General features: G+C 44.5%; 2 protein-coding genes and 2 long non-coding RNA genes across 5 annotated transcripts; 2 read left to right on the top strand and 2 right to left on the bottom strand.

Annotated features, from left to right (window-relative positions):
- Nucleotides 1-11,470: 11,470 nt before the first annotated feature.
- Nucleotides 11,471-23,311, bottom strand: LOC141218857 (uncharacterized). Its single transcript, XR_012287548.1, has 3 exons — nucleotides 23,125-23,311; nucleotides 23,004-23,036; nucleotides 11,471-14,200 (listed from the first exon to the last, which is right to left on the bottom strand). It is a non-coding gene; the product is annotated as an uncharacterized lncRNA (long non-coding RNA).
- An 87,289-nt stretch (nucleotides 23,312-110,600) lies between these two features.
- On the top strand, nucleotides 110,601-206,767 carry AGO3 (argonaute RISC catalytic component 3). 2 transcript variants are annotated; one of them, XM_073665933.1, is made up of 19 exons: nucleotides 110,601-111,511; nucleotides 146,069-146,240; nucleotides 146,995-147,115; nucleotides 149,574-149,782; nucleotides 153,015-153,151; nucleotides 164,438-164,572; nucleotides 168,505-168,592; nucleotides 172,898-173,045; nucleotides 174,888-175,007; nucleotides 176,165-176,287; nucleotides 177,670-177,803; nucleotides 178,399-178,583; nucleotides 179,617-179,776; nucleotides 180,511-180,601; nucleotides 180,723-180,917; nucleotides 181,534-181,668; nucleotides 185,107-185,208; nucleotides 187,539-187,738; nucleotides 189,097-206,767. In XM_073665933.1, exons 1-19 carry the CDS (start codon nucleotides 111,493-111,495, stop codon nucleotides 189,203-189,205), a joined length of 2,583 nt encoding a protein of 860 aa, XP_073522034.1. In that variant the 5' UTR covers nucleotides 110,601-111,492; the 3' UTR covers nucleotides 189,206-206,767. The 2 variants fall into 2 exon arrangements, with proteins under 2 accessions (XP_073522034.1, XP_073522033.1); XM_073665932.1 differs by having other exon boundaries at nucleotides 181,531-181,668.
- Nucleotides 115,813-262,268, bottom strand: LOC141218804 (uncharacterized). The gene is made up of 3 exons (XR_012287497.1): nucleotides 262,089-262,268; nucleotides 258,362-258,451; nucleotides 115,813-115,985 (listed from the first exon to the last, which is right to left on the bottom strand). It is a non-coding gene; the product is annotated as an uncharacterized lncRNA (long non-coding RNA).
- On the top strand, nucleotides 234,864-263,180 carry TEKT2 (tektin 2). The gene is made up of 10 exons (XM_073665935.1): nucleotides 234,864-234,994; nucleotides 237,399-237,556; nucleotides 242,149-242,274; nucleotides 246,139-246,344; nucleotides 250,239-250,382; nucleotides 251,595-251,709; nucleotides 254,785-254,892; nucleotides 255,929-256,072; nucleotides 261,653-261,732; nucleotides 262,859-263,180. Exons 2-10 carry the CDS (start codon nucleotides 237,401-237,403, stop codon nucleotides 263,070-263,072), a joined length of 1,293 nt encoding a protein of 430 aa, XP_073522036.1. The 5' UTR covers nucleotides 234,864-234,994; nucleotides 237,399-237,400; the 3' UTR covers nucleotides 263,073-263,180.
- The last annotated feature ends 25,178 nt before the right edge of the window (nucleotides 263,181-288,358 follow it).

The following is a 288,358-nucleotide window of genomic DNA, read 5'->3' as shown; positions in this document are numbered from 1 at the left end:
TTTAAAATTTGACCATGTAACAAAGTGATCTATTTCAGCCATAACAGCATGGATGGATATATGTGATTGAGTGATATATACTAGGACATCATCAGCAAATAGAGAGCACTTGTACTCGGTGCCTCCCACCTCAATCCACCTAATATTGGGGTTATGGCGAATTGATGAGAGCAGGTGCTCCGTCACTAGGATGTATAAGAGAGGGGACAGAGAACGTCCCTGCCTTGTCCCATTGGTGATTGTGAAAGGTGATGAAAATGTTCTGATGCACCCCCTGGGCCTTGGGACACCCGGAGCCGGACCCTTTTTGGTGGATGCTGGTGGTTGTAGTCTCCGTGGCGGTGACCCGGTTCCGTGGCTCAGGGCGGTCAAACCAGTGGCGGAACTATTTATGTGGTTTTGATGTTTAAATGTCCGACTACGCCACCCGTGGATTGCGGTCAGAGTGAACCGCCGCTGCAGGGCAGACCGCTGAGGCTGGTGTTGTGGGTGCAGCAGAGCGTAGCATAACTCCCCACGGGAGGAGTATAGCCTCAGGGCAGTGTATGCGGAGGATGGGGGTGATGGTCCAGGGCAGCAGCAGTAACGACACGGAGTCAGTGATGCAGTCCAGGGCCTTTACTCACAGTTCTTATTATCCAGACCACGTCTGCAGGTAACGGCTGCCCACGTCGTACTGTGCTCACCAGGTGAGGGGCTCAGACAACTCCCAGATAACTTTGGAGCGCTTCACAGGACCCCCTTTGTGTGTCCTTTGTCTGGCCTTTCTTACCAACCCTTCTGTCCGGCTGCCTCGGTCCTCCTCTTGGTAAACTTGGCGCCAGTTTCCCTGACCCTATGTGGTGCCTTCCTAGCGGGTGTAGCGAGGGGCTGCGCCACATAAAATGTCACAGCCTCCGGTTTCTAGCTGAGGGTCGTTTCCTGCCTCCACTAGTTTCGGGGACCGGTCTCCCCCTTTGGCCTGACCCCTCCACGCAGGTGGATTCGGGCGTGCGGTGGCGACTCGCCCGTCCGCACCCCTGGGATCCCTTCGTTCCTCGTTCCTGGAGCCTTCTCCGCTCCTCTTCCTTCCTTCTCCCTCTTCCAGGCCTGGGCCTGTGTTACTAGGCCCTCCTCCGGAGCAGAGCTCATGCAGAGCCCCTGCTCCCTGTCACTTCTGCTCAGACTTCTCTGCACTGAACTAAGATGGTGCCCACCTTTTATACTCCCTTCTCAATGCACCCAGGAACTGCTTCCTCCCTGCTCCTGCACTACAGGGTTCCCCTTCCTCAGTGTTCCCTCCCCCCACTCCAGCCAGGGACAGGGACTGTCGTGCCCATCTCAGGGGCATATTGGTCGCCCTGCCCCACGGCAATGTGGTGTAATGCATGCAGGTGTCGGGTCCTAATCCACACTCCATCCTTACCGGAGAGTGAGATATCACACCTCTGGGTGAGGTGCAATACCTCTGTAGCAACCGAGCCCTCAGGGTGCTACAGTTCCATTTATCTTCAGCCTAGGTGACGTATTGCGATACAAGGCCGTGATTTTGGCTATAAAAGGATCCCCTAGACCCCTACCCCAAGCTTTTTAAGAGAATCATATATGGCGTGCCAGGAGACTCTATGGAATGCTTTCTCAGCATCCAACGAGAGTATCTAATTACAAATTTTTAACTGCATCTAGCCCAGGAAATACTTTGTGCCTAGTAGCAGTGTCTGCTAGTCAGTAGATTATCCCGGCTGTTAAGCAAGCTACACCACCTGTAGTTTGGACACTTAATTTTTTCAAAGGAAATGCTTCGGGACCACGGGATACTCAGTGAAGAGCATCAGGAGGCACCCCAAGGCATAGGGGCTGGGACTGGCAGTAGGATGCCTTGCGGTGGACAGCCGAGCTCGATCCTTATAAAAGCTTTTTAACTGCAGCAGCTTTAGTGGACGCTACTGGAGCTGGAATTACGCGGCTGCTGGCATGAGACTTGCCCTCCAATAGATCCTTGTAAATGGATTTAAAGTGTATTCATTCAAATTAGAGAGACAATTTAAATTAGAAAGCTTAGAGCTGCCTCCACCACAGGGGGGCTCGCTCGACCCACCAGCGGACAGGCACCAGTATTGGGAGAGGGAGAGGGGGGCTGGCCGTCAGGGTTCACCGCGGCTCTGGCACAAACCCGGCGACACGGAGGTGGCACGGGCAGGAGCGGACTGGCCGTGTCAGCTTCTCACTTTTTGGATTTTAGAAGGGCATGACATGCCTATATCTGTGTCTCCCCCTCCTTTTACTCCTCCACCTCTTTTTCTTTTCTTGACTATATGTACTTGTCACTTTTCCATGTGTTAGTTGTGTCTTCTGAGCAGTTTGTCAGCTTTTGGACACCTTTGAAGGTGTTTTCTATGTGTTTCTATGTGTTTTTGTTTGCCTGCCATTGGTTTTAACGGTGTTCGAAGGTGTTCGACGAACAGTTCGGCGGACACACGGGTGTTCGACGAACCGAACCGAACTCGAACACTACGGGGGTGGCTCAACACTACCCATAATGTCAAACATAGGAGAATTTGGTAATATTGAGATATATTGCAGGCAGTGAACCCAGAAGCAGATGTACATTGTGTACAGTAGTGTATTTCTTGGTACTTTTATACTGAGGTGAATAAGAGATTTTTTTTTCTTCCTATAAATTCAATAAAAAATAATCAAAAACAATTACAATAATTTAAGTTTTAATTGGCTTTTTTAAAAATAATAAACATCACAAATCAGCAAATAAAAGACTTATTTGGTGCCCCTGTAATCATAACAACCCGCACAACACAGCCATCAGATTATTTACGGAAATCGGTAAATAGAGTAAAAAATGGCGTGATTGATATTTTTGCTCTCTATTAAACACAAAAAATGTATGTTATACACAGCTCAGAAATCTTGGCTCTGCTACATCTACATCTACATCTACATCAAACAAACAAGGATTCTGTCAAAACTACACCAAGCAGGTTTTCTTGCCTTTATATTATGCTGCTCTCGGATTATATATCAAAGACCTACTGAAAGATTCCCTTTAAAAGAGCTTGGGAATCAGATCTTTTAATTTGTCAAAGAAAGATGAGCAGTATAAATCCCCTAAAAACAAGGATGGAAGCTGGAAAAACTCTACAGGGTAGAGTCCTATTTCACAACATCTCCGGAATTTCGCCTAAGTAATTTGGACAGCAGCTGTGCCAGACTCCATGTAGGTTGTAGACCAGGGATGTCGAACTCAAATACACAAAGGGCCAAAATAAAAGCTTGGACAAAGTCTCGGGCCAACCTTGATGTCTATTAAAAAAATGACTACAGTTGAGGACGTTTTTCCTTATCAAATATAACGATGAACCTTTTCATATGAAAACAAGCTTAAAGTATTTGTCCCACAAGCAAAGTACATTTTAATTAATGGATCTTAAAATAAAATAAACACACATAATCACAAATGACGTCAACACAGTATGATGCTCCAACTTTGGTCCCAACACAGTCCTCCACATAGTATAATGGGCCATACAGAAAAATGGGCCCCACGTAGTCCTCCATACAGAATAATGGGCCCCACGTAGTCCTCAATACAGAATAATGGGCCCCACATAGTCCTCCATACAGAATAATGGGCCCCATGTAGTCCTTTATACAGTATAATGGGCCCCACGTAGTCCTCCATACAGTATAATGGGCCCCTCTAGTCCTCTATACAGTATAATGGGCCCCACGTAGTCCTCCATACAGTATAATGGGCCCCTCTAGTCCTCTATACAGTATAATGGGCCCCACGTAGTCCTTCATACAGTATAATGAGCCCCACGTAGTCCTTCATACAGAATAATGAGCCCCACGTAGTCCTCCATACAGAATAATGGGCCCCACGTAGTCCTCCATACAGTATAATGGGCCCCTCTAGTCCTCTATACAGTATAATGGGCCCCACGTAGTCCTTCATACAGAATAATGAGCCCCACGTAGTCCTTCAAACAGAATAATGAGCCCCACGTAGTCCTTCATACAGAATAATGGGCCCCATGTAGTCCTTCATACAGAATAATGAGCCCCACATAGTCCTTCATACAGAATAATGAGCCCCACATAGTCCTTCATACAGAATAATGAGCCCCACGTAGTCCTTCATACAGAATAATGAGCCCCACGTAGTCCTTCATACAGAATAATGGGCCCCACGTAGTCCTTCATACAGAATAATGGGCCCCACGTAGTCCTTCATACAGAATAATGGGCCCCACGTAGTCCTTCATACAGAATAATGGGCCCCACGTAGTCCTCCATATAAAATAATGGGCCCCACATAGTCCTTCATACAGAATAGTGGGCCCCACATAGTCCTCCATACAGTATAATGGGGATAGGGTGCCAGATTCGGCCCGCGGGCCAGAATTTGACGTGTTGTAGACTAAGAAGATTTCTACCGGTCTGGACAAACATCTCAGCAAGTGGCTGGATATTGGATAAAATAGGCTAGGGGTTAAAAAGAATCAGCAGGATTTCACCCCCAAACTATTTATATGTGCATATTAACCTATAAACAAAAAAAACTAAAGGAAGGAAGGAAATAAGTATTTGATCCCTTGCTGTTTTTGTAAGTTTGCCCACTGACATAGACATGAACAGTCTATAATTTTAAGGGTAAGTTAATTTTAACATTGAGAGATAGAATATCCAAAAAAATAATCAAGAGCATCACATTGTATAAATTTAGATAAATTTATTTGCATTTTGCAGTGAGAAATAAGTATTTGATCCCCAAACAAACCATTATGAGTTCTGGCTCCTACAGACCAGTTAGACGCTCCTAATCAACTCATTACCTGCATTAAAGACAGCTGTCTTACATAGTCACCAGTATAAAAGACTCCTGTCCACAGACTCAATTAATCAGTCAGACTCTAACCTCTACAACATGGGCAAGACCAAAGAGCTTTCTAAGGATGTCAGGGACAAGATCATAGACCTGCACAAAGCTGGAATGGGCTACAAAACCAGAAGTAAGATGCTGGGTGAGAAGGATTAAATAGTCTAACCCAAATAGATATATAGAAAGAACCCCTCTATTTGGGCTAGACTATTTAATCCCCACTAGTTAGGACTGTTCCACTGATATTTGTTTGTTCAGGGTCAGTATCATTGGAAGATCTCGATTTTTAGTTAAACTAGACACGTGGTCAAAATTGTTGATACCCTTTAATGAAAGAAAAACCCACAATGGTCACAGAAATAACTTGAATCTGACAAAAGTAATAATAAATTAAAAATCTATGAAAATGAACAAATGAAAGTCAGACATTGCTTTTCAACCCTGATTCCACAGAAATTTATAAATAGGCCTGGACAGAAATGATGGTATCCCTGAAAATAATATGACAAAAGGGACATGTTAAATCAAGTTGTGTCCATTAATTAGCATCACAGGTGTCTACAATCTTGTAATCAGTCAGTGAGCCTGTATATAGGGCTACAGATACTCACTGTGTTGTTTGGTGACATGGTGTGTACCACACTCAACATGGACCAGAGGAAGCAAAGAAAATATTTGTCACAGGAGATTAGAAAGAAAATTATAGACAAGCATGTTAAAGGTAAAGGTTATAAGACCATCTCCAAGCAGCTTGATGTTCTTGTGACTACAGTTGCAGATATTATTCAGAAATTGAAGATCCATGGGACGGTAGCCAACCTCCCTGGACATAGCCGCAGGAGAAAAATTGATGACAAATCAAAGAGACGGATAAAACGAATGGTAACAAGAGCCCAGGATAACTTCGAAAGAGATTAAAGGTGAACTTCAAACTCAAGGAACATCAGTGTCAGATCGCACCATCTGTCGTTGTTTGATCCAAAGTGGACTTTATGGGAGACTGCCAAGGAGAACACCATTGTTGGAAAAAAAATCATAAAAAAGCCAGACTCTAATTTGCTAAACTACATGTTGACAAGCCACAAAGCTTCTGGGAGAATGTCCTATGGACAGATGAGATAAAAATGGAAGTTTTTGATAAGGCACATCAGCTCTATGTTCAGAGACGGAAAAATGAAGCATATCAAGCAAACAACACTGTCCCTACTGTGAAACATGGAGGAGGCTCTGTTATGTTCTGGTGCTGCTTTGCTGCATCTGGCACAGGGTGTCTTGAATCTGTGCAGGGTACAATGAAATCTAAAAACTATCAAGGGATTCTAGAGAGAAATGTGTTGCCCAGTGTCAGAAAGCTTGGTCTGTCGCAGGTCAGGGGTCTTGCCACATGATAATGACCCAAAACACACAGCTAAAAACACCCAAGAATGGCTAAGAGGAAAACATTGGACTATTCTGAAGTGACCTTCTATGAGTCCTGACCTAAATCCTATTGAGCATCTTTGGAAAGAGCTGAAACATGCTGTCTGGAAAAGGCAACCTTCAAACACGAGACAACTGGAGCAGTTTGCTCATGAGGAGTGGGCCAAAATACCTGTCGAGAGGTGCAGAAGTCTCATTGACAGTTACAGGAATCGTTTGATTGCAGTGATTGCCTCAAAAGGTTGTTCAACAAAATATTAAGTTAAGAGTACCATCATTTCTGTCCAGGCCTATTTCATGAGGTTAATTTTTAAAAAATTACTGTGGAAGCAGGGGTGAAAAGCAATGACTGACTTTCATTTGTTCATTTTCATAGATTTTTAATGTATTATTACTTTTGTCAGATTCAAGTTATTTCTGTGACCATTGTGTATTTTTCTTTCATTAAACGAGGGGTTCCAACAATTTTGACCACGTGTGTATCTTGCATACCATCATGTTCCTGTAAAAATCTTGTTCCTGGGGCCAAGCTGCCTAAGAGCAGACTTTATATTATCTCTGGTCCAGAGAGGCAGGTCATGAAGGGCTATATTGCGGACAGTTTGGCAAGGGGTCATATCAGACTATCCTCATCCCCCGTTGCTGCGGGCTTTTTTTTTTTTGTGAAGAAGAAAGCCGGGGGGTGGATTTACGCTCCTGCCTAGATTTCCGCGAACTCAATCATATCACTGTCCGGGATCCATATCTGCTCCCTCTCATCCCAGACCTATTTAATCAGATCATAGGAGCGAAATGGTTTTCTAAACTGGATCTCAGAGGGGCGTATAATCTCATTCGTATTAAAGAATGGAAAACAGCCTTCAATACGCCTGAGGGAAACTATGAGAACCTTGTGATGCCATTTAGGTTAACTAATGCTCCCGCCATTTTTCAGCATTTTGTAAATTACATCTTTAGTCATCTGGCAAGTAGATTTGTGGTGATCTATCTTGATGACATGTTAATTTATTCACCTGACCTTGAGTCACATCAGGTACATGTCAGGCAGGCCTTACAGATACGCAGACAATAAATTATTTGCCAAACCAGAGATGTGCATGTTCTCGGTTGAGGAGATCCCTTTCCTGCGATATATTTTATTGTCCACTGGTTTTCGGCTGGAACCAGTGAAAGTCGAGGTGGTACTGGATTGGGATCGTCCTGAGGACTTAAAGGCGTTACAAAGGTTTTTATTTTTTATTTAGGAACGAAACATAAAACACAGCAAGTATATAGATAAAGCCATGCACTAAACGTATTTTTTGCAGAGTAATACAGTAGAATATAAAAGTATCATAGAAAAGTCAATATATATAAATATACTAAACATCTGTAACGTGATCAAGAATCCACATTGTGATTGTGACTTTAGTTTTGTCCAAATTTTTCATATTAAGAGCTTTGAGAAAAGAGCAGAACTTAAGGCAAAAAGGAAGGGACTTAAAGAAAAAAGTTGATGGGTGGGAGGGGGGGAAGTTGGGAAGGGGGAGAAAAAGAAAAAAAAGGAAAAAATCCCACCTCAGTCCAGACAACCGTTCAAACAAAAATCTCCCAATGGCAATCAAGTCTGAGAGTCAAGCTGCACGAGGCTTCCATGCTCATTAGATTGCTTAAATTCCATCCAATAGAACCACGTTTTATAAAAGACCTCATATCTACGGTAGAGAGAAGCCGTCAAATCCTCCATGTACTGTACATTAAATCATTGACCTTAGAAATCCAGAGGGACGAGCTAGATGGATTAACTTTCTTCCATAACAATGGAATACAAGCTCTGGCAGCCATCACCAAAAATCTGAATAGGGACTGTTTGTAGGAGGAAATAGAAGTCTCACAAAACTATAGAAGGAATAGTTCAGGACCCATTTCAGATGAAATGCCTGTAATCGACCTGATAATGCTTTTCACTTTAGTCCAGAACGGTTGTAAAACCCGACAGGACCAGAAAATATGAAGGAAATCTCCCTCGCCTGATCCACATCTCCAACAGTTAGGGTCAATAGAGAGGAACATTTTGTTTAACCTAAACGGGACTCTGTACCACCTTGAAAGGAGTTTGAAATTTGCTTTCTGAAGCTGAAAACTTATGGAAGATTTATGCGCAAAGGACAGCACCTTTTCCCTTTGTTCGTTACAAAGGTTTTTGCGTTTCGCCAACTACTACCACAAGTTCATCAAAAACTTTTCGGTAGTCTCCAAACCTCTGACGAATATAACCAGGAAAGGGACGGATTTTTCCAAATGGTCCAGTCCGGCCAGGGATTCATTTAAGACCTTGAAGGAGTGTTTTGCAACTGCGCCGATTCTAATACAGCCTGACATCACTCAGCCATTCATTGTAGAAGTTGATGCGTCTGAAGTGGGGGGTAGAGGATGTTTTGTCGCTGGGTGCGTCTCCTGGTAAATGGCATCCGTGTGCATACTTTTCAAAAAAAACTGTCACCCGCTGATAGAAATTATGACATTGGTAACAGGGAACTGTTGGCAATCAAGTGGGCTTTTGAGGAGTGGCGTCATTTTTTGGAGGGGGCAGTTCATCCAGTTATGGTAATCACAGATCATAAGAATCTGGTATATCTAGAGTCTGCAAAACGTCTAATACATAGACAGGCAAGATGGGCGTTATTCTTCACCAGGTTTAACTTTTTTGCTGCATATAAGCCAGGGAACAAAAACATTAAGGCTGATGCCTTATCTCGTTGTTTTCCTTGAGGAGAAGAAAATTGTGAACCAAAAAGGGGTGGTTATTGCGTCTATATGCTCCAATCTTGAGAAGGAGGTTGTTGAAGCTCAGGGAGACGCCCCTGCTGCCTGTCCATTAGGTAAACTGTTTGTACTCGTGAATCTCAGTCTTACAGTTCTTAGTGAACATCATAATTCAGTCTTGACCAGACATCCCGGTAATAAAGCGACCACAGATTTTCTTACTCGGCGCTTTTGGTGGTCAGGGGTTCATCAGGATGTTCAGGAGTAAGTGGCCACCTGCAATGTCTGTGCGCATTCTAAGACCTCTCATACTCATTCGGCTGGGTCTCTCCAACCATTGGCGATTCCCAGTAGACCGTGGACTCATGTATCGGTCGATTTTATCACTGATCTACCTGTGTTGGCAGGTAATACTGTAATTTTGGTGGTGGTGGACAGATTCAGTAAGATGTCACATTTCATTGCATTTTCATCAGAGAAGTTGTAAAATTGCATGAGATCCCTACTGATATTGTTTCTGATCGGGGGTTGCAATTTATTTTCAAATTTTGGAAGGTGTTTTGCACTCTGTTGGGGATCTATCTGTCATTCTCTTCAGCATTTCACCTGCAGTCTAATGGGCAAACTGAATGCGTTAACCAGAATATTAAAACTTATCTTAGGTGTTTTGTGTCCGAGAATCAGGAGGATTGGGTTACTTACTTATCTCTAGCTGAATTTGCGGTGAATAATCGTTGTCATGAATCTACTGGTAAGTCCCCGTTCTTCAGGGCATACGGGTTTCATCCTCAGTTCAGCTCATTTAATAGAAATCGTTCTTCAGGAATACCTGAAGAAGAACCGTTTGCATCTTCAATTACGTCTGTGTGGCAAGGAGATCTTAACAGCTTGAGGAAGATGGGGTCCAAATATAAGTGTGGCTGATAGGAAACGTGTGGTGGGTCTAAACCTGTGTGTTGGTGACTTGGTGTGGTTGTCCTCAAAGAACATTAAGCTGAAGATTCCCTCTTGGAAACTGGGTCCCAGGTTCATCGGTCCTTATAAATTTGTGGCCGTCATCAATCCCGTACCATTCCGCCTTGCTTTGCCGCCCACTTTTAGGATCCATAATGTGTTTCAACGGTCGCTAATTAAAAAATAAGTTTCGTCCTCTGTATCATCACCGCTACCGCCATCTCCGGTCTTTGTGGATGAAAATTTGGAATTCCAAATAGCTAAGATCCTTGATTCTCACTTAGTTCATCGTTCGCTTCAGTATCTGGTACACTGGAAGGGTTACGGTCCGGAGGAGAGGATGTGGGTACCAGCATCTGACGTCCATGTGGCCAGGTTGAGCCGGTCTTTTCACGTGGCACACCCGGATAAACCCGGTTCTGAGGTTCCGGAGGTCCCTCGTAGAAGGGGGGGGGGTACTGTCACGGGTTTTCTGCGACAGAGGGGAGCCAGAAGACCGCAGCATCTGATTCCTCCCACTCCTGCACTCATTAGAAGCCTTTCACCTTCATATTAAATGGTGCAGGTTTCTTTTAGCAGTGCAGGGGTTAATCTGGTCAGTTGTGAGCTCCTGGAAGCTTGCCTTCATCAGGCTTCAGCTGTCCAGTGTTAGCCACTCCCTGCTCCTATATACACTGGGCTTTGGCAGGCTGTCATAGCCAGAGCTAGCTTATGCTGCATGGTTCTAGGAGCGAGGTGGAGAATGGTTATTTGAGAAGGCGTTTGGTGGATTTCAGCTTAGACTGTTGTGTGGTTTAGATTGCGTGTATATCCTATTCTTCTTCTCCTATTTTGGTTTGTTCCCCATCTTCCTGGTTCCGGTGTTAACCTCTGTTGTTTGTGTGAATATATTTGTATGATTGGTATTTTCCTTTAGTCCTGTTTGTGTATTACCTTGTTAGTCTGGTTTGTGTACTGCCATACACTACTACTCCCCTCTTCCTTTGGAGGGAAGGGAACAGACTGAGGGCAGACTGAGGAGCTCAGACGAGGTACGTGGCCCCAGCGTCTTCACCTTCAGAAGTAATCCGGGTAACAGGGCCAGCTAGGGCGCCCCTAGCATTAGGGACAGGGTAGGACGCCGGGCCCTGGGATACCCGACAGCAGAGTCGTGACAGAAAGAACACCTTTAACCCCTTTTTGACATGGTCAGTAATAGTACGTCTCTGTGCCCTGGGCCTATTGGGCCAGGGACGTACTATTACTGCATAATGGGATCGCAGCCGCACACAAGCAGTGCGGGGCGATCGCCGCTGGGTGTCAGCTGATTGTCACAGCTGACACCCAGTACTATGTGCCAGGAACAGGCCCGCGCCGCTCCCAGGACATTAACCCCCGAAATGCTGCGATCTAAGTCGATCGCAGCATTCCGGTGGCAAGGAGAGGTATACTTACCCCCTCACCAACATCCCGTGCTGTCTGTGCGGGCTCCTGGTGCTTGTCATGGTCAGTGCATAGTCTAACTAACTTATGTGCGCAGGGCTGCAGCCTGCGTAGCATAGAGATGCTGCTGCTGCATTTCTATGCTGTACAGGCGATCTGGGTGAAAAAAATGAAAGTCCCATAGTGGGACAAAGTATAAAAGTTAAAAAAGAATCAAAGTGAAAAAATAAAAAAAAATTGTAAACATATTAAAAAAATGAAAAAAATAATTCCCAAAAATAAAAATACATCGTACCCAGAAATAAATATTATTCTAAAAAATAAAAAATAAAAAAAATAAAAGTACACACATATATGGTATCGCCGCGTCTGGAATGACCTGACCTATAAAACTGTCCCACTAGTTAACCCCTTTAGTGAACACGGTAAAAAAAAAAAAAAACTAAGCAAAAAACTATGCTTTATCATCATACCGCCAAACACAAAATGGAATAAAACGTGATCAAAAAGACGAATGTAAATAAAATGTTATTGCTGAAAATGTCATCTTGTCCCGCAAAAAAAAGCCGCCATACAGCTCCAGCAGCCGAAAAATAAAAAAGTTATAGCTCTCAGAATAAAGCGATGCTAAAAAATATTTTTTCTATAAAATAGCTTTTATTGTGTAAAAGTGGCAAAACATAAAAAAGATATAAATGTGGTACCACTGTAAACGTACTGACCTGAAGAATAAAGCTGTCTTTTCAATTTTACCACACGCAGAATGGCATAAAAAAAAAACAAAAAAACAAAAAAAAACAATTCCTGAATTGTTGGTTCTTGTTTATTCTGCCTCCCAGAAATCTGAATAGATATCAAAAAATGTCACGTGCCTGAAAATGGTACCAATAAAAACGACAACTCGTTCAGCAAAAAACAAGCCATCACATGACTCTGTTGGCCGAAATATGGAAAAATTATAGCTCTCAAAATATGGCGATGCAAAAACTAGTCTTTGCAAAAAAAGCGTCTTTTAGTGTGTGACAGCTGTCAATCATAAAAACCCGATATGAATCTGGCATCGCACCGACCTGAAGAATAAAGTCGTCAAATCACTTATACAGCAAGAGGAAAGGTGTAAAAAAATAAACTCTAGGGTTAGGGTTGTGTTAGGGTTAGGGTTGTGTTAGGGTTGGGGTTGTGTAAGGGTTGTGTTAGGGTTAGGGTTTTTTCAGGGTTGTGCTAGGGTTAAGGTTGTGCTAGGGTTAAGGTTGTGCTAGGGTTAGGGTTGTGCGAGGCTTATGGTTGTGCTAGGGTCAGAGTTGTGCTAGGGTTAGGTTTGTGCTAGGGTTAGGTTTGTGCTAGGGTTAGGGATGTGCTAAGGTTAGGGATAGGGTTGTGTTAGGGTTGTTTTAGGGTTAGGGTTATGCTAGGGTTGTGCTAGGGTTAGGGTTGTGCTAGGGTTGTGCTAGGGTTAGGGTTGTGCTAGGGTTAGGGTTGTGTTAGGGTTGGGATTTTTTCAATATTAAAGAAAAAAATGATGACGATATGGCGACTAGTGTTGAGCTCAAGTTCTCGCTACTTCAGCTTGCATCGGGTGCTTGGGTATGCACCGAGTATCACGGATGCTCAAGTGACATGCTCGAGTCTCCGCCCCACATGCTTTGTGACCAAAAAAACCTTGCGGGGATTGCCTGCCATGCTCGAGCGATCCCCACATGTTTTATTTGGGTGTCTAACAACCGTGAAACATGCAGGGCGGGGACTCGAGCATGTCACTCGAGCACCCGCGATACATGGTGCATACCTGAGTACCACTTGCGCTCAAGACTAATGACAATTTATTCAATATGATAACCTAATGTTATCAAATTCTGTGTCGTACCTCTGGGTTCAAAATGTTCACTATACCCCTTGATAAAATCCTTGAGGGGTCTAGCTTCCAAAATGCATTCACTTGTGGGGGATTTCCACTATTTAGGCACATCAGGGGCTCTCCAAATGCAACATGGCATCCGCTCTCAATTCCAGCCAATTTTGCCATCTAAAAGTCACACAGTGCTCCTTCCCTTCTGAACCCTGCCGTGTGCCCAAACAGTGTATTTTCCCCACATATGGGGTATCGGCGTACTCAGGAGAAATTGCACAACAGTTTCTGGGGTCAATTTTCTCCTCTTACCGTTGTGAAAATAAAAAATTTGGGGCTAAAACATCATTTTTGTGGGAAAAGTTTGATTTTTTTATTTTCACGGCTCTGTTATAAGCTTATGTGAAGCACCTGGGGGTTCACGGTGCTCACCACACATCTAGATAAGTTCCCTGTGGGGTCTAGTTTCCAAAATGGGGGTCACATGTGGGGGGTTTCCACTGTTTAGACACATCAGTAGCTCTTCAAACGCAACATGGCGTCCGCTAATTATTCAAGCAAATTTTACATTCAAAAAGTCAAATGGCGCTCCTTCCCTTCCGAACCCTACTGTGCGCCCAAACAGTGGTTTTCCCCACATTTGGGGTATTGGCGTGCTCAGGAGAAATTGCACAACAAATTTTGGGGTCCATTTTTTCCTGTTACCCTTGCAAAAATAAAAAATTGGGGTCAAAAGTAACATTTTTGTGAAAAAAAATAAATGTTCATTTTTTTCTTCCATATTCCAAAAATTTCTGTGAAGCACTTGAAGGGTTAATAAACTTCTTGAATGGGGTTTTGAGCACCTTGAGGAGAGCAGTTTTTAGAATGGTGTCACTTTTGGGTATTTTCTGTCATAAAGGCCCCTCAAAGTCACTTTAAATGTGATGTGGTCCCTAAAAAAAAAAAAAAAAAAAAATGATTTTGGAAATTTTGTTGGAAAAATTAGAAATCGCTGGTCAACTTTTAAACTTTTAACCCTTATAACTTCCATTCTAACAAAAAAATTTGTTTCCAAAATTGTGCTGATGTAAAGTAGACATTTAGGAAATGTTATTTATTAACTATTTTGTGTGACATATCTCTCTGCTTTAAGGACAAAAAAAATTCAAAGTTTGAAAATTGCGAAATTTTCAAATTTTTTGCCAAATTTCCGATTTTTTCAGAAGTAAACGCAAGTAATATCGAATACATTTTACCCCTATCATGAAGTACAATATAATTCAAAAAGAATCCGGCACTCCAAAGTATGATGAAGAAGATAATTTTTAATTTACATGATCCTCCAATATGCAAAATATATTAACGTTTCGGCACAATTCGGCCTTCATCAGAACTGTAAATTAAACAACAAATTTATAATATGAATACAGTTATATGAAAAAGTTTGGGCACCCCTATTAATCTTAAGCTTATTGTTTTATAAAAATTGGTGCTTTTGCAACAGCTATTTCAGTTTGATATATGTAATAACTGTTGGACACAGTAATGTTTCTGCCTTGAAATGAGGTTTATTGTACTAACAGAAAATGTGCAATCTGCATTCAAACAAAATTTGACAGGTGCATAAGTATGGGCACCTCACCAGAAAAGTGACATTAATATTTAGTAGATCCTCCTTTTGCAAAAATAACAGCCTCTAGTCGCTTCCTGTAGCTTTTAATGATTTCCTGGATCCTGGATGAAGGTATTTTTGACCATTCCTCTTTACAGAACAATTCCAGTTCAGTTAAGTTTGGTCGCCGAGCATGGACAGCCCTCTTCAAATGATCCCACAGATGTTCAATGATATTCAGGTCTGGGGACTGGGATGGCCATTCCAGAACATTGTAATTGTTCTTCTGCATGAATGCCTGAGTAGATTTGGAGCGGTGTTTTGGATCATTGTCTTGCTGAAAGATCCATCCCCTTCAACTTTATCACTGATTCTTGAACATTATTGTCAAGAATCTGCTGATACTGAGTGGAATCCATGCGTCCCTCAACTTTAACAAGATTCCCGGTGCCGGCATTGGCCACACAGCCCCAAAGCATGATGGAACCTCCACCAAATTTTACTGTGGGTAGCAAGTGTTTTTCTTGAAATGCTGTGTTTTTTTGCCGCCATGCATAACGCCTTTTTGTATGACCAAACAACTCAATCTTGGTTTCATCAGTCCACAGGACCTTCTTCCAAAAGGAAATTGGCTTCTCCAAATGTGCTTTTGCATACCTCAGCCGACTCTGTTTGTGGCGTGCTTGCAGAAACAGCTTCTTTCGCATCACTCTCCCATACAGCTTCTCCTTGTGCAAAGTGTGTTGTATAGTTGACCGATGCACAGTGACACCATCTGCAGCAAGTTGATGCTGCAGCTCTCTGGAGGTGGTCTGAGGATTGTCCTTGACTGATATCACCATTCTTCTTCTCTGCCTTTCTGATGTTTTTCTTGGCCTGCCACTTTTGGCCTTAACAAGAACTGTCCCTGTGTTCTTCCATTTCCTTACTATGTTCCTCACAGTGGAAACTGACAGGTTAAATCTCTGAGACAGCTTTTTGTATCCTTCCCCTGAACAACTATGTTGAATAATCTTTGTTTTCAGATCATTTGACAGTTGTTTTGAGGAGCCCATGATGCCACTCTTCAGATGAGATTCAAACAGGAGCACAACTTGCAAGTGGCCACTTTAAGTACCTTTTCTCATGATTGCATACACCTGGCTCTAAAGTTCAAAGCTCAATGAGGTTACAAAACCAAAAAAAGTGCTTCATTAAGTCAGTAAAAAGTAGGTAGGAGTATTTAAAACAAGAAAATAAGGGTGCCCGTACTTATGCACCTGTCAAATTTTGTTTGAATGCAGATTGCACATTTTCTGTTAGTACAATAAACCTCATTTCAACGCAGAAACATTACTCTGTCCAACAGTTATTACATATATCAAACTGAAATAGCTGTTGCAAAAACACCAATTTTTATAAAACATTAAGCTTAAAATTAATAGGGGTGCCCAAACTTTTTCATATAACTGTATGTGTAGCGCCGGCGTCCCTGCCCTCTGCTAGGCAGGGACGCTGTTCCCCTCACCCCTCTGCTCCGAGCCCGGCGTCCTCCTCCCGCTCTGCTGGCAGCACACGCTCTTTCCCGGCCACTGTGCTTAGGGCGCGCGCGCGCGCTCCCTCCCTCTTAAAGGGGCCGCGCGCGCCGTCCTAAGGAGTCCCCGGCCAATGGCCGGAGGACTTCACCATATATAAGGCACCTCCTCCAAAATGGAGGTGCCCGAGCAATGTTGTTGCACTGTTCACTACTCTGCTTCAGCCCTCAGGTCCCGTTGCCAGTTACCTGTCAGTTACCTGCCAGAATCCTGCCAGTTTGCTGTCTGTTTCCTGCCTGACATTCCTCCTACCTGCTTGCTAGCCTGAGGTCCGACGGTCTGCCTTCCTACTCCTGTCAGTCTGTCTATGGACCAGCTTGCCCGCTCACCTGGGAGCGCACATCTGCTACCTGCCTGCTAGCCTACCTGGAGGCTCCGCCATCACGTGCTGTGACCACCTGCCATTCCAGAGACTCCTGCCCGCTCACCTGGGAGCGCTCATCTGCTGCCTGTCAGTTGGCCTACCTGGAGGCTCCGCCGTCACGTGCTGTGACCACCTGCTATTCCAGAGACTCCTGCCCGCTCACCTGGGAGCGCTCATCTGCTGCCTGTCTGTTGGCCTACCTGGAGGCTCTGCCGTCACGTGCTGTGACCACCTGCCATTCCAGAGACTCCTGCCCGCTCACCTGGGAGCGCTCATCTGCTGCCTGTCTGTTGGCCTACCTGGAGGCTCCGCCGTCACATGCTGTTACCACCCGTTTATCCAGAGACTCTCGCTTGCTCACCTGGGAGCACACATCTACCATCTGCCTGCTAGCCTACCTGGAGGCTCAGCCATCACAGGTCGTACCTACCCTTTACCCAGAGACTGCCGCGGTCACTTGCCGTGACCTCCTGCCCGTTCATCCAGAGACTACCCCGGTCACTTGCCGTGACCTCCTGCCCGTTCATCCAGAGACTGCCCCGGTCACTTGCCGTGACCTCCAGCCCGTTCACTCAGAGACTGTCCCGGTCACCTGCTGTGACTGCCTGCCCGTCTTCCCTGGTCGCCACCCGCTCCCTTACAAGGACCGCCCCCTTGTATAGTAGCTCAGAAGTTCCGCCTCCCAGACCCGTTACAGTTTGCTCGGGCCATGGAACCCGGTGGCACCCAAGCTCCCTCACTCTCGGACCTGTGTCATGAACTGTCCCGTCAGAGGTCCCAACAGGAGTCCATCCTGGGTCACCTGCGGAATGTCAATACTCGCCTGGACACTCTGACTGCTCCACCAGCAACCACCGCCAGTGCCATGACTCGCAATCCGGCAGCTCCGCTGCCCACCAATACTATGGTATCCTACCCCGGACCCCGGCTTTCTGCACCTCCTCGCTTCGGAGGCGACTCCGCTCAGGCTCGGGGCTTTATAAATCAGTGCACCCTGCACTTTGAACTCCTGTCCCACCAGTTTAACTCCGACCGGGCCAAAATTGCCTTCATCATGTCCCATCTCACCGGGGAGGCCCTGGCCTGGCTAAATCCTCTATGGGAGAGAGGAGACCCCCTGGTGTCCGACTTGTCTGCCTTTCTCACGGCTTTCCGGAAAGTCTTCGACGAACCCGGACGGAAGACCTCATCCGCATCATCTCTGCTACGCCTCCGTCAGGGAAGTCTCACCGTGGGCCAATATGCCATACGGTTCCGTACCCTTGCCTCGGAGCTGGCCTGGGATAACGACGCTCTGGTATCTGTCTTCTGGGAGGGTCTGTCCGGCCGTATTAAAGATGAACTTGCCGGTCGAGACATTCCTACCACTCTCGATGACCTAATAACTCTTGCCACCCGGATTGACCTACGGTTCCAGGAGCGTGACAAAGAAGTCACCCGTGAGAGGAGGTTTCCACGTCTAGCTCCTACTTTTCAGAAACCCGTCACTCCCTCCGTTTCTCCCCAGGTACACTCTCCTGAGCCTATGCAGGTCGACCAGACCAAGATGGTCAAAACCCGTCAGGACTTACGCCGTGCCGAGGGGAGCTGCTTCTACTGTGGCAGTAAGGAGCGCTGGATCCGTACCTGCCCGGAGAGGTCAGGAAACGCCTGTGTCTAGGTTCACTCAGAGAGGTCGACCTAGACCAGAATAAATCCTCTCCATCTCTGCTGCTGTCAGTCTCAATTATCTGCGGGGAGAATCGTTATTTTGAACTAGCCCAACTTGACTCTGGAGCGGCCGGGAATCTTATTTCACAGGCCCTGGTAGAAAAATACCGCATTCCCACCAAACCTCTGGCTATACCTTTATCTGTCGCTGCTGTGGATGGGGGTCTCTTACCACGTCCCATCCAACTCATCACCGAATCCATAACTCTGCAGGTGGGAATGCTGCATTCTGAGAGCATCTCTTTTCATGTTCTGCCTGGACTCTCTCACGCCCTCTTACTAGGTCTACCTTGGCTCCAGAAACATGCACCCGTGCTTGACTGGCAGACCGGAGAGGTCCTTCGCTGGGGACAGGACTGTCATAAGACTTGTTTGGTTCCTGTTCATCCCGCCCGTCCTTCTCCTACCCCAACTAATCTACCTGGACTTCCGATTCCCTATTGGTCATTTGCTGATGTCTTTAATAAAAAGGAGGCAGAGACATTACCCCCTCATAGACCATACGACTGTCCTATCGACCTGTTACCCGGTACTACGCCTCCCCGTGGGCGTCTTTACCCATTGTCCGCTGCTGAGACCCGGTCGATGTCCGAATATATTGAGGAGAATTTGGCCAGGGGATTCATCCGGAAATCTACCTCCCCGGCGGGAGCAGGCTTCTTTTTCGTAAAAAAGGACGTCTCTCTCCGTCCCTGTATAGACTATAGAGGCCTTAACCAGATCACGGTGAAGAATAAGTACCCCCTTCCGCTCATTCCAGAATTATTTGATCGTCTGAGGGGGGCTAGAATCTTCACCAAACTGGACCTCCGTGGGGCGTACAACCTGGTCCGTATCCGTCAAGGGGATGAATGGAAGACTGCATTCAACACCCGGGACGGCCACTATGAATATCTGGTAATGCCCTTTGGTCTCTGTAACGCTCCTGCCGTCTTTCAAGAGTTGGTCAATGACATCTTCCGGGACCTTCTCTACTCCTGTGTAGTGGTGTACCTGGACGACATCTTGGTCTTCTCTCCGGATCTCCAGACTCACCGGAGGGACGTTCGTCAGGTCCTGCTCAGGCTCAGGCAGAATCACCTCTTCGCTAAATATGAGAAGTGTCTCTTTGAGCAGACCTCGCTTCCGTTTTTGGGCTACATTATTTCTCAGACCGGCCTACGAATGGATCCAGAGAAACGGTCTGCCATCGAGAAATTGCCCCGACCGGAGGGGTTGAAGGCCATTCAGCGGTTCCTGGGCTTCGCCAACTACTACCGCCTCTTCATACCGCACTTCTCTTCCCGGACTGCCCCAATTTCCGCGCTCACCCGTAAGGGCACTAATCCCAGAGAGTGGCCGCCTGAAGCAGAGGAGGCCTTTCTTTGCTTAAAACAGGCCTTCTCTTCCGCCCCGGTGCTGCATCGCCCAGATGGCAACAAGCAGTTCTTCCTGGAGGTTGACGCCTCCTCCTCTGAAGCCGGAGCGGTACTTACCCAAAAATCATCTTCCGGGAGAATGGTAGCTTGTGGCTTCTTCTCCAAACTCTTCTCCTCTTCTGAGCGCAACTATTCCATAGGAGATCGAGAGTTATTGGCCATCAAGCTGGCATTGGAGGAGTGGCGTTACCTGCTCGAAGGGGCTCTTCACCCGGTAATAATTTACACTGACCACAAGAACTTGGCTTACCTCCAGCATGCCCAGAGACTTAACCCGCGCCAAGCTCGGTGGTCCTTGTTTTTTGCTCGCTTTGATTTTGTCCTTCATTTTCGCCCGGCTGACAAAAACATCAAGGCGGACGCCTTGTCCCGATCCTTTCTGGTGTCTGATCTCGAGGAAGAACCGAAACACATCATCGATCCCGCCAGAGTAATGCAGGTGGCTCCCGTGAGTCTAAATCGTCTCCCTCCCGGTAAGACGTTCGTATCCGTACCTGATCGGGAGAAGATCCTACACTGGGGTCACTCGTCTAAACTAGCTGGCCACGCCGGTCAGAAAAAGACCCTCCAGCTTATTACCCGACACTACTGGTGGCCTACCCTGCACAAGGACGTAATAGACTTTGTTTCTGCCTGTGTGTCCTGCGCCCGCAACAAGGTTCCGAGACATCTGCCAGCCGGTCGCCTCCTTCCGCTTCCAGTACCTGCTGCCCCCTGGCAGCATATAGCAATGGACTTTATAACTGATCTCCCCGTCTCTGCCGGTTGTACGGTCATTTGGGTGGTCGCTGACCGCTTTTCCAAGATGGCTCATTTCGTTCCCCTGCCAGGCCTCCCGTCTGCACCCGAGCTGGCTAAAGACTTTATCCGCCACATCTTCCGTCTTCATGGACTGCCCCTCCACATAGTGTCGGATCGTGGGGTACAGTTCACCTCACGCTTCTGGAGAGCCACTTGTAAACTGCTAGACGTCACCCTGGACTTCTCCTCCGCTTACCACCCACAGTCTAATGGTCAAGTGGAGCGGATCAATCAGAACCTGACCAGTTACCTCCGGCACTTCGTTAATGCCCACCATTCAGATTGGGTGGATCTCCTGCCATGGGCCGAATTTTCTTACAACAATCACGAGAGCGAATCTTCCTCCAAATCCCCGTTTTTTGTAGTCTTCGGTCAGCATCCTCGGATCCCATTTCCCGTCTCCACTACGGTGGACAATCCGGCTGCGGAATCTCTTGTTAACAAATTTTCCTCCATATGGGAGAGTACCCGGTCCGCACTCCTTCTGTCATCCGAGCGTATGAAAAGACATGCTGACAAAAAACGTCTGGATCCTCCTCAATTCCGTCCAGGGGATAAGGTCTGGCTCTCGTCCAAATATGTCCGGCTCAAGATTCCTTCCTATAAGCTAGGGCCTCGGTTCATCGGTCCTCTGGAGGTCATCAGTCAGATCAACCCAGTGGCCTATAAATTGAAACTCCCGGCCAACTTGCGGATCCCTAACTCCTTCCATGTATCTCTCCTCAAACCTGTGGTACTTAACTCTTTTTCCAAGTCTACAGGTACGCCTCCTGCTCCGGTTTCCGCTGAAAACGAATTTGAGGTAGAGAACATTCTGGCCACCAAAAGGGTAAGAGGGAAGACCTTTTTTCTAGTAGATTGGAAGGGGTTTGGTCCTGAAGAGAGAACGTGGGAGCCCCGGGAGAACATCCATGCCCCTCTCATCCTAGCTAAATTTCTCTCTGACCTAAAAAAGGGGGGGCCTAAAGGGGGGGGTACTGTAGCGCCGGCGTCCCTGCCCTCTGCTAGGCAGGGACGCTGTTCCCCTCACCCCTCTGCTCCGAGCCCGGCGTCCTCCTCCCGCTCTGCTGGCAGCGCGCGCTCTTTCCCGGCCACTGTGCTTAGGGCGCGCGCGCTCCCTCCCTCTTAAAGGGGCCGCGCGCGCCATCCTAAGGAGTCCCCGGCCAATGGCCGGAGGACTTCACCATATATAAGGCACCTCCTCCAAAATGGAGGTGCCCGAGCAATGTTGTTGCACTGTTCACTACTCTGCTTCAGCCCTCAGGTCCCGTTGCCAGTTACCTGTCAGTTACCTGCCAGAATCCTGCCAGTTTGCTGTCTGTTTCCTGCCTGACATTCCTCCTACCTGCTTGCTAGCCTGAGGTCCGACGGTCTGCCTTCCTACTCCTGTCAGTCTGTCTATGGACCAGCTTGCCCGCTCACCTGGGAGCGCACATCTGCTACCTGCCTGCTAGCCTACCTGGAGGCTCCGCCGTCACGTGCTGTGACCACCTGCCATTCCAGAGACTCCTGCCCGCTCACCTGGGAGCGCTCATCTGCTGCCTGTCTGTTGGCCTACCTGGAGGCTCCGCCGTCACGTGCTGTGACCACCTGCCATTCCAGAGACTCCTGCCCGCTCACCTGGGAGCGCTCATCTGCTGCCTGTCTGTTGGCCTACCTGGAGGCTCCGCCGTCACATGCTGTGACCTCCCGTTTATCCAGAGACTCTCGCTTGCTCACCTGGGAGCACATATCTACCATCTACCTGCTAACCTACCTGGAGGCTCAGCCATCACAGGTCGTACCTACCCTTTACCCAGAGACTGCCCCGGTCACTTGCCGTGACCTCCTGCCCGTTCATCCAGAGACTGCCCCGGTCACTTGCCGTGACCTCCTGCCCGTTCATCCAGAGACTGCCCCGGTCACTTGCCGTGACCTCCAGCCCGTTCACTCAGAGACTGTCCCGGTCACCTGCTGTGACTGCCTGCCCGTCTTCCCTGGTCGCCACCCGCTCCCTTACAAGGACCGCCCCCTTGTATAGTAGCTCAGAGGTTCCGCCTCCCAGACCCGTTACAGTATGAAACATATTCACAATGTTCATAATATTACAATAAATTGAGCAAAAAAATTGGATTTGATGTGACAAGTCCATAGTACATCTTTACAACTTTAGCAAATAAGTGCAAATAGTCAATAAAAAGCGAAGTGGCTCTATTCTTTAGATGTGATTTGCAAGCAAATAACATTAAATATGAGATATGAGAAACCGAAAATACAAAAGATTCATCATATTATTACCAGGATGCTGCCCAATTGATATGTGGATCAAAGCTGGAAAGGAAGGGGGGATAACATGAATCACGATCTCTGTGCAAGTCAAAACGAATGAGGAAGACCCTAATAAATATACAGTACTCACCAAGACCACGTGGAGGGGGGGGGCATACATGCAATAGCGCTGTATAGAGAAGAGCACGACCATGCTATGAGGAATGCGCTGTAGGGATAGAGCGCCACGCGCTCTTATGTGTACTGCCCGTACTTCCGGATTGTGACGTCAATCCGGTGCTCTGTGGTCACGTGATGTGCGGATAGCCGCGTCATAGGAAGTGACGTGGCTGAGAGTATGTGTCTCTGGCAAGCGCCATATTGGTGGGGTAATGGTGTATTGTGACGTATTGTGGCCCTAGGTGCCATCTTGGTGGGGTGGTGATATATTGAGATGTATCACAGGAACTGACGTATCGGGTCAGAAAAGTGTGGCCGTCAGGCGCCATATTGGTGGGGTAAAAAACATGCAGTCATGGTACATATAGTGATACAAAGGGAAATACAATAGCTAGTAAAATAAGGGGATTAAGTCTCTGGGACCAACACTGCTACGTTGGAGGATATTAGCATAAATGGTGAAATTTGAGTGATTGGTAATGAAAAGGAGATATGAAAAATGATTATGAATGAGAAAAAAGGGGAACATATTAATGAATCTGAATAGAAAAAAACGAATAATAAAAAATATTAAATAATGAAAATCCAGGAATAAAATTAAAATAAAGTAAAATAAATAAATTAAAAATTGAAAAGTAAAAAATAAAGTAAAAATGGAAAATAAAAAATAAAAATAAAATAAATATAAAAATAAATATGAAAATGAATGGAAAATAAAAACGTGAAAATAAAAAAATTAGACAAAAATTAGTATAAGAATAAAAATAAAGAATACAAATAAAAATGGATATTGAAAAAATTATATTACCACACTGATCCATGGACATGGAGCATGACAGTCAGTTTATGCGGCTCTGTAGGAAAAGTGAGAGAAAGAGAATATTTAGATAAAACTCAGAATTTCATTATCCCTGTTAAGTCCCATTGGTTCCAAGGTGTCTAATTTATGCATCCAGAAGGATTTGTGACGTTTCAGTATTTTAATTCTGTTACCGCCTCTCCTCGGTAATGGTATATGTTCCAGAACCTGAAATTTTAATTGAGCTATACTATGTTTTTTTTGCTCAAAATTATACGGGATAGGTAGATAGGTTTTGCCACATCGAATACTCGATTATGTTGCGATATGCTGGGTCGTCTCCCCCACATATACGAGACCGCATGGACATTTAATGGCATAGATAACGAAACAAGAGTCACATGTGAAGAAACCTTTCAAGTCAATGGCCTCTCCTGTATGGGAGTGAAAGAATTTGTCACCCTTCTGAACATTACCGCACTGTGGGCAATGCAAACAAGGGAATGTACCCTTCTTAGGGGTATTAAGAAATGAATGTCTTGGGAGTATTTTCCTATAGCCAACATCTGCTCGTACCAATCTATCACGAAGATTTGTGGGTCGCCAGAAACCAGGTAAGAATGGTAGTTGAAATTCTTCAATTTTAGGATAACTATCCTGTAAGGTATGCCAAAACTTACGTATGCTTTTATGTATCGTGTACATGAATGGATGAAATGTATGTTTTAAAGGGTATTCTTTTCCCTATTTTTTCTCTGCAGTTCCTGGGCTGTGCTCTACATTTGGTTAATAGGGCTTGTGGATACCCTCTAGCTAAGAATTTTGAGCATTTGAGACAATCCTGTCGATGCGACTGAATTGAGATATGGGAATAGATTCCCTAGTGGCTTTCGGGTGGCAACTGGAGAAATGGAGTAGATTATTACGATCAGTTTCCTTCACGAAGAGGTCAACTTCTAGGTGTCCATTACTCTCTTTGACAACCCTTGTGTCCAGAAAACTAATTGTCCTAGTATCATAGTGCAAAAGAAACTGCAATTCAGGCCATATCTGGTTCAATTGAGTATGAAACGCTTGAAGGGAGTCCAACGGGCCCCGCCATATGCAAAAAATATCATCTATATATCGTCGCCATAATATGGCGTTATGTTTAAAGATTTGATTGGGATGAATATATTTCTCTTCAAAATAGGCCATAAAGCAATTTGCATATGGCGGGGCCACATTGGACCCCATCGCGGTTCCTTGTACCTGGAGATAGAAATCGTCACCAAACAAGAAAAAATTCTCTTTTAAGACCAGATTAAGAAGCTCCATACAAAATTCAATTGTGTTCCTATTTTCAAAAGAAGAAGAAAGCAAGGCCTCAACTGTCTTTAAACCTTTGTGGTGTTGTATTGAGGTATATAGAATGCTGACATCCCAAGTTATCAACAATGAGGAATTAGGTATCTCTTTTAATTCATGGATCATATTAATAAAATTACCTGTGTCTAGGATGTGTGATTTGGTATTTTTGACTAGAGGTGATAAAACTTTTTCTAACAAAATACTCAGAGGTGATGAGACCGAGTCTGTGGATGCTAGGATCGGTCGTCCCGGGGGTTTATGAAGTCTTTTGTGTACCTTTGGTAATATGTAAAAGACCAGAGTGATTGGATGGTAGTTGATTAGAAATTCACTCACTTTTTTTGTCAATTATACGTCTCTGTAGGACAATACTTCACTTGACATTATACACAAAAATATTTTGGGTGCAGCACGTAAAGGTAAATATCTAAACAAAAAGGGCTACGTGGCACTCCTTTGTGGTGGGTGCCCGGATAGGATTCCACTCCGTTTATGTAATTCAAAAAGAATCCAGCACTCCAAAGTATGATGAAGAAGATCATTTTTCATTTACATGATCCTCCAATATGCAAAATATATTAACGTTTCGGCCCAATTCTGCCTTCATCAGAACTGTAAATTAAACATCAAATTTATAATATGAATATGAAACATATGTATCTTTTGTATTTTCCGTTTCTCATATTTAATGTTATATGCTTGCAAATCACATCTAAAGAATTGAGCCACTTCGCTTTTTATTGACTATTTGCACTTATTTGCTAAAGTTGTAAAGATGTACTATGGACTTGTCACATCAAATCCAATTTTTTTTGCTCAATTTATTGTAATATTATGAACATTGTGAATGTTTCATATTCATATTATAAATTTGTTGTTTAATTTACAGTTCTGATGAAGGCCGAATTGTGCCGAAACCTTAATATATTTTGCATATTGGAGGATCATGTAAATTAAAAATGATCTTCTTCATCATACTTTGGAGTGCCGGATTCTTTTTGAATTACATAAACGGAGTGGAATCCTATCCGGGCACCCACCACAAAGGAGTGCCACGTAGCCCTTTTTGTTTATGAAGTACAATATGTCACAAAAAAAGCAATCTCAAAATCAGTGGGATCCGTTGAAGCGTTTCAGAGTTATTACCTCATAAAGTGACAGCGGTCAGAATTGTAAAAATTGGCCTGGTCTTTAACGTGCAAACCACCCTTGAAGGTAAAGGGGTTAAAAGAAACCTACTTAAGTTGCCATGAATTAAATCAGGGGAAATGATCACTAAACCAGTCCGTTTTTTAGAGGATAGTCCTCTTGTGGAGTCAGCCAGTAATAGACAACTTCATTAATCGAGTGAATAGGAGAGCGCAAAAGTTTTTTTTCTCTTTACCTCTGGGAAATCCCATCTGGGATAGATGCTTTACTATACAAGTGGTCCTTTGGTCTAGTTTACGTCTTTCCTCCAATCTCCCTGATTTGTATTAAGAAAAATGTGGTCAGATCAAGATGAGGTGATCCTGATAGCCAGTTGATCCAAACTCCCCTGGGTCTGAAGTCTACTAAGACTGATGGCCGTGGGAGATCTATATGTACTCCAGCTATTCCAGATCTTTTCTTCCAGGTTACAATTTTACATATCCAAGTGAACAGCCTACACTTGATGGCATGCTGTTTGAGCTGGAACTCCTTAGGGCCAAATTTAATTTCCTTATCGACCCAAAGGCAGCACACACAAAGGATTAATATTTAGATCCTCCCGTCTAGGAGAGAAGAAAATAGAGGGAATTAATCAACTAATTAAGCAGGCAGACCTCATAACATGCCATCAGTTGAGAGAGACGACGTGTTTTTTTTCTCCAGTCTTGGACAGTAGTAATGTTACACACACGCCACTAGGTTCAGATAGGACGAGACGAGTTTCATAAATTCTTTGGAATCCTGGGGGAACCGTTACTCAGGGCGACCAAAGGCTGCAGTTTCTCTCAGGCACATGTTAGATTCAATTGCTGACCAGACATATCTGACAAGAGTCTTTTTCAACAGTTTAACAGTGGAATTTAATCTGAAGCACAGCCAGTGCAATTCAGGGATATTACAGCAACAATCTTCATTACAGTACAGTCTGAGTTTCTTGAGCAACCGGCTCCAGTAACAATACAGTAGTTTCTTCACAAGGCACAGTATTAAAGTCTCTTCAGCAGCATAATTCAGCATAGATTAGATCTCTTAGCAGCGCACTTCTATGTATACACAACCACAGGCTTTTCCTTCACAAAGACACAATAGTACACAGCATTCTTTATCTTGCATGGAGATGGAGGCGGTAGAGGGTTTCATGAGGGAGATGATGCCTGTGACACAATTCCTTCCAGTCCTTATCTTCCTGCCCGATAAACTCCCTGAATTAATAGTGCAAAGTATTATCTGACCTGTGTTTAGTTACTCTCCTGATCTGAATCCTGTTCAGTTTCCTTCTGTCAGATCCAGATAACACACCACCTTTCTCTTCGGCTTCAGCCAGGCTACAATAACAAGTTCCCCACATTCTCCCTGGGGCTCTGCTAAAATACTCCCTGTCTCATGTGAGTGTGTTAACCCCTCTAGTTGCTGGATGCTTCTGAAGCACAACACTTCCTGTCTCCTGTGCTTGTGTTATTTGTAACAGTTGCTGGATGCTTTTGAAGCAACAGCACTACTTCTGCATGTCACACTCTTCCCTCCTTTTTGAATGTCGTCCTCGACATTCATCTTAATTGGTCAATCTGACCAATTCTGAGACAGTGGTGAAAGTTGAATAACTTTTATATACAAATTGGCATAACATTTATAAACATTTATAACAACCTATTCTACGACCTTTTTCTTGTAGTACTCCTGTAAGAAATAAACAATTAACACAATCAGCGTCTCTTCAGCTGGAGCTTTTCGTTCATCTTCAACCAGCTCTCTCTCTCACTAGGCCTTAACAGTTCTTTGTTTCTACAAAGTCTTTTAAGGAAAATCAAAGCATGAAAATAAGTCTTTCCACCGGGCAACATCTTCCATACTGCCTCTCGGTGGTGAATACCACTCCAGTGGGCTTACCTGGTCCATAGGCAGAGATACCTGTTTCCAGTCGACAGTCCTTGGCTCTTGACTCGGATCACCAAGTGTCTCAAACATCAGCATCAAGGGCCTCCTCACTTCTCGAGTCGACATCCTCCTGGTGGGTTGTTCCTCAAATACCACGGGTTCTTCTGTCACAGGAGTTTCTGCCGCCACACTCATTTCCCTTGTTTCCTCAGATGCTCCTGGAACTGCCTCTGTAAGTTCCTGTACTTCTCCGGAATCGCCTGGTTCCACACGGTCTGGTAACTCCGCTTCTCCTGAGTGTCGATCAGTCTCTTCAGGGACCGGTATTCGATCATCAGATCTGAATTGGACTTCACCTGTACTCCTTGGTACAAACTCTGGAGCCTTGGGACTTAGTTCACTCTCCTGAGGATGGTACATCCCGCTCCTTGCCGGTCCGAAAAATACAACAGTTTGCTCTTCCTCATCGGAACTTTCAAGGTCACTATCCACCAACGGAGCCTCAATCTGTGGTGGTCTCTTAGTCGATCTCGGTCGATGTCGGTCTGCTTCTGGGAAGTCTCGTGGTGGTGGGAGGTAGTCACAGGGTAGTAATAAATTCTGATGGACTATTCTGGTTTTCTTGTCCCCTCTTTCCAATCGGATTTCATACTCTGGACTGTTATAGACTTTCCTCTTTACGACCACATCCACCTTGTCTTCCCAGTACGAACAAAGTTTTCCTGGACTGCCTTTCTCACGTACGTTCTTGACTAGCACCCGGCTTCCCGGTGCCAATTCTGCTCCATAACATTTTCGATCATAGTACTCCTTACTCTTGCTCTGTCCTTGCGTAACCACTTTGCACGCTATATTGTATGCCTCTGCCATCCGTTTCTTCCATTCCTGAACGTACTCCGGATACGTTTTGTAAGTCTCTGACACCGGAGTATCAAACATGATGCCGATTGGCAGTCTTGGCGATCGTCCATACAATAGGAAGAAGGGTGTCACGCCATGTGTGAATACATTACGGGGGGGAATGGTAAAGGGAGCCCAGAAACTAGGGAAAGGGGAAGTGGTGACCTCCTAAACTGGACTAGCGACACCCTGTCTTCCCCTATCGTCCCTATACAGCTTCAGCAGCTGTCGCTGATCACGTGCCTCGCCCTACTATCCCTGGCATAGGCTACAACTGGGGGTGGAAGGAGATGAGCACTAGTCAACTTCCGCTAGCACTCTAGAGACAAAAGGGGAATTACAACTTAGCTTTAGAAGAAACTCCAACAGGGCACACGGCCTCAAGACTCCAAAGAGGACGTGATGCTACTTCAGCGAAGCTCCAAGAAGGAATGAGTATAACCGGTGAAGCCCACCTAGAGAGACCAGGTATATATACACCCAGGCCAGAGGGAGGTAGTCGCTGGGTCCTAAAGACAACCTCCTATCTAGGAAGCTGTTTGCAATGCCAAACGTGGAGATCTCCTACAGGCCACTGCAGGGCGACTGTCTGTCACCTCTGACACACCTGTGACAGTACCCTCCCCTCTCCGAGTGGCCTCCGGACACTCAGGACTGGGTTTCTCAGGAAAAGAGGTGTGAAAAGAGCGAACCAATCTGGGAGCGTTCACCTCTGACGCTGAAACCCACATCCTCTCCTCTGGACCATAGCCTTTCCAGTGCACCAAGTATTATAGAGAACGACGTTGGAGACGAGAATCTACAATCCTCGAAATCTCGAACTCCAGGTTACCAACAACCATTACAGGGGGCGGTGGTAGAGGTGAGGGCTCAAAAGGTTCTACGTACCTTTTGAGTAGCGAACTGTGGAACACATTATGGACCTTAAGGGCCCGAGGAAGTTAAAGACGAAATGCTGCTAGGTTAATGAAGGCGGTTATTTTGTAGGGACCAATAAACCTAAGTCCCAGCTTCCAAGAAGGAGCTTTCAATCTTATATTCTTGGTAGACAACCACACAAAGTCATTCACATTCAGGTCCGGACCTGGCAAGCTTTTTCTGTCAGCCATACATTTATACATGTCACCCATGGTCTTCAAATTACACAAAACACCCTGCCATACCGAGGAGAGCAACGAAGCAAAACGTTCCTCCTCAGGAACTCCTGAAGCTCCACCCCCACTGAAGGTACCAAACTGTGGATGATAACCATATGCACCGAAGAACGGTGACCTGCCAGTGGATTCTTGACGATGATTATTGATGGCAAATTCTGCCAGCTGTAAGTAGGATGCCCAATCCTCCTGATTTTCGGAGACTAAATACCTGAGGTATGTCTCCAAGTTCTGATTGACACGCTCGGTCTGACCATTTGACTGAGGGTGGAAGGCAGAGGAAAAGGACAGCTGCACCCCCAGTCGAGAACAGAATGCCTTCCAGAACTTGAAAATAAACTGGGTCCCCCAATCAGACACCTCATCGGATGGAACCCCGTGAAGCTTCACAATCTCATTTATGAACATCTGAGCAAGTGGGAAGTGCAGGTAAAGCGACGAAGTGAACCATTTTACTGAACCTATCGACTACTACCAAAACCACCGTTTTGCCTGCAGAAATCGGTAGGTCAGTAATAAAATGCATGGACAAGTGTGTCCAAGGCCTGCTAGGGATAGGTAGCGGAAGAAGAGTACCAGACGGATGGATGCGCGAAACCTTTGAATGTGCGCAAATACTACAAGCAGCTAAGTGTTCAATTACATCCCGATGCAACCCTGGCCACCAAAAACGACGAGAGAGGATGTCCGCGATTGCCTTACCACCTGAAAGCCCAGCAAACACAGAGTTATGATGTTCCTTGATTACTTTACGGCGCAGATCAGGTGGTACAAATAATTTTCCTGAAGGGCAGGAGGCAGGGGCGTCCCCCTGAGCCCCCAGCACCTCACCCTCCAGTTCATGAAAAAGAGCCAAAATAACTACCCCTTTCTGTAATATCGGGGCAGGGTTCTCATGGTCACCACCACCAGGGAAGCTCCGGGACAAAGCATCAGCCTTGACGTTTTTGACTTCTGGGCGAAAAGTGACAACAAAATTTAACCTAGTAAAAAACAGAGACCATCTGCCTTGTCTAGGGTTGAGACGTTTAGCTGACTGGAGCTATGACAGGTTCATTTAGCAGTGGATGAACCCTGTGACAACACAGCCCCAACCCCGACATCCGAAGCATCGACCTCCACAATAAAGGATTGAGAAACATCTGGTTGACTGAGTATAGGTGCAGTGGCAAAATAATTCTTTAAGGAAGAAAAAGCCTTGAGGGAAGCATTCGACCATTTGGAAAAATCAGACCCCTTCTTAGTCAGGTCAGTAAGGGGTTTCACTACAACAGAGTAATTTTGGATGAATTTCCTGTAAAAATTAGTAAATCCCAGAAAACATTGTAGGGCCTTCAGGTTCTCGGAATATTCTCAGTCACGGACTGCACGGATCTTCTCCGGATCCATCCGAAAACCTGAAGATGACAACAAGTACCCCAAAAACTGTACCTCCTGAACAGCGAAAACACATTTCTTTAGTTTGGCATAGTTTGTTATCCCTTTAATATCTGGAGCACCTGCTTAACATGCCCCCGATGGGTCTCAATTCAGGTGAATAAACCAAAATATCGTCCAGATAGACCACCACAAACCTCCCCACCAAATGATGAAAAATATCATTTAGGAAATGCTGGAATACTGCAGGTCCATTGGTCAAGCCAAAAGGCATAATCAGACTCTCGAAATGACCTTCCGGGGTATTGAACGCTGTCTTCCATTCATCCCCTTCTCTCATTCTAACCAGATTGTAGGCTCCCCTTAAATCCAACTTGGAGAAAAAATTAGCTCCCACAACCTGGCTGAACAAATCAGGAATCAGAGGAAGAGGGTACGGATCACGTATGGTAATTTGATTTAATTCCCGGAAATCTAAACAGGGATGTAGATCGCCATCTTTTTTCTTCACAAAGAAGAACCCTGCCGCCACGGGCGAAGATGAGGGTCTGATATGTCCCTTCTCCAGACTTTCCACAATGAAATTGTGGCACCCCAGGGGTCTGGTTTCCACAGTAACAGCAATGTTATGTCTGAGAGCAGGTGGGAGGTCTCTTGGTCAGGAATCCTATGCATGCCACACCTCCTGCCCAGTCCTGGGAGGGGAAGAACTTCCCCTATATAAACCTGGGGCTGAGGCAGGGTTAGAGAGTTCAGAGGGAGAGTTGAGCCAGGAGGGCTGACAGGGAGCTGTGGCTCCGGCTGGGCCCAGCTCCTGGGCCATGCCAGAAGTAGAGAAGAGAAGCAGCTATGGGAAGAAACAACAGGAGCTCTGTGGGAGCAGTGTTACAAGGAGTCAGGGGCTGGCAGCTGCAGAGCTCGCCCTGACTGAGAAGATTTCTTACCGGACCCGGAGTCCGAGGCTGTGGGGACTAACTCCTACCCAGCAGCAGAATCCGTCAGGCAGGGGATTTTAGGTCCTCTGGCCAAGAAACCCGAAGGCACGGTCACACGCATGGGACCAGCACCGCCGTCGTGGAGCGGAAGCTACTAGAAGGCCCCGAGTCATCGGCCATACGGGTGAGCACCACACGGTACACTCAGGGACATGGGCTACTTATACTCGCTTCTAGCAAGGTAGCCAGAAGAGTATCGTTAGTTTGGGAGGCCTACAACTCCGCCTGGCCAGGGGAGATCCCATCTGCTCAAGGACTGACCAGGCCCCAACCGCTAGCCAGTACTCCGGGAGGGTCTATCTTTGTCACCAGTAAAGACCCTGAACTACACCGCATCGTCTCTGAGTGATTCCTGCTACCCCCATCACCCACGTCGGCTGCCCTGAGGCCATACCCCTCCCGTTGGGGGTTATACCCTCCACGCTGCACAATCCTACCACCGGCCTCAGCGGTCTGCCCTGCAGCAGCAGCTCCTTAGCTGTACTCAACGGGTGGCGTAGTCGTCCAACATCTACCGCTAATACAGCGCCACTTAGTCTGACTCCCTGGGCACGGACCGGATCACTGCCACGAGACTACAACCCTCAAGAGATCCGGCTCCGGGTAAGCTCCCGCGTGCGCAACGCAGCGCGACACAGGCCCAGGGGCGCGTCAAAATCCTTCATGGCTTGTCTCTCAGGGCCAGAAAGATTATACAGTCTGGACTTGGGTAGTTTAGCTCGAGGGGCCAGGTTAATAGGACAGTCATAAGCACGATGAGGAGGCAAATGCTGACACCCCTTCTCAGAAAAAATGTCCCCAAAACCAGATAAAGCAGGCAGAAACTCCATAGAGACAGCAGCAATGGAAATATTCAGACAGTTCTCATGGCAGTAATCTCCCGATGCAATAATCTCCCCGGTTTGCCAATCCACCAATGGATTATGTTTAACAAGCCAGGGGATACCTAAAACAATCGGAGTAGGGAGATTCTCCAAAACATAGCAAGGAATGATTTCACAATGAACTGACCCCACCCTCAGTTTCACGTTATGTACAATCTGAGTAAATGCTTTCTGTGCAAGTGGCGCAGTGTCAATGGCAAAGATGGAAATAGGTTCAGCTAAAGCACAGCAAGCGAGACCATGAGTTTTCACAAACTCAGCATCAACCATGCTGACCCCGGCTCCACTGTCAACAAACACAGAAATTTTTTCGATTTTACTCTCTAGCATCACCTCTGCAGTCAGGACAAAGCGGGAACTGCAGTTTGGCCACAAATGCACCCCTTGTTTATCCAACTCCAAACTACCGAGAGTTAATCGAGTCTCTTTTTGTTTAGGAATTGAAGGACAGGTCCCAATAAAGTGTCCCTTTTTCCCACAAAAAAAACATATGCCTTTTTTCTTGCGAATCTCCGGGGAGATTTATGATGTAGAGATACCCCCTAACTGCATAGGTTCCTCCACTTCCCCAAGTACTGGTTCACCCCCAGACCTTGGCAAAGGTACACAACCCCAACGAGAAGGCCCTGGGGAAGGAGGTCGCACCTCTCTATCCCGAAGGCGCCTATCCAGACGTATGGCCAAAGACATGGCAACCTCCAAGGACTGAGGGGTATCATATACAGCCAAGGCATCTTTCAACCTTTCCGTTAGCCCCTCACAAAATTGACTTTTAAGGGCTGAGTCATTCCATTTGGAATCCGTTGCCCATCTACGGAATTCCGAACTGTATGTTTCCACTGACCGAATCCCCTGCTGAAGGCGACGTAGCTTAGACTCAGCCAAGGCGACTCGGTCAGGGTCATCATAGATCAGGGCAAGAGCTCTAAAAACCCCTCCACAGATTGGAGACAAATCGAATCCTGCGGTAATAAAAACGCCCATGACTGAGGATTGCCCTGCAGTAGAGAGATCACAATCCCAACCTGTTGCTCCTCATTACCGGAGGAATAGGGACGAAGTTTGAAGTACAATTTGCATGCCTCCTTAAACACAAAAAACTTGTTCCTACCTCATGAAAACCTTGGGTTCAGGCTGGACAGGCCTACCTGCAGAGACCCCCACATTGGCGGCCTGTAACCGCTGCTGAACCTCAAAGCGGAGATCATTCACCTCCAGACACAGACAGCGGAACTGCTCTGCAAGCTCTGCAACTGATCCCATACTAAAGGGAGTAAGGGAAAAAAAAGGTGCACGCCCAAAAACACACAAAGAAAAAAAACAAAAAATGTCAATCTTGTGTCATGTTTTTTTTTTTTTTCAAAACGTGCTCGGCCGGTTATAATGTCACGCTAGGTGTGAATGCAATACAGGGGGGAAATGTAAAGGGAGCCCAGACACTAGGGAAAGGGGAAGTGGTGACCTCCTGAACAGCCTCCGCAGCTGTCGCCGATCACGTGCCTTGCCCTACTATCCCTGGCATAGGCTACAACTGGGGGTGGTAGGATATGAGCACTAGTCAACCTCCGCTAGCACTCTAAAGACAAAAGGGGAAGACAAGAAATGGGGAATTACAACTTAGCTTTAGAAGAAACTCCAACAGGGCACACGGCCCCAAGACTCCAAAGAGGACGTGATGCTACTTCAGCCAAGCTCCAAGAAGGAATGAGTATAACCGGTGAAGCCCACCTAGAGAGACCAGGTATATATACACCCAGGCCAGAGGGAGGTAGTCGCTGGGTCCTAAAGACAACCTCCTATCTAGGAAGCTGTCTGCAATGCCAAACGTGGAGATCTCCTACAGGCCACTGCAGGGCGACTGTCTGTTACCTCTGACACACCCGTGACAAAGGGTGAGTAACCCGTTGCATCGCTCTTTGTACAGCTTTAGGCATGTACCACTTTTGACAGAGAACTCTTCCTGTGTTTCTTCCCATCAGCTGTTAAAGTGTGCAGCATCAACAATAATGTCCGGTTAAAACGTTCCACTTGTCCATTACCCTCTGGGTGATAGGGTGTTGTGTGGGATCTCTGAATTCAACAGTAATTTCCTAGATTGGCAAAGAGCTGGTTCTTAAATCCTCTTCCTTGGTCATGGTGTAACCTCGTATGGGAACCCAAACCTCAAAGCAAAATCATTGAAGAACTTCTCTGCTGCTGTTCGACCAGCTTTATTGGTGGTGGCATATGCTTGGGCAAATCGAGTAAATTGGTCCATCACCACCAAGATGTATTCGTAACCGCCCAAGCACGTCTTGAGATGTAGAAAGTCTATTGATACGTATACGTAATTTGGATGTTGCCCATAGGTGCCCGGGTTGATGTGTTGGGACATTTATCTTTCAGACACCCACTCTCCCTGGTCTTGTACCTCTCAATATCTCTCTGCATGTACGGCTAGAAGAAACGTTCACGGATCAAATTTGTTGTCCTTTCCACTCCCAGGTGTCCCATGTTTTCATGGAGCTCTTTGAAGACCAACCTACAGGAATACTCTGGGTAGTAACAACTGCCGGTTTTGTCCTCCTTTACGATAAAGGATACCGTCTTCACTGAGGTAGAGCTTCGTCCATTCTTTAACTAAAACAGATACTGCTGGTGACTCATTATCTCTCTCCCGTTTACTTGAAAACTGATTTTGGTTCACGTAAAGTAGTATTCTACCAATTATCTGATCTTCCCGTTGTGCTCTACTGATTTTTACTTTTGGTAGTTGTTGAATGGACAGGGGGTGATCTTGTTCTCTTGCTTTTATGGTGGTTTCCACAGTCAATGGACACCACAATGGTGTGTCTTCCTCTTGATAAGCTTGTACTGCTTTGGTAGTGCTCTCAATTGCTTCCAGACTGACTTCCTCCAAGCATTCTTGCATGAACTCTTCAGGCTCTAGTGGCATTCTCGACAATCCGTCAGCATCCACATTGCATTTTCCTGGCCTGTACTTGATGCTGAAATTGAAGTCAGTTAGTTCAGCGACCCATCTCTGACCCGTTGCATTTAGTTTGGCTGTAGTAATGACATAGGTCAAAGGATTGTTGTCAGTGTATACCTCAAATGCTTTGCTGTAGTAGGGATAATCTCTAAATCATTCACAGATAGCCCATTTCAATGCCAGGAACTCCAATTTTCCGGAATGTAGATGGTAATTCTTCTCGGCGTCTGTCAACGTTCTAGAACTGTAATCGATGACTCTTAATTTTCCATCTTGATGCTGTTACAGGGCAGCTCCCAGTCCAACTTGAGAAGCGTCACAATGAAGAACGAATGGTAAGTTGACATCAGGATATCCCAAGATGGGTGGTTTTACCAGGTAGTTTACTAGTTCTTCCAATACCTCCTAGTGGTCTGCGGCCCAGAGAATGGGCTGTTGGGACGAAACGGCGTTGTTTCTTTTAAGTCCAGTCCTGCCCGCGTTCTTCTTTTTCTCCATGGGTGTTGTTGAATCTGTCGCCCACCCCTCAAGAGGAGGTATAGCGTGGCGGCAATCCTGGAGAAGTTACGAACGTAAGTACTATAGTAGGAGAAGAATCCTAAGATCTGCCTCAACTCCCCTACAGTAGAGGGCCGCTTGTCTTTTAATGCCAGTACCGGAGCGATTTCTGCTCGGTCCATGGTATATCCTTCTCCAGACACAATTTTCCCTAGAAATCGGACTTGCCTTTTGAACAGTTCACACTTCTTTGAGGTCAACTTAACTCTGTGAGGTTGATACCTCTGTAATATGGTCCTCACGTGTTCAACATGTTCCTGGAAGGTTTTGCTGTTTACCACATTGTCATCCAAGTACGGCTGGCAGATATCGTCCCTCAATCCTTCCAAACAGGTCTCCAAGCTCCTCTGAAATTCTGCTGGAGCTAAATTGAGCCCAAACGGTATGCGGATCCACTTCTATAACCCCCACGTTGTGATGAATGCTGTCAAGGGTCTACTGGGCTCTTCAACAAATCCTTGATTGTATGCTTTACCCTCATCGAGGACAGAGAACCAGGTACTTCCTGATAGGCTATCCAGCATATCTTGAATCTTTGGTATCGGGTGCCGCTCAGGTCCTGACTTTCGGTTTAGTTCCCGGTAATCACAGCAGAGTCTCAACGTACCGTCCTTCTTCCTAACACAAACAATAGGAGAGGAATAAGACGACTTCGACTTTTGGACCCAACCTCTGTTGATTAGATCTTGTAAATACTCTTTCACTTTACGGTGTAATGTGTTAGGCATCGGTTTGGTGCTGGATTCCAGGTCCAGGACCTTCTGTGGTCTCCCATTTTGGTCCAGCCAGGGCTGATGCTGCTCAGCATCGCCGTCAGCCTCAACGCCTAGCTGGTCCGCGAGCACTGTTTATCTCCCAGGTAGTTGTGCCTAGCAATGTTAAGCCTGTGTTGCAGAGGGAGACAGGGCTTGTGGAATCTAAGTCCAGGATTTGCCGCACTGAGCATGTCCGTGACCTGGCGGATCATGATTGATGGGTTGGCACCCACCTGACTCGGTGACCTGGCACCGCCTGATTGGTCCACGGGTAACGTCACCAATGGCGTGTCGGTGGGCAGGGCTTAGTCTTTAAAAGGCCCGCCCACAAACATGGCGACGCGCTCAGATCATTTGAGCTTATGATGCTGTTGTGTGAACGTCTGTGCTCCACATGTAGATTCCGCTAGGCAGGTTAGCTCCATAGAGGCAGGCTAGTGAAAGTAGGCAGGTAGCTTCGCCTTGCAGACTGGCCCTGTCAGTGGGGTTCGCCTTACACCCCGAGCAGCCTGCAGGACCACGCGGAGAAACACTCCTCTGTCCGGTAGCACGCCGGCAGAGGGCACTTACCGTCGGCGTGAGTTACACGTATCTTAGGGCCAATCCCTACAGCGTAGCGCCTGTATCGAAGACAGGGCTACTGCTTTCCCTCCAGTTGCACGTCTCCCTGCGGTTCTTGGAGATTGTGTGAACCGCTGAAGCCCGCTCCGTGCGCATTAACACGGAGTGGTTCTTCAGTTAAGTAGGTGCTATCCCGGTGTCTCTTCTCCCGTGCAGTTAACGGAGATAGAGCAAACTGCTATACCCGTTCCTGTGTGCTTAACACGGAAGGGTTTAACATTTAAGTTGGTTACTTTACTTTCCACCCGGAAAGTGTTCGGCAGCAGTCCTCCAGGCTGCATCGCGGACCCCGGGGTCTGTTGCGTTCCATTTTAATAAAGTTGTCTGCAACCGCCCTCCTAACATAATGGTTTCGGCACAGACATGTAACTTTTGGTTACTGGGGTCATGTGTTTCAAATTGATTTTCAATTGCAACGACGGGATACAGCCTATATCGGAGTCCTCTTTAGAGAATGCATGAAACTCTTCTCTCAGCATCTGTTTTGCTTTCGCTATATCTTCAGCACACAAGTGTTCTCCAGGGATACTGGGGGATCCCAGGACCCTGAGGTGGGTCATGCAATTTCCTCCCCTGGGCAACTCCTGTTCCTTTGGTGGGGAGACTGAATTCACGGTAGACCCCCTGGGCGGGTCTCACACTGGCTGGATATCCCATTTCAACGGTTTCAATGTGACCTAACAGTCTTTGGATCCAGTCTAATTTCGTAGTATTCATCACCGGTACTGTCACTCGAGCAAACCCACCAGTAGGAATCGTAAGCACAGTCTCACCTTGAACTAGGCCTTCTGGAAGTTCTGAGGAGTCTTTTGGCACAAACAGTCTTTTCTGGACTTTTTGTTCCTGGTTCTACCCAGACTCCACACCTCACCCCCACTATTTGCTTTGCAGTGATGATGGTTAGGCACCAGCCTACCTTGACTTCTTTTATGTCCATTGTATTCTGTGCTTTACTCTATGAATCACATTTTCCGCCACGCCGTTGAGTATGGCAAGTGATGTTGCAATTGCATCCACCACCAGCGTCCCTGACTTGTGTTTTGTGATGACCTCACTGTTTACATTATAACCCAGGATAGGATCCTCTGCCACATTCTGATCACTGGTCACGAGAAAGGTACCAAAAGCTCAATGGTGTCGCTGTTCTTCGTGACCCTCAGTTGGAAAGTCACTTCCACCCAGCCTATGAAAGGGATTTCGGTCTGGTTGACAGCTTTGCCGTGGAGTTCCACTGGTCCTAAGAGTTCTTTTAGCGACCGAAGGCAGGTATGTGGCAGGTAGCGCCTTCTCCATTCTTCATTTAAAACGCTCGCTTGGGCTCCTGTGTCCCACAGTGCTTTTACCAGAAGTCCATCAAGCTGGCACTGTATAAAGCACATTTCACCGGTTAAGCTGATGGAGGCTATCTTTACTGACTGAGGAATCCTTCTCCCAGGAGATTATCGTTTGACCTAAGCATTGGGCATTAAGTAACTGATGCCCCTGTCTCTCTTGCAGCTGTTGTAGACTGGAACACACTTGGTTATAGTACTGACGCAGCCGTTTTACCTCATGCGCCGTTCTGGGGTTTGGTGAAATTTGGATTTGCTTCTGGGGCCTCCTCCTTGTCGCGGTTACCAGTCGCCCTGCACTGGCAACCTCCTGTCTTTTAACCCAAACGACCGTGACCATTGGCATTCCTTGGCATAATGTCCTTAATCACCACATCTTAGACAGTGGACACACACCGTACTCTGATTTGATGAACAGCACGCTTCACAAGCCGGGTATCTTCTGTTTTGGAACCCACTCCTGGGTCTGAGGGATACAAGTTCTGACCTGGAACGAATCAACTTTCACCTCAATCAACTCTGCTCGCAGTTCTCCTATTACTTCCTCCCAGTCAGCACTGGCGGTCCTCTCTTTTGTTGGTGATTTAAGGTTCCCTCTCGGAGGTGGCACTAGAGGGTCTCCATGATGATCTTCAGACTGGTCTCCAACTTCAGCTGACTCATTTTGGTGATTTTAGGACTTCATCCAGAATGCTAGGATCTTCTAGGTACTGTTTCAGCTGCAACTTGGTGTCTTTGCTGATTACCCCCATTCCCAATGATCTCAAGAACTTCTTCTGGACTAGTCCAGCATCAAACTTCTCCTCCGTTTCTACATCTCTGGATATAAACAACAGTCTATCCTTCAGTTCAATTGCTCTGAACAAGAAACTTTGGGGTGATTCATTATTTTTCTGTGAGAGATTGAGTCGGTTGAACAAATCTGAAGTACTCCCTTCTTTATAGTGCCCTTTTAAAATCATCTTCAGCTGTTGCAAGGTCAATTGACTCTTCATTTCTAGCATACTACGGAGGTGCAGTCCTGGGCTGATCGCTTTCACCACCCCCTCAACGATCTCATCTGGTTGGTAGCCTTTCTGTAAGCCTGCATCGATCTGGTACAACAAGTTCATATAAGACTGTTTCTCTTTCTGTTTACACTCTCCAATCTGTCCCAGGATCTTGAATTCTTTCCTTATGGTGATTTGTGGTGTTAGAGAGGACTGTCTTCTTGATTTATCTAACCCGAGCATGATAAAGGTTCTGTCTGAGTCTGTCACCCGTTCAGAGGTTTTGGTCGATTCCTGATGGGCTGTTGTTAGGGCTTTGAATTGTTCTTTTCAATTCCTGTAGTTCTGTCTGCCGACGGACATTCCTGCTTTTGGTAATTGGTGCCGTCCCTCCATCCTCCAACTTCAACCTGGTTATAAACTGTGTTAGCTCCTGGAGGAACCTCCCCATGACGTCTTCAGCTTCTTTCTCCCCCTGCTCATCCATTTTTGCATTAATGGCAGCTAACAGTTGCCTGCAGTTGTGTGCTTTAGAAATCTGTTCTTCTGACATCTTTATATGTTCTGCTACTGTTCTCAATTCTTCACAGGTTAACCGAAGAAACAGCTCACTAATTCTGTCTATTTGTATTTTCACATCCATTGCTGCTATTGAGTTTTCTTTAGGGCTGGTCCCCTTTAACTGGTGTAGCAGAGTTGAATTGAGGTGCTGTGCTCCTGTATTTTTCCTGACACTTTTCCTCTTCTCCCTCTACACGCTAATTCCCACTCAGGATTCCCCGTACGGGCCACCAATGTTGGAACCAGCTCCAGTAACAATACAGTAGTTTCTTCACAAGGCACAGTGTTAGTCTCTTCAGTAGCATAATTCAGCATAGATTAGATCTCTTAGCAGCACACTTCTATGCATATACAACCACAGGCTTTTCCTTCACAAGGACCCAATAGTACACAGCATTTTTTATCCTGCATGGAGATGAAGGAGGGGAAGGTTTGATGAGAGACACAATTCCTTCCAGTCCTTATCTTCCTGCCCAATAATACTCTGCACTGTTAGTTCAGGGAGTTTATCTGACCTGTGTTTAGTTTCTCTCCTGATCTGAATCCTGTTCAGTTGCCTTCTGTCAGATCCTGATAACATACCACCTTTCTCTTCAGCTTCAGGCCGACTACAATAACAAGTTCCCCACAATCCCCCTGGGGCTCTGCTAAAACACTCCCTGTCTCCTGTAACTGTGTTAACCCCTCTAGTTGCTGGATGCTTCTGAAGCACAACATTTCCTGTTTCCTGAGCTTGTGTTATTTGTAACAGTTGCTGGATGCTTTTGAGGCAACAGCACTACTTCTGCATGTCACAGTAACTACTGTCATTTTGCTATCCAGTCTACTTTGGAAGTTATGCAGCTCCTAGGAACGTTTCCTGGCTGGGCTAATTATTATGGGTAGCATCCAGAAGTGTTCCTGACGCAGTCTGAGTTCACAGTGTGAGAAGAGAACGCTGCACAACTGTAACGTCGGTGCTCGAGTAAGGGACTGAACCCATAAACTGTAGGGAATAACCTCGGCACTCGAAATCAAGAAATTGAATTAATGAATTTTATTGCAGTCCCAAAAGTAGTAACAAAACGTTTCGGTTAATCTGACCTTCATCAGTTTAAACTGCAGAATATAAATATAACACAATTATAAAACAAAATCACTGAATATTGTATACAGTGCCTACAAGTAGTATTCAACCCCCTGCAGATTTAGCTGGTTGACACATGCGGAATTAACTTGGCATTGTGACATTTGTACTGTAGATCAGCCTGGAAGTGGGAAATGCACTGCAGCAAATTTTTTTTTTTTTAAAAAAAAAAAAAAACGTTAAAAGTTAATTCTGAGCATCATTTATTATTCAACCCCTCAAACCTCAAGAATTCTGTTTGGTCCCCCAAAAGTATTAAGAAGTAGTTCAGGCACCAAGAATAATGAGCTTCACATGTGTGGATTACAGATCTCTTTTGCCAGCCTTTTCTGACTATTTAAGACCCTCCCCAAACTTGTGAACAGCACTCAGACATGGTCAACATGGGAAAGACAAAGGAGCATTCCAAGGCCATCAGAGACAAGATCGTGGAGGGTCACAAGGCTGGCAAGGGGTAAAAAACCCTTTCCAAGGAGTTGGGCCTACCTGTCTCCACTGTTGGGAGCATCATCCGTAAGTGGAAGGCTTATGGAACTACTATTAGCCTTCCACGGCCAGGACAGCCTTTGAAAGTGTCCTCCCGTGCCGAGGCCAGGCTTGTCCGAAGAGTCAAGGCTAACCCAAGGACAACAAGGAAGGAGCTCCGGGAAGATCTCATGGCAGTGGGGACATTGGTTTCAGTCAATACCATAAGTAACGTACTCCACCGCAATGGTCTCCGTTCCAGACGAGCCCGTAAGGTACCTTTACTTTCAAAGCGTCATGTCAAGGCTCGTCTACAGTTTGCTCATGATCACTTGGAGGACTCTGAGACAGACTGGTTCAAGGTTCTATGGTCTGATGAGACCAAGATCGAGATCTTTGGTGCCAACCACACACGTGACGTTTGGAGACTGGATGGCACTGCATACGACCCCAAGAATACCATCCCTACAGTCAAGCATGGTGGTGGCAGCATCATGCTGTGGGGCTGTTTCTCTGCCAAGGGGCCTGGCCATCTGGTCCGCATCCATGGGAAGATGGATAGCACGGCCTACCTGGAGATTTTGGCCAAGAACCTCCGCTCCTCCATCAAGGATCTTAAGATGGGTCGTAATTTCATCTTCCAACAAGACAACGACCCAAAGCACACAGCCAAGAAAACCAAGGCCTGGTTCAAGAGGGAAAAAGTCAAGGTGTTGGAGTGGCCTAGTCAGTCTCCTGACCTTAACCCAATTGAAAACTTGTGGAAGGAGCTCAAGAATAAAGTCCACATGAGACACCCAAAGAACCTAGATAACTTGGAGAAGATCTGCATGGAGGAGTGGGCCAAGATAACTCCACAGACCTGTGCCGGCCTGATCAGGTCTTATAAAAGACGATTATTAGCTGTAATTGCAAACAAGGGTTATTCCACAAAATATTAAACATAGGGGTTGTATAATAATTGACCCACACTTTTATGTTTAAAATTTAATAAAATTCAACTGAGCAACATAACTTTTTGGTTTGTAAGATTTATGCTTCTGTTCATAAAACCTACTCTCGTTTGCAGTTTGAAGGCTCTAACTTATTTGCATCTTATCAAACCAGCTAAATCTGCTGGGGGTTGAATACTACTTGTAGGCACTGTATAAGACATATAATCAAAAAAATCCTTGGTCATTCAACAGATTAGGTAGGATAAGGTGGGATAGGGAATGGGACACGGGGATTATGGAAAGAGGAGAAGGGTCTTGCATGTTGTGGGGGCTGAAGCTATCCAATAGAGGCAAAATGCTACATACCGAGTTGCTGGAGCACTGGGCTTTTTATGCTGGTCAATGTTACTTTTAATTCTGGTCTGTAGGGCAGTCCACTCCTCGGTGTTGACTGAAATCTACAGTCAACATAAAAGTCAACAGGACAACTGTCTCCTACTTGTGCCGACAAGGAGGCCCAAAGGGAAAACTCTTGCAGCTCTTGGCAGAACTGATCTTCCAATGGCCAGAGAGCAATGTTCTTTCCATTTCGCGCTGTCCATCTCAAAGGATCCAAGAACAGGGTAGCAGATTTTCTCATCAGAGAGAGAATCTGGTCCTCCGAATGGGAACTAAACTCAGAAGTCTTCCAGCTGATAGTCCAGAGGTGGGGTATGCCCAGCATAGACTTATTCGCAACCAGAAAAAAAACACAAAACTGTGAAGGTTTTTTTCCATGAACCCAAAGGACAACCCAGAGGGAGTGGACGCTCTATCTTAGCCCTGGGGAATAGATCTGCTGTACGCATTTCCACCAATTCCGCTTATCTCAAGAGTCCAGAGAAAGGTCCAGGAAGATCAAGCAACTATGATCTTAGTGGCCCCCTATTGGCCGAAAAAAAACTGGTTCCCGCTGTTATACCGCATGTCTTTGGAAAGTCCATTCAGCCTTCCGGACAAACAGTATCTACTGTCCCAGGGTCCTCTGTTGCATCAGGATGTCCATTTCCTACAACTGACGGCATGGATCCTGAAAGGCGGATCCTAAGTTACAAAGGCCTCTCAGATCGGGTAGTAACGTTGAAGGCTAGTAGGAAACAGATAACATCAGCAATATATTCCAGGATATGGAAACACACTTGTGCTTTCACAGGAGAAACCGTTCTGGAACCTACTAGTCCATATATCCCTAAGGTCTTGGAATTCCTCCAGTGAGGGTTCAATAAAGGGCTAAGACTAAGCACATTAAAGGTTCAGATCTCTGCCCTAAGTGCCTTTTTGGACTACTCCCTGGTAGACCACCCGTGGATATCAAGATTCATTAAAGCAGTTACTCGCCTAAAACCCATAATTAGAAACCACGTTTCACCATGGGATCTAAATTTGGTGCTAGGAGCCCTATGTAAGCCTCCCTTTGAACCCTTAGAACTAGGGGTGTACATAGGAATCATGGGGCCCCATAGCAGAAGTTCTAATTGGGCCCCCGCCCCCCCAAAAAAAATGTAAATAATTGTCAGGGTCTCAGAAAAGCAGATCTCACAACTTTTCAGCCTTTACATAATAATTTTCCTCCTGCTGAAGTCCTAGATCCCTCTTTCATTGCCCCATAAAGTATGATGCCAACAAGTGTCCCCCAGACACAGTATGATACCCCCATGGTGAATTATTCCATATGCGCAGTATAATGACCACACTTTACCCCACCTCAACTCCCAAAGCAAAGTATAGTGACCCCTAACGCAGTATGATCCCCCAACTGTGACCCCTACACCAGGGGCGTACATAGAAATCATGGGGCCCCATAGCAGAAGCTCTAATTGGCCCCCCCCCCACAAAAAATAAATATTTGTCTGTGTAACAGAAGAGCAGATCTCACAACTTTCCAGCCTTTGCATAGTAATTTTCCTCCTGCTGAAGTCCTAGAGTCCTCTTTCATTGCCCCATAAAGGTATCATGCCAATAAAACCGCCCCCCAAACACAGTATGATACCCCCATGGTGCATTCCTCCACATTAGCCTCCACATGCACAGTATAATGACCCTATTGTACCCCAGTTTAACTCCCAAGGCAAAGTATAGTGATCCCAACACAGTATGCTCCCCCAACTATGACTCCCACACAGCCCTCCATACAGTATAATGGGCCTACATACAGTATAATGGCCCACACTAGCCCTCCAAACAGCCCTCCAAACAGTATGATGGACCCCACCAAACCTTCACACTGTATAATTGCTTTCATACAGTATAATGGCCCTCCACATAACCCTCAAAATATTATAATGGCCCCACATAGCCTTCCATATAGTATAATACGCCACACATAATCCTCCATATAATATAATGCGCACCCCACAATCCTCCATATAGTATAATGAACTTCCCATGGTCCTCTATAGAATATAATGCACTCCCCATAGTCCACCATACAGTATAATGCACTGTCCATAGTCCTTCATATAGTATAATGCACTCCCCATAGTCCTCCATATAATATATTGCACTCCCCATAGTCCTGCATAGAATATAATGCACTCCCTATAGTCTTCCATAAAATACAATTCACTCTCCATAGTCCTCCATAGAATATAATGCACTCCCAATAGTCCTCCAAACAGTATATTACACACCCCATAGGGTAAAATGCAGCCCCCTTATAGTATAATGCACCCCACAGTCCTGCAGTATTATGGACACCACATACTCACTGATTTTAAAATACCATATAAGCCGAGGTACCTAATTTTACCACAAAAAACTGGGAAAACTTACTGACTTATAACCCTAGGGTGGGAAATACAGCAGCTACTGCTAAATTTCTTCATCCTGGTACGCATTGCTCCCTCATCTCCAATCCTGGTATGTATGGCCCCTCATCCCCAATCCTGGTATGCATTGCTCCCTCATCGCCAATCCTGGTATGCATTGCTCCCGCATCCCCAATCCTGAAATGCTTGGTCCCCTCATCCCCAATCCTGGTATGCATGGCCCCCTCATCCCCAATCCTGGTATGTATGGGCCCCTCATCCCCCAATCCTGGTATGCATGCCCCCTCATCCCTCAATCCTTGTATGCATGGCACCCATCATCTCCCAATCCTGGTATGCATGGCACCCATCATCTCCCAATCCTGGTATGCATGGAACCTCTCATCCCCCAATCCTGGTATGCATGGCCCCCTCATCCCCCAATCCTGGTTTGCATGGTCCCCTCATCCCCCAATCCTGGTATGCATGGCCCTATCATACCCAATCCTGGTATGCATGGGCCCCTCATCCCCCAATCCTGGTATGCATGCCCCCCCTCATCCCCTAATCCTGGTATATACCCCTCATCCCCCAATCCTAGCATGCATGGCCCCCTCATCCCCTAATCCTGGTATGCATGGCCCCCTCACCCCCCCCAATCCTGGTATGCATGGCCTCCTCATCCCCCAATCCTGGTATGCATGGCCTTCTCATCCCCCAATCCTGATATATATGACACCCATCGCCCCCAATCCTGGTATGCATGGCCTCCTCATCCCCCAATCCCAGTATGAATGGTCTCCTCATCCCCCAATCCTGGTATGCATGGCCTCCTCATCCCCCAATCCTGGTATGCATGGCCTCCTCATCCCCCAATCCTGGTATGCACGGCCTCCTCATCCCCCAATCCTGGGATGCATGGCCTCCTCATCCCCCAATCCTGGTGTGTATGGCCCCCTCCTCCCCCAATCCTGGTATGTATGGCCCCATCACTGCACACATGAAAAAATAAACACTTATACTCACCTTCCTTCCTCACCTCTGCTCCAGAGCTGCGTCCTGTTCTGCTACAGCAGCTCATGTCAGCATCTGAGCAGCGCATGGTATCACAGCCATGCGCTCTCAGACGCTGATGTGAGCTGCCAGCATTTTCACTCCTCTCCATGCCGGGACTATGTGCGTGGAGAAGAGTGAATATGTATTCTCTTTAGTAGTGGGCACTGTCAGCCGGAGCTGCGGATCAATGCTCCTCTGTGCCCGCTACTAAAGAGAATGAATATTACCTCTTCTCCACGCCCATGTGTGTGATATGTTTTGCGTTTATTTGTGAAAATATCTGAATTTTGGCAAACATTTTGAAAAAAAAAAATCGCAGTCTTCAAATTTTCCATCCTTAAACCAGTTAGTCATGATGTACAAAATAATTAATAAATAACTTTTCCCACTTTACATCTGCATAATTTCTCAAACATCCTTAGAATGTTAGAAGGGTTAAAAGTTTAGCCGCAATTTCTCATTTTTTTTCAAGAAATTTAGAAAGTCTGTTTCTTTAGGGACCTATTCAGATTTAAATGGACTTTGGGGGGCCTATATATTGGAAACTCCCCAAAAGTGAGATCATTTTAAAAAACGCACCACTCAAATACTTAATACCTGCTATCAGGAATTTTTTTACGCTTCAAGTGCTGCACAGGAATTAAAGCAAAGTGGAATGAAAAAATATGAAATTGTAATTTTCCTCAAAAATGTTGCTTTAGCTCCAATTCTTTACACTTTTCCAAAAATAGCATGTGAAAATGGACCCCACAATTTGTTACTCAGTTTCTTCTGAGCACGCTGATACCCAACATGGTCAACAACCTCTACAGTATTTGGACAAACGGCCTGGCTCGGAATGGAAGAAGCACCATTTGATTTTAGAACACAATTTTGTCTGAAATAGATTGTGGGCGCCATTTTGCATTTGCAGGGCCCCTAAGGTGCCTAAACAGCAAGAAAAAAAAACACATATCACCCCATTTGGAAACTACACCGCTCAAGGTTTTTATCCAGGGGTATAGTGAGGATTTTGAACTCAAAGCTACTACACAGAATTTGATCATTTGAGATGACACGAAAAAGTGGACTCCACAGTTTTTTACCCCCTTTCTTCTGAGCGCGGTGATACCCCACATGTAGTCAAAAAGTTCTGTTTGGACAAACTGCAAGTCTCGGAAGGGAAGAAGCGACATTTGGTATTTGGAATGTAAATTTGGCTAGAGAAGATTGCAGACACCATGTCTTATTTGGAAAGCCCCTGAGGTACCAAAACGGCAGAAACCCAGACAAGTGACCCCATTTTGGAGACTAAGACCCATCAAGGAATTCATTTAGGGGTGTGTTGAGCTTGTTGAACCCGTAGGTGCTTCATAGAAGTTTTTAAAATGTGGATGTGAAAATTTTAATTTTTTTTTCTGATTTAAAATGTTTTAACTTCAAATGTGTAATTTTCACAATGGATAATAGGAGAATATGGACTCTATAGTTTGTTAGGCAAGTTAATCTGCTTCCGCAATACCGTACTATGAATGTACTGTATTCTGTGAAAAAGCAAATGGAGCTGTAAAATGGTGTACACTTCACACTGCTACAATCTATAAACGGAGGACAATATTTTCCACGTTCACTACAAATGGCTGGATTTGAACCGCATATGTGATATGTGTGACGGAGAACCACAGTTTTAAATTGCAGGCCTGTAGTTTACTAATACTATTCTTCACAGTGACCTCGTGTGAATAGCTTGACCGACACACTGCAACAAAATGGAAATGGAAGGCAGTTACGTCTGATTTTGGAACGCTGTTATATGTGATACGTCTGACAGAGAACCACGCTTTTTTAATAGCAGGCCTGTAGTTTACTAATACTGTTCTTCACAGAGACCTAGTGTGAATAGCTTGACCGACACACTGCAACGAAATGGAAGGCAGAAATGGCTGATTTTGGAACGCCGTTATATGTGATACGTCTGACAGAGAAACACGGTTTTAAATAGCAGGCCTGTAGTTCACTAATACTATTCTTCACAGACACAGAGTGTGAATAGCTTGACGGATACACTGCAACAAAATGGAAAAGGAGGCCAATATTTTCCACGTTCAGTTGAAATTTCTGGATTTTTATCCCTGTAATATGGAAAAGATCTGGCTGTACTCTGCAGTGCTAATAAGCAAATGGAGCAGAAAAATGGTGTACTCTGGAATGCTTTTTAAGCAAATAACCAGGACTAAGATGAAAAAAAAATTGCCCTGGCCCCTGATACCTGGGGCTATGTCTACAAATATCTGTAAGAACAGCAGCTGCAGACAGAATTTTCAATGGACCCTCTTGTGCTGTATCATGCACTGCAGTCTGCCACATACCCTGCCTGACTAACTCCTGCTATAACCACTGAATATATGCAGCTGGATTAGTCCTCAGAAGGACTATTAGTTCAGATGGATATATATATTTATAATGTTGTGGAATACCTATACTAACTATAAACAAGCAAATCTCTCTCTGACTCAGCAGCAGCTCTCCCTACTCTGCCTGCTTCCGCGGTAGACTGTGACGAGCATAGCAGCGCCCGGTCTTATATAGACCTTATGACGCTGTGCGGCCAGCCAATCACTGTAATGCCCACAACCAACATGGCTACGGCATTACAGTGCGTGGCAAGCAATCCTTGCATGTTCATTGGCTCTCTAAAGAGCACCAAACATGCAGGACGGGGACCCGAGTTCCCGCCCGAGCAACCAGGAAATACTCACCGAGCTTGTCGAGCACCGTGATGCTCGGGCGAGTACCGACCAGTGGCGAGCACATTCGCTCATCACTAGTAGCAACCTTATATGTGGCACTGTATCAGATGTCTTTGAAAAGGCCAGATACATCCAATGGTCTAGCCTCCAAATTACCTTCTCCTAGTAGCACTGGACCATATCCTCATTAACCCAAGTTGATGCTTCAGAGTTTATTTTTATTGAGATACTAAAGGATAGCATCTCTTCAAATAATTTGCTCAATGTAGAGGTTAAATGTACGGGTTCTGATTCAAGACCAGCGTTTTTCATGCCGCTCTTGATGAGGGCAAGGGGTGGAGTGTGAGGGACGTAATTCATTAAGAGGCTGATTCCGCTTAATGAATCAGGTGAGGCGCAAAGTGGTGTGCGTCTCGCCACAAATTTTACTCCAGTCAAGGATTGGAGTATGTTTTGTGGCATAGGGAATGCCGCCACTTGTCATGAATTTGACGAGTGGGGGTCACCTCAGCTCTGCCCACTCTTTCTAAGCTGTGCAGTTTTTGCTATGAAAGCACCAAAAGGCGTTAAATTTCTGCACAATTTTGTGTTGCGCAAAAACTTTGTGACTCTTGAATTTTTTTTTTTTCATGCCAGAATTCTGGCGTAAAAGCTTTGCTGAATCGGGGCGACAATATTTACTGCTCCATTTTATTTTATTTTTTTTACCCCTTTTTGAATATTTGTGCCACAATTGATATGCACCAATCCTGTGGAACAGACCCGGTCATTGGGTGATCAATAAATATTAGAAATAATGGTCTATCATGCTACAGTGGCATGTAAAAGTTTAGGTAACCCTGGTCAAAATTACTGCTATTTAAGCAAGTTGAAAATGAAATAATCTCTAAAAGGCCTCAAGTTAAAGATGACACATTTCCTTTTGTATTTCAAGAAAAAAAAATATATTTTTATCTTTTACATTTTAAAAATTGCAAAAAGGAAAATGGACCAATGCATAAGTTTGGGCACCCTGCATGGTTTGTACCTAGTAGCACCCCCTTTTGAAAGTATCACAGCTTTTTGTAGCCAGCCAAGAGTCTTTCAATTCTTGTTTGAGGGATTTTCATCCATTCTTCCTTGGAAAATTCTTCCAGTTCTGTGAGATTCCTGGGTCTTCCTGCATGCACTGCTATTTTGAGGTCTAGCCACAAATTTTCAATGATGTTCAGATCAGGGAACTGAGGTCGATTGTAAAACCTTCAGCTTGCACCTTTTGAGGTAGTCTATTGTGGATTTTAACGTGTTTAGGATCATTATCCATTTTGTAGGAGCCATCCTCTTTTCAACTAAAGTTTTTTTTTACAGATGGTGTTATGCTTGCTTCAAGAATTTGTCGAAATTTCATTGAGTTCACTTTTCCATCTAACCGTGAAATGTTTCCCATGCCATTGACTGCAACACAACCTCAAAGCATGATTGATCCACCCCCATGCTTAATGGTTGGCGAGATGTTCTTTTCCTGAAATTCTGTGCCCTTTTTTCTCCACACACACACGTTTAATCATTATGGCCAAAGATTTCTATTTTAACCTCATCAGTCCGCAGGACTTGTTTCAAAAAATGCATCAGGCTTGTTTAGATGTTCTGAACAGTAGAACAATGTACCACAAATCCAGAGTCTGCTAAATCTATCTAAAAGTCTCTTGAAGTAAAGTGGGGGGTTCTGATTTTTCTCTAGCAATCCTACGAGCAGCTCTCACTGAAATTTTGCTTGGTCTTCCAGACCTTATCTTGACCTCCACTGTTCCTGTAAACTGCCATTTCTTAATTACATTTCCAATTGAGGAAAGGGCAACTTGAAAATGCTTTGCTATCTTCTTATAGCCTTCTCCTGCTTTGCGGGACTCCACCATTTTCATTTTCAGATTGCTAGGCAGCTGCTTAGAGACCCCATGGCTGATGTTTTTTGGCAGAAGGTTAGAGGAGGCTGGGTTTTTATAAAGCAGGGAAATTTGCATCACCTGGCCTTTCCTAACAATGATAGTGAACAAGCCATAACCCTAACAGGCTAATTAAAGTCTAAAACCTTGGACAAAGTTAATTGCGCGCACAAATCTCCAAGGGTGGCCAAACTTTTGCATCGGCCCATTTAACTTTTTGCACTTTTTAAAATGTAAAAAATGACAATATATATAATTTCTTTTTGTAAAAAAACAAACAAAGGAAATGTGTCATCTTTAACTTTAGGCCTTTTAGGGATTATTTCATCTTCAACTTGCTTAACTGTTAACAATAACAGTAATTTTGACCAGGGGTCCCCAAACTTTTACATGCCACTGTACACAAAAGGGTGTCCGCTTCAAAAATGCTACATATGCTTTCAGATATAGTGGTGTGAAAAAGTGTTTTCCCCATCCTTGATTTCTTATTCTTTTGCATGTTTGTTACAATTATGTTTCAGATCACAAAACAAATTTAAATATTAGATAAAGAGAACACAAATAAACACAAAATGCAGTTTTTAAATGAAGGTCTTTATTAAGGGAAAAATAAATCAAAACCTACAGGGCCCTGTGTGGAAAAGTAAATTGCCCCCCCCCCCCCCCTTAAAACATAATTTATGTTTCATAAACCACAATTAATTTAACTGTTACATCTTTGGGAAGCTGAGTTCAATTTCCCTAGCCACACCCAGGCCTGATTACTGCCACACCTGTTCTCAATCAAGAAATCACTTAAATAGGACCTGCCTGACAAAGTAAAGTATACCAAAAGATCCTCAGATCATAAAGCGATCCAAAGAATTTCAGGAAAAATTAGAAACCAAGTAATTGAGATGTATCAGTCTGCAAAAGGTTATAAAGCCACTCTAAAGCTTGGGACTCCAGGGAACCACAGTGAGAGCAATTATCCACAAATGGCGAAAGCATGGAACAGTGGTGAACCTTCCCAAGAGTGGCGAGCTCAGCAAAATTACCCAAAGAGCGCAGTGATGATTTATCTAAGAGGTCACAAAAGACCCTACAACAATATCTACAGAACTGCAGGCCTCACTTGCCTCATTTAACGTTTGTGTTCATGACTCCACCATAAGAAAGAGACCGGGTAAAAATGGCATGCATGGCAAAATTCCAAGATGAAAACCACTGCTGAGCAAAAAGAACATAAAGGCTCGTCTCAGTTTTCCCAGAAAAGAACTTGATGATCGCAAAGACTTTTGGGAGAATATTTTGTGGATTGACGAGACCAAAGCTTAACTTTTTGGAAGGTGTATGTCCCATTACATCTGGCGTAGAAGTAACACAGCATTTCAAAAAAGGAACATCATACCAACATTAAAAAATGGTGGTGACATGTTTCTATATTATACTTTTCTTCTTGATTGTTCCAGTCCTGATTTTCAATTGCAAATACTGATGTAAAATACTGACCAAATACTGAACTTGTTAACATGGCCTATATGTTTAGGGATTCTATCAATTTTACATTAATCTGTCATTAGAAGTTCCTATGGAAAAGAACCTTGTAGTTTTTACAATGGCCACTAAACCTCATAAAAGTCTCTCATTATTGGGGCTATGAGTTATACAGATAAAAGGTTGGGGGCACTGGATCACTGCCTGCGTCTGTCAGTCGATCTCTGCATGTGTCACAGCTGTCTAACAGCCGTGACACTTGCAGCTGTGGCGACAATAAAAGAAATTCCGAACACGCCGAAATACTCGGCGAGCACCCGAGTGTGCTCGCCTGAAAGGGTTAATGAAACATAATCGATCATCACTATTCCTGTTCTGTTGAGATAACTTTTTAGCAGTCATCCAAATATCATTACAGATAAGGTTACAATGAAAGTTAATAATATAAATATAACCCAGGATTCACTACTCCTAATAAGTGACAGTCACAGCGCACAGCAACTTCAGCACAGATCAGAGCATGCCTAGAAAACTCCCTAATAGAAGTCAATGAACAAGGGCGGAATATTGTTTATTTTATCCCATGGTGTTGCTGTAAAGTACTGTATATCTTAAAATGCTATTAACCACAGCTCATGCAATCTGGCTACCCCGTTATCCCGTACAGAACATAAAATAAAACTGTACATTTAGTGTAAAAGAAAACTATAAATATACTATATATTTGTATATGACTTTAAGGCTATGTTCATGCTAGCTGTTTTTTTCAGTGTGTTTTTTTTTTTATTCAAATTTTCAGCTGCGTTTTATAGTACCAGCAAAGTCGATGAAATTTCAGAAATCTCATGCACCCAGCTTGGTTTTTTGTCCTCAGTATTTTGAAATTTGCTTGTTTTTTTGCACAATAGAGCATGTCACTTCTTTCAGCGTTAATTTTCTTGTTTTTCACCCATTTAAAGCAATGGGTGGTGCAAAAAACTCGGAAAAAAATGCCTTGTGTGAACATTTTTCTACAATTTTAGTGAAAAAAAGCAAGTACAGCAGTATGCGAAACACATTTATTTTTGTGATTTTCCCAAGTTTACTATTTTGTCTGGGTCACCTGAGATGGCAGTTTGGATTAGTACAGTTTAATTAAATTAATGATGGGTACAAAAGTAAACATTGGCTGTCCAAGGTGTGAGATGGAACAATACCTGTGGTCCACCAAGGTGTGAAACTCAGTGTCTTAGGTAAATTATTCCAGACCAATTCACCTCCCCCCGCTTAAATTTGTAATGAGAATTTTTCATGAACATATGTCTTGCATTGGTGACCTGTGTTCATGCTTCTGTGATGGAAGCAAAGCTGAACTTTGGGATCCTGAAAACCGCATCAAAAAATGCACCGAAACTTTTTACACTGCTTCTTTTCTGCCAAGAGAGCAGGCTTTGCTGCAGAAAAAAAAGGAAGAAAAACGCCTAGTGTGAACACAGTCTGAAAGGTGAGAAAAAAATGTGATACTTCCTCTTTAAGTATTTAATTTTTGGAAGCGAAGTTGCCTGAAATAGTATTATTTTCCCCAGAAATGCTACTATTGCCCATAGACTGTGTGCGGCATTACATCTTATTCAGGAGCGAACACTGACTGCTTGGGGCCCTTGTGCAAGAAATGTGTTGTGCCCCCTCCTTTTACGGCGACCAAGCTACAGATATACAGTATATATACAGGGGCATCTCACTAAATAGGAATATCATCAAAAAGTTAATTTATTTCAGTTCAATACAAAAAGTGAATCTCATATATTATATAGAGTCATTACAAACAGAGTGATCTATTTCAAATGTTTATTTCTGTTAATGTTGATGATTATGGCTTACAGCCAATGAAAACACAATCAAGAAGTTTACAACCCATGACACTGTAGCTAATCTCCCTGGACATAGACAGCAGAGAACAATTGGTGAAAGTTTGCAACGCACGATAGTCCAGATGGTGGTTAAGCAACCCCAATCAAGTTCCAAAGAAATTCAAGCTGTTCCGCAGGCTCAGGGTGCATCAGTGTCAGCGCGAATTATCTGTCCACATTTAAATGAAATGAAACGCTGTGGCAGAAGACTCAGTAGGACCTCACTGCTGACACAAAGACATATACAGACACAAAAAAGCTAGACTGCAGTTTGCCAAAATGTACGTGAGTAAGCCAAAATCGTTCTGGGAAAGCGTCTTGTGGACAGATGAAATCAAGATAGAGCTTTATGGTAAAGCTTATCATTCTATTGTTTATCAAAAACAGAATGAGGTCTACAAAGAGAAGAACACAGTACCTACAGTCAAATATGGTGGAGGCTCAAAGACGTGTTGTTTTTTTTTTTTTTTGCTAGCTTTGGCACTGGGTGCCTTGACTGTGTGCAAATTTTGTCCAACCCATGTTTGGGGTTATGCTTTTTTTTCTCAGTTTTTTTGTGGTGTTCCAATACACACAAAGTAACAACATGTGTATACCAAAATGTGAAATTGCAATAATTTTCTGGGAGAAATACTAAATTTTCTGGGACAATTTCAAGGGTGCCAACACTTTTGGCTGTGTGTGTGTGTGTATGTGTGTGTGTGTGTGTGTGTGTGTGTGTGTGTGTATATAGATATGTAGTTAGATATATAGATATAGAGAGATAGCGAAAGATATAGTGTGTGTGTGTGTGTGTGTGTATATATGTATATATATATATATGAGAGAGACAGAAATATATAAAGTTAGATTATATAATCATCTAATATCATAATCTCGTCTCAATATGTATATTACCGCCCCTTGTTAAATAGTGCCCTCTCTTGTTATGTACGACATGGTTCCTTACTAGGGTTGAGAAAGTAGGTTCTGTCCGAGTATGCTCGGGCCGAGCTCCGAGTATTTACAGCTGCTCGGTGATATGGTTGAATCACTCCCGTGTGCATGATTTGCAACTGTTTGACAGCTTTATTACATGTGAGGAATGTGTAAGAAATAGACATTACTCCCATGTAATAAAGCTGTCAAACAGTTGCAAATCATGCACACAGGAGCGATTTAACCTAATCACCGAGCAGCTGTAAATACTCGGAGCTCGGCCCGAGCATACTCGCCGAAAGGGTTAATAGAACATACTCGCTCAACACTATTCCTTACGTATCGGATTCTCGTTATTTTTTTTATTTATAGCGCCATGTTCTTTATTACATACTGTCTTCTCTTGTTAGATGTATAATGAAATGACTGCTGATGGAGCAATGGAAAGCTTATTTGCTGATGGAGGCGGCTGATGGACTGGTCTTTTGGTCACCGGCTGCTCCATCAGCAGTCATTTTATATCTAACGAGAGGACTATATAACACAGAGAGGGCGCGGTGATTAACAATAACGAAAATACGCTATGTAAGTGACGGTGCTGTACATGACGAGATGATACTATGTAATAGCAGAGGACGCTATATAATAAGGACGGTGCCATACATAACTACAGGATGGTACGTAATAAGGGACGGTGTTATATATAGTAAAAGCAAACCAGGATGGCACTATTTATAACAAGAGCGTACCCTATATACTACGGGACTGTGCTATACATAATAAGTCTACATTACTGTATTTGTCTGAAGCGTCTGTGCGCTGTCTGATATTTTTTCTCGCACAGCACACAGACCCATTGAGTATGTCCTCAAAATCAGATCAGAAATAGAAATGCTTTGCGTCTCACAGATCTCATCCTTGGATCTGTGATTTTTACAGATTGGAAAATGGATCTGTGAAACTCTGAAACCGTGTGCCGTCCTATAAAAAAAAATCTGGCAGCTCACGGACATTTCACACGAATGTGAGAATGTAGCCTAAGGGAGGTCATTTTACAAATAACAGAATAACTCCAACTCACACAGTATAAAGAATAAATAATTACATCCAGGTACTTACTGCTGACGTCTCATCTGTTTAGAGAAGTTTTTTGTTGTTTCTGACGCGCCCCTGGGCCTGTGTCGCGCTGCGTTGCGCACGCGGGAGCTTACCCGGAGCCGGATCTGTTGAGGGTTGTAGTCTCGTGGCGGTGATCCGGTCCGTGCCCAGGGAGTCAGACTAAGTGGCGCTGTATCAGCGGTAGATGTTGGACGACTACGCCACCCGTTGAGTACAGCTAAGGAGCTGCTGCTGCAGGGCAGACCGCTGAGGCCGGTGGTAGGATTGTGCAGCGTGATAGTATAACTCCCAACGGGAGGGGTATGGCCTCAGGGCAGCCGACGTGGATGATGGGGGTAGCAGGAATCACTCAGAGACGATGCAGTGTGATTCAGGGTCTTTACTGGTGACAAAGATAGACCCTCCCGGAGTACTGGCTAGCGATTGGGGCCTGGTCAGTCCTTGAGCAGATGGGATCTCCCCTGGCCAGGCGGAGTTGTAGGCCTCCCAAACTGACTGTACTCTTCTGGCTACCTTGCTAGAGGCGGGTATAAGTAGCCCACGTCCCTGAGTGTACCGTGTGGTGCTCACCCGTATGGCCGGTGACTCGGGGCCTTCTAGTAGCTTCCGCTCCACGACGGCGGTGCTGGTCCCATGCGTGTGACCGTGCCTTCGGGTTTCTTGGCCAGAGGACCTGAAATCTCCTGCCTGACGGATTCTGCTGCTGGGTAGGAGTTAGTCCCCACAGCCTCGGACTCCGGGTCCGGTAAGAAATCTTCTCAGTCAGGGCGAGCTCTGCATCTGCCAGCCCCTGACTCCTTGTAACACTGCTCCCACAGAGCTCCTGTTGTTTCTTCCCATAGCTGCTTCTCTTCTCTGTCTCTACTTCTGGCATGGCCCAGGAGCTGGGCCCAGCCGGAGCCACAGCTCCCTGTCAGCCCTCCTGGCTCAACTCTCCCTCTGAACTCTCTAACCCTGCCTCAGCCCCAGGTTTATATAGGGGAAGTTCTTCCCCTCCCAGGACTGGGCAGGAGGTGTGGCATGCATAGGATTCCTGACCAAGAGACCTCCCACCTGCTCTCAGACATAACATTGCTGTTACTGTGGAAACCAGACCTCTGGGGTGCCACATTCCCCCCTAGTGAAATTTAGTACTCCGGGACTAAACATATTTTTAAACATAACAAGGTATAAACAATAATAGTACAATAAGAAAAACATATAAAGATGGTCACGGCGTGTCCGCAACCGGGTGCAGTTTTTTGAAGAAAAGCAAGGTGTCCATTTCACCAAAACAGGGAGACGTAACCAGGTAGGGGTCTGTCCTGCCCCGAGTCCTTATCAGTCTTTAGTCCGTCCTGGGTTACGCTCCAACTATGTACAAAGGATTCCCGGTAAATCCACCAAAGACTCCCATAAATTACTAGAAACACATAATTATTTACAGGATATGGCCGCTCTCAGTCCTCGGCCAGTGGGGATAAGGAATGGCTGCTCACAGTCCTCAGCCTGGTTTAAGATAGGGGCACATGGGGAACAATTCACTAATCCCAACGGGGACCATATTTTAATTAGCAGCAGTCCTTGTACCCTTACGGGTAACTATTTACAGCTCTTTATTCACGCTACTTCCCTTCAGTAGCTATGTCCTCTTTGTGCTCCCTCCTGAGGGTAGTCCTCAGACCCGTCTGGGTCCTCTTGGCTTTCCTCGTATTGGTAGTACTGCAGCTCCTCCTCGGTTAGCTGGGTTAGTATCTCTGCGACAGTCCTCCTCCCAGGTGGCCAGGACTTTACCTCCCTTTGGGCTGCCCCGGTTAATTGGGCCACCAGGATGCTCACTTTTTGCTCCTCTGTGAGGGGGTACACCTGGAAGAGGCTATCCAGCTTTTCTCTAAAGTCATGCAGGGTATGTGACTCCCCTGAGTACTGGGGTAGCCAGGCTGCCCCCGGGATATAGGGCATGGTGAAAGGCATGACCGCAACAGCGGTGGCGCTGGCGGGGGTTGAAGCGGTGAAGCTCTCCTCCGTATCCGACATCTTCCTCCCCCCTAGTGGACCGTGGCCTACCTTGCGATGATCCTCTTCCGTAGGCCGCGGCTCCGCAGTGGATCGTCAGGGTTGAGGACCTTCCGTCGCGCTCCTGTGACGTCGGCGTCTGCTGGGCTCCTTCCAGGACCTTACGCAACGTCCGGACGTGAGGCGGGGCTTCAGTTCTCGCGCGCTTTCGGAGTCCACGCCCCTCTTCTTCCCGCGCGGCGTCCTCAAGATGGCGTCCAATGGCGGGAAAACTCCACGTATGGCGGGAAGAAGGCTGAAGATGGCGCCGGATGGCGGGAAAACTCCACCGATGGCGGGAAGGAAGCGGAAGATGGCGCCGGATGGCGGGAATCTTCACCACAGGTAAGTTTGAACAGTCTTTTTCAGGCACACAGTACCCGGTGGTTGCGGGCACGAAATCCTGCCGACTACGCCAAAAGTTGACGCGCCCCTGGGCCTGTGTCGCGCTGCGTTGCGCACGCGGGAGCTTACCCGGAGCCGGATCTGTTGAGGGTTGTAGTCTCGTGGCGGTGATCCGGTCCGTGCCCAGGGAGTCAGACTAAGTGGCGCTGTATCAGCGGTAGATGTTGGACGACTACGCCACCCGTTGAGTACAGCTAAGGAGCTGCTGCTGCAGGGCAGACCGCTGAGGCCGGTGGTAGGATTGTGCAGCGTGATAGTATAACCCCCAACGGGAGGGGTATGGCCTCAGGGCAGCCGACGTGGATGATGGGGGTAGCAGGAATCACTCAGAGACGATGCGGTGTGATTCAGGGTCTTTACTGGTGACAAAGATAGACCCTCCCGGAGTACTGGCTAGCGATTGGGGCCTGGTCAGTCCTTGAGCAGATGGGATCTCCCCTGGCCAGGCGGAGTTGTAGGCCTCCCAAACTGACTGTACTCTTCTGGCTACCTTGCTAGAGGCGGGTATAAGTAGCCCACGTCCCTGAGTGTACCGTGTGGTGCTCACCCGTATGGCCGGTGACTCGGGGCCTTCTAGTAGCTTCCGCTCCACGACGGCGGTGCTGGTCCCATGCGTGTGACCGTGCCTTCGGGTTTCTTGGCCAGAGGACCTGAAATCCCCTGCCTGATGGATTCTGCTGCTGGGTAGGAGTTAGTCCCCACAGCCTCGGACTCCGGGTCCGGTAAGAAATCTTCTCAGTCAGGGCGAGCTCTGCAGCTGCCAGCCCCTGACTCCTTGTAACACTGCTCCCACAGAGCTCCTGTTGTTTCTTCCCATAGCTGCTTCTCTTCTCTGTCTCTACTTCTGGCATGGCCCAGGAGCTGGGCCCAGCCGGAGCCACAGCTCCCTGTCAGCCCTCCTGGCTGAACTCTCCCTCTGAACTCTCTAACCCTGCCTCAGCCCCAGGTTTATATAGGGGAAGTTCTTCCCCTCCCAGGACTGGGCAGGAGGTGTGGCATGCATAGGATTCCTGACCAAGAGACCTCCCACCTGCTCTCAGACATAACATTGCTGGTACTGTGGAAACCAGACCCCTGGGGTGCCACATTTCTTCTTCATCTGGTCAGACTTTCATGTCGACATCTCCCAGCCACGACTTGTCTTGTCACAATGATCACTGCAGCCTTAAAAATAACAAGGCTACATATATTGTATATATACATTTGTCTCTCGAATAAAAATCCACCGCACTGTGCCTCTGACTACAAATATGTACCTTCCTTTAATATACAATCAGCCACACACCAATCAAAATATAAACTGATAAGCCAGAGCTGTGTCCTCCATTAACTATAATCTCCGCCACCAAATAAATATAAATCAGTCTAAGACGCTCCCCCAATTCATTTGAAGGCTATGTGCACACATTGCGTCTTTGTTGCGGAAAATAAGCAACATTTTATAGTGCAAGCAAAGTGAATGAGATTCATGCACACGTTGCTTATTTTTTTCTTGCAGATTTGCAGAAGATTAAAATCTGCATAATGTAAATTCTTGCAACGTTTTTCATCCATACTAATGAGCGGGGAAAATATGCAACAAAAACGCATTTAAAAAACACTTCAAAACCACGTTTTTCCTGCGTTTTTCCTGCCAACACATCATGTTTTGCAGCAAAATTTTCTTCAGCAAATTCTGAACATGTGCACATATTCTTAGTCCTTGTCCTATGTCCTCCAGCACCCCCCCCCCACACACACACACACAGACGCATTCATTATAAGGCCCTGATGGCTTTCTAATGAATTAGGGGTAGAAGATGATGTCATCAGTGTCTTATAATGAAATGGGAGGTGAGAGAGGATGCTATCAGGTAATAATCAGTCCCCCATACTGGGTCACTTCCTGGAAAAATGTCTCCCAATCAGCCCTCCTCCTTGGTCTAATGCGCCCTATCCTGGTCCTCTTTTTGGGGTAGTGTGCCTCTTCCTGGGCCGGTAATGCATGGGGCCCAACCTCAACATCACAGGCGGAAGCTGAACATACTGAGCCACAAGTAGGGCCGGCTCCAGGTTTTCGTGGGCCCCGGGCGAAAGAGTCTCAGTGGACCCCTTTAACACATCCCACCATTCATGATGCACAAATACGGCGGAGAAATATAGATATACAACACAGGGCCTAGCTTGTACTCTCATCCTTCACATATGCAAACATGCACGTGTGGGCAAACATACACACACACAGTACGCAAACGCACGCACACACAGTACGCAGACATGCATATACACAGTATGCAGACATGCACACACACACCGAACGCAGACATGTGCACACACACAGTACGCAGACATGCATGTGCACACACACAGTACGCAGACATGCGCACAGACACTGTACGTAGACATACAAACACATGCTGTACGCCAACATGTGCACACATGCAGACATGCACACATACACACATGCACATGGTACACAGATATGCACATATACAATACGCAGCTATGCACATATACAAATATATACACAAATACGTACACATACAGGCATAAGTATATATTTGAACACAAATTCTTAAAAACACATATAAAACAGACATACCATATTTTTCGGACTATAAGACGCACCTAGGTTTTAGAGGAAGAAAATAGGGAAAAAAAATTTAAGCAAAAATATGGTCATGATGCTCTGTTATGGGGGAGGGGGTCTGCTGCTAACACTGGTATTGGGGTAATGTCCCCCAATTCTGTTAATATCCTCCATCCTTATATATATGACCCCTCCTTCCTGGTATACATGGCCCCCATCCCCATCCTGGTATGCATGGTCTCCTTTATCCCCCATCCTGGTATGCATGACACCCCTTGGTCCCCCATCCTGGTATGCATGACACCCTTTGGTCCCCCATCCTGGTATGCATGGCACTCCTTGATCCCCCTTTCTGGTATGTATGGCACCCCTTGATCCCCCTTCCTAGTATTCATGGCACCCCCTGATCCCCATCTTAGTATTCATGGCACCCCTTGATCCCCCATCCTGGTATGCATGGCACCCCTCGATCCCCCATCCTGGTATGCATGGTACCCCTTGATCCCCCATCCTGGTATTCATGGCACCCCTTGATCCCCATCCTGGTATTCATGGCACCCCTTTATCTCCCATCCTGGTATTCATGGCACCCCTTAATCCCCCTTCCTAGTATTCATGGCACCCCCTGATCCCCATCTTAGTATTCATGGCACCCCTTGATCTCCCATCATGGTATGCATGGCATCCCTTAAGCCCCCATCCTGGTATGCATGGCATCCCTTGAGCCCCCATCCTGGTATGCATGGCATCCCTTGAGCCCCCATCCTGGTATGCATGGCATCCCTTGAGCCCCCATCCTGGTATGCATGGCATCCCTTGAGCCCCCATCCTGGTATGCATGGCATCCCTTGAGCCCCCATCCTGGTATGCATGGCACCCCTTGAGCCCCCATCCTGGTATGCATGGCACCCCTTGAGCCCCCATCCTGGTATGCATGGCACCCCTTGAGCCCCCATCCTGGTATGCATGGCACCCTCTGAGCCCCCATCCTGGTATGCATGGCACCCCTTGAGCACCCATCCTGGTATGCATGGCACCCTCTGAGCCCCCATCACGCTGCCTACAAAAAAAAAAAAAGCACTCATACTCACCTCCTCTCTCTTCCAGCGCTGTCCTGCTCTGCTGCTGACACTCTCACTGTGTGAGCCGCGCACGGGAGGGCGCGCATGGCGTCCCTGCCATGTGCCCTCACACAGTGTGAGACGTTGTGCTGGAATAGTCACTGCTCCCCACGCCGGGAATCTGTGTGTGGGGAGCAGTGACCATTCAGTCTGTTCAATAGCCGACACACTGTACCGCAGCGCGGCTCCTGCTGCCGCTCTGCGGTCTGTGTGCCTGCTAATAAAGACCATGAATATTCACTACAACCCATGGGAGTGGGTTGTAGGGAATATTCATGAGCTTTAATAGCGGGCACACAGACCGCAGAGCGGCAGCAGGAGCCGCGCTGCGGCTCCAATGTGCCAGCTATTAAGAGAAATGAATATTCATTGCTCTCCACGCCCATGGTCGCGGGGAGCAGGGAATATTCATTTTCTTTAGTAGCGGGCACAGCGCAGGCTGCAGCAGGCGGCTGCTGCCTCCTGTGCCACGCTCATCCCCTGCTGCCGCTCCCCCACACCCACCACAATGCACAGCCATGTATATAGTATTCGGACTATAAGACACCCCCCCCACTTTCCTCCAAAATTTTGGAGGAAAAAAGTGCGTCTTATAGTCCGAAAAATACGGTAAATACAGGTGCATCTCACTAAATTACAAACAGAGTGATCTATTTCAAGTGTTTATTTCTGTTAATGTTGATGATTATGGCTTACAGCCAATGAAAACACAAATTAGATGGTATTCTAATTTAGTGAGATGCACCTGTATATATACACAGTCATACTCACTAACATACACAGACATTCACATCATACATACATGCGCACACACACATTAGAAATATTTTTAATATGGATATGAATTGGTAAATGGTGGGTGTGGATTTGGGTGTGACCAGGGGCGTGGCCAAAATTTGCCACAGCACGCCACAACATCTGTCCCTCTTTCTATTCTTCAAATGTTCGGATGTATGTGTAGCGCCCCGAGGGTTCGGCCGCTACAGGGGTATTGCACCTCAGACCAGAGGTGTGATATTCCACTCCCAGGTAAGGATGGAGTATGGACCAAGGCTCAGTTAGCTGCATACAGCACACACACCCCATTTCCGAGGGACAGCTCAACGGTGCTCCCACTAGACATAAGTGCAGGCACGACCGACTATGTCCCTGCCTGGAGTGGGGAGGGGGGGTGGAACACCCAGTGCTGTAGGGGCAGATAGGGGTTGGTTCCTGAGCATAGGAAGGAGCTCATTGGTTGCTGGTCACCTGGGCTCATGGTCAGAGGGAGGTATAAAAGGTGGGCACCATCTTAGATCTAGGTTCTGTCCAGAGAGGAGAAGACAGGGAGTAGAGGCTCTGCAGGAGCTCTACTCCAGAAGGGCCTAGTGAGAGGCCGAGGAGGAGGTGAAGGGGAGCTGAGATTTTGGCTCATCTCAGCTCCAAGAGAAAGGAACAGAAAGGAACAGAAACAGAAAAGAACTGCAAAGAAAGAGAGAGAGAAACAGAAGGGCTCAGGAACAAGAAGGTGGAAGGGACCCTAAGAACCCACGAGAATCCAGGGTGAAGGGTCAGGCAGATTAAGGGTACCGGATCCCAAGTTGGTGGAGGAGAAACTACCCTCAGCCAAAGACCGGTCGTTGTGATCATCTATTGGTGCGACACCTCAGCAAACCTGCTAGGAAGGCACCATATAGGACAGCGGAGGACGGGGCCCAGGTTTAACCGCACAAGTCCGCGGCAGCTGGACAAAAGTGGGTCACTGGTGAGGCAGGCCAGAGAAAGGATTAAAGGGGGTCCTGTGCCATGCTCCTGAACTGCCTGGGAGTTGACCGAGCCTCTCACCTGGTGGACGCAGCACGGCTCGGGCGGTCACTGCCGACGGAAGTGACCCGGAACAAACGAACTGTGAGTAAAGACCCTGGACTGTAACTTGTTGTCCGTGTGCTCCTTCGCTCCTCCGGCACTACCGGTACTGGGACCTTCACCACCATCACTCCCACCATCCACTACACTGCCCTGGGGCCGCACTCTTCCCGTGGGGAGTCACACTACCCTAGCTGCACACCTCATCAGCCCCAGCGGTCTGCATGCAGCGGCGGTTCCTGATAACCGCAATTCACGGGTGGCGTAGTCGGACATTATCTGAAGCACGTAGCAGACTACCATTAGCCTGACCACCCTGAGCCGCGGGACCGGGCTGCCACTACTACTACCCCCATCGTTCCCCTATCGCCCGGATCCGCGTGCCCCACGGCCCAGGGGGCGAGTCATATGTGTAATGTGCCCCTTCCAGGGGTAGTGTGCCTTATCCTGGGCACCCTTTTTGGGGTAGTGTGCCCATTCCTGGGGATAATGTGCTCCATCCTGGTCCTCTTCCTGTGGTAGTGTGCCTCTTCATGGGCCCTTTCCTGGGGATAATGTGCCTCATCCGGGGTCCCTTCCTGGGGTAATGTGCCTCATCCTAGGGTAGAGTGCCTCTTCCTGGGATAATGTGCCTCATCCTGGGTCCCTTCCTGGGGTAGTGTGCCTCATCCTCGGTGCCTTCCTGGGGTAGTGTGCCTCATCCTGGGTCCCTTCCTTGGGTAGTGTGCTTCTTCCTGGGGTAATGTGCCTCATCCTGGGTCCCTGCCTGGGGTAGTGTGCCTCTTCCTGGGGTAATGTGCCTCATCCTGGGTCTTTTCCTGGGGTAGTGTGCCTCTTCCTGGGGTAGTGTGCCTCTTCCTGGGGTAATGTGCCTCATCCTGGGTTCCTTCCTGGGGGAGTTTGCCTCTTCCTGGGGATAATGTGCCCTTTTCTGTTCTGCAACACATTAAAAAAGCAAAACGATTCTACTCACCTTCCCCCAGTTCCCACTCCACGTGGCGTCCTCTCCTTTACCAAGGAACAGGAGCTGGCAGCTGATGTCAGTGTGCGCACCATGGCACGTGACGCCCCAGTCACAAGCATGCTGATGTCAGCTGCCGGCCTCTGATTGGCCAGTGGGTGTATTGCAGTGCAGGGAGCTGTCGGATCCCCTGCGCAGCAATACATTTCATTTCAACTGAATGTGCGTCCAAGGACGCACATCCAGCTGAAATAGTCGCTGTTGCCAGCGGGCCCCCTCCAGCTCCGGGCCCTGGTGTAACTGCATCGATGATATCTTATTCCCTTAAAAAAGTTTTTTTCTGCCAAACCAGGTACAGCGAATGGATAACAGTGTCACTGTTTCTGTAAAAATGAATAGAAGAATTTTATTTTTTAATCTGACAGCCCCTCTAAAGCACTTTGTAAATACTTATGAACATGAGATGTAATTCCTGACATTTCCATTTCTCTGTAGTCCTGTTACACTTGTCCAGTCGCCAATGCTACGTTTATTTCTGCATGTGGAGGAAAGCTACGTTTTCCACTACAAGACTCGTGCTTTAATCTGAACTTTTATTGGATGTTTTTCTCAAACCACAAGCAGCTGTGGTTTACCCAGAAAGAACGTTCTGTCCCCACTGGTCATGCACATACTCAGTAGAAATGTATTTTTTTGTCAGTGATTTAGTTTTACTTGTAAATGAGGCCGGGAAAATTTGCCCATAATCTTTCACCTTTGTGTCCAGTATGGAAAACTGGACACAATATATAAGTAAAATCATTTTGCAATATATAGCTGGTACTTTTAAAACTCTCTTTGCTAACCTTTCACACATGGCATTTCTCAGACCTTCTTGAAGTTCCCATGTTTTAGCAGCAAACTGCTTGCCACAGAACGATAAGAGCCCCTACCAAGGAGCGGACACCAACAGAAGAGTGCCCCTGTGCAAGAACAATATATGGGCCCTATTTAGCTAAATACCATTTTTTTGGACCATAAGACGCACCTAGGTTTTAGAGGAGGAAAATAGAAAAAAAAAATTGAAGCAACAAATGTGGTCATGATGCACTGTTATGGAGGGGGGGGTCTGCTGCTGACACTGTTATAGTGGTAATGTACCCCAATTCTATACTAATATCCTCCATCCTGGTGTATGTATGTGTTTATATGTATGTATATATATATTTGTGTATATATATAGCCCCTCCCATCCTGATATATACATGGCCTCCATCCCCAGCCTGGTATACATGGTCCTCCATCCTGGTATATATGTATACATGGACCCCCCCCCATCCTAATCCTGGTATACAGTGGTGGCCAAAAGTATTGGCACCCCTGCAATTCTGTCAGATAATACTCCGTTTCTTCCTGAAAATGATTGCAATCACAATTTCTTTGGTATTATTATCTTCATTTAATTTGTCTTCAATGAAAAAACACAAAAAGAATTGTCCTAAAGCCAAATTGGATATAATTCCACACCAAACCTAAAAAAGGGGGTGGACAAAAGTATTGGCACCCTTTGAAAAATCATGTGATGCTTCTCTAATTCGTGTAATTAACAGCACCTGTAACTTACCTGTGGCACCTAACAGGTGTTGGCAATAACTAAATCATACTTGCAGCCAGTTAACATGGATTAAAGTTGACTCAACCTCTGTCCTGTGTCCTTGTGTGTACCACATTGAGCATGGAGAAAAGAAAGAAGACCAAAGAACTGTCTGAGGACTTGAGAAACCAAATTGTGAGGAAGCATGAGCAATCTCAAGGCTACAAGTCCATCTCCAAAGACCTGAATGTTCCTGTGTCTTCCGTGCGCAGTGTCATCAAGAAGTTTAAAGCCCATGGCACTGTGGCTAACCTCCCTAGATGTGGACGGAAAAGAAAAATTGACGAGAGATTTCAACGCAAGATTGTGCGGATGGTGGATAAAGAACCTCGACTAACATCCAAACAAGTTCAAGCTGCCCTGCAGTCCGAGGGTACAACAGTGTCAACCCATACTATCCGTCTGCGTCTGAATGAAAAGGGACTGTATGGTAGGATACCCAGGAAGACCCCACTTCTTACCCCGAGACATAAAAAAGCCAGGCTGGAGTTTGCTAAAACTTACCTGAGAAAGCCTAAAACGTTTTGGAAGAATGTTCTCTGGTCAGATGAGACAAAAGTAGAGCTTTTTGGGAAAAAGCATCAACATAGAGTGTACAGCAAAAAAAAAGGCATTCAAAGAAAAGAACACGGTCCCTACAGTCAAACATGGCGGAGGTTCCCTGATGTTTTGGGGTTGCTTTGCTGCCTCTGGCACTGGACTGCTTGACCGTGTGCATGGCATTATGAAGTCTGAAGACTACCAACAAATTTTGCAGCATAATGTAGGGCCCAGTGTGAGAAAGCTGGGTCTCCCTCAGAGGTTATGGGTCTTCCAGCAGGACAATGACCCAAAACACACTTCCAAAAGCACTATAAAATGGTTTGAGAGAAAGCACTGGAGACTTCTAAGGTGGCCAGCAATGAGTCCAGACCTGAATCCCATAGAACACCTGTGGAGAGATCTCAAAATGGCAGTTTGGAGAAGGCACCCTTCAAATATCAGGGATCTGGAGCAGTTTGCCAAAGAAGAATGGTCTACAATTCCAGCAGAGCATTGTAAGAAACTCATTGATGGTTACCGGAAGCGGTTGTTCGCAGTTATTTTGGCTAAAGGTTGTGCAATCAAGTATTAGGCTGAGGGTGCCAATACTTTTGTCTGGTCCATTTTTGGAGGTTTGTGTGAAATGATCAATGATTTGATTTTTGCTTCATTCTCTTTTGTGTTTTTTCATTGAAGACAAATTAAATGAAGATAATAATACCAAAGAATTTGTGATTGCAATCATTTTCAGGAAGAAACTGAGTATTATCTGACAGAAATGCAGGGGTGCCAATACTTTTGGCCACCACTGTACATGGCCCCCTCACGCCGCACCCATAAAAAATAAAGGATTCTACTCACCTTCCTTCCCTCTGCTCCAGTGGTGTCCTGTTCTGATGCCAGCAGCTGACATCAGCGTGTAAGCAGCGCATGACGTCACTGACATGAGGGCTCAGACATTGAGGTCAGCAGACGGAATATTCACTGCTCCCCATGCCCGGGACTATGGGCATATGGAGCAGTGAATATTCATTTTCTTTAATAGCGGGCACAGTGTTAGCCGCAGCCGCCGGCTCCTGCAGCTGCTGGGCGATCACATGTGCCTGCTGTTAAAGAGAATGAATATTCATTGCTTCCCACACCCATGGGAGTGGAGAGCAATGAATATTCACTCTCGTTAATATTGGGCACACGTGATCGCTGAGCAGCTGCAGGAGCCGGCGATTGTGTCTAACAGTGTGCCCGCTATTAAAGAAAATGAATATTCAATGCTCTCCACTCCCATGGGCGTGGGGATCAATAAATATTCATTCTCTTTAACAACGGGCAGAGTATTAGCTGCAGTAGGTGGCCCCTGCCTCCTGTGACCCACTCCTCTGCCGCTCCCCCCCCACCATTCAAAGCAGGACTATGTACCATACATCCGGACTGTAAGGTGCACCCCCCACTTTCATCAAAAATTTTGGAGGAAAAAGCATGTCTTATAGTGCAAAAAATACAGTAGCTCATAATAATAATGAATAATTCTACCTGCTTAGGAGGTGGAACTGGACCCCCTTACCTTTTGGACCCCTGTGCGCTGCACAGTTTGCACCAATGGTATGTCCGCCCATGCTCCTATGCTATTTGTTACATCAGTGACTGGATAAAAACACATTGAATGGAGTTGTGCTTTGCAGCTCCATTCTATGTACAGTATCCACTCCTCTGTTCTGATGTGCCCGGCACCATCTGCTACACATGGAATGTAACTTCAAGCTTTATTCATTCAATGTGTTTATATCCAGCCACCAGTGGCACAAGTAACAGCTGATTGGTGGAGTTGCTGGAAGCTGGACCCCCACCAGTCTAATATTAATAACGTACCTTACAAATACGTCATCAATATGTTATGTCTGGACAGGGCTGCCACAAGGAAATTCAGGGTCCCTTACTGGCAAAATTTTCGGGCCCCCCTGAGACTTCGCCCCAGGCTCCACCACTGCTCCTCTCTACTACAATACTGATCATTAATAAAAAAACACAATACTAGTATTACCATAAGTACCATTATACACAGGAGCTCTGTACATAGTATACAGTGTATATTGTCAGTGTACAGATAATACAGGGATCACCAGTGACATTATGCACAGGAGCTCTGTATATAGTGTCAGTGCACAGATAATACAGGGATCACCAGTGACATACACAGGGGCTCTGTATATAGTGTCAGTGGACATATAATACAGGGATCACCAGTGACATTATACACAGGGCTCCTGTGTATAGTATGTAGTGTATAATGCCAGTTTACAGGTAACACACTGACTCACCGGTGATGTCTCTAGTTGAAGTCCTTCATTTTAGCTTTTCCTGTTCATCCAACACAGAAAGCCATTCCTTCTAGCCAGGACTCGTCTCTGCAGAAAATAACACATAGTTATCTAGAGTAGTTTCCAGAGCACATTCCCCAATTTGTCCCCAACTTCTACATTACACCAGATGAAGAAAAAAAGCGACACTGAAAACAGTATCCTCAAAAATAAAATACATCACAGCAGTAATAATATCCTTTAATTAGCCCCTACAGTAATAATCTCCCACAACCTGCTCCCATATGTACTCCATTCTGGACCCCATATGTCTTCATTTTGCCCTCATATGTTCTCCCATCCTAGCCCCAAGTGACTTCATCCTGCCAGCATGTTTCTCCATTCTGCCCCCATGTCTCATCTGCTATGTCTCATCTCCCATGTCTCATCTTGATTTGAAGCGCGGACACAAGCCAGTCACAGGCCGGCACTGATGTCCTACGCCAGCGACGAGCACATGACGTCAGTTGCCGGCCTGTGATTGGCTGGCGGCCGTTAACTATTGCCGTGCGGGAAGACTCCCGCACGGTAATAGATTTAAAGTGAACCTGCGTCCGAGGATGCAAGCTCAGTTCGCTGGGGCCCGGTGAGCAGATGGGGGCCCCGTCCAGGCTCCTCTGCTCACCGGGCCCCATACGCCAGTAAGGGCTGTAATGCCCTGATGCCGGCCCTGTGTCTGGAAACCCCTTTATTGGCAATATTGTTTTGAGGGTATTTAACCACACAATAGTGCTGGTAATACCAATCAACCTTCTTATCATATATATGCGTGGTTTATATACAGCACCATAGAAAGGAACATACACATATCCTTGTGGGTTTTTTCTGCTTTCTTTTTGAAAAAGCAGGAACAGATGCTAGAAAATGTAGACATTAGCCTGAAGCTTGCAAAGCTGTCCAACTGCATGCTGTGGATACTTTGACATATACTGTAATATAGTAGTAATGGAATCAGAATCCTGTGTTCACAAACTAAGAAATATAATTGTACATGCTTAAACTCCATTCGGATGGAAGTATTGTGTGCTTGTTTAACTGATAATATTGCAATATTGTGGATATTTGATCATTAATATATTGTGCCAAAACCTAAAAAATTGAGCTGGAGCACGTTTGTATGAGTGCAATGCATAGACATTAGTGTTGAGCGAACATGCTCGACACTGCTCGGTACTCGCCCGAGCATCACGCTACTCGGGATGTTCGGCGAGCACCGAGCATTTCCGGGTTACTCGGGCGGGAGCTCGGGTCTCCGCCCTGCATGTTTGGCGCACTTTACAGAGCCAATGAACATACAGGGATTGCCAGCCAGTCACTGTAATGCTGCAGCCATGTTGGTTGTGGGCATTACAGTGATTGGCTGACCGCACAGCGTCACCTCGAGTATTTAAAACCGGGCGCCGCCATCTTGGACACAGTCGCTCCGGATTAGACAGTGTAGGGACAGCGCTGCTGAATTAGGGAGAGATATAAACTGCAAAATAGTTAGTGTAGGGTCTGTAAAGGCTGCCAGAACAAACAAACAGTCCTTTTCAGGACTAATATCCATCCCAGATACCAGGCAGGCAGGCTGTATAGGAGACACAGTGGTTATACCAGCAAACGCTGCATTAGAGTCCTGTGTGCTCCTGTTGCTGAAATTGCTGGACTTAGCACCAGGTGTCGGGGGCCAGGAAAAATCCTTTTTTTTTTCATCTAAATTCTCCTTTTTTTTCCTCCTTCACACTGTACAAATACCTGTCTTATTAACCTTTTGGTGTGTGTCCCCCCCCCCCCCCCAAATAAAAAGCGTGTCTCTGATTTTTCAGACACAAATATAACTGTTGAAAATAGTCTGGTGTAGGCTAGAGAAACAGAAGTGTTGTTTTGCATTTCCACGGTTCAAACCTCTGTATTATCCATTTTGGGCCATTTGTATCTAAAAAAAAAAAACAGTTTGAGTGTGTCGCTCACTGTTCAGCCGCAAATATCTCTATTTAAAAAAGTGTGGTATACCCCAGTAAACAATAACTGTGGTTTTGCCATCCCACGGTAAAAAATCTCTATTATTCAGCTTTTGGTAGTTTTTTCCGTAAAGAAAAACCGTAGTGTCTCCTGACTGTTGTGACACAAAAATATATCTGTTGAAAATAGTCTTGTGTAGGCCCGACATCCCAGTGTGGTTTCGCAGTTCCACGGGTCAAATCGCTGTACTATCCAGTTTTGGGCCTTTGGTATCTAAAAAAAAAGCAGTTTGAGTGTGTCGCTCACTGTTCAGCCGCAAATATCTCTATTTAAAAAAGTGTGGTATACCCCAGTAAACAATAACTGTGGTTTTGCCATCCCATGGTAAAAAATCTCTATTATTCAGCTTTTGGTAGTTTTTTCCGTAAAGAAAAACCGTAGTGTCTCCTGACTGTTGTGACACAAAAATATATCTGTTGAAAATAGTCTTGTGTAGGCCCGACATCCCAGTGTGGTTTCGCAGTTCCACGGGTCAAATCGCTGTACTATCCAGTTTTGGGCCTTTGGTATCTAAAAAAAAAGCAGTTTGAGTGTGTCGCTCACTGTTCAGCTGCAAATATCTCTATTTAAAAAAGTGTGATATACCCCAGTAAACAATAACTGTGGTTTTCCTCTTCCACGGTTCTAATCTACTCTTTATTACCCTTTTTCCATTGATAGTGCAAGTGTAAGCTATTTTACTTCCTTTACAATGGGCAAGGCACGTGGCAAGGGACGTGGAAGTGGACGTTCTGGTGATGGTTCATGCAGAGGACGGGGCCGTGGCCAAGGTGAAAATGTGCCACAACCAACAGCCACATCTTCTCGCTCTCACTTCTTGACCGAATTACTAGGGAAGCACAGAACAACACCAGTATTGAGAACTGATCAGTGTGAACAGGTTATTAATTGGATAGCAGATAATACTTCCAGTTACCTGGGCACCACCACCTCCAGTCTGTCTTCCACACGGTCAACTCTTAGTAGCCGTGAGTCTCGACCGCATACTCCTCCTCACCCTGATGCTCCTTCCTCCCACCATGCCGAGTGTCGTCAGACAGCAAGTGATCCCACACTTGGACACTCTGAAGAGCTGTTCACTGGTCCATTTCCATATTTGGGCCCCTCGCCTGATACGCTTGAAGTGGTGGAAGAGGAGATCCCATGTTGCGATGCCCAAATATTTGAACAGCCTCGGCCACAGGAAGTCGACGTTGGCAATCTGTCACAAGAGGTGGACGATGACGAGACACAATTGCCAGGAAGTGAGGAGGAGGATCGTGGTGCACAAGTGGAAGAGGAGGAGGTGGTGGATGATCTAGTAACTGACCCAACGTGGAAGGAGGACATGCAGAGTGAGGCTAGCAGCACACAGGGGGAGGGAGGCAGAGTACCCCAACAGGCAGGAAGAAGCAGTGTGGTGGCCGCAGACAGAAGGCAGGCAACCGTTCACCGTAACACCAACACGAGGGACGTTGCCAGTACAAGAGGTAGGTCTTCCAGAGTCTGGAATTTTTTTAAAGACTCTGCTGATAACCCCAAAAAGGCCATATGTTCCACCTGCCATGCCAGCATCAGCAGGGGTGACAAAACTACCAGCCTGACCACCACCAGCATGATCAGGCACATGGCAGCAAAACACCCGACTTTGTGGGGCGAAACCCAGGGTCCACGACCAGTGTCAGCGGGTGTCACCACTGCTTCTTCCACTGTTGTGCGTGCAATAGAACCCCCTGTTGTGTGTGCAAGGCAATCCCCTGTCCATACTGCATGTAAAGATGCCCCCTCCTCTCAGTCTTCACTTGTTAAGGCAGTTTCTCAAGAAACCGCATCAACATCCACGTCCACGTCCCACCGCAGCGTTCAATTGTCCATATCCCAGACCTTTGAACGAAAGCGGAAATTCGCAGCTAACGCCCCACAGGCCACAGTCCTAAATTCGCACATTTCACGACTGCTTGCGTTGGAAATGCTGCCTTTTAGGCTGGTGGAGACGGAATCCTTCGGCAATCTTATGGCGGTGGCCGTCCCTCGGTACTCGGTCCCCAGCCGACACTATTTTGCCCTTTGTGCCATCCCCGCACTACACAAGCACGTGTCCCAAAGCATCTGCCGTTCCCTCAACAACGCAGTTACTGGGAGAGTCCACCTGACAACGGACACGTGGACAAGTGCTTGTGGCCAGGGACGGTACATCTCTCTGACGGCACACTGGGTAAACATAGTGGAAGCCGGGACCCAGTCGGACCTTGGGATGGAACACATCCTCCCCACACCGAGGATTGCGGGCCCTATGTCAGTCAGAGTTGCCCCCACAGTGTACAGCTCCTGCGCATCCTCCTCCTCCTCCTCCTCATGTTCAGCCTCCATCTCAGATATCACCACATCAGTTACAAGCTGGAAGCATTGCAGTACTGCCTCCGCCAAGCAGCAACAGGCTGTGCTGAAACTCGTAAGCTTAGGTGATAAACCTCACACTGCTTGTGAGTTGTGGACAGCTGTGAAAGAGCAGGCAGATCTGTGGCTGAGACCGCTGAACCTACATCCCGGCATGGTCGTGTGTGACAATGGCCGTAACCTGGTGGCGGCTCTGAGGCGAAGTGAGATCACACACGTACCATGCCTGGCTCATGTGCTTAACCTCGTGGTTCAGCGGTTTCTTAAATCGTACCCCGAGTTGCCAGATCTGCTCGTGAAAGTACGCCGCCTGTCAGCTCATTTTCGCAAGTCGGCTACAGCTTCCGCCGCCCTTGCTGTGTTGCAGCAGCGTTTGCAGCTTCCGGCACACCAACTGGTGTGTGATGTCCCCACACGTTGGAACTCTACCCTCCACATGTTGCAAAGGATTTGTGAGCAGAAGAGAGCAGTTGTGGAGTACCAGCTGCAACAAGGCCGTCGATATTCAGGTCAGACTCCACACATAAGACCTCAGGAGTGGACCTGGATGTCTGACATATGAACCATCCTGACAAACTTTGAGGAGGCCACCAAGATGGTGAGTGGCGATGACGCCATCATTAGTGTCAGCATCCCACTTGTCTGTCTTTTGCAACGCTCTCTGCAGAGAATTAAAGAGGAGGCATTGCAGCCAGAGTATGATGAGATGGATCAAGAAGCCGTAGTGGGCGATTACACACAGCCCAGCCTCATCTCATCCCAACGTGCATTGGGGGACAATGAGGGAGAGGAGGAGGAAGAACAGGAGCTGCTATCATGCGTTGTAGACGGTAGTACCTGTACAAGTGTCATACCGTCGGTTCAGCGTGGGTGGCCTGAGGACAGGGGGGAGGAGGAGGAGGAGGAGAGCATGGTCAGTCGTTATCTTGGTGAGGACACGGAAATCTTGCCCGTTACCAGTCTGGCACGCATGGCTGACTTTATGTTACGCTGCCTTAACCGTGACCCTCGCGTTGTCAAAATGTTGGGTGACAGTCATTACTGGTTGGTGACACTTGTTGATCCCCGCTACAAGGAGAACTTTCACTCTCTTATTCCTGAGGTGGAGAGGTCTATAAAAATGGGGCAGTACCAGAAGGCCCTTGCTGCAGAACTCTTAAAAAAATTCCCATCTGAACACGCTAGCGGCAGAGGTCACAGTTCGTTGCCCAACCAAGGCATACAGGCGAGAGAGATGCAACTCCAATCCAGCAGAGGCTGGGGAACACTGTCAACGTTCTGGGACAGTTTTCTGACACCCGCCCAGCTTACCGGCCCTGAGGCGCGGGGTACTCTCACAAGGAGTGGAAAGTTTCAAAAGATGGTGAGGGAGTACCTTGCCGACCGTACCAGCATCCTCCGTGATTCCTCTGTGCCTTTTAATTATTGGGTATCCAAGCTGGACACTTGGAATGAACTCGCTCTGTACGCCTTGGAGGTCCTGGCCTGCCCTGCCGCTAGCGTGTTATCGGAGCGTGTTTTTAGTGCCGCTGGGGGAATTATAACTGATAAGCGCACTCGCCTGTCAACTGACAATGCTGACAAGCTGACCCTTATCAAAATGAACAAGGGCTGGATTGGGCCAGACTTCTCATCACCACCAAATGACAGCAGAGTAACATAAAGTCAAATCCACTGTGTTATTTCGGGAGGTGTATTCACATGCACCGCTTCACACCCACACATGGGTATACGATTCCTCGTTTCAGCTGTTTTATCTTCTTCTCCTTATCCTCAGCCTCCACCACCACTATACCACCAGGGTGCCAGCATTGCAAGTTCCTCTGTCCTTATTTTTGGCAGCTTTTGCTTGCAAGGCAAAAGCAAATACTATGGGACACCCACTCCCCAATAATGGGACTTATGTTTGTAATATGCTGTACTGCATGGCTCTTGTAAGGGGCATTGCAAGTTGCTCCGTCCTAATTTTTGGCAGCTTTTGCTTGGAAAGCATAAGCAAATACTATGGGACACCCACTCCCCAATAATGGGACTTATGTTTGTAATATGCTGTACTGCATGGCTCTTGTAAGGGGCATTGCAAGTTGCTCTGTCCTAATTTTTGACAGCTTTTGCTTGGAAAGCATAAGCAAATACCATGGGACACCCACTCCCCAATAATGAGACTTATGTTTGTAATATGCTGTACTGCATGGCTCTTGTAAGGGGCATTGCAAGTTGCTCTGTCCTAATTTTTGGCAGCTTTTGCTTGGAAAGCATAAGCAAATACTATGGGAGACCCACTCCCCAATAATGGGACTTATGTTTGTAATATGCTGTACTGCAAGGCTCTTGTAAGGGGCATTGCAAGTTGCCCCGTCCTAATTTTTGGCAGCTTTTGCTTGGAAAGCATAAGCAAATACTATGGGACACCCACTCCCCAATAATGGGACTTATGTTTGTAATATGCTGTACTGCATGGCTCTTGTAAGGGGCATTGCAAGTTGCTCCGTCCTAATTTTTGGCAGCTTTTGCTTGCAAGGCATAAGCAAATACTATGGGACACCCACTCCCCAATAATGGGACTTATGTTTGTAATATGCTGTACTGCATGGCTCTTGTAAGGGGCATTGCAAGTTGCTCCGTCCTAATTTTTGGCAGCTTTTGCTTGGAAAGCATAAGCAAACACTATGGGACACCCACTCCCCAATAATGGGACTTATGTTTGTAATATGCTGTACTGCATGGCTCTTGTAAGGGGCATTGCAAGTTGCTCCGTCCTAATTTTTGGCAGCTTTTGCTTGGAAAGCATAAGCAAATACCATGGGACACCCACTCCCCAATAATGGGACTTATGTTTGTAATATGCTGTACTGCATGGCTCTTGTAAGGGGCATTGCAAGTTGCTCCGTCCTAATTTTTGGCAGTTTTGCTTGGAAAGCATAAGCAAATACTATGGGACACCCACTCCCCAATAATGGGACTTATGTTTGTAATATGCTGTACTGCATGGCTCTTGTAAGGGGCATTGCAAGTTGCTCTGTCCTAATTTTTGGCAGCTTTTGCTTGCAAGGCATAAGCAAATACTATGGGACACCCACTCTCCAATAATGGGACTTATGTTTGTAATATGCTGTACTGCATGGCTCTTGTAAGGGGCATTGCAAGTTGCTCCGTCCTAATTTTTGGCAGCTTTTGCTTGCAAGGCATAAGAAAATACTATGGGACACCCACTCCCCAATAATGGGACTTATGTTTGTAATATGCTGTACTGCATGTGACGCGCCCCCTGGGCCGTGTGTACACGTGTGTGGGATACCCGGTGCCGGGTCTCTGGGGTCTGTAGTCTCCGTGGCGGTGACCCGGTCCCGTGGCTCAGGCTGGTCAAACCAGTGGCAGTCTTTCTTAGGTTTTGAGGTTAATTGTCCGACTGCGCCACCCGTGGATTGCGGTCAGGGAGTACCACCGCTGCGAGGCAGACTGCTGAGGCTGGTGTTGTGTGCGCAGCAGAGAATGGGATAACTCCCCACGGGAGGAGTATAGCCTCAGGGCAGTGAGTGTGGATGATGGGGGTGATGGTGCACGAGCGCAGCAGGAATGACTCAGAGTCTTTGCAGTGCAGTTCAGGGTCTTTACTGATGATTATAAGGTAGACCCTCCCGGGAGTACTGGCTAGCATAAGAGGCCTGGTCAGTCTGTGAGCAAGCAGGAGTTCCCTTGGCCAGGTGGAGTTGTAGGCCTCCCCGTCTGTCTGCACTCTTCCTGGCTACCTTGCTGTAAGCGGGTAGAAGTAGCCCACATCCCTGAGTGTACCGTGTAGTGCTCACCCGTATGGCTGGTGACTTGGGGCCTTCTGTTAGCCTCCGCTCCACGACGGCGGTGCTGGTCCCTTGCTTGTGACTGAGCCTCCGGGCTTCTATGGCCAGAGGACCTGAAATCCCCTGCCGGCTGGTTTCTGCTGCTGGATATATAAATCCTCACAGCCTTGGACTCCTGTGTCCGGTTCCTATTGTCTTCTGCCAGGGCGAGCTCTGTTCAGCTTCCAGCCCCTGGTCTTTAGCTCCTAGCTCCTACAGAGCTCCTTGCTGTTACTTTCCCTTGCTCTCACTCTGACTCTGACTGTTCTCTGACTCACTCAACCCCACCCCAGATCCAGTTTATAAGGGCAGAATTCTCCCCTCCCAGGACTGGGGCAGGAGGATGTTGCATGTTTAAGGGATCCTGACCAGGAAACCTCCCACTTGCTCCCCGACGTAATATCTCTATTACTGTGGTGACCAGACCCCTGGGGTGCCACACATGGCTCTTGTAAGGGGCATTGCAGTTCCTCATAATTTTTGGAAAGCCTTCCATTCACTGCTTAGGCCAACAGTGCACAGGAGACCCAGTTGCTATAAATGGAAAAAAAGGTTTAGTTAACGCCCTCTGACCTCCATGTCATTTACAAGGGGCATTGGAGTGCCTCGAAATTTTTCGTAGGCATTGCACTCACTGTATGCCCTATAACTGTGTAGCCGAACCGCTCCTTTTGTTACAGAAACATATCCTACAAGACATATCTGGTTGACTGGCCTGATATTGATGTGAATGGTCCCTGTTCCTCCTGCTCTTTCTCCTTTGCCACTACCTCATCCATCATTTATCACCTGAAGCTTTGTTTTAATGGGAGTCATAGAACTGGGATAGTAGCAGGAAAACATCCAGCAATCCTCGGAGGAGGTAGGATATGCGCCAAAACGCTGACCACCTCAGGCCTAGCCGCTACTACATACATGCACTTGCATTCCAACAAAACAAAGCAGATGCTAACTTCTATCATCCTCATCATGCTCCTCACCTTGGCACTCTCAACTCCCCTGATGGAGAAGCCAGGGCCCACTGGAGGAGTCTGATAGTCCGGTGGGCTCGGCCAATGCTGCCCTAAAGCAGGCCAGGCTAAGAAAAGTGTGGGAAAGGTTACCGGGACAAATAGGGGTGGCTGGGGACCGAGTATGGACACCCGGCCACCCCCTGGAGGCTGGGGAGCAAGCGGGGACACCCGGCCACCAGGCGGCTGGGGACTGAGTATGGATACCAGGCCGCCGACACAGCCATGGCATGGTGGCCAGATTCCGCCTCCACATGCCTAAAAGGCCCAATTTAAAGTGCAAGCAAGCAGTATGGTATTGCAGCCTGGGGGTGGGTGGGTGGCAGGCTGCATACTTGCGCTTGCATTGCAAGGAATGGGAGAGGTACAATTGAACACTGCCCTGGGACAAGGACTTGAATGGGGATAGTTGCAAGTCTGCAACGACAGGTGCAAGGTGGGAGGCATCTTCGCATGTACCATGAACAGGGGTTTGGCATGCACACACTACAGCGGAATAGGCTCTCCTTCCCACTAAATGCACTGGGGAGGGCACAGGTAATGTTTTGGTATACGCGCTTAATCTTATGTATAAGGCACACCAGGACAAATAGGGGCGGCTGGGGACTGAGTATGGATACCTCGCTGCCGAAGGAGCCATGAGGTAGTGGCCAGCTTCGGCCTCCTCCAAACTAAAAGGCCCCATTTCAAGTGCAAGCTAGCAGTATGGAATTGCAGTCTGGGGGTGGGTGGGTGGCAGGCTGCACACTTACACTTGCATTAAAAGAAAACATAGCAGATGCTAACTTCTGTCATCATCATCATGCTCCTCACCTTGGCACTCTCAACTCCACCGATGGAGAAGTCAGGGCCCACTGGAGGAGTCTGGTTCTCTGGTGGGCTCGTCCAATGCTGCCTAAAGCAGGCCGGGCTAAGAAAAGTGTGTGGGAGGATGTTCCAAGGAGAAATAGGGGCGGCTGGGGACCGTTTATGGACACCCGGCTGCCCCCAGGCGGCTGGGGACCGTGTGTGGACACCCGGCCGCGGGGCGGCTGGGGACCGAGTATGGACACCCGGCCGCTGGGCAGCTGGGGACTGAGTATGGATTCCAGGCCGCCAACACAGCCATGACGTGGTGGCCAGATTCCGCCTCCACATGCCTAAAAGGCCCAATTTCAGGTTCAAGCAAGCAAGCAGTATGGTATTGCAGCCTGGGGGTGGGTGGGTGGCAGGCTGCATACTTGCGCTTGCATTGCAAGGAATGGGGGAGGTACAATTGAACACTGCCCTGGGACTAGAACTTGCATGGGGATAGTTGCAAGTCTGCATCTTCTGATGCGGCAAGGATCACTTATGATGGGCACACTTTTAGACAGTGACCTGGGAGTCAGAGATGCTTCCAGGGGTCTTCCCCATGCTGTTCCCATGTCTTTTCAGCACTTTATGCATGTGTCACACAGCACATGGCCAGATAAGGTTGTAAAATGTTAAAATGACATTTCCCGGTGAATGCATTTGTCATAGTTGAAAGCAATACAAAAGTGCAAAAACGCATAAAAAATGCTACTTGTGAACATAGCCGAAGGTGTGGAGGAGTATTTTTGTTTTTGGTCATTTATTTTAACTTATACTCAAGTCTTTTCCCTGGAAAGGATGTTCCTTAACATATTTCACAGGAAAAAAGTTTCACTTTCGTTTTTGAACGTTTTATTGTGAGCCCGTAAAAGTGGCTTAATACCTCTGACCACATTGTTGACAGCAGTGACCTGGGGGTCAGAAATGCTTCCTGGGGTGATCCCCATGCTGTCCCCATGTCATTTGAGCACTGTCACTATCGTTTTGGGCACTTGTTAGGCTTTTAAAAGACTGCCGGGGGATCCACCGCAAAAATGCTCGAGTCTCCCATAGACTAACATTGGGCTCGTTGCTCGGGTCGAGCACCCGAGTATCACAGTGAGCTCGGCCCGAGCTTCGAGCACCCGAGCATTTTAGTGCTCGCTCAACACTAATAGACATGCCTTCACACTGTGGCCATTTAACAAGCAGAACGGAAGATCAAAACAAAATGAGCAAATACCCTGTAATAAGTAAATAAATGCTAATTGTTAACCAAGTATGGAGTATGTTATTTACATGTTCTATTACTATATACTTACTACAGGGTATTTGTTCATTTTGTTTTTATCTTGGCTTTTGCTTGTTAATTGGCCACATCTAATGTATGCATTGCACTCTTACCAACATATTCTCTGGGTCAATTTTTTTACATTTTGGTTTAGTTTTTTGTACAAAAAGAGGAGTGGCTCCCCTATTTGGGCTGTTCATTTTGTTTATATAGCTTTCCATGGCAGGTGTCTTTACAGTCAAGACCCAGGTCCTACTCTGCCCTTATCTACTTTTATGTCTGCTGACACATAGTGAGGTGGATTATAACAGTTAGGTACCGTCCCAATGAGGTACACCTTGTCATAGTGGGATGGCTCATTGATAAATTTTGGCCATATGAAGTGCATTAAAAAAATGACCTAAATAATAGAACATTTGCATAACAAAAAAAATATGGTACATACCACAGTATTCCCACCTACAAGGACCGAAGCATCGCTTCTAGGACAGAATAGGTGACAGCTAGAAAGGAGCATAATGCTTGCTATTGTTTTTTAATTTTTTTGCTGTTGTGTAAAAATAGGCATTTATTACCATTATGTTTAACCCTTTCCCGACTGGGCAAATTTAAATTTTTCTACTTCTAGTTTTTTTTTCTTCGCCTTCCTCCAAGAGCCGCAACTTTCAACATTTTTGCGTTCACATAGCCATATGAGGGCTTGTTTTGTGCAAGATGAGTTGCAGTTTTGAATGACACCATTGATTTTAACATGTAATGTACTGGAAATGCGAAAAAATTCCAAGTGCGAAGACATGGTTTAAAAAAAAAAAAATTAAAAATCCACAATATTTTTGGGTTTTGATTCTCAAGGTTGGAACAATTGTGGTAGTATCAAACTTGTATAAAATAATTTTTTTTGTGCAGAGATCTTGATTCCAGTGACATACCACTTACTGGGCTGATTGCGGCAGTTTTGATAAAAATCACTGTTTTATCTACTGCAGATCTACCAGTTCTCTGAATGCTGAGCTCTGTATAACCCTGCCCCACCACTGATTGGCAGGTTTCTGTGTACACTGCGCATAGGCAGAAAGCTGCCATTCAATGGTGGGGATGGGGTTATACAGAGCTCATGAATAAGGAGGACTATGGGGCAGCAGGTATACTAGTCCTAATCTAATGCTGATAAAATAGTGCCTTTATCAAAACTACAGCAAGTAGTAAAAAATCGGAAATTTGTGAAAAGAAAGGGGTTTGTTTGTGTTTGTGTCAGCATCTTCCTAGACCCATAATGTTTTCACCTTTCCATCCATGGAGATGTCGAACAGCTTACATGACCTGATGGTTTTATTGATACTATTTACCATTGGAATAAGATGAGACGAAAATCTGCTGGGAGAAAATGGTTAAGTCCTAAGTCATTAAAAGGCATGTGTCAACCAGGGCTGTGGAGTTGGTAAACCAAACCTCCGACTCTGACTCCAACTCCGACTCCTCAATTTCCATGACACCAACTCCGACTCCCTCATACATGGCTCATGTTTAAGTGATAAATTTACTGTAGCACAGATTCATCTCCGCTAAAAGTCTAGAACCTTAGATCAGGAATAGGACAGTCTATTTATAGGACATTTCATAACTTTCCCAAATTCTTATGAAAAAATATTCCACAAACTGCATTAAACTACTGTACCCAATTTATTATATATTTTAGGAGTTGAAGTCGGTCCATTTTATACCGACTCCGATTCCGACTCCACCAAAATGGACTCCGACTCCACAGCCCTGGTGTCAACACAAACTGACTGGTCAAACTAAGGACTGGCATCCTCGGTGTGGCTGAGCAGTTGAGTGCACCTTCCCGTCATTGCCGATTCTAGCTTTCCTGCTGCCTGAGGAGAGAATTTATATGGTGCCCCTCCCTGCAGTGTCATATACACAGGGGTGGATTAAGACTAGCAAGTGCCCCGGGCAATTTAGAAGGCGCGGGCCCCCCCTCCCCCACACACACACCTGATGTATCACATGTCACATGATCCCCTGTGATAGATCATGTGATAGTTCACGTGAAATAAATTTGGCACAATATTAATATATTCATTATAATAATTTTTTTTAGGCTGTGTGCCCACTATGCGTTTTTAAGCGTTTCCGCAGCGGCAATTCCGCTGCAGAGACGCTTAAAAAACGCTTGGTTGAAGGCCTGCCATGTTCCCCAATGATAATCCGCATGTGCTGTGCACATGCTGCGGAAATTTCCGCTGCGGATTATCATTACGGAAAAATCCGCAGCATTACCAATTATTTTGCGGAAGCGCTGCGTTTTCACCGCCATTGACTTGCATTGGAACGCATGATGTCCGCATCACTGCATCTGTACATGCGGATTCCATGAGTTTCAATGAGCGGATGGTACCCGGGTCTGGAGAAGAGGAGACTCTCCTCCAGACCCGGGTACCATAGTAACTGTAAAAAAAAGAATAAAATAAATATTATACTTACCTTCTGATGGCCCCCGGTGTCTTTATCCGATGCGTCCTGGCTTGCCGGCAGCTCGCGGTAGACTAAAGGACCTGTGGTGACGTAATTTAGTCATGTGACGGGTCACGCGACCGCTGATGTCGGCAGGCCATCAGAAGGTAAGTATATATTTATTATTTACCATTCTTTTAGGTCACACTATATAAATCCATGCCGGTTGCATGGATTTATATAGTGTGACCAAGTTGTCAAGCACTTTCCAAGTGATGCTAAAATCGCTTGGAAAGCGCTTGTCAACCCGCATCCGGAAATGCATGTGAAGAACGCTTCACTTCCGCATGTCCCTGGCAAGAAAAACGCATGCACAATCCGCATGCGTTTTTTCTGCCAGGGAGATGCAGAAACACTCAAAAAAATCCGGAGCATTTCTGCATCGTGGGCACATAGCCTTACATTAATTGTATGGCTTAATATTGAGCACACATAGCCATCTATACACGGCGGGAGGCCGCACGGCGCCATCTATAGACAGCGGGAGGCCGCACGTAGCCATCTATAGACAGCGGGAGGCCGCACGTAGCCATCTATAGACAGCGGGAGGCCGCACGTAGCCATCTATAGACAGCGGGAGGCCGCACGTAGCCATCTATAGACAGCGGGAGGCCGCACGTAGCCATCTATAGACAGCGGGAGGCCGCACGTAGCCATCTATAGACAGCGGGAGGCCGCACGTAGCCATCTATAGACAGCGGGAGGCCGCACGTAGCCATCTATACACAGCGGGAGGCCGCACGTAGCCATCTATACACAGCGGGAGGCCGCACGTAGCCATCTATACACAGCGGGAGGCCGCACGTAACCATCTATACACAGCGGGAGGCCGCACGTAGCCATCTATACACTGCAGGAGGCTGCATGGCACCATCTATACACAGCTGGAGGCCGCACGGCACCATGTATACACAGCAGGGGGCCGCACGTAGCCATCTATACACAGCGGGAGGCCGCGCGGTGCCCCCCAGATACAGCGGGAGGAGGCCTCACGCAGTCATGCACACACACAAACATATACAGACATATACATACAAGCATAAACACATTTGAAACACCAAAAATACATATAAACAGATATCATACTCACTCACTCAATCACACACACTCACACACACTCACTCACCATCCCCCGGCTCCAGTCCTCCAGATTCTCTCCGGTGCAGCAGTGCAGGCCGGGCGCGCACTGTGTGATGTCACACTAGCAGACACGGCCGCGCACAGCGCCGTGTCTCCTTGCTGTGACGCGGCCGGGCCAGCACACAGGGAAGTTAACAGGTGCAGTGCTGGTCCCCCCCGCCACTGTCTGCCAGTATGTGCCGTGGCGCTGCACATATTATAATGAGGGCAATCTGGCCATGGACCCCCCGGAGCCAAGATTGCCCTCATTATAATCCGCCTATGCATATATACCTACAGTGTAAAAACACAATTCTGTCAAAACCCCCAAAAGTCATTTTAGGGGACTTATAGCATATGCAATCAGATTATTGCAGGTTCAAGTACTGCATAGTATTGAAATATATAGGACAAATTACTGTCTCCTATGAAGGAATATCGCAGCAGAACCACCATCAGTACATTAATACTGCACCAATCTTAGTACAGTGATTAAATGGAATATCAGGTCAGCCCCTGCCAAATGCATTTGTATAGCATGAATCTACAACTTCCAGTATGCCTTGTACAATGGTAAGGAAATGCTGGGAGTTGTTACAAGCCATCAGACTGTGCATCTAATCAGCACCTTGGTTCCTGTATGGTTCAGTCAGTATCACAAACATTTACATCCAGGTACCTTTTAAAGATGTCTTTCAGGTTGGAATCATTCTCATCCCTTTCATGCCATGATGATTTTCACATCCAGAATTTCTCTTTGCGGACTTACTTCTTTTCCAGTCTTTTGCATCACATCCCAACACAGTGTCCTATAAAGGGAATCTGTCACCCCCCTGGGAGATATCAGACCTCTACTATGGGCATACAGGGTATAGAAAAGTAAATCTATACATACCTGTTTGGCTCATATCATCACAACAAAAAGCTAGTATCCTATTACACTATTTTCAATAGGAAGATAACCAACATAAGTTTAAAAATAAATATTTTTATTTCATACAATTTAAAATAAACATTAGGACAATACAGGTACTTTCAAAATACAACCACTACCAACCAACCACAAGCTGAAATCACAATGACTGCAACAGATTTCTATTCTATAAATGAATGTTTGCTTGCACCCATCACCATATTTAAGGTGCAGTGTCAGAAAGTAGGTGGCAGTGCTGGGGTAAAGACCAGCACTGCCAACTACTTTTTGACACTGCTAATTTTAAGCATATTTTCTAAATCATTGGTCACATAGATGGCGAAAATACCAACAGAAAGCCCCAGCTTAGCCCCTTTATATATTTAACTATTCAATGGTTTATACTTGAACAGATTTGGGCACTTGCACTTTATATTGGCATACAGAGTTGTGTTATTCACATACTAGAACAGCTGTTGATGGTTAATAGGGGTAGGAAATGGCTTTTTGCTAAATGACCTTGGCACTTGCACCTTATAGTTTTTTGCACCTTAAATATGGGGATGGGGGCAATCAAACATTAATTTATGAAATACAAATCTGTTGCAGTCATTGTGATTTCAGCTTGTGGTTGGTAGTGATTGTATTTTGAAAGTACCTGTATTGTCCTAATGTTTATTTTAAATTGTATGAAATAAAAATATTTATTTTTAAACTTATGCTGGTTATCTTCCTATTGAAATTAGTGTAATAGGGTACTAGCTTCTTGTTGTGATAATATGATAATTGGGAAGCAATCATAATTGGACCTTGAGTGTATTATTTACTGTATGGCCCATAGTAGATGTTTTATTGCAGAGAAAAGCTCTTTAATCAATTCTATTTTGTACTAGCTTGGCGTCCGGGGGACGTCAAGCAATCCCCACCTTTGTGCTTATTATTCCCCCAAATCCCCGCCTATATGCTTAATTATCATATTCCCCCCTCCCCTGCACATTACAGGGCCCTGTGACAGGCCCTGTCACATGCACTGTGCTCCCTGACTTCCTGGGCATGCGCATATGACGCGCCCCTGGGCCTGAGTCGCGCAGCGTTGCGCACGCGGGAGCCTACCCGGAGCCGGATCTGATAAGGGTAGTAGTCTCGTGGCGGTGACCCGGTCCGTGCCCAGGGAGTCAAGCTGAGTGGCAGTCTTTAGCAGTAGATGTAGGACGACTACGCCACCCGTTGAATGCAGCTATGGAGCTGCCGCTGCAGGGCAGACCGCTGAGGCCGGTGGAAGGATGGTGCAGCGTGGATGGTGTAACCCCCAACGGGAGGGGTATGGCCTCAGGGCAGCCGACGTGGATAATGGGGGTAGCAGGAACCACTCAGAGACGATGCGGTGTAGTTCAGGGTCTTTACTGGTGACAAAGATAGACCCTCCCGGAGTACTGGCTAGCGGTCGGGGCCTGGTCAGTCCTTGAGCAGATGGGATCCCCCTTGGCCAGGCGGAGTTGTAGGCCTCCCCAACTAATTGTACTCTTCTGGCTTCCTTGCTAGAGGCGGGTAAAGGTAGCCCACGTCCCTGAGTGTACCGTGTGGTGCTCACCCGTATGGCCGGTGACTCGGGGCCTTCTAGTGGCTTCCGCTCCACGATGGCGGTGCTGGTCCCACGCGTGTGACCGTGCCTTCGGGTTTCTTGGCCAGAGGACCTGAAATCCCCTGCCGGTCGGTTTCTGCTGCTGGGTCAGGGTTAATCCCCACAGCCTCGGACTTCGGGTCCGGTGGTAACTCTTCAATAAGGGCGAGCTCTTCAGCTGCCAGCCCCTGATTCCTTTTAGCACTGCTCCCACTGAGCTCCTGATCTTTCTTTCCTAAGCTGCTCCTCTTCTTCTCTCCTCTTTTCCTTCTCTCTAACCCTGCCTCAGCCCCAGTTTTATATAGGGGAAGTCCTTCCCCTCCCAGGACCGGGCAGGAGGTGTGGCATGAATAGGATTCCTGACCAAGAGACCTCCCACCTGCTCTCAGACATAACATTGCTATTACTGTGGAGACCAGACCCCTGGGGTGCCACATTCCCCCCTAGTGAAAGTTAGTACTCCGGGACTAAACATACTTTTGTAAACATAACAAGGTGCAAACAATAACATTCTGATAGAGACAACACATAAGGTGGTCACGGCGTGTCCGCAACCGGGTGTAACTTTTGAGGAAAACAAGGGTGTCCATTTCACCAACACAGGGAGACGTAACCAGGTAGGGGTCTGTCCTGCCCCGAGTCCTTAACAGTCTTTCAGTCCGTCCTGGGTTACGCTCCAACTATATGCACAAAGGATTCCCGGTAAATCCACCAAAGACTCCTATAAATAACTAGAAACACATAATTATACACAAGCAACAATAAACAGGTAAACATTAATAAAATAGCTTGAACATTTAGATCCTCCACCGTATGGGCAGCTGGCCTCTAGTGACCCTAGTGGACCTACGGAGCTGGTTGATTGGTCCTGAGCTACAGGGTATAGGAGCTGTCAAGGGTAAACTGGGCAGCCGTCTACGGACTCTTTGGCTCACTATGGGTATGGCAGGCTCACTATAAGCAGAGGGTTGATTTTCCTGGTCTGCTTGTGTGGGGCCTTCTGCCTCCTGGACCGGCTGTTCTTCCAGTTCTACCTGTGTCTCCGTAGGCACTTGGGATGCTGGTTGGAGGAACGTGAGGACGGGTACCACAACAGCACCATTGACTTGAGTCCAAGACCGAGGGAAGTCTCCGAGCACAGTACTAACCATATCTTCCCTTTCCTCTACGGGTCGAGGGTCCTCTTGTTCCTCTTCAGGGTTCCGTAGCTGTTCGGGACACTTCTTTAGGTGATCCCGGGATACAATGGCTGTGGTTTCCCCTCCGTCTTTACTGATTGTACAGATCTTTGGGTTGTCGTGGCTTGAGGGCAGTACGGTGTACGGGTCCTTCTCCCATTGGTCGTCCAACTTGTGGAGCCGTCTTTTCCTCTTCAAGACCTGCTCTCCGGGCACCAGGGGAACAGCGGGAGCATATTGGTTGTAAGTTTTCTCTTGTCTTTCCCTAGCTTGACAGAGACTACGCTCCACGCTCTCCTGTACTTTTCGGTATTGCTGCTGCCTCTCTGTGTCCCAGTTGGCTTCTGGTGAAGTGTCCTCGGGTGTCAGGACTCCCATCTCCAGATCAACAGGAAGCTTACCAGGTCTTGCCCTCATTAGGTAAGCCGGGGTACAGTTGGTGGAACCTACAGGGATGTGGTTGTATAGGTCCACCAGGTCGGGCAGCTTCTCAGGCCACAGACTGCGTTCCTCCAGGGGCAATGTTTTCAGGAGATCTATCACCACCTGGTTCATTTTCTCACAAAGTCCATTAGTTTGCAGGTGATAGGGTGTTGTTCTTATCTTCCGGCATCCATACAGGGTGCAGAACTCCTGGAAGACCTCCGCTTCAAAGGCAGGCCCCTGGTCCGTCAGCACCTGCTCCGGGTATCCATGCGGACGGCAGAAGTGCTGCTGGAAGGCTCTAGCTGCTGTGTGAGCCGTTAAGTCCTTGACGGGGACGACAACCAAGAACCGGGAGTAGTGATCCACGATGGTTAACGCGTAGACGTAGCCACTTCTGCTTGGGGTCAGTTTTACATGATCCAAGGCAACCAGTTCCAACGGCTGTCTGGTGATGATGGACCGCAGGGGAGTCTTCTGGCTGGCACGGTCCCTCCTTCTTAAGTTTCATGGGCCACAGTCTCTGCACCACCTCTCGATGGTTCCTCTCATGCCTACCCAATGGAACCGCCCGCGCAGCAGGAACTCCAGCTTCTTCCATCCGAAATGCCCAGCTCCGTCGTGGTATGCCTCCATCACCATAGCTGCGTCTCTTCTTGGCACCACTACTTGCCAGATTAGTTCATGCGTCCGGGAGTTAACCATTCTGCGGCACAGCCTTCCCTTGTAAAGGAACAGTCGACTCTTCTCAGCCCACAGTTGCTTGGCTTCCTCCGGAGCGTCTGGGTCAAGGCGTGCATCTGGCCGAGTCAGCATCTCCTTTACCAGACGGACGGCAGGGTCACTGTCTTGCGTCTCCACCCAGTTGTAATGAGGTAAGGGGTTGAACGTAGCGGTTTGCTTACTTCTTACACGGTGGGAATACTGGATAGTCCCATGACGGTGGAACGCGGGGAGCTCAACTTCTTCCAGTTCCTCTGAATCTTCCCCTACGTCCGGTAGGTTTGGCATCCTGGACAGGGCGTCTGCGTTGGTATTGGAGCGTCCTGCCCGGTATTTGATTGTAAACTCATAGTTGGACAAGCGGGCCATCCATCTTTGCTCTAGGGCACCGAGTCTTGCAGTGTCCAGGTGTGTCAACGGGTTGTTATCCGTGTACACGGTGAACCGGGAAGAAGCGAGGTAGTGCTTAAAGCGTTCGGTGACTGCCCACACCACTGCCAGGAACTCTAGCTTAAATGAGCTGTAATTCTCAGGGTTTCTTTCGGTGGGTCGCAGTTTTCGGCTGGCGTAAGCAATTACCCGTTCTTTCCCCTGCTGGATCTGGGATAGTACGGCTCCTAGCCCGATGTTACTGGCGTCGGTGTAGAGGATAAAGGGCTGGCTATAATCAGGGTACACCAGGATTTCATCCCCCGTGAGGGCCATCTTCAGCTGGCGGAAGGACTCCTCTTCCAACTTCTCCCATCTGAAGGGCGGCTTCTGGTTCTTGGCCTTCCTGGACTGGCCTATCAGGAGGTCCTGCATAGGAGCTGCCTTTTTGGTGAAACCGGGAATGAACCTTCGGTAGTAGCCTACCAACCCGAGGAACTGCCTCACTTCCTTTACGCTGGAGGGGCTTGGCCATTCCTTAATTGCGGTGATCTTATCAGGGTCGGGAGCCACTCCGTCAGCACTCACCACGTGTCCCAGGTACTGCACCTTTGGCTTCAGGAGGTGACACTTGGAAGGTTTCACCTTTAGGCCGTAACTTGCCAGAGCTTCAAACACTTCCGCCAGGTGCTTCAGGTGGTCCTCGTAGGTCTTGGAGTAGACGATGACATCGTCCAGGTATAACAGGACCGTCTCAAAGTTCCGGTGTCCCAGACAGCACTCCATCAATCGCTGGAAGGTTCCTGGTGCGTTGCAGAGTCCAAACGGCATGCAGGTAAACTCGCTAAGTCCCATCGGGGTGGTGAATGCGGTCTTCTCCCGATCCGCCTCTGCTACAGGAACCTGCCAGTACCCGCTAGTGAGATCCAAGGTGGAGAAGAAGTTAGCAGATCTTAAAGCAGCCAAAGACTCCTCTATTCTTGGTAAGGGGTACGCATCCTTGTGTGTGATACGGTTAATTTTCCGGTAATCTACACACATTCTCATGGTGTTGTCTTTCTTTTTGACCAAGACTAGTGGAGCTGCCCAGGGGCTACAGCTATCCCTGATTACCCCAGCCTCCTTCATGTCTCTAAGCATCCCCTTGGCGTGTTGGTAGTGTGCAGGGGGTACGGGCCGATACCTCTCTTTTATGGGAGGATGGTCTCCCGTGGGGATGTGGTGTTCTACCCCCTTGACTCGCCCGAAGTCTAACGGGTGTTTACTAAACACTCTCTCGTACTCTTGAACCACCCGGTAGACTCCCTGTTTCTGGTGGGAGGGAGTGGAGTCAGTACCCAAATGTAGTTGCTGACACCAATCCTCCATTATTTTCTCAGAGCTGTTACCTTCCTCCGGATGAGATGGAGGCAAGGGTTCCACAGACTGTATAGAATTTTGGTTGATAGTATATAATTTGGCTAGCGTAGCATACCGGGGCAGGTATACTTCCCTTTTCCCAATATTTATTATGCGAACGGGTACCCTCCCATGGCGTACATCAACTACCCCCCGGGCTGTCAAAATGGTGGGCCTACTGTCTGAGTAGACTGGCTCTACCATGGCCTGGTAATCTCTACCTCTCAGACCAATAGCTGCCCGGCACCAAATCATCATTTCACTTTTCGGGGGTATGGCAATAGGGAAAGGGTCACACATTCTTACGCTACCAATCTCACCGCCGGAGAGTTCCACTTGTTGCCGTCGCATCAGTGCCCGGATCTCTTTCTGGAGCACTCGCTGCTGGCCGGAGCTGGCGTTCTTGGCAACCTGCTGTAAAATGAAAATCACCTCTGCAAGACAATTTTCAATCACATTAGTTCCTAGAGTTATCTTTGGGTGACTCTCGCGCTTGTCAATGTCCACAATGATCAGTCCCTGTGCTGCCAGTTCGACTCTACCGATTTTAATGGTCATCTCTTTAAATCCGATCTGCGGCACGGGTTGACCATTGCTGGCAATGATACTCAAATCGTCGTCAGGGTAGCGGGTTATATCCGAGTCATTCCAGTACTGCTTGAAGAGCACGTACGGGATGGTGGTGACCTGTGACCCGGTGTCCAGTAGGGCACTCATAGGAATGCCATCCAGTACCACAGGCAAGACTGGACGTCCTCCCACATATTTGTCGCGCCAGTTCGATGGGCCTGGTGATCTTTTTCCTGGGGGTTGGCCCTCTACCCTAGGTTGTGCCAGTTTAAAGGACAGTACCTTGCCATATGTCCGGGTTGATTGCAGCGGCGGCAGATGGGTTGTCCGTCCTCGTTGTATCGGTCGCTGGGTCTTCCTCTGGCCGGTGGGGTCCTCCTTGGTCGACGCCACGGGATGTCCTCCGGTCCGGATGCCAGCTGGATCTTCCCTGGAGTGGAAACCTGTAAAGACTGCACAGTTCGGGTTAGCGCAGCAACGCTTTTAGCTAGCTCTTGGACCTGATGGTGCAGGTCTGGAGCCGGGTCATTGTTCAAAGCCTGCGCATCAGCCCCCACAGGCCCTGCCGACAAGGGCGCCGCCTTCTGGTGGTAAGTGATAGCTGGGCGCCTGTGGGTCACAACGCCACCCGGTGCCGGTTCTCGGAGCACCCGGATGGCTCTGTCCTTGAACTGTGCAAAGTCCAGATGAGGATCCTGTAAGGCTATGGCCCGCAACTGGGTTCGGTGGACATTGCAATATAGTCCCTCTATAAATTGTTCGGTCAACAGCCTGTCCTCGTTTCCCACGCTGTCGGGGTCGGTCTGCTTAATGGCTCTCAGGGCCTCTTGTAGGTTTAGTGCATAGCCCCTTATACTCTCATGTGCTCGCTGCTTGCACCCATAGAATTTAAGCTTAATCTCGGCTGAGGTGCGGGTATCAAAGGTGTCCCTCAGCCGGGTTAGTATCCCCGCGACAGTCCTCCTCCCAGGTGGCCAGGACTTTACCTCCCTTTGGGCTGCCCCGGTTAGTTGGGCCACCAGGATGCTCACTTTTTGCTCTTCTGTGAGGGGGTACACCTGGAAGAGGCTATCCAGCTTTTCTCTAAAGTCATTCAGGGTATGTGACTCCTCTGAGTATTGGGGTAGCCAGGCTGCTCCCGGGATATAGGGCATGGTAAAAGGCATGACTGCAGCAGCGCTGGCGCTGGCGGGGGTTGAGGCAGTGAAGCTCTCCTCCGTGTCCGACATCTTCCTCCCCCCTAGTGGACCGTGACCTACCTTGCGATGATCCTCTTCCGTAGGCCGCGGCTCCGCAGTGGATCGTCAGGGTTGAGGACCTTCCGTCGCGCTCCTGTGACGTCAGCGTCTGCTGGGCTCCTTCCAGGACCTTACGCGACGTCTGGACGTGAGGCGGGGCTTCAGTTCTCGCGCGCTTTTGGAATCCACGCCCCTCTTCTTCCCGCGCGGCGTCTTCAAGATGGCGTCCAACGGCGGGAAAACTCCACGGAAGGCGGGAAGAAGGCTGAAAATGGCGCCGGATGGCGGGAATCTTCACCGATGGCGGGAAGAAGGCTGAAGATGGCGCCGGATGGCGGGAATCTTCACCACAGGTAAGTTTAAAAGTCTCTTTTTTCAGGCACGCAGTACCCGGTGGTTGCGGGCACGAAATCCTGCCGACTACGCCAAAAGCTGACGCGCCCCTGGGCCTGAGTCGCGCAGCGTTGCGCACGCGGGAGCCTACCCGGAGCCGGATCTGATAGGGATAGTAGTCTCGTGGCGGTGACCCGGTCCGTGCCCAGGGAGTCAAGCTGAGTGGCAGTCTTTAGCAGTAGATGTAGGACGATTACGCCACCCGTTGAATGCAGCTATGGAGCTGCCGCTGCAGGGCAGACCGCTGAGGCCGGTGGAAGGATGGTGCAGCGTGGATGGTGTAACCCCCAACGGGAGGGGTATGGCCTCAGGGCAGCCGACGTGGATAATGGGAGTAGCAGGAACCACTCAGAGACGATGCGGTGTAGTTCAGGGTCTTTACTGGTGACAAAGATAGACCCTCCCGGAGTACTGGCTAGCGGTCGGGGCCTGGTCAGTCCTTGAGCAGATGGGATCCCCCTTGGCCAGGCGGAGTTGTAGGCCTCCCCAACTAATTGTACTCTTCTGGCTTCCTTGCTAGAGGCGGGTAAAGGTAGCCCACGTCCCTGAGTGTACCGTGTGGTGCTCACCCGTATGGTCGGTGACTCGGGGCCTTCTAGTGGCTTCCGCTCCACGACGGCGGTGCTGGTCCCACGCGTGTGACCGTGCCTTCGGGTTTCTTGGCCAGAGGACCTGAAATCCCCTGCCGGTCGGTTTCTGCTGCTGGGTCAGGGTTAATCCCCACAGCCTCGGACTCCGGGTCCGGTGGTAACTCTTCAATCAGGGCGAGCTCTTCAGCTGCCAGCCCCTGATTCCTTTTAGCACTGCTCCCACTGAGCTCCTGATCTTTCTTTCCTAAGCTGCTCCTCTTCTTCTCTCCTCTTTTCCTTCTCTCTAACCCTGCCTCAGCCCCAGTTTTATATAGGGGAAGTCCTTCCCCTCCCAGGACCGGGCAGGAGGTGTGGCATGAATAGGATTCCTGACCAAGAGACCTCCCACCTGCTCTCAGACATAACATTGCTATTACTGTGGAGACCAGACCCCTGGGGTGCCACACATAGAGCGCGCTTTGCTTCATCCCGGCCTCGTCTCTCTGTGCACTGCGCCGCAGGGTTCTATTGCGCAGGCGCCGGAAAGTGACAGTGACTCCCCAGCACCAGCGCAATAGAAACATGCAGCGCAGTGCACAGGCAGACGGGCCTGGATGAAGCAAAGTGCTCTATGTGAGCAGCACTTTGCACATGCCTGGGAAGTCAGGGAGCACAGTACACGTCACAGGGCACTGTAATGTGCAGGGCCAAGCCTGTACAAAACATAATTGAGTAAAGCGCTTTTCTCTGCAATCAAACCTCTACTTTGGGCCATATAGGTATGTATAGATTTACTTTACTATACCCTGTATGGCCATATTAAAGGTCTAATATTTCCAAAGTGGTGACAGATTCCCTTTAAAGCAGTGTTCCCCAACTCCAGTCTTCAAGGCCCACCAACAGGTCATGTTTTCAGCATTTCCTTACTATTACACAGGTGATGGGATTATTGCCTGTGCAGGTGATGTAATTATCACCTGGGCATTACTAAGGAAATCCTGAAAACATGACCTGTTGGTGGCCTTTGAGGACTGGAGTTGGGGAACCCTGCTTTAAAGTATTATAGTTATTACATAAAAACATGTGCCTATACTGTATCGCTGAGTAATTGCCCCGCACTGTGCTCCTCTCATAAAATATAACCCCCCACACCGTCGCTCTTATGGTATACTGCCACTACATTGTCATCTCCTAAAAAAATATTGCCTCCCCACTGTCCACCTTTATAAACTATAGCTGCCACACTGTAGGAACTTGAATCGTGACACTGTTCGACCTTGTGAACTATAACCGCTGCAGTCCGACCTTATGAATTATAACAGCTGCAGTCCGACCTTATGAACTATAATCTCCCAGCTATAATGAACAATAACCTTCACGCTGTCTCCTCTCCGTTTCCCCTCACACGGTTCCCATCTCTACACTGCACTCACCCTGTCCCCATGTGCTGAACCCTCTCCATACCGTCCCCCCTTTTAACAGTCCCCTTATGTGCTGTCTTTATCTTCACACTGCCCCTCTCTGTACATTGTGCCCTGGTTCCATAATGCCCCCTCCACACTGCAAATTTCTATACTGTGCCCCCTCTGCATAATGTTCCCACCATACTTAGCCCTCACACTAACCCCCAGAGCAAAAGTTCTTTGGCTTCACCATGGAGCCTCTGTGGTTCCGCAGTGACGTCAGCAGCATGATTGGGTGACCTCATCATGCTGCTACTCGTCTCCGCGCCTCCGGAAGTGCTGTTGTGCTGCTCTCATCTTCAATTGCTTGCATTTTGCATTCAATTGTATTCACATCTTTCAGACATGCAGAGAGTGAGCTGTCAGTTTAACAAATGGTTTGGAGAACAGCTGAATCCCACTTCTAGGGGATGAAAAATGCTGCCTCCTGACGAAATATGCTCATTTTGCTTCATGGCAGAAGCAGCCTTACTTCCCACCTCATTGTTTTGCATCTATCTCTGCCTTCTTTCGTGACCGACAACAATTATGGACTGTGCTTGGTTTAGATAGACTCCCTTTAAAGGGACTCTGTCAGCACAAAATGACTGTTCAAACATAGTACCGCTGCTTGGTGCTTCACGGCGGGGCCAAAAATGTAAATGCACCTTCCCACCTGCTTTATTTCCCCTCTATCATCACTCTTCTATTCTTTGACAGCTCTGGCTTCATAGAGCCAGAGAAAGGTGGAGATACATGGAAAACAAGCAGATGGGGAGGTTTATTTAAACCCTTCACGAGTTTTGATGTACATGTACGTCAAAAGTCGTGTCCCTTACTTTCATGCGGGCTTGCATGCTAAGCTCCCATCTTTACCCGCTCATGATAGCTGATTTAATCAGCCATCATGTGCCTTTAACAGCTACAACGGAGCTCCGTTCATGGATGTTAATCTGTTAAATGCTGCTGTCAATCTCTGACAACGACATTTAACAAGTGCCGGTAGGGGGCACGTCATTATGCCCTCCCATCGGCGCGCCTGTGGCGTGATCTAGGGGTGACTATGGGTTGCCATGACAGCCGGGGGTCTGCTGATGACCCCCTTGCCTGTCATTACGATTCTCCTGTTAAAGTCAGCCTGTCACTGACATTCATAAAAGATGGTGAATTTAGCTATATATAGCAGTCCAGATGCACTGCCATGTATAGCACTAGCGTTCACACATTCGCAGCTTCAAGTTCCCTAAGGGGAACTAGCAAATACAGTAAAAAAATGAAATTAAAAAAAGTTTACAAATATGGAAAAAAAACACATTCAAATCACTTCCCTTTTGCCCCATTAAAAATAAAAGACAAAAAATAAAAAATACACATTTGGTATCTCTGCATTTGTAAAAGTCTGATCTATCAAAATATAAAGTAAATTAATTTGATCAGTAAATGGTGGAACGGAAAACAAATCAAAACGCCAGAATTACATTTTTTTGGCTGCTGTGACATTGTAATAAAATGCAATAAGAAGCAAACAAACCATTGTTTCTACCCCACATCATTAAAAGCGTCAGCTCAGTGCTCAAAAAATAAGCCCTCACCCGGCCCCATATCTCAAAAATGAAAGCGTTACAGGTCTTGGAAAATGGCGACAAAAGCATTTTTTTTCTAACAAATTTCCACATTTTTTTTCACCACTTGAATAAAAAAAAAACTATACATGTTTGGTATCTGCATACTTGTACTGACCTGGGGAATCATATTGCTAGGTCAGTTTTACCGTATAGTGAACGTGGTCAATAAATAAACTCAAAAAACAATTGTGGAATTGCACTTTTTTTTTTAAATTTCAAAGCACTTGGAATTTTTTCCCGTTTTCCAATATACTATGCACCAAAATGAATGGGATCATTAAAAAATACAACTCGTCCTGCAAAAAAACAAATCCTCATACGGCTATGTGGATGGAAAAATAAAAAAGTTATGGCTCTTGGAAGAAGGGGAACGCCTGTACTTGAACAGTCATTCTGTGCTGACAGAGTCCCTTATATTGTACTTCATGATAGTGGTAAAAATTCTTTGATATGACTTGCGTTTATTTGTAAAAAATCAGAAATTTGGTAAAAATTTTGCAATTTTCAAACTTTGACTTTTCATGCCCTTAAAACAGACAGATTTGTCACACAAAATAGTTAATACATAACATTTCCCACACATCCACTTTACATTAGCACAATTTTGGAAGCAATTATTTTTTTTGTTTAGGAAGTTATAAGGGTTAAAAGTTGATCAGCAATTTCTCATTTTTTCAACAAAATTTAGAAAAACATTTTTTTAGGGACCACATCACATTTAAAGTGACTTTGAGGGGCCTTTATGACAGAAAATACACAAAAGTGACACCATTCTAAAAACTGCACACCTCAAGGTGCTCAAAACCACATTCAAGAAGTTTATTAACCCTTCAGGTGCTTCACAGGAATTATTGGAATGTGGAAGAAAAAAATGAACATTTACCTTTTTTTCACAAAAATATTACTTTAGACCCCAATTTTTTTATTTTTGCAAGGGTAACAGGAAAAAATGGACCCCAAAATTTGTTGTGCAATTTCTCCTGAGCACGCCAATACCCCATATGTAGGGGAAAACCACTGTTTGGGCGCACGGCAGGGCTCGGAAGGGAAGGAGAGCCATTTGACTTTTTGAATGTAAAATTTGCTTGAATAATTATCGGACGCCATGTTGCGTTTGGGGAGCCCCTGATGTGCCTAAAAAGTGGAAACCCCCCACAAGTGACACCATTTTGGAAACTATACCTCTCAGGGAACTTATCTAGATGTGTGGTGAGCACCCTGAACCCCCAGATGCTTCACAGAAGTTTGTAACATGGCACCATGAAAATAGAAACATCAAACTTTTTCCACAAAAATGATCTTTTAACCCCAAATTTGTTATTTTCACAAGGGTAAGAGGAGAAAATGGACCCCAAAAACTGTTGTGCAATTTCCTCTGAGTATGCTGATACCCCATATGTGGGGAAAATACACTGTTTGGGCGTATGGCAGAGTTCAGAAGGGAAGGAGCACTGTGTGACTTTTTGAACGCAAAATTTGCTGGAATCAAGAGCGGATGCCATGTCGCGTCTGGAGAGACCCTGATGTGCCTAAATAGTGGAACCCCCCCCCCCCCCCCAAGTGACCCCATTTTGGAAATTAGACCCCTCCAAGATTTTATAAAGGGGTATAGTGAACATTTTGAACCCAGCGATACGACACAGAATTAGATAACATTAGGTCATCATATTGAATAAGTTGTCATTAGTCTTGAGCGCAAGTGCTCGCTACTTGAGTTTGCATCGGGTACTCGGGTATGCACCAAGTATTGTGGGTGCTTGAGTGACATGCTCGAGTCCCTGCCCCGCATGCTTTACAGTTGTTAGACACCCAAAAAAAATCATGCGGCATGGCATGGCAATCATCGTGCATGGCAGGCAATCCCCGCAAAGCATGTGGGGCGGAGACTTGAGCATGTCACTCTAGCACCCGCGATACTCGGTGCATACCTGAGCACCCGATGCAAACTCAAGTAGCGAGCACTTGAGCTCAACACTAGTCGCCATATCGTCATCATTTTTTTTCTTTACTGTTGAAAAATTCCCAACTCCAACACAACCATAGTGCAACCCTAATCCTAGAGTTTATTTTTTACGCCTTTCCTCGTGCGGTATAAGTGATTAGACGACTTTATTCTTCGGGTCGGTGCGATTACAGCGATACCAGATTCATATCGGGTTTTTACTTTTTATGAATGATAATGGTCACACACTAAAAAAACCCTTTTTTTTGCAAAGACTAGTTTTTGCATCGCCATATTTTAAAAACTATAATTTTTCCATATTTCGGCTGACAGAGTCATATGATGGCTTGTTTTTTGCGGGACAAGTTGATGTTTTTCATGGTATCATTTTCGGTCATATGACATTTTTTGATCGCTACCGATTTTTGGGAGACAGAATATACAAAAAACAACAATTCAGGAATTTGTGTTTTTTATGCCGTTCCGCATGTGGTAAAATTGATAAGGCAGCGTTTTTCTTTGGGTCAGTACGTTTACAGCGGTACCACATTTATATCTTTTTTCATGTTTTGGCGTTTTTACACAATAAAAACTATTTTATAGAAAAAATTATTTTTTGTACCTCTTTATTTTGAGAGCTACAACTTTTTATTTTTCGGCTGATGGAGCTGTATAGCGGCTTGTTTTTTTGCGGGACAAGATGACGTTTTCAGCTGTACCATTTTTATATACATTTGTCTCTTTGATCGCGTTTTATACCATTTTTTGTTTGGCGGTATGATGATAAAGCATTGTTTTGTGCTTGTTTTTTTATTTTAGTTTTTTACCGTGTTCACTAAAGGGGTTAACTAGTTGGACAGTTTTATAGGTCAGGTCATTCGGACGCAGCAATACCAAATATGTGTACTTTAACACCCTAAAGACCATGAGTTTTTCCGTTTTTGTTTTTTGCTCCCCTTCTTCCCAGACCCATAGCCTTTTTATTTTTCGGTCAATATGGCCATGTGAGGGCTTATTTTTTGCGGGATGAGTTGTACTTTTAAACATCACAACTGATTTTACCATATCGTGTAGTGGAAAATGGGAAAAAAATTCAAAGTGAGGGGAAATTGCAAAAAAAATGCAATTCCACAGTTGTTTTTTTTTTTATCACGTTCACTGAATGCTAAAACTGACCTGCCATTATTATTCTCCAGGTCATTGCAAGTTCGTAGACACCAAACATGTATCGTTTATTTTTTAATTGAGTGGTGATAAAAAAAGGCATTTTCCAAGACCCATAGCGTCTCCAATTTTTGTGATCTGTGGCCGGGTGAGGGCTTATTTTTTTGCGTGCCGAGCTGACGTTTATAGTGATACCATTTTGGGATAAATCCGATGTTTTGATCGCCCGTTATTGGATTTTATTGCAACTTTGCGATGACCAAAAAAAACGTAATTCTGGCGTTTAAAATTTTTTCTCGTTACGCCATTTACCGATCGGATTAATTATTTTTTTATATTGATAGATCGGGCAATTCTGAATGCGCCGATACCAAATATGTGTATGTGGGATTTTTTTTTATTATTTTATTTTGAATGCAGTGAAAGGGGGGTGATTTAAACTTTTATATTTTTTTATACACTGCTCAAAAAAATAAAGGGGACACTTAAACAGAATATAACTCCAAGTAAATCAAACTTCTGTGAAATCAAACTGTCCACTTAGGAAGCAACACTGATTGACAATCAATTTCACCTGCTGTTGTGCAAATGGAATAGACAATAGATGGAAATTATTGGCGATTATCAAGACACCCTCAATAAAGGAGTGGTTCTGTAGGTGAGGACCACATCTCAGTACCAATGCTTTCTGGCTAATGTTTTGGTCACTTTTGAATGTTGGTAGTGCTTTCACACTCGTGGTAGTGACTCGCCCCCTGGGCCGTGGGGCACTCGGATCCGGGCAATAGGGGGACGATGGGGGTAGTAGTGGCAACCCGGTTCCGTGGCTCAGGGTGGTCAGGCCAGTGGTAGTACGTTATGTGCTGATGTTTATGTCCGACTACGCCACCCGTGGATTTGCGGTTATTAGGAACCGCCGCTGCATGCAGACCGCTGGGGCTGATGAGGTGTGCAGCTAGGGTAGTGTGAGTCCCCAAGGGAAGAGTGCGGCCCCAGGGCAGTATAGTGGATGGTGGGAGTGATGGTAGTGAGGGTCCCAGTGCTGATAGTGCTGGAGAAGCAAGGAGCACACAGACAACAGGTTGCAGTCCAGGGTCTTTACTAGAACAGGTAAATTGACCCATAAACAGTCCCGGCTAGGAGGGGGGACCTGGATGTCTGAGAGCAACGGGGAAATTGGCCCTGGTCAGGGTGAGGGTGTAGGCCTACCGTGCTTTCTGCGCTCCTTCTGGCTATCTCCTCCTGATAGGGTAACAGCCCACGTTTCCGAGCTTTCCGTGTATTCTCGCCTGTATGGCCCGCGACGTGGGTTCCTTTCTGCTCCCAGCCTTGTGCGGCTTTACTGGTCCCTTCGGTTGTGGCAGGGCCTCCAGGCTTCTTAGGCCAAGGAATATACAGTCCCTTGCGGACTGGTTCTCTGCTGGGGGATGTGGAATCCTTCCAGCCTCAGACACCAAAGTCTGGTAAGGTCAGTCTCTGATTTGCCAAGACAGGCTCTCTTCGCCTCTCGTCTCTGGCTGGTGGCTCTCCTACTGCCACACTTCCTCTTAGGTGCAATCAACTTTCTGTCCCTGCTCCACTCTGGGACACGTCTCAGTGCTGAGACAGGCCATCCAGTTCTCCCTAACCCTGACCCCAGCACCAGCTTTTATAGGGGCAGCCTGCTCCCCCTACTGGCCTGAGACAGGAGGCATTGCATGCTAATGTTCCCCTGACTAGAGAACCTCCCCCTTGCTCTCAGACACAGCTTTAATACATTTTGTGGCATCCAGGCCAGGGTGACACATTCCCCCCTAGTGAAATTTAGTACTCCGGGACTAAACAATAAACAAAGACAATATGCATAACAATAAAACATTAATAGACAGACGACGCACAAATTGAGTTCTTAAGGTCACAGTGTGGCCTGTGACCGGGTGTCCATATCACCAGCACAACGGGGAGCCTTAACCAGGTGGGGGTCTGTCCTACCCCAAGTCCTTTACAGTCTTAGTTCATTCCTGGGTTAGGCTCCGAACGCAGTCCATACAAGGTCCCGGTTATAAAAAGTCCATAACCTTTGAGTCCTTACGGTAGCTGCAAGAAACTGAAGCACACTATTAATAAACATGCAGGTAACTTGGCAAACATTTCAACATTTTGCAACAGGGTTATTTACAATTTTAGTACACTCTATATTCTCCAGCGAGCGGGTATCTGTCCCTTTGTGCTCCTGGTTGACCTACGTAGCCCACTGTCTGGTGGTGGACCAACCTGGCTTTCCCCACTAGCGTTAGGGTTACAGCTACCAGCTGGGTGTACAGGTAGGGCAGGCAGCTGTCTGCGGGTCCTTTGGCTTACCGCAGGCATGGCAGGCTCACTGTCAGCAGAGGGTTGACTCTCCTGGGCTGCTGGTACAGGCTCTTCTGCCTCTGGAACTGCTTGCTCCTCTTCACCTTCCGGCTCTGGTGTTGGTTGTTGCTGGGCCGGTTGCAGGAAATGCAGGACAGGTACCACTATGGCATCATTTATTCGAGTCCAGGACTGAGGGAACTCTCCGAGAACGGTGTTGATCATTTCTTCCTTGTCCTCTGCGGGTTCAAGGTCACTCTGATCCTCTTCTGCACTACGGAGTTGCTCGGGGCACCTTTTGAGGTGGTCTCTGGAGACGACACTAGTGGTTTCTCCTCCGTCCTTGGTGATTACGCACACCTTTGGGTTGTCGTGGTCAGACTGCAGTACGGTGTAGGGTTCCCTTTCCCACTGGTCGTCCAAATTATGTAGCCTTCTTTTTCGCTTTAGGACTTGCTCGCCAGGTTCTAGGGGACCAGCAGGGGCGTGTTGATTGAAGAGTTTTTCTTGCCTCTCTCTCACCTGGGCCAGGCTCTTCTCCACACTCTCCTGTACCTTCTTGTACTGCAGTTGCCTTTCCGTATCCCAGTCCGCATCCGGGGAGGTGTCCTCAGGTATTAGGACTCCCATCTCCAGGTCTACGGGCAGCTTACCTGGTCTAGCTCGCATCAGGTAAGCCGGGGTGCAGTTTGTAGCATTCACCGGGATATTGTTGTATAGGTCTATCAGGTCCGGCAGTTTTTCTGACCACAGGCTGCGTTCCTCCAGGGGCAACGTCTTTAGGAGATCAATGACTATATTGTTCATCTTCTCACACATCCCGTTGGTTTGGGGGTGGTAAGGCGTTGTACGAATCTTCTTACAGCCATAGAGGTTGCAGAACTCCTGGAAGATTTCAGCCTCGAACGCTGGACCCTGGTCTGTCAGGACCTGTTCCGGGTACCCGTGTGGACGGCAGAAGTATTGCTGGAAGGCTCTGGCCGCTGTTTGGGCTGTCAAGTCCTTTACCGGGACCACCACTAGAAAACGGGAATAGTGGTCCACGATTGTCAGGGCATAGATGTATCCTGACCGGCTGGGAGCCAATTTGACATGGTCCAGAGCTACCAGCTCAAGAGGCTGCGTGGTGACGATGGGCCTCAAGGGTGTCTTCTGGCTGGCACGGTCCTTCCTCCTTAGGTGACAAGAGCCACAGTCTCTGCACCATTTTTCTACAGCTCCTCTCATGCCAACCCAAAAGAATCTTCCTCTTAGCAGAAACTCCAGTTTCTTCCAACCGAAGTGCCCCGCTCTGTCATGGTAAGCCCCCAGGACCATAGCTGCATCCCGCCTTGGGACCACGACTTGCCAGGTCAGCTCGTGCGTCCGGTGGTTGACAATCCTTCTGCACAACTTGCCTTCGTAGAGGAACAGCTTGCTCTTCTCCTTCCATAGCTGCTTGGCTTCCTCTGGGGCATCTTGATCTAAGCGGGCGTCTTCCCGGGTCAGCAGATCTTTCACCAGGCGGACTGCAGGGTCACTATCTTGGGTCTCGGCCCAGCTGTGGTGAGGTAGGGGATTGATCATCACGGTTGTTAGATCTTCCTCCTTCACACGGTGGGAGTGTTGAGCGGCTCCATACCGGTGAAACGCGGGGAGTTCTACCTCCTCCAGCTCTTCTGGGTGTTCGTCACCTTCAGGTAAGTGAGGCATCCTCGATAGGGCGTCAGCGTTGGCATTGGTTTTGCCGGCCCGGTACTTGATCACGAAGTCATATTTGGAGAGACGGGCCATCCACCGCTGTTCTAGGGCACCCAGTCTTGCATTGTCCAGGTGTGTCAACGGGTTGTTGTCCGTGTACACGGTGAACTTTGCGGAGGCCAGGTAATGCTTGAAGCGTTCCGTCACGGCCCACACCACCGCCAAGAATTCTAGCTTGAAGGAGCTGTAATTCTCCGCGTTCCTCTCGGTGGGCCTCAGCTTCCGGCTGGCGTATGCGATCACCCTTTCTCTGCCCTGTTGGTTTTGGGACAGCACGGCTCCCAGTCCCACATTACTGGCATCGGTGTGGAGAATAAAAGGCTGGCCATAATCAGGGTAGGCCAGGATCTCATCCCCCGTGAGGGCCATCTTTAGCTGGCGGAAGGACTCCTCTTCCGGTTTATCCCACTTGAAGGGTGGCTTTTGACTCCTGGACTTAGATTGTCCGATCAGGAGGTCCTGCCATCTTGGTGAACCCGGGGATGAACCTTCGGTAGTAGCCTACCAATCCGAGAAACTGTCTCACCTCTTTGATGTTCGAGGGGCTTGGCCAACTCTTGATTGCCGTGACCTTGTCAGGGTCGGGGGCCACTACTTCCGCACTTACCACGTGCCCTAGGTACTGGACCTTTGGTTTCAGCAGGTGACACTTCGATGGTTTCACCTTCAGGCCATAGCCTGCCAGGGCTTCGAACACCTCGGCCAGGTGCTTGAGGTGGTCCTCGTAGGTCTTCGAATAGACGATCACGTCGTCCAGGTAAAGGAGGACCGTCTCGAAGTTTCGGTGCACTAGACAGCATTCAATCAGCCGCTGGAAGGTCCCTGGTGCGTTGCAGAGCCCGAAAGGCATACAGTTGAATTCGCTCAGTCCCATCGAGGTGGTGAAGGCGGTCTTCTCCTTGTCAGCCTCTGCCACAGGAACCTGCCAGTACCCGCTAGTAAGGTCCAAAGTAGAAAAAAAGTTAGCTGATTTTAGTGCGGCTAAAGACTCCTCTATTCTAGGCAGCGGATATGCGTCTTTGTGAGTGATACGGTTGATTTGTCTATAGTCGACGCACATTCTCATGGTACCGTCTTTCTTTTTGACCAGAACCAAGGGGGCTGCCCAGGGGCTACAGCTATCTCTAATGACCCCAGCTTCTTTCATTTCTTTTAGCATGCCCTTTGCGTTCTGATAATGTGCAGGGGGTACAGGTCTGTGTCTTTCTTTTATCGGTGGGTGGCTCCCTGTGGGGATGTGGTGTTCTATCCCCTTTACTCTGCCGAAGTCTAGCGGGTACTTACTAAAGACTCTCTAGTACTCCTGTACCACCCGGTAGACTCCTTGTTTTTGGTGCGGGGAGTGGAGTCAGCACCCACGTGGAGTTTCTGGCACCAGTCCTCCTTTTGTTTCTGGGAGCCATTACCCTCCGCCTGTGGAGATGGAGGCAAGGGTTCCACGGCCCTGATAGCTTTGTGTTCGACAACAAACAGTTTGGCGAGTGTAGCGTACCTGGGTAAGTGTACTTCCCTCTCCCCAATGTTGAGGATGCAGACGGGCACCCTCCCATGACGGACATCAACCACCCCCCGGGCTGTCAAAATGGTGGGCCTGCTGTCTGAGTACACGGGTTCTACCATGGCTTGGTAGTCTCTACCTCTCAACCCGATTGCGGTCCGACACCAGATCATCATTTCACTTTTGGGAGGCATGGAAATGGGGAATGGGTCACTCAGTCTTACGCTACCGATCTCACCACCAGACAGTTCTACCTGCTGCCGTCTCATCAGGGCTTTTATCTCCTTGTTGAGGACTCTCTGTTGGCTGGAACTAGCATTCACCGCCACCTGTTGTAAGATTACAATTACCTCTGAAAGACAATTTTCAATTACGTTAGTACCCACAGTTATTTTAGGGTGACTTTCACGACGGTCAATGTCCACAATAATCACTCCCTGTGCCGGTAGTTCAACTTTACCAATCTTAATGGTCATCTCCTTGAACCCCATCTGCGGCACGGGTAAGCCATTACTGGCGATGATGCTCAAGTTACTGTCTGGATACCGTGTGATATCAGCATCAGTCCAATACTGCTTAAAAAGTACATAAGGGATAGTGGTTACTTGCGACCCAGTATCCAGCAAGGCGCTCATGGGGATACCGTCCAGCACCACGGGTAAAACCGGGCGCCCCCCAACGTACTTATCACGCCAATTATAAGGGCCTGGTGATCTTATGCCTGGGGGTTGGCCCTCTGCCCCAGGTTGGACCCGTTTAAATTACAGTACCTGGAAATGTGTCCGGGCTGGTTGCATCGACGGCAAATGAGCTGTCCATCCTCTGCGTAGCGGTCTGTGGGCCTCCCTCGGAACGACGGGATCCTCCTCTGTCGACGCCACGGGACATCCTCCGGACTTGAAGCCAGCTCGATGGGTCTTGACGGGTCCACTTGTAACGCCTGGACGGTCCTGGTCAACGCCGCGACGCTCCTGGTCAGCTCCTGGACTTGGTGGTGCAGGTCTTTCGACGGGGCTTGGTTCAGGGCCTGTGCATCAGCCTCCACGGAGTCCATAGAGGAGGGCGCCGCCTCCTGGTGGTAGGTGATAGCAGGGCGCCGGGGGTTTATAGCGCCACTGGTTGCAGATTCACGGAGCACCCTTATGGCCCTGTCCTTAAATTGGGCAAAGGTCAGGTCGAGGTTCTGAAAGAACATGAGGCGCAGTTGGGCCCTGTGGGCGCTAGACAGCAGACCTTCTATGAATTGTTCTGTTAGCAGCTTATCCGTTTCCTGCACACTGCCAGGGTCAGTTTGTTGAATAGCCCTCAGGGCTTCCTGCAGATTTAGGGCATAGTCTCTGATGCTGTCCTGTGCCCGCTGCTTACACCCATAGAACCTAATTTTAATTTCAGCGGAGGTACGTGTGTCAAAGGTACCCCGCAGCCGGGCCAGAATACCCTTCACAGTCCTTTTCTCCTCAGTGGGCCATGACTTTACCTCCCTTTGGGCTGCACCAGTTAACTGCCCTGTTAGTATGCTGACCTTCTGTTCCTCTGTCAGGGGGTAAACCTGGAACAAACTGTACAGCCTTTCCTTAAAGTCTGTTAGGGCATGGGGCTCCCCTGAGTACTTGGGCAGCCAGGCCGCTCCAGGGATGTAGGGCAGGGAAAAGGGCATCACCGCTGCTGCAGCTTCGTTGGTGGTAGTGGGCGCCTCTGTATCCGACATCTTCCTCCCCCCTAGTTAAGCGTGGCCTACCTTCCGACGATCCTCTTCTGTAGGCCGCGGCTCCACTGCTGCTGCTATGGACGAGGACCTGGCGTCGCGTCCTGATGACGTCAGCGTCGCTCTCTCTCCCTTCCAGGACCTTGCGCAGAGTCGGTGCGTGAGGCGGAGCTTCGGATCTTGTGCGGTTTTGACGTCCACGCCCCTCTTCTTCCCGCGCGGCGTCCGATGGCGGGAAACAGCTGCGGATGGCGGGAAGACGGCGGGAAACGGTCCAAGATGGCGTCTGATGGCGGGAATCGGCTCCGGATGGCGGGAAACGACTCTGGACGGCGGGAAACTTCGGTATATACGGTATATAATGGCTCTGGTCTGCAATGACGCAAAACTTTTTTTTTTCTCAATAATAATAATAATTTTTATAGCGCCAACATATTCCGCAGCACTTTACAATTTTACGGGGGGGCTTGCACAGACAAAAAATAAGTTACCAAATAAGCATAACTCAGATATCAAAAGGAGTGAGGGCCCTGCTCGCAAGCTTATAGTCTATGAGGAGAGATGTTTGTATTGTCCAAAACGTATCAGATATATATCAAGGATGTTTTTTTTTTTAATCTCTGCTTTTAGGCAAACCAATCATTATGTTTAACATGTAGTAAAGAGCTTAAAGGGATTGTCCAGCCCTGCTTATTGCCACATCGGAGGTCAGCAGTGCCAATGAAGTTAAGGCCCCACCTACCTCCCAAAGTGCGTGTATGACCAGCAGTTATTGTGTGCATGTGTACTGAACCCAAACATGGCTGAACATGAAGCTTCTAGCCAGATATGTGGGGACCTAAAAGGAGTCGGTCTCCCACACAACGCTAATTAAACCACTTATACAGGGGATTTATACCATATAGAAATCATACATGTAGTATTGCTTTTAGTTGTTTACTTGCCAAAAGAAAGTAATTTAATTTGTATGCAAATGAGCCGGCTTTGGTGCACCCTTGGTGTGGCTAATGGCTCGGTGTACCATTATGCCTCCACAATCTGCATACTGAGCACTGTGAGATCAGCGCTGTCAAGATATGACAGTACGGACGTGACAGGTTCCCTTTAAAGGTCCAGTCAAAGGGCTAGAGGTTAACGATGTAACCCTCCATCTTTGGCTTGTCTCCCTGGAGATGGAGCGTCATCACACCGTGCTGTGAGCGCACTGTCAGCAGAGGTGTCAGCCCTGACAGCCGCCCACACTGCCGTTATCCCCAGAATACCGGCCGGCACGTGTAACGCTCACTAGCCAGGCTAGCGTGCAGCACGCATGCGCAGCAGTGTGAGCGCGCACACAAGTACTCCTCGTCGCTTAGGCAGCCGGCGCGAATCCGTGCTTTCGTTTCGTTCCTGTATTCCAGAATACGCGTGACCCTGACGCACAGAACCGGAAGTGACGTGTGCGGTACGCTGTAGTACACCTAAGAGAGTCTTCCTGGCAGTGAAGCGCTTGTTGACGTCATGTCCGGCGTCTAGGGGAGGGGGTTAGTGGAGGGAGCCTTCTAACTCCTCCTCATTAGTCAAGGAAGCTGGAGGACCTGGCGCTGCCGGCGGCCACTGCTCCATCACCGACTGAGCAGAGAATAAGCAGTTCTGACGTGGAAGTTGAGCTGGTCCTTGGCCAATCACTTCAGCGCTCCCATCAGCCTTCAGCAGTGGACCACTGACGACCAATCACAGCCGGGCTGTCCTCACTCCGCTCAGGTGGTGGTGGGGGATGTCAACCAATCACAGCTCGCTTTTCATCCTGCCTCGCCACTTCGTTGTTTGTTTTGAGTAAAGCACAGGTAAAGTGACCGACCAATCCGGAGAGAGTGTACAAAGCGAGGAGCAGGGGGCGTGAGCTGAGGACAGCCAATCGGTGGCCGGCGTTTCACACACGGACCAGCTGTGACCGAGATGAGGACCAAGAGGTGACTCAGCCATCTCTAAGGCAACGGCCAGTCAGCTGCTAGTCCTGCTTGTCGCCACACCCTCCTGGCAGCCAACTGCTGCTCACTTTCACCTGCCATCTGAAGCTACAGGTGTGAGAAGTCTTCACTCCATGGTGATTACTAGCCAATCAAAGGAGAGAGATCTCAGCCACAATTCACTGTGCAGCCAATCAGCAAGTAGTTTTTCCAGTGCCTGTCTGTTGGATTAAGAGTGCCATTCCAAGTAGGGTGCTAAGAATCCTGGCATCGGGGTAGTAGTGCCCAAGTATTATCAGCAGAACAAGAAACCAGCAACAAGTGCAGCGGTCTCAGGGTCTGCAGTCCCCTTACACCAACCCACATCGGGATCCTCAAATTCAGGACTGCCAGACACTGACCTCCATGAATGGAAATCGGAACCGCAGGTAAAGAGGCTGCGAGCTCAGCAGAGCACCTTAATACTGGGAGAGCTACACCCCATTATATAACCCATAGTGGAGGAAACGACTATACTGTGCCTGGCATTCAGCTGGAAAGGACATTTGGAAGGATCATTGCTAGAATGCTCTCAGTCTCTGGTTGCTGATTGACAATTGCACTGATCCTCTTAAATGTTGTAAACAGCCTGACAAGGGTTAAATGTGACCCTCAGAACTGGGAGGCATAGTAGACCTCCTGTATCAAAACTGTACGACCAGCCAGAATTCAGCTGTCATTTTCTAATTACTGGAAAGTGAAACCTGAGCTCGGACTGTCCGGTCTCTGGGGCTGTCCGGTCTCTGGGGCTGCTTTGACAGATGGGTCTGATGCGGTTTTGTTTGGTGTACCTGGTTGTATCGGGTGAATTTATCACGTTTCTCACTACTTTGTTATTGGTTTATACGGAGGTCTAGATAGTTGGCAGTGATCTGCCTTGGATGTCACCGTGTCATTGTGTGGTGGGATTGGACACCTCGCTAGAGTGTATTATACAGGTAGTGTCATCTGTAAATATGGCTGCACAGAGCCTTTCTATGCACAGCCCATAATTCCAGCAGTTCTGTCCTATTCAGGCTGATGTACCTGTGCAGCACGTATCCAGGGAGAGTGACGGACTGTGGCAGCGTGCCTTGTGCTAATGGACGGATCTTCACACTTGCTCCATCCTCCCACATGGACAGCAATAGACTTGGCTGACCGTTTCTACTTGTTAAGTACGGGTCCTCTTGTATAGATGATGCTCCATAATGGGAATGAAATGCCATATTGTAATACAATTCACTGGTATAAAAGTGAAGTTTTTCTTTAAAGCACTGCAGCTCCTGAAGTGGGGAATGGAAAAAGTGCTGAACACCTTAGGACACACTTAGTCCATTCCAGGAAGCCTGGCGTCAGACACCGTCATGCTGCGCTCCTCAGTGCCCATCACCCTGCATTGTCCTAATGTGCTCCAGTAAGTGTTTATTGGATAGATTTGGTTACATTATTTCTATGTGTCTGTTATGTAATGTCCTATAGTGTTGCTCTGGTAGACCCATAAAGAGTTAAAGTTCTAAAACATACCTGTCCTTTCACACACATCTGAAACAAAAGCTGTCCTATTACCCCACAACTTCTTTTGCTGTACATACTTTAAAATATCCAATAGCTGTTCCCATTCTCATGCTCTGTAACTTTCCAACCAATCTTTCATTGGGCAGTTCATCTTTATCAATGGTCTGCAGCACTATGGGTATTGGGACCTCATTTGTGTCTATCCCCATCATTTCTTACCCCTGCCAGTGTCCAATGGCTGGCCTTCCCTGAACTGATGCCCCCCCCTGCCTGTATGTAGCTTAACAGAAAGGAGAATAGGTGCAGAGAGATAAAACATGCCCCCACTTCCTGTAATCTTTCACAGGGGTCTTGGTGCTGGAAACGAATTGCACAAATGGCACTGTACAGCAGGTTATTCAGAAGGGAGCCACCAAGTGGCCTTCTCCTTATAAGGATCTTTTGGGATTAAGACAGGTTCCCAATAAAAATACGCTATCAGCAGGTTTTTAGACCCTGATGTGACATATGATCTCGCAAGTGCATGTGTTTGGCCTGCATTTACAGTTCTCCGGCCTCGCTCCCTCTTTCTCCTCCCTCCACCGGTCTCCTGTCAATGACTGACGCGTCACTTATCACTGTGACCTGCTCCCCCACCCAAGAACTTGCGTAGGTGACGTCATTCTGTGTAGCTGCACATGCTCAAATTGATAATCCGATCCCTCATAAGAAGTTTATAGACAGGGCTATGCAAATTGTCTCTTCAGAGAGGAAGAGGACTAGAGCTCTAGCGCCACCTATTGGAAGTAGCAATCCTAAAAGTCCAGTATCGACCTGCTAACAAGCCTTGTCACATGACTTAGGATAAAAACTAAACCAGAATCTCAATTTGCAGATACTGTGTTTCGGAGTACTGCCCCTCGTCAGTGCAAAGTGTGAGTTCTAGTTTGGCTGGGTGAGAGGCGTCTGATCGGGATCCAAGGGGTAATGTTTCTCCTGGTGGAGAGTGACATGTTAAGCATGCTAAGGTGAGGAGACTTTTAAGCTGCAATGCTCCTCTGGGAAATATGCTAATTGTCTCTGCAGAGAGGAAGGAGACTAGAACTGTAGTCTAGATAGAGCTAAAACGTCCTGTTTTTATGGCTTGGAAAGTTATGAAATTGTGCAAATCCCTTTATTAAGTGATTTGTCTCTATTTCTATAAAAAAAATTGCAAGTATGTGGCTGCTTTTCCGCAGTTGATTTGCCTGCCTTCAGCTGCATTGATATCACAACATACTCATTTGGAGTACAGATGCTGGCAGTGAAAGGGTCAGCACCTGATTTACAAAGTTTCATAGCTTTCCATGCTGGGAAAAAAAATATATAAAAAAAATCTAGTTACACTTTAATTCTTTAATTTCATTCCCTAGTCTATGTCAGATGAATTGTCCTATCTTAGATAAACCTTGCCCTGGTGTATACAATGCTGCAATTTGTAGTGATCAGTGATAATGTGGAGCTCTAGCCTTAGGGTATGTGCACGATCAGTGTTCACTACGGATTGTACACAGCGCAAGTGTGCTGTGTACAGTCCGCAGCGGCCAGATGTTACAGCATAGTGGATGGGATTTATAAAAGTCCCATGTCCACTATGGGTCTGCGGCTCACCCCCGGAAACTGACATGCGGCGCATCTTTCCAGACCGCAGCATGTCAATTTCTCTGGCGGGTCCGCATGTGGGATTTCCCCATAGACCTAATCTCTATGGGGAAAGTCTGCATGTGAGGAAAAAAAAAAAGAGGCCGGCGCTCATTAGCATAATAAGTGGAAGCCGGAGGCGGCTTCTCCGCAGCCGGCTTCGGATAGTCTGCACATACCCTTATAGTCCTTGTGCCAGTGTGTGTCTCCCTACCTTGCCTATCAGGAATGGCCATTCATTTACTGGTGCCTCACAAGCACCCAATTTAAAGGGCATGTGTATTGGTGAATTAAACAGTTTAGGCAGTGTTATTTTTCTCTACACATGCAGAATAGTATCATTTAAGGGCTTTTCCTGTTAACAGGACACTTTCGACAATCAGGGGGTCTGCCTCTCGATAAAGCCACCAATCAGCTGTATATAGGTGCCTTAGAGCTTGTACAGGTGCTGCAGCCTCTTCCAAGCTCTTCGTACTTGCCTGTGCGCTAAAGTGAGTGTTAGCTGGCGGACAAATAGACAATGTGACTGTGTAATTGGCCATTACAAGAGCTACAGGTTCCAACAGTCTGTGCCCCCCTACTGCAAAGGCAGGATACTGGCTCCCTCCATACGTGACACCGCATACCAACCCCATTCTGAAAGTGTCCCTATAGTTTCTATGGCTTTGGAAAGCTGCAGGAGAACTATTTTGAATTTTAAAAAAGTTGTTCTCGTTTGTCTTGCACACAAATTTCACCAGCCATCTTTACACAAAAGGAATATGATTCACCGATGAAAGGCTAAAAAAATGAGTCATGTCGCTTACTCATTGGAGGACCAAGGTGGGTGACTGAACTGGTAATGGGGTTTTTTGTTAACTGTTGATGACCATTGCATGTCATATGGGTACAAGGCATTACACATGTGGATGGGAGTGAAGAATTGGCAGCAGATATTATTATTATTATTATTCTGTTCTGGGAAAGTTTACTTTTCTACGTATTTATTAGGCTGTATTCTGGGATGTATGTGTGCTATAAAACGGTATATTTGATGATGAGAATCACTTCTTTGTGTGTGTGAATTCACAATTCTACAACAGAAGTACAAATATGAGGTTTTTGTGGTTTGCAGAAAAAGGTGCCTTAGGCTGTATATGGCTTGTTGATTGCTAGCCATTTTCAATAGAGACTGAGCCCCAGTCAACACAGAGGGGACCCCATGGGTCTATAGATCCTGTATGCATTGGCTTCAGTGCATGCGGTTCATTCTGGTTCACTAACTCGCTTCTCTGTGCAGAAGGCATTTGAGGCCAGGATCAGGGAAAGTTCAGTGTGCCTGTCAAAGGGATAGGGAAGTGTAGTGTGTGGGGTGGGAGGAGAGTGCCGGAGAACCCTACGGAAACACCACTTGTGTACATCTCATAAATACTCCTTTATTGATTCATGGGAAAATGTTGTGTAATGCAGATTGAAGTATAGCGCTACAGAATATGTTGGCGCTATGCAAGCAGCAGGAAATAGATTCCACTTTTTATTTCTATATCTCAGACCTTGTTCTGACGTGGCATTGTGCCTCTCCAGCAATTCAGTGCTTGCGTGAGACTCCCATTGAGGAAAATATTCATCTTACTCCAAAGGATTTCAGGCAGATTTCATAGCTGCACAGGCAATGCAATATTCTGAGAGTTCACATATTCTGGCCATATTTTTGCAGGAATTTTCTTTCTAAATAGAAATGTAAAAGAGCATTATTTCTCAATTTTCTCCATCAGTGACTATATCTCACGCTGCTGAAACTCCAGTTTTTTTTTATAAATTCAAAGAATGTTTTAGCAATTTTTTCCTAATCCCTTTTATATATGCATGTAATGTAGTTCAAGCATATTAAAATACTTAGTGATCAGTCTTCCCTGGTGTCCAGCACCGCTTCGGTCCTCTTCTAGGTCACATGATAGATCTTCTGCCGGCTCTCACTGTGTGTGGCAGTGCTTCTTTTCCAATGTAAGCCTGTGAGAACCAACACAACACTTGCAGTGAGAAGCCCATATTTTCGCCGGCTAGTCTGATTTCATGGCATGTGGGCCAAAAGAGGACTGGGGGAGGAGCTGGAAACCAGGGAAGATGGCCATCGGCTCAAATTTTAACACACTTGCATTATATTACATACATAATTGGGAGGGTATAGTAAAAAGAAAATTGAGAGTTCTTGATTTTTTTTTTTTCAGTATTATTATTGCTGGCTCTTCAGTGTATGTCTGTTTAAATACATTATCGTTTGTTTTTGTTTTTTTTAAATACATACATATACAGTTGAAACGAGAAGTTTACATACACTATATAAAAAGACACATATGCATGTTTTTCTCAATATTTGACAGGAAATCAGAATAAACCTTTCCTGTTTTAGGTCAATTAGGATTGCTATAATCTAATATATATAATTGTCTTATCCCGCCTGTCTGTCTGTCCTGGAAATCCCGCGTCGCTGATTGGCCACAGCCGGAACAATCAGCGACGCGGCATTTCAGAAAAAGATGGCGGCCGTTAGCGGCTCATCTGCCGCACAGAGGTCAGCGGCGATGCAGCAGCATAAGTCCCCCGACCGGAGGCGCCGCTGACCTCCATGCGGCTACCGTCGGGAGATCAGCACCCGGCGCAATACTTACCTCTCTCCGTGCCTCCGCAGCCACTCCGGTTTCTTCCGCGTCCTCTGACTGTGACGTCTCAGGTCAGAGGGCGCGGTGACGTCTTTACACCGCTCTCTCTCCTGAGCGGTCACAGTGCAGAGCGGGAAGATGCCGGCGCGCATGCGGAGTCCAGAGCAGCCGCAGCACCAGCCGGTGAGAAGTGAGGTGAGTATTGGATTTTTTTTTTTTTTTTTATTGTATGGGGGCATAGGGCATTAAATGGTGGGGTGGGGGTGTGTGACATCGTGGAGGGGGTGTTATAAACGAGGGGTGGGTGACATCCTGCATGGGGCACTATGGGGGGGATTTGACTTCCTGCATGGGGCATTTAAGGGAGGGGGCGATGTGACATCCTGCATTGGCCATTATGTGGTGGTGGGGGGGGTGACATCCTGCATGGGGCATTATAAACGAGGGGGGATGTGACATCCTGCATGGGGCATTATATGATGGGGGGGGGAGTGACATCCTGCATGGGGCATTATATGGGGGGGGGGAAGTGACATCCTACATGGGGCTTTATAAAGGAGGGGGGGATGTGACATCCTTCATGGGGCATTATAAGGGGGGGGAGATGTGAAATCCTGCATGGGGCATTATATGGGGGGGGGAGTGACATCTTGCATGGGGCATTATAAAGGAGGGGGGGGATGTGACATCCTACATGGAGCATTATAACGGACGGGGGGATGTGACATCCTGCATGGGGCATTATATGGTGGGGGGGGGGATGTGACATCCTTCATAGGGCATTATAAGGGAGGGGGGGATGTGACATCCTTCATGGGGCATTATAAAGGAGGGGGGGATGTGACATCCTTCATGGGGCATTATAAGGGAGGGGGGGATGTGACATCCTGCATGGGGCATTATATGGGGGGGGGGGAAGTAACATCCTGCATGGGGCATTATAAGGCAGGTGGATGCTCCCCGGTCCTCACTAACACGGTTCACTGATTGGTCGCGGCTGTGACCAATCAGCGATATCGGCGCCAAATTTAAACACGGTCTCTGGCCAATTGGCGGCAGATTTAAAATAAGTACGCCACCGTCGGGAGACATATTCTAGAATACCCGATGCGTTAGAATCGGGCCACCATCTAGTTTTTAATATTTGCCAAATGCCAGAATAATGAGAGAGAGAATGTTTTAAGGCATTTTTATTACTTACTGCAAAGTCAAAAGTTTACATACATTTAATTAGTATTTGGTACCACTGCCCTTAAACTTAATGACTTGGATCAAACGTTTGGGATATCCTTCCACAAGCTTCTCACAATAGTTGGTCAGAATTTGGGCCCATTCCTCCTGACAAAACTGGTGTAACTGATCCAGGTTTGTAATTTGCTTTGCTCGCACCTGCCTTTTCAGCTTTGCCCATAAATTTTCAATAGGATTGAGATCGGGGCTTTGTGATGGCCACTCCAAAACATGGACTTTGTTATCCTTAAGCTTCTTTGTTACCATTTTGGCAGTATGCTTCAGGTCATTGTCCAATTGGAAGACCCATTTCCGCCCAAGCTTTAACTGCCTGGCTGATGTCTTGAGATGTTGCTTCGGTATTGCCACATAATCTTCTTTTCTCATGATGCCATCTATTTTGTGAAGTTCACCAGTCCCTCCTGCAGCAAAACAACCCCACAACATGATGCTGCCACCCCTGTGTTTCACAGTTGGGATGGTGTTCTTAGGCTTCCAAGCTTCTTCCTTTTTCCTCCAAATGTAACGATGATTATTATTTCCAAAAAGTTCAATTTTAGTTTCATGAGACCACAGGACATATCTCCAAAAATTAATGTCTTTGTTCCTGTGTGCATTTGCAAACATTAATCTGGCTTTTTTATGTTTCTTTTGGAGTAATGGCTTCTTTCAGGCAGAATGGCCTTTCAGCCCATGTTGATACAGTATTTGTTTAACTGAGGATATTGACACAATCTTACCAGCTTCCGCCATCATCTTCACAAGGTCTTTTGCCTTTGTTCTTGGGTTGATTATCCACATGTCGGATCAAAGCACGTTCATCTCTGGGACACAGAACCCGTCTCCTTCCTGAGCGGTATGATGGCTGGACATTCCCATGTTGTTTGTACTTATAATTGTTTGTACAGATGAACGGGGCACCTTAAGATATCTTTAAATTGTATCCAAGGATGAGCCAGGCTTTTGCAAGTCCACAATTCTCTTCCTGATATCTTGGCTGATTTCTTTAGACTTTCCCATGATGCTACACAAAGAAGCAATATGTTTCAGGTGTGCATTAAGATACATCCACAGATGGCTCTCTAATTAATCAGAAGATTCATATGGGCAGTCCAAAATTGTTTAACCCCTTTACCCCCAAGGGTGGTTTGCATGTTAATGACCGGACCAATTTTTACAATTCTGACCACTGTCACTTTATGAGGTAATTACTCTGGAACGCTTCAACGGATCCCGCTGATTCTAAGACTGTTTTTTCGTGACATATTGTACTTCATGGTAGTGGTACAATTTCTTCGATATCACTTGTGTTTATTTGTGAAAAAAATGGAAATTTGGCAAAAATTTTGAAAATTTTGCAATTTTCAAAATTTACATTTTTATGCCCTTAAATCAGAGAGATGGAGAGATATGTCACACAAAATAGTTAATAAATAACATTTCCCACATGTCTACTTTATATCAGCACAATTTTGGAACCAAATTTTTTTTTATTATAGAGCTATAAGGGTTAAATATGACCAGCGATTTCTCATTTTAACAGCAAAATTTTCAAAACCATTTTTATTAGTGACCACATCACATTTAAGTGACTTTGAGGGGTCTTTATGACAGAAAATACCCAAAAGTGACACCATTCTAAAAACTGCACCCCTCAAGGTGCTCAAAACCACATTCAAGAAGTTTATTAACCCTTCAGGTGCTTCACAGGAATTTTTGGAATGTGGAAGAAAAAGATGAACATTTAACTTTTTTCACAAAAATGTTACTTTAGACACAATTTTTTTTTTATTTTCGCAGGGGTATCAGGAAAGAATGGAACCCAAAATTTGTTGTGCAATTTCCCCTGAGCACGCAGATACCCCATACGTGGGGAAAACCACTGTTTGGGCTCACGGCAGAGCTCTGAAGAGAAGGAGCGCCATTTGACTTTTTGAATGTAAAATTTGCTTGAATAATTAGCGGACGCCATGTTGCTTTTGGAGAGCCCCTGATGTGCCTAAACAGTGAAAAACCCCCACAAGTGACACCATTTTGGAAACTAGACCCCTCAGGGAACTTATCTAGATGTGTGGTGAGCACCTTGAACCCCCAGGTGCTTCACAGAAGTTTATAACATTGAGCCGTAAAAATAAAAATAAATTTTTCACATTTTTCCCACAAAAATGTTTTTCAGCCCCCAATTTTGCATTTTCATAAGGGTAACAGGAGAAATTGCACCATGCAGTTTGTTGTGCAATTTCTCCTGAGTACGCCAATACCCCATATGTGGGGAAAATACAGTGTTTGGGCGCACGGCAGAGTTCAGAAGGGAAGGAGCATTGTGTGACTTTTTGAACGCAAAATTGACTGGAATCGAGAGCGGACGCCATGTCGCGTTTGGAGAGCCCCTGATGTGCCTAAATAGTGGAAACCCCCCACAAGTGACACCATTTTGGAAACTACACCCCTCAAGGATTTTATCAAGGGGCATAGTGAACATTTTGAATCCAGAGGTACAACACAGAATTTGATAACATTAGGTCATTATATTGAATAAGTTGTCATTAGTCTTGAATGCAAGTGCTCGCTACTTGAGTTTGCATCAGGTGCACGGGTATGCACTATGTATCACGGGTGCTCGAGTGACATGCTCGAGTCCCCGCTCGCATGTTTTATGGTTATTAAACACCCAAAAAAACCATGCGGGGATTGCTCGTGCATGGCAGACAATCCCCGCGAGGCTTTTTTGGCCACGAAGCATATGGGGCGGATACTCGAGCATGTCACTTGAGCACCCGCGATACTCAGTGCATTCCTGAGCACCCGATGCAAACTCAAGTAGCGAGCACTTGCGCTCAACACTAGTCGCCATATCGTCATCCTTTTTTTTTTCTTTTTTTCTTACTTTTGAAAAAAATCCTAACACCATCACAACCCTAACCCTAGAGTTTATTTTTTACGCCATTCCTCGTGCGGTATAAGTGATTAGACTACTTTATTCTTCGGGTCGGTGCGATTACAGCGATACCAGAATCATATGGGGTTTTTATGATTGACAGCTGTCACACACTAAAAGACGCATTTTTTTGCAAAATCTAGTTTTTGCATCGCCATATTTAGAGAGCTATAATTTTTCCATATTTTGGCCGACAGAGTCATGTGATGGCTTGTTTTTTGCGGGATGACTTGAGGTTTTTATTGGTGCCATTATCAGACACTTGACATTTTTTTGATCGCTTTCTATTCCGATTTTTGGGAGGCAGAATAAACAAAAACCAGCAATTCCAGAATTTTTTTTTTTTTTTATGCTGTTCCGTGTGTGGTAAAATTTATAAGGCAGCTTTATTCTTCAGGTCAGTATGTCTACAGCGGTACCACATTTATATAGTTTTTCTCTGTTTTGGCGCTTTTACACAATAAAAGCTATTTTATAGAAAAAAATATTTTTTTGCATCGCTTTATTCTGAGAGCTATAACTTTTTTATTTTTCGGCTGATAGAGCTGCATAGCGGCTTGTTTTTTGCGGGACAAGATGACGTTTTCAGCGGTACCATTTTTATTTATATTTGTCTTTTTGATTGCGTGTTATTTCATTTTATGTTTGGCGGTATGATGATAAAGCATTGTTTTTTGCTTCTTTTTTTTTTTTTTTTACAGTGTTCACTAAAGGGGTTAACTAATGGGACAGTTTTATAGGTCAGGTCGTTACGGATGTGACAATACCAAATATGTGTACTTTTATTTATTTTTTTCAGAATAATTTTATTGATGGGTACATTATATTTTTATTTTTGGTGGATTATTTTTTTTCTTTTTTTATTATTTTTATTTATTTATTTTTTAACACTTTCTGGACTTTTATTCTGTGTCCCACTCTGGGACCTTCACTTTTTTTATTCTGATCGCCTGTATAGCACAGGAATGCAGCACCATACCAGTACTATGCAGGCAGTCAGCGCTGCACAGGGAGAAGATAGTTTGGTCATGTACTGCGCATGACCAAAGATTCTTCCTGCTGTCTGGTGACCCAGATGTTGTCATGGCAACACCCGGGAAGCCGCGGCAGACAGCGCTGGAGGCCAGAAGAGGAGGTGAGTATTCCGATCACCTCCCCTTGCCACCGCAATGCTGCAATGGACTTCGATCGCAGCATTGAGGGGGTTATTGTGCCAGGAGCTGTGCGGCACATAGTCACAGCTGACACCCGGCGGCGATCGCCCCGCACCGCTTGTGTGCGGGCGCGATTGCCATATGACCTAACAGTACATCATTGGTCCAATCGGCCCAGGTCACCATGACGTACTATTAGGTCATACGTCAGAAAGGGGTTAAAGGTATAGTAATCTTAGTATATAAAAATGAAAAAAGTTCATCCAGCTCACCATACATAGTAGAATTCCTCGGGACGTTCAGGGATTGTGAGCCTGTGTTGGCAGCAGGGTGGATCAACGGCAGGAAAGAGAGATTATCCAGCACAAAATCCAGGGACATAATTAAAAACTATAAATTTTATTTAAACATGATTAAAAAAAGTGCATGTTAAAATAGTAACCATGAATAAGAACACAGTTCGAAACGCGTAAGATAGCATGCTGTTTAGAGCGTCGTTTTAACATGTACTTTTTTTTAAAATCCTGTTTAAATAAATTTCTAGTTTTTTATTATTTCCTTGGATTTTGTGCTGGATAATCTCTTTCCTACTATAGTAATCTTAGTGTATGTAAACTTTTGACTTTGCAGTAAGTAATAAAAATGCGTTAAAACGTTCTCTCTCTCTCTCTTTCTCTTTCTCTTAAAAATTATGGTAATCCTAATTGACCTAAAACGGGAAAGGTTTATTCTGATTTCATGTCAGATATTGAGAAAAACATGCATATGTATTTTTTTTTTTTTATAGTGTATGTAAACCTCTGGTTTCAACTGTGTACAGTATTGGTCAAAGGTTTGGACACTCCTGTTCATGCAGTGGTTTTACTGGTTCTTATTGGAATGTGCACATTGTAGATTCAGACTGATGACTGCAAAACCATGAGGCAAAACATATATAATCAAGGAGTAAAGAAACACTTGTGAAACAAACCAGAATATCTGTTAAAGTGTTACTCCAGGGAGATAAAAAAGTTTGTATTGTCCCTGCCCTCATAAACTATAAGACTGTGATGCCCAGTGCACGTCTATTATCTTTAGAACATTTGTAAGTCGGTTTGACAGGAGCTGCCCCCTCTCTTGTCTGGGACAATAGGACACACACCAGTGTTCAGGTCCCCGCTGTGAGTGACAGCCAGCCTTAGAAGAGGGGGCTTGGCCTGCTCCTGGTTTTTAGTAGTAGCAGCCAGGCCCCCTGATGTCTCCATTGCAGCAGAAGATGAGATGGCATGGCCTGCTCCTGGCTTTTAGAAACATCAGCCACTCCCCTGATGTCTCCTCCTCTGCAGCTGAGATGAGGGGGCGTGGCCTGCCCAGGCTTCTAGTAATGGCTAGCCCCCTGATAATGTCTCCTTCACTGCAGGGCTACTAGCATGCCATTTTGCCCTCGCCACACCCCCTCACCTCAGACTTCAAATGAGGAGACATTATCAGGGGGCTGGCATGACAGGAGCTGCTCTTCACTGTTCACTACTTCCGTCTGCTCTATCAGCCAGGCTCCTGATGATGGCTGTTTCTCTGCAGAGAACAGGGGGCATGGCCATACCCTCTCATCTGGGACTGGCTGTTACAGCAGGGAGCTGCACAGTGCTGTGTGACCTATTGTCCCAGACAAGGGGGGGTGGGTAGTGAGGAGCAGCTCCTGTGACACTGAATTACAAGTGTTCTAAAGATAACAGAAGTGCACTGGGCATCTCATCTTTATAGTTTGAGGGCAGGGACAGTAAATTTTTTTTATCTCCCAGGAGTACCCCTTTAAACTTTAGATTACTCAAAGTACCCCTTTTAAAGCTGTCATCAGAGTAAAAAGTGGTAGCATATTTAGGCCACGCAGGCTGCACACAATAGAATGAGCAAGATGCGGCTTGGTGTTTTTCGTATTGAAAATAACAGCTTCTGGGACACTTTAGAAAACAGCCTACGTGGCCTAAGCTTGATACCATGGACTGCAGTGTCTCCGAACTTGTCTTCCATCGAGCACATCTAGGATGCCATTGGTCAGCATTTGTAAAGGGAGCTGTCAGCAGTGGATCTTGATGATTTAGGTGTTCAAGATCATTTAGCGTGGCAGAACATCTCTCAACCATTAGTAACCTCATTGATAGCATGCCAGGGTGTGTAAGTGGGTGTATTTCTACATGTGGTGCTCATACTCTATTCTGAATAAATCATGATGTTCTGAATTTTTTTTTCCATTTGTTTCATAATTTACATAATCATTAACATGTCTCTCGATCTTTGATTTCCATAACTCCACAAGTTTTCCTTCTAAGGGTATATGCACACGTTAAGTATTTCGTACAGACATTCTTGGCAGGAAAAACGCAGCTGCAAAATCTTTGCGATTTTTTGCTGCATTTTTAACTTGTGGTTTTGTTGCAGGTTTTTTCCCACTCAATAGTATGGGTGAAATCTGCAGCAAAAACGCTGAAAGAATTGAGATGCTGCAGGCTCTACCAGCCTCCTCCATTTCTTTTCCAGTTCACTGACCTGCTCCTTTTTAAAATTCGACGCTGCCGCAATCATTGAGGTGGGCAGCACGTGTGCAGTGTGATTCTACAGCTGGTCTTCAGGCCTTGAATAAAATGGTGGTGCATGCGCAGAGCTGAAATCTTGACCTGCGCATGTGCCCCCGCTGTTTTATTGAAGACCTTGCCTTGGCCATGGTTCAGTGCACTGTTCCAGCCCTTCAACCTGTGTGATATTTACCTCCCCTTAGCTTGTTTGATTGACAGCACTCACTTGCCCAGAGCGAGCACAGTCTAAATTGAATCCCTGTCCCTGCATGTTTGTACTGACACTGCAGGAGTTGAACAAATGTGCAAACAGGGTCAGTGCGAGCAGGCTCTCATCCTTCTCCTGTCTGCAGCACCTACTGGTTGCACATAGGTTCACACTGTAGCGAGCGTTAGCTTTGCACCTGCACTGACACTCTGTGTGCACCTAAGGGTCAGTTCAGACCTGCAGGGCCAGGGAGGCAGTTCAGGCAGTTTTGGCTCTGGGCAAGTCAGTCGAGCTGAGGTGAGGCGTGTGGCATGCTGATGGAGTGGGCAGAACGTTGCACTGAGCCCTTGACCATGCCAGGGGTACACCAAGGAGTCCTCATTTGCGTTTGGCCATGCCAGGGGTACATCAAGGAGTCCTCATTTGCGTTTGGCCATGCCAGGGGTACATCAAGGAGTCCTCATTTGCGTTTGGCCATGCCAGGGGTACATCAAGGAGTCCTCATTTGCATATGAAATGATACTGTTTTCTGTGCAACTACACAAGTGAAATCTAGACTGTAGCTGTAAGCTTTATAGGGGCCAAGTCCCCTGTTGGACCGTATAAGTAGTTTAAATCAAGTTTTGGGGGTGACAGACTGCCTTTCAAATTCTATATAACTATACAAGGTTTTTTCCTGTACTTTTTGGCTTTGTTATATGAGTAGCACTTTAGCGTTTATGTGGGTGTTTACAGTCAGTAAATGAGAACGTTCAGCACACTTCCACAGGGGTGGGTGGAAAAAACACTATACAGTGAATAATATACAGTACGCTAAGGTCTATTCAGAGGAAATTCCAGTCTGCCTAAAATGCATTAAGACCCCCACAGATGAGCTCATTTTTCAGCTATGTGTCCTAACATTGGATCTTTAAATAGGTACTACATGAAAATCAGGGGCCCCACTTCTGGGAATTCCTTACTCTGAAGGGGACAGTACCATGTAGCTTTTCACTGAAATAATGAATGGGAGATATTTGTGTGTGTTTGTGCCTCCCAAATGATGTTTGTAAGATCTTTATCTACAAGTCTACCAGTCTGTAAGTATGATAGATAGAGATTATATATATATATATATATATATATATATATATATATATATATATATATATATATATATATATATATATATATATATATACACACACACAAATATTAACTGTTTTCTTAACAGTGATTGAAGTATTCTATTCACTAAACTGCTAAATCAAAAGAGGTTAAAGGGTCCGTTCAGCCACTGATTTAAAAAAAATAATAAAAAAGAATTCATACTAACCTTACTGATCCCACACACTTTCCACCGCTGCCCAGGTCCCCTGCCGGTCTCTGTACTTCCTGTTATGCCTGGGCTTACGTGATCAATGCACCCAATCCTTCCCCGCAGCATTGACAAATGTCACGGCTACAAGGGTTGGCCATATTTTATGTACATTTTTTTCTTTTACTTAATTTTTAGCTTAAAATACACAAATGTATCATGCACTTGGTTTTAATTGCAAATTTTGCACAGTCTTGGGTGCTTTTTTTTTCCTGCGCATTCAATATTCATCTAATTTGTGGTCATATGAGTTACAAACTTTCCTGTTAGACTGTCAGTGCGAGCTTCATTGTGGGATTTTAATGGAAACAAAGATTCTAAAATTGGGCAAAATTTGTACTTAAACACAATTGCAAAAATGATTTTTGACCCAAAATACATGCATTTAAGTGAAAAATAGAATTGTCCCCAAAGGTGGCCAAACCCCTTGGTCACAAGCCCGCTGAGACAGAATAGGAAGCGCAGAGACTGTCAGGAAACCAGGGGAGTGTTGGAATGGCACAGTAGGAGGTCTGTAAGGTGAGAATTTATTTTTTGTTTAAAGGGAATCTGTCACCCCCTGGCATTTATCTGACCTCTAATATGAAGTGATAGAAATGTAAATTTATACCTACCTGTATGGCCCATATTAGCGGTCTGATTGCTGTGAAATGTCTTTTTATTCTTACAAGTTTCTGATGTGTTCCAGTCCCGAGAACAGGAAGAAATCCCCACCTCCTGTGTGAATTATAATGTTTCCCCCCTCCCCTGCATGTCACAGTGCCCAGTGCTAATGAGAGGAAGCTCTTTCTAATGTACTGATTCTTATTGATTGGCTTACACATTTACAGTAATCGCTCCGCTGCCATGTACAAGGTAATTCCGGCGGTGGAACCGGACATGTGTGATTATTACTGGTACTAGACCAGAGAGAATCAAAAGAACAGCAGGGAGCGCCATAACAAGTATGTAATTAGGTGTGCCTAATATCTAGATATTGGATCATATTGCTAATAGCAGCCCCAAATTGAGTATCACTTTTAAAGGCAGTGATTGGTTGGAGCAGTCCTTCTTTTTTTTTTTAAATTTTCCACCATTACTATGAAAGGTGGAAGGGGCAGCTGAAAACTTTTTGCAGACCTCCTGAAACAGTTGATCCTAAATTAATTACAAGTCTAACCTTACAGAAGGCAATTGTTTAAGGGTTTATCTGATGGCCTAAAAAAAATCTACCAGTGAATGGGAGAGAGCCCTTAGTACTATGTAGAGCCACTACACAATGTATGGCTCTTGGGTGTGCTGCAGCACCTTCAATAAGCTGATCGGTGGGGGTGCAGGGAGAAGACCCCCACTAATCTGATTTTGAAATGCAGTTTTACCATTTCCTGAGATCTGATGGAGGTGTGTACCCTGCTTCTGAAATGCACGTCCCAACCCCTCCCCTGCCCTTTATAGGTGGCTATTATGGGTTCCTGATTGGACACTATGCCTGAACTGAGCCAGATAGACAGCCCCCTTTACTCCATGTGCTCTGTTCTGCAGCTTTTATGATCCCAGTGGTGAGGGCTTCTTGAAGTGGCCAGTCACCTGCTGAAAGAGAAAGTCCAGCTGACTATTCAGGCGGGCAAATGGCCCAACACTGAGCATTCAGAATTATTCTAATATCTGTACTCCAGTTTGTATTATATTTAACCATTTTACACCTTCAATGGATTTGATCCCCGGAGAGGCCATTGTCAAAAAAGGACCATACATTAGAAGACAAAATGGTTGGTAGCTGTATGGTGAAACAGGGATTGGTAATTATATTGAAGTTTTTGGTGGCCTAATCTTTTCAGTGTCAAAAAATGATGATCATGATTCACTTGCACATAAGATATACATTATTAAAACCTTATTCTTGTAGCTGCACAGAGAGACTTTGCATTAGTGGGAGAACCCATTTTTAAGTATTTGCAAACTATTTAATTACTTGAAGGAACTGTAATAAATTGTTGACATATTATGGGAACTATTACATAACTGGTCCATGGGAAGATGTAGCATTCTCCTTTCACTGGCCGCCCCATGGTGATAACACATTGTGGGAAGGCATGCTTGGCCGGTGGAATATGTGTCAGTCAGCCGCTGTAAGGAGATTAGGGTATGTCTGCTTTTCTCCTGCTCAGTGACTCCATTCTAGTTACTTCTAAGATATCCATATTCCCTAATGGGGTGTATGTAAAGAAGTTGTCCTGATGGGAGCCAGTTTTAAAGAGGACCTGTCCATATTTTGCTGCTCTTGTATTCCCGCTGCTCCTGAGTTTTCAGTTTTTATTTTTATTTTTAATCCACCTTACAGTTCCAGAGATATGGGCCTTTTCATTTAGTGCACTTTTTTCTGGTCTCTACCAAAGGGGCTTGGCTCCCAGGCTTTTCTGAGGGGGTGTCTTTAGACTGCTTTGCATCATTTCTGTGTGTCATGCCCCATTGATAAAGATCATAAAAATTTGCACTAGATGAGGCCCATATATGTTACCATATGGCGGATTTAAGAAAAAATATAACACCCCCCCCCCCCCACCACCACAAAAATGCTGAATGGAACAGTGAGAATAGAAGAGCAAATAGTGGGCACGTTTGACCTGGTGACAGGTCCTATGTAAAGAATGTAGCTGGCCCGCAGTACCATTGTGTATCCCTGATCTGGATTAGCGTATTTGGCTATGGAGAGTGAGTGCATGTGAGGTGACTGTCAGCACCCTACCTATGCAATCATATTCCTTATTGTAGAAGACCACTGGCTCTTTCTTTTCCTCTGTAATATCTAAAAGCTAAAATGTACCCTTTGTATTCTACTGTATAAATCACTCTACATTGTCTAAAAATAATGCAGGAGCTAGTAAAAACCACAATGACATACTCCACACCAAGTCCTCCAATATGCTATGTGAGTGCGGAGATCCACGTGACATAGAGTAGGATCCAGGCATGAAGTATAATTAGACACGGCTAGAGCGGCTCTAATGATGCTGAAATACTATGTGGAGTTGGTTCTAGGAGAGTGGGCTAAATAAGGTGAATCACAATATCACTAGGAAACAGCCGGCTGCAGCATGGTCTGTGGCAGTCAATTAAAGCCCAGGTAAGTAGCCCCCATAAGAAATAACATTACTGCAAGTGACAGTATTGAATGAATACTATTATTTTCTATGATGATGAGTTGTCATTTCCAGTATGTGGCATTACAGGTTAACAATCTATTCATGGAAACAAAACCTACTAGAGCTAACACAGGTGTCAGATTCGCATTAACAAAATTTCACTTGACCCCTGGAAAGGGGAAGCCCATCTGAAAGTAACTTATGGTAATAATGTCTTGATTTATGTGGTGCTTTCCTTAGCGTGTTATGTGAGATGTTGCTGTGCTCGCCAACATCTATCAAATTTAGGATGGTCCAAGACCCTACAGCAGTGCACTTCTGACTTAAAGGTCTCCTCAGTGTCCAAAACGCTACATATGATTTCTTTAATTTTATTTTAATGATTTGGCTGTTTTTTTTGTGTCACAGTATAGTTGCTATATTTTAAAAATTAACTTTTTTTTCTACAGCTCCTCATATGTAAATGAGGCAGGAGAGGATATCTCTTAACCCCCCCCCCTCCCAGACAAGTCTCTCCAATTAGACCTTCGGGGCCGTGACTGACTGCCTAAATTTAATTTCTGCTATTGTATCACATGTGCGACATTCCTGGAGCCCTGCGCTAACAGGAAATTGACACAACTCCCCCACTGAATTTGACATGGTGCTTTTTAGCTAAATTGCAACAGGCCACCTAATACTTTTTTTAAAAAAAAAAAGCAGTGTGTCCATGAGATTTCAGAAATCTCATTGATTTTGCTGCTACTGTAAAATGCTGCATATTTTACGCTCCAATTACACCACATGTAAACATACTTTTAGGCTAGTTACAGATGGGCCTAATGCTGCTACTGTTATATACTCCTCTTGCCCTGCTTGTTTGCTATCTGACCTGGTAAATGCACTGACAGTAGAGCTGACCTCATCGCTAGGCCACCAAACATGAACTTCTCCTGTCGTATGTCGTGTTTCTGCCATGATTGTTCTGTTAACTCAAATATACTTATATTACATCTTGTTAATTGGCCAAATGCTGAGCTGGTGAGCATACTGATGGCAGAGCAAGTTCAACTGCCAATGAGTGTGCATGGCACCCTATTTAAACTCCTCATTGACATCCTGCCCTAGACATTTTATAGTATTTTACGCTACTTCTGGTATGATTGCCACATTGACATTGTGATACATGGTCCTGAGGCGATGGCACAGTGAGTGGGTCATGCTGGATAGCACGTGAATCAGAGAGGATTAGAACATCAGGGTATGCAGCTGGAAACACCTGAAGAAAATGAGTTGGGTGTACAGAAACATTAGATGTAAAGTCAATCCAGGACTTGCAGCAGACAAATGTTTAATCACTAAGACATATGTAATCAGCAGATAAATGGTGAACTGCAGGACAGCAGTGATATCTAGTCAAACTGGATATTTGTTTACAGAGAAGATTACAGTGTTGCAGAAAAGTTGCAAAGTACCTTTATTAGCAGAGTAGAGTTCTTTATCAGGCACCTTTTGTAGCAGTGTTGTAACCGTATCAGCAGAGATGATTTTCTTATCGGATACCTGCTACAGTGGGGTTGAGAGTGCAATAGCAGAGGGTTCTCAGAAGTCTGGAGTTTGCTGGAGAGATGATTAGACAACTGAGATTAGTGGATAATGAGGCAAACCTCTGTAGTGTACATGGTAGCTGAATGCTACTTAAGATAGCACATATGGCTGACTCAGACACCTACCCACCTACCAGGCATTGGGTAATGTCACAGGTATTTGCTGGCTTACTTTAGTAACCCGTCGTTTCCTTTGTGTAAAGTCCACGACACTAGACCAAGAAACTAAGACCCGGCTCTTGAGACAGGACAGCTGATTAACATTAGCTTCCTGGTTAATAGGGTTGTTCCGTTATAAGATATTGATTTCTATCACCAGGGTAGGTCCTCAATATCGGATCCGTGGGGGTTTGACATCTGGCACCCCTCCCTACCGATCAATTGTTATCAACTTCTGCCGTGTTAACAAAATGAATGGAGCTGCACTGTGCAGCTCCCTTCATTGTATAGTGGCCGCTGCTGGTTACTGCAGAACAATATCCCCACTGATCAGTGAAAAAATGCTATCCTTTTTATTGCACGATGAATAGCGTAACCCTATTATGTCACCTAAATCAAAAAGTTAATTTATTTTAGTAATTCAATACAAAAAGTGAAACCATAATCAGCATTAATAGAAATAAACACTTTCAATAGATCACTCTGTAATGACTCTATATAATATGAGTTTCACTTTTTGTATTGAAGAACTGAAATAAATTAACTTTTTGATGCTATTCTAATTTAGTGAGATGCACCTGTAGCTGGATTCAGCTTCTCTTTGCCTACATAAGGTTGCTCTCAGATGACGCAGCAAAAACCTGCTGACTGATTCCCTTTAAACATCTTTTAACAGGTTCAGGTTTCCAAAGATGCCACATGTTTTAAAGAAGGAAGCAGACCATTCTTCAGGCATCTTCCGCACTGAAGACATTTCAGCCTTACAATACAAGCCATGTGAAGGCTAAAAGGATACCCAGAAAAATCCCCAAAAATCTGCTTCTTTCTCCTCCTAAACTGATCATTCACTTTCAAAAAGACATGCATGACCTGAGAGTGAATGATCAGTCCAAGAGGAAAAAGAAGCTGATTTCTTGGATCTGATAAATTACGAAGCTGCTTATTTTCAATATGTACTATTGATTTTATGAACTAAAAATTAAAAGAACAGTTACTCTTTAAATGTAGTTCAGTATCTATATTTGCCAACACAACCTTATTGTATGTACCAATTGCTGAAACCTGAAAAAGTGTAATGAAGCAGCATTACTCCGGGACTTTCTAATCATTCTGTACCGCTCCCGATTGAGAGTTTCACATCTTTACAGTAGAATAACAAGAGTTTGGGTTTTGTGACTGTAACATGGACTCAATAAATGCAGCTATATTACCTGATATAATCTGGTTATATGACTAGAGCCAGTGTGTTCATGAATGTGTAATGAATGACTTGTCATGTGGCTTCCCACGAGCCTCAAAGTCACTTTGAAGCTAAAGGACAAAGATGTAAATTCCATTTAGAGGTGTTTTTTTTTTTTTTTATTATTTTGTGTATAATGTTTGAAAATATCCGAGGGAATCTGTCAACAGCTTTTTGCTACCTCATCTGAGCGCAGCGTGATGTAGGAAAAGAGACCCTGATTCCAACGATGTATCGCTTAGGTTACTGGGTGCAACAGTTCTGACACAGAGTTCTGAGATGCAGCCTGAAGCAGAGCTGAGAAAGCTAACCCCGCACACACCAGTCTTTCTATATATATATATATATATATATATATATATATATATATATATATATATATATATATATATATATATATATATATATATATATATATATATATATATATATATATATATATATATATATATATATATATATATAATGTATGTATATATATAATGTATGTATATATATATATATAATGTATGTATGTCTTTTGAGTGTGAGCGGCTTATCACAGGAGGGGGCAGAGTCAGCCTATCAAGCGAGTGCCATGTAGTCGAGGCAATGTTAATCGCCAGGTGATATAACCTTCATAGTAAGTAAACAGCACACAGCCTGATAAGTGACACATCTTGAAATCTGTGTTTTAACACCTACTTCATGCTGTCCTCAGATTACATAGCAAAACCTGCTGACAGATTCCCTTTAAAGCCAGAACATGAAATTTGCTTAATCAGCACTTTTATACCTTGATCCGCACATATTTAACCACTATGGGTCATGAAATGTTTCATTTTGAGTGGAGATCTACTCAACCAACCTTTCATCTACTTATATATGATTAGAACAAATTGTTCTTTTAAAATATATATATTTTTTCATTCTTGATTTACTTTTGTCTCACAGCTCTTTAATGGGAACCAATCAGGAGCTTTAGCGTATATTCACAATTTGCTACTCAGATGTGCGGGTTGAAAAACCACTTCTTAATACAGTGCCAGCTAAGTAGATGAAATGTCACAAAATGTATACTTTGCACTAAAATTTTTCATATGAATTTTACATGTAATGCAGATTGTAACCCCTTAACTCAAAATCATGTACATGTTAATGATTGCAGGGTTGTGATTGCGGGTGGAGAGGGCTCAGGAGCTGAGCCTTCTCCACTTTTGATTAGATGCTGGCTGTGTTACATAGCCGGCATCTCTGTCTTAACAGCAGCGGTCAGAGCTGAGCTCCTATTACTGCTGGTAACACGCACCTGCTCCCATTGGCCCTCCTCGACAAGATATCACGGGGCAACAATAAGTTGCTATAGCAGCTGGGGGCCTGTCAGGCTGAGCTTCATAGGAGGAGGCATTTCCATGGTATTGCAGTATACAGCAGATGCGACCAAACAATCTCTCTGGTTTAAGTCCACTAAAAATTATTTAAAAAACAAAAACATTAAAATATGAAAAATATTTGGTATTGCATAGCCATAAAAGTCCGGTCTATGAAAATATAAAATGAATTGCGGTTTTTCAGTCACCACTCCTCCCTAAAAATGCAATAAAAAGTGATCATGATGTACCCCAAAATTCAAATGACAGTTTTCTCTGCACAAGTTGAGTCACTGCAAAAGTCTATGGCGGGGGAGGGGGGGCGGGGGGGAGCGGCTGGGTCAGGGGTTAAAGAGGGGAGGGGGATGATAAATGCAGGGACAAGAGACTTCCTGTTTCTACATGCAGCAGAGAAAAGAGAAGAATTACTTGGGTAGCAAGGCTAAATGAACAATTGTAAGTACACCGTGCTATATAATATGATGACTGCAATATATTAAGAGGATAAAAGCTTGGATGGGAGGAGTGCTTCTTTAAGGCTAGGGTCACATGAGCGTATTAAAAATCAGTCTGATTTTCATCCACAAAAGTGGGTCGATTTTTTTATCCCCCCCCCCCCCCCTCACCTGTCATTCGTGTGCTGTATGTGTGCAGCTCGTATGTAATCAGTTTTGTTTATTCAGCAGCTATTTACAGGACCATGCACAGTTTCCTATTCTACAGAATTGTAATGTATATAAACATCAGATGCTTTACTGTGGCTTCATATGGCATCCGATTAGTTACTGTGGCTTCATATGGCATCCGATTAGTTACTGTGGCTTCATATGGCATCCGATTAGTTACTGTGGCTTCATATGGCATCCAATTAGTTTTTCTCGCGCACATCCAATTTTGGAGTGAAATTACAGCATGCTGTGAATTTTTTCACAGACAGTTTGTCAGTGAAAAAAAACAAGCTGGTCATCAGCACTGCCCCATTAAACAATATTGGCGGAGTGCTATCTGATAAAAAATCGTCCGATTTATACTTTGGTGTAAGCAATCCCTAAAACAAATATACGTTATTATAACCAACTGAATGCCACTCGTGTAGAAAAACAGCACCATATGTCAAAGTACGTCACTTAAAGCGCACCTGTCAGCAGGATTGTACTCGGTAAACTACATACACTGTCAGGTGGGCGACATTACACTGATTAAAATTATACCTTGGTTGATTAAATCCGTTCTGTGATTCTTGTGTAGTCTTTACTTTCAGTTTGGAGATAATGATATGTTAAGGCTTTGGGGCAGCCTGTGGGGGGCGCTCTATCTGGTGCTCTGCTTATGTATTCATCTGTATGCTCTTATGACAGCTCACTGTGCCTTCACTGACCTGCCTCCTATCTTATTTAATGCATCTAGTAGTGCGGGGTTAGGTAAAATAGGAGGCAGGTCAGTGAATGCACAGTGAGCTGTCATAAGAGCATACAGATGAATATGTAATCAGAGCACCAGATAGAGCGCCGCCCACAGACTGCCCTGAAACACATTAATTATGGAGCCTGCTGTTCCTAGGGCATCTCTTAGCATCTTGGCCCTAGATACTAATCCTAATCTATTCCCTATAAGATGGTTAGATCTAGGTGCACAGCCTACCTATAGGTACACGCTTCCCTTTGGCCCTCCCTCCAGCCTGTGTATCTATACCTGCCTCAGACTGGTTTCAAACACCCTCAATCATGGATCCTGTCTATTTGAGGCCTTGGTAGGCACATAGAGAGGTGAGTCACTAGAGTTAAGGACCATCCTGATTAGGTGCAGCTTATCATGGTGGGATTTTTTATGTTTTATATGTCTACAGTATAAAATAATAGTTGTATTTTTGCATTTATTATGTATTTGTTTGAAAATGGCCCCAGCTTCTATGTGCACCTGCATATTACTCTAACACCACAAGGGTGTTGACCCTTTTTTTCTATGAAATTGTTGTCACGTGTCAGCTTGCAGCCAGTGAGCGTCTGCTCGTCAGCTGCAGCCTTTTACTATTTCATCAGAATGGATGTCTACTCTGGTGTAATGTTAATGCGTTGCAGCCTAGGAGTGGCGGGTCACTGAATGTAGCCGGCACGTGACACATCACTATCACATCGCTGTAATGATGCCACTGCAGAATATACACCCTTTTTATTTTACTTTGGTTCCTGAATTGTTTAAGCTGAAGATGTCCACTAGTAGACAACCCCTTAACAATAAGCAAGCCTTTACTTTGTGAAAAATACTGCAATTATGGAAATAACCCTTTAAAAGGTTAAACAAAGTTAATTTGAATCAATATATCTTGGAATAATAATAAGTTCTACAATTAGATGTGTTTAACTAAAGCGTTCCTGTGCTGAGATAATCTTTATAAATGTTCCCCTGTGTAATGGCGGTGTCTGACTGTGCAGGAACATGGTCTGGTCATACCACATCTCTGGGCAGGGGAGGGGCAAAAGAGTATACAGACATTACAGCGGGGGATCACAGAGGATTCTTTCTTTGAGGTAAAACATTGTTTAAAAGCAGGCAGTAACATGTTTTGCCTCACAAAAAGAATCAGCTGCAATCCCCTTCTGTAATGTCTGTATACTCTTTGGCTAAGTGCCCACGATGCAGAAATGCTGCAGATTTTTTCCGCATCTCCCTGGCAGAAAAAACGCATGTGGATTGTACATGCGGATTGTACATGTGTTTTTCCTGCCAGGGACATGCGGATGTCAAGCGTCTTCACATGCATTTCCGCAAGCGGGTTGACAAGCGCTTTCCAAGCGATTTTAGCATCACTTGGAAAGTGCTTGACAACTTGGTCACACTATATAAATCCATGCAACCGGCATGGATTTATATAGTGTGACAAAGTTAATAGTTAAAAAAAAAGAATAAAAATGGTAAAAAATAAAGATTATACTTGCCTTCTGATGGCCCCCGGTGTTTTCTCCGCTGTGTCTGGTCTGTTGTACGGCTTGCGGTGGTGTGAAAGGACCTTTCATGACGTGATGTGACAGGTCACGCGACAGCCGACGTCAGCAGTCGTGTGACCTGTCACATGACTAAATGACATCACGAAAGGTCCTTTCACACCACCGCGAGCCGTACAACAGACCAGACACAGCGGAGAAAACACCGGGGGCCATCAGAAGGTAAGTATAATCTTTATTTTTTATTATAAATTCTTTTTTTAACAGGTACCTTGGTACCCGGGTCCGGAGGAGAGTCTCCTCTTCTCCAGACCCAGTACCATTCGCACATTGAATTGCTTAATATCCGCATGTGCACATGTAGTCATGCCGATATTGAGCGATTCAATGCAAGTCAATGGCGGCAATTACGCTGCGTGTCCGCAAAATTAACGGACATGCTGCGGAAATTTTCACTGCGGATTATCATTGCGGAAAAGTACGCAACATGTGCACAGCACATGCTTATTATCATTGGGGACCATGGGGCACGTATTACAAAGCGTTTTTTAAGCGTTTTCGCTGCGGAAATTCTGCGGCAAAAAAAGCTTGAAAAACACATAGTGGGCACGCAGCCTTTTGCCCCCCTCCCTCCCCTGCCCAGGAGTATTCCTGCACGGTCAGACACAGCCATTACACAGTACACAACAGGGGCACATTTATAAGATTATCTCAGCACAGGAACATTCTATATAAACGCATCCAATTGTGGAACTTTATTATCATTCCAAGATCTATTGATTAAAATGTACTTTAACATTAACTTTGTTCATGGGAAAACCCTTTTAAGTTTAAAAAGAATGAAAGCAAAATAAGTTGTCTCTCAAGATTACACGAACCTTGGGCTCACAATGGCTAGTATCAGAAAAGTGGAGTTGAGTAAGATGATTTTGCACAATTTTCCTTTCAGTGAGGTAATACTTGTAACAGTATTGTCATCCTGATCAGTATTCACTATCATGGCTGGGTCCGCTGGAGAATTGGTTTTATCTGTACTCTTAGCAATCTTTAGAGAAATGTCTCGTACTTTGTGTAAATCCCACAATTAGTATAAATTAAAAATGTGAGATCACAAGAAGGAAGGGGGGCTTCACGACTCTCCTGTCTGAATGTGCTTGTATGACCACCGCTTCTTTTGTTTCTGTCCATCAATCCCACAGAAGTGAATTTAAAGGTGGTCAGTCACATATGTGCACATGTATGAGGAAACCGTACGAGAGGGGGGAATGTATGGGGAGCGAGGGGGGGATGCAATGGGTGCGGACACCGTATGTGGTGTGAGGAGACAGTATGTTTAGCAGGGAGGGATGTGAGGGGGGGGATGTGTGAGGTGACTATTGAGGGGACTAGTGTGAGGAGACATGGAGGGATAAAAATGTGAAGGGGCACAGGATAGAGCATGGGTAGTGTGGGGTGTGGCATAGAGAGGGCGTAGTATAAGGGACAATATGCTGGGAAGAGGGATTGTCATGAAGGGCACAATACAGAGACTAGGCAATATAGAGGGGGAGCACAGTGTGAGAGGACAGTGTGAAGAGAGGGCAGTGTGGAGGGCATGTACCATAAGAGGGGACAGTGTATGGGTCATATTTTGTGCAGGAAATTTAGTGGGGAGGCAATTATTTACTCAGGGCTCAGTGTAGGACAGATATTTTATATACAGAAGCATTTTAATTATGCTGGTTTTAAAGGCGTTGTTCAGTATTTATTTCTTTTATTTTTTTTCTATGGCCCAAATGTCCCCTGATGTACAGGTGCATCTCACAAAATTAGAATATCATCAAAAAGTTAATTTATTTCAGTTCTTCAATTCAAAAAGTGAAACTCGTATATATTATATAGAGTCATTACAAACATAGTGATCTATTTCAAGTGTTTATTTCTGTTAATGTTGCTGATTATGGCTTACAGCCAATGAAAACATAAAAGTCAATATCTCAGTAAATTAGAATACTTTATAACAACAGCTTGAAAAATGTTTTTAAAATCTGAAATGTTGGCCTACTAAATGTATGTTCAGTAAATGCACTCAATACTTGGTCGGGGCTCCTTTTGCATCAATTACTGCATCAATGCGGCACGGAGGCGATCAGCCTGTGGCACTGCTGAGGTGTTCTGGAAGCCCAGGTTGCTTTGATAGCAGCCTTCAGCTCGTCTGCATTGTTGGGTCTAGTGTCTCTCATCTTCCTCTTGACAATACCCCATAGATTGTCTATGGGGTTAAGGTCAGGCGAGTTTTCTTGCCAATCAAGCACAGTGATACTGTTGCTTTTAAACCAGGTATTGGTACTTTTGGCAGTGTGGACAGGTGCCAAGTACTGCTGGAGAATGAAATTTCCATCTCCAAAAAGCTTGTCGGCAGAGGGAAGCATGAAGTGCTCTCAAATTTCCTGGTCGACGGCAGCGCTGAATTTGGTCTTGATAAAACACAGTGGATCTACACCAGCAGATGACATGGCTCCCCAAACCATCACTGATTATGGAAACTTCACACTAGACCTCAAGCAGCTTGGATTGTGGCCTCTCCACTCTTCCTCCAGACTCTGGGACCTTGATTTCCAAATGAAATTTGGAACTCTGTGACCTTGTGGAGTGTTTCAATGACTGCCTTCTGGACATCTGTCAAGTCAGCAGTCTTCCCCCCCCCCCCCCCCCCCATGATTGTGGAGCCTACTGAAACAGACTAAGGGACCTTTTTAAACACTTAGGAAGCCTTTGCCGGTGTTTTTTGTTATTTATTGTCATTTACTGAGATAATGACTTTTTTGTTTTTCATTGGCTGTTAATCATCAACATTAACAGAAATAAACACTTGAAACAGATCACTCTGTTTGTAATGACTCTATATAATATGAGTTTCACTTTTTGTATTGAATAACTGAAATAAATTAACTTTTTTTTAAGTTATTCTAACTTTGTGAGATGCACATGTATTTACCCTCTTCAGATAAAGGTTTATGTAAATACCTGTCTTTTGTCGTTCTTGCCTGTGAGCGGCGCTAACGCTGGACGCTCACAGGCATCACATGACCCCCGGCTGCAGCCTCCTCTGATGTCACGTCAAGCACTGGGTGACGCCCGACTGCAGCCGGAACTTGACGTAACATCAGCGGATGTCAGAGCCGGCTGCAGCCGGGGGTCACGTGATTCCTGTGAGCGGCCAGCGATAGCGCCACTCACAGGCAAGAAGCACAAAGAGGTATTTACAAAAACCCTTATCTGAAGAGGGTAAATACATTGCTGGCATAGTAAAACATACTGGACATCATCTTTAAGGCAAAACCATATATATTAGCCGGACTACAAGCTGGTATACGTGCAAAGTATAAAAGCACGTTCACACGGTGGACATTTCACAGACAAAACTAAAGAAAAGAAACAAAAAACAAAATGAGCATATACCTTACAGCAAGTAAATAGTAATAGTACATGTAAATAACATATGGTACTTGGGTAATGCTATTTTGATCAAAAAATCATCCCAACATGACAAGGTGACAAAATAGCGTTAACTAAGTACCGTATGTTATTTACATATACTATTAGTATTTACTTGCTGTAGGGTATAGGCTCATTTTAGTTTTTTTTTCCCTTTGGTATTTGCTATTTTTAAAGTCATCGTGTCAAGATGTGCAGAAGACCAGAGAAGATGTAAATCTGCAGAGATGAGCTGTGGCTGTGAAGTCATCCTGTCATATGGACAAGATGAAGAAAAGAAAGACGAGTCCAATCAGAGATTACGTTATCTACAAGGTACTTGGATTTAAATGTTTGTGACACTGATTCAGTATTCACAGACAAGCCATAAGACTGGGTAGTCAGTAGGTCCGAGGTCAGATACCAGGAAGGCTCGTAGTACAGAGCGGCAAGACAAAGGTGTGGTCAAGAAACAGACCAGGATCAAATGCCAGGAGGGTACGCCATAAGGGGATAAGACAAACGGATAGTCGGAGGCCAAGTCCGGGGTCAAGAGCAAAAGGGAAAACACACACGAATAGTCACGACAAATCCTAGGTCCGGCAACAAGATCAGGGAAACAGACACAGAACAAAACACACACACCAAACAAAGCAAAGCTACCGCTGACAATGGTCTGCTCATAATTAGCCAGCTAAATAGCTAGCGAATAATTAAGTACGGGAGTCACCTGGAGAAATGCCCACAGGCTAGGCCAGATTGAGCAGCAGGTCTGTCAGTCAAAATGCTGACAGCCCAGCAGGCCCCAGCATCAGATTGGATGACTAGGCTGTCACTTACAATACCGACAGTCCAGCACACTCCAGATCCCATTGGGTGGCTGAGCTGACACTTGGTGTCCCTAGACCACAATGAATGATGAAACCATGACAGTTTGTGATACTGACTTAATTCTCATCAGTACTGTGGTTTGCAGTGCGGTCCGCAGTCGGATGATGACTGATAATATAAACTCCCAGTATCTCCTTACCATTGTTAAGGACATACTGGGAGTTGTAGGTTCATGCGATACAAATGTATATGTCTGACCTGACATTACAATTTATTTACCATGTACTATTGGTGGTCCTGATGATGTATTCATGCATTGATTGTTCAGGTGATGTATTCATGTACTGATTGATTCTGGTGATGTATTTCTGCACTGATGAGAGTTGTGATGCTGTGTTTCTGCACTGCTATGGGTTCTGGTGATGCATTCTTGTACTTTTGATGGTTCTGGTAATGTGTTTCTGTACTAATGATAGTTCTGGTGATGTTTTTGTATTTGAGTTCTAGTGATGTATTTTTCTATAATGCCGTTGGATATGGTGATGTATTATTGTGCTGTTATTGGCTCTGATCCTGTACACATGTAACAATCCATAACATTTAAGATTACGTGATACATGTATTAATTATTTATTTTTTATATCAGTCAATTCTGAACACGACGATGCCAAATATGTGTATTTTTTTTTTTTTATTATTGTTTTATTTTGAATGGGGCGAAGTGGGAGTGATTTGAGCTGTGTGTATATATATGTGTATGTATGTGTGTGTGTATATATATATATATATATATATATATATATATATATATATATATATATATATATATATATATATATATATATATATATATATATATATATATATATATATATATATATATATATATATAATATAATATAATTATTTTTAAAAAACTTCAGCCCTTCTATGTGTAGCAAAAATGCTCATCTGCTATCAGCGCCGACCACGGGGCAGTGACACCACAGGGGTCTCCTGCAGACCCTGGGTTGTCATGCCAACCCATCGGCGGCCCGTGATCATTGAATGGGCGGAGCTAATGACGCGCATCCGGTTTGCGCAAGTTAATTACCGCTGTCAGAGATTGACAGCGGCAATTAACTAGTTAACAGCCGCCAGTGGATCGTGATTCCACCTGCGGCTTTTAGGGGCACATGACAGCTGTACAGATCAGCTGTCATGTGCCGTAAAAGGTGCAGGCATCAGTGCCGGAGCCTGCACCAAAGAGGGGGAGGCGACCTATCATGTGTAATCACGTCACAGGACGTTACGGGTGAGCTGATTTTTCTTCCTTATCAGTCAGTATACAGTGCCTTCCGTGCACTCATAACACAGTGCCTTCCTGAGAGCATCTATAACATTGTGCCTTCCTGAGAGCACCCATAAGGCCTCATTCACACGTCGGTGTCTCCAGTACGTGTGGTGCCAGTTTTAACATGCACTGTAGACACTTATACACGTAGACCCATTCAAATGAATGCGTCTGCTCATGTCATTGTGTTTCCATGGACTGTGTACACGTACCGGCCCCTGGGAATCAGCGATACAGTTCGCATTGTTCCTAAGCACTGAGTGCTGAAGGAATCTCACATAATTGTCCCCTACTTGTCCTGCAATCAGTGCGAGCAAGGGACATTGTTGAGAGTAGTATTCTGCTGCCACTTTCTCCCAAAAGTGTAAAAATAAGAATAAAATAAAAAATCATTATACTTACCTGGCTTGAGGCGACTGCACACGCTGAGGAGCCGAGTAGAATGACTCGCTGCAGCGAGCTGCCCCATGAACTACGCTGAGCTCACTGAGCGGTGTCCTGTTACTCAATGAGTTCAGCACAGTTCTGGGGCTCACTCGCTGCAGCCCGTCATTCTCCTCTGCTCCTCAGCGTGTGAGGTCGCCTCAAGCCAGTTGAGTATAATGATGATTTTTTTTTTAAATTTTATTCTTATTTTACACTTTTTGGAGACAGTGGCAGAAGAATACTACTTTCAACATTGTCCCTTGCTTGCACTGATCGCAGGAGACATTGATGAGTTGCCTTCAACACCCAGTGCTTGGGAACAGCGCTAACTGTACCGCTGATTCCTAGGTGCTGGTACATGTGATTCTGATGCTGCACACGGTTGCCACACAGGAACACACGGATATCGCTGGTAGTGGTTTTCCAGTGCGAGGAAATATCTGGACTTGTGAAAGAGGCCTAACACAGTGCCTTCCAGAGAAGCATGCCAAATGTAAACTTTTTACCTTTCAATAAAAAAGTTATTTGTATCATTGAAACCTATGTTATTGAGTTTTTCTTTTGAGACAAAAGATGTTAATGTATGAGATGATTTTTTTTCTAAACTAAAACATCATTGTTCAGGTTAAATTGCAGTGTTGGCACTTTGTGATAAATAAGTGGGTTTTGGGTTGCAGTTTGTGCACTTGGTCTTTAAAAGGTTCGCCATCACTGACCAAGCTGATCTTCTAATGGAATAATACTGCCCCAAACTCAGCAGTAAAGCTGACAAATGAGAACAAATGCATTATATTATGACTCCTCTTTTAGCCAATATGTAAACTGGAATGAATATGTCAGGGATGTATTCAAGTGGTCACATAAAAATTACAAAACAAAAATGTAGTTTTGGTGCTGCCGATATATATATATTCTGGTAAAGCGACAAGCTTGGCTATAGGCGGAGGTAGACACAGGACACTGTCTCTTTTAAATTTAGGGTTAGTTTATTCTGAGTCATAAACTACCTGGTAGTCCATAACGAGAAGGCACAGCCCATTTGGCTAAAGTGGCAAAACAAAATGCAAAACTTGCAGCACAGTCCGTATATCGGCCACGATCTGGCCACTCACGATTATGCTCCCACGGTTCAGCACAGCACGTGTGAGCTCCTCTCTGGAGCAAGTTTTCCCCAGGTAATGAACACACCTGAGTGTCAAGGCTGGCTATTTAAAGCCCAGAGCACTCCCTGGATTAGAGATAGGGTGGATGACGTCCCGCCCTGCACTTCGTCATCCACTAAAAACATTCCCTTGTAAACCTGGGCTGTTAACCCTCTGTATGCTTAATGTGCAGGAGAAACTTCCATGTTTTCAGATCACTGAGGCTAACAGCCTCAGTGATAGATATCTCCCTTCCGACACCCTGCCGGTGACTTTGTCACAATATATATGCCGCTAACAGGTTTGCACAAGTCACAGCATATCGTATTTTTCGGACTATAAGACACACTTTTTTCCTCCAAAATTTTGGAGGAAAATGTGGGGTGCGTCTTATAGTCCGAATGTTGGGTGGGGGAGGGGTATATGTATGTGTATATATATATATATATATATATATATATATATATATATATATATATATATATATATATATATATATATTAAATATAATATAATATATATGCGCACACACACACGCAGTGTGGGGGGAGCGGCGGCGGAGAAGAGGGGCACAGGAGGCAGCAGCCGCCCGCTGCAGCCTATACTGTCCCCGCTGCTAAAGAAAATGAATATTCACTGCTCCCCACGCCCATGGGGCGTGGGGAGCACTGAGTATTCATACTCCTTAATAGCGGCACACAGTGTAGCCGCAGTGCGGCTCCTGCTGTTGCCGGAATCGCCTGTGCCTGCTGTTAAAGGGCATGAATAGTCAACCTCTCTCCACGCCCATGGGCTTGGGGAGGCGTGAATATTCATGCCCTTTAATAAGCGGGCACCCGAGATAGCCCAGGAGCAGCAGCAGGAGCCGCGCTGCGACTATGCTGTGTGCCGGCTATTAAGGAGCATGAAGTCACTACTCCCAGCGCACACAGTCCCGGCGTGGGGAGCAGTGACTTCCGGCAGCTGATCTCGCTCCTTGTGTGCCGCGCATGGCAGTGACGTCATGCGCGGCTCACATGGAGAGATCAGTGCGGGCAGACAGGACGTAGTCCTGGAGGAGAGAAGAAAGGTGAGTAGGAGTGTTTATTTTTTATGTGCAGCCTAGTGGGGATTAGGGGGATCATGCATACTAGGATAAGGATGAGGGGACCATACATACAAGTGTAAGGATGAGGGGTGCCATGCATACCAGGATAGGGATGAGGGGTGCCATGCCTCCTCTCCCCCCCCCCCCCCCCTCCCCAAAAGTGCATCTTGAACACATTTTTTTGCTTCAATTTTTTATTTATTTTCCTCCTCTAAAACGTAGGTGTGTCTTATGGTCCGGTGCGTCTCATAGTCCGAAAAATACGGTACATACAGTGCTGGGAATTTGCAGGCTCAAGAGCTGAACCTGTACCATCAGAAATGGGTATCGGCTGTATACTAAAGCTGACACTATGCTGCAATAACTGAGATTGAATGAGTTTAAGTTTGCCATGGCTACAGGCTGGCACAGCGTCATTGCCTGACGTAGGCTAAGCATTATAGAAATAAACAGCAGTTTCTAGAAAAAAAAATCTATAGCTCTCTTAATCCATAAAAGCTAAAGATTATATTATAATTATTATTATTTTTTTTTATTAAAGTTTTTATTTTACCCTATCCTCTGTGCTGATTCAACATACATATCTGCAGGAAAATGGCCATAATTTGGTGTTGATTTATCTATGGATTTACCAGTTTTTTTGGTGGCATTGTGGCAGAAATATACTGCTGAAATTCAGTCTCGTATCTCAAATGATAAAGGGTTTTTTCACTTTGGAAATTTTTTTTTTTAGTAGAATTTGCGAACACTAAATTTTTAATGGATGTCCAAGTCATAAGATGTAACCTGTGAGAGAATTCATCAGCATATGTTCAATCTGTTTATTGCCTCACAACAGGGAAATTAGCGTTACACGCGCCAAGTTGAAATAAACTGTGTAATGCAAGGATGTTATGGGTCCTTCAGAGCGGAAGGACTTTTCTTTAGCCACTTTGGTCAATTAATAATGGTCCTGATTGCGAAAAACTCTATTAACTTAGAATCCCCTTTTAAGGTACTTGTAAATCTGTTCTAGAACATCTCTGCTTTTATTTTTCAGGACCCGTGGGGGCGCAGCCCTTTTTTGTGGTGCCCAGACGGCCTGGCTATGGCACCATGGGGAAGCCCATCAAACTGCTGGCCAACTGCTTTCAAGTGGAGATCCCAAAGATTGACGTCTACCTCTATGAGGTGGACATTAAGCCGGACAAATGTCCCCGCAGAGTTAACAGGTACATTTCATGTTAGAATTTTAACGGCAGAGCTTGTATTATGGAAATGCCTGGGTCTGTGAATATTAATGCAAATAAATTTCATGTACATGCAGTTTTTGTACAGCAACCTAGGAAGGGGCAATTTCAAAATTAGTTCTTTGGGTATTCTGACATGGATTTTTAAAGTAAGTACACTTGCCTTCTCAGGCCTGAGACTTATTGTAGACAGTTTGTATTGTGAATTTTGCCAACAGATACAATTGAAACGGAACCTTTCAGGAGATCTTTACATATGAAGGTAGTGGCATGGGCGTGTAGTCACTTGTCCACCAATAAAAGTGATCCCTTTTTTTTATAGAGACTTGATGTATCAGTCATGAGAAATCTAGTGCAGAAGACAAATGCAAATCACGCTGGAAGTGCATTGGGGGGTTTCAGTTCCACATGTGCAATTAGTGGCTGATTTGTATGTTTTCTACGCTAGATTTCTCATGACTGTCATATCAAATCTCTACAAAAAAAGGTATATTTAGTGGGGAAAAAGTACAAATACAGCTGTACCGCTATTTCTGTAGGTGGAAGTGCTCTCTGAAGTTTTTAAAACTTCTGACTTTGGTGTTCTTGTTCCATGGGGAGCACATGGCTGCATATAAATGGTGACCACTGCCAAGGCATCCAGTAATTGACTCAGTGATTAAATTAAAGATTCTGCCACTGCTTTGTGATTCCACTTTTCTTTACTGCATTATTTTTTTCACTACTTTCTCACCAGGGAGGTTGTTGATTCCATGGTCCAGCATTTCAAAGTCACCATATTTGGTGACCGTCGACCAGTGTACGATGGCAAAAGAAGCCTGTACACCGCCAACCCACTGCCTGTAGCATCTACCGGGGTGAGTCCTGTCACAAGTAGTCTGCCAGTGTGTTGTGTTCACTAAGAAGTTATAATCACATTGGATATTTGCAGAAGCCACATGACGAGGCGATACTTGTTATTGCATTCGTTATCATGTATTGAGGAGCCTAAAAGAAGTTAGACAGGTCTGAACACCCATTGACTCATTGTTTTAATAAAGTGTGATTCATCGTAACTCCAGCTCCAAGTTTAAAAAGGCGTTGATGGGTTTTCCTATCTAGCTAGCATTTTGTGATGACAATATCTGCCTGGTCCAGTATACGTCCTGGTGCTGTCCTCCATATTGTTTTTAGATCCAATTTGTTGTAATAAAAAATCAGCTTCTTCACATTAATAACACAAACCACATACAAGTTGTTGACATAATTATGGAATTAACACAGTTGTCCCAAAATCATTGTTTTATTTTTCCATCCAAAAGTCCAGAAATGTACAATTTTCTAGTGGATTCTGTGGTATTACTTGTGACATATGTCACACAGCTGAGTGACATATAATGAATACAGAGGATGCATAAAGAGCAGAGAGATCCAGTGATTTCTGTGTGGCGACCCAGTGGTCTTTTCTGTGTGGCGACCCAGTGGCCTTTTCGGTGTGTCTCAGCGATACTGGATATTGCATTCGTTATCATGTTTCGAGGAGCCTAAAAGAAGTTAGACAGGTCTGAACACCCATTGACACATTGCTTTAATAAAGTGTGATTCATTGTAACTCCAGCTTCAAGTTTAAAAAGGCGTTGATGGGTTTTCCTTTCTAGCTAGTATTTTATGATGACAATATCTGCCTGGTCCACTATACGTCATGGTGCTGTCCTCTATATTGTTTTTAGATCCAATTTGTTTTAATAAAAAAATCAGCTTCTTCACATTAATAACACAAACCACATACAAGTTGTTGACATAATTATGGAATTAACGTATTGGTTTTTTTTCCTCCAAAAGTCCAGAAATGTACAATTTGCTCGTGGATTCTGTGGTATTGCTTGTGACAGATGTCACACAGCTGAGTGACATATAATGAATGCAGAGGATGCATAAAGCGCAGAGAGATCCAGTGATCTTTTCTGCTTGGATACCCAGTAGTCTTCTCTGCCAGGAGAGTACCCAGGGGTCTTCTCTGCCAGGAGAGTACCCAGGGGTCTTCTCTGCCAGGAGAGTACCCAGGGGTCTTCTCTGCCAGGAGAGTACCCAGGGGTCTTCTCTGCCAGGAGAGTACCCAGGGGTCTTCTCTGCCAGGAGAGTACCCAGGGGTCTTCTCTGCCAGGAGAGTACCCAGGGGTCTTCTCTGCCAGGAGAGTACCCAGGGGTCTTCTCTGTGTATGCTCATCCTGTGCAGTGAGGACTTGGGAAATGCACATGTGTGGTCTCCCTGGACAGGAAGAGCCAGAGCAGAATAGGTGGCAGAGTTGCACATGCTCATCTAGTGTGCCAAGAACCACAAGTGGATTTGTCCAGCAGCAATGGTGCTTATAACGCCGAATATTTAAAAAATGAAAATACAGTATTTATAAAGAATAATGACTTTATATTTAAGACCCACTGAACCATCAATGATCTTGGGAATTCACACCATATCTAAACATTATCTGGCTGTTTTATTCATCATTTTTTTTTCATGTTTGTTCTGTGGCTAGTTGTTGGTTAGATGGTTTAGTGAATGATTTTTATTGATAAAAATTTAACACATTAACACTTTTTCCCAAAGAATGGTGCCAGTAGATTCAATTTCAAAAGTTTCTGAATTTTGTTGAGGTTTGGAATGAATATGTTTTATTATGTAGGATTAAAAAAGGAAAGTGTTTTAAATGGGATCTAATAGTAGAGTGCAGTGAGGTAAATTATTATTATTTATTATTATAGCGCCATTTATTCCATGGCGCTTTACATGTGAAAAAGGGGTGTACATACAAGAACAATTACAATAATCATGAACAAAATGTGATGGCGACTGGAACAGGAGGAGCGAGGACCCTGCCCGTGAGGGCTCACAATCTACAAGGGATGAGTGAAGATACAGTAGGTGAGGGTAGAGCTGGTCGTGCAGCGGTATAGTGGAGCGGTGGTTACTGCAGGTTGTAGGCTCGTCGGAAGAGGTAGGTCTTTAAGTTCCTTTTTGAAGGTTTCAACAGTAGGCGAGAGTCTGATATGTTGGGGTACCACAGGGTTCAAGAGTAGGGGGGATGCATGGGAGAAATCTTGTATGCGATTGTGGGAAGAGGAGAGAAGACTGGATTAGAGCAGGAGATCTTGTGAGGATCGGAGGTTGCGTGCAGGTATGTATCGGGAAACTAGGTCACAGATATATGGAGGAGACAGGTTGTGGATGGCTTTGTATGCTGTGATTAGGGTTATGGTAAATGGTTAGGGTGGTTAGGGTAAATGGTCTTTTAGATAACGTCACATAATTTTTAATGCTCAAATTTCTTTTTTCTTTAGGTGGACTTGGATGTAACATTACCAGGAGAAGGAGGGAAAGATCGTCCCTTCAAGGTCTCCATAAAATTTGTCTCTAGGATAAGCTGGCATCTTTTACATGAAGTACTTACTGGAAGATCCCTTCCAGAGCCATTGGAACTGGACAAGCCAATAAGCACCAACCCTGTCCATGCTGTTGATGTAGTGTTACGGCATCTGCCATCCATGAAGTAGGTGTAGAGTTGGAAAGGCTATGAGCTAAAATAACATCTTTCAAAATGATATATTATTATTCTTTTTTTTTTTAATTTTTATTGTAAGGTTATATAATTTTCAGTTACAAAAATACAAAAAAAGCAGAATAAACAGGACGATATCAACATCAATTTATCATATAATGTAAGTATAACGTCCAGTAAAACATCAAATTGTAGGAAGAAAAAGGAGGGAAGGGAACATTTTAAGCCATCAGTATTACAATTATGAGGTTAATAAAATCCAATGGAAAAAACAGACATGACGTAGCCAGGTGCGGAGCGTAATCAGTACAGAGAAGAAATGCACCAAAAAAAGGGTGGGTCACATCAGTCTGATGAAAGACGGTAGACATCGGATTTTTGGAGTTCAGTCCAGTCTCTCCAAGTCTCACAGTATCTATAACAATCATTGGGGGATTGGGCAATCAAATATTCCATCCTATTTAGAAGGGCCATTTCAGAGAACCACTCCTCCAGAGTAGGTGGAGAAGTACTTTTCCAGGACGAGGAATGATATTCTGAGCAGCCTGTGTAAGCTAGCTTATTAAAGATCTTTTGTATCTATATCTGCTGAAACTAGTTGGGATTATAAAGAGCCAAGATTCAGGAAAGTTGGGTACAGAGAGACTAGTCAATTTTTGAATAATTTGAATTACCTGAGTCCAGAAACCTCTTATTATGGGACAGCTCCATCAAATGTGTGTCATCGTCCCCTCTTCCACTCCACATCTCCAGCATCTGATACTGCGGGAAACCACTTATGGAGTAATACGGGAACCCGATACCATCTGGAGATTATCTTAAAAGAGGTCTCTTGAGCTTTGATTGCAATGGAAGTTTTGTGAGCCAATTGAAAACATTTAGCCTATTGCGAGTCCTCAAAAGATATGCCCATTTCTTTTTCCCATGCTGCGCAATAGGATGGTCTGACAGTTGTAGTATGGGTTAATAGGTGTTTATAGAGCAATGAGATGGACTGTGAGGGTGGAGACGATGAAAGGCACAGTTTTTCAAAATTTGTACAATCCTTATTGAGCTGTCTCTTTCCTAACATGGGAATAGAAATGTTGCAATTGTCTATAGTCATAGTCGGCTCTTAGAGGGATAGAGCAGTCCTGAAATATCTCGTTGAGGGGTATTAAAGATGTGTTAGCTAGTACTTGAGCAAAGTGAAGAGGGTGACATTGTTTCAGCGTAGGGTTAGGATTGTACAGTTTGTGCTGTAGGATTAAGAGGGTGTAAGGACTGAGGGATGTGAGTTCCAGGGGAGTGTAGTTAATGCCCTTGGACATATAGTTTGCGCTATATGAACCCAAAGCTTCCCATGTTAATGGTGAAAATAATCGAGTATTCTGGCATGGACTGCCGCCATGTAGTATTTTATACAATCCGGAAGACCGAGGCCTCCCATCTGTTTAGACCTGACTAACATATCACCACGAATACGTTGACGACCAGTCAGCCAGATGAACTTGCAAAAGCTACTACGCAGCTATTTCCAAAAATTTAAAGGGATTCTGTTCGGTATAGTTTGAAAGAGGTAAAGAAGTCTAGGTAAAATATTCATTTTTAATATATTTACTCTGCCAAACCATGAGAAATCCGTCATAGTCCATGAATTAAGGTCTTTATGGAGTTGACCAAGTAAGGGTTTGTAGTTGAAGTCAAACAGTTGAGAAAGATCACTATGTATGCATATCCCTAAGTATTTTATACCCTGTGTTGGCCAAGAAAAAGGAAAATTTGATTGGATGATAGCCTGAGCGGTAGTTGGCAAGGATACGTTGAGAGCTTGAGATTTTGAAATGTTTGTTAAAATTTGACCAAGTGCCAAAATGATCCACTTCTGCCATGATAGATGGAATTGACATATGTGGGCTTGTAATGTATAGAAAGACCACAAAGGCGGAGCATTTATATTCCGTTTGCCCTATAGTGACACCTTTAATATCAGGGCTATCGTGAATAGAGGATAGTAAATGTTCCATCACGAGGATATACAGGAGAGGGGAGAGAGGGCACCTCTGTCTTGTTCCATTAGAGATTGTGAATGATGGGGACAGGGTTCCATTTATCCTTAATCTCGCTGAAGGGTTACAATGGAGGGCCATTATTTTAGCTATAAAGCGTTCTCCTATAGTAAGTTTTTTGAGGGTGTAATATATGGCTGACCATGATATTCTGTCAAACGCTTTTTCAGCGTCGAGTGACAGTATTAAAAGAGGTATGTTTCTTGTTTGATCGTAGTGAATGTAGTTTTTAGTGTGTTATCGCGGGTCTCTCTACCGACCAGAAACCCAACTTGATCCAAATAAATATGATTAGAGAGTAGGTGCTGGAGTCTATTTTCCAATATTTTTACATATATTTTTAAGTCGACATTCAGCAAAGAGATAGGCCTGTAATTTGAGCAAAAGAGGGGGTCCCTACCAGATTTAGGGAGTATTGTTATATGGGCCTCTGTAGTTTGAGTGGGGGGATGGATTAATGTTGGAAGCGTGGTTAAACCCTGCTAATATAAGAGGGGAGAGAAGGGGAAGGAATGTCTTGTAAAATTTAACAGTAAACCTGTCCGGGACTTTTTCCGCTCGTCAATGAATGGACCGCCGAGGATAACTCAAAATCTGATAGGGCTCATTATTTATTTATTTTTGTTTTTATGTAATGGGATTGAATTAAATCATATTTTTTATTTTGTTAGTGGCCTATTGAGCATAAGTAAATTGGTGTAAAGGGATTGTTAATATTGGAATAAGTTGCACAAGAAACCATTCAGCTAACAGCATGTTGAGGATGCTTTGAATCTATAACTGGGCAGAACGTCTAGATTACAACCTCACATAGTGGTGATTATGCAGTGATACCTCTTCAAGTGACCACCTCATTTGTAAGACCGCCCTCATATCTAGACCAAATTTTCAGTGACTCATATTGAGTTCCACAATATATTATGGATACCGACCATCTTCCTTGAGAAGATGACTCTAATAAACCAATTTAAAATACATTTTTGGTTGGCTGTCTTGAAGAAACTTCATTATTATAGCATTTTACAAGGTGGCCAATTTTGTGGCCGTTAGTAAAGTATGGTCCAGAACAGTGGATGATGGTCATATGCAATAATAGAGATATATAGTATCCTATCATAGTTGCCAAAAGGTCTTTTTCATTGAAAAAATACTAATTACTTTTTTTCTATCTTTAGGTATACCCCTGTGGGACGTTCCTTCTTCTCTGCTCCAGAAGGCTATGACCACCCTCTGGGAGGGGGAAGAGAAGTCTGGTTTGGATTTCATCAGTCTGTCAGACCTGCCATGTGGAAAATGATGCTTAATATAGATGGTAAGAAGCAGTGACATTATGTACTTTGCTACTAAACTGTGTGGTAGCTTTTAGAAGATATAAGTGGCTTTTGTACCGGTTTGTACCCCATTGAGTATTTTTGGTAAGTTTAGTAGGTTCACTATGGTAAATAGATTTTGCCTTAGTCTAGATTATCATTAATATTTATTTTTAAAGCAACATTAATTCCATGTGAAGAGAGTTACATACTTATATAAAATAAAGCATACTGGCAGACTGGCACAGAAGGGGAGAGGACCATGATCTCGCCAGCTTACAATCTACATGGTGATGTGAGGAGACCGTAGATCAGGGGGTTGGAACCGCACCGGTGGTGGTGAGGTAGATGTCAGCAGCTCATGGCTACACCAAGCATGAATTTATGAGATCATTGTCCCTTTGCCTTAGCTCTATTTTGTTACATTTTATCATAGCTTCTTGGTGGAATTCTGTTATATCACAGAAACTCTGACTTTTCCCAATAAAAGGTCCGCTCTAGGAATGATCCAATATGTTTCATCCATAAGCCTCAAGTGCAAAGAACAGCTGTGGTGTATCTCATAGTGGTTATGTTCCAAACACCATTATACTGGTACAGCTTTAGATAATTAATATAGTATGTTTTAAGATGCCTAACATCACAATTTTATTAATAAATGACCCAAGAAATGTAGGGCTCTTTTTTGAGAACTGTCTTTGTAAGTAGGAAAATGCATGCTACTGAGGGGCAAGGAAATACTGGAGTACGTTAGCAGGTAATATAATGGGACTCTACAACTATGTGTGTTGTGTGCGTATCTTTGCCCCCAAAACCAAAGGCCAAGTGTGGGGAGAACGTTTTACAGATAATTGTGCCATAAACTTCATTTCTTTGAATATTTTTATAGTTTGTTCTTCTATTTCTTCCAGTGGCAAGGTTTGCCTCTTTAGTTTTCTGTATTTAGATTGAGTTGCCCCATTGCAAAATTAACAAATCAAGGCTATACAGTGGGGAAAAAAAGTATTTAGGCAGCCACCAATTGCGCAAGTTCTCCCACTTAAAAAGATGAGAGAGGCCTGTAATTGACATCATAGGTAGACCTCAACTATGCGAGACCAAATGAGAAAACAAATCCTGAAAATCACATTGCCTGATTTGGAAAGAATTTTTTTTCTAATTTTGGTGGAAAATAAGTATTTGGTCAATTACAATAGTTCATCTCAATACTTTGCCAACAAAGGATATATAACAATGACAGAGGTCGAACGCTTTCTGTAAATCTTCACAAGGTTGGCACACACTGTTGCTGGTATGTTGGCCCATTCCTCCATGCAGATCCCCTCTAGAGCAGTGATGTTTTGGGGCTACCGCTGTACAACACGGACTTTCATCCACCTCCAAAGGTTTTCTATAGGGTTTAGATCTGGAGACTGGCTAGGCCACTCCAGGACCCTAAAATGCTTCTTACGAAGTCACTCCTTCATTGCCCTGGCGGTGTGCTTGGGATCATTTTCATGCTGAAAGACCCAGCCCCTTTTCAACTTCAATGCCCTTGCTGATGGAAGGAGGTTTGCACTCAAAATATCACGATACATGGCCCCATTCATTCTTTCACGTACACGGATCAGTCGTCCTGGTCCCTTGGAAGAGAAACAGCCCCAAAGCATGATGTTGCCACCCCCATGCTTCACAGTAGGTATGGTGTTCTTTGGATGCAACTCGGCATTCTTTCTCCTCCAAACCTGCGAGTTGTGTTTCTACCAAACAGTTCTACTTTGGTTTCATCTGACCATATGACATTCTCCCAATACTCTTCTGGATCATCCAAATGCTCTCTAGCAAACTTCAGACAGGCCCAGACATGTAATGGCTTAAGCAGGGGGACACGTCTGGCGCTGCAGGATCTGAATCCCTGGCGCCGTAGTGTGTTACTGATGGTAGCCTGTGCAATGTTAGTCGCAGCTCTCTGCAGGTCATTCACTAGGTCCCCCCGTGTGGTTCTGGGATTTTTGCTCACCGTTCTTGAGATCATTTTGACCCCACAGGGTGAGATCTTGTGTGGAGCCACAGATTGAGGGAGATTATCAGTGGTCTTGTATGTCTTCCATTTTCTATTTATTGCTTCCACAGTTGATTTCTTCACACCAAGCTGCTTGTCTATTGCAGATTCAGTCTTCCCAGCCTGGTGCAGGGCTACAATTTTGTTTCTGGTGTCCTTCGACAGCTCTTTGGGCTTTACCATAGTGGAGTTTGGAGTGTGACTGTTTGCGGTTGCGGACAGGTGTCTTTTATACTGATAACAAGTTCAAACAGGTGCCAGTACTACAGGTAATGATTGGAGGACAGAGGAGCCTCTTAAAGACGAAGTTACAGGTCTGTGAGAGCCAGAAATCTTGCTTGTTTGTAATTGACCAAATACTTATTTTCCACCAAAATTTGAAAAGAATTCCTTTCCAAATCAGACAATGTGATTTTCAGGATTTGTTTTCTCATTTTGTCTCTCATAGTTGAGGTCTACCTATGATGTCAATTACAGGCCTCTCTCATCTTTTTAAGTGGGAGAACTTGCACAATTGGTGGCTGACTAAATACTTTTTTTCCCCACTGTATATGCCACCTCTCTGGTTTGACCAGCCCATCTACTTTGTGTGATAAGACCACAATAATATGCCAGCGACATACAGTAATAGAAATGTTTGCTGTGACAGAAGTTTGGATACACACACAAAACATGGTTTCCCATTCCGGCTTGATGCATAGATTACAATGGATGTAAAATACCCTTCAAGTAGTTTACGTCTTTACTGCAGCCTTTCAGTTTTGTCTCGGATCATGATGACCTTCTTGCTTTGGTTTCTTATCTCTACTTAATGACAGTAATTGTGTTTCCTTTTACCCATTACACCCATAGCAAAGGACAGAATGTTGTAGACGAGGAGTGGACAGCATTAATTACTCTCATAAGGCACTTATGTATGTCCCTGTCATTTGGTTTCCGTAGAGACACTAAAGTCCTTTTGCTGGAGATTGGAAGAGGATATTTATTCAGTATTCTGCTTGTGTGGGTGTCTCGAATATGGAGGGAGCATTGCGGTTTATTCTTTCTTAAAGGGCGCATTGTGCAGTTTAGTTTACAGTTTAGAGCATTTGTAAAAGAGGAGAAGGAAAAGCAGTCTACGAGTATGTGCTCATATGTATGTGTATCTATCTGCCGCATGAATACAAATTTATGCGAATAAGGCGTATAATATAATATAAAGCTATATTATACTTTTTTGGGTTATTTTTTTGATATGAGCCTGGCTAAAGCAGATGAGACCTGGTCCTCTGGCCAGGCTGCTTCAGTTTTCTGCAAGACTAATACAGATCTCGCCTACTAAGATGTCTGCGTGTTACATTCAGATCCAATTTTCATTCCATGGAACAAAACATGAGCTCTATGGTTATTTTGCAAAATTATGTCAGATCCTTCCGTCACATCCATCCTTACCTCATCACCTGATTATTGCATATCTGACGGATTTAAGTTAAGGCTACACTGTGACTTATGTCTTGTGACTTCAAGAACCCATTGTTGCATTGCTACATCACATATAAGGATTGACAATGTGATCACGCCTGCAACATGCAACACAGTGCGACCACATGTCATTGTAAACCTCTAAACCTGCTGAATTTCCCATCATTTCATGTCGCACGACCAAAATCTCAGAGTAGTTCTAACCTTAAAGGGAAACTTTCAGCACATTTTTACCTATGGAAAAAGTGATGTGGCTGTATAAGTGTTTGTTGTCTGTCAAAAAATATTTTTTTTGTAGAGATCTGATGAGCTAGGCATGGGATATATAGCTTAGAAATCATATGCAGATCAGTCTGGAAGTGCACTTGGGGCATGTGAATACGCTTGGGTGAAGCAGTCAAAGTGCACAGACACGCCCCTAGTGCACTTCCAGCCTGATTTGCATATGACTACTATGCTAGAATTCTTATGACTGGCACATCAGATCTCTGCAAAAAATTATATATATATTTTTTTTTTATTTGGTAGTCAAGCACATGTACATCCATATCACTACTTCCATATGTAAAAACTAGATGGTGGGTTCCCTTTAAAAGTTGACAAATATTAGATCTCCCTCTTATCTTGACCAGATAGCAGGACTAGTTGACAATTTCTTCTAGCTGTAACGAAAATCCTCACACCTACTGTACTAAGTATATCTGGCTAGCTCCTTAAGCTATGTTCACACACGTGTTTTTTTCTGCTGCTAACTTTTCGCTGGCAGGAAAACAGCTGCGTAAAAAACGTGCATATTTGCTGCGTATTTTTGACCACCCATTACTTCCTATGGGTGAAAAAACACAGCAAAGACGCATCAAATATACGCAGGTGAGTTTTCTGCTGCATAAACGCTGAAAGAAGTGACACGCTCTATTTTCCAAATGCGCAAGCAAGGCAGAAAATACGCAGCAAACAAAAAGCAACAGAATTCTGGTTTTGCTGGTACTGCAAGACACCGCTGAAAATTTGCATAAAAATCTGCTGCAAAATACGCAGAAAAACACAGTGTGTGAACATAGCCTTAGTTCTAAAGCCTCATTCAGACCTGGTGGGTTTTTGCATGTTTCTGGTGCTAATTCCACATCAGAAATCCAAAATGTAGAACTAACCTGTTGATAGGGTGTTTCAAAAGGACATTAATATGATTATACTGTTTACAAATTCATATCTTTTATATTGCAGATTTTTCTCAGCTTTTACTTTTCCACAGTAGGTTTTGTAAATGAAAAAAGAAAGCTTCATAGCTGGCTGCTATAGGCAACACACATCTGAACAGTCTTTCTGCATATAGGCCGTTGTGCTATTTTGTGTATCGGCAGTGTGATCATTAGTCTAGGAGGTCAATGACTGCTGGGGAGAAGGAGGAGCAGATACCATAATTCATGACTTTTCAGTTGTCACTGCCATGACTGCTTCATTTCACTTTTCAGAATTTGTCTATACTGTAGAAGACAGTGCTTATCACTCCATGTTATTTGGAAATGTGCGTGGCTTTGGCCTATGAGCAATATGCCCCACCCAAACCGTTAAAGGGGTTGTCCACTAATAGGACAACTCCTTCTTGAACTAAATGTTTGGCCCCGATAAAATAAAAAACCTATACTCCCCTCCAGTGCTGGCACTGTTCCAGCGGTGTCGGCATTCACGGTCTGGTGCGGTGGAATGACACATGGCACCCAATCAGCGCTGGCGTCACTGTCCCTTCCTTCGTACGGATTGAGCATGAAGAGGATGTCAGACATCAGCTGCAGCCCTGGCTTCCTCTTCATATTCAAAACGTACGAAGGTGGGGGCAGTGACACCAGTGCTGATTGGGCGCCGGGCACCACATGTCATTCCTCCGCACCAGAACTCCAGGACCGTGAGTGCTGACACCGGTAGAACGGCGCCAGTACCGGAGGAGAGTATAGGCTTTATGTTATCGGAGCCAAACAATTAGTTCAAGAAGGGGTTGTGGAAAACCCCTTTAAGCTTAACAATGACTGTATATGGACAGATCATTTTTGAGTTTTGTCTGAATAAGTGTTAGGATTCTAATTCTTTCAGATGTGAGAATAAACAACTGACACATCAAATTAGAAATCTAAACTGGAGAGTTATGTTTTCTTTGTAGTGATTAGTAATTTAGGATGTAAAACCTCATCGGTGTTGTGTAACGTGACTCTTAATTATTGGCATACAGTTGTGTGCAGTCACATTTTCATTTTGGAAACGTTTTCTGGAATAAAACTTGGTGAACATAGTATGTTATCTCATAGAAATCTAACTTCTGAGCACTGATCTTGTTTCAGAGGACCTTTCACCAATTTTACATGCTAAAAATGCCTAAAATTTGAATAAAACAGGTTTTATTATTTAAAATCTCTATTGTGGAGATATCGACTTGTAAGGCGTATGTGCTAATTTCCACTATAAACAAGGGGGCGTTGGCATAGATTCCTCTCTGGGGGCATTTACTCTTTCCCCTCTATGGCATTGACCAATGATTAGGAGGGGAATTGGATGTTTCGCCCCCAGCAGTTCGCCCCTGGGTACATTTCGTCCCCAGCATTTAGCCACCAGGATGTTTTGCTGCCGCACAGTTCACCTCCGCACATATCGCCCCCAGTTCGCCCCCAGATGTTTCGTCCCGCGAATCTTCCTGGGGGCGAAATGATGGGGGCGAAATGTACCTGGGGCGAACTGCTGGGAGCGAAACTTCCTATAACCGATTTAGGAGGAGGCAGCATTCAGGAGGAAAAAAGAAAATGCCCCCAGAGAAGGTCAGAACCAGCTTTCTCCGCGTGATCTGGTATGATTGATGTGATGTCAGGGAATAATACGCCTGTACCTGGCATAGATCCAGAGTGATGTATATGACTTTCTGCAGCTTTCATCTCACAGCACTAACAGTGTGTGGGAGAGGGAGAAGTGCAGAGTTATGTGTTATTACATGCACCACTCTGCTCTCCTCCAATTCCCCTACACTGATAGTGCTGTGAGATGAGAGCAGCAATAGGTCACATACATCCCTCTGCATCTATCCCAGACGCAGAGCGCTGCTCTCCTCCCTGCACCTGCACATGAGTCGTCAACACAAGGGCTGTGGAGTCAGAGTTGTGGAGTCTGTCGGTATAAAATGGATCCACTCCGACTCCTAAAATATATAATAAATGGGGTACAGTAGTTCAATGCAGTTTGTGGGGAATATTTTTCATAAGAATTTGGGAAAGTTATGAAATGTCCTATAAATGTCTGTCCTATTCCTGATCTAAGGGTCTAGACTTTTAGCTGAGATGAATCTGTGCTACAGTAAATTCATCACTTAAACATGAGCCATGTATGAGGGAGTCGGAGTCGTGGAGTGGAAGTCTGAAGTTTGGCTTACCGACTCCACAGCCCTGGTCAACACATTTCGTAATACAAAGCGTCATCCATATCAATCTCCTCTCCCTTTTTATCTCCTTCTCTCTCATTTTTTCTTTTATTTGATGAAATCCTACTTTGTTCACATACCAGTACACATATGGCAAGCAGCATAAAAATGAATGTCTTTTTCACATTTTTTCTACGAGATTTTGACAATATTTCTTAAAAGAATATATTACATAATAGAATAAATCTGTGGATTACAAAGCTGCAGTATCTGCAAATAGTGTGCAATACACAAGTGTCTGAATGTCCCTTCTCAGCAGCAAATATCCTTGGAAATGATTTGTAAAATGTTGGCAGTTTGGCAAGTATGTGAACCGGAAGATCCGAGGTGGTGATGCGTGCCAGCTGTGGGAGCATGTGCTAGCAGAGCGCATCAGCCAAACATGTGGGTGGAGAATCTGTTTATCTAGCAGGGTTCCTCACTTAGCCAGTGCTGCCGGGGATTCTGGAGTATTTTATGAATAGATTGACAAAGTGGTAGAAAATGGAAGAAAGTAGATAGAAGTTTTATTGTTTTACTTTGTTAGATGATAATTTATATACGCGCTCATTATGCTTATACAGACTGAAATGAATCTCTCAACCATGGTTGATTACCGTGATGAAACTAGTTTCCCTGCTTCATCTGTAATCGTTTCTAATGCAAAACTTGTAAAAGAAGTAATTGGAAACCATGTGAAGCCTCCAGGAGTTGCACTAATGGTCATGACTCACTACTTTTCTGCCAGGTTTTTTGTTTTTTTAGACACTGTTCTTGGATAAGAGACTTCCAATTACGCAGCTCTGCATTCCTGGGTCTCTATTCATCCAGTTTTGTTGCCTACTCCCAAGTGAATGCATGCAAACAGCAGGCTTCCCTTTTGTATTGTCCCCTGGAAAGTGGTTAGTTGTCATCATCCTGCATTGATAAAGCGCCAACGTTTTACACACTACGTTACCACTGGAAAAAGGTCGGTGCATGAATTAGAGTTCAGACTTTACAATGTGAATATGTGCATATGAAGGATTCAAGGGCAGCAAGAAGTGGACTTGGTTTCATTCTTTCAAGTGTTTTCAGCATCAAATCTACTAGGTTTCCCCATCAAGCAAACTGTAGAGCAGCTTCTTAAGAGGAGATGCTGATCAGAATTAACAGTGGGGAAGAGTTTACAAGGCACACATCCTTCACACAAGTTTTTTGCAACACTTTTTTCCTATACCTCATTGGTATTGAGCAGGATGTACAGTAGTCATAAGGCTGCATAACACATCATCATCCAAATATGAAGCCTATAACTTTGTAGATTGAATGTAGAATAAAATGGTACCACCTAAAATTGTGCTTCATGGCTCACGGTTGAGCGAGTGTCTTTATGTTGGTATGGAGAGCCTTGTAGGTAGTGTTCAGCTCCGCTCTGGTCACCAGCAAACAGAAGGCGCAGTAATGGTATGGAACTGAACTTGGTAACATTGTATCTGTCCACAGTTTCCTCGTAGCCCAACAGGGAGCAGGGTTGTTGCCTAGTGACTTGTAGAGCTGAGCGCTCGGCAGCAATAGCTATTGTAGGAGGCACGGCAAGTGTCATTACAGCTCCCCATCGTGCAGCCAGGATCGCAGATTCTAATGGCGGCTTGATTGAGCGAGATACAGTTTTTATTGTTGCCCTTTCCCTGCATTCATGCTAGAGAGTTATTGATAGGAAATGAGTGAACCATCCTCTAATAGCCCTGTGTTAACATGCCTGTAGAGAAGCAGCTTTGCAAGTTCTCTCAATTTATCAATGTAGCTTCGTCTCGAAATGTTCAGCAGAGTTAAAACAATAAATAAATAATATATATATATATATATATATATAAATATATAATGTAATTTTATTTACATTTATTATTATTATAGCGCTATATATATATATATATATATATATATATATATATATATATATATATATATATATATATATATATATATATATATATATATATATATATATATATATAATTAAAAAAAAACAACCCTTTTAGGCTCATATGCTTGCTACTGCAGTGGTGACATCTTGAATACATCACATGTGACTGCTGCAGCCGATCACTGAGCAGCAGTGATGCTTAGGTAGTCAGCACAAGACTGCGGAGCTCATTGATTGGCTGCAGCAGTTCACACTAACAGTATTTGGTGAGATTTTTACGTCAGTATTTATAAGCCAAAACCAGGAGTGGGTGATAAATACAGAAGTGGTGACGTGTTTCTATTATACTTTTCCTCCGATTGTTCCACTCCTGGTTTTGGCTTACAAATACTGATATAAAAAACTGATCAAATACTGAACGTGTGAACGTGGCCTGAGTCTGAAAAGTCCAAAATATGATGCACAGTATCACACACAGATGGACTGAAGAATCAGTTTGCAGGCTAGGGGCAGAGACAAGGGATGGCTGCTGACCCTAAGGAAAGGGTCAGGAGGCTTTTGCCTAATTTAAATAGGCCACTAGAATAGATTTGTATCCAGGTGCCATAACAATGTTCTTCTTCATAGGCTATTATTATATGTTGAATCCTTTAAATGTGGCAGGGTCATGAAGTTTTGGGGCATTGGTCTGTTAGGGTATGTGCTCCAGACTGAGTCTTTGCTCTTTCAATTGAAAGTTAGATACAAATTGAATTAACGCCATAGTGGTGTCCTAGTGTATGGGTTCTACAGGTAGCAAGGCATAATGGGGGTGCTTGCATCACATTGGGAACAGTAGTGTGATAACAAGCCCATGCCAGTGTCATGTGCCCTGCATATCCAATGTACTATATACGCATATATCTTTAATATAACGTTCTCCATGTTCAGCTATACCAAGCTGTACATTCATATTTAGTTTTCCTATCTTGGAATTATAAACGTCTTACACGGTATTGTAGGCAATGAATAACGCTGCAGGGTAAAATAGTTTTTCCCCCTGTACATACCAGTCTGTGTTGCCATGTATGGTGTCTCTGGGATTTCCAGACTTTGGAAGTGTCAAATGACTTTACCTACCACTGTGGCTTTCATACGTATTCCTTCTCATTCATATGGAGATTTGGTGCTTGGAATGTGGAAGCTAATGGCAGGTCAGAATGTAACTTGCAATAGAAGTGCAGGATATTTCTGCCTATATACCTTTGCCGGCAAGTGTTGTAGTATTCTCGGCATGGCAGGACATACGTGACTAACTGTTCACTGTAAAGTAGTCAAGTGAATTATGTTGCTCTATTTATTTAGGGTAAATTCTTTGGTGGAAGGTTTATATATCACATATGTCCTAATACAATGTTTTCCCCAAAAATTAAAAGGTTATTCCAGTTAAGTAATATAACAGTTACATTGTTTCCATAGTAGTATCATTTACTGTTTCATCCAGTGGTTGACACCATATATTATGTCACTATAGAGGCATAGGAGTCCGGGAAGGCAATCGTCATCAGTCTGTCCTCCTCCTTCCAGGTTTAAAGACCAGCCATTTAAAACAATATGCTATTTGCAACAGCAGAACCAGTATTGCAACAATCATTCTCACATGGGAAGCTATCATTAGAAAAGCCTTTTTTTAAATTAGGTTTTTGTGTGAAACGTATTTTTATGTTTTTTTGGCAATGCTTTTTTTCACAAGCTGTAAAATAAAAAATAGAATGCTTGTAATTTTCATACTGGCCACTGTGGCTTTTTTAGACTCCTAGTTCCTGTTTCAGGAAATAACACAGGTACATTAGTCACAATGGTCAGACCCTATGTTTTACATTGAAGCATCTAATGAGCATGTGCAGAAGTCATTGTGAAGGGAGGAGGAGCAGGGTCAGCTGTGACATAACCCATTGTGATTGGTGGATCCTGTTTTATCAGCTGTACACGGAGGTATTATCATTGTAATCCTCACTGATAATATGGAGCCTTGCTGTACACTCTTGAAAGGACAGTGTAAACATTTCAGGATTCTTATTTTTCATGTGAAATAAATATCGTAATATGTAAAAAAAAATAAAATTGCCAATTTTATTTTTAAATATACGTAACACAAAAAACTGATTTAATAACTTTCCCTTTAAGACTGGGCTGCATCTAAAGTCTGAATTGACTGAAGTATGAAACAGCACTTTCCCATAAACACAATAGCACCAATCATTGGGTCTGCATTGAGTGATTGGAAAGAATGTGGTGATTGCAGATGAGTTTTAGTATCTTCCTCAAAACATTCAGTCCAGAAGAGATGCAACTGTTATGTGGTCAAGTAAACCTGGTGGAGTCCAACTTGGACTTAGTTGGATTTCCAGTTAAAAATCCTGCAAATGTTGATGGTAACCACGTTTCTTTGTGCTTCATCACAGTTTCTGCCACTGCCTTCTACAAAGCACAACCAGTTATTCAGTTCATGTGTGAAGTTCTAGATATTCATAACATTGATGAACAACCCCGACCTCTGACCGATTCTCACCGGGTAAAATTCACCAAAGAGATAAAGGGTAAGTCAAAGATTTCTTTAAAAGGATCAAGCAGTCCCTTTAGGATTTTTTTGGAAGTCCACTGTCCCATGTTCCATATCAGACATGCTTTGGGATAACTCTGTCTGTAGATGCTGTTCCATGTATATTACTTTGGTAATATTATATTGGTAAATGTGGTAGTATGTTGACTTTATCATTCATTACAGCGATATGATTTGTTCTGTACATGCTCTTTTAAGTACATTAAAAAAGTTAAACATGTTTGGCTTTTCTTATATAAAAGTATAATTAATTTATATCTATTGACTAAAATATTTTGGATGTGCCGTAAATTCTATGCTGGTGTAGGTTTTTCTTTGTTTCTGAGTTTTTACGATTGCCCCAATGTATTTTTGTAAGTACCTTCTGCCGTCCTTCTTGCTTGTCAGCGGCGCTATCACTGGCCGCTCACAGGCATCACGTGATCCTCAATCGCAACTCTGGCATCCGCTGATGTCACGTCAAGTTCTGGCCGCAGTCGGGAGTGACTCAGTGCTGCATTCCACGGTGAGTGATGGGCTGTTGGCAGGGTTACCCCTCACGTGACACCCAGCATCCACCACGCGCTTTCCCTCTCCTCATTCATTGGGAAAGCACGCTGTGGATGCTTGGTGTGACACGTGGGGTAACCCAGCATCCACCGCGGGAACCGCGTCACTGATGTCACGCCTCACTTGACGTGACATCAGCGGAAGGAAGAGCCAGCTGCCACCGTGGGTCACGTGATGCCTGTGAGCGGCCAAGGATAGCACCGCTCACAGGCAATAAAGACAACGCAAGGTAATTACAAAAACACTTATAATCACAGGGTAAATATATTGGGGCAATCGTAAAAAGTAGTGGATAACTTCTTTAAAAAACTTAAAAGTTTCAAATCACCCCTCCTCCTTTTCCAAATCTGAATTTGCATATGTGTTATTGCTGTGTCCATGAAGTCTGAGATTATTTAAATTATTAACCTATATGGTAAGTGCAATAAGGCTGTGTGCCCACTATGTGTTTTTTAAGCGTTTCCACAGCTTCAATTCCGCTGCAGAAACACTTAAAAAACACTTGGTAGAAGGCCTGCCATGTTCCCCAATGATAATCCGCATGTGCTGTGCACATGCTGCGGAAATTTCCGCTGCGGATTATCATTGTGGAAAAATCCGCAGCACTACCAATTATTTTGCAGAAGCGCTGCGTTTTCGCCGCCATTGACTTGCATTGGAACGCATGGACTCCGCATCACTGGATCTGTGCATGCGGATTCCATGCGTTTCAATGTGCGGATGGTACCCGGGTTTGGAGAAGAGGAGACTCTCCTCCGGACCCGGGTACCATAGTACCTGTAAAAAAAAGAATAAAATAAAAAATAAATATACTTACCTTCTAATGGCCCCTGGTGTCCTTGTCTCGGCTTGCTGGCAGCTCGCAGTAGGCTAAAGGACCTGCGGTGACGTCATGTGACGGGTCACGCGACCGCTGACGTCGGCAGGTCCTTTAAGCTACCGCGAGCTGCCGGCAAGCCGAGACAAGGACACCGGGGGCCATCAGAAGGTATATATATATATATATATATAATATTTTATTTATTTTTTACCATTCTTTTACGGTCACACTATATAAATCCATGCCGTTTGCATGGATTTATATAATGTGACCAAGTTGTCAAGCACTTTCCAAGTGATACTAAAATCGCTTGGAAAGCGCTTGACAACCTGCATGCGGAAACACATGTGAAGAACGCTTCACATCCGCTTTTCCCTGGCAGGAAAAACGCATGTACAATCCACTTGCTTTTTTTTCTGCCAGGGAGATGCAGAAACGTTCAGGAAAAAATCCAGAGCATTTCTGCTTCGTGGGCACAAGCCTAAAGAAAAGAAATCTGAACTGCAGATTAGCTCCTACTCTGATGAACAGGAGCCGATCTGCAGCACCCATTGGTGGCCTCTACACAATGAAGCTGAGCTGTGTGCTCTTCCAATTTGTTCTTTGTTTATAACCAAGTGTTGGTAGAGCTAATTACAGCTTATCGTGGGGGAGCTCTCTCGGACCCCCAGTAATCTAATATTGATGAGCTAAACAAAGTACTAAGTAATCTAATCAAAGTAATCTTATCAATATTACATACCCGGACAATCCCTTTAAGGGGAGAGCTACAGGAAGGTCCGTTCTTTGGCACTAGGGCAGAGTGGGGAAGTAATGCTGATTTTGTTATTTTACACTTTTGGCAGGCTTTTTTTTTACAAAATTTCTACATGTTGGATAACCTCTTTAAAGGGAATCTGTCACCCCCTGGCATTTATCTGACCTCTAATATGAGCATACAGGTGATAGAAATATGAATATATACTTACCAGTATGCCTCATATTAGAGGTCTTGTTGCTGTGAAATGTCTTTTTTTATTCAAGTCAAATTTCTGATGTGGTGGAGCTGGGGCCTGGAAGAAGTCCCTGCCTCCTGTGTGAATTACAATGTTTCCCCCCTCCCCTGCATATCACATGCAGTTGCAGCAGCCAATTCCAGGCACTGTGACATGCAGGGAGGGGGGAAACATTGTAGTTACCACAGGAGGTGGAATTTTTTCCTGTTCTCGGGACTGGAACACATCGGAAACTTGTAAGAATAAGAAGACATTTCACAGCAATCAGACCGCTAATATGAGGCATACAGGTAACTATAGATTTACATTTCTATTACCTATATGCCCATATTACAGGTCAGATAAGTGCCAGGGGGGTGACACATTCTCTTTAATCCAATCCTGATATGTGACATGTATGTACCTCACATCGGGTGCAGGTGTAAGGAGCTGAGCCTGCACCATACCTGACAGATGCTGGCTGCTTATAAAGCTGGCACCTGCCTGTATATGTAGCTAAGCTGCGATGGCTGCTGTTTACCTCTATCAGATTGTCAGCAGCATGTAAAAGGTGCTGTTCCAGGCTCCTATCACCCCCCACTGTGATGCGATTGCATAGCAATATTTTAAGAATATAGCAAAAATAAATAAAAAAAAATTCAAATCACAACCCCCACATTGCCTTTAAAAATAAAGACTTCTAGAATATTTTACTTTAGATTTTTTATCCCTGTAACCGTAAAAGTCTGAGTTATGAAAATCTGAAATTATTTAACTTGTATGGTAAACGCAAAAAATAAAGGAGATCAGAATGCTGGAATTGCTGTTTTTCAGTTACCGTGCCTGCTTCTAAAAATGCAATAAAATGTAATCATAACATTGTATTCCAATATGGCCTCAATACAAATGGCAAGCCACCATGCCAAAACAAGCCCTCGCACAGCTCCGATGGAAAACTGAAGTTATGGGCCCCAGAAACTGGCCACATCAACCAATTTCTTTTTCGTTTTGTTTTTACAAATTTAAAATAAAAAATAAAAAAAAACACTGTACAATGTTGGTATAACTGTAATTATGCTTACCTGGAAAATCATGATGCCTGGTCATTTTTATGCCACAATGAATGCTGTAAAAACAAAACCCAAAAACCAATGGCAGAATTGCATGTTTGTTTTATTTATTTTCCCACTATTTCAACACACTTGGACTTTTTTTCCCAATACATTGTATGGTAAAATAATTGGTGTAATTCAAAACAACAATTTGTCCAGCAAGAAATCAGCTCTCATACAGTTATGTGGACAGAAAAGTAAAAAAGTTATGGCTCTAGGAAGAATGGGAGGGAAAAAGTTTAAAAACTAAAATTCGCCTTTCACAAAGGAGTAAGGACTGTATTATTAATCCTAAATAATATTAGTCCTAAAGTGGCCAACCCCTATATGCATAAGAGTGTCCATAGCTAATTGTTAAAGTGTGCGTATTTATATTAAGGGGTACAGGTTTGGTGTATGTTTGCAGCATGTTTAACTCCATTTATGTGCTTACTAAAATATCTCCTTGGTACAGGTCTGAAGGTTGAAGTAACTCATTGTGGAACGATGAGACGGAAATACCGTGTTTGCAATGTGACAAGGAGGCCTGCCAGCCATCAAACGTAAGCATGGGACTGGCTTTTGGGTTTCAATGGGTGGCATATGTCATAGATAAATAGCTCTCACCATAGAGCGAGTGTAATATAATAGAGTAGTCTTATCTACAGCATTTAATTAGTTTACAAAATGAAAACAATTTAGTATCCGTTGCCCTGGTGAGAACACCACCTTTTGACTTCCATTATTTTCTCTAAAGTGTACTAATAATAAAACTCTGCTTTTGAGTATAATAATAATAGTTTTATTTACAATAGTGTGAAAAAAGTGTTTACCCTCTTCCTGATTTCTTATTCTTTTGCAGGTTTGTCACATTTAAATATTTCAGATCACAAAACAAATTTAAATATTAGACAGAGAACACAAATAAACACAAAATGCAGTTTTTAAATGAAGGTCTTTATTATTAAGGGGAAAAAGAAATCCAAACCTATAGGGCAGTGTGAAAAAGTGATTGCCCCCTAAACCTAATAACTGGTTGGGCCACCCTTAGTACCAACAACAAAAGTCTTGGCGATCATCAAGATGTTTTCTGACAAAACTGAGATGAGCTTTGATGGGTTTTTTTTGCTCTTTGCTGTGGTTTTTGTCTTGGAACTCTGCCATGCATGCCATTTTTGCCTAGTCTCTTTCTTATGGTGGAGTCTGACCTTAACTGAGGCAAGTGAGGTCTGCAGTTCTTTGGATGTTGTTGTGGGGTCTTTTGTGACCTCTTGGATGAGTCGTCGCTGCGCTCTTGGGGTAATTTTGATCGGCCGGATACTCCTGCAAAGGTTCACCACTGTTCCATGTTTTCGCCATTTGTGGATAATCGCTCTCTGTGTGGTTCGCTGGAGTCCCAAAACTTTAGAAATGGCTTTACAACCTTTTCCAGACTGATCTCAATTACTTTGTTTCTCATTTGTTCCTGTATTTCTTTGAATCGCAGCATGATTTCTAGCTTTTGAGGATCTTTTGGTCTACTTCACTTTGTCAGGCAGGTCCTATTTAAGTGATTTCTTGATTGAGAACAGGTGTGGCAGTAGTCAGGCCTGTGTGTAGCTAGGGAAATTGAACTCTGCTCCCCAAAGATGTGATAAACCCAGTTATGTTTTAAGGAAGGAGGGAATCCATCTTTCATACAGGGCCCTGTAGGTTTGGATTTCCCTTTGCCTTAATAGTAAAGACCTTCATTTAAAAACTGCATTTTGTGTTTATTTGTGTTCTCTTTGTCTAATATTTAAATTTGTTTTGTGATCTGCAATATTTCAGTGTGACAAACATGCAAAAGAATAAGAAATCAGGAAGGGGCAAACACTTTTTCACACAACTGTATATAGCGCCAACATATTCCTCAGCACTTTTACAATTAAGTATAATTGGGCATGTAAAATATCTCTGCAGTGACAGCTTTCAAGCCAAGTTATAAAAGATCACCAAAGGCCTCATTTGCCATTTCTTGACATAAGGCGGAAGGTAAAGTACTATAGAGGCAGATTTAGATTTACATTGCAGCTGCATTAATCTAATTGTATGTTCAAGCCGCAGTGGAAAGTGACCCAGCGCTGGTTATATAATCCCCTACAAGAAAGAAAAGTACATGTGTGTATGTTTATGAACAAGATGTCAATTACTGGGAACAAGATGGAGTCAGCAAACATCTAGTCTGTCATCTATATATGTCATGCACTTTAAATGAAGCCATTTGTTACAAGGTTTCTGATGTGATGGATTGTAGATGTGGCAAACGGCAGAAAATGAAAGTTGCTCCTGATCTGCCATTTTTGGTCCTGTCTACAGGTGGGACAATACAATCAGTAGGTTACTTAGCTGATGATGCCCCTTTTGACAGCGAGTGAAGAGTGGCTTTGTTCTTGTACATAGCCCTAACTGATTATCTAATTTCTTCTTATTAACGTATATTCAGTATATAATAAATAGCTAATTTTGGCATGTATATTGGGATAGCTTTATAGTTGGCCCCTGATTTATTGGCATACACACACAGGCTGGCTTTCCACCAGCCGATAAGCGGCATTAAAAGACCACTGATTGGCAACCTGTTTGTTGATCTGCGGTCATTTAATAGCCTGTTTAGATAGACAGGATGAGCGTACTGAACAATTGGTAATGGATCATTCTGTGCGCGTATGTGGCCATTGCCCTCAGCAGCACATGTCCTGGTTATATAGTATTCTATGCTGATCAGACTGATTGATTTTTTTTAAGCAAGGCAAAAAATAAATTCACCCAACAAACGTGCGTTTTGCTCCTTCGTCAGATGATTAGCAGTCTGTGTGCACTGGCCGATTATCAGGAAACAAGCGTTCCTGGGAAAGCTCATTCACAATAATTGGCCAATGTAAAACCCGTGGTTTTAATGTTCTTACAAGCAGATATGCAATAAAATTGTACAAAGAACTATTAAATTACAATTCCTGTTTATCTATATAGACAAGCTGTTGGTTTGTGTTTTGGCAATCCATTAGGTTAAAGGAAATATGTCATCATATACCCTCTGTTTCATTCAGGTTTTTGGGTTAAATCTATTTTTTTCAAAAATCACAGTCTTTAAAGCGGTTGTCCAGTCAATACAGATAAGTCTGCAGTCACCCTGTGTGACTGCAGACTTCTGAATCCCCCAGTGCACGCACTGTGAGCTGCCGGGATCCGCCGGTTTCAGACCCAGTAACAGAGTCACGCAGAGTGACTGCAGACTTATCTTTTTTGACCGGACAACCCCTTTAATAAAATGTAAAACTAGAAATCTTTTCATTTCAACACTGGCCACTGGGGCTTTTTTAGACTTTAACATGCTGTTGTTTCAGGAAATCCACATATTCATTAGTAGCAATGAACAGAACTTATGTTTGTATTGAAATGGCTAATGAGCATGTGCAAAGGACATTATGAAGGGAGGGGGAACAGAGGGAGCTGTGACATCTATTGTAATTGATAGATCATTTGCTATTAGCTGTGTATTAGAGACGTTACCTGCAGTATTTGTAAATTGGCAGCAGGGTAATTGCAGGCTGTAGGCTTTACTGAAGAGATGGGTTTTTAGGTTGTCTGACTCCTAGATTTGTATGATTCAATCAGACATGCTGAGGCACTGAATTCCAATGGTTGGGAATGCTCAAGAAAAATCTTGGAGACACTTGGGTGAAGAACGTATGAGTGCAGAGTAGAGATTGACATCTTGTGAAGACTGGAGATGACGTGTGGGGAGGTATTGGGAGATTAGTTTGGAGATATATGAAGGAGACAGATTATTTCATTGTAAATCTTTGTTGGTAGTTTAAACTGGATTCGCTGGGGAACTGGAAGCCAGAGAGGAGATTGGCAGAGGGGAGAGGTGGACGAGTACCGAGGGGAGAGTTGGATTAATTGGGCACACTGGAGGGGTTGCAAGAGTTGTTAGTCAGGATGCCAAAGAGGAGGATATCGCAGTAGTCAAAGCAGGAGAAGATGAGGGCATGCACCAACCTTTTTAGGTTGAGGAAAGTGCAAATTCTGGAAATATTTTTGAGTTGGAGGTGGTAGGAGCTTTGCTGTGGGGTGTAAAGAAAAGGGAAGAACAAAGGTATACACCGAAGCAGCAGACTTGTGATACTGGGTATAGCGTGATGTCAGCCACGTATTGTGATAGATAGATCTGGTAGGGAGGTTGAGTGAAATGGAGGAAAGATTAGAAGTTCAGTTTTCTCCACATTGAATTTTAGAAATTGTGATGAGAAAAAAAAATCTATAACTGATACACTCTTCTAGAAAACATAGAGGTGACATCTAGGTCATGTAGATGTAGATGTGAGTGTCATCAGCATATAGGTGGTCCTAGAAGCCACGAGCTGTTCCAGCCCAGAGCCTTGAGGGCCAGCAATAGATAGAGGGCAGGATGAGGAGACAATACGCGATTGGGAAATGCTAAATTTGCGGTAAAGAATGAGGATATCCGAGAGAGGCAAGGTCTTTGATTCAAAGGAAGAGAGGATCTGTAGTAGGATGAAGTGGTGAACTGTGTCAAACACAGAAGACGGGTCTAGGAGGAGTGCAGAGCATTATCTGTTGGCATTAGTGGTTACTAAGTGGTTTGTCATTTTTGGTTTAGGACCATTTCAGTGGAGTGGTGGGAAAAATTTTATTTAAGATCATGATATGAAAAAAAACATGGCCAAAAAACTTACAAAAAAAGGCATGTAACTTAAAAACCTTATTTAAACAATAGGTCACTTGCTGATGATAAAATTCAATTTAAATAAGCCATCCAGGTAGACTTTTCACTTTCTTAGATATTAAATGAAATTCGAATAATTGTTTCTTTTCTCTCTTAGCTTCCCTTTACAGCTGGAGAATGGGCAGACTGTAGAGAGAACAGTCGCTCAGTACTTTAGAGAAAAGTATAATCTCCAGCTGAAGTATCCTCATTTACCCTGTCTGCAAGTTGGACAGGAGCAGAAACACACATACCTGCCTCTAGAAGTAAGTTCTACCATTTTTCTCTTGGACTTTTTACCTTTTCAACAGATAAAACCTAAATGATGTTTTTCATGATCTTTTTTCTCTGCTATGGTGGCACTTTATCAGTTCCTTGTCACTTCTGGTTCTTCTGGTCACCAAATATAAACCTCTATTATTTACTTCCAGAGCATAAATGGGTGCCCTGGATTTGTATTGATTTCACAGGTGCAGGTGTGGTAACAATATGGCGTATCTCTTCTCACCTTTAAGCTCTGATATACTGTATTGAACAGATTTTCTTCATTTACACTGAAGAACTATTTTTAAGGTAGTACATCAATAACAGATCAAAGGCAGACACCCGTCACACCCGCCAATCAGCTGCTGGTGCTGGCTGGATGTGATCAGTTGTGGGGCTGCACAAGCACTGCTCCGTCAACCGTATCATGGCTGAAGCCAGGTACTTCACATCCACCCCTAGTTAAATGAATATTAGTGGATTTACACTACCCGGCCGTGACCACTATGCAGTTGACGGAGCTGTGCTGTTCTGCTTTGCAACTGATAACACCCCAACCCCCTGCTGCCCGCATGGAGAACAGCTGATGCAATCTCAGGTTAGGACCTCAATATAAAAGTAGTAAAGTAGCTCTTTTAAGCAAGAAGAGGTCATGAAAACTTTGGGGCTAACATACTTCTTAACGAGAGATTTTGTTATGAACTATAGACCTTAATTGACCAGGAAAACTGCACAATGTATGAAAGGAGACGACCTGCAATACTGAAAAACAAAGAGGTGGTGCAGTGTCAAGTATGTGTGAATCAGCACATAGGGAATGGAGTACCACTGATCACAGGTTTCACAAAACTCCTACTCTCATTGCTTATTTGCTAATTGGTTTTCTTTATAGATGAAGTGACGGTGCTGTGTAAAGGCTTTATAAGCTAGCAGTCATCTATTATATCTGCAGTATTTAACTTTTATCCTTTACTTTTACAGCTATATTAGGTAATTGCATTATAATGGTCCTTCAAATTATAAGTTACCCAAATGGCTCCATTTGAACGGAGACGCAGTTCTGACTTATCTCCCATTGACACTAGCACAATACAGTCCACGTTTATTGCAGTCTGTATTATGCAAATAGGTAGAGCAGTGTACGTTTTACACTCTGCCGAAAAGACATCACATTGACCAAAAAAACTTGTGTGATCGCACCCTCTGAGAAACAAGCAGGCAGTGGTGGTGCTTGTACTTTGCAGATCAAATTGTGGAGAGGGGGGAAGCATCAAAGTCTTCAGGGAGGGCAAGTAAATAAAAGGCTGTGTTGGATCATATTATAAATTACATAGACTGAATGAGTGTAGTGAGGAAAGCGAGCACCTACAGTATACACTCCTCAGCATTAGTGTCTATCAGCACTAGGGAGAAAAGATACCTCCTGGGTTGTTGAAGGATAAATTAAATCAAGTAGGAAACATTGCTTATACACGACATCTAGTGAAGACAGCAGCATCCTGAACAAACAGATGTGATGGCACATATTTTGGGGCGGGACACACACGAGGAAAAACCTAAACTTGGAGCAAGTTGCAAACTGCATATCAGGAGGTCTAAAAACGAATAAAAAATACATTTTTTAACTCCAAGCAGCCACTAACCTGCAAAAATACTTTTTCTCCACACTAAACATGTCCATATTTTTAAGCTAATAAGTCTACTTAGTAAATTTTCTTTGCAGTATCATTTTGTACTATATTTTGAATACTTAAAATATTTAATATATAATATTTACTTGTTTGCCTGGTTTTGGGATAATAAATAGGCTTTTCTTTCTTTTTAATTTTACAATTTACTGACAGGTCTGTAATATTGTAGCTGGCCAGCGCTGCATCAAGAAGCTGACTGACAATCAGACCTCCACTATGATCAAAGCAACAGCCCGGTCTGCCCCCGACAGACAGGAAGAGATCAGCCGGCTGGTGAGTGTGTGTGTGTTTGGACTGGAGAGAAGGAAGACTATTGCTTATGTAAAATATGTACTCTTTTCAGTTTTCCAGCTTCTGGCAGGCTTGTAGATCCCACGCACACTGTATAAGGAAGTGATTGTTGCCCTTTCCCTTTAGCTGATGCCAGTTTTTATTTTTTTATAATTCATATTGTAGATCATAGTTTATGAATTGCAACAGTTTTCTGCCTTCATAGATTTATTCAATGATATATTGAAACAAATATCTTATTTATTTAAAGGGAAAAATAGTAACCAGGATGATGTAGTATTATTTACAAAGTTAGACATATATCTGTTAAATCAAAAATCCCGGTCCCTGTTAAACTGATATGTCAACCATACAAGTTAGGACCCTTTAACTAGATCTGCTACTGTGTCATATGCTGTAGATGGCCCCTTATGGTCAGTCGTGTTGTCCAGCACCAGATCTTTCAGGCTTTTACTGATCTGATTGCAGCCTCTTTTAACAAAAATAATATAACTGGCCCAAAAATGAAAGGCCATGCATTTAGAACAGCTTGCTTTCTACAGACAACCCTTTAATTACTGTTAGGCCGTGTTTAGGGGTCATTGATTTTTCTCGTATGTGAAAAAAAACGGACTGATTTATATCAGTGTGCAGTATAATATTTTCATCTTGCCATCAGTATTTCATAAGATTGTCTTGTATGCAACAGAAAACTGATGGAGGCTTCCTAGCTTCTTCTAGAAAGCAAACCTGAAAAACAGACAACAATAGGATGCAACAAACATGGCTGTCCAATTTTTTTTCCACAGACCCATAGATTTGAATGGGTGAGTTTGAGCCATGACTTGGATCAAAAATGGACTTTTCTCCTTTTTACTTTTTGTGAGTCTCTGTCCACAAAATACACAGACATGTGAACATGGGCTATAATATATTTATGTTCTATCTGTGAAAAATGAGTTCCTCAATAGTTCGACAAGGGATTAAATCATACTACAGGGGGAATAAGACATTGCAATTTTCTATTCCTTATTCACTGGGTTCCTAGTGTTGTCTGAAGCAGAGAAACCCTTTAAATTCTGGAAAAAATGGAAACCGGTTTAGTATGTACATGCCTGTGAAACAATGGCTTTTTCATTATTTTTCTCTGTATCACTCAGGTTAGAAGTGCAAATTATGATGCTGATCCATTTGTTCAAGAATTCCAGTTTAAAGTGCGGGACGAAATGGCTCATGTGACAGGGAGAGTACTTCCAGCTCCAATGTTACAGTACGGAGGGCGAGTATGTGATCATCATTTATCTCTGTAATTAAGTTCCAGCACTAGCATGTCATTTATTGTAGAATTCAGTGCTTTTTATAATGCTCACAAACTGTCAATCCAGCCCCCATATATAATTCTCTGCTGATGGCCATGGTGTACAGCTGATAAATTAGAAGGACCAGGGATTAACAGCACAGTTAACATTGAGGGATAGATCACACTTGGTGGGTTGGCTCTGAATTATTTTGTCTAGCTTTATGGACAAAAAATGTGCAGCGAATTACAGTAGCAGCAAAGTGAATGAGATGTAAAAGCATTCAACTGCACACTGTCAGAACGGACATGGACGTCGCATGCCGCAGATTTTTTTTTCTATCTGCAGCCTGTCGGATCGTTTTTGCAGATTTTCTCTGTGGATTTCACAGCAGGTTGTGGGAAACGTTACCATCTACATTCCCCTGTTTTATTCACTTAAACTGTGTGGACTATAGCTGCCACAGAGTCTAGGAAACTATTCACACTATCATTTTCACAATATTGGCACTAAGGTAAGTGCCAAATGAGAAATCTGCATGAAAATTTGATTTTTTAAAGTCACATGGAATGTATTCAATAAAGAAAAAAAAATGAAGCCCCCACACCCAATTTACACAGCTCTTAGACAACAATCCACAGAACTAATCAAATAGTCGGTGCTTTCTTCATGTTATGTCAGAGATCTCCAGCAAGTGGAAACACAATGTGGTGCCGAAGGAGATTGGAGTGTCATCATCCCCTTTTTGGGAAATTATTGCTAATGATCTTCAGATACATAGATATTACGCCGGAAGACTTTGTTCTGTGGACTTCAGTCCTAAGATTTACATACAAATTTAGGTGACTATATTATGGTCATCTTAACTGACAATAAATACAATTTGGGAGTTGTTACACTGTGCACGTTATGTAAAGGGGTTGTTCACCTTTGGGGAACATTTTTCTTTTTTTGAAACTTAAATGTATGTTTTTGGAGTTGAAAATCATTTTTCAATTGGGTTTTGTGATAAATTTTGCATTGTTTGACTTTGGTTCTATGTCTCCTTGCACATTCAACTTTGATGTCGTAAATCAGCTATCAGTTGTCCAGAAATAAACAGATAAAAGATCTACAAACTCTCCCATTAGACAGTACAACACAAAGGCTATATACTAGGCAAAATTTTAAAGGAAACCCAATTGCAAAAATTATTTTTGGTCCCAAATACATGCATTTAAGAAAAAAAATATCCTCCAAACGTGGACAAATTAAGTGTAATTGGTTTCTACAAATTGTTGAAACATATGTAAAGAAAGTTGGATGCATCTTTGTTGTGATATTATGTATCTGACTTCCATTTTCCTCTTTTTATTCTTCCTGTGAAGAATCGCACAGTAGCCACTCCAAGCCATGGGGTTTGGGACATGCGGGGAAAACAGTTTCACACTGGTGTGGAGATCAAAATGTGGGCCATCGCATGCTTTGCAACTCAGAGGCAGTGCAGAGAAGAAATCTTGAAGTAAGGCATTAAATGGGCTGAAAACAGATTTAGAAATTAACTGTATGTTTTTAATTATATTTTGGAAAAATGTAGAAATTCTTATTATATTTATATCATTGTTTCAGTTCTATAGGTTACTTATTTTGAAATTTGTAATGGAGTTGGTCAAACTAACTGAGCTCTTGGACACACAACAGCCCCAATTTATCTAGACCTGCACTGTTCATGTCGGTCTTGTTGAGGAGGGTGTGTTGGAGTCAGACGCTCCAGATTCATTAAGAGGCTGCCAAATGGCATATGCCTCACCACTTAGGGACTGGAGTAAGATTTTTGGTGTAAGGAATGTCACAGCTTGTCTAATTCATTTTGGCGGAGATGGGCGAAACTGTTGTGAAAACGCTAAAAGTCCCTAAATTCTTGCATACCTAATCCAAAGTTAAAGTGCAATATTCACATAGAATAGTCTTATTATTCAGTTTAGCTACAAAGTGCTAATCATGAGCATTTGACAAGGTGTATTTCCTTGCATGTAGTTATTAATTCTTGAGCGAGAGCTGTAGTTACGGTGAGGGTTTATTGATCATTCCTAACCCTTTCATCTTTTTCCTTGCAGAGGATTCACCGACCAGTTGAGAAAAATCTCAAAGGATGCTGGGATGCCAATCCAGGGCCAGCCATGCTTCTGTAAATACGCGCAGGGCGCGGACAGCGTGGAGCCAATGTTCAGACACCTCAAAAACACATATTCTGGGCTGCAACTTATTATCGTCATACTGCCAGGAAAGACACCAGTATATGGTATATAATCTTTTACAAACAAGATTCTTTTAATTGTTTTATAGCTTATAAACTCTTTAGGATAACTTTAAAACTTTTTTAAATAAGATCCATTATAGGGACTGATTGGCTTTTAACTCGAGCCTTGGAGAGGGTTCTTTAAAAAAACATTGCAATATGTGACTTATATTTAATTTGTTTTCCGGTCTCTCTGTACTATACTTTATTGAAAAAAAGCAGCTTAAAGAAGCACTCCCACTAAGTTTTTATTTAGCTACTAAATGTGTATATGTGCATGTATTGTAGGGTGAGTGTGGTAATATACACTGTTCTCCTCCTCTTAGTGATGTAACCGCACTTTAGACACTCTGGCTCACTCTATGCTTTGGCTGCAGGTCTCTTTTACAATGAAAGCCAACAGAGCCTTGGTAGCAAGACGATCTAGCGTGTCTGTTTTTGGACTGCCAATCACTTGGTTTTCCCAGAAATAAGCCGCCAGTAGAGATGTTTGTCAGCTGCTTTCTCATGGACAACATAGGAGCGCTCAGCCGAATGGCCACTCTTGTGTATGGGAGAGAAGGCACAGATGGCTGTAAGCCAAGCATTGTTCAGCTGACAGCCTTTTAATGTTTATGGAGGTTTTAAGACTTGTCTTTTTGTGTCACAGGGAATAATATTACATGGCTGTGTCCACGTTGTGACTATAAATGAAAGTTGATGTGTAAAAGATGCCCTTGTAATGTCTAGTAAATTGCTTTGAAATAATAGGGTGTGACATATTGGGGATGTATAGTGAGGTGTTACAGAGGCGATCGTGTCACCGTGTCCGTGTCCTGGTTTCAGGCCCCCAGTATTGCTCAGCTGGGGTCAGATACCCCATTAGGGTGCGGATTTCAGAAGGAGCACTCTAATCCACTCACTCACAATAGCTGTCATTTTCTTCAATCACATTTCCAGGCTCTATTTCACTGACAGAACACTCAGAGTAAAGGAATTACTATTTTTTCCTTTTTTCTGTTAATTTCAATAACAGATTTTTTTTCCCTCCCTCTAGCCGAGGTAAAGCGCGTTGGAGACACATTACTGGGGATGGCTACTCAGTGTGTCCAAGTGAAGAATGTAATTAAAACATCTCCTCAAACTCTCTCAAATCTGTGCCTAAAAATAAACGTCAAACTGGGAGGGATTAACAATATCTTGGTACCACATCAACGGTAAGAAGATCCTTGCGTAACGCTGTTTTTTTGTGCCGACTCTGCTGACATTGAGACTTGCTTGTATTTCTCCACTCTTGGCTCTCTGTTCGCTATTGGTTTTGTCGTCATGTTCTCTTTATAAATCCTATTAACCACCTTGAAAAGGGTTGTCTTAAGTTGAAAAGTGGTTAAAATTGCAAAGTGATTCTAAAAACAAGCAACTTTGCAATTTACCCCATAGTAAAAATCCTTTGTTCTCAAGAACGTTGGGTTTTTTAATTTTATAGTGTACAGTTTATTGCCTTGGTTACCAGCCACTCTGTGCTCCCAACCTGGCCAGTCACATAGGCAAGAAGCACGTGGAGCAAGCATGCTCTATGCTTTACAGATGGCCGCTCTCAAGCTGGATCTGGCCCGTTTTGGTACTCTGCCCTCCTCCTACGCTGCAGAGACAAAGCTGCCTCTGCTAGAAGCCTGGGAGAGGATGCACAGTTCACACCAGCAGTGTAACCATACTGCTGGTCCGAGTTGTCAGTCTTCAGAAGCACACTGTCCGCGGCAAAGCAGGAAGCCCAGGGGGCCGGAGCCGTGCACTTCTGAAGATTCAACTTCCAAGATTGAAGGTTGAATAAGGAAACCCTATCAGCTTCAGAAGGCTAGCAAAGAACATCAGTGGGAACGTGAATGAGAAATTGTTATTCTGCCTACATGTAATTGTAAATTTCTTCATAGATGTGTATGTCTTTACTTAGGCCATCTGTGTTCCAACAACCAGTCATTTTCCTAGGAGCAGATGTCACTCATCCACCTGCTGGAGATGGCAAAAAACCTTCAATTGCTGCTGTAAGTGTGCGAAGTTGGTTATTTTGTAAGGCTCCTGCTTCATACACAAAACAGTGATTTGATCTGAAAAGATTTCTTTACTTTTTTTTTCTATGATGTTAACCTTTTATACGTGTGCTAGGTTGTAGGCAGTATGGATGCTCACCCAAGTCGATACTGTGCGACAGTGCGGGTACAGAGACCTCGGCAGGAAATTATCCATGATCTTGCTTCCATGGTGAGAGAACTTCTTATCCAGTTCTACAAATCCACACGCTTCAAACCCACACGAATCATCTTTTATCGTGATGGAGTCTCGGAAGGGCAATTCAGACAGGTCAGTGGAACCTTTTTTTTTTTTTTTAAGCTCTTTGCATGGTGTAGGAACCAAAAGTTCATCAAGACCAAGCGGGAAATGCTAGGAACCAAAGTTTAGTGTTTTTTTGGGTCTGGAGTTACTCTTCATTACTGCCTGAAAACTCATGGAGGCTTACACCTGCTATCATAATATACAGTGTCCCCCTTTTAGAGCCCTAGAACACATGATGTCATACTGTGTGTTGCTGTCTTACAAGTGTTAACTGACACCTGTAACATAAGCTCTGAGACTTCTGACCACACTAATGTACCAGTGCCCTCTTACTCCTCTAGGTCCATCAGTATCCCTTTAACCTCTTAGTAACTAACTAGACATTGCTGCTCCCACCTAAACTCATTGAGGCCCACCAGCACATGGTTAGGAAACCCTGCATGTTGGGGGTTTTGCAGTCATTTTCTGCAGTATTGGATTGTTATTGTTATTATGATGGTCAATTGTGAAAAGTCTTTACAGGAATATTCCCTAAACTGATGCAAACATTGTACAGCACCCTGAAAAGGTTAATGCCTATATTGTAATATCTTTACAAGTCAGCCATGTTCTACAATTGTACTGTTTTTCCCCGTTTAAGCAGGTCTTATATTATGAGCTGCTAGCAATTAGAGAAGCCTGCATTAGTCTGGAGAAGGATTACCAGCCTGGGATCACCTACATTGTGGTACAGAAAAGACATCATACAAGGTTGTTCTGTGCCGACCGAACGGAAAGGGTACGTAATAACTGTAATAATAAAAAGGTCTGTGCTCTCCCAGTAATTACCTCTCCAGGTATCAAGAGCCTGGCTTATACCACAGCATCCTCTTAGAAAAAAAGGTACCTGTTGGAGACCATTTCTCTATACAAAAAAAACAAGATCCATCTGGATCCTGATCTTAAACGTAGCAGAAAAAAGGAACCTGCATCATTGTTGTGCGCTGCTGCATCTGGTTATTAATGGTTAATCAGACATACAAAAAATAAAAAACAAGCTCTTTAATAGGATGCCAAAACAGTGGGATTTGAGATTTTGATATAGAAATTAAATAAAAAAAAATTAGTATGAAACAGCTATACACTCTGTATGAAAAAAAATATATATAGTATAATGTATTTGTATATATATGTGTGTGTATATATATATAATATATATATATATATATATAAAATAATATAATATAATATATATTTTTTTTACTTCAACACTTGTGCCACTTGTGGGACCCCTAAAGTTACCCTGTTCTTATTTGAAGGCTCAGTTCACATTAATAATGGCTTCTGTTCTACAGAGCTATAGCAGATCAGCAGTATTGATGGATCGGTTTAGAAACAGATCTAAACATACTTTGAATGTTGTCATTGACTTATGAGTCCTTCAGATTTCCATTGTTTTAATGACGAGCTCCAGACTTTACAACACAAACTGGATGGAATGTAGGGTAGCAGCAGTGGTAACAAAACCTGTTCTTGGGAACCTCTTGAATGTTTTCTAAGTCTTTAATTTTTTTTAATTCATAGGCTTCAAGTATGAAAATAGTAATGTCATATGTACTTGCCCACTTGATTGTCAACTCTGCACTATTACCTGTGTTTTCTTGATCTGGCTTCAGTAGTGACATGACATCAACATCACATGAATGCTGTAGCCAATCACTTGGCTCGCGGTGTTATCTTGATCTGCATTATGCTGCGCCATTTAATTGGCTGCAGTGGTCAACTGATGTTGACATGACTTCATTCATGTTGACATGACATATAAACAAATACGGGGAGTGGCAATGGGTAAGTACTTCTTAACTGTTTGTTATTTTCACAAACAAGAAGTTAATTGATTTAAAAATAAAGATGGACAACCCCTTTTACCGGTTCCAAGGAACCTCCATGCACCCCAGAACTCCTTTTGGGAAATGCTGCTTTAATCACAGAGTGGTATTAAAGAGTAACTCACTTAGGGTCTAACAATTTTAAAATGGTTTGTAATATAATGTATTACCTGATCCAGACTCTTTCACACTGCTGCTCCCTACATGCCGTCCATGTCCCCTGTCCCTATCCCCCGTCCCTTATTGTCACTCCAGTAGTGCTGCAGCATGGAAGCGGAGGGAAGCCAGCTCAGCTCCTTAATGATTATATGAGGAGTGATATTCTGTTTTGTTTTTCTTTATGAAGTGACATTTATACTTTAAGCAGTGATGCACTATGAACACATGACAAATAAAAGCTGTGGAAGTGCATGTCTGTTTTGCCACATTTATAGTTTTAGAAAAAATACTCCATGATATAACATTGTACTCATCTGTCATTTAGCTCCAATTCACATAAGGTTTCAAATAGAAAGATCTTTATTCATCAATTCCAAATGCAAGAAAACATTCATACAAATACTCCTCCTTCTAGACAAGTCCTCTACCTTCAACACAATTTACCACTGCCTCCTACAATATATAGTCTCATCCCTTGTTATCAAAGACCTAGGCCTCTCCTGGATCTCCTCATACCTTCCTAACCACACACTTAACATCTCCCATTCCTATACTGCATCCTCATCTCACCATCTCTGTTGTTGTCCCTGAAAACTCTGTCCTGGGAACCCTACTCCTCTCCATCTATATCTTTGGCCTGGTACAACACATAAAGTCCCGTGGCGTGGCTTCCGGTAGCATCTATACGTTGATGACACTCAAATCTACCTGTCTGGCCCAGATGTAACCTCGCTGCTGTTCAAAATCCCAGAGTCTATCAGCCAGATCCTCCTTCTTCTCATCACACTTTCCAGAACTCCATGTGGACAAAACCAAACTCATAATTTTTCCTTCATCTCACTCAACCCCTCTCCAAACTCACCTCAACCTACAAAGTGTTAATAAATATTAGATCCAAACCTTTTAGTTGATGACATGTTAGCAGCATATATAAAGAAAGCATAAGTGCGTTCAGACCAGGAGGGGCCTCACCTGTGCTATGCTATGTTGATGGGCTTACTCTTGGTCTGTATCTGCTTTGGGTTTGTATAGGTAATCTCAGCTTTCATCTGTTAAAAAGTGAAACATGATGAAGTACCAACAATAAGAGCAAGAATTATTTGCTTAAACAATGAGGAAAATTTCCAAAGAAAAAGGCCATTGGTATCAAGATTGATAGATGTGAGAAAGATTTGTCGTCATACAGTTTATTACAGGTCATAAGCCTCCAGCCAATGAACAGAAAACAGCCTTTTCTCCGGCATAAAAGGATATGACAAAAGTAAACACAAACAATCCATACGGCAATATAATGTCCAACAATGCAGGCTCACCCGTATAAACTACAGCCCACACTTTCTGTCTCTAGTTGAGACTCAACCGTAGTAAAGGTCTTCCCACCTCCCGCACTCAGACAGTGAATGAGGCAGCTAGACTGCTTTAAATAGGCCATTCCAAATCCTGCACCTGGAGGTATGGGAACAGCTAGTCCCACCCAGCTCTAGTGGCTGTTCCTAAAACCCGGACTTAAAATCCGGGCCCTTTAAAAACCTCTCAGCACTGTCCGTGCTGGAGCCTGCTCTCTGGGTATCACATCACCGAGGCTAGGCACCTCGGTGACACATACACTCCATCCTGGACCTGTTCATCTGCAACCTGACAGAGTGCTTTATGGAAAAATATATCTGGCTGCAATCGTGCAACCAGGCTTTGATGTATGCTGCTCATGGTTTGGACAGCGTGAACTAGCTGACAAGAAGTGTTCCCTTCAGGAATACAGTGGACTCATAACAGTGAGGTTTTTTTTTTTTTTTTTCAGTCTGGGCTAATGGTGCCGTGGATTTGTCCCCAGACCTTCTAATGGGAGCATAGCATGTTGGCACCTTTACTTCTAAAGTAATAAAGTTAAGGTTACAGAATAATATACCTGTAGCACTCTTGAGGGCAGGTCCTGCAAAGTGGCCAATGTTTCAATCACTGATATCTCCGACTAAACATGGTGAATATATGTCGGGTAAATAGACAGTAGTGCTGATGGTTCTAGAGATGAAACATTGCTGAGCATGGACACATTTTACTAAGCCGGCTTCCCTCCCACTTCTACAGCTGTATCTTCTTGTAGAACTCTTTTAATGCCAATAAGCCTGTAAACTATATATAAGAGTAATGAGTTGTATTACCCTCGGTATGATCTCTTCTCTTTGCATCAGGTTGGAAGAAGTGGAAATATTCCAGCTGGTACCACTGTGGATACCGATATAACACATCCTTACGAGTTTGATTTTTACCTCTGCAGCCATGCTGGAATACAGGTAAGTCTGGCTTCAGTTCTCTCTTCTCTCTATATACAGCTTATCATTTAATTCGGAATGAGTAAAGGTTTTTGTAAATGAATCACCTAGTTTCACTTGACAGATCCTGTTCTTGTCATTTGCAGAAAGAATAGCTATTATGAAAGCTTAAAAAACATCCTTATTGTAATTTTTTATGCAACGTGTGTACACAGTAACTATCAGCATGAAGTAGTGGGTCAAGGCTGATAACACAAATCCTACAAAAGATCTCTGCGTGCAAAGGTGTGCCACCTAGTGGTTGTCTTAGTGAGTGCAAAATTGATTTAGTTTGTTGGTCTACCTTATCAAATACATAGCTAGATCTACACATATAGATATCTAACCTTAAAAAACCCATAGCAAATGTTATAAAAGAATAACACCTCCCAGATTGTGTTTTTTTATTTTTTATATCATTTGTTGCTGTTTTTTTTTTATTGGCGGTATAGCCACTTTTATGCTTAAATGGGTTGTCCCCTTTTAAAGAAAAGCTCCCTAGCTCAGAAAGGCAAAAATAAAAGATAAAAAAGACAGCAAATTGAGCATTTATTTACCCTCTCTGGCTCCAGCGCTGCAGCCAGTCACTGAGCTTGTGCCATCTATATTGGCAACGCTGCTGAGGTCAGTGTTTGGCTGGCTGGAGCTATCCACATGTCAGTGCTGCAGCCTGTACCTTATCACTTGCACAGCGTCAAGAGGTAGCAAATTTTATTTTATTTCTTTTCATATCACTATGTATATTAAAGTCATTTCCCAGGCAGATCGTAAATTTCTGCAGTCACTCTGTATGACTGCAGGCTGCGAATCCAAACAGTGGTCTATATGCACATTACCAGGTTTCCCCTCTATTGTCAGCTTGAGTGGTTAAGTGACTGCATGTATGCGATTTGCATAGTTGTAGTTTAGTTACATGCCAACTAGCTTCTCATCAACTTCTTGCAATAGAACATTGAGAGAAATAGGAAAAGTTGCTAGTTAAGTGTTTGTCTCCTAATCTGAGAGCAGCATGTAAAGACAGAGATCCTGATTCCAACAATGTTTCACTTACTAGGCTGCACACTGTCATTTTGATAAAATCACTGTTTTATCAGCAGGAAATTATCACTAGATGACTAGTAAACCTGCTGCCATGTAGGCCTCCATAATCATGAGCTCTGTATAACCCCACCTCCACCACTGATTGGCAGATTTCTGTGTACACTGTGCATAGGCAGAAAGCTGCCAATCGGTGTTGAGGGTGGGGTTATACAGAGCTCAGCATTGAGAGAACTGCTATATCTGCAGCAATTAAGACAGTGATTTTATCATAAAGACACTAAGGACAATAGGTGACACATTACTAGAACCAGGGTCTTTGCCCCTACATTGCTGCTCTCAGATTGGGCAGCAAAAAAACAGGTGACAGAGTCCCTTTAATGAAAATGGTGATATGGAAAATTTAAAAAAAAAGACATGATATAAAAAAAATTGGTAATTTTTTGATGGCACATTCCCTTGAAGCATTTGAACTACTGGTGCCCATCTATCACCTGACTCTGCAACCAATCAGTATTTTCAACAGTCAGGTTACAGCAGGCAATCAGGGACAGAGTTTCTTATTTTTGTTCTCATTATAGCTACATGACCCCTAACATTTTGCACAATGAGTTGTAGTTTCTCTTGGAACAGTTGTTTTGGTTAGATATGTTATTGTATTGAGAGCATGGTGGCGCAGCGGTACACTGTTGCCTTGCAGTGCTGAGATCTTGGGTTCAGATCCAACATCTTAAGGAGTTTGTATGTTCCAACAATATTTGCTTGGGTTTCCCCCAAAAAGACAAACTGAAAGGGAACTTAGTGAGCCCCAACGGGAACATTGAGTAGTGGCAATGCCCTTAAAGTACTGCAGAGCATGTTGCTGCTATGTAAGCAAGAGAAATAAGTGAATTAATAAAGAACTTATTACATTTTTTTCAGTCTCTCTCCATGGTTTGTGGCATGTGCTTTAGCGTCCCATTCATACACCCTGGGCACTGTAGCAGAAGCATCCGGTGGCATGGAGTCATCCTGCCTGTAGCATAGCTCCGAGAGAGATTGTGTCTAATGCAGGCTCCTGTCAGTAGCACAGTGGTGGAATATATGATGTAAAGGAATACAAGGAGGACCCTAGATAAGTGTAGTTTTTGCTGGTAGTTGCATATCTCGCAGTTGAATAAAAGCTTTGAAAGCTTTTCAGAAATGACAGATCCAAGCAGTTCTCAGAAACGGTGGCTCATTCGAATCTTCCTTGGCATTGCCTGCAGTTGTCAGTCTCCCGCTTTGTCTTTTAGGGTACTAGCAGGCCTTCTCACTATCATGTCTTGTGGGATGATAACTGTTTCACTGCTGATGAACTCCAGCTGCTGACCTACCAGCTGTGCCACACCTATGTGCGATGCACGCGATCTGTCTCCATCCCCGCACCTGCCTATTACGCTCACCTTGTGGCATTCAGAGCCAGGTACCACCTCGTGGACAAGGAGCATGACAGGTATAGTACATATTCCTCACCCCCAGCTGCTTGTTTTCTCCTAGTTTCTTCTCCTTTTCCATGAAATCATCGCTTACAGTCTACCATATATAATTGTAATCTTCCAGTTATTATGAGGAGCCTTCTGTGGGGCAAATAACTATTCGACCTGCATGGCGCAAGGTCTAGACTGCTAGAGGACTCCTGGCACGTGCTTGAGCTCGGCAGGGGCCATTTATCATTAAATGGACTCACACAATGTGACCCTGACAAGTGGATGATGAAGCAGCTATTTAATCTGCTAAGGTGGAGACTTCTGTAGTAGGTTTTGGTCTATTTATACACTTAATATTCCTCCTGAAAATGTAACTTCAAGGTATAGTAGATGATTACACACCAGCTTCCACTTTCCAGAATCAGGTGAATGGCGGGGACTGTGACTGATCAGGTATACATCTGGTCTATCTACGTCACACACTGCTGGCCAGTATCCATAGCAACTGAGCTGCTGCCATTAGCTGATAACTTTTCTAAGCAACCGTTGTTACCATGGAAACCGCAGATTGATGCGGTGACCTTATAGCATTCTCTGAGGAACATGTAGCTTTTTTACTGACCTTAAAGGGAACTTGTCAGTTGATTCATGCTGCCCAATCCACGAGCAGCATGAATCAGAGCCTGTCAATGCAGCCAGGTATGTTTTTTTACTGAAACGCTTTAAGGTGTCCGAAAAGGTATAGTTTAAAGATCGGGGGGTCCATAGGGAGAGAGACATGACTACTATGAGGTGGTCACTGGCTGGCTTCTCCATGTCCCACTCCAGGTAATTGACAGGTCTTTCCCATGTGTGTGCATAGTGAGAGACCTGTCAATCATCTGTAACGGTGCGGGGAGAAGACAGCTGCGGGACGCACCAAACTAGTCGTATCTCCCTATAGTCTCCGGCCAGCTTCTCCACGCCCTGCTTCAGTTGATTGACAGACTTCTCCCATGTGTGTACTTGGGGAAAGACCTGTCAACCACGGGGAGAATCTGGTTAAGGTGACACACCAGATTACCCATGTCTCTCCCTATGGTCCCCAACTCTTCACTCCGGCGTTTCAGAGAAAACAGTGTGTATTGAGAAAAACATACCTGGCTGAAATCATGCAGCCAAGATCTAATTACTGTTGCCCGTGGTTTGAGCGAACAGGTTCCCTTTTAAATAATTTGCACATACATTTCCAGGGGCTTACTTTAACTTTGCTGCTTGATTTCTTTAGGTGCTCTATTCACCCCTTCACTCTCCATTTCATGTAATTTTAGTAATGGTTGACATGTATTCTGAGCTGAGCAAACATGATGTTTTGCAAAGTTAACTTCTATTTTGTACCCTCTAGTGCTGAAGGAAGCCACGTATCTGGTCAAAGCAATGGTCGGGACCCACAAGCCCTTGCCAAGGCTGTGCAAATTCACCAGGATACCTTACGTACCATGTACTTCGCGTGAGAGCAACTTTTGTCCCTAAAAAATGCACAGGTTTGACTTGCAACAAGGAACATGAAGGATCTCTTGTGGGTTTTTAGGACCCAGTAGAGTGGTTCACCTTCTCCTGTCCTCCCTTCTGGCTTGCACTGAAGCCCAGGCACAGTGATTGAGGGGAGGGCTCATCCTGGGAATAGAAGATTATTGAGGAACACAGCACTATTATGCAATATGAAACCAGCCAACTGCTAGATCGTTGTAATGGAGCCTCCACTTGGATGCACTGCTTTCATTTTATCTTTCTTTTACGTTCCAATATTTTAACCCTTTTATGCCTTTACCTCAAATTGCTCTGCAGCACTAGCTGTTTTTGCAAAAAAAAAAAAAAAAAAAGACAAGCAAAACCTAGGGATGTATGGAGTGTGTTTGCATATCTGTACACACTTGGGCTTGGTTTTCCTGTATGGGTATACAGCATAGTTGTGCTGCTGCATCCAGCATAATATGTCCTAGCAGCTGTACCTTAGCTACCTTCTGTTCACCTCTTAACACCTTCTGGTTATATCAGAGTGAATTGTGAAACTCCAGCTGCACAGGGGTTTAAAGGTAGGAACCGGCTCTTGGGTGCCCAGGTATGTTAATGTGTATCACATGTATGTGTTTAATAATTGATTACATATATGTGTGTGTATGTACTTGTGTGTATGTGTTAATGAATATGAAGCAGAAGGATGTCCTGCAAAAAACTAGGATTTCTATTTGTGGCGCCATTTATCTCATTGTCACGTCCCATTTCTTTTGCCTTTGATGTATAGCTGATTTGCATAAGTCATACCCTTCAGTGCTTCGCCTTTATACTTTCTGCAACATTCTGGTTAGTAAGATGCAAGCGGGTATTGCATGTGCCTAGTGCTATGGTCATGCAAGTGACTGGATCTATATACTTCAGCTACTACAACAAGAATATTGCCACTTACTCCCTGCAGTGCGGTAACTCAATGTTGGCATTGGGATAGGAAAGCTTAGCACAAGGCCTTCTCTCTGGGTCGAATTCCTCAAAATCTCTCTCTCGTTAGGTAAGCATTTTATTCGTGAGCAAAGAAACATCCATAAAAAAATCCCACATCCCAGCCTCTGCTCTATAAAATATTTCCAAACTATATCCCCTTATTCTGTATGCTGCAAACAGTTGTCCATTTACGCACATTAGGAGAGTGTCTTAACCCTTTGCCCTCCGATTATCGTTGAAAACTACTTTGAAAGGATGTGGGAATAAACCTTCTCTTTAGTCATGTAATGTATACATGGTTGTGTGGGAATTGTAAGCTTTTCTAGTACTATATATATATATATATATATATATATATATATATATATATATATATATATATATATATATATATATATATATATATATATATATATATATATATATATATATAAATGTATTTATTAGATTAATGACACTAATTTAATTATTTCAGAACCTATTCTGCCACCATTGATGTTGTGTTTTTTGGGGGGAGGGGGGACTCACTAGATGTATGTTTAACTTTGCTCTCATTTTAGTGCAATAATCAGAAATAAATTTAAACCCAGCAATGCCAAAGAGGCCTGCTAACCCTGCTGGCCCCTGTGGCTACTTTGCGATTAAAATAATCGAAAGCCTTAACTATGAAAAGACCATGTCCAAATAGTGACTACCCAGAAATATTATGGGAAGTACTGTGTTCCCGTCAGTGAGTAGTGCAATGCTTTGGTGTTGATGCTTTACATGTCAGAATCCAGTTATATTTTCATATACGGACCAATATGATCTCTTTAGTACACCTTGCGTTTAAGAATCCTGATAATATGGCATTAAGAATACGTTCACGTGTCATTTTGTTTGACCAGATGGTACAGTGTAGTGTACAGAGCATGCCATAGGTAATAGTTGCAGTCTAGATCTTTAACATATGGTTTTCGGGCACACCAGTATTAGTAAGTGACTTGTCAGTTGATTCATGCTGTTGAAACCACACACAACATCAATCAGAGCCTAGCTGAAAGAGAATGGCCAGGTATTTTCTATCCCCTGAAATGCTCTGGCTTCTCCCAGCACCGCTCTTGTTTAATGACCAGTCTCTCCCATGTGTGTAGTTAGCGAATGACTTGTCAATCAACTGCAGTGGGCACAGGGAAAAGACGGCCAGAGCTGCCTCCAGACTAGTCTCGTCTCTGCCTATGGTCCCTGGCCAGATCTTCAAACAACATTTGCTGTGAAACGCTGAAGCATTTCAGAGAAAAATATACATGGCTGTAATTGTGCAGCATACAGGTGGTTTGGGCAGCATGAATCGATTGACAGGTTCTCTTTAACATACACAGGATATGACTGCTTGTTTTACCAATAGCCTTTACACGCCATAAGTAAGATCAGTCAGTCAGGTGCAACTACATCAATGTATTTAGTCCATGTCTCATCTGTACGTGTAATTCAATGGTATACATTCCCATTATAAATGGGAAATGTATAAATTATACATTTTAGGGCAGTATATAGATGGAAAACAGTCTGAAACAGCGATCATATAACTGTCCCCTAATAAAGACTTTGGGATCTTATAATTCATCCATTTTTGTTAGTTATGAATCCATGACACGTTACTAGAAGAGGTATGAGCCTCTAAAAAGGAAACCCCTTATATATTGTTGGCTTGCAAAAATCTTCAATGATTGATAAGCAGCTTAAATTATTATTAATATTTATGTATATATTTTTTTTATTTTGAATCGAAATTCTGGAGATAAAGTTACACCCAAGAAATACTTATTTTCATATTCATCTAAATCTAATGTGAAATTTGCCATCAAAAAGTTTGTTGGTTTTAGTATCTGCATTAAAATGATTATTTTTTGTATTTGGCATACTTCTAGTAATATAATTGTCATACTTCATATAACCAGTATAGTATTCCAAAGAGAAAATCTTATTCGCCCTATACCTTTTTGATGTCAGTAGGTTATTAACTATAGATTATTAAAATTTGTGCCGACCACCTTACAAATGTCAGTTTGTTTTCATTGCGATGTTTCTTTTGCGTAATGTAACTGCAGTAACTACGGCTGGGCTACCGGACCAGTCTTCAGATCGCAGTGTCAGTTATGCTGCCACTTGTCATGATATAAAACAGTGCTGTCAGAGCACCAAGATTATAAGTGTAGGAACCCTTTGAAAGTTTGATAATCTGGCATCTACAAGTTTAGTTTACAGTTGGATTTAGCTACTTTTTGTAAATTTGCTTACAGAAAGTCTGATGGGCCGAAAAATGAAAGGAGTATTCCCATCAAGGTAACAACCTTTCATTGCGCATCCAGTTCTTCAGATGTACTGAGAAGACAGAACTTTCTCTGGAGCGGTCTACTCAAAATTATAGAGGAGAAGGAAGTTACTGATCAAAAGTGCCTGAAATGTTGGTTCACCATTTACCATCATTTTACTGTTGATTAAACATAAACTTTAGTAACTTTGTAGATACATTGTATAATTTATTATGTCCTGAACCTGAGTTACAGTTTATATGATAGCCAACAGCTGCAATCGCAATTCTGCTGTTCACTTTAGAAATAATACACACTCCCATAGAGCACACCTCCATCATCCCTAAAGACAACAGAAAGAAAAACAATGAGCTTTTTTTTATTTTGAGATCCTATAATGCATTTGTGATTTCTGCATTGCACTCTGAGAGCGTGTCCCCCCCACCCACATCAGGCTACTTGTACAGTATTCTGATATAAAAGCGATTGCACTCTACTAGAGATGCTTTGCTGCCAGCAGAATCTTCAGTGCAGATATAGATAAGGATTTGTGAAATTACAGGCTGTAACTTGAGGTCAGTTCCAAAGAATAATGTATTAACATTTAATATTACAGTACATCTGTGCTTAAATTCTAGGAAAAACTTGCTTTGCTTATATTGGGGTACATCCTCATAAGATCTAATTGACACAGAAAAAAACAATGATAAAATCAGCAAACCCATAACAAAATTGCTTGTTTAATTTTCCGCGGACTTCACCCCACACATTAAAAGGGGTGAAATCTAAGACATAAATTGACATGATGCGGATTTAAAATCCGGTCAGTTTCGGCCTGGACTCTTTATCCTTATTGTACATATGTTTTATCACTGCTTAAAAGCTCAGAGTTGAGGGTGTGGAAGGGTTTGAACCACGAACGTTTCTATTCTGTCTGATAGATGGTGTATGTGATTGACTTATTGATTGCGTTTTGTCATTGTTCTCCATCTATTAAGTTCTCTTTATTTATTACGTTCTGAACCATTTTGTTGGATTTATGTCCATCTGGAACATTGCATACACTGGACAAAGCTTTATGACTTTTTCCATGGGATGTTCTTTTCTTCCTCTTCATTTATAAACCAGTTGTTTGCTCTTTGAACATAACTCTGAGGCAGTTGCTGCAATAAATGGTCTATGAAGGATATGGCCTCAAGTTTTTCCATGTATCGTGTGCTTTATACATTAACTCTGAAAGTCTTCTGCAGGATAGTGGTTATGTAACCTTGAATAGTTGGGGTAATTGTTAACATGTTATGCAGTCACTAAAGCATGTAACTGTGAGCTCATCTCTCCAAGAACAGGAAAAGTCTAAGTATCCCCCAGACCTATATCCACAGCCACCTTACCTTTGTTAATGATGTCCTTGGTCATGGTGATTGCTTGCGCAATATAATGTGTGTCAATAGGCCTATAAGTGTAAAGTACTAATGGCCGTAAGCTATTATGTCATGAGAAAAGATGACCAAACTAGGTGGTATTCTGCAATATAGGCTTTAGGGCTCTTCAGTGGGTATAGTGGGCATGCAATCAGCTAAAAAAAAAATTAAATACACTTGTAGTAGCACCAAATTTGTCCCTTTAAAGGGGTTATCCGGGACTTCTGTATTTTTTTTCTTGTGGGGCTAAGAATTTACAGGCAGGTAGTTGCTAACTCTCTGTTCTGCCCAGCACCGATCTCTGCGTGTTCACTGACTACCCCTGCCAGCAATTCTGCTGCTTTATTTATGCTCACATCAACAGAGCAACTCTCCTTCTTCTGGGCTGCTCTGTTGAGGCATCACTGTCGACGTCATGCTGATTGACAGTTGGCTCCCCGCAGTTAGGCAGCAGGAAGTTTTCTGTCAATCAGCATGACGTCATCAGTGACGCCACGTCATCAGAGTAGGACCGAAGATGATAAGAAGTTGCTCTGTTGACGCGACATAACTGGAAGCCGTAGAATCTCCAGCACGAGTGGACAGTGACTGCGGTGAGCCAACAGGTAGTTGGCAACTTACATAGGCAGAGCTTGCTTAATAATACACACTGAATGACGTGTAATAGTGTGCACATAGGTTGCTTTTGTTCTTGGCAGCAAAAGTCTTGTTTACACAGGACTATACGCTGCCGAGAGCGATGATTACTTGTGTGATGGGCAAAAGATCATTTCACCAGATTATTATAGCTTATTGATAGCCTATTGTGTTATCAGGAAATTTATCAATACTAGTGGAAATGAAAAGTGGATGCATTGCCCTTAGCAATGCTATATTTTAGTTGCACTCCTTTTTTACCTCATCTAACATCTGTGGCCATCTTAGGACAAGGTGGGGATAACTCAGTTAATATTCAGGCAATCTACCCAGGTTGATGGTAGACATGTCGTGTAACATTTGGTTTCTCTTTATACATACTGATGTTGTTCTTGGTATGTGAGGCTTGATTCTATGCCATGTATAGAAAGCGGTCTAATTCATGGAAAGTGAAGAATATGGTCTTTGAATTTGATATTACAGTACGTTTGTTTAAGAGTATGTGGAAGAGCTGGTTGTGTAATTGGAAATTGAAGGGAACCTGTCACCTATAAAAAACACTATTTACCTGCAGACATAGTGGAAATCTGCAGGTAAAGTAAATAGTGGTTAAATCATGTTAGACTGACTTACTGGAAGCAAGACTATAGGGAGAAAATGAAGTTCTATCCTCCCTGCAGCCGCTTGCTTCCATGCATCAGGGTGGTGCAGGGGGCTACTACAGTCACCTCTCAGTGAGTGTGCAGTAATCACGCCCTGGCACTTTGACAGCCTGCTGTGCTGTGTGTGTGTGTGTACGCACTGTATGTGCAGCATAATTGTGCAGAGTAGGCTATGAGTCAAGGTGGGAGTCCTCACCGTGCACTCACACTATGGTGAGCAGGGCCTATTACAGCCCCCTGCATTGCCCTGATGACTTGAAGTGAGCAGCTGCAGGGAGAATAAATTGTAATTCTCTCCCTGTAGCTACTCTTTCAGTAAGCCAGCCTAGCATGATTTAACCACTATTTACCTGCAGATTTTCACTATATCTGCTGGTAAACAGCGTTTTTGCTACAGAGCATAAACCTGCTGCATATTGTAGGCTTTCTGAATATTAGGCACATTTCAGTGTGTGTATTATTATATGTATAATGTGCGTATAATCCACTTGTATATTTACGGTGAGTCTCATTTATAAACTAGGCATACTAGATTGAATTGAACAATGGCTATGAGGCCCACAGTCTCCTTTTTTTCGATAACTTCACCAAGTATCAGTTTCTTTTATACTGTTTGTTACGTTTTTCATACACTGTCATATTCTTTACGGAATAAATATTAATAATAAAAAGATAACTTTACAATTTTACTACAGACGTCTCCGCATTCTCCATGCCTCCCTGCACTAGCTGTTAATAGGTGCTTTACATTACGCATTTCTTTTATTCTTTATATGACCTTATTCTTGGCATACTGGTTGTCGGTTAAATCAGTAGAACCTGATGTAATCCTATTGCAGGGTTAGAATTTCCTTGGTCCATACCCCTTCTTATCTGGGCCAAACTCTATCAGCCGATGTGCCCACAAGGTGGTAGAGTATGCCCTTTGCCCAGCAGTGTCATATGCTGGACTCTGTTTGACGCCACTTTCCGGTTTAAGCCACCATTGTTTTTACAACTGTTATTTTGTTAGGATAGGTTGATTGTATAAAAATGGCTCCTGTGGCTTTTGACATGCACTTGGTTTTATTGGTTTGACTTAGACGGAGGGGTGTTTGTACTGCAGCGGCACATACTGTATTGTTACCGTATTATAGGCAGGAGAGTGAAAACACAATGGTGATGTACAAGAGCTGGACTCCTCTTTCGAACGTTGGTGTCTTGTGAAAAAGATTCCTTTGCATTCCCAAAGTATCATTATGAACCCACGGTGCTTTGTGCCAAGTGACACACTTTTTACTGCTACATCTGTACTTAAATGTCGCAAAAATAGGGTATATCTATGAAGATATGTGCGGAGAAGTGGATACGAGCTTGGAGAAGTGGTAGCTGCAGCCTATCCCTCAATATTTATATGCCATGTTGAGCACTCAGCAAGTCTCCAATAAAGGAAAACTCTATTTTGAATGAGCTCACTAATATTTGCAAGGAAACAAAATGTAATGAGAAGGCACTATCATGCTTCCTGGCATCACACTACATTACCACCCCATAACATCTCATACCGCACTAGTACCTCAACGTCTAGTCATCTGCTGTGCCGTCTACAGTAAATGTAAGCGGAACCGAGGCTCATAGCCACAGATGGTGATGTACTTCGGTGTCAAGCATTTGACAAGTGTGACCAATCTAAAAAACCTAACTCCGCATACAGTTTGAAATTTCATGGCCTGCAACATTGACGCAATAGGGTAGAAATATAAGAACCGTTCAGTATTTAATTCCCTAAAATAAACCTGTTGCATTGAGAATTTAGTCCAGTCTGCATGTTATTGAACAGGTTATGCTGAGTAGATTAATGTATAGTTTTGTGGGTAAACCTTCAGTATTTCCCTGAAATCCCTGCTCATTTCAGCCAATGGGGTGGTGCTGATCAGTGATTGACAGCTCTCTCTATGCACACTTCTAGAAGGAAGGCTGGCAATCTCTGAGGAGCACTGCCCACAAGACTGAAAAGCCCAGAGGGAGCTGGGATGTCAGTGAGGTTTCACCTAATGTTTTCCTCCTGCTCTATAACATGCTGTCCACAGATTGGACTGTATTTTCAATGGCACGGGTTCTCTTTAATAAAAAATAGTAGTGTAAATTTTGCGCCACCCTGTAGCATTTATTAATGCACATAGTAAACCTGGACTTTGCCTTGGCAATCAATTGGTTAAATTCTGTTAGCGTATAGGTTTTGCTATCTGACTGGGGGTAGCCATGCAGGCCTAGAGGGCTACATGTCTGATATTGTCATAACTAAATGAACCGAATTAGAGATCTTCTCCGGGTGAACATATATTGCCATTCTGATAACAAGCAAGCCATTGTAGGGCGGAAAACCTGGCTAAAAGGTGTTTGAATACTTTCTTTGAGTAATATTTATATCTCGCAAATACTCTAAATAAAAAAATAACATGGTGCTGATGTAAAACACATTTAAGTGTCTTTACTGTTGTTTTTTTTTGTTTTTTGCTTCATCTGTAAAATTTATGAAAGTAAATGGTTAATAATATTTGTGACGTTGCAAAATTGGCCCAGTAATGTATGTATTGGTGGTTTACAGAAAAAGCAATAATTAATTTATGGTTTTAATAAGTTTTACTGACCTTGTAGGAACAATGTGACAGTTATAAATAAATAGTCCTGAATGTAACTCTATAAGGATTATGACTGTAGTCGCTGTGTCCGGTCATCTGTGAGAAGGAATATCCTGTACATAAAGAATATAACAATCTGTTGTGTTATAAGCTGTGGAAAGATGACTGCAGGTGCCTTTCACTGAACTGGTACAACTATTCTGTAATTCTAATATTCTGCAGAATGAATCACACTTATCTTGACCAGCCATTTTCATTGGGATTGACCAGCAATATAACTTGTAAGGAGGCAAGAAGGTACCTCCAAAGCCACGTTGCATCACAACCAAGCCAATGTAGTCATCTGGCAGCATATTACTCTGTGATATTGCCATTGGTGCAAGTTTATGCACAAACCCACAACAAATAATGAAATACTGTCGTTGTAAAAGGTAGTACTATAGTAGGACCACTTACACCCCCCAGCAATCATAAGAGAGGGACGCTGTAACCATGAGAAAGCCAAGTACAGCGCTCAACTATTTCCCGCAGTCTCATAGACCATGTTCTTTTATACTTTTAGGAAGAAAAATACAATTTCTTCATATTTTCTGCTTATTACATTGCACCATTGCTTTGCCAAAGGTTATTTTTTGGAATTTTCTTTTTTCTTTTTTGTGCAGTCTCATGTTTCATGACGGTTGTGACCTTAAGATCAAGCTCTAGGCTATGAAGCAGCATGGAGTATGCCAACTAATACCATAGTGGGGGCACTGATATTCCTAGTAGTAGGGCACCTGTGTATAGCTAGTGGCTACAAATCACCCTTCACCTTTATGGAGTAATGGTACAGTGCATTTTACTAATCTAGAGAAAAGGCTTTATTTTTGTAAGAGATCTATTATGGCTATTGTGGCAACTCAAAGCGCTGTTTACATATATCTGTAATGCACAATATTCTTTTTAGGCTATAATACAAAATGTGTATTTTACTATGTAACCCTTGCTGCTATGTGTGTATCCTGATATAGGTCGATTGCAAGGAATCCATGCACTTAATGGGCATTAGTGACTCTCTGGAATCTATGTACTGCTGTTGCAAATCTCTAAAATGTTTGGTTGTAACAAATGCATTTGTTTCAAAATGTTATTAATGGTCACTGTTCGGGTTTGTATGTTCCACAGTTGCAAGTTCTGTTTCTATGCAAGTGAGACCTTAGCTTGCATCACAACAGAATAAAATAATATTATAATAATTGTAGTGTGTGTCTTTTACCTGACTAATATCCTCATGTCTGTTTGTCAATTTTTTCATAAGAGAGCCTTCAGATACATATGTGCACTAAGTTAAGCCATTATAGGCCTTCTGGAGAATTGCGTAGGTCAGGGCGCCCTATGGCTCTGATTCATCAAGAGTGATCGGTGATTTTCTCTCTGGTCTTGATGAGGGGGCATGGTGGATTCAGATGCTCCTGATTCATGAAGAGGTGCATGGCTCTTCATAAAACCATAGCGTCTGACAAGTGGCACGACTGGTGTAAGGAACACCACTGCTCAGTATGAATTAGAAGAGCCCACCTGTCGTGCCACCTTCCACCCCTCTCCACTCATTTTGGAAGAGCTATGAGAAACTGGAAAGTAACCACCAAAAGTCGCAAAATGTTTGCGCAACTCCAAATTAAGTCAAAATTTTGCAACTTCTCAAAGCAAGTTACGTCAGAATTGTTTTAATGAATCGAGTCCTATGTATATAATGTTATCTATCTTATGGAACCCTCACTTACATTGATGGAGCAATAGTGGAATCTTTGATATACAGATTTTTATTAAAGAAATATTTTAACACATATACTGATGTTACAGATTAAAATTAGTTTTGTCTTGTTTTGGGGGATTCTGCGCTGCACAATAGCTGAATTTCTCAGCTTGGGCATTTAAGGTACTTGTGTGTGTATGTGTATGTATGTATGTATATGTATGTATGTGTATATATATATATATATATATATATATATATATATATATATATATATATATATATATATATATATATATATATTCAATGGTTACAAATTTGCAATAGGGCTAAAAGAAGCCTTCAATTAGAAACATATTATAAATATTGAGATATTGTTTCTGATCCTTATGTGTACATGTCCAATTGTAAGTGGTGGTGAACATTAAAGTGTATCTGTCCCAGCCCTTTTTATTAAGGCAAACACTAGCTATCCCTTCACTAAATTTTGTGTGTAAGGCTATGTGCCCACGTTGCGGACCTGAAGCATATTTTTTACGCTTCTCCCTGGCGGGAAAATCGCATGCGGATATTACATGCGGTTTTCCCGCCAGGTAGAAGCGTTTGTGAGGCGTCTTTGCATGCATTCCTGCATGCGGGTTATCAAGCACTTCTCCAAGTGATTTAAGCATCACTTGGAAAAGTGCTTGACAACTTGGTCACACTATATAAATCCATGCAACTGGCATGGATTTATATAGTGTGACCAAGTAATAGTTAAAAAAAAAAGAATCCGAATGGTAAAAAATAAAAAAATAAACTTTATACTCACCTACCGATGCATTCTCGGCCCCGTCCGAGTCTTGAGCGGCTCTCTCTGTTGTGTGCAGGACCTGCGGTGACGTCATTGAGTCATGTGGTGGGTCACATGACTCAATGACGTGGCAGGTCCTTCAGACAACAGCGCGACGGAGGGAAAACATCAGAAGATAAGTATAAACTTTATTTTATTCTTTTTTTACAGGTTCTTTGGTACCCAGGTCTGGATGAGAGTCTCCTCTCATCCAGACTTGGGTACCATCCGCACATTGATCCCGCAGCGCTTCCGCAAAATTAATGAACATGCTGCGGATTTTTGACCGCAGCATATACGCTGCGGAAAAATCCGCAGCATGGGCATTGACATTGCGGAATGCCATTGGGGACCATGGGGTGCGGATATACATGCGTTTTACAAGCGTTTACGCTGCGTAAATTCCGCAGCATATACGCTTGAAAAACGCTACGTGGGCACACAGCCCAAGTATAATTAATTTAAAAATAATGAAGAAAACTGAGCATGACATTAAATGCTGCTGTGGAGGGTTGTAGGTGCACTGGGAAACTGGAAGTTTGGACACGACTCTTGCTGGAGAAGCAAGTTCTTTAGAAGGTGTTTAAAACTACTTTTCTTCATTTTTATTTTTTTTATTTGTTGTATTTACACAATTTGATTAGCGCTAGCTAATGTTTTCTTAAATAAAAAGGGCGGTGATGGAGCACTGATAGGAACACTTTAAGGCCATGTTCCCACATAGCGTAAACACTGCATTATTTTTCTACTGCTTTGTTGGGTAGAAAATCATTTATCATGTTCATACAAAGTGGATGTTGGATTGTAAATGGAAAAACACAGCAAAATCCAATAGTCAGAGCAGATTGCCATTGCGCATTTTAGTGAAGACAGCTGTAGTAAAAGAGCATCAGAAAAGAAAGAGCAGCATTTTTCAATTTGGGAACATGGTATAGAAAGCACTTCTAATGTGTTATATGGTTTTTGCTTTTGTATTATGACCTGAACAAAAGGCTTAAAAGAGCGATCTTTTAAAAGCAAGACAGTTGGTTAGATTTACCGAATTCAGAAAATATTTAGACAGCATGAACTTAAATTGCATTTATGCTTTCTGACCCAGGCCATTAAACAACTGCAGATTGCGATCATTATTTCTGACTGGTGGTCGTTTCATAGCCTGCTGATCGCACTTCTACGCACACAAAATGATTGCTAATACTATTGGTCTGTGCACATAGAATATCATTTTTTTTTGGCAGCACATTTCCTATTTACACTGTTGAAAATGTGCTGGCGAGAGATTTATAAGCATTTCATAAGCTTTTACACTTTTATTGACCAATACACAAGTTTATGCAAAGACTTAATATTTACAGCTTTTCAAAATAGAGAACCAGGTGGCTTGAATAATAAAGCAATGATATTTTGGGTCTATGGCCTTGACACTCCCCAGATCCCATTGATAAAACTGTGGTCAATCCTTAGAAAGCGGGTGGACAGACAAAAACACAGAAATTGTGGTAAACTCCAAACACTGATTAGGCAAGAATGGACTGTCATCAGTCAGGATTTGGCCCAGAAGCTGATATCCAGCTGCCAGTGCGAATTGCAGAAGTCTTGAAAAATAAGGGACAACACTGTAAATACTGAGTCTTTGCATAAACTTGATATATTCATCAATAAAAAAAAACTTATAAAATGCTTCTAATTGTACTTCAGTAACCATAGGAACATCTGACTTGAAGATCTAAAAACACTGAAACAGCAAAGTTTCAAAACTTTTGGCTACGGCTGATCACAGGTCATCAGTATGTTGAATTAGCAGCGAACATAAGCCAGAGAACGGAAAGCACACTTGTCACCTTCTGTTATTGCCATTTTTGTAAACCGTAGAATAAACGACCACTAAATGTAAAAGTTAATTCTGAAGATTAATATGTATTGATTGTAACTGCAGTGTAAGGTCTCCTGCTCTCGGCCATATTTGAGGGCTGTGTTACGTGCATCCTTCACACGGTGCTCCTATAAATCATGCCCTTACTCTAATCTTACAGAGATATACAAAAATTATTTCCTCAATAATTCTGTGAAAACCAAAAATTGTGCCAGGTTCCATTACATTTTGTATTTCGGAGATATTCTCCTTTCCATTGATGTAGTGTTGTTACTGTCTTAAGCTTAAAATTAGTGATGGGCAGAGACTGTAAACACTTGGGACCTGATTCTGTATTTGCTATTAAATCACTTTTTTCTTTTTTTGTCTTGTGGCATTTGTTGTTGTTTTTTTTGCGACAAATACTTCAGACTGGTGCACTCTGTTCATGAGTTTTGGTCAAAGTCGAAAATGGTCTTTATTTTTGTCTTCAACCTTTTTGCCAACTTCTTTTCAGCTTAAAAAGTCACACATTTTGATAAATGGCACAAAAAAGTGCACCAAAATATCATGCAAACATAAAATCACTCCAGGGAGCACCAGATTACATTTGTGACTTTTTGTAGAGTCACAAATGATGAATGAGGTAAAACATACTGAAATCCTAAACACCTCCAACAATGGCGAACTTAAAAAAAAAAAAAAAAACATATAAAAAATAAACTTTAAAAATGGTGCAAATGGAAAGCTGAATAAGAACATATTTCTAGGGTCTGGTTCCTCCAATATATGAAAAGAAGTTTCTGGGCATAAGCAGGACAGTTTTTTGTTTATTTGTATGGCCCATCATAGTGGACTACACTATTTCATGGAAAGGCGTACCATAAAAAATACTGTGCAGTATTCCATCTTTTGGTCCAATATGGTAATGTACAACTACTATCCAGTATATATGGGTCACAGGCATTATATTTCAGATGCTGGAAACTTTTTCAGTTATTTTACTTAATAATTTACCTACCAGAGATGGGTCACAGAAGTTGTAAGCAGGACAATGTAGGATGAATTTACTCTCTGCCGATTATTACTATTTTTTTTTACAGAAATGTTTGCAATTGTCCCATTCATATGAAACAACCCCATTCAGAGGAATGGACTGATTAAGTCCCACCAATTTCTGCAACAAAATCTGCAGTGTGTGAATGCCCCCTTAAAGAGATTGCTATTCTTCAGATAGATAATCATTATCAGAACTGTGAGGTCCAACACATGGCACCAATCAGCTGTTATCAGCTCTAGCCCTTGCAGTGTATGAAGCAGAATACCACCACTCCATACACCGTTTAGGGGCTGCTCCCGGGTGCTACAGATCAGTTTTTTATTTTGAAAAGTTTTTCTGCAAGAATCTAAATTGAGCATTTTAGAAGTCCAGTTAGAGCTCCTTTCAACATCAATTCAGTTTTAATTTTCTAATGTTCATTTGACAAATTAAAGCTCATGTCTGATCGGTTATCAAAATCTGCTGTGCCACCCTGTTATAGATTGAGCACGGTGGTGGTTTCACATACAATTTTTTAGAAAATGTTTTTCTTTTTTGAGACAATGCGAGAAGAAGATTTAATGGGTAAAATAAAGAAAGGACTTATAATTTTACTTGGTGAATCCACTTCTTGCATTGACTCAAAGAAACTTTCTCTTTTCCTCCCCCTGAAAACAGAAAAAAAAATTTTTTGGCTGGGGCTACAAGGTGACCAAAAACATACAGCTCTGGCAAAAATGAAGAGTACTGAACAGTTTTCTATTGGAAAGACTGGTGGAAAGCATGCCAAGACGCATGAAAGCTGTGATGAACCCCTTAACGACCTTGGGATTTTTCGTTTTCGTTTTTTGCTCCCCTTGTTCCCAGAGCCATAGTGTTTTTATTTTTTGGTCAATATGGCCGTGCGAGGGCTTATTTTTTGCGGGACGAGTTGTACTTTTAAACGCCATTACTAGTTTTACCATATGGTGTACTGGAAAACGGGAACAAAATTCCAACTGTGGTGAAATTGCAAAAAAAAATTCAATTCTACAGTTTTTTTTTTTCTTTCCACGTTCACTGGATGTTGAAACTGACCTGCCAATATTATTCTCCAGATCATTACGAGTTCGTAGATACCAAACATGTATTGGTTATTTTTTATTTAAGTGGTGAAAAAAAATCCAAAGTTTGCTTTAAAAAAAAAAAAACGCCATTTTCCGAGACCTGTAGCGTCTCCATTTTTTGGGATCTGGGGCCAGGTGAGGGTTTATTTTTTGCGCTCCGGGCTGATGTTTTTATTGATACTATTTTGGGGTAGATACGATGTTTTGATCGCCTGTTATTGCATTTTATTGCAATGTTGCTGCGACCAAAAAAACGTAATTCTGGCGTTTGGAATTTTTTTCTCGTTACGCCGTTTACTGATCGGATTATTTTTTTAGATTGATAGATCAGGCGATTCTGAACGCGTCGATACCAAATATTTGTATGTAGGGTTTATTTTTTATTTTATTTTGAATGGGGCAAAAGGGGGGTGATTTAAACTTTTTATATTTTTTATTTTTTTTTTATATTTTTAAACCTTTTTTTTTTTTTACACTTTTTGCTTGCTTCTATAGTCTCCATAGGAAACTAGAAGCAGCAACTGTCCGATCGCCTCTGCTACATACAGGCGATGAGCAGATCACCTCTATGTAGCAGAAATGCTCCTGTACTATGAGCGCCGACCACTGTACTATGAGCGCGCTCATAGTAATCTTTACATGACAACCACTGGGGTCTGCTGCAGACCCCAGGTTGCCATGCCCACCCATCAGTGACCCGCGATCACGTGACTGGGTCACCGATGGGCGGGGTAAGTGACGCTCTTCCGACGCAGAGCTGTTAAATGCCGCTGTCAGAGATTGACAGTGGCATTTAACTGGTTAACAGCTGCGAGTGGATCGCGATTCCACCCGCGGCTGTTGCGGGCACATGTCAGCTGTAAGAATCAGCTGACATGTGCCCGGTTCAGTGCGGGCTCTCCGCCGGAGCCCGTGCCAAACCGGGGGTGATGGCCTGGGGCGTACTAATACGCCCCAGGCCAGTAAGGGGTTGAAAATCATGGTTAGTCCACCAAATATTGATTTCTGAACTGTTCCTGAGTTAAAACATGAGTAATTTGAGGTCTGAAAGCACTGTTTCATTTTTAGTATTTTGACGCTTTATCATTTGCTGCAAATAAATACAAAATTTTTACTTTGAATTTCGGAGACATGTTGTCAGTAGTTTATAGACAAAACAACAATGTACATTTTACTCAAAAATATACCTATAAAGCTATGTGCCCACGATGCAGAAATGTTCCGGATTTTTCCTGAGCGTTTCTGCATCTCCCTGGAAGAAAAAACGCATGCGGATTTTACATGCGGATTGTACATGCGTTTTTCCTGCCAGGGACAAGCGGAAGTGAAGCGTTCTTCACATGCATTTCCGCATGCGGGTTGACAAGCGCTTTCCAAGCGATTTTAGCAGCACTTGGAAAGTGCTTGTCAACTTGGTCACACTATATAAATCCATGTGACCTTTAAAGAATGGTAAAAAATAAAAAAATATTTCTATACTTACCTTCTGATGGCCCCCAGAGTCTTTATTCGCTCCGTCCTGGCTTGCCGGCAGCTCGCTGTACACTTCACTGAAGGACCTGCCGTCACATGACTATGACGTCAGCGCAGGTCCTTCAGTCCACCGCGAGCTGCCGGCAAGCGAAGACAAGGAGACTGGGGGCCATCAGAAGGTAAATATAATATTTATTTTTTATTTTATTCTTTTTTTTACAGGTACTATGGTACCCGGGTCTGGAGGAGAGTCTCCTCTCCTCTAGACCTGGGTACCATCCGCACATTGAAACGCGTGGATTCCGCATCTACATATACAGTGATGCGGAATCCATGCGTTCCAATGCAAGTCAATGGCGGCGAAAACGCAGTGCTTCCGCAAAATAATTGGTAGTGCTGCGATTTTTCCGCAATGATAACCCGCAGCGGAAATTTCCGCAGCATGTGCACAGCACATGCGGATTATCATTGCGGAACATGGCAGACCTTCTACCAAGCGTTTTTTAAGCGTTTCTGCAGCATTTTTGCCGCAATGTGGGCACACAGCCTAAAGAAAAAAATCAGAGAAACTGAAAATTTTGTAGTGGTCTCTTAATTTTTGCCAGAGCTGTATATGCAGCTTATCTGCGACAAGTAATGAAAAGGCCAAATCTCAGACAAGTCACATGCGATTTGCATTGAAGTGTATGGCAAGTGAGTCACGTGAGAACGAAAGAAAATCAGGCATGTTTGGAAACATTTGCACCTTTGTACTGCAGTCACAGGTCGCAGGTCACAATGCAGCATCATAAGAAATCATTAGTCATGAGATCACGTGACTTGTGCCTTAATGACAACTTGTCTTTGCAGGACAAACACCGTGCCGCATTCTACTTTTGAATTGCAGAATATGAAGTTTTTATTCACCTCCTGATTTTCGCCTAGTTTCAAATTGTCACTAATCGGAAGGGAAAAGAGAATTGGTGCCGCTGTTATGTATTATGTTTCTCAGAATACATAGATTTTATGTGTCACTATATTTTAAGACAGCCTTGCGAATTTAAAGCGTTTGTTCCTTATTTATAATTTGTCATAGACCATGGTTGACCCCTACAGCTGGAGTAGATTGATATTCCTTTAAATGTAAACATTTATCTAGACATTAGCGCCATTTTCAGGGAATCAATCCTGACTCCATCTACTACATTATAAAGTGCGAGGAAGAAGTAGAGCAGTCCTCTGATTAGTTCTGAACTACTGCGCTGCTTTTAGTCTTAGTACTTTCTACATGCTGCCGATTGTGCGCCTGCTGCATCATGCCCTGGATATAGTCCTGTATATTCTGATTTCAGCAGCTGAGTTGCTCCCGTGGGTATTAATATGCACTTTGATGTAATCCTGTAATCCTTTAAGTGTCCTTTTTACAAAATGTGATTTAGGTGCAGTAGTTGTTACCATATTTAGAGGATGAGCTTTACTGATTTGTATTGTATTGCTAGTTTCTAAAAGTCAAAGTATTTTTGTAAATTCAGAAGCATGTGAGGTCCACACTATGTGGTCATTGTATAGCGCATACACTCAGGAGGTACACACCTGACATTGGCAACAGTCAGGATGGATGCTGAGGCATCTGTCACTATAGAGACTCATTGTAAAGAAATGTATACCCCACTGTATACATTTCATTGCAGCAGCCCTCTTTATAGGAAAGCGGAGCCTGCTGCTTTTTACTATATAGTCAAACCAATAATATGTAGACACCTACCTGCCAGGCGGAGGACTAAAGAACACACGGCCTCCTTAGTGAGTGGGAGCGTTGCAGCATACAGTGGGAAAAGCTCCTAACCAATTGTGTAGGGTGGTGCGCAGATGCAATGTGAATTTAACCTAAGAACCATTTTTTAGAAGAGTTACAGTATATTCATTTGTTTGGCTGCTATGAAAACTGCAAATTCCTTTTTTTTTTTGTTTATAAAACTGGACATTTCTTCCTGTTTATATTGGCAGACCTAAAACTGAGCTGCACACATGAAGCCCGATTCATTAAGATACCAAAATGGCATAAATTCTGATTAATTTGCCGGGTGAGCTACACACACTTTGGCAGAGCTGGTCAGGATTGTCACAAATGATTTGAGAAACTTTAAATTGCTTCAAAAATTATGTGACATTTCAAGTTGTTGCACACCATAAAACTGGCCAACACTGCTTGATGAATCAGGCCCATAGGTTATTTCCAGACAGGGAAGTCCTTTTCTGGTAAGTGACTAATCAGTTTGTTCTTTAGTGTGACGGATATAGGGCTTTGTGTATTCTAACCTATTATGGTTTATTTAATGAAAATTATTCCATTCCTATTACTAGGTATTTATGAATATGTTATAATTACTATTGGGGTGGAGAAGAATATCATAGATGTTGCTGTACTATGTTACCATTAGATCTATTTTAAGGGCGTTCTTTTGAACTTGTGCTGAACTAGGGAATGTTGCCACTTCTGTTCAGTGGCATCAGTAAGATTTTATTGCAGTTTATGGAGCGCCTGTGTATATAGAGGTTATTATATGCAGCGTAATAGACTGTTATATGAACATTGATACCCTATGGCAACACTATAGGCATCACATGCTTTATACTTACAAGATAGAATTAGCAACTGCCTCTCTATAATGGTCAGAATTTGCAGATAAAAATATTTTGTGTACTTTAGAGTTTTGCAAGTATTTTTGTAGGTTTTGTAATTTTTCTGCAATACCATAATGCTGGCAAATAAAGCTAGTGCTTTCCCAGGAAAAAATGAACATGCATTAAAGATTACAGAACTCTTATTCCAAGGGAAGGAGGATTAAAGTGATTGTCCGGTTTACAATGATAAGTCTGCAGTCACTCTGTGTGACTGCAGACTTTTGAATCTCCCAAGGGCACGAACTGTGTGCTGCCGGGATTCACCGGTTTCTGAGCTGGGAACAGTGGTGATGTATGCGATATGCACACTCCTGGGCAGAAGCCATCTAGTGGGCGCAGCCTCGCTCCATACAAGTGTACGGAGCGAGGCTGCGCCCACCAGATGGCTGCATGCTCGCTCCGTGTATGGCTTCTGCCCAGGAGTGTGCATATTGCATATATCACTGCCGTTCCCGGCTCAGAAACCGGCAAATCCTCGTAGCGCATAAGCATGTGCTGGGGGATTCATAAGTCTGCGGTCACACAGAGTGACTGCAGACATCATTTTAGACCGAACAACCCCTTTTAATGACCAGAATGAGCTACGAACAGCATGGATAGTCTAGGTATAGATATTGTTTGGGTCACCAGCCTAACTAACAGCTGTCTCTTTTGAGCACAGCATAAGGATTGAAACAAGTGCTAACACAATTAGCTATCTAGCAACCAGACCAGAAGGGATTGTTTGGATTGTCTGGATAACAGCACCACTTGTCATCCGCACATATCACGAAGGCACAGCCCTCATAGGGAAACACTATAGAGGAGATGTCTAGACTGCAAGCAGTCTGCCAGATTGTTTGTTGGTGCTTAGAAACTGTCTTGTGTCATAAGCATGTGCCAGTATTTTACATCACAAAAGAAGAGTTTACATAAAATATCCTTGATCAGGAACTCCCTGGTCCACATACCATGGAAGATAGAGAGAGATATATATATATATAATAAATATATATATACACATATACAGTACAGACCAAAAGTTTGGACACCTCATTTAAAGATTTTTCTGTATTTTCATGACTATGAAAATTGTACATTCACACTGAAGGCATCAAAACTATGAATTAACACATGTGGAATTATATACTTAACAAAAAAGTGTGAAACAACTGAAAATATGTCTTATATTCTAGGTTCTTCAAAGTAGCCACCTTTTGCTTTGATGACTGCTTTGCACACTCTTGGCATTCTCTTGATGAGCTTCAAGAGGTAGTCACCGGAAATGGTCTTCCAACAATCTTGAAGGAGTTCCCAGAGATGCTTAGCACTTGTTGGCCCTTTTTCCTTCACTCTGCGGTCCAGCTCACCCCAAACCATCTCGATTGGGTTCAGGTCTGGTGACTGTGGAGGCCAGGTCATCTGACGTAGCACCCCATCACTCTCCTTCTTGGTCAAATAGCCCTTACACAGCCTGGAGGTGTGTTTGGGGTCATTGTTCTGTTGTAAAATAAATGATGGTCCAACTAAACGCAAACCGGATGGAATAGCATGCTGCTGAAAGGTGCTGTGGTAGCCATGCTGGTTCAGTATGCCTTCAATTTTGAATAAATCCTCAACAGTGTCACCAGCAAGCACCCTCACACCATCACACCTCCTCCTCCATGCTTCACGGTGGGAACCAGGCATGTAGAGTCCATCCGTTCACCTTTTCTGCGTTGCACAAAGACACGGTGGTGGGAACCAAAGATCTCAAATTTGGACTCATGAAACCAAAGCACAGATTTCCACTGGTCTAATGTCCATTCCTTGTGCTCTTTAGCCCAAACAAGTCTCTTCTGCTTGTTGCCTGTCCTTAGCAGTGGTTTCCTAGCAGCTATTTTACCATGAAGGCCTGTTGCACAAAGTCTCCTCTTAACAGTTGTTGAAGAGATGTGTCTGCTGCTAGAACTCTGTGTGGCATTGACCTGGTCTCTAATCTGAGCTGCTGTTAACCTGCGATTTCTGAGGCTGGTGACTCGGATAAACTTATCCTCAGAAGCAGATGTGACTCTTGGTCTTCCTTTCCTGGGGCGGTCCTCATGTGAGCCAGTTTCTTTGTAGCGCTTGATGGTTTTTGCAACCGCACTTGGGGACACATTCAAAGTTTGCCCAATTTTTCGGACTGACCTTCATTTCTTAAAGTAATGATGGCCACTCATTTTTCTTTACTTAGCTGCTTTTTTCTTGCCATAATACAAATTCTAACAGTCTATTCAGTAGGACTATCAGCTGTGTATCCACCTGACTTCTGCACAACACAACCGATGATCCCAACCCCATTTATAAGGCAAGAAATCCCATTTATTAAACCTGACAGGGCACACCTGTGAAGTCAAAACCATTTCCGGTGACTACCTCTTGAAGCTCATCAAGAGAATGCCAAGAGTGTGCAAAGCAGTCATCAAAGCAAAAGGTGGCTACTTTGAAGAACCTAGAATATAAGACATATTTTCAGCTGTTTCACACTTTTTTGTTAAGTATATAATTCCACATGTGTTAATTCATAGTTTTGATGCCTTCAGTGTGAATGTACAATTTTCAAAAAAAAAAATCTTTAAATGAGGTGTGTCCAAACTTTTGGTCTGTACCGTATGTATGTGTGTGTATATATATATATATATATATATATATATATATATATATATATATATATATATATATATATATATATATATATATATATATATTTTTATTATATATATATATTTATTATATATTTATTATATATATATATTTATTATATATATATATATATATATATATATATATATATATATATATATATATTTATTTATTTTTTTCTTTGAGACTTTTTGAATCCGGACCAAGATCTGATTTATAATGTAGTGCCATTTTTATTTCCATGTTGATTTACCTCTTTAGTTCTTTTTTATCTGATACATGGTGGTACAAGGATCAGCTGTGGACGTGTTGGGTATGTGACACTGTCTAGGTTATTTGATATCTATTCTTGTAATATTGAGTGTTTACTAAGTATTGGATCAAATGCTGCTGCTGGTGGAACGTCTCCCATGCACCTTTGCATTAAAGCACTCTTGTAATGTTTACTGTAACCATGGTGCTAGCAGTTGTCCTCGGGAGCATCCACTCAGAGTAGGAAGGTGCTCATGTTTCTTATAAATGAGAAAGCTGCCTTACATTGAAACTGATCTATATGGTTAATGCATATTTCAAGTACATTCTGCACATTGTAAGCATGTGGTTTGTTAATGCTGCTAAGATAACCCTTAACAGAATTTATAGAGGCTCTACAATCTTTCTTAAAGCTAGCTCTTCTTCTTGCATTGGCATTTTATCATTATTCTGAATTGAAATTCTGTGATACATGTTTGTAGTGGAGCACTGGCTAACCATGTAATCCCAATGTATACCGTTGCTTGAAGTCCTTGATCTATGTGACTAGAGATGAGCGGAGCACTTTTTCGCAGCCCCATACAGGTCAATGCTCTCTGTCCGAGGACAAGAGCTGCACAAATTTCTTGAGCTTTCTGGATCACCATCGTGGTGTTTGATTCACAGGTAATGTCTCACCAGCCCAGCTAATCAGAAGCTGAGCCTGTGATCTTGGAGGGAAAGAAATTCATGCAGCTCCTGTCCACGGTCAGAGAGCACTGACCTGGACGCTATCATACTGCTGAGATACTGCAGGCCCATTCTACTTTTTTGACACTGTCATCATGTTTATTTTACACTCTATCATGGATGGGAATGATTTGCTACTTATGATAACATGTTATGGATCATGTATAAATAATGGGAATTATCACAGTGGACCATATTGACCATTTTCGATGTGTAACAGTCACATTTTCTATAGGGTCATGTCCTATGTATTTCTATATATTAATGTGAACAAGTGTTCCCAACATTACTAAAGATATCGGATATCTGCCCTCCCTCTATCAGTAGTTGGGAGAATCAATGTCATTAAAATGATAGCGCTCCCTAAATTCCTGTATGCTCTGGAACATTCAGCCTCCATAGTCCCACAAAAGGTCTTTGCCATGATCAATTCCATTTAGCATCCTTCATTGGGGGCTCAAACAGACACAAACTGTAAATAACCACTCATAGGAGGCTCAGGGAGGAGACAGGTCGTCACTCCCAGATTTATGCTACTTAGCTGTCCAACTGCACTTTCTACAACACTGGATAGCAGATTATAATCATTTGCCTAATTCTGAATACCACCGTGTGCACTTTTTGAGTCTTCAGAGTCTATGGGGAGTCTTGGAGGAAACAGCAATGCTCTCGTTCCTTCTGCCAATTCACAGACTTGTGGTTTTAGTGTGAAGAGTCACCGAAAAGATTATTTTAATTCAAAGACACAGTAGCTGAGTCCCCCTTATGGCATTACTGTGCTCCTGAATTGCTACATTCCCAAGATGCTCAGTTTTGGTCAAACTTAGGGGTCAAGACACTGGCACAATTCTATATCCAGGGTGTTATTGTTTCCTTTGATCAATGTCAACAGCTCTATCAAGTCCCCAGACAACCTTTCTTGATGTATCTGCAACTAATGCATGTCCTTAAATACCCAGTTCTTGGACATTGTAAATTCTCTCATCCTCATGCGCCCCGATTGGGAGTCTCAGGAGCCAGGGACACAAGGGGTTGATCTCCTTTTTATGCATCCAGTCACTAAACAGGAGATTCTCCTCATCGCCACTGTTTTTGGAGGCCAAATGGAGGACAGTAATACCCTCCCTATCGGAGAATTGAAGACAGTCCTTGCCCTTCCCACAATATGTTTCACCGGCAACTGATAACAAACTAGCCAAAATGTATATAGTCCATCAATGCTACCTGACTCCTAGCAGGTTCTATAAAATGGGTAGATCATCACTGCAGATTGCCATAGGGGTGGGAAATACTGGGCAGACAGTCCAGTATATACCAGATGTTATATTGTCCTTCTATTGCAGACTTTTGGAAAGATGTCATAGCTATCCTTATCGCGATCACACAATCCAGTGTACTGCTCTGCCCTAGGTTTGTTCATTAGGAATCCTTGATGAGGAGATCTGGCTTCGCTAGCCTCACACTCTTGTCAAGGAAACATTGTTTTTGGCTCACAAGGCTATCGCCATGTGATGGATGGATAGAAGACCCTTGTGGATTTCACACTGGGTCAATATGGTAAATACTGCAACTTCCTATGAGAGGGTGGTATATACATTGGACATTGTCATCAAAAATTTGATACGGTATGGAAGCCTTTGTCTTGACTTGCATTAGTCCCCAGGTTATGAGGAGTATTCTCTCATGATTAAAGAAGCACTCCCATCAAAGTTTGTATCCTCTTAATATATTGCAGTCACCATATTATATAGCACTGTGTACTTACAGTTGCTCATTTTGCTCTTCTACCGAACTAATTGTTCTCTCTTTCTCTGCTATATGTAGAAACAGGAAGTATCTTGTTCCTGCAGAAATCATTACTCTCCAACTCCTGACTCAGCAACTACACCCCTGCCATTGACTTTTGCAGTGACTGATGAGTCATACAGAGAAAACTGACCTCCTGTTTCTCCATAGAGCTTAGAAGGATTCAGCTAGTCAGTTTTTAATCACGTGATGTCATAGACCTAATGGAAAACAGAACAATTAAGTGGGTAGAAAGTCAAAATGAGTAATTGTAAGTACACAGTGCTATATAATGTGATGACTGCAATATATTAAGATACATTTTTTTATGGGAGTGCTTATTTAAAGTATGTGATATTTGGTGTCTGACATGGGTGTCTTATGCTTTTGGTTAAGATGTTAGACCCATGGTATGTTAAGGGCAAGGTTAACTTTGCCAGACAGTATTAATGAGCAATGAGAAATGCTGCTTATTCTTTTGTTCTATGATGTAACCTTGTTATCTTGTATAATCTTCAATAAAACGCGTTTAAAAAGATATCTGGTATCTATGCTCTGAGCTAAATCTGGACATATGTTGATTGCAAGTTTTTTACTACTATTAATGTTAATTTCTCATTTACTTAATCCATTTATCAAATGCTGTGTCATATGTTATAACAGTGGTTGGTGACACTCGATGATGCCTTCATGTGGATGCGACTGATTGACATTATCTGTGACCAATGGTCTGTCCTCCTGTTTGCCTAGCCACAGAAGATATCTAAAAGTAATAAAACAATAAATCCTTGTTTATTAATCTGCTTAATGGTTTTTCTTTGAGGAGTGTGACCATAATGGTTGTTAGTAATAAACTGTAATTGGAGCTATCCTCTGCTTCCCAGCTGAGCAGAGACATGGTGTTGTAGAGATAAGACAGTCCATACTTCACAATGGTTGAACTATAACATTTCTGCATTTTTGCCTGGGGGAGGGGCTACTCCTTGACTATTCAAGTGACTGCACATTAAGTGATGTGATAACTTTCTTAATGTCATAAGAAAAGCTCAAAATCTTACTCATTGTATTCCTAGAGACTGCAAATGTAGTTTGACTTTTACCAACTCACAAATAAAGCTGTGTAGACCAAGCCGGCCAACTACTTTTCATCTGTGCTGAGGGAAAAGTAGGGGATACAAAATGTGAAGAGCATATACCTTGCCTGACGTATCAAATAATGAAGCAGAAGGCCAGGACTGCCATTTTATGTCATTCATGCTCAATAGATTAACATTGGGAGAAATGTGCTGATGACATAATGCTTGGGGAGTTGGGAAGGGAGGACTGCCAAGCACTTCCAGAAATCTTTTTTTCAATATATTGTTTAGTTACTATAGGTATGATTGAATGACTAAATACCCCTCACACTCAAGGGAATTATATTATATAGTGTATGATCATCTTTATTACTCACATATTTTAGAAACCAGAATATTCTGACCGGGGACTGTATCTGGTATTGAAGGTAAGCCCCCTAAAAATATTGGACTGTTGCTTTAACATCAGGCACAATCCGCAGACCAAAGAGGAAGCTGACTTCTTTTCTAAACTCAGACAACCCCCTTTATGGTGGTTTTATAGGATTAGAGAAACAGCTATTTAAAAAATTGCCATGCTTTGCAACTATGTCTCTTCAAGGTTCCAATGAATCAGCAATGTCTTTTTCATCTTGTGTGATCTCTTTAAAATATTAATAGCAGACCTACATTATCGATCACATGATAGTAAGAAGCAGAGGTAGCTAAATATCAGGCTACGTACTCCCACAGACATGGCATCACTTGTAAATGTGGTTAAGGACCAATGTAAGTTCTAAGCAGATTATGTGCTTACAGACATGGATGCAATGAAAATTGATCTGTATTTAGCCAGTAAGGATAACTTTACAAGTTGAGGATTTGATGTAGAATCCAGGCTAAAATATGCAATAAATCTGCACTCCATTGTTGCAAGTCAATGCCGTTACCACAATCCCTTCACATGCAGAGGAATTTTCCAACATGGTGGTGTTTTCTTATATTCTAGTACCATTTTGGTTTTCACAGCTGTTGTCATCAATGTCCCATCGCTACTTTAGATCCCAAAGAGATGTCTAGCTCTTTGTCAGAAAAATAGCGCTGCATGGATCACTCTTTCCTGTCAGAGTGAGTGACCAAGGCTCATGATGGAGCTTCTAGTAGATGTGGACAAGGCTATATACTCTTCTTAAAAGTGTGTACCCTATAAGCAATACACTTCAAATAGTTACAAGGTCAATTTGTTAGACTAGATATTCATTTAGTAGAAGCATGGCTTCAGATAGCTGTGTAAGCATTATGACGAGGGGCAACACCCCGAAACACCATGTCTGCAAATTGAGATTCTGTTTTGGCTTTTATCCTAAATCATATGACTAGGCTTGTTAAAGGGTCGATTATTGACTTTTAGTAAAATTGCTACTTCCAATAGGTGGCACTAGAGTTCTCGTCCTCTTTGAAGGGGAAATTTGCATATTTAACTTCCCAGAGGAGCATGCGTGGCATATAATTCTCCTCACTCTGACATGCCAGGCCTGGCATGTCAGTCTCCACCAGGAGAAATGCTACCCCTTCGATCCGAGGGATATAAGGAAATGCCACTGTGTCTCCACAACCATTATGCATACTGGTAGTGTGCTGAACAGTATAATCCTAGTCCTTTTTAGGCTGTCTGTACCCACACGGTTGTTTTAGTAGGGAGTCACACAGCTGCAGTTCTACAGGGTGGGCCATTTATATGGATACACCTAAATTAAATGGGAATGGTTGGTGATATCAACTTCCTGTTTGTGGCACATTAGTATATGGGAGGGGGAAAACTTTTCCAGATAGGTGGTGACCATGGCGGCCATTTAGAAGTCTGCCATTTTGGATCCAATTTTATTTTTTTCAATGGGAAGAGGGTGATACGACACAAACGTATTGAGAATTTCATAAGAAAAACAATAGTGTGCTTTGTTTTAACGTAACTTTATTCTTTCATGAGTTATTTACAAGTTTATGACCACTAATAAAATGTGTTCAAAGTGCTGCCCATTGTGTTGGATTGTCAATGCAACCCTCTTCTCCCACTCTTGCCACACTGATAGCAACACCGCAGAAGAAATGCTAGCACAGGCTTCCAGTATCCGTTGTTTCAGATGCTGCACATCTTGTATCTTGATGATATGGTGTGGTATATGGGGTACAAAGATAGTGGGGCCATTCTTCATCAATGGAAACCTCAATGCCACTAGATATCTGAAATTGCTACATGATGATGTGTTGCCCTTTTATGCACTGAAGATGGCACGTTCCCTGAGTTTTTCCAACAAGATGGTGCACCACCACATTATGGGTGTCAGGTCCGAGCATTCCTACAGGAAAAATTTCCTGGAAATTGGATTGGTCGTCATGGGCCAGATGAATGGCCACAAGGTATCCCTATCTGACCCCCCTAGACTTTTATCTTTGGGGGCATCTGAAGGCAATTGTCTATGATGTGAAGATACGAGATGTGCAGCATCTGAAACAACGGATACTGGAAGCCTGTGCTAGCATTTCTTCTGCGGTATTGCTATCAGTGTGGCAAGAGTGGGAGAAGAGGGTTGCATTGACAATCCAACACAATGGGCAGCACTTTGCTCCATTTTTCAACCATGCTTTAACAGGTGAAGCACATCTACTGCTAAAGAACCGGCAGCCTGGATTTATTTTTCAATCTAACCCTGGGTCATTTGCAGTTGGTGGCCAGTTTATGAGAATGTCCTAAAGATATGTTTCTTTTTTGAGCTACAACAGTTTTTTTTCTTAAGACTTCTAGAAGTGTGTAAGAAAAGACCAAACTTTTGTTCTATACATGAAGGAGAGGTGATGGGTCTGAATGGACATCCCACTGCTGGGACCCCGACCCATCATGAGAACAGGGGGGAGGTCTTGTGGACACCATTTGTATGTGGAGTGAAAGTTCACATGCTGAGAACCGTTGTTCAGTCTGTAGGACTGATGGAGTGCTGTACTCTGCTGCCTCCAACAGTCCCATATATTTTAAACAGAGTGGGGAGTGGTCACTGGCAAGTGGGAATCCTTGTGGTGGAAATCCTAGTGATCACTTATCCTTTGTATAAGTATTAAATGTCTAGTTTATAAAAAAAAACAAAAAACTCAACAACATTGTAGTAAAAACTATTATCCAAAGTTTTTACAAAGAAATTATATTCATTCTGCTGAAAAGCTTGTTGCTTATGAATGTTACATAATAGTGAAAGGTCAGCTAGTTGCCATACGTAGAAGCTTTGTTTCTTCTATGGTTCTTACGTTGCATGTAGGAAAAAAGTAAAAAGCTAAGAAGCACAAAGCCTACAACTCCTTTATCTCTTCCAAGGTTTACATTTTTCTGGGTCTTTCATGGAACATGACCACTGCTGCAGTGTGCCTTATACTATAGTTCCATAATGGAAAAGACGTGAGAGCAGTATGTTTTGGATGAACTCCGATGCCTTATGTCTGCTTGGTGTTTCAGATCTAGTATATGACGTAGATAAGTATAGTTCTTCAGACTGTTACCCAGGCCAATTACAGAGCAGGCCATTTCTTTGGCTTTAGCTTTGAAACCTTTAGGTATAAAATGCGAATTGTACAATATTTCATAGAAGAGTAGTATTTATAGGACACATTTACCATCAACAGGATTCATGGTTTCCATAATGGGGTCCAGCAGTATCTGCTTTCTCCATAAATGTTTTTTGGGACTTGTATGCCAGGTATTAGACATGCTGCTAGCTCCTCTTGTATTTCTGGTTAACCAATGAAGCGCTGTGACTTATGGAACTTGTAGTGTATGTGTGTCCTGTCTGTCTGATGAGATATACTGTATATCAGGGTGTTTTATTACATAATATATGTCATCATCTGTTACTTGTATATTTCTCATAAACCTTGCCAAATTTTCCATGGCTATAGCAGGAGACGTCTACATGAATAACCATACTAGCTGAGATAAATACCGTATAAGTTATAGAAGTAATTAAATATTAACATTAGGAGGGGATCTTCATCAATGAAAGTTAGAAGCTAGAGGCACTCTGTTCAGCAGAATTAGAAATCTTTATAATGTATTTTTGTACCCAATCCTTCCAATGCTGTTTTATTATCCATACCTTATGTTAAGAATTTACAGGTCATTTGGTAATAAAAAGCATACATGCAAATATCCTGTAAAAATTTTCAATATCATTAAAGAAGCACTCCTCCCATCAAAGTTTTTATCCTCTTAATATATTGCAATCATATTATATAGCACGGTGTACTTACAATTGCTCGTTTTTCTTTTCTACCGAGTTAATACTTCGCTTTTCTCTGCTCTATGTAGAAACAAGAAGTTTCTTTTTCCTTACATAAATCATTCTCCTCTTCAATTTCTGACCCAGCTGCTCCCTCCTCCGCCTGTCAGGGACTTTTGCAGTGACTTATGACTCACACAGGGAAAATAGCCTTCCTGTTGCTACATATATTGAAAAGAGAAGAATTAACTTGGTAGGAAGGCAAAATGAATGAGCAATTGTAAGTACAGAGTGTCATACAATATGATTACAATATATTAAGGGGGTATAAAGTTTAATGATTTAATAATTTATGCTTTAATAATTAATTTTTACCTAAAACTAAAAATAGGTACCATATTAGTAAATGAGAAGAAACAGATCAGTTATAAAATGTAACTTTTTTGATTTTTTTTTTCTCTTTATGAAAAAAATGTGCATTATTTTATCAAGTTTAAGAAGTCATTTGTACAAAAGTGACAGCAGAAAGTGCAGACATTTTTGATGTTATTTTTTTGTTTTCTATAATATTATTACCTTTTTCTATTAATATAAGTGTTGTGACAATGGGCTGAGAATTCACATAATACCTCATTCACACATCACTATTTTGCATCAGTGTTTTGTGTGCCAAAACCAGGAGTGTCTCCAAAACTCAGAACACCTGTCAATCTTTCAATTAGTTTTTCTCTGTAAGTTCCGCTCCTAGTTTTGGCACACAAACACTGATGAAAAATACTGACATGTGAATGAGGCCTTAAAGGCTGCACTTTCTGAAGCTGATTTTTCATAAATGGCCGCCACAACAAAACATTCCAATATCTCTGGAGGTAAATCAAACAGAACTACCAAACTTTAGCTTCTTTTCTAACCTCTGATTTATGCTATAGGATTTTAGAATTTAGATGGAAATCCTATTTCCTATACATTTTTGCTATACAAATATGCTTTCCTCACCATAATTTTTTTTTCCTATGATCATACCGAAATTCACGGATTGAAAACTCAGCATCTTCTGAAATGTTCAAAATGATGGTATATATCTTGTATTTTATCTGTTTATTGCTATATTTTAACATCTAATGATTACAAAACATGTTTTATTATTACATGTATAACTAATAATCGTTCTGAGAGCAAAGGGTGATAAACCAATCCACATTGCACCCTAATAATACAGTAACATACTGAATATCCTTGTATGTTGTCACATACATGTCTTGGTTTCCAAAGCAATGGCCTACGGAATAGACAGTTACATGATATTACAAGTGCTAAATGTTGCTGCTTTAACAGCTCCTATGGGAGAGGATTTTTTTTTATTACCCCCAACACTATGTAGGATTATCTCTAATAGCCTTAGAATAAAACTGAGATTGGTACTGACTATATAGCTTTCCATCTTCCATGCAAAAGGTTTGAATTTATTTATCATTTTACGTTTTCATTGCTTTTAACTGCTGTATTACAAAGGACAATGATGTCACAAACCCTCACAGTAAATCCTGAGCCAAAACTGTCACTGGTTTCCACTGACAGCTTCCTAGCCCTTCACAATGCCAGTCTGCCTATTGGAACCGTCTGTGTGTTTTCATTTCCATGTTGTTTTATTTGTACTTATGTTGGTTATCTGGGTTATTAATGTTGCTTGCATCAATTTGAATTGTAACTTTCAATAATTCCTGCAATAAAAAGAAAAATCCTTTTTTGTGTCAGTCAAATACTTATTATTTTTTAGATATTTAGCAAAGTACTAGCCAACAAACTCATTTTAAGATCTTTGCATGTTTTATGAGACAAAAAGCTAATTGCTGATGCTACAAAAGTAGGCGGGGGCATTTTTGTCCACTGTAGTAATAATGTTTTAAATACCTATTAAGCTGCTTTAAAATTTCCAGTTCTCCGCCTCCTTCTCCCAAATCTATAGTTATTTTGTCCCCCCATAGCATATCGCTAGCACATTGCCATTACTTAAATGGGTATTCCCACCTCCAAGATCCTATCCCAATATGTACAAGGTGTAATAATATTAGCAAATACCTCCAATTAGAAATGTACACTGTGTGCAGAATTATTAGGCAAGTTGTATTTTAGAGGATTATTTTTATTATTGATCAACAACTATGTTCTCAATCAACCCAAAAGACTCAAATATCCAATATCATAATATTCTTGGAAGTTTGAGTGTTTTTTTTTTTTTAGATTTGGCTATCTTAGGAGGATATTTGTTTGTGCAGGTAACTATTACTGTGCAGAATTATTAGGCAACTTAATAAAAACCAAATATAATCCCATCTCACTTATTTATTTTCACCAGGTAAACCAATATCAGTGCACAAAATTTAGAAATAAACATTTCTGACATGCAAAAACAAAAACCTCAAAAAATAGTGATCAGTATAGACACCTTTCTTTATGATGACACTCAACAGCCTTCCATCCATAGATTCTGTCAGTTGCTTGATCTGTTTTCGATCAACATTGCGTGCAGCAGCCACCACAGCCTCCCAGACACTGTTCCGAGAGGTGTACTGTTTTCCCTCCCTGTAGATCTCACATTTTATGATGGCCCACAGGTTCTCTATGGGGTTCAGATCAGGTGAACAAGGGGGCCATGCCATTATTTTTTCTTCTTTTAGACCTTTACTGGCCAGCCACACTGTGGAGTAGTTGGATGCATGTGATTGTCCTGCATGAAAATCATGTTTTTCTTGAACGATACCAACTTCTTCCTGTACCACTGTTTGAAGAAGTTGTCTTCCAGAAACTGGCAGTAGGTCTGGGAGTTGAGCTTCACTCCATCCTCAACCCGAAAAGGTCCCACGAGTTCATCTTTGATGATGCCAGCCCATACCCGTACCCCACCTCCACCTTGCTGGCGTCTGAGTCGGAGTGGAGCTCTCTGCCCTTTACTGATCCAGCCTATGGCCCATCCATCTGGCCCATCAAGAGTCACTCATTTCATCAGTCCATAAAACCTTTGAAAAATCAGTCTTAGGCTGTGTGCCCACGATGCGTTTTTTAAGCGTTTCCGCAGCGGCAAGAACGCTGCAGAAACGCTTAAAAAATGCATGGTAGAAGGCCTGCCATGTTCCCCAATGATAATCCGCATGTGCTGTGCACATACTGTGGAAATTTCCGCTGCGGGTTATCATTGCAGGAAAAAAACGCAGCACTACCAATTATTTCGCGGAAGCGCTGCGTTTTCGCCGCCATTGGAACGCTTGGATTCCGCATCCCTGCATCTGTACATGCGGAATCCAAGCGTTTCAATGTGCGGATGGTACCCGGGTGTGGAGGACAGGAGACTCTCCTCCGGACCCGGGTACCATAGAACCTGTAAAAAAAAAAAGAATAAAAAATAAAGATTATATTTACCTTCTGATGGCCCCCGGTCTCCTTGTCTTCGCTTGCCATCAGCTCGCGGTGGACTGAAGGACCTGCGCTGACGTCATTTAGTCATATGACGGCAGGTCCTTCAGTGTTGTGTACCGCGAGCTGCCGGCAAGGGAGGACTGAGCGAAGCAAGACTCCGGGGGCCATCGGAAGGTAAGTATAGATTTATTTTTTGACATTCTTTGGGGTCACACTATGTAAATCCATGCCGTTTGCTAAAATCGCTTGGAAAGCGCTTGTCAACCCGCAGGCGGAAATGCATGTGAAGAACGCTTCACATCCGCATGTCCCTGGCAGGAAAAACGCATGTACAATCCACATGCGTTTTTTCTGCCAGGGAGATGCAGAAACGCTCAGGAAAAATTCCGGAGCATTTCTGCATCGTGGGCACATGACTAAATGACGTCATGGCAGGTCCTTTTAGACCATCGCGAGCCGGAGAAAAGACCGGGAGCTATCAGAAGGCGAGTATAATGTATCTTTTGATTTTAATTATTTTTTTTTTACAGGTACCATGGGTCTGGATGAGAGTCTCCTCTTCTCCAGACCCGGCTACCATTCGCACATTGAATCGCTTAATATCCGCATGTGCACATGTAGTCATGCGGCTATTAAGCGATTCAATACAAGTCAATGGCGGCGAAAACGCCACGTTTACGCAAAATAATTGTTAGTGCTGCAGATTTTTCCGCAATGATAATCCGCAGCGGAAATTTCCGCAGCATGTGCATAGCACATGCGGATTATCATTGGGGAACATTGCAGACCTTCTACCAAGCGTTTTTAAGCGTTTCTGCAGCGGAATTGCCGCTGCGGAAATGCTTAAACGCATAGTGGGCACACAGCCTTATAGCTACTGTCACATTAAACATTAGTTTATATAAAATAAAGGCAATCTCTGCTTCACTGGTAAATGCTTCATCAATCCAATAAGTATCCAGAAAAATAAACTGATACACACAAGAAGTGAGAAAGGTTTTTAAAACCAAACACAAGCTATAGAACCTGACCTCTTTTGAGCGAACAGTTAGGCTATAACAAGAACACACTGTATATGATAGGGCAAGTCCCTCAAAAATAAGTCACCTGAGATATGTGGTCATGGATGATATGCAGCAATAATGGGTACAACTAGGTCATTGTGTTACTATATGTACCAGCCTATCAAAACTAAAAAGCATAGGGGCTAGGAAGAGGAAAAAGGCGCTATATAGGCATAAAAGTACACACATTTTCAGAATACAGTCCTATATTGTACTGACCCTAAACTTGACCATAAATAGTATCTCTCGCTTGTTGTGGAGGTTGACACCCTAAATGAAGTAATCTGGTGCTCTGCTACATTACAGATTAGTGGAGCTATATGGGGCCACATTGTAACCTGTAGGGCACAAGTATAAGAAAGTTACAGAAAATTCAACTGGTTCTCACTTTTTGCGACTTGCTTGTCATGGTACCTTGTGGGTCGCAGTGCAACCCAATTCACTTGCACTATGCTGTGATGTAGCCGTAGCATACAATCTTTTCCCGTGTCACGGTCAAAGTCGCTGTACAGACCCAGCTTTTTGTGGACGCCTATGGGATTGATTTTAATATGAAATAATAAAGAGTATATTTTAAAGGTATTGTCTCAAGTTCATAAATAGGTAAAATTGCAAAGTGCTTGTAAAAACAAGAAACTTTGCAATTTACCCCTTCTTAAAAATCCTTTCCATTCTCAAGAATATTGGGATATTTAATTATAGTTTTCTGAAGGCCAGGCTACCGGTCAGCCTGCAGTCCCAGCCTCGCTGGCTACAAAGGCAAGGAGTGTGTGGCACAAGCCGGCTCTATGCATTACTGCCTACTCATGCCGCTCTGGAGGTGGCTGGATTGCTTCCGTGCCCCTGTGCTGCTGCCATGCTGCAGAGACAAAGTAGACTTTGCTGACAGCCTGGGAGAGTACTACGCCTAGCAAAGAAGGAAGTCGGGGCCTGAAGAGGTGAGGCAACTCCTTTTATTGGTATTTCTTTCCATTTTTGGGGGGGTGTATTTTGGCTCCTTGGACATTTTGTAACCGATTCGCAGTGTGTATTTTCATTTCATTGATGGTGATGAAAAAAAAAAAAAGAAACAAAATAAACAAAGAAATAATGCAAAACTTGCACTGCGGTAACATTGCTTTTTAGTCTTAGGCTGCGTGCACACGATGCGTTTTTCATGCGTTTATGCTGCGGAATTTCCACAGCGGAAACGCATAAAAAACGCATGGTAATCCGCACCCCATGGTCCCCAATGGCATTCCGCAATGTCAATGCACGTGCTGCGGATTTTTCCGCAGCGTTTCTGCAGTGATCATAAATCCGCAGCATGTTCATTAATTTTGCGGAAGCGCCGCCATTGACTTGCATTGAGACGCATAGAATGCGCGTCTGTACATTTGTACAAGCGGATTCTATGCGTCTCTATGTACGGATGGTACCCAGTTCTGGAGGAGAGAAGACTCTCATCCAGACCTGGGTACCATTGTACCTGTAAAAAAAAGAATAAAATAAAAAATAAAGTTTATATTCACCTCTCCGGCGGCTTCTCTCTGCATGCCATACATGAATATATAAGAAATATTGTATCTAGACTAATGTCACTTAGAAAAATGAAGGTTTTTTGCGCATAATTTGGCCAATTTATGTGTGCCCATCAACCGCGACAAGGTCACCTTCGTATGATGGGAAACTACGCTACGCTACCACTGGATATGCCACTCTTGGGGCTGTAAGCCTGTATGGACAATATGTCTCTGCTTGGGCTTTTAACCTACAATGTATGGGCTGGTAGAGCTAGTTAAAACCACCTGTGACTGAATGGGAGGGACACATGGTCAGAAAAAAGGCTGTCAAACTTCTAATAGTGTGAACACGTACCTGCTGCAATACTCCAGGAGCGGGATCCCAAAAATGATTAATAGAAAAAAAAAGAGAGGGGTCGCTCACTGGTCTATTCGGGTGCTCTGAAGAAAAGAGTAATCTAAATTGCAAAAAGAACTTCGGCACTCCATACATGGAAATATAAGAAATATTGTATCTAGACTAATGTCACTTAGAAAAATGAAGGTTTTTTGCGCATAATTTGGCCAATTTATGTGTGCCCATCAACCGCGACAAGGTCACCTTCGTATGATGGGAAACTACGCTACGCTACCACTGGATATGCCACTCTTGGGCTGTAAGCCTGTATGGACAATATGTCTCTGCTTGGGCTTTTAACCTACAATGTATGGGCTGGTATTTCTATTAATCATTTTTGGGATCCTGCTCCTGGAGTATTGCAGCAGGTACGTGTTCACACTATTAGAAGTTTGACAGCCTTTTTTCTGACCATGTGTCCCTCCCATTCAGTCACAGGTGGTTTTAACTAGCTCTACCAGCCCATACATTGTAGGTTAAAAGCCCAAGCAGAGACATATTGTCCATACAGGCTTACAGCCCAAGAGTGGCATATCCAGTGGTAGCGTAGCGTAGTTTCCCATCATACGAAGGTGACCTTGTCGCGGTTGATGGGCACACATAAATTGGCCAAATTATGCGCAAAAAAACTTCATTTTTCTAAGTGACATTAGTCTAGATACAATATTTCTTATATATTCATGTATGGAGTGCCGAAGTTCTTTTTGCAATTTAGATTACTCTTTTCTTCAGAGCACCCGAATAGACCAGTGAGTGACCCCTCTCCTTTTTTTTTTTTCTATTAATCATTTTTGGGATCCCGCTCCTGGAGTATTGCAGCAGGTACGTGTTCACACTATTAGAAGTTTGACAGCCTTTTTTCTGACCATGTGTCCCTCCCATTCAGTCACAGGTGGTTTTAACTAGCTCTACCAGCCCATACATTGTAGGTTAAAAGCCCAAGCAGAGACATATTGTCCATACAGGCTTACAGCCCAAGAGTGGCATATCCAGTGGTAGCGTAGCGTAGTTTCCCATCATACGAAGGTGACCTTGTCGCGGTTGATGGGCACACATAAATTGGCCAAATTATGCGCAAAAAACCTTCATTTTTCTAAGTGACATTAGTCTAGATACAATATTTCTTATATATTCATGTATGGAGTGCCGAAGTTCTTTTTGCAATTTAGATTACTCTTTTCTTCAGAGCACCCGAATAGACCAGTGAGCGACCCCTCTCTTTTTTTTTTCTCTCTGCATGCCGGCAGCACTGAAGGACCTTCGGTGACGTCACAGTCATGTGACCGCAGGCCCTTCACCGCTGTGTGTCGCGATATGCCGGCAGCCGGGAACCAGACAGAAACAAGCGCTGCAGCACACGCCGGGGCATCGGGGGTGAGTATAGCTTTATTTTAAGCATTGTTTTACGGTCACACTATATAAATCCATGCTGTTTGCATGGATTTATATAGTGTGACCTAGTTGTCAAGCACTTTCCAAGTGATGCTAATCGCCTGGAAAGTGCTTGTCAATCTGCATGCGGAAACGCATGTGAATCCACATGTGTTCTGCAGGAAAAACGCATGTACAATCTGCACGCGTTTTTTCTGCCAGGGAGATGCAGAAATGCTGCAGAAATTTTCTGCTTCATTTCTGCATCGTGGGCACATAGCCTTAGAAGTTCGGTGCATTTTCAGCATCTCAGGGATTCCCAAATCCAGTCCTCACGGCCCCCAACAGATCATGTTTTCAGACTTTCCTTAGTATTGCACAGGTGAGAGAGACCAGTGGTAACTTTTGATGCCTTATTATTAATAATTTCATCACCTGTGCATAGTAAGGAAATCCTGAAAACTTGACGTGTTAGGGGCCGTGAAGACTGAAGTTGGGAAAAACGGCTGTATCTCATGATTCAGTAATCCCAAAAAATATGCCACAATCATAGGAAATAGAAGAGATGGGAGGAGAGGGACGGGCTAAGTGAATATATAATTTGTAATGGGTTTCTAAGCCATTTCTAAGGCCGTGCTCACACTGCATTTCTGCAGTGTTTTAGGGGGTTCTATCTGAATACCCCTAAAAATGGGACTCAAGACTGGATTCAGAGAGACTCCCAATTGGGCCATAGACCACATTGACACAAATGGAGTTTAAATGAACTTTTTTTTATTTCTGAATGTGTCTGTTTGTTCATACAGGCACAAACACAGACTAAGGGGGTTCAGATGAAACATGCGAATGCACTGCAAAAATGTAGCGTGAACATGGCCTTATGGTCCATTTACGCTGAGTGGTGCACAGCATTAAATAACCACCGGATAACAACATGTTTTCTGGTTGGCGTTCACGTAATAGCAGGCCGATCCCAGATGTGCATTGAACAATCAGTAATAGATTCACATCATTAATCAGTTCACATAGCCTGCCATTGTTCTTGTCAGGGTGACTCCTATTTACACAGAACAACGTGCTGCAGAGAACATTGATGTTTTGTGTGAACCAAAAATTAATTTCAACCAAGGAACGAGCTTTTTGTTAACTTGTTGGATAATATGCAGGATAATCATGAGCGAGCATTCCTAGGAACTATAGTTCTCAATTATCGTGCCGGGAACCTATCACCTTGCAAAACATTATTTACATGCAGATATACAGTGGTGTGAAAAAGTGTTTGCCCCCTTCCCGATTTCTTATTCTTTTGCATGTTTGTCACACTTAAATGTTTCAGATCACAAAACAAATTTAAATATTAGACAAAGATAACACAAATAAACATAAAATGCAGCTTTTAAATGAAGGTCTTTATTATTAAGGGAAAAAGAAATCCAAACCTACAGGGCACTGTGTGAAAAAGTGATTGCCCCGTAAGCCTAATAACTGGTTGGGGCACCCTTAGCAGCAACAACTGCAATCAGGTGTTTGCAATAACTGGCAATGAGTCTTTTACAACGTTCTGGAGGAATTTTGGCACACTCATCTTTGCAAAATTGTTGTAATTCAGACACATTGGAGGGTTTCCGAGCATAAACCACCTTTTTAAGGTCATGCCACATCATCTCAATCCGATTAGGATCAGGACTTCGACTAGGCCACTCCAAAGTCTTAATTTTGTTTTCCTTAAGCCATTCAGAGGTGGACTTGCTGGTGTGTTTTGGATCATTGTCCTGCTGCATAACCCAAGTGCGCTTCAGCGTGAGGTCACGGACATTCTCCTTCAGGGTTTTTTGGTAGACTTCCAGGTCCTGAAGCAGCAAAACAGCCCCAGACCATCACATGACCACCACATTTTACTGTTTGTATGATGTTCCTTTTCTGAAATGCTGTGTTACTTCTATGCCAGATGTAATGGGACATACACCTTCCAAAAAGTTCAACTTTTGTCTCGTCAGTCCTCAGAGTATTCTACCAAAAGTCTTGGCGATCATCAAGATGTTTTCTGGCACTTAGACTAGCCTTTGTTCTTTTTGCTCAGCAGTGGATTTTGTCTTGGAACTCTGCAATGCATGCTGTTTATGCCCAGTCTCTTTTTTTATAATGGAGTCATGAATATGGACCTTAACTCAGGCAAGTGAGGTCTGCAGTTCTTTGGATGTTGTTGTGGGGTCTTTTGTGACCTACTGGATGAGTAGTCGCTGCACTCTTGGGGTAATTTGGTCGGCCGGATACTCCAGCAAAGGTTCACCACTGTTCCATGTTTTCGCCATTTGTGGATAATGGCTCTCACTGTGGTTCGCTGGAGTCCCAAAGCTTTAGAAATGGCTTTATAACCTTTTCCAGACTGATAGATCTCAATTACTTTGCTTCTCATTTGTTCCTGAATTTCTTTGGATCGCAGCATGATATCTAGATGTTGAGGATCTTTTGGTCTACTTCACTTTGTCTGGCAGGTCCTATTTTAAACTATTTCTTTGTTGAGAACAGGTGTGACAGTAATCGGGCCTGGGTGTAGCTAGGGAAATTGAACTCCGCTTCCCAAAGATGTGATAAGCCACAGTTAATTTAGGAGTAAGGGGGAAGGGGCAATCACTTTTTCACACAGGGTCCTGTAGGTTTTGATTTCTTTTTCCCTTAATAATAAAGACCTTCATTTAAAAACTGAATTCTGTGTCTTCTTGGGTTACCTTTGTCTAATATTTACATTTGTTTTGTGATCTGAAACATTTAAGTGTGAAATCAGGAAGGGGGCAAACTTTTTCACACCACTGTATAGCAGATGTGCAGGTAGATAGCACTGCTGCCTGGCCCCTTACTGAGTGTGGCTAGTGGGAGAAAATTAACTTACTTCCTCATGGGAGCTGCCGCCTTTCAGTCATAGGGGTGTGCATGGAACGACTACAGTAATCGCTTACAGCAGCGTTCACTATACTGTAAGCATGTCCAAGCACATTGACTTACAAAGTTGTGCTGCAGAGTGAGCTGTCAATCAGAAACCCCAGGCATGTTTACAGTATAGTGAGCAATAACTAAAGCCACTCCCATGACTATAAACTGGCAGCTCTCGAGGGGGGACATAAGTTCATTTTCAGTAAGGTGGCTGGCCAGCTTTGGAGCACCATCTGCGGATTAACCTTACATCTGCAGGTAAATAGCATTTTCCGAGGTGACACTGAATCCTATTGAGACATGTTGTTTTAATATAGAGAAGACATGCACAAAAGCAAATCTTTTCAGGACTGCCAAAATTAGTTCAAGATCATAGGAGCCACTTCCCCTCCCCAGAAGCGCAGGCCTCTCTAACCTAAGCTGAACTACAGTAAAGCAGAGACTAACTAAATGACTATACCCAGTATTAGCATCCATGGTGTAGGGCACCAGTTCTGACATAACTGATAAGTGTGAGTACCAGCTATGTGATCCTTACCAACTGGTTCTAATGAACCTCATTGGCAGCTTCCAGGCTGTGGCATGCTACATTAAAGGCTATGGGCGTTAGGGAAAGAGCCAAGCTCTGCTTATTGTGTGGTGTGAATAAATCCAGCAAATAACACAGTTCTGATGCCATTCGGAGAAGACATGCTCCAGAGAATGCAACTCACCAGGCAAAGGTTATTGTGAGGCCAAAGCCCTAATACAAGGGCAAAGAATCCGGAGCAAAGTGTAATCTAGTAGTGGAGACAAGGGTCGTACACCACGAGTATAAATGGCCCTGAGCCAAGTAATCCTGGTCAGAAAAATAGCTGGGATGTCACCACTGTTGTCAGTTTTACTTCAGCTATGGCCTGGCTGTGTTCACACATTGTGGCCGCAGTGCGCTTTTTTTTTTTTTTTTTTTTGCCAGGTTTGCAGTAGAAACACTGTTTTTGCCGTGATATTAGTAACCGGTAGAAAATCAATAAATTTCTTACAATGATAGTGGACAAAAAACGCAATGTGGTCCACCTATGGCCAAAACAGCATGCAGCAAGCTAGGATAGAGGTCAGTACCCGAAGCTCCCGCGTGTGTGCACCCCATGAACAGGGAAGTGAATGGTGACACGCTGCTCCCTCACATTAGTGCCGGTGACACGCAGCTCCCTCACATTAGTGCCGGTGACACGCAGCTCCCTCACATTAGTGCTGGTGACACCCTGGTCCCTCACATTAGTGCTGGTGACACCCTACTCCTGCACATTAGCGCCGGTGCCACCCTGCTCCCACATTAGCGCTGGTGACACGCCGCTCCCTCACATTAGCGCAGGCGACACCCCGCTCCCTCACATTAGCGCAGGCGACACCCCGCTCCCTCACATTAGCGCAGGCGACACCCCGCTCCCTCACATTAGCGCAGGCGACACCCCGCTCCCTCACATTAGCGCAGGCGACACCCCGCTCCCTCACATTAGCGAATGTGACACCCCGCTCCCTCACATTAGCGAATGTGACACCCCGCTCCCTCACATTAGCGCAGGTGACACGCCGCTCCCTCACATTAGCGCCGGCGCGACACCCCGCTCCCTCACATTAGCGCCGGCGACACCCCGCTCCCTCACATTAGCGCCGGCGACACCCCGCTCCCTCACATTAGCGCCGGCGACACCCCGCTCCCTCACATTAGCGCCGGCGACACCCCGCTCCCTCACATTAGCGAATGTGACACCCCGCTCCCTCACATTAGCGCAGGTGACACGCCGCTCCCTCACATTAGCGCAGGTGACACGCCGCTCCCTCACATTAGCGCAGGTGACACGCCGCTCCCTCACATTAGCGCAGGTGACACGCCGCTCCCTCACATTAGCGCAGGTGACACCCCGCTCCCTCACATTAGCGAATGTGACACCCCGCTCCCTCACATTAGCGCAGGTGACACGCCGCTCCCTCACATTAGCGCAGGTGACACGCCGCTCCCTCACATTAGCGCAGGTGACACGCCGCTCCCTCACATTAGCGCAGGTGACACCCCGCTCCCTCACATTAGCGCAGGCGACACCCCGCTCCCTCACATTAGCGCAGGCGACACCCCGCTCCCTCACATTAGCGCAGGCGACACCCCGCTCCCTCACATTAGCGCAGGCGACACCCCGCTCCCTCACATTAGCGCAGGCGACACCCCGCTCCCTCACATTAGCGCAGGCGACACCCCGCTCCCTCACATTAGCGTAGGCGACACGCCGCTCCCTCACATTAGCGCAGGCGACACGCCGCTCCCTCACATTAGCGCAGGCGACACGCCGCTCCCTCACATTAGCGCAGGCGACACGCCGCTCCCTCACATTAGCGCAGGCGACACGCCGCTCCCTCACATTAGCGCAGGCGACACGCCGCTCCCTCACATTAGCGCAGGCGACACCCCGCTCCCTCACATTAGCGCAGGCGACACGCCGCTCCCTCACATTAGCGCAGGCGACACGCCGCTCCCTCACATTAGCGCAGGCGACACGCCGCTCCCTCACATTAGCGCAGGCGACACGCCGCTCCCTCACATTAGCGCAGGCGACACCCCGCTCCCTCACATTAGCGCAGGCGACACCCCGCTCCCTCACATTAGCGCAGGCGACACCCCGCTCCCTCACATTAGCGCAGGCGACACGCCGCTCCCTCACATTAGCGCAGGCGACACGCCGCTCCCTCACATTAGCGCAGGCGACACGCCGCTCCCTCACATTAGCGCAGGCGACACCCCGCTCCCTCACATTAGCGCAGGCGACACGCCGCTCCCTCACATTAGCGCAGGCGACACCCCGCTCCCTCACATTAGCGCAGGCGACACCCCGCTCCCTCACATTAGCGCAGGCGACACGCCGCTCCCTCACATTAGCGCAGGCGACACGCCGCTCCCTCACATTAGCGCAGGCGACACGCCGCTCCCTCACATTAGCGCAGGCGACACGCCGCTCCCTCACATTAGCGCAGGCGACACGCCGCTCCCTCACATTAGCGCAGGCGACACGCCGCTCCCTCACATTAGCGCAGGCGACACCCCGCTCCCTCACATTAGCGCAGGCGACACCCCGCTCCCTCACATTAGCGCAGGCGACACCCCGCTCCCTCACATTAGCGAATGTGACACCCCGCTCCCTCACATTAGCGCAGGCGACACCCCGCTCCCTCACATTAGCGCAGGCGACACGCCGCTCCCTCACATTAGCGCAGGCGACACCCCGCTCCCTCACATTAGCGCAGGCGACACGCCGCTCCCTCACATTAGCGCAGGCGACACGCCGCTCCCTCACATTAGCGCAGGCGACACGCCGCTCCCTCACATTAGCGCAGGCGACACGCCGCTCCCTCACATTAGCGCAGGCGACACGCCGCTCCCTCACATTAGCGCAGGCGACACGCCGCTCCCTCACATTAGCGCAGGCGACACGCCGCTCCCTCACATTAGCGCAGGCGACACCCCGCTCCCTCACATTAGCGCAGGCGACACGCCGCTCCCTCACATTAGCGCAGGCGACACCCCGCTCCCTCACATTAGCGCAGGCGACACGCCGCTCCCTCACATTAGCGCAGGCGACACGCCGCTCCCTCACATTAGCGCAGGCGACACGCCGCTCCCTCACATTAGCGCAGGCGACACGCCGCTCCCTCACATTAGCGCAGGCGACACGCCGCTCCCTCACATTAGCGCAGGCGACACCCCGCTCCCTCACATTAGCGCAGGCGACACCCCGCTCCCTCACATTAGCGCAGGCGACACCCCGCTCCCTCACATTAGCGAATGTGACACCCCGCTCCCTCACATTAGCGCAGGCGACACCCCGCTCCCTCACATTAGCGCAGGCGACACGCCGCTCCCTCACATTAGCGCAGGCGACACGCCGCTCCCTCACATTAGCGCAGGCGACACGCCGCTCCCTCACATTAGCGCAGGCGACACGCCGCTCCCTCACATTAGCGCAGGCGACACGCCGCTCCCTCACATTAGCGCAGGCGACACGCCGCTCCCTCACATTAGCGCAGGCGACACCCCGCTCCCTCACATTAGCGCAGGCGACACCCCGCTCCCTCACATTAGCGCAGGCGACACCCCGCTCCCTCACATTAGCGCAGGCGACACCCCGCTCCCTCACATTAGCGAATGTGACACCCCGCTCCCTCACATTAGCGCAGGCGACACCCCGCTCCCTCACATTAGCGCAGGCGACACCCCGCTCCCTCACATTAGCGCAGGCGACACGCCGCTCCCTCACATTAGCGCAGGCGACACGCCGCTCCCTCACATTAGCGCAGGCGACACGCCGCTCCCTCACATTAGCGCAGGCGACACGCCGCTCCCTCACATTAGCGCAGGCGACACGCCGCTCCCTCACATTAGCGCAGGCGACACGCCGCTCCCTCACATTAGCGCAGGCGACACGCCGCTCCCTCACATTAGCGCAGGCGACACGCCGCTCCCTCACATTAGCGCAGGCGACACGCCGCTCCCTCACATTAGCGCAGGCGACACGCCGCTCCCTCACATTAGCGCAGGCGACACCCCGCTCCCTCACATTAGCGCAGGCGACACCCCGCTCCCTCACATTAGCGCAGGCGACACCCCGCTCCCTCACATTAGCGCAGGCGACACCCCGCTCCCTCACATTAGCGCAGGCGACACCCCGCTCCCTCACATTAGCGCAGGCGACACCCCGCTCCCTCACATTAGCGCAGGCGACACCCCGCTCCCTCACATTAGCGCAGGTGACACCCCGCTCCCTCACATTACACACAGACCCCATCGCTTATGAGTATCGTGCAGACTACAGCAGTCTGTGCCTCAGAGCCGCTCGTGACATCGACCGGACCAGAATTCCTAGCGCCGCGGGATTTAGTCACGTGTCGTTGTTACTAGGGAACTACCTGTAAACTAACTCAGTGAGCGATGATTGGTCATTCTTCGTTCCCCTGGAAACGGCTCCTAGAGACTCGGCGAAGTGTGAGCAGTTTAGTTGGAGGCTGCCGAGGACCACGGCTGAGGCTCTGTATGCAGTAAGTAGGTCTATGGGCCATGGCTGTTGGCTCCAGGGGGTCACTGAGTGCCGGCCATTCATTTACCTAGCCCTGATCCATGTATATACTTTGTACTTTACTACGGGATATTTCCCCACGTAGAACCAGACGCTGTAGAGTGATCTACAGTCATCAACGTCATGCAGTCTATTGCTCTCTGTTATCAGTTATTTGGGGAGAGGCTGACTGCTGGAAGCATTGCAGACAGTGTACAGGAACATTACTATCGGGGTCTTCACTCATGGACCCCGTGACTTTCAGCTGCAGGCTGACCCCCCCCTCACCCCCATCCCCCCAGATTTTCAGGATCCTGGCAGCCATTTACAGCAGCTTGTATCTTCAGTAAAGCTGGCGGCTGCCATCTGCTGAGCATGTGAGTCTCTAAGTAAGCAGGCAGCTGCCGGCACATGAGGGGTCTCCCATAGGGACCTGCAGGGACACCCCAAGCCGCTATGGGTGCACATTACCTATAAGTATCCTATGTGCCTGCATATGATGCCTCCCGTCTAGCACTGCATCCCAATACTGAATCCCAATGTGACCTCTCTAATATATATACATATAAATAATATATATATATATATATATATATATATATATATATATATATATATATATATAATATAGACATACGCAACTGGAGGCACGGCGAGGTACAGTCTGGGCCCACAGCGTCACATTACAGGTACTTATGACAGACATCCTTAGAGATCTGAAGTGAGAACCTCTTATTGCCACTGATTGTAGAACAGTTTTTCTGGTCCTTCCTCTACAGTGTTGTTCCCCCCAGAAATAAGAAGCACATTTTCCCTTCAACCAACTAGGGATTTACTCTTTTTCCTCGGATGCTGGCTATTCAAAATATGGCTGCGGCCACAGAGAAGTTATGTGGTATACGCCCAGTTGGTTGAAGAGAAAATTTGCATCTTTATTACTAGGTTGAATGGGGGTGAATAACTTTGGAAGGGAGGGACACAGAAGAAAAACAGTGCCAGGATCAGTGGAGCTCAACAAATTGGAGAAGGTTCTGTTTATATTAAAAATCCATTAAAAGGTCCTCTTTAAAGGGAACCTGTCTGGTCAGATAATGCAATTAACCTGCAGGTATAGGGTTAATATGCAGATTAATAGTGTTATGAAGGTGCCCGGCCGCTGTACTGAAAGTGTGGCATGCCATCCCAGCTACCACCACTGGTTACAGAAGCACTGAGAGTGGCGGCTGCAAGCATGTCCCAGCACTGACTGACAGCCGGCTCTGCAGTGCATCAGTACATGCAGTGCTTACTACTGGCGCTCTCAGAGCTGTGAGCGCTGGAGGTAGCCATGCTGACACACTGTATGACTGAAAGCTGGTGGCTTCTGGGAGAAATAAGTTAATTTTCTCCCGAGTGCCTGGCTTTCAGTACAGCGGCTGGGCACCTTTTATAGCGCTATTAATCTGCAGGTAACAGGTTAATCGTATTGTCGGACCTGGCGGTTCCTTCTAAATGGATTGAGTAGGTTCCAAGGCTGTATTTGCACAAGATGGTTCAAGAGTAGGGATGAGCGGACCCGTGAAAGTTCGGGTTCTGGTACCCGACCGAACTTTAATCCAAAGTTCTGTTCAGGTAGCAGAACTGTACCTGAACCTGAACCCGAACCCCATTGAAATCAACCTTGACCTGAGCTTTGGCGCTACAAAATATTTTCTCTCTCTCTCCAGACATCACATGGAACTCCGAACACTTTGTGCGGTATGAATCCATAACTTTAAAGTTTGGGTTCGCTTATTTCTATTAAGGAATCTTGAATAGAGATCAGCGTGTCACTTCGTGTCCGGTGCTGAACTCTTGACACCTAGCGTCCGGTGCTGAACTCTTGACACCTAGCGTCCGGTGCTGAACTCTTGACACCTAGCGTCCGGTGCTGAACTCTTGACACCTAGCGTCCGGTGCTGAACTCTTGACCCCTAGCGTCCGGTGCTGAACTCTTGACCCCTAGCGTCCGGTGCTGAACTCTTGACACCTAGCGTCCGGTGCTGAACTCTTGACACCTAGCGTCCGGTGCTGAACTCTTGACACCTAGCGTCCGGTGCTGAACTCTTGACACCTAGCGTCCGGTGCTGAATTCTGAACACAACGCACATCCTTATTCAAGATGTGATGGATATGAGACATATGTGCTAAATCTGCAGACATGACAGTTTTCACAGCTCGGGATGGTACTGAATACTGCCTTAGCTAAAGGAAACCCCTATAATGATACCAACTTTTTACAAACATTTCTCTCTCATCCTATTAGTAGCCATCCATATTCCAGCTGGTAGCCACCAACCTCCTATAGCTATGCGCACCATGCTTATATGTTATAGCTAACATAATAATATTTATTTATTTCAATTTAGACATGGCTACTTTAAGTGTGAAACCAGGCAGCCGCTTCTCAGTCCCAGACTGGCATACCAACAACTTGCTGATTTCTACTAATGCTCAGAGGCAGCAATCCGCTGCCCATCAGATCCGCCAGGAGGCCAGAACTCTTCGGAATGAGACCAACAACCAGGTACCCATCAGTCACTTTTCCTTACAAGTTGCACATCAGTCTCTGAATTGTATTAATGTTTGGCATCCAGAATAAGGGCTATGGTGTATAAGTATTTGGTATGGACCATTGGACAGGATAGGTATGATTTCTAGAAAACCATGGCTTCACATAATCAGCAATGAGCCAAACAACCTGCCTGCTCCAGTCCACAAGCCTGATTGATCAGCCATTGATAAATAGGGAGCTTACTAGACCTTGAAGCAGTTATTCATAAGCACAGAGCTCTTCAGCAAAGGTTACCATCAGGAAAGTATACAACTACTAGTTAATGCTATGGTATGTAATCCATGAAAGTTAAAGGGATTATCTAGAAGTAACATAGTGATGATCTATCTGTAGTATAAGAGCCATCTCCATGAGATCAGTGGGATCCGACATCCTCACTGATCATCTGTAAACTACCAGCAGCTGCCACAATGTCAGAACACAGCAGCCTCATACATTGCTTAATGGCCGCTGCCAAGTACTTCTACTTATCTCCCAGTGCTCTATTGTCAGAGCAGATTTCAGCAGATAGGTGGGTGTGTGGGATCCAGGAAGGGGCAGACCCCACCTATTTTATATTGATGGGTTTTGGGCAACCCATTTAACTGTTCTATTGCCTGTTGATTTTGTCATTGGTTATGGCACTCTGGTTTTTACCCTATTTTTCTAGCTACGCCCCGTCCCCTGATTTTGTCATTAATTCCATCTTTTTGATTTTGATCTGGCTTGTTAACTGCTCCACTGCCAAATCGCTGTACTCTGTGGATGCACACCAATAGTCTCAGCAACAAAAGGTTCAGTCCCTGTACAAGGGTGAAAGGGCGAATAGGAAAACATTCTCTGAGACTTAGGCCGAGTAGTTAACACATAAACTGTTCATGAAGCTGTTTAAAGAGCTGCCAAATTCAACGTAAAGTTTCATTACCGCCACTTTTCAGCTTCCACTGTTATCTGCCCTGGAGATAGCTGATTATAGTACAGCGCCGTGCCTTGTTTAGTGGCTGGTCCAGTGTACTGCACCTTATCTCTCACTTGGACTTGAATTTCCTGATATGATAGATGAATTCTGACGTAATGCAGGCTCCACTGCTGGAGGCACATGGGGGTCACTGCTATTACTGATCTTAGTGGAAGCTATAGAAATCTTGTCAGTGTGCTCCCCTCAGTGGTGTCTACAGGTGTCCACTATGATAGTGGCACAAGTCCAATAACCAAAGTGTTTGCTGCCTGTATAGCAGCTATGTAACAGGTTACCAAACAATTTTTGTTTTTAACTAGACAACATTTTTACAAATAAGAAAACAAAAAAAAAAAAAATTCTAAGCAGTATAATCTCATATAACCTCGGAATAGTTAACATTTATAAAGAAATATTTACAGTGAAGTGTAAAATAATGCTAAGCACATTGATAGAAACCTGCACAGGCTTCTCCACTGATGCTTCCTTTTTTTTTTTCAAAATCACCAGTGGTGCCACTAATGTAAGTTCTCTGCCCTTTGTAATATACTTACCAGCCACCATCTTCTTCTGTTATCGGCGTCACTGCGCTCGGTCTTCTGCAGGTTGTGACCTGCTGGATCGCTCCAGTGTTTGCTGCACGAGCCAGAACGTTCTTACTCAATGTAAGGCCTTTTTCACTGGACAGAGTCTCCGGTACTTGTGGTGACAATTTTCACACGTACTGGAGAAACTTACGTAGACCCATTCAAATGAATGGGTCTGCGCACATGTCAGTGTGTTTCCACGGACTGTGTGTCCATGTGCAAAACACGTAGACATGTTCATTTTTTCCACGGTCCGCAATACGTCCCTCACACGTGCACACTAATGACATCCGTGTGTCATCAGTGTGACACGTACCGGCGCCTGGGAATCAGCGGTACAGTTAGCACTGTTCCCAAGCGCCGGGTGCTGGAGGCAAGTCTCATCATTGTCCCCTGCTTGCGATCATTGTGAACAAGGGACAATGTTGAGAATAGTATTCACCTCCCACTGTCTCCAACAAGTGTAAAATTTAAGAATAAAATAAAAAACACGTTATACTCACCTTTACACTTAATTCCCTGAAGCCATTGTCCCCTGTAAACAAACCAAAAATAAAAAAGAACAATATCCCTCACCTGTATGAAGATTAAAAAAACAGTGTCTCACGCCGTAATCCATCTGTGCTACGTTTCTTCGTCAGCATGTGCGTTGTGCGGTGGCTTGAGGCGACCGCTCACACTGAGTAGCAGAGGAGAATGACTCGATGCAGTGAACAGGCCCATGAACTGCGCTGAGTTCACTGATTGACAGGACACCGCTCAGTGAGCTCAGCGCAATTCAGGAGCCTTCTCGCTACAGCGAGTCATTCTCCTCTGCTCCTCCGCATGTGTAGTCACCTCAAGCCACCGTGCACTCTGATGAAGAAATGTCGCACAGATGGATTACGGCGTGTGAGGGATATTGTTTTTTTTATTTTTGGTTTGTTTACAGGGGGCAATGGCTTCCGTGAATTGGGTGTAAAGGTGAGTATAATGTGTAATTTATTTTATTCTTAAATTTATACTTCTTGGAGAAAGCGGGAGCTGAATACAACTCTCAACATTGTCCCTTTCGTGCGCTGATTGCAGTGCCAGCAGGATATAATGATGAGACTTGCCTCCATCACCCGGTGCTTGGGAACAGCACACACTGTAGCGCTGATTCCCAGGCGCCAGTATGTGTGATACTGATGCGGCACACTGCTACCACATGGTTGCCACACAGGTACACACTGCCTTGCTTATTTGTCTATAGATGGACTATGTACATACTCATGTGTGGAACTGAATTACATATTACGCTATAGATATTGGCATTTCTCGCTATATGGATCATAGATGGGTACATGCTGAGATTTGTAGCTTCTCTTACTATTCTACTCACTACATTTTCCATGTACCTGTTGTAATCCATTCTACGTGTTATTTGGTTACCAATGTACTGGTATTTGTCATTTTACATGTCGTCTTACATGTTTTCAATTTTTATAAATATATGTTTCCAATAAAAGTTAATGATTATTAGCCAAAAAATTCCTGTCTATTGTATAGAAATGTGCTTTTCTGATCTGATGACCTGTTGGATTCATTGTTACTGATGCTCTGTTATTTATTGTTAACCTCTTAACAATGCTGCACCAGAAATATACAGCACGTGGTCCTGATCTGTGATGTACATTTGGTGTAAAAAGGACCTGTCACATGGTCTAAAATAGCCAGTTTTTGCTCTTATTTTATTCCCGCTGCTCCCATGAGAATCCAGGCTTTTTCTTTGATAAAATCTGCCATACAATTTCAGAGATATGGGCCTTTTAATTTAGTGCTAATTTTAATAGTCTTTACTAAGGAGGTGTGGCACACAAGAGTCTTTGGGGGCATGTCGTTAGGCTTCTTTGCATTATTAATAGTTCACTAAAAAAGAAAATAAATGTAAAAAAAAAGTCACAGAAAAGAAAATACAGCCATACATAGCAATACCATGCCCAAACACAAATGCACAACAGTACGCAGCAGGACTCCATGATAAAGGCGGGTGCAAAATACTAATATAACAACCACGTGCAAACCCACTACACATCAGGGGGTAGCTGCCTAGTGTTCCAAATGTACACTGCTACATGAGATGCACCTTGTCCGGGGCAAAGCCTATTACCAATGCCCCTACTATTAGATCAGCCGGGCTGTCCAGTACCATAAGTACACCCCACAGGACAGACACCCCACATTACCCAGCCACCACTGAGGGGCCCGGCCTGCACCCTGCAAAAAAGTATATAATCCATGAGGTATTATTGGTCAATATTTTGGGCAAAATGCACAAGCTCGTAACCCACGTCACGGGTGTATCTCCTGTAATGGTGTGCGTTTGGAATACTAGGCAGCCACCCCCTGATGTGAGGTGGGTTTGCAAGTGGTGGTTTCATTAGTATTTTGCACCAGTGCTGCCTCCGCCCTTTATCTTAGGGGTCTTCTGCATTCTGTTGTGTATTTGGGCATAGTTTGTGGCCTACGCCCCCTAGGTAAAGACCATAAAAAATGATCATTAAATAAAAAGGGCCATATCTCTGGAACTGTATGGCGGATAAAAAAATAAAACAAAAACAGATTACTCACGGTGCATTGGAATTAAAATAAGATCAATAACTGGCCATTTTTTAAACAGCCAAACACATGCCAATTTTTTTCATATTGATATTCAATGACAGGTTCCACTGAGGAGTCAATAATTTTGACTGGAAAAACAGTGTAACACGCCGCGCTAGTTTTCCTGAGTGGAAACACAGATGTGAACAGAGCTGAACATAGAAAACGGTCTTGAAGAAACCCACTGGACTCGGAACATAATGTGCATAAAGTACATTTTATGTGGATGATTCGTGTCTGTTAGATATTATTTAGAAGAAGCCTGACAGCCCTTTTAATTGTTTGTCCCATCACTGTTACATTATTCCTTTTATGATTTAATACAATGAATTCGGTTGTGGTTTGGAGCACGAGATCTTACTGTGACAATGAATAACCAAACTGTTCTACTTGATTAGACTAAATGGGATGAGGAGGACAACCGTACCCGACTTTCTGATCGCATTGATGAAGTGGAAAACTGGAAACTGGTGTTGGACAAGTGTCTGTCGGAAGTAGATGCTGAAGTTGAGGCTCTGACACTGGTGAGTCTTCTTTGAGACTTCCTATTTGTATGACATATCTCGTATGGTCACAAAATATCAGATCAAATAGTCAACATTCTTTGGATTTTTGGTCCATTCCATCACTCTGTGTGAACAGATGGGTTATCCATCCTGATCTCGTATACAGAATTTCTTATCCATCAACTATGCAAAAGCCTCTTCAGAGAGAGCCTTTCCATGTGACTTAGGATAATATGCCAAACCAGACACTCCATTAGCAGACAGAAGTTTCGGGGTTGAAACCTATAGTAACCCAATGTCAAAGGCACAAAGCATATAAGGTGCAATAAAGCACTCATTCAAGCAGACATGAAACTATAAACCTAAAAAACTGCATTGAATAAACAAATAACAAGCAAAAATGTGAACCAAATACTTTATTAGTAGAACACCAATTGACATACTAGGACAGAATAAAGACCATTTATAAGACAAAGATAAAAACAAGATTTGAAAAATGGAGGCAGGGAACATGGACACAATGAACCACAAATGATCAAATGTCTGAGAATTATCTATAACAAAATAAGTAAATATCAATGTGACAAAAAATATGCAACCAGTATAATAAATAAGCATAAAAATGAAAATAATAATATAATATAATAATATGTGGTTTGACAACCCATGTAGACACATATAAAGTGCATTTATATTAAAGAAAACTGACTGCCAAAAGTTTTGCATATTCTATTTATTGATCACAACATAGAGAGTAATTCATTGCTTACAATGCCATAACTTAGTATTTTGTAGCATAACCTCTTGCTTTAATTACTGCACCCCACTGACGGGGCATTGAAGCCACTAGAGTATTCAAGACATCTTGAGGGATCTTGCTCCATTGCATTTGCAAATCTGCAAACATTTCATCTTTATTGCTATGGATACAGACCACTACTCTCCTAAGCTGTCTATATGGGCATAGAGGTCATAGAAAATTTAATAAAATTATATCTGCAATCCGATGTCTTGTTCCAGAAAAAAATCCAATTTTTCTTAATAAGTAAATGAATTGTTAAGATCTATGGGCCAGACACAGATCTGCATCACAATCTGCCTCAAGAACTTATTTTAAATTAAAGAGGGCGTTACTAGTGTAAGACATGTAGATCAGGAGAGCAGACTGTCAGCCATTACGTATCACACTGGTAATGCCCCTTTCATTTAAAATAAGCTCTGAAGGCAGATTCTCAGGAAGATCTATGTCCGGACCATAGATCTTAACAGTTAATTTACATATTAAGAGAAATGTTGATATCTCTGGAATAAGACATTGGATCACAACTATCAAGTTATCATTTTATTTAGCTTCCTATGACCTGGGTTGATCTTACTGACAGATTCCCTTTAAATCAATTTTTCCATTATGACCATTTATCACCTAATTTGTTATTCCTTGATAATCACCTTTTCATACACTCATTAGACACTTCAATAGAAAAGATAGGTTTGGGGTCTGACCATTATGGCTAATGTACATGTATTATTTCCTGAAACAACAGGAAGTTAGAGTGTAAAAAAAGCCCTAGTGACCAGTGTTAACATGTAAGGTTTCTATTATTTTTTACATTTATTACAGACCGTTATATGTAAATAAAAAAACCTGCTATAATTACAAAAAAATATACATTTAACCCAAAAACCTGATTTAGGCCATATTCTGATGATAGTGATTGTTTGTTAATTGTTTTTTGGTAACGCTGGTGGAAGTTGGGCAGAAAAACCCATGGTCGATCAAGTAGCTGCCAGAAACAATGGGAGTCTCTTAAGGCGCATTTAGATGGGCCAATAATCATTCCATCCGGCCCATCTAAACAGGCTGGCAGATACCTGATGAATGAGCAAAATGATTGTCCATCGGGTGTGATGATTTTTATGTAAGGTTTAACAGATGATGTACTGTCGATAGCTGATATTTTACAGTACAGACCAAAAGTTTTGACACACCTTCTCATTTAAAGATTTTTCTGTATTTTCATAACTATGAAAATTTTACATTCACACTGAAGGCATCAAAACTATGAATTAACACATGTGGAATTATATACTTAACAAAACAGTGTGACACAACTGAAAATATGTCTTACATTCTAGGTTCTTCAAAGTAGCCACCTTTTGCTTTGATGACTGCTTTGCACACTCTTGGCATTCTCTTGATGAGCTTCAAGAGGTAGTCACCAGAAATGGTTTTCACTTCACAGGTGTGCCCTGTCAGGTTTAATAAGTGGGATTTCTAGCCTTATAAATGGGGTTGGGACCATCAGTTGTGTTGTGCAGAAGTCTGGTGGATACACAGCTGATAGTCCTACTGAATAGACTGTTAGAATTTGTATTATGGCAAGAAAAAAGCAGCTAAGTAAAGAAAAACGAGTGGCCATCTTTACTTTAAGAAATGAAGGTCAGGCAGTGCGAAAAATTGGGAAAACTTTGAAAGTGTCCCCAAGTGCAGTTGCAAAAACCACCAAGCGCTACAAAGAAACTGGCACACATGAGGACCACCCGAGGAAAGGAAGACCAAGAGTCACCTCTGCTTCTGAGGATAAGTTTATCCGAGTCACCAGCCTCAGAAATCGCAGGTTAACAGCAGCTCAGATTAGAGACCAGGTCAATGTCACACAGAGTTCTAGCAGCAGACACATCTCTTCAACAACTGTTAAGAGGAGACTTTGTGCAGCAGGCCTTCATGGTAAAATAGCTGCTAGGAAACCACTGCTAAGGACAGGCAACAAGCAGAAGAGACTTGTTTGGGCTAAAGAACACAAGGAATGGACATTAGACCAGTGGAAATCTGTGCTTTGGTCTGATGAGTCCAAATTTGAGATCTTTGGTTCCAACCACCGTGTCTTTGTGCGACTCAGAAAAGGTGAGCGGATGGACTCTACATGCCTGGTTCCCACCGTGAAGCATGGAGGACTAGGTGTGATGATGTGGGGGTGCTTGGCTGGTGACAATGTTGGGGATTTATTCAAGATTGAAGGCATTCTGAACCAGCATGGCTACGACAGCATCTTGCAGCGGCATGCTATTCCATCCGGTTTGCGTTTAGTTGGACCATCATTTATTTTTCAACAGGACAATGACCCCAAACAAACCTCCAGGCTGTGTAAGGGCTATTTGACGAAGAAGGAGAGTGATGGGGTGCTACGCCAGATGACCTGGCCTCCACAGTCACCAGACCTGAACCCAATCGAGATGGTTTGGGGTGAGCTGGACCGCAGAGTGAAGGCAAAAGGGCCAACAAGTGCTAAGCATCTCTGGGAACTCCTTCAAGATTGTTAGAAGATCATTTCCAGTGACTACCTCTTGAAGCTTATCAAGAGAATGCCAAGAGTGTGCAAAGCAGTCCTCAAAGCAAAAGGTGGCTACTTTGAAGAACCTAGAATATAAGACATATTTTCAGTTGTTTCACACTTTTTTGTTAAGTATATAATTCCACATGTGTTAATTCATAGTTTTGATGCCTTCAGTGTGAATGTACAATTTTCATAGTCATGAAAATACAGAAAAATCTTTAAATGAGAAGGTGTGTCCAAACTTTTGGTCTGTACTGTATGTGCACAGAACTATCATATCAGCGATATTTCTGTGCACATAGAATTGTGGAGATTGTTTCTAAACATGCCGCTGATCGTCTTGCGTAGGGTCACAATAATCTAGAATACTAAGCAAGAAGCACTGTATCCATGGTCAGGTGGCTGTGTGCACGGCACATGTGCTATGCAGCATCTTGGTGAGCGCAGCTTCAAAACACAGAATAGTGCAACGGTGGAAGCCAAAAAGATGTTGTTTGTTGATTGACATTGCTTCTTCCAGTCTGAATTTACTTGTGGGTGATTACAGATGAAAGATGAAGCAGAACGTGCCTTGCAGGCTAAAAATGTCCCATCAGATGTAGCTATAGAATGCCTGACCCTCCGTGAGAGCCGCCGAGACATTGACCTGGTGAAAGATCCTGTGGAGGATGAGGTGCACAAAGAGGTGGAAGTGATTGAAGGTGTCCGAAAGGCACTGCAGCAGAAGATCAGTGAGGCTTTTGAACAGCTCTGGTAAAATTCTAAAAATGCCTGAAATTGTTATATCTTTCTTCATAGAGATCCATATACAGATGTGAAAATTCTCCTGATAATGAATAAGTAAACCTGGGACAGAAGTTAAACTGGTATTCCCATCTCCACGATCCTATCCCAATACGTAGTAGGTGTAATAATAATAATATTAGCAAATACCTCCAATTAGAAATGTAGTATAGTATTTTTGATTTGCTATGTCTCTTTCCTCATGCGCGGGCATCGCAGGACCTTAGGTATCCATGGTTACGACCACTAGCAGCTAGCTAACTAACTGTGACTTTATCAGTGGACGTAACCATGGATACCTAAGGTCCTGCAATGCTTGCACATGAGGAAAGAGATAGTGAATCAAAAATACTATACTACATTCCTAATTGGAGGTATTTGCTAATATTATTATTATTACACCTACTACATATTGGGATAGGATCTTGGAGATGGGAATACCCCTTTAAAGTAATATCCTCATCAGGTTATTTCTGCCATAAAGAGTAATCGTCATTTTTATTTACTAAATCAGTAGTACACATGACAATAAGAATCTTTGTCATACATCTTATCGGAGAAATCTGATTCTCCTTCTGGACTGATTTTTCACTCTGAGAATTGTCAATTCACAAGTAAAATGTGTCTTCAGTGAATACAGATTTTTCCATTGCAAAAATAGGAGCTGTCAGTTAGTGAACTTACAGCAGAATGTCTGTGTCTGTCTCTAGCTCCTCCCCCTCTCCTCTCCATTCAATTTTAAAAGCACCAACTGCCATCTCCTAACTGTGGCTAATGGGAAAATCTGCCTTCATTGAATACAGATTTTACCCCTGAATTGAAACTGAAAGATCAGTCCAGGAGGTGAAAGAATCTATTTCTCTGATAAGATATATTACACATCTGCTTATTTTCACATGTACTAATGATTTATGAAATAAAAATTAAAATGACTGTTACCCTTCAAGTATTCATTATCATTCTGCTAGGATATGCCATCACTGACTCCTTACACCTCTGATCGTGGTGTAGCACTCTGTATCTCCTTCACTGTTGTTCCCTTGTGAAGTGACCCCTGCTATCCAGTTAGGTAGACAGAGTCAGCTACAGTGCCCTACTTAGTCATGTGGCCAGCAATGCTGGTGTGCAGGGAAAACTTAGAAGGGGGCTGAGCACTGCACCAATGCTGCATCCTCCATTTTATCAGGTTCCGGGTAATCAAATTCTTTCAATTACCAAGTCTTGATATATCCTATCAGTATGCAATCATTTAATGAGATGGGAAAACCACTTTAAAGCTAAGTGCCCAAGATGCAGAAATGCTGCGGATACTTACCTTCTGATGGCCCCCGGTGTCCTTATCCAATCCGTCCGGTGTCTCGCGGTGGTCTAAAAGGACCTTCCATGACGACATTTAGTCATGTGACGGGTCACGCGACCGCCGACGTCAGCGGTCGCGTGACCCGTCACATGACTAAATGACGTTATGGCAGGTCCTTTTAGACCATTGCGAGATGCCGGGAAGCCAGGACAGATCGGATAAAGACACTGGGGGCCATCAGAAGGTAAGTATAATGTATATTTTTTATTTTATTCTTTTTTTTTTTACAGTTACTATGGTACCCGGGTCTGGGGGAGAGTCTCCTCTTCTCCAAACCCTTGTACCATCCGCACATTGAACCGCATGATATCCGCATATGCACATGTAGTGATGCGGATATTATGCGATGCAATGCAAGTCAATGGCGGCGAAAACGCCGCGATTCCGCAAAATAATTGGTAGTGCTGCGGATTTTTCTGCAATGATAATCCGCAGTGGAAATTTCCGCAGCATGTGCACAGCACATGCGGATTTTCATTGGGGAACATGGCAGACCTTCTACCAAGCGTTTTTTAAGCGTTTCTGCAGCGGAATTGCTGCTGCGGAAACGCTTAAAAAATGCATAGTGGGCACACAGCCTAAACATTCACATCAAGTTTGAAGCTAGTTTTGGAAACTCACATTCACCCATTAAAAATAATAATAAAAAAAGATTAACTCCTTGCTGCCTGCCAAACATCTTAAAGAGGACTTGTAAGCAGGATTTTTGACCCTTAACTAAAAAGATGACTATAATGGAGCTTTGAAGCTGAGTAAAATGATACATTTTTTGAAATGCAAATTGCCTCTTCAGAGAAAAAGAGGACTTGAACTCTGTGGCACCACCTATTGGAAGCAGCAATCCTACAAGTCACAATCGACCCTTTAATAAGTCATGCAATATGACTTAGTATAATAGCCAAATCAGAATCTCAATTTGCAGACACAGTGTTTCGTCTGTTGGCCCTCGTCAGTGCAAAGTATGAGAACTGTTTTGGCTAGGTGAGAGGCTCTGGACTGAGGTGTAAGGGGTAACGTTTCTCCTTGTGGAGAGTGACATACCGGCTCTGGCATGCCAAGGTAAGGAGGCTTATTTGCCGTGCAATGATCCTTTGAAGAAATCCATTTTGTCAGCTTCTGTAATCAGCCATGGAAGTTTTATGCTAATGAGGCACAAGTGCAGCGGGGCTGAACATTGCATTTGGTCTTCTCCTGCCTGTCTGAGTATTATCCGCACTCTGCCTGCTGTCAATCTATGACTGACAGCTCACTGCTTTTTCAGTGACTTGCCTCCTCTTTCCAGAATTTCGCACAGGTGCGGGCACTCGCAGATTGATTTCTCATCTCAATTATGTGATTTGTAAGTTACTGCGCATGACCCCAACAATGATGGCGCCTGCTTGAGATTTTGGTCAAATGAGGCAGGTCACTGGTAAAGCAGTGAACTGTCAGTCATAGTCCAGAGGTAGGGGGGGTTAAAATGCGCAGACTGGCTGGAGAAGACCAAGTGCAATGTTCAGCCCCGCTGCACTTGTGCCTCATTAGCATAAAACTTCCATGACTGATTATAGAAGCCTACAAAATGGATTTCTTCAAAGTGCCATTATAGCCATGTCTTTAGCTAAGAGTCCAAAAACCTATGACAAGTCCTCTTTAAAACATCAAGCTGGTCCACATTTGACTCTGCAAGGAAGTTTTAGAATGTCCTTGCATAATAGCTGCACAGAGACCACAATCCTGCACAGAGAGCAGCTGCAGCATTGTGGCGCAGGCTGTCAGAGAAGCTGGACTGTCCATAAAGTAGCCAGAGGCAATTTATCACAGTCTCTGCCAGCCTGATCACTATCTATTAGTGCTTTCTGCTCCGGTCCCAATTGTCAAGTGATCGCCACATGCCAAAAGGGAAAACATGTTAGAACTAGCTGACCTAGATCAGCTCTACAGTGTTGTCAGAAAGCTGAATTTACCCTGTAACTGGGGCTAATTTGCCAGCTCCAGTTACATGGGAAATCATTAATAAAAAAAACATATGGTTGAAAGGCCTCAAGGATCTTTTATTACCTTATGAGAGACACAGTTTGTAAAATAAGTGAAAATATATAAACAAGACAAGAAAAAATGTAACACAAAATAATGAAAAAAATATAATGTATATCCCATATTTAAAAATAATTCTAATGGAGAGGTAAGCAATCAAATATTAATTTAATTGTTACTTTGCGCTATTAAAAAAAAATGCAAAAAATTCAAAAATCATTTGAATATGTGAACGAGGAGAAAAAAAAGTTTAGATTTCTTAAAAGTGCACAATGTACAAAATAAATTAAAAATGTGCCCAGTCAGGAATGGGTAAAAATGACAGCCTTGAATTGTTTAAGAGTCTTAATACTCTAGCCTTTAGTTAGAAGATTGTATTGTTGACTGAATATAAGGCCACAAATTATGAACAGTAACCTATGAGAAGAGAGCCGAAAGCCAAAAGCCCTTTCATCAGCGTTCCATTATTCATTGGGTTTCTCCTTTAGTCTACTGCAGGAATCTCGTCAACAGCTAAACTGGGATCAGAGAGGCAAAGTGGAAACATTGGATATAGACCGAACATGTCTCTCACTTACCAAAAATTCTCCAAATATATCACTGAAAGTGGACCCAACTCGTGTTCCTCATGGGTAAGAATTTGAAGAGTGTGACTGTCCTGTATTTTCAGGGCTCTAACTATGTAGAAGTTTTATTGTGTGTCATCTGATGCTGATAGTTGTGACAGTAATTGTAGCCATTTCTACTTTGTGTCAGTATCTTGGTGGAGTGTGAAAGTGACGTAACATCAAGACTACTGTTCTGGATTGCTCAGTTGTACAAGTATACATTATGGAGAAGTAACCAATGTGCACTTGTTGCAGAATAAATAAAGCATCTATTTAGCATAGTCCTAACTATGGATATGTTCACATCACACAGATTTATCTATGTATTTGCAGGAGGTCAATCAGATTTCTATCATAGACGTGCAGTGGATCTGCACAAGCAATTGACCCATTTAAAATGCATGGGGCTAATCCATGGTTTTTCTGGGTAGAATCCACAAGAAGAATAAATATGCACATTCTCTTGGCGAATTATATTTTTTTATTGCACAGCCAAAATTCTATAGAGATTTTCTTCCCTGGCATGTGAATGAGGTTATAGTGACCCCTGTATTTCACAGCAACATTATCATCAAATTAAGAACAGGCTCTAAAGAGATTTCCATAAAAGATCTATAAGATAGGGCTCAAAGTGAAAAATAACTACATAGCAATATGCTCACCTTACCCATATAGCTCCAAGCCCACCCACCCACCCACCCACCCACAGGTATCGTAAAAAGTACCGTAACATCCCAGTGGACTGTGATTAGCTGGTGCAGTTTTAATAAAATAGTGCCCTGAAAATTATTTTTTTTAGATTTTCCTGCCTCTAGGAACCCCATCAATTAGCTGTAACCTGCAAGACACCAGTGGCAAGCGTTAAGATCCGCTGGAGAGAAAGTGAGCATTGCTCGACCTGCCTTGTATAGAATGGGCTTCCCAGCCATTCTGCTCCAGCTAATCTACAGAAGTCCTGAAAGAACAACTCACCTTGCATTATCTAAGAATTCCTTAAAAGAAAAATGAAATAGGGGGTTTCTTGCATATAAATAGCACTGTTTGGAACTAAAATGTTAATGTTCACTGTAACAATTAATCAATTGCTATATTTTTAGGGTTTTTCAGAGGTGGTTTGAAAATGATTTCTACAAATAAGGTCCCAACATATAATCAAAAAATTCTATCTAAATCATATGATTTCATAGGATTCTTTAAGTTTGGTGGACGTGATTACTAAGTATAGTATCTTGTCAGGTCTACTACTCCCCAGGAATGGGAACAATTCAGCCGTTACAACAAGGACAGAGCAGAAGCTGAGCTCAGAGCCTCTGCACAACTGAGAGAAGCCATTGCTTTGACAATTGCACAGGTAAAATCCTGATCATTTTATTTTAAAACATATCTAGATATTACCGATTACCGCATAATACGATAAAGTTTTGGCTGTGAGATTTCCTGTAATCCAATTCTCCATCCAGAATTTTGTAAGAACCATGTGAGTAACAAATGGAAATAAATCTATCAATGTCTTCACAATCTACAGCCATGGATGGGCTCCTTTATTGACAGCTGTAGACTTTCAATAGAGAGTGGCCCAATATGACTGGTAAAACAGGCCCACAGCTAAGGATAGAAGTACAAGATCAACAGTTGGACTTGTTTCTGAGACATTACCAAGTTCAAACAACAGTGAAACTTTTCTCCAATGTGAATGTATCATAGTCTATTCCCGCCTGATGTGAACATAAGTACCCATCAACAGTATAGCATAAAACAAATACATAAATGCATAAATACAGGTGAAGTACAAAAGATATAAGCAGATAAATCATGTCAATTACTGATTTGATGTTCGACCATGTGTGTGCTGGGCCGCAGGGGGGAATGGGCTTCCAGCTAGTTCCTCCCAGCACATTACTCGATGTGGCCCCCCTTCCTGGTTACGGGTGAACAGCAAGCATAACAGAGAGAGAGCACATTGCCTTACACAAGCCTTTATCCCTATGGTTGGTCACACCCTTTTTCCACCCCCGGGAGGGTCTTTATCCCGCTCACCTCTGGGTTTGTAGCTAAATTTCCCAAAACCTATGAAAGATCATAACTTCCCAATGGAAGGTCATATGGCGGCAGTTCTGGAGCCATCAGATCCAGCCGGGCCCCTGTTTCGCTTGGAGACCAAACACGGCTTTGCTACCTGGCTTCTACTAGCCGTTCTGCGTATCTACCCACCCTGGGTTGCTAGAATGGATCGAGACCCTGGAACGGTTCAGCCCGTTCCAGAGATCTAAAAAATGTAGCCGGTGTGTGGCTAGGATGTGATGTACGATAACTCCATATTCTCCTTAAATCTCTTTATGAAATTACCATCTGACTGAATGAAGCAGTTGCACAGGATGACCCTCTGACAATACTAGTTAAGATGGTGGGGGTGTGAGTTTTGACTTTGCAGCCGAGAAGACTGGACTACCTGCTGAGCCAGGTGTCGTGGTACATCTACACATGCTGAATGAGGATTGTAAGCTGCCATTAAATTCCCCTATCCTTCACAGGGGCAATAAACATGGAGCTTCCCAGACTATTAATATCAGCTCACAGCTGTCTAGCCTATACTGGTGATTAAAAAAGGGGGATCCCCCCAAAAAAATTACGTGGAGCCCCCCCCCCCTATTTTTAATAACCAGCAAAGGCTAAGCAAACAGGTGTGGGCTGATATTAATATGCTGGGAAAGGAGCCATGAATATTGGCCCCTTCCCAGACTAATAACACCAGCCCTCAGCCGCCCCAGAAATGGCGCATCCATTAGATGCACTAATTTTGGCACTTAGTCTTGGCTCTTCCTTGGCTCTTCCTCTTGGCTTTTCTTTTTTATCTATCTATCTATCTTATCTATCTATATATAAGATTGCTTTGCTACTTAGCTTTAAATGACAAAGAATGACAGTGTGTAAAAGCTGATGTTAAAAACACATTTCATACTGATTGCATTTGGATGCTACTTGATAAAAAGCGCAGTGTACTCACATGACACTCGTCCTACTTATCAGGAACAACATCGGAGTGATTTTATTTACGTTGATGACTGCGAGCCCTTAGAGTGATTTTGGACTCTTTACGTTTCTCTTCTTCATAAAAGTGCAGCGTTTTTAGGAGTCGTATATATTTTTTATTTTTTTGCTTAAAAAAGGCTGCAGCTGGATATTGCATAAAAGTCTATACGGAAATATACTATGTGCTACAAACAGTACTTTTCATGTTTTTGTTGTGTGGCTTTTTGCTTTTTCAGATCTATGGAAGATATGAAACATGCCCCAAAAAACAAGTTACAGATGCCTTATATTGAAAAACAAAAGATTGTAAAATGCTTTATTAAAAGTTAAAGCACCACTCCAGCGGTTTTTTATTGCAGCACTGGAGTGGTGCTAGTAACCTAAGTTCCCTGCCCCTTGTCTTATATTTACCTGCCGCTGTGTTGAGCTATTCTCTGCGGCGCTCCGCTCGGCCTCCAGCAGTTTGTGACCTGCCGGATCGCTCCAGAGTTTTCTGGGCAATACGGAAGTTACAATGCAATGTAAGTCTATGAGAGCCAGAACAAATCTTTCATAGACCTACATTGAGCGCTTGCAACCGTTAACTCTGACTTCCGGTCAGTCAGTAGTTGTGGTCACAAGATGGTGGTGCGGGACCAGAATGGCGCTGGGAACAGCTGAAGATGGCAGGTGGTAAGAATAAGACTGCGGTCTGGGAATAGTAACAGCACTCAAGCACTGAAATAAAAAAAAAAACGCTGAAATGCTGCTTTTGAATTCATAGCGATTAATTTTTATTCATTATTTTCTTTTAACAAATTACACTTTTTCTTGAAAAAAAAACCCCCAGCCATTTCTTACTTTTTACAAAGATAAAGAGAGGTTGGCTCTCCCCACAATTCTGGAATATCTTTTTATAACTCTGTGTTGTATTCTGTTATTCCTTTTGAATATTTATAAATTTAATTTCCCATTGTCAAAAGGGTGTGTCCTTACACAGTCGGACACTAGCTGCACTGATCAGATAGTGTCGGTTTGTGAAGGGATACGCTCGCATCTGGCAACACACAGTTGCCAATTTATTAATAACGGAAGAATGACAGAGGAATAGCACAATGCAGAGATCTAAGAAAAGATGTTCTACAATTGTTACATTTTGAGGAAAATAATTTTTTTATTAGATCAGACATGACAGCCAATCTGTCAGTTACCTAACATTTAAAAAAAAAATGAAATAAGCATTACTCACCACATCAAAACCTCGCCTTTCCATCCCTCCAAGCTCGGAAGTGATGACGAACACTCACTACAGAAGTCACTTGTCTACCACATTTTTAAAAGTCACAGAAATCCGTTTAATAGTGGAGTCTTATAAAGCATCATACTGCATGACAGCTATTCTTTTCTTTACTAACAGACTAATAACGAGCTGGAAGCTCAGAGAGTGGCTGTTGAGTTTGCTTTCAGGAAAAGGATCCATGAATTTGAAAAAGCTCACAATGAACTCAAGTGGCAAGAGAAAAATGTAAGCCTGCATTTGTTTTTTGCGCTTTTTTCATTCAATGACAGCTAATATGATGTCTCTGTAGTTAGTACTGATGATTTTCAATACTGAGGCTACGGGATTTAATCTGATGCCAACACTCGTGTTTTGTACATGCTTTCCGTTGGGTTTTCTTGCTCGTTGTAATTAAAGATATTTGGGAGTTGAAATCCCAAAAGAATATCAGCAGAATAACAATATAATTTATAGCATCCTGTATTTTTTGAATAAAGTGGGAAGACAGGCCATCACACTGGCAGCCTTACATACGACATGCTAAAATTGTTTTTCAGTTGCCTTATGACATAGTCCACTTAACCTTATTGCTGCCAATATCCAGACATTCATAGAATTTTGCTGCCAATGCCAGATTTGCTCACAATAGTGTGCTTCTGAAAGTAATGTGGCCATCGTCCCACATCAATAAAGGGATACTCAGAAAATTACTAATTAATTAAAATCAGGTTCTTGTGTTAAAATGTATTTTTAAACATTTTTGGCCATGGGTTTTGTATTAAAAAAAATAGAGATGTTGCAATTTTCAGCCTTGCCACTAGGGCTGCTTTAGACTCCTGTTCTTTACAGCAGACTTTTCAGAATCATTATCATCACGTAGGATTACAGTGACTGGTAACACAATATCCACCATTCAAAATAGGTGATGTCGCCACCGCACTCCCTCCCTTCACAGTGTACTTTGCACACACTCATTAGATGCTTCAATACAAAAGATAGGGTCTGTGTCAGTCTATTGCTTCTAATGTATGTGTAGATTTTCTAAAAGAACAGTGGTGAGTGTAAATATTGCAGGATTTCTAATTTATAATACAGTTTGTAATATGAAACAAATTACAAAACATTTTTTAGAAAAATATTTTTATCATTAAAATCTGATTTAAACAGTAAGTATATAGAAGTCTATAAGTTCATAAATGTAAAAAGTTTCCTTTTCTAATTTGAGTTGTAAAAAATATAATTTCTACTGAGTGTTGTTTTACATGAATTTTTTTTTACATAGACCAAAGATGAGATTGAAGAATTGGAGGAAGACATAAGACGTTTAGAAAAAGATCTAAGAGACAAGAGTGGGCCTTTAAAACTGGCCCACACACGACTTGAGACCCGTACATATAGACCAAACATAGACCTTTGTAGGGACACGGTAAGACTTGTGTAATGATGAATATGTGCATATAGCCTATATACAGGGTGGTCCAAAAGTAGGTGGACAGAAAGTGTAATAAGGTTATGAAGGGGGAGATTTATCAAACATGGTGTAAAGTGAAATAACTTGTTGCTGAAACATTTGTTCAGAGTCCAAAAAAGTCCCCAGAAGAGCCTCTTTGGAATTGGGAATTTCACGAGCTTCTATCATGCAAATCCTGAAATCTATTGGGTGGAAAGCTTATCGTCCACGTCTAATTCATGGTTTATTGGAGGATGATCCAGACCAGCGGCTGCAATTTAGTGAGATTATGCTTAACGAAATTGAAGAAATTCCAGTAATTTTAGATAACATTATGTGGAGTGATGAAGCTTCTTTCAAATTATCCGGCCATATTAACAGACATAATTGTATTTACTGGTATAATGAGAACATGCATTTAACATTAGAGCAACAACTAAATGAGCTTGGTGTCAATGTTTGGGGTGGTATTTCAAGTTTTGGTGTTTTTGGACCAATATTTTTTGATGGAACTGTCACAGGAGATAAGTATCTCGAAATTCTAATGAATCGAGTTGTTCCCCAGTTACAGCAACAGCCTAATTCAAATGACCTTTATTTCCAACAAGATGGGGCCTCTCCACATTATTCAAGAGTAGTCCGCGAGTATCTTGATGAAACATTTCCTGATAAAAGGATTGGCCAAAGAGGCCACTTCATTGGCTGCCACGTTCACCAGACTTGATCCCAATGGATTTTTTCTTTTGGGGAGTATTCAAGGACAAAGTTTATAGTCGAAAACCAAAAAGTGTCAGTGATTTGAAAAATTACATAAGAGATGCATTTCAAGAAATTAATACCCAAAGAGACTTGTGCAAAAAAGTTTGTCGAAGCGTAAGAGGCAGACTTCAAAGCTGTGCAAATTGTAATGGAAAACAGTTTGAGCACCTGCGTTGATAAAGTTTAAGGGCTTTTGTATTATTGTTCAGAATAAAATGTAATTGTCGATGTTATGCTTGTGTTAGTAAATATAATTTTATATATAAATCAAAATAAATGTTATTATTTTCTGTCCACCTACTTTTGGACCACCCCAGGGGCGGACACAGACTGTAGTGGGCCCCTGTGCAAGAAATTTTGGGGGGCCCCCCCTGCCCTTCATAAGGCAACAAACTTATGTAGACATAACCCCCCATGTGCATCTCTCACCCCCCCATGTGCAGCTCTCATCCCACCCATGTGCAGCTCTCACCCCCCGTGCATCTCTCATCCCCCCCCATGTGCATCTCTCATCCCCCCCATGTGCATCTCTCATCCCCCCCATGTGCATCTCTCATCCCCCCCGTGCATCTCTGATTCCCCCCACTCCTAGTTAATTAATTGTATTTAAAAAAAATAAAACTTGTTATACTTACCCCCATGCAATCCCTGCAGAATCCTGGCGCTCGTCCACGTCGCTGCCACCAGGTTCTCCTGATGTTCTGCCATGTGACGGCGCCACATACATAGCCATTAGCTTTTGTTTTGGCCAAAAGATTTTTAAAGCCGCCACCACGATAAGGTAGACTCTTCTGGGCGGGCCCTACTCTAACCTATTAAAATTTTCTTAAAATATCCAATACTCTTTTTAGATATATTTTTATTTAGTTTTCTTTAAGGGAATGTGTCATATACATTTTTTTTTTTAAATGACCAATAATACCACATACAGGGAATACCGCCACACCATGACCAGACCACATATTACCACAACATAGTGACCGAATAATACCACACAGAAGGGAGAAAAACTGCCACACCATGACCAGACCACATATTACCACTACATTACTAATATTACCACCACATTACTAATATTACCATAAGTGTCATTATACACGGGAGCTCTATACATGGTATGTATAACGTAAGTGTCCAGGTAATATAGTGATCACCAGTGACATTATACACAGGAGCTCTGTATATAGTGTCAGTGTACAGGTAATACAGTGATCATCAGTGACATTATACACAGGAGCTCTGTATATAGTGTCAGTGTACAGGTAATACAGGGATCACCAGTGACATTATACACAGGAGCTCTGTATATAGTGTCAGTGTACAGGTAATACAGTGATCACCAGTGAAATTATACACAGGAGCTCTGTATATAGTGTCAGTGTACAGGTAATACAGTGATCACCAGTGACATTATACACAGGAGCTCTGTATATAGTGTCAGTGTACAGGTAATACAGTGATCACCAGTGACATTATACACAGTGTACATGTAATAGACTGACTCACTGGTGACGTCTCTAGGTGAAGTCCTTCATCTTCGCTTTTCTCCTTCATCCAGCACAGACCGCCATCACGTCTTCCAGCCAGGACTCGTCTCTGCATAAAATAACACAGTTATCTAGAGCACATTCCCCAACTTCTACATTACGCAGCTGAATACAGACGTGCATCCACCCATCAATATATGGTTAGTTATTATGCAACCTACCATTCCAAATATAAATTGTAATCCACCACTGTGCCCCCATTAACTGTAAATAGGCACTTAATATATAATTTAATTAGAACCTCTACTCTTTCCGCCAATTTGTTACCAGTCACACTCCTGCATCCGCAACGCCCCCTACTCTATACTTCCTGCTCCCCGCATTCAATATTTACATGCACCCCCTGCCCCAATTCATTATATCATGTCCGTGCTCTCCCCACCCCATCATCATTTATCATTTACTCTCCCCCACCCCACATTCGTTATGTGCAGCTCATTATCCCCCTACTCCCAATTCCCCCATGTGCAGCTCTCAAACCCCCCCATGTGCAGCTCTCATCCCCCCCCATGTGCACATCTCTCACCCCCTCCCCCACATGTGCCCCTCTCTCATCCCCCTCCACCACATGTGCCCCTCTCTCATCCCCCTCCACCACATGTGCACCTCTCTCATCCCCCTCCACCACATGTGCACCTCTCTCACCCCCCCCACATGTGCATCTCCCATCCCCCCCCACACATGTGCATCTCCCATCTCCCCCCACACACACATGTGCATCTCCCATCCCCCCCCACACACATGTGCATCTCCCATCTCCCCCCCCACACACACATGTGCATCTCCCATCCCCCCCCACCCACATGTGCATCTCCCATCTCCCCCCCCCACACACATGTGCATCTCCCATCTCCCCCCCACACACACATGTGCATCTCCCATCCCCCCCACCCACATGTGCATCTCCCATCTCCCCCCCCCACACACATGTGCATCTCCCATCTCCCCCCCCACACACACACACATGTGCATCTCCCATCTCCCCCCCAAACACATGTGCATCTCCCATCTCCCCCCCCCACACACACACATGTGCATCTCCCATCTCCCCCCCCACACACATGTGCATCTCCCATCTCCCCCCCCACACACATGTGCATCTCCCATCTCCCCCCCCACACACATGTGCATCTCCCATCTCCCCCCCCACACACATGTGCATCTCCCATCCCCCCCCCCACCCACATGTGCATCTCCCATCTCCCCCCCCACACACATGTGCATCTCCCATCTCCCCCCACACACATGTGCATCTCCCATCTCCCCCCACACACATGTGCATCTCCCATCTCCCCCCACACACACACACATGTGCATCTCCCATCCCCCCCCACCCACATGTGCATCTCCCATCTCCCCCCCCACACACATGTGCATCTCCCATCTCCCCCCCCCCCACACACACATGTGCATCTCCCATCTCCCCCCACACACACACACACATGTGCATCTCCCATCTCCCCCACACACACATGTGCATCTCCCATCTCCCCCCCCACACACACACATGTGCATCTCCCATCTCCCCCCCCACACACATGTGCATCTCCCATCTCCCCCCCCACACACATGTGCATCTCCCATCTCCCCCCCCACACACATGTGCATCTCCCATCTCCCCCCCCACACACATGTGCATCTCCCATCCCCCCCCACCCACATGTGCATCTCCCATCTCCCCCCCCCCACACACATGTGCATCTCCCCCCCCCACACACACACATGTGCATCTCCCATCTCCCCCCACACACATGTGCATCTCCCATCTCCCCCCACACACATGTGCATCTCCCATCTCCCCCCCACACACACACATGTGCATCTCCCATCCCCCCCCCACCCACATGTGCATCTCCCATCTCCCCCCCCACACACATGTGCATCTCCCATCTCCCCCCCCACACACATGTGCATCTCCCATCTCCCCCCCACCCACATGTGCATCTCCCATCTCCCCCCCCCCCCACACACATATGTGCATCTCCCATCTCCCCCCCCCACACACACACATGTGCATCTCCCATCTCCCCCCCCCCCACACACATGTGCATCTCCCATCTCCCCCCCCCCCCCCCCCCCACACACACATGTGCATCTCCCATCTCTCCACTCCTAGTTAATTGTATTTTAAAAAAAATAAAACTTGTTATACTTACCCCCATGCGATCCCTGCAGAATCCTGGCGCTCGTCCAAATCGCTGACAGCAGGTTCTCCTGACTTCCGGCCATGTGACGGCACCGTCACATGACCGGAAGTCAGGGGAATCATGAAGGCGCTGCTGCAACAGCGCAGCTCAGCACTGAAATGTCCCGGACCCGGCGCATAGCATGGGGCCGGGGGCCCCATGAGGAGAGAGACGCACAAGAGGGGGGCCCCCGAGGGGGCCCCTACCGGCCGGGCCCCATACTGGAGTCAGGGCAGTCATGCCCTGATGGCGGCCCTGCTGGAGGCTGGAGGGGCCCCCTCTCCCTCTGGGCCCCCGTTCAATGAACCGGCTGCACGGGCGGTAGTTCCGCCCCTGGACCACCCTGTATATAGAGAGGTAGCAGACTTGAACTCAAGGATTTCTACATCGAAGAGGTAGCACTAAGTATTGATCCTTTAAAGGGAGCCTGTCATGTTCCTACATGCTATTAACCTGCAGATATAGGATCAATTTACAGATTAATAGCATTTGGAGACATGACAGGTTCCCTTGCCACATGACTTAAGATAAGGAGCCAAACCCAACACTTCATTTTCAGGCACATGTTTAGGGGTGCTTGAGCCTCATCAAAGCAGGAAGTCTGACTTGGTGAGAGGCCTCTAACAGAGTAATGTTTTTCCCTGTGGAGAGTGCCAAGACGGTGTAAGAAAGCTTATAGGCCAATCAATTCTCTTCTTGGAATCTCAACATGAAAATAGCCTCCTCAGAGAAGACTCTAGCACCACCTATTGGATATAGGTGGATATATATAGTATAATCCTAAAAGTCAAGATAGACCTTTTAACAAGCCTTGCCACATGACTTAGGATAATAATCCATAACAGACATGCCATTTCCTGACATGTGTTTTGGAGTCTTTGCCCCTTATCAGTGCAAAACAGGAGGTCTGTTTTGGCTTGGTGAAAGGCCTCTGACATGGCGTCTAAGAGATATTGTTTATCCCTGTGGAGGGATGAATATGTGGGGAGACTAGACCTATATAGCACGCACTTTATCATGTAGCATGTAATGTAATGGTATAACAGTTTTCACTTATACTATAGGTGCAGTATGGGCTGACAGACGAGGTCCATCAGCTAGAGGGTACTATTGCTGCTCTGAAACAAAAACTGGCACAATCACAGTAAGTTTGTGTTGTTCCGACCATGCCATTACTAACCCCACTACTAGTTACACCAGAAGTCTCACTGTTTAACGATTTATGTCAAAGCCTGCTAGAGGGAATTCACCAATTCACACATTGTGGATTTTGTTTGCGGAAATTTCAGCAAATGTCCCCTTCATTTAACACCGCCAATTCAGATAAATGCAACAGATTTTCAGTCTCAGAAATATCTGTAACAAAACAAGCAGCGTTGGAATTCACCCTTAGCGTGCTTACTATTTGTATGGCTTCTTAAAGGGTTTTGTCCAGATTCAGAAACACCCTCTTCCCTGGTGCAGTTTGTTTTCAAAAGAAGCAAATTCTGCTTTACTTACCTTCTGTGGATCCAGTGCTGAGTCTCCCCTGCTGCCTGTGTCTATTATTGTCTGCAGCCAATAATTGCTGTGTGGCTCTGCTTGAGTTCACAGCACGAGCCACTGAGCTCACCGATTGGCTGCAGCGCTTGACGTGACATCACCGCTGCACACAATAACAGTCTCTGGGATCAGCGTTGTAGACTCAGTGCTGAAGCCAGGGGTGGTGAGTAAACAACAGTTTGTTTTATTAAAGCAAACTGCAACCAAGGGACAGTGATTTTCTGAAATTTGATACCACCTTTAACTATTAATGGATCCTGGGCCTTTTCCCTCATTGCAGTGGGATTATGTGTACAAAGCCAAACCCATATGCTGTGGAAGGGCTTTTTAATCAACATACTACTCCTGCAGTATGAGAACCCCTCCTAATTCTCACCTTACTTTACTACATGTTGTTATTATTATTATTATTATGGCGCCATTCTTCCAGCACGTTAGTGCACGTCTCCTGTTTTCCATAGGCTGTGGGCCATTAAACACTGTACGAAGGTATCCCTTCCCTGAAGAAGGCCATATAATTGGCCGAAATGTTAATATTACAAACAATGGATAACCTGTGAAATAAAATTCTATTATTTTTTTGCATCTATTCTAGAGTGCCAAATTCATTTTTTTTACGTAAGGAATCCTAGTTTGGAAATAACTGCACACAGTCATGCTCAGTGACCTCCAAAGACTTTAAAAATGAGTACAATTAATAGTAGTAATTATCCATTCTGTTCCTGCAGAGATGCTCTGGATGCTCTTTACAAACATCTTGCTCGTATAGAAGCCGACATCAAGTGTAAGGAAAATTCTCTTTCTCTTGATAAGAAGTGTGTAGATAGTCGTCGAAAGCTCACCCTTCCTGCGGGGCAGTATGTTGCAACAGTGGACACCTTCAACCGCACCACCAACCGCCATCTCTCCCCACTGAAGAGTCGTCAGCTAGAGCTGGCCTGAATTGATTTGCATAAATGAGTTATTTATGTCTTCTCTTGTGTTGGTCTACATGCAGAACAGACTGCTAATTATTGAGGTGGAATTAAACCATTCAAATAAAAAAAAAAAGTCTCGTTCGACATTTTATTTCCTTTTCATCTATTAATGTTAAATGCCTAGATATGACAGAATTGACATTTTACCAGAAACTCCACTGATCCCTTTGACTTCAGATAGGCCTGCCAGGTTTCTGTTTCTTTTCTTTTACTGGAGAGAATAGTATAGCCAACTATGATATTTAGAGCATTAAAGTGTTATTCCCACAATATCAATCATAGCTCAGTGACTTCAAATCCTAAAATACTAAACTTGCCAGATACAATACATTTTCAAAAGTGCTTGCGCTCCAGATACCACCCCAAGAAAACTCGCATGTCAGAAGCTTTTGCCTTCTTCATTGCCCATGGTTGAGTCCTGTAGTTCTTTCATGTCAGCTTGTTCATGGGCATGAGAGATCGGTATTCTTGTATAAGTATCGGTATTCTTCTGTGCAGTAAGGCGAGGTGTGCGTTATTGCCCAGTCTCTAATGCACAGCGTGGACATGGGCACTGTGCATCTTATAATGTCAACAGATTTTCTCACCTCCGAATGGGCCATTTTCCTGTGTTACACACGAAGCAGAGCAAGTGCGGCAGTACCAGCCACTGGACCACCAATGTTTTTTCTCATTAAAACATTACTGTACATATTTGTTATAATGGACGCCTCCTTCCTAAAAATACAGAACATAATTAAAATTAGGCTTTGATTTATACTGTCTAAATGAGAAACTGTCTTTGCTGTCCACATCAACCAATCAGAGCTCAGCTTTAATTTTTTAAACAGATCTGGTAAAAAAGGCAGCTGTTGTTGCTGCTGAAATTCAGTAGTCTCTACAATTATTTGTATTTATGGAAACCTCTACAGCATGTGGTCTTTGGATTTTGGATCTGTGGATTTCAGGGAGTGGCCGGATGGGGAGACAGAAGGCACAGAGACAAGGGTCCTGATTCATCAAAGCTTTTATGCTAGATTCTGGCGTCAAAGCTTTGAAAATTGAAAAATGGCAGTCTTGATGAACCACGGCCAAGGTGTGTACAGTGGAGTCACTCTGAAAAACCCGTCCCCTCTATTATAATAGTAGTTGGTAGTAGAAAATGACCAATGGAAATGTGACACTGAGACTGGTGTATATACAACACATAGAAGAGATTGATGTATATACATCACATAGGAAACACTGGAACTGGTGTATATACAGTACAGACCAAAAGTTTGGACACACCTTCTCATTTAAAGATTTTTCTGTATTTTCATGACTTTGAAAATTGTACATTCACAATGTGGGCATCAAAACTATGAATTAACACATGTGGAATTATATACTTAACAAAAAAGTGTGAAACAACTGAAAATATGTCTTATATTCTAGGTTCTTCAAAGTAGCCACCTTTTGCTTTGATGACTGCTTTGAGATTCGGCCCAGGGGCAGGAGGAAAAAACATTGTAGGCTGTAAATAGCCAGCAGGACAATTGCCCACCCATGCTATAAAAGATAAAAAGCTGTCATTGCAGGAGAATGACAGCACATAAAAAAGAAAATGCCAGAGCTGTAGAAAAAAACATTCGTTGATGTAATGCTGCTTGGCAAAAATGTACAAAACTGAACATGAAGTTCTTAGTTTAACATTCTGTTCAGACTGTATGAAGCCCACTACCACGTCATGGTGAACCTCTCAGTAGGTCCCTAGCCTAAAAGGTGCAGCGCCATTTGCCAACCACCGCGGTGTTAGCAGTGCACCAGCAGGGAGGGAGACCTGGTGCTTCACAGCATGAGTGCTAAGTTCCCATGACTACAGGCCACACTGCCCCATAGCACCAACACCAGGTGAATCAATTTTAAAAAACGCACCTTCCACAAGCTCTCAAACTTTGAGCAAAAATAGGTGGAACCCCTCTTGCTGTCTCCTGCTAATTTAAAAACACCTGGGTCCACGTAAAACAAAAAAGCATACATACAAAAGCAAGTCAATTGCAAACTTGCTTATATTCATGCTGCTCTAACTAGTTAAAGCAATTTAAGAACTTGAGAATACATCTTAAACTTTGGTGCCTGTTTGTATGAGAATAGCAGAGAGAAAAATCTGAGGATTCAAGCTGTTAAGGATTTTCAGTCTTTGACAAAATGATTCAACTCAAAGCCCATTATACAAATTAAGCCAGGGTCACATTAGCATATAGCATCCAATGCGAGAGCCACCCCGGGGGCTCTATACCCAGGGCTGAACCATGAACCTTTACCAGTGTCGGATCTAGTCTAAATTAGGACCTGACTCTTAGGCTATGTGCCCACGATGCAGAAATGCTCCGAATTTTTCCTGAGCTTTTCTGCATCTCCCTGGCAGAAAAAAACGCATGCGGATTGTACATGCGTTTTCCTGCCAGGGACATGCGGATGTGAAGCGTTCTTCACATGCATTTCCGCATGCGGGTTGACAAGCGCTTTCCAAGCGATTTTAGCATCACTTGGAAAGTGCTTGTCAACTTGGTCACACTATATAAATCCATGCAAACGGCATGGATTTATATAGTGTGACCCGAGAGAATGTCAAAAAAGTAAAAAATAAATATATACTTACCTTCCGATGGCCCCCGCAGTCTTACTTCGCTCGGTGCTGACTGCCGGCAGATCGCGGTACACTGAAGGACTTGCCGACATTAGCGTCGCGTGACCCGTCACATGACTATGACGTCAGCGCAGGTCCTTCAGTCCATCGCGATCTGCCAGCAAGGGAGGAGGAGCGCAACGGGGGCCGTCAGAAGGTAAGTATCATATTTCTTTTTTATTTTATTCTTTTTTTTTTTTACAGTTTCTATGGTACCCGGGTCCGGAGGAGAGTCTCCTCTCCTCTAGACCTGGGTACCATCCGCACATTGAACGCATGTATTCCGCATGTGCTTATCTAGTGAAGCGGAATACATGCGTTCTAATGCAAGTCAATGGCGGCGAAAACGCAGCACTTCAGCAAAATAATTGGTAGTGCTGCGTTTTTTTCCGCAATGATAATCCGCAGCGGAGATTTCCGCAGCATGTGCACAGCACATGCGGATTATCATTGGGGAACATGGCAGGCCTTCTACCATGCGTTTTTAAGTGTTTCTGCAGTGTTTTTGCCGCTGCTAAAACGCTTAAAAAACACATCGTGGGCACACAGCCTTATCCTGTTTGTATCTAGTCTGTATCGTTCCCGGTATGTATTGCCAGCATCTGTCTCTCCTGTCTGCACCTGCGGTTCCGTATCTGTCCGCACCTGCGATACCATATCTTTCCGCACCTGCGGTTCCGTATCTGCGGTTCCCTGCTTGTCCGCATCTGCGGTTCCCTGCTTGTCCGCATCTGCGGTTCCCTGCTTGTCCGCATCTGCGGTTCCCTGCTTGTCCGCATCTGCGGTTCCCTGCTTGTCCACATCTGCGGTTCCCTGCTTGTACGCATCTGAGGTTCCCCTACCTGTCTGCATCTGCGGTTCCCTGCCTGTCCGCATCTGCGGTTCCCTGCCTGTCCGCATCTGCGGTTCCCTGCCTGTCCGCATCTGCGGTTCCCTGCCTGTCCACATCTGCGGTTCCGTGCCTGCCCACGCCAGTGATTCCCTGCCTGTCCGCATTTGCGGTTCCCTGCCTGTCCACATCTGCGGTTCCGTGCCTGCCCACGCCAGTGATTCCCTGCCTGTCCGCATTTGCGGTTCCCTGCCTGTCCACATCTGCCGTTCCGTACCTGGCCGCGCCAGTGATTCCCTGCCTGTCTGCACCTGCGGTTCCTTGCCTCCGCACTTGTGGTCCAGTACCTCCCCTGCCAGAGATCCAGTTCTTCTTGAAGCCGTTCCTGTTCGTCTGGTCTGAACTGGGTCCTACCAGTTTCTGTATATCAGTCATGCTCGCCAGCACCTGCCTGCCTGTATAGCAGCCGTGCATACCAGCACCTGCCTGCCTGTATATCAGCTGTGCCCGCCAGCACCTACCTGCCTGTATATAAGCCGTGCCGCCAGCACCTGCCTGTCTGTATACCAGCTGTGTCTGACAGTACCTGCCTGCGAATCAGCCTTGCCAGTCAGTATACCTTCTGCACCCGCCTGCTTCCGTTCATGCCAACACCTGTCGTTACGGCTCCCTTTCGGGATCAGCTGCTACTACCAGAAGTCACCCTGGAGTGGTACCTGGCAGCTACTTTCCGCACAAGCCTGGCCTCACCACTAGAGACTCCAGCTAACACCAAGGTAGCTGCTTAATTACGCTCGTGTGGGGTAAGTCTGGTCCGAGGCACAGTGGGTCAACGATTGCGCTAAACAGTCCGAGCGTGAGCATAACACACAATACCATAACATATTTTTTCCTTATTGTACATCGGAATTACAGGAATAAGTTATCTCCCTTTTGTGTCAGGGAGTGGCCGGCTGGAGACCCAGAATGCAGATATACAAGGGCCCTGATTTATAAAAACATTGTTGCCAGAATTCTGGCATGAATTGCATTGAAAAGCCACAATATTTTTAATGCAACTCAGAGTTGCACCAAACTTTTGCGCCTTTTGATGTTTTCACGCCACTTTCTCCTGGCTCCACCAAAATGGGTGGAGCTGGGGTGGGACAGGGGTGTGGTGGGGGCATGATGCCACAGCTCTTCTAATTCATGATGAGCTGTGTCATTCCTTTATGCCAGAAATTTTTCTGAGTTAGATTTCTGTCATGGTACGTGGAGGCACATGCCAAATCGCTCCAGATTCATGAAGAGGTATGAACCTTATCATGAATCAGGAGGCTCTGACTCCACCATGCCCCCTTGTGATGAACCGCACCTCGCAGCCATGCCTGACGTCACTATTACATCAGAGGGATCACATGGTACGGTCTCCCCACTTCTACCAACGTGACACACAGCGTCAAACCTGCAGCGGCTCCTGACCATGGGAACATACTCTTAATGGGATTACATCGGGCCAGAAACCAGGCCCGGTAGCATGTGAAGTTAAACCGAGAACATGGACTTGTGGATTTGTGGATCGAGAGAAGAGCAGCCCAAGGTTAAATGAAATATTTAATCGCCTTAAGGACACACTAGACAAAACACAATATACACAATGGATATACATATACAATGGTCAGATATGCAAATACAGGTGGTAGTACAAAATTTATCAGCAGATGAAACATGTGCGTTACCAACTTGATATTTTGCCTTGTGAGTTGGACCACATGGGGGTGTGTGGGGTGCCACAATGTGACTCCCCTCAGAATTGAACAGCAAGCATGGGAAGAAGAGAGAGCCACATGACCTTACACAAGTATTTAACCCTTTGGTCAGTCACTTCTTTTCCCGCCCCTGGGAAGTTTCTAGTCCCCCTCCCCTTGGATTCTGCAGCTGAAACTCCACAACCTATGATGCATCATAACTTTTCAACGGAAGACCATAGGGTGGCGGTTTTGGTGCCATCAGATCCATCCGGGTCCCTGTTACTCTTGGAGACCAAACATGGCTTCGCTGCCTGGCTTCTACTAGCTGTTCTACGTATCTCTCCACCCTGGGGTGCTTGAGCAGATCGAGACCCTTGCAAGCGTTTGGCCCATTCCCAAGATCTCGAAAATGTAACCGGTGTACAGATAGGACGTATGATAACTCCATAATCTTATAAAATTCCCATCTGACTAAATTTGACTAAAGCAGTTATATAGCATGCGGCAAAGGGTCATCCTGTTATGATGCTAAGCTGCTGGGGGTGGGAGTTTTCCTTTGTAGCTCTTAAGGCTGGCCCACCTGCTGAGCCAGGTGTCCTGTTTCAGCTTCACATGCAGAAGGAGGATTGTAATCCCGGACCGGATAGGGTACATTTGATGGGCATGACAGTAAATCCCCCCCCCCCCCATATTCTTCACACCCCTTATCAAGACTGGAAAGCAAATTGCCAGTCTTGATGAATCGGGGTCAATGTGTATACAATGAATTTTCTCTCTGGAAAACCGGTTAAGATCTCCTTTATTCTTTATTATAGTAGCAGAAAATGACCAATGGAAATGTAACAAGATAGCAGAACAGAATTCATAATCCAGCAGAATATATTTTAACTCCTATATTTATTTCGTGACTAAAGAGGCTGGCAACTTTCTCTTATTAGTGCAGCTTTCCTCACAGACTGACCAGCACTTACTGTATCTCCATAAAATGATTGCTGGTGGAGAAACATGTGACCAGTCCATCAATCTCCTCCAGTTATAAAACACCTCAAAAAGTAAAGCTACTTTTCCATTGGAGGAGGCTAATGGACTGGTCTGGTGACATGCTGCTCCACTAGCAGCCATTTTATGGACATAAGTGCTTGTCAAGAGAAAGAAGCTAACCCCATTAATTACATCATTTATCATATAAAGTGCATGCCAAAAGCATCTTCCCTACAATGTGTTTTTAAATATTTTCTGTTTGCTGTCTCAACGGTAAGTCCACTTCTGTAATGCTGTGGTTTTATATGTTCCAATCTGCAGAATTAGCTTAAAGGCATGTTATGATAAAGCAGAAGTCGATAAACCAAAAGCAAAGAGGAACAAGAAGAATACACTTTATAGTCACTGAGAAAAGGATAAAATGCAGTATTAACTGCAAAATCTCTTCCAAGAACTGGTGAATGTTATCTTCCGGGACCTTCTCTACTCGTGTGTGGTGGTTTACCTGGACGACATATTGGTGTTCTCTCCCTATCTGCCCACACACAGGACGGATGTCTGCCAGGTTGTGCAGAGACTGGGGTAGAACCATTTGTACGCTAAGTTTGAAAAGTGTGTCTTTGAGCAAACCTGTCTTCCATTCCTAGGGTACATCATCTCGGAGACTGGACTGAGGATGGATCCCGAGAAGGTGTCCGCCATCCTGAAGTGGCCTCATCCCGATGGTGTGAAAGCTATCCAGCGGTTTCTCAGATTTGATAAATACCACCGCCAGTTCATTTTGCATTTCTCCTCTCGGACCGCCCCAATCTCTGTCCTGACCTGCAAGGGAGCTGTAACGGGTCTGGGAGGCGGAACCTCTGAGCAACTTATACAAGGGGGCAGTCCTTGTAAGGAAGCGGGTGGCGACCAGGGAAGACAGGCAGGCGGTCACAGCAGGTGACCGGGACAGTCTCTGGGCAAACGGGCAGGAGGTCACGGCAAGTGACCGGGACAGTCTCTGGGTAAACGGGCAGGAGGTCACAGCAAGTGACCGGGACAGTCTCTGGGTAAACGGGCAGGAGGTCACAGCAAGTGACCGGGACAGTCTCTGGGTAAACGGGCAGGAGGTCACAGCAAGTGACCGGGACAGTCTCTGGGTAAACGGGCAGGAGGTCACGGCAAGTGACCGGGGCAGTCTCTGGGTAAACGGGCAGGAGGTCACGGCAAGTGACCGGGGCAGTCTCTGGGTAAACGGGCAGGTACGACCTGTGACGGCTGAGCCTCCAGGTAGGCTATCAGGCAGGTAGCAGGTGAGCGCTCCCAGGTGAGCGGGCAAGCTGGTCCATAGACAGACAGACAGGTGTCGGAAGGCAGACCGTCGGACCTCAGGCTAGCAAGCAGGAAAGCGGATGACAGGCAGCAAACTGGCAGGAGACTGGCAGGTAACTGGCAACGGGACCTGAGGGCTGAAGCAGAGTAGTGAACAGTGCAACAACATTGCTCGGGCACCTCCATTTTGGAGGAGGTGCCTTATATATGAAGGGATCCTCCGGCCATTGGCCGGGGACTCCTTAGGGCGACGCGCGCGGCCCCTTTAAGAGAGAGGGAGCGCGAGCGCGCCCTAAGCACAATGACCGGGGGAGAGCGGGCGCTGCAGGCAGAGCGGGAGGAAGCCGCCGGGCACGGAGCAGAGAGGTGAGGGGAACAGCGTCCCTGCCTAGCAGGAGGCAGGGACGCCGACGCTACAGGAGCTAACCCTAGGGCGTGGACTCCAGAGGCTAACAGCGCCTATGTGTCTTTAAAACAGGCCTTCTTCTCCGGTCCAGTGCTGCACGACCAGACAACAATAAGCAATTCTTTTTGGAGGTGGATGCTTCTTCTTCTGTGGCTGGAGCCGTCCTAACCCAGTCTCCTTCCGGCCGTATGGTGACCTGCGGCTTCTTCTGAAAAGTTTTCTTGGCTCTAGAACGCAAGCACTCGATAGGTGATCGAGAACTGTTGGCGGTTAAACTGGCTCTGGAGGAGTGGTGCTTACTGCTTGACGGAGAGGTGCATCCAGAAGTTATTTACACTGATCACAAGAACTTAGCCTATCTGCAGTCTGTACAGCGGCTGAATCTGCATCAAGCCAGGTCTCTGTGCTTTGCCCGTTTTGATTTTATTGTTCATTTACAGCTGGCGGACAAGAACATCAAGGCGGATGCACTTTCTAGGTTCTTTCTGTCTTCTGACCAGGAGGAAGAGCTTCAACAAATCATTGAGTCCTCCAAAATGGTTACTGTTGCTACAGTGGATCTGTCCAGAGTTCCATCCAGAAAGATATTTGTCGCTGAACCAGACAGGAATTGAGTCCTTCAGTGAGGTCACTCATCTAAATTGGCTGGTCATGCCAGACAGAAGAAGACGGCTCTTCTCATTTCACGGCATTAATGTGGCCTTCCCTGCGCAAAGATATTGCGGATTTTGTTTCAGCCTGCCCCTCCTGTGCCCAGAATAAGACTCTGAAATAGCTTCCGACCAGTTGTTTACTTCCTCTCCCTGTACCATCAGCTCCCTGGCCGCACATCGCAATGGACTTCATTATCGATCTCCCAATATCGACCGGATGTACCGTCATTTGGGTAGTTGTGGACCACTGCTCTAAGATGGCCCATTTTACTCCACTGTCCGGTCTCCCTTCTGCTCCTGTGCTTGCCGAGAAGTTCATCCAACATATCTTCCACCTCCATGGGTTACCTCTCAATATAGTCTCTGATAGAGGGCTACCTACAAGCTTCTTAATGTCACTTTGGACTTCTTTTCACCCTATCATTCACAATCCAATGCCCAAGTGGAGTGAGTCAATCAGATCCTAACCAACTTCTTAGGGCATTTCGTCATTGCCCATCCCCGTGATTGGGTTAGTCTCCTGCCTTGGGCTGAATTCTCATACAACAACCATGTGAGTGAATCCTCGGCTAAATCTCCGTTTTTCGTTGTGTATGGTCAACACTAGAGATGAGCGTTGTTCTACTCGAACTGTTCGCCAATCTCAAATTCGAGCTGTTTTGGGCGGTGTTCGAGCCGGTCGGCGAACACGAACAATTTGAGAAAAATTCGGCTGTTCGAGGTTATGTTCGATAACTGTTCGTGCACCAAAATCATAACTGGATTTTTTCTCAGTAATGATGAAAATTAATGTTAATATGCAGTTTGAGTGTACAGCGGGGCGGGGGGAGGGGCAGGGGATGGATCTCTGCAGGAACAATGAAGATCTCCATTTTTTTTTCTCTTTCCCGCATTTGCAGTGGGGAGGTGCAATCTGTCAGCCTATCAGCAGCGCACACACGGAGCGAAGTGCTTTTTTTCACACAAGCAAGGGCATGTGTGATTGGCAGTGTATGTCACATGTCCTTGCCCTATAAGACCAAGCCATTTTCCCCGTCGCCACCATTTTCTCACTGCTGCAGCTGCGTGTTAGACGGCACCGCTGTTGCTGTGTGTGCTATACCTTGTTAATTTCAAGCCAATTTTCTCTGAAATCTACAGATAGCTTGGGAGTAGGGAATAGTTGTGATTGCAGTCCTTTTAAGGACTAGGTTACAGCATTTCCTACGACTTTTATCAGGGAGGTCTGTGCTCTTAAATAGATAGGTTGTGGGAGTAAAGACTAATTGTAATTGGAGTCCTTTTCAGGACTAGGTTACATGAGTTCCTATCAGTTTTTGCCAGGCAGGTCTGTGCCAGTGCTGTGCAAGTTTTTTTCACAGCATTTGGCTGAATCTAGCAAAGCTAATCCTTTTTGGCCTATTGCAGAGTGTGTTAGTCAGTGGAGTAGCCTATCTGTGTTGCAAGATATAACACCTGTGTATAGAATACCAATTTTTTTACTGCACCTAGTGAAGTAAAATCTTTTGGGCATAGCATCATTCTATTAGTCCATCTATACTGACCTCCATCAGGTTGCAAACTGAATATAATTTTTTTCTGCATCTAGCTCTGAAAAAATATTTGGGCTTCTAGCGGTGTGTGGGACTTGGTCTATTAGTCCATCTATACTGACCTCCATCAGGTTGCAAATTAAAAATAATTTTTTTCTGCATCTAACTCTGAAAAAATATTTGGGCTTCTAGCAGTGTGTGGGACTTGGTCTATTAGTCCATCTATACTGACCTACATCAGGTTGCAAATTAAAAATAATTTTTTTCTGCATCTAGCTCTGAAAAAATATTTGGGCTTCTAGCGGTGTGTGGGACTTGGTCTATTAGTCCATCTATACTGACCTCCATCAGGTTGCAAATTAAAAATAATTTTTTTCTGCATCTAGCTCTGAAAAAATATTTGGGCTTCTAGCAGTGTGTGGGACTTGGTCTATTAGTCCATCTATACTGACCTCCATCAGGTTGCAAATTAAAAATAATTTTTTTCTGCATCTAGCTCTGAAAAAATATTTGGGCTTCTAGCGGTGTGTGGGACTTGGTCTATTAGTCCATCTATACTGACCTCCATCAGGTTGCAAATTAAAAATAATTTTTTTCTGCATCTAACCCAGCCAATAGTTTTGGCCTAATACCACAGTTTGGCCACTCAGCTCTGCTCGGTTACCATCCATTGTTTTTTTGTGCAAACAACTCCAGAGTTGTGAATTAGTTAACCACCAAAATGAGTGGAAAAAGGCCTGCTGCTGGTGGAAAGGGGAATAGGCGTGTTGGGAAGGGGAAAAAAGGTTGTGTCCGTGGGGTAGGTGCAGAAGAAAGACCATCTTCCAGCCAAACTAAAATGTCTACTTCTTTTAGCGGACAATGTGATAAGATCCCTTTCTTACGGCCACGCCAATCGCTACAAATTCCAGATGAGGCACAAAAACAGCAGGTGCTTCAACGGATATCAAGTGCTCCTTTAAGTGGGCTCTCCTCCACATCAACTTCAACATCACAAATACTCCAGTCCTCAAAGGTGTCACCCAAATCGCACTTGCTTCCTCACAGCTCCCAAATCTCCAGCTGCCCGTCTGAGTGTGAGGTAGAACAGATGGTTGAGTCTGCAGAGCTGTTTACTCATACTATAGCCTGGGAATCAGAGGTCGACTCCAGCGCTTCTGTGAATCCAGACGAGGAAATGATCTGCACTGATGCCCAGAATCTTTATGAGTCGGATCCAGGACCAGACGCAGAAGGTTCTGACCATAATGTAGACCCTCATTCCCAAACTGTAACTCCTGTTGGTGGAGACAATGAGGAAGACGATGATAAGACTCAAATACCTGATTGGAGCGACAACTTTAGTTTTTTGTCAGGGCAGGAACAGGTTGGCTCTGAGGACGACGGGTGTGATAACGCACAGGGTGATGATGATGAGGTCGGAGATCCCACTTACTGTCAACCCACAGTCAGCCAAGAGATGAGGTCAGCAGAGGAGGTGGAGGAAGATGCTAGTGACGACGAGGTCAGGTTGCGCCTTCCTGGACAGAGACGTAGTACTGGAAGCACGTCAACAACTGCATCCTCAAACACAACTCTGCCTCTCACCACAAGTCGTGGTGGCTCTTCAGGTCGCATGGGTGCTAAGCCTTGCATAGCCTGGGCATTTTTTCAGATCGATAAAGATGACCCAACTCGTGTTATCTGTAACATTTGTCAGCAAAAGCTAAGTAGAGGCCAAAAAATACATAGTTTGAGTACTTCATGCATGAACCGGCACATGGACATGAAGCATAAGTTGCAGTGGGAAGCTCAGTGTGCTACAATGCGGCCTAGCCGGCCGGGCCAATCACCGTCTGCCATATCTTGTGCATCCGCGGCCTCTTCATCCTCTGTGACTGGGGGGACAGCAGTCACACCTGTTTTGGGGCGCAGACCTGCCACCTCTTTACCCGCAACAGCCAGCGTGATTGGCAGGTCATCATTTTCTTTGGAGGTGGTAACACCAGCTGGTGTTGAGCGCTGTCCGACATCGATAGCACCACCTTTGGATCAAGGCAACCTAACATGTCCGCCTGCATCTTCCTCACAGACCGGCAGTTTGCCGGGGACACCCTTATCAACCCCGTCTAAGCACAATAGCCAGCCCTCGGTCCCTCAGATGTGGACAAGTAAAAGACCATTTCCTCCTAGCCATGAGAAAGCTAAGAGGTTGAATTTCACCATCTGCAAGCTCTTGGCTACAGAAATGCTGCCTTTCCGCCTGGTGGACACAGAGGATTTTCGAGACCTTATGTCCGTCGCAGTGCCCCAGTACCAGATGCCCAGTCGGCACTACTTCTCAAAGGTGTGCCTGCGCTCCACCAGCATGTCGCACACAACATCACCGCTTCTTTGAGAAACTCTGTGTGTGACAGGGTGCATTTCACCACAGACACTTGGACGAGTAGGCATGGACAGGGGCGTTACATGTCGCTGACTGGGCACTGGGTAACTATGGTGACAGCAGGACAAGGGGCTGCTGTCCAAGTCTTGCAGTCCCCACGAGTTGTGCGTCAATCCTCTTTATGTCAAAGTTCCTCCACTGCTTCTGCCTCCTCAACCTCCTCTCGGTCTTCCACCTGCACCCAAAGCCTGTCTGGTCATGCCACAAGCTTTCTAACTGCGCAGAAGGGATCCTGCACACCTCCTTACTATGCTGGCAGTAGGGCTCAACGTCATCAGGCGGTTTTTACATTGAAATGTCTGGGAAATGTGAGTCACACAGCTGAGGAGTTGTGGTCAGCTCTGGAGAACCAATTTCATGAATGGTTGTCTCCACTGGACCTGAAACCAGGGAAGGCCGTGTGCGACAATGCTGCAAACCTGGGTGCGGCCCTTCGCCGGGGCAATGTCACACACGTGCCTTGTATGGCTCACGTGTTGAACCTGGTTGTCCAGCAATTTTTAGCCCACTATCCCAGACTAGATGGCCTTCTGCAGAGGGCACGGTCGCTGTGTGCTCACTTCCGCCGTTCGCATCCCGCAGCTCAGCGACTTACATCTCTACAGAAGTCGTTGGGCCTGCCACTTCACCGGCTAAAATGCGATGTGCCTACCCGGTGGAATTCAACTCTGCACATGTTGCAGCGACTGTGGCAGCACCGACAAGCCCTGGTGCAATACGTTCTGACGTATAGCCTGGGCCAACGAGATTCAGAGGTGGGGCAAATCACGCTGGAGGAGTGGTCTCAGATCAGGGACCTATGCACCCTTCTGCACAGTTTTGAAATGGCGACGAAGATGTTTAGTGCTGACGATGCCATTATCAGCATGACTATTCCGGTGATTTACATGCTGGAGCACATGTTAAACAGAATTCGGAGTCAGGTGGTGGCACAAGAGGAGGTGGAGGAAGTAGAGGAGGAGGAGTTGTATGCGGAAGGGCTAACATCTGCAAGGTCCAGACGGTCGGCAGCACCAAGGCGGCAGGCATGTGAGGGTGGGGGAGATGGTTTTACCAGGGCGCATGGTAGCAGCCAAACTAGTGAGGAAGGTGCAGGAGCCCAGGAAGAAGTGGAGGACGAACTGATGGAAGACTCATCAGATGAGGGAGACCTTGATCACATTTCTGTTGTGCGAGGTTGGGGGGAGAGGACAGAGGAAGGAAGCATGATTGTTACCTCGCCACCAACACAACAGGGACTTGGTGCTCCTGGATGCGCAACACACATGAGTGCCTTCTTGCTGCACTACCTGCAACATGACCCTCGAATTGTGAGAATTAGAAATAATCCTGACTACTGGGTTGCCACACTGTTAGATCCCCGGTACAAAAGTAAATTTGCAGAAATTATTCCTGCCATAGAAAGGGATGCACGCATGCAGGAGTATCAGCAGACTGTTGCAGAATCTTACATGTGCTTTTCCACAAAATACCAGTGGTGCACGTAGTGAATCTCACAGTTCCAACTTGCCAACCGTGGGACCGTCAAGTGTTCAGCACTCAAACCGTAACAGAACCACAGTATCTGCTGGTAACATCAATTTTGCGGAATCATTTCACCACTTTTTTAGCCCATCCTTTGCAAGGCCACAGGAGACAAGAAGTCTGACACATAGTCAACGCCTAGAGACGATGGTACAGGAGTATCTCCAAGTAAACATTGAAGCCACGACTGTGTCACTGGACCCTTGCTCTTTTTGGGCTTCCAATCTGGATAAATGGCCGGAGCTAGCCACTTACGCCTTGGAGATCTTGTCATGCCCCGCAGCCAGCGTTCTGTCTGAACGTGTGTTCAGCGCTGCTGGTGGTGTGCTGACAGATAAGCGCACGCGGCTCTCCACTGATAATGTAGACAGACTCACGTTCATAAAGATGAACAAATCATGGATCCGAAACGACTTTTCTACCCCTGTGTCATCCTGGGGAGAGTAAAAGCTTGATGATTGGTTAAAATCACCCTACCAACCGTTTTAAGCTTTCAAATTACTAATCATGTTTATCTGTATCTTGACTGGAAAATAATTTGGGCTTTGTAGCAGTGTGCAGCACTGATCCTATTAGGCCATCTATACTAAAGCTTCACCAGATTTAAAATTAAAAATAATTTTTAGCTGCATCTAGCCCGGAAAATAATTTTGGGGCTCCGAGAAGCGCAAGGCACATAAGTGCCTTCTTGCTGCACTACCTGCAGCATGACCCTCATATTGTCAGAATTCGAAGTAATCATGACTACTGGGTTGCCACACTCTTAGATCCCCCAAACTTTTCGATCAACCTTTTCATTTTAATAAAGACCAAAAAAATGGTCATTTTTGAAATTATAAGCATTAGCAGGTTGTTAGAAACTGAAATCAAACAGTTTTCAACTCAAAACTTTATTCTAGGTGATGTTACATTTTCACATAGGACCCCTTGTTCGAAAGGAGCTTCTGAACTCTCTCGTCCATTGAATTTGTCAGGTTTTGGATGGTTTCTGCTTCAATTGTTTTGCATGAGGACAGAATACCCTCCCAGAGCTGTTGCTTAGATGTGAACTGCCTCCCGCCATCATAGACACTCCTTTTAATGATGCTCCAAAGGTTCTGAATGGGGTAGAGGTCAGGGGAGCATGGGGGTCACACCATAAGTTTGTCCCCTTTTATGCCCATATCAGCCAGAGATGCAGATGTTTTATGTGCAGCATGAGATGGTGCATTATCATGCAGAAAAATGATCTTGCTGTGAAATACACGGTTCTTCTTCTTGAACCATGGCAGGAAGTGCTGTTTGAGAAAATCCACATACATTATGGAGTTCATCTTTAGCGCCTTCAGGGATCCTAAAGGGGCCGACAATCTCTCTCCCCATGATTCCAGCCCAAAACATTACTCCACCTCCTCCTTGTTGGCGCTGTAGCCGTGTTTGCGTGGGGTGTCCATCAACCAGCCATCCTCCACTCCATCCATCTGGACCATCGAGCGCTGCACGGCACTCATCCGTGAACAAAACAGTTTTGAAATCAGTCTTCATGTAATGTTTGGCCCACTGGAGCCGTTTCTGCTTGTGTGAAGTGGATAGAGGAGGTCGACAGGATGGCGCATGCACAGCTGCAAACCTCTGAAGGACCCTGCATCTTGTTGTTCGGGGGACGTTGGAGGCACAAGCAGCTTCAAAAACTTGTCTGCTGCTATGACAAGGCTTTTTTGCCGCTGCTCTTTCAACCTGACGTAATTGCCTGTAGGAAAGAGTCCTCAATTTGCCCTTATCAGCACGCACACGTGTGTACTGTGAATCAGCTACATACTTCTTGATTGCCAGGACACTTCATCCTGATCATCGCACAATGTTGATTGTAGTCATGCCTTGACCTAAACACTCCACAATTTGTTGCTTCTCAGCAGCCGACACATCCTTTTTCTTTCCCATTTTGGCAGAAAATGTAGGCTGCTTAATAATGTGAGAGAGCCTTCTTAAGTAGTCTTGCCTTTCATTGGACACACCTGCCAAACTAATTAGCACAGGTGTCTGCAATTGCTTACAGTGATATAAAGAGCCCTGACACACATCACCATCAATGAGTTTAACTGACAAACAAACAAATTCTTCCCTTATCACTCCTAAACACTTTTTGTATAATAATTTGGAACGCAGTAATGTAGCACCCTGAGGATTCGGCTGCTACAGGGGTATTGCACCTCAACCCAGAGGTGTGATATTCCACTCCCGGGTAAGGATGGAGTGTGGGACTGAGCTCGGTAGGCTGCATGCACTACACACATCCCATTTCCGAGGAACAGGCCGACGGTACTCCCACTTAGAAATGTGCAGGTACGACCGAGTCTGTTCCTGGCTGGAGTGGGAGGGGGGTGGTACATCCCAAGTAGTGTAGGGGCAGATAGGGGGAGCAGCCTGGGTAAAGATAGGAGCTCATTGGGTGCTGGTCACCTGAGCTCACACATAGAGGGTGTATATAAGGTGGGCACCATCAGAGATCAGGGTCAGTCTTTGCAGAGCGGTCAGTCTGTCAGAATCAGGAAGAGGAGCAGAGCAGAGCCCTAGAGAGAGAGAGAGTGGAGCAGAGAAAGAGAGACCCAGAGGGGGAAGCAGAAGAGAGGACTTTAAGACCCCAAATTAAAACAACGGGTGAAGAGCCGGCATCAGGGTACCGGAACCCAAGCTGGTGGGGGCAAAAACACACCCCAGCCAGAGACCGGAGGCCGTGGGCAGCGTCTGCCACGGCCACCCACCACATCCACCACGAAGGCATACCACGTGGAGGGTCAGGGAACCCAAGGCCAAGGGTGTCCCAACAGAAGGCCCGAGGGAGCTGGACCTGGGTGGATCACTAGTGGGGACGGCCAGAGAAAGGACTGAAGGAGAGCTCAGGGTCACGCTCCGGACTCGCTTGGGGGTTGGCTGGATCCAGGACCTGGTGGACGCAGCACGGCTCGGGTGGTCACTTGAAGCTGGAGTGACCGGAACATCAGCAGTGAGTAAATACCCTAAACTGCACAACCCGACTCTGTCTTCATTTAACACCTATGCTGCACCACCACAACCCCCATCCTCTGCACCTGACCCCCTGAGGCTATACCCCACCCGTTGGGGGTTATACCATCACAAGCTGCACCTACACCATCAGCCTCAGCGGACCCTGCTGCAGCGGCGGCCATAGTGACCGCAACACAACGGGTGGCGTAGTCGACAATAAAGAACTTATAACGTCTGTAGGACTGCCACATACAACTGAGTTTGACACCCTGGGCACGGACCGGGTCACAGCCACTCGGAAGACTACAACCCCCATCTGATCCGGCTCCGGATATTCCCACTAACGAATATGGCCCAGGGGGCGCGTCAACTTTGGCGTAGTCGGCAGGATTACGTGCCCACAACAACCGGGTACTGCGTGCCTGAAGAAAAGTGCAAGTTTACCTCAAAAAGAAGTCTCCTGCCGGTTCCGGAGGGTCCCCGTCATCGGACCCCATCACCAGTCGATTCCCGCCGGTTGTCCGCCATTAACAGCGTTTTCCCGCCATCTGCAGAGTTTCCCGCCACTGGGAAGCGATTCCCCCCATTTCCAAAGGTTTCCCGCCTTGCCAGAGCGGACGCCATTATGGGCGTGCCAGAGGGTGGCAAGAGGCCACCTCCCATCGTGGGCCAGGACCGAAAATGGCGCCAAAAGTGGAAACCGCCCCTACCAACAGAGACTGTGATGCTAGAGGTGTCTGTCAGCGTGAAAGAACAGCCCCTGGAGCTGACAATCACCAAGTGGCCCCGGGACCGCCCTCGAGGGGGGAGGAGACGAAAGGAGAGAACAAAGATGGGTGCCGCCTGGAGCAGTCTAGAGCGAGCGCACCCGGAGGCAAGAAGCCGGGAGAAGAATATCGGAGGAGCTTACCCGGAGATGGCGAGAAAGCAGAGCAGCACCAGCCCGTTGGCCAGGAGCCTGCTAGAAACAGAGGCGAGAAAGCAGAGCAGCACCGGCCCGCTGGCCAGGAGCCTGCTGGAGACAACAGGAGGAGAGCAGAGCAGCACCGACCCGTTGGTCAGGAGCCTGCTGGAAACAACGACCCCACTAGGCCTAGTGGAGGTCCTAGCACAGCTCCCCCGAGACCGGGAGTGTGCACAGACCGCTCTGGAGGGCCTCGCAAGGAGGATGGCCCGGGTGCAGCGAGAGACGTTGGCGGAGTGGAGCCGAGAGATGGCCCAGCAGACCGAGACCCGTCAGCGGAGCACGCCACCCAAGACGAGGAGACCGACCGCCTCTGAGGATGGCGCGGGAGGACTGAAGGCCGGAGACGGCGCCGAGAAGGGAGCCGAACGAGTGGAGGCAGGTAAAGGGGACGTCTATACCCCAAACCGGGAAACCGCGAACCTGCCCCAGCTCCCCGTCGCAGAGCCCGAAGTCTATCCTACCGTGCCCGTCGCTGCAACGTCACCGCCGCAGACTAGGCCTCAAACGGGAGCCGCGACCCCTGTGACGTCACACGCCTCGACCCCGGGCGTGACCAAGCAGGAAGTACCACCAGCCTGGTCGCAAGGCCTAGTACCCCCGGGCGCCGCAATACCAACAGCGCCCCCTACCTCCGCGGAGCCCCCGGCCTGGTCGCAGGGCCAAGTAGCCCAGGGCGCCGCCGTCCTTACGGTGCCCTTCACCTTCCAGATACCCCAGGCCTGGCCGCAAGGCCCGGGCAACCCGGGCGCTAACACCACCGCGCCCATAAGACCTAAAGTGCCGCATCTGGGAGAGGACCTGTACGCCCAGCATACGTGTCCGGATGGGCAGCCATTTATATGGCCACCGGAGTTCCACCATCCCCGACTCCGGAGAGAGAGACCCCTGGATGAACCCCTGATCCCGGCTCCAAAGCCCGTAAAGAGGATCTCGCCCCCGCTAGCAGAAGCGCAGTTTGAGTGGGACCCCACCGGAGAAGATCTCATGGGGTTCACTCAAGAGACTCGGGCAGCTGCAGCGGAGCGTGCTGAGTGCTGCCGCCAACAGCTCGAGGACTTCGAGAGGGAGCGGAGAGAGAGGCGGGTCCGGGAACAGCAAGCTCAAATAAGGAGCGCGGAACAGAAGAGCCGGGCCAGGAGAGACCCCCGTGCAGCGCATAGTCCCCGCACCACCGGGACTGTGATAAAGTTTAATATGCAGCATGGGTGGGGCTTCATCCGAGACCACCGCACCCTAGGCGACGTCTTCGTGACCAGGAGAGACGTTGAGTCCCACCTACCGGAGGGACACAGAGGTCGTGACCTTTACATCGGGGACGAGGTCACCTTCACCCGGCACAAGTGTGCCAAAGGACCCTACGCCCTCCATGTGCATCGTCTGACGGAGGAAGAGCTGCGGTGTGAGGAGGAAGAACAAGAGGACCCGGACGGGTCTGAAACTAGAGCCAAAGGTAACCAAAAAGCAAGAGCAGGAGGACGCCGTCGCTAAGTACAGCGAAGCAGGAGCTGTATATAGTTGCCCGTCGGGGCACAGTGAATTGAAACTGAAACCGTAAAATTGAAACTGTTGCTGCTAATATAGTCCCCGTTGGGACCAGCATGTGTGAACTGTTACCCGTTTAACCCCTAAATCCCACTGACCGAGGACTGAGAGCGGTCATTCCTCCCTAATACCTGGCCGAGGACTGAGAGCGGCCACTATCCCTGTATATAGTTGCGCGTCCTAAAGCGCCCCCTACCGGTTTTATCAGGAAAACCAGTTTTCCAGAGAGACTGTCGCACTTTACCCGGTCACACGTTGCACAGTGACCGGAGGAGGAGCCAGAGGCGACGAGAATGTTTATATGAAAAGTTTTATATGATGTTTTATATGTTTATGTTTATGAAAAAAAAGTGTATGTTTGGTGTTTTATGTCTTACAGCCCGAGGACGTGCTGTGATTTACCAGGGGGGAATGTAGCACCCTGAGGATTCGGCTGCTACAGGGGTATTGCACCTCAACCCAGAGGTGTGATATTCCACTCCCGGGTAAGGATGGAGTGTGGGACTGAGCTCGGTAGGCTGCATGCACTACACACATCCCATTTCCGAGGAACAGGCCGACGGTACTCCCACTTAGAAATGTGCAGGTACGACCGAGTCTGTTCCTGGCTGGAGTGGGAGGGGGGTGGTACATCCCAAGTAGTGTAGGGGCAGATAGGGGGAGCAGCCTGGGTAAAGATAGGAGCTCATTGGGTGCTGGTCACCTGAGCTCACACATAGAGGGTGTATATAAGGTGGGCACCATCAGAGATCAGGGTCAGTCTTTGCAGAGCGGTCAGTCTGTCAGAATCAGGAAGAGGAGCAGAGCAGAGCCCTAGAGAGAGAGAGAGTGGAGCAGAGAAAGAGAGACCCAGAGGGGGAAGCAGAAGAGAGGACTCTAAGACCCCAAATTAAAACAACGGGTGAAGAGCCGGCATCAGGGTACCGGAACCCAAGCTGGTGGGGGCAAAAACACACTCCAGCCAGAGACCGGAGGCCGTGGGCAGCGTCTGCCACGGCCACCCACCACATCCACCACGAAGGCATACCACGTGGAGGGTCAGGGAACCCAAGGCCAAGGGTGTCCCAACAGAAGGCCCGAGGGAGCTGGACCTGGGTGGATCACTAGTGGGGACGGCCAGAGAAAGGACTGAAGGAGAGCTCAGGGTCACGCTCCGGACTCGCTTGGGGGTTGGCTGGATCCAGGACCTGGTGGACGCAGCACGGCTCGGGTGGTCACTTGAAGCTGGAGTGACCGGAACATCAGCAGTGAGTAAATACCCTAAACTGCACAACCCGACTCTGTCTTCATTTAACACCTATGCTGCACCACCACAACCCCCATCCTCTGCACCTGACCCCCTGAGGCTATACCCCACCCGTTGGGGGTTATACCATCACAAGCTGCACCTACACCATCAGCCTCAGCGGACCCTGCTGCAGCGGCGGCCATAGTGACCGCAACACAACGGGTGGCGTAGTCGACAATAAAGAACTTATAACATCTGTAGGACTGCCACATACAACTGAGTTTGACACCCTGGGCACGGACCGGGTCACAGCCACTCGGAAGACTACAACCCCCATCTGATCCGGCTCCGGATATTCCCACTAACGAATATGGCCCAGGGGGCGCGTCACAGTGTACATGTGCTTTTCCACAAAACACCAGTGGTTCACGTAGTGAATCTTACAGTTCTAACTTGCCAACCGTGGTCTGTATGGAGTTGTTCAATAAAGGGCCCAAAATTAAGATAACATAGATGGGAGAGGTCTCTATGAATAGGAATTCCTAAGTATTTGATACCCTGTGAGGGCCAGGCAAAGGGAAAGTTGGACTGGATGGAATCCTATATGGATTTGGGGAGGGAGACATCGAGGGCCTCAGACTTCGCTGCATTGATTTTAAAATTTTACCATGTAACAAAGTGATCTATTTCAGCCATAACAGCATGGATGGATATATGTGATTGAGTGATATATACTAGGACATCATCAGCAAATAGAGAGCACTTGTACTCGGTGCCTCCCACCTCAATCCACCTAATATTGGGGTTATGGCGAATTGATGAGAGCAGGTGCTCCGTCACTAGGATGTATAAGAGAGGGGACAGAGGACATCACTGCCTTGTCCCATTGGTGATTGTGAAAGGTGATGAAAATGTTCTGACGCACCCCCTGGGCCTTGGGACACCCGGAGCCGGACCCTTTTTGGTGGATGCTGGTGGTTGTAGTCTTCGTGGCGGCGACCCAGTTCCGTGGCTCAGGGCGGTCAAACCAGTGGCGGAACTATTTATGTGGTTTTCATGTTTAAATGTCCGACTACGCCACCCGTGGATTGCGGTCAGAGTGAACCGCCGCTACAGGGCAGACCACTGAGGCTGGTGTTGTGGGTGCAGCAGAGCGTAGCATAACTCCCCACGGGAGGAGTATAGCCTCAGGGCAGTGTATGCGGAGGATGGGGGTGATGGTGCAGGGCAGCAGCAGTAACGACACGGAGTCAGTGATGCAGTTCAGGGCCTTTACTCACAGTTCTTATTATCCAGACCACGTCTGCAGGTAACGGCTGCCCACGTCGTACTGTGCTCACCAGGTGAGGGGCTCAGACAACTCCCAGATAACTTTGGAGCACTTCACAGGACCCCCTTTGTGTGTCCTTTGTCTGGCCTTTCTTACCAACACTTCTGTCCGGCTGCCTCGGGCCTCCTCTTGGTAAACTTGGCGCCAGTTTCCCTGACCCTATGTGGTGCCTTCCTAGCGGGTGTAGCGAGGGGCTGCGCCACATAAAATGTCAGAGCCTCCGGTTTCTAGCTGAGGGTCGTTTCCTGCCTCCACTAGTTCGGGGACCGGTCTCCCCCTTTGGCCTGACCCCTCCACGCAGGTGGATTCGGGCGTGCGGTGGCGACTCGCCCGTCCGCACCCCTGGGATCCCTTCATTCCTCGTTCCTGGAGCCTTCTCCGCTCCTCTTCCTTCCTTCTCCCTCTTCCAGGCCTGGGCCTCTGTTACTAGGCCCGCCTCCGGAGCAGAGCTCATGCAGAGCCCCTGCTCCCTGCCACTTCTGCTCAGACTTCTCTGCACTGAACTAAGATGGTGCCCACCTTTTATACTCCCTTCTCAATGCACCCAGGAACTGCTTCCTCCCTGCTCCTGCACTACAGGGTTCCCCTTCCTCAGTGTTCCCTCCCCCCACTCCAGCCAGGGACAGGGACTGTCGTGCCCATCTCAGGGGCATATTGGTCGCCCTGCCCCACGGCAATGTGGTGTAATGCATGCAGGTGTCGGGTCCTGATCCACACTCCATCCTTACCTGAGAGTGAGATATCACACCTCTGGGTGAGGTGCAATACGTCTTTAGCAACCGAGCCCTCAGGGTGCTACAGTTCCATTTATCTTCAGCCTAGGTGACGTATTGCGATACAGGGCCGTGATTTTGGCTATAAAAGGGTCCCCTAGACCCCTACCCCAAGCTTTTTAAGAGAATCATATATGGCGTGCCAGGAGACTCTATGGAATGCTTTCTCAGCATCCAACGAGAGTATCTAATTACAAATTTTTAACTGCATCTAGCCCAGGAAATACTTTGTGCCTAGTAGCAGTGTCTGCTAGTAAGCGGATTATCCCGGCTGTTAAGCAAGCTGCACCACCTGTAGTTTAGACACTTAATTTTTTCAAAGGAAATGCTTCGGGACCATGGGATACTTAGTGAAGAGCATCAGGAGGCACCCCAAGGCATAGGGGCTGGGACTGGCAGTAGGATGCCTTGCGGTGGACAGCCGAGCTCGATCCTTATAAAAGCTTTTTAACTGCAGCAGCTTTAATGGACGCTACTGGAGCTGGAATTACCGCGGCTGCTGGCATGAGACTTGCCCTCCAATAGATCCTTGTAAATGGATTTAAAGTGTATTCATTCAAATTAGAGAGACAATTTAAATTAAAAAGCTTAGAGCTGCCTCCACCACAAGGGGGCTCGCTCGACCCACCAGCGGACAGGCACCAGTATTGGGAGAGGGGGGCTGGCCGTCAGGGTTCACCGCGGCTCTGGCACAAACCCGGCGACACGGAGGTGGCACGGGCAGGAGCGGACTGGCCGTGTCGGCTTCTCACTTTTTGGATTTTAGAAGGGCATGACATGCCTATATCTGTGTCTCCCCCTCCTTTTACTCCTCCACCTCTTTTATTTTCGCATGACTATATGTACTTGTCACTTTTCCATGTGTTAGTTATGTCTTCTGAGCAGTTTGTCAGCTTTTGGACACCTTTGAAGGTGTTTTCTATGTGTTTCTATGTGTTTTTGTTTGCCTGCCATTGGTTTTAACGGTGTTCGAAGGTGTTCGATGAACAGTTCGACGAACAGTTCGGCGAACACACGGGTGTTCGACGAACCGAACCGAACTCGAACACTACGGGGGTGGCTCAACACTAGTCAACACCCCAATATTCCGTTCCCTGTGTCTACTACCTCCGACATTCCTGCTGCTGAAACTCTCATCAAGGGTTTCTCTAAAATATGGGAGGACAAAAAGACCTTATTGAAATCTTCCGAACATGGACAAGAGACATTTGAACCTGCCTCTGTTTCGTCCTGGGGATAAAGTTTGGCTTTCTTTGAAGTTTGTCCGTCTCAAGCTACATTTGTATAAGTTGGGTCCTCGCTTCATTGATCCCTTTGAGGTTGTCAAACAGATTAATGCCATAGCTTACAAGCTCAAACTCCTGGCCTCTTTACGGATCCCCAATTCATTCCATGTGTCTCTCCTCAAGCCTGTCGCCTTCGGCTCCTTCTTCAAGGACCCGGGTTTCACTCCTACTCCAGTCAGTTCTGAAGATGTTTTTGGGGTAGAGAATATTCTGGCCACAATAAGGGTAAGAGGAAAAACTTTTTTTTGTGGATTGGAGGAGGTTCGGCGAGCTTGAAGAAGAGGGGACATAAAGGATAGGGGAGTACTATAGCATCAGCCTCCCTGCATGCTTCACAACCTCCCCCGGCAGAGACGCCGATTCACGATTGTGGTCCCTGTCCCGCACTTCCTCCTCCTACCCGCGGTCTGTGCTTAGGCCGTGCGCGCTCCCAGTCTCTTAAAGGGACAGTACAACTGATGGTCCCAACCCCATTTATAAGGCAAGAAATCCCACTTATTAAACCTGACAGGGCACACCTGTGAAGTGAAAACCATTTCCGGTGACTACCTCTTGAAGCTCATCAAGAGAATGCCAAGAGTGTGAAACGCAGTCATCAAAGCAAAAGGTGGCTACTTTGAAGAACCTAGAATATAAGACATATTTTCAGTTGTTTCACACTTTTTTTAAGTATATAATTCCACATGTGTTAATTCATAGTTTTGATGCCTTCAGTGTGAATGTACAATTTTCATAGTCATGAAAATACAGAAAAATCTTTAAATGAGAAGGTGTGTTCAAACTTTTGGTCTGTACTGTACATGCACTTACATGCCTTGGCATGTTATCAATGAGGTTATTAATGGTTGTCTGAGAATTGTTCTGTCACTCTGAATGCACTTTGGGCACGCAATTCTTCAAGAGCCGCTGCTGGCAGCTCTCTTTGCAAATCAGCTCATGGGACCGCCATCTCCTGGGTCAGAAGGGCGCTTCAGGCACTCTAGGTTCACACCAGGCAGATTTGATACAACTGTCTACAACCACTTTTATTGGCTCTGTATATAACAGCAAAAGAAAATACAAAAGGATACAAAATAAAATCCTAGGCTGGCTGGTCGCT

This window comes from Phyllobates terribilis, unplaced genomic scaffold, assembly GCF_046119375.1.
Source record: "Phyllobates terribilis strain yellow unplaced genomic scaffold, ASM4611937v1 Scaffold_2__4_contigs__length_985480577, whole genome shotgun sequence".
In the NCBI taxonomy this organism is placed as follows: domain Eukaryota; kingdom Metazoa; phylum Chordata; class Amphibia; order Anura; family Dendrobatidae; genus Phyllobates; species Phyllobates terribilis.
This window is presented reverse-complemented; position numbering and strand designations above follow the sequence as displayed.

Coding starts and splice junctions, on each gene's coding strand:
- TEKT2 (XM_073665935.1), top strand. CDS start 237,401: ATGGCTACTTTAAGTGTGAAACCAGGCAGCCGCTTCTCAGTCCCAGAC. Junction 251,710..254,784: donor TTGCTTTGACAATTGCACAG/GTAAAATCCTGA, acceptor CTTTACTAACAG/ACTAATAACGAGCTGGAAGC. Junction 254,893..255,928: donor TCAAGTGGCAAGAGAAAAAT/GTAAGCCTGCAT, acceptor TTTTTTACATAG/ACCAAAGATGAGATTGAAGA.
- AGO3 (XM_073665932.1), top strand. Junction 149,783..153,014: donor CGGCATCTGCCATCCATGAA/GTAGGTGTAGAG, acceptor TTCTATCTTTAG/GTATACCCCTGTGGGACGTT. Junction 173,046..174,887: donor ACACATACCTGCCTCTAGAA/GTAAGTTCTACC, acceptor ATTTACTGACAG/GTCTGTAATATTGTAGCTGG.